Source organism: Thamnophis elegans, chromosome 1 (assembly GCF_009769535.1).
Source record: "Thamnophis elegans isolate rThaEle1 chromosome 1, rThaEle1.pri, whole genome shotgun sequence".
Lineage (NCBI taxonomy): Eukaryota > Metazoa > Chordata > Lepidosauria > Squamata > Colubridae > Thamnophis > Thamnophis elegans.
In genome coordinates, this window is record NC_045541.1 from 126,229,446 (window position 1) to 126,517,803 (window position 288,358).

General features: G+C 38.4%; 4 protein-coding genes across 14 annotated transcripts; 1 reads left to right on the forward strand and 3 right to left on the reverse strand.

The window, feature by feature from the left end:
- Positions 1-3,971: 3,971 nt before the first annotated feature.
- HECTD1 (HECT domain E3 ubiquitin protein ligase 1) lies at positions 3,972-80,066 on the reverse strand. Of its 7 annotated transcripts, none has more exons than XM_032230446.1 (42): positions 79,786-80,065; positions 76,067-76,324; positions 66,244-66,478; positions 62,342-62,569; positions 61,277-61,558; positions 60,737-61,007; positions 60,176-60,252; positions 59,989-60,087; positions 59,212-59,326; positions 57,573-57,747; positions 57,046-57,184; positions 56,022-56,192; positions 54,338-54,560; positions 51,324-51,587; positions 49,549-49,625; positions 48,115-48,249; positions 46,277-46,423; positions 44,582-44,676; positions 44,087-44,192; positions 42,538-42,672; positions 42,321-42,460; positions 41,677-42,000; positions 41,103-41,269; positions 39,891-40,052; positions 31,182-31,877; positions 29,034-29,255; positions 23,958-24,091; positions 23,498-23,654; positions 20,058-20,280; positions 18,940-18,994; positions 18,570-18,752; positions 17,650-17,860; positions 17,480-17,562; positions 16,244-16,371; positions 15,827-16,028; positions 15,327-15,464; positions 14,624-15,231; positions 13,077-13,155; positions 11,763-11,856; positions 10,539-10,689; positions 5,248-5,392; positions 3,972-4,873 (listed from the first exon to the last, which is right to left on the reverse strand). In XM_032230446.1, the coding sequence occupies exons 2-42, from the start codon at positions 76,204-76,206 to the stop codon at positions 4,736-4,738; spliced, it is 7,554 nt and encodes a 2,517-aa protein (XP_032086337.1). In that variant the 5' UTR covers positions 76,207-76,324; positions 79,786-80,065; the 3' UTR covers positions 3,972-4,735. The 7 variants fall into 7 exon arrangements, with proteins under 7 accessions (XP_032086337.1, XP_032086320.1, XP_032086303.1 ...); XM_032230429.1 differs by having other exon boundaries at positions 31,182-32,018; XM_032230412.1 differs by having other exon boundaries at positions 31,182-32,018; positions 39,876-40,052.
- A 9,511-nt stretch (positions 80,067-89,577) lies between these two features.
- HEATR5A (HEAT repeat containing 5A) lies at positions 89,578-163,489 on the reverse strand. 3 transcript variants are annotated; one of them, XM_032230476.1, is made up of 37 exons: positions 163,086-163,489; positions 156,008-156,218; positions 155,570-155,781; positions 153,178-153,286; positions 152,213-152,362; positions 150,192-150,363; positions 147,930-148,090; positions 144,765-145,020; positions 143,816-143,971; positions 142,600-142,850; positions 141,853-141,964; positions 140,499-140,651; positions 139,772-139,871; positions 137,449-137,558; positions 135,764-135,927; positions 135,503-135,678; positions 134,529-134,634; positions 131,571-131,761; positions 130,843-131,002; positions 129,808-129,997; positions 128,339-128,508; positions 126,243-126,269; positions 123,106-123,244; positions 120,155-120,334; positions 118,936-119,175; positions 115,785-115,966; positions 114,887-114,955; positions 113,839-114,018; positions 112,560-112,791; positions 111,973-112,221; positions 110,922-111,049; positions 109,089-109,236; positions 107,322-107,594; positions 105,508-105,732; positions 102,163-102,314; positions 100,793-101,006; positions 89,578-91,847 (listed from the first exon to the last, which is right to left on the reverse strand). In XM_032230476.1, the coding sequence occupies exons 2-37, from the start codon at positions 156,131-156,133 to the stop codon at positions 91,543-91,545; spliced, it is 6,168 nt and encodes a 2,055-aa protein (XP_032086367.1). In that variant the 5' UTR covers positions 156,134-156,218; positions 163,086-163,489; the 3' UTR covers positions 89,578-91,542. The 3 variants fall into 3 exon arrangements, with proteins under 3 accessions (XP_032086367.1, XP_032086376.1, XP_032086385.1); XM_032230485.1 differs by lacking the exon at positions 126,243-126,269; XM_032230494.1 differs by lacking the exons at positions 153,178-153,286; positions 155,570-155,781; positions 156,008-156,218; positions 163,086-163,489 and having other exon boundaries at positions 150,192-150,275; positions 152,213-152,296.
- A 9,189-nt stretch (positions 163,490-172,678) lies between these two features.
- DTD2 (D-aminoacyl-tRNA deacylase 2) lies at positions 172,679-176,829 on the reverse strand. Its single transcript, XM_032238871.1, has 3 exons — positions 176,577-176,829; positions 175,043-175,112; positions 172,679-173,588 (listed from the first exon to the last, which is right to left on the reverse strand). The coding sequence occupies exons 1-3, from the start codon at positions 176,685-176,687 to the stop codon at positions 173,263-173,265; spliced, it is 507 nt and encodes a 168-aa protein (XP_032094762.1). The 5' UTR covers positions 176,688-176,829; the 3' UTR covers positions 172,679-173,262.
- Positions 176,830-179,085: 2,256 nt separating this feature from the next.
- NUBPL (nucleotide binding protein like) lies at positions 179,086-247,245 on the forward strand. 3 transcript variants are annotated; one of them, XM_032230504.1, is made up of 11 exons: positions 179,086-179,328; positions 179,574-179,721; positions 183,062-183,096; positions 203,317-203,407; positions 208,926-208,965; positions 209,053-209,143; positions 220,466-220,559; positions 221,808-221,893; positions 238,949-239,069; positions 241,038-241,120; positions 246,141-247,245. In XM_032230504.1, exons 1-11 carry the CDS (start codon positions 179,266-179,268, stop codon positions 246,216-246,218), a joined length of 930 nt encoding a protein of 309 aa, XP_032086395.1. In that variant the 5' UTR covers positions 179,086-179,265; the 3' UTR covers positions 246,219-247,245. The 3 variants fall into 3 exon arrangements, with proteins under 3 accessions (XP_032086395.1, XP_032086411.1, XP_032086402.1); XM_032230520.1 differs by lacking the exons at positions 179,086-179,328; positions 179,574-179,721; positions 183,062-183,096; positions 209,053-209,143 and adding an exon at positions 210,176-210,291 and having other exon boundaries at positions 203,358-203,407; XM_032230511.1 differs by lacking the exons at positions 179,086-179,328; positions 179,574-179,721; positions 183,062-183,096; positions 209,053-209,143 and having other exon boundaries at positions 203,387-203,407.
- The last annotated feature ends 41,113 nt before the right edge of the window (positions 247,246-288,358 follow it).

Genomic DNA, 288,358 nt, shown 5'->3' on the forward strand with positions numbered 1-288,358 from the left:
CAAAGAGGTTGGGCAAATTCAATGGAGAGAGGAGATCCTGAAGGTAGCCCAGCACCAAGCTACAAAGAACTTTCTAATTTAAAACAGGACTTGGCATTGCCAGCAAATGGGTGTAATACATGACCACCAGCAAGCACCGGGGCTACTGCATTTTGCACCAACTGACGCTTCCACTGATCTTTAAAACCAATCCCATGTAGAACACTTTGCAGTAGTAGTCTATGTGCATGATGATGAGGTCATAGACTACCAGTCACATCTGTTGCCCTCAGACAAGTCATAATTGGTGCACTAACAGGAGCTGTGCAAAGTCTACTCTGGCCATAGCTTTTATGTAATGATCCAGAGTCTTGAGGCCAGGAAGACACCCAAGTCGAGGACCTGCTCCTTCAGGGGCAGAAACAATACACAAGGACAGAGGAACCTTGATGTACAGACAATAGGTCTGTTTTAGTAACATTCAATTCAAGCCTTCTCTTCCAACTAAATCCTAAGTTTCCAGGCTTTGAGACAAGCTATTGACAGACAGCAGCTCTAGTGGGGCTTGAGGTTGTGACGAGCATTTTCCAGGTGAGTTCTCCCAAAGGCTCCATATAGCTATTAACTAATGGAGGAAAGACCTGACTCCCTTCAGCATTCTGCAAGGGAGCAGCCAATCCTCCCCAATCACCACTGATTGCAACTGGCTTATAAGAATGAAACCACTGTAAAACTGTGCTCCCTTTCTTCAACCCTAGCATGTAGTCCATCAGGAAAGCCATTGAGAGGTTTAAAAGGACTAGGATGCATACTACCCTTATCCAGGCCTCAACGTGGCTGCTGACCAGTTATCAGTGTTGTTGCTGTTTGAAACCCAGGGCTGAATCCTGACGACGGAATATAGTTTTTCTAGCAGGTGTTCCAGAACTACTATTTCCATAATGTTTATCAAAAAGGCAAGTATACGTGATAGTTGTCCAAAACCTCAGAATCCATAAAAATGGCACCTTTTGGAGGAATGGAACTACTTAATAAAGGATGCAAAGTAATTAGCTGATAAAAGGGGAACTACTTGACTCTTCTAATGTTTGGCTGAGCTTTCTTTTTTCTGTCAATTAAATAAATATAATTTAGGCATAAACACTGGAAAAGACATGCGACTCGGTCTTTTCCAATCATATTCTAGGACTCAGGAAAATGACTCTGCTGTAATAGAAAGTAGAAAAGTAATTCTTGCAGTGGAAGAACTTAACCAAGAGGGTCCCCAAGTGTCTGTATTTCGACCACTGCTTTTTGGTTTATTCTGAAGGGTGAAGAGCAAAGTAGCTCAATCTGCTGATGACAGATAATTTTAATTTGCTTAGTATAACACAAGGTACCCCCCAAAAAATGTATAGGATGTTTTCAAATTCTGGAATAAATATTGAAATTGCAGGTAAGCAAGGATAAAAGGATCAGCTTTGGGACAAAAAAATGTTTCAAAAATGTTGAGAAGATACAAGTTGCAATGACTGAATAGAAAAGATGCTGACATTATAAACTGCTCAGAAAGTGCTGTAAGGCATTATGGAGTGGCATATAAGTCTAAGTGATATTGCTTTTTCTATTTTAGTATCTTAAATGAAAAACATGGGCATTATTCAATCCATTCAAAAACTATTAACGTAATTTATTGTTTCTGTATTGTTTTAGTACAGCTAAATTATTGGTTAATACTTTGATGGGATTATTTTTCTGTATAAAGGGGATCCTAACCCAGATGATGAAAGAACATGCATGCATTTTAATTACAACTAGTGCTTCTGAACTAAAAAGGCAAAAATATAAATAAGTAACCATTTCAGCTGCTCAACAGCTCTTGTCCCTTTCTTAACTTTTTGAAATTTGACCAAGATAATACACACACACACCCACACCCATGCAGGTCTTGGCGTATTCAGGTCTTTTCCCGTGTTGAATAGGTCCCACTCGCCATCTTCAGGCTGGTGCCTTCGGCTTTGTTCTTGTGCGAGCAAAGCGTGATCGGAGTTGCCATTTCCTATAAATATTGGTGGGGGTGTGTGGAGTGCTGGCTTTGTTGCTGTAAGTGGGTTGGTTGGCTGTGTTGTTACATCTTGATTAGTTGATGGAGTTGATGTATGCAGATTAGTCGGCTGTTTTGTAACATCCTGTGTGGCTGAGGTACTAGCTGTGTGCCCATTAGTCTTTTGTGTTGTAACAACCTGGGTAATGGACTGTGTGATGACATCCTGAGCTCTAAAGTAGTGATATCCTGAGTCCTGTGCTGCAACATCCTGGGAGGTTGACTGCGTTGGAACATCCTGAGCCTTTGCGTTGTAACCGCCTGAGTTCTGTGATGTAATGTCCTGAGAAGATGGCTGTGATGTAACATCCCGGGCTTTGGTTTGGCTCCGTGTTTGAGGTCTGGCCATGTGTTCATGGCGTGTGTCAGTTTGCTTTGTATGGGGGCTGGAGGGGTGTGTGCAGCAGTTGGTAATGCCGCTGTGGTTTGGCTTCTGGATGGTGGTTGCATTTCGTCTATGGGATAGGTTTGGGTTTGAGTCTGGTGAGGATGATTAGTGGTAGCGTCCTGTGTTGTTCTGGGTCCGGTGCTTGTGCGAGCACAAACATGAAGCCGAAGGCACCAGCCTGAAGATGGCGAGTGGGACTTCGTCAAAACCTCGCCAAAATACTCTCAATCTTACACGGGAAAAGACCCAAATACGCCAAGACCTACATATATGCATATATATGTATGTATGTGTGTATGTATGTATGTATGTATATGTATGTGTGTGTATATATATATACAAACTGACGAGGAGGCACGACCCAGAACGAGAAGCCAGACTGCAAAAGCACAATCAGCCTCTTAAAACCCCTCCTACCCTCACATGAAACACAACCCCCCAAACAATCAGAACAGAACACACCTCCACCAAATAAGGACACACCTCCACCTAATCAAGACACAGCCAAGCCCCCACCCAATCAGTTTAATCCCCTACTGGCAGTTAAAATTTAATCCCCTACTGGCAGTTAAAATTTAATCCCCTACTGGCAGTTAAAAGGAACAAACAGCCGAGATCTCACACTACTCCTGGAAACACCAAACCTGAAGTAGTCTGAAGCAGCCTGAAGATGACGAATGAGACGTCGTCGAAACGTCGCCAAGACATCTCCAATTCTACGCGGGAGAAAACCCGAACACCTAGAGACCTACATATATATATATATATATATATATGTATGTATGTATGTATGTATGTATGTATGCATGCATGCATGCATACATACACATACATACACATACATATACACATACATACATACACATACATACATACACACATACACATACATACATACACATACATACATACATATGTTTGTATTACAGCATTAGCACTTCCATTTTTCATTTTGTTGTTAATAGCCTCCCAACAAAAATGTTTCGTTCACAATTGTAAACTGAGTTAATAAATCAAGCTATATCCATCTTTTCTATTCTGTATTCTCATATTACTGACCTCGGAAGGATGGAAGGCTGTCAACCTTGAGCCCCATCAGGATCTAATTCCAGGCTGTGGGCAGAGTTAGCCTGCAATACTGCATTCTAATTACTGTGCCACAGGGCTCCTGTTGTTAGTTTATAATCTTTATAATCTTGGTAAGATCACATTTGGATTATTGTAACCAGTTTTGGTCACCACGATATAAAAAAGATATTGAGACTCTAGAAAGAGTGCATAGAACAACAACAAGGATGATTAGGGAACTGGAGGCTAAAACATATAAGGTTTCCTGCCTAAGCAGAGGGTTGTACTGGAAGGTTCCTTCCAATTTAATTCTGTCATTCCATTAAGTTTTGAATGCATTGGGGGAACTAGTAAAATACTAACCAAAGACTTTTGTACGCTGCAAACATTTTAATGATTATTGTTGAGCATACACAATGAAAATCTTCTTTTTAAACTTCAAACTGCAACAAGTTAAATAAATGTTTTTAATATACAAAGAAAATACAACAAAGTAAAACTTGTTTTAAATGTGCCTTGCACCAGTAACCAGTGTCTTTTAAAAGCTTTATTGTTGAGTTACACGCGCACACGCACACACACACATGAACACACATTTGAGGATTTGGATCTTTATAGCGGGGTATTTAGAAATCAAAATATATTCCCACTTGAAATAATAATAAACGGTTGTGCATGATTATATGCAAATACCCTACCCCAACACTAGAATACTCCAAAAGTGCAGGCACCATTAAAGAAAGGAAAGAAAGCTTGAGATGCCCATTGACTAAGTTAAGGAAGCAGGTTTCTGACCATTTAGCTTCAAGCCAGGAAAAACAAGGATCAATGATGGAACTGTAGTGTACAGGGTATTAAATGGTAGACTTTACACAAATGCACTGTTATAAATCTTGACTCAGTAAACACTGGAAATCTGCAGATCTGCTCTTTGGAACAGTCAAACATTTGCTTCAGCTTCTGGTTGCACAAGCCCTTGGAAGCATCACACACTGTTCTTGCCTTTTTCTTGCTGGCTGTGTAATTCATTGGGATTTGTTTTGACATTAGCAGCTAACAAAATTATTCCATGTGTTTTCAAAGCCTCATGGATAGGGGAAAAAGGCAAGTCTCGTTTGAGTACAGCATGGAGATTGTATTTTCTGCACAACAACACAGGAGGCTTCACTAGGTATGAATGCAAAACCAGTTTGAGATATCCCATTTCAGAACTCAGTTCAGTTGAGATGAAAGCCTTTCTCCATGGTAGCAGCTAGGAGGCGTTCTCGCATAATCTCTTCAGAGGAATACTCAGGCAATTTAAGATAATGCACACAGGTATTCACAGATGGGTAACTTGCATCTGTAGCATCAACCTGTGAATAAATATCCATAATGTAATTTAAAAAGAGAACAGAGAATATACCATGCACTTCCATTTCAGTGTAAACATTTATCAACTTGGTAAGCATCAGATCCCTAATCAGCATTTCAGAAATTTGGGAATTATAGCCCCACATTTGGAAGGCATCCATTTGAAGAAGCTTTGTTTAGATTCCACTAGTTTTAGTTGTTGTTATTGTTGTTGTTGTTATTATTATTTCCCTTGCATAATGGCCAAATCACTATGAAAAAGTATCTGGCACAAGCCAGACAGAAGCAGATTTCTGAATGAGTTAACTCAAAGACAACTTCTTAGAAAAATACAACTAGACTCAGAACACACAGACAAGTTGTAAGATGTTCCTACCTTGCGTACAACAGTGAGACGAGGATGTAGGTTAGCCAATCCTCCTGGGGGAAGTGTTGAACAACCAGTTGTGAATTGGAGGAATGCTTTTCTTTCGTCTGAAGACATGCCACATAAAACTCTTACAAATCTCAGGAACCCAGGGCTAAAATAAAACACATCATCAAAGCAAATAGATAAATACTAAATTTAAAAACCAACTATATAGATCCATTAAAAAGAAGGATCAAGGACCCCAAAAACCACAGCTGAGTTCTGTAAGTAACTTGGCCTCATGCCAATTTTAAAGATGACAAGCAGCACCTTAAATTATATCCATAAGTCACTGAAAACCAATGTAGTTCACATAACTAGTGTTACAAAGGTGTTGTAACGTATTGTAAGGCTGCTTCCAAATTATATTATTAAAATTGTCTCTCCTTTTTATTTAATAATATATTAAACTTGTATGTCACCTGACTTCCAATGACTCTGAGTGGGTCTCAACAATCAAAGTAATTACAACAAAATCAACAAAAGACAACAAGTGTTATACACATATCACTTTCTTATGATAAAAGCATAATGTCATATGACCACATCACTTAGTAACAGCAATCCCAGTTTCTTTTGTTAAGTAAGGAACACAGGTCATTAAGTAATCTCCTCACAACTTCCTTCCAGCTTCAATTAAGTCAATAGGGAAGCTGGCAAGGAATTACAAATCCCGTACAGTTCGCAAACAGGCTGGTGTGTGGATAAGCGGCTGGACATGATGTGGTGCTAAAGCTGCTGGGCCCAGGGAACTGGGAGGATGTGTGGGAGTGGGTGCGATGCAAGGGCAGGCCGGCCAGAGTGGCTACTGCTGCTGGAGATGGGTACATAGATGGAAGCCACAGGCAGGCAGATGAATGTGCTCTGGAGTATGAGACTCTATAGTAGGTGCGGAAGGTGCTGTGGCCATGCAGGAGAAAAAGCTGCAGGAGTAATTTGTAGAACTGACTGGTGACCTTTGCTGGCTTCCCCAATGATTTTTTTTGTGAGGAACCGCAGGGCAAGTTGCAAAGGGTGATCATGTGATCCTCCAGAACACTGTCAGCACGCTAAGTGTGAGCTGGTTGCCAAAGGCCCAGATCACGGTCATGTGATTGCAGGGTTGCTGACCGCTAACAGCCTGACTTCAAGGATGGGTTGTAAGTATCACTCATTCAGCACCATCATAACTTCAAATGGTTGTAGAATGAGTGGTTGCTAACCAAGTACTTGAACATGCCCATCATTGATGGCACCGCTGTATGCTAGACCAGTTGAAGCTTCTGATTGATCTTTAAGGCCAGCACCATGTAGATCATATTGTAGTAGTAAAGTCACAAGGAGTCTAGAACACAAACAGTGGTCTGATTGAGATAAGGGTGCAAGTGATGTATCAGGTGCAAAGGTCTTGCTGGCAACAATTGACACCTGGTTTTCAAGCAGGAGCTGAAAGTTCAGAGAGGCTCCCAAATTTTGCACCAACCTTGAAGGGAGAAGTGCCACCCCTCAAAGTTCAAAGATGGAATATCCCAGATCTGAGTGGTCCAAATAAACACACTTGGTATTGAAAGAAAGGGGTTGGACATGTTTCCTCCCCATCTGGATGTATGTTGGGCTGAGAATGAATGATTGACTCAAAGCCACATTGCTGATTTTTATGCCTATGGGAGGATTAGAAGTCAAGGTCTCCTTGTTTCTAGTCCAACATCTTAACTACCACATCCAACTGTCTCTCTGATCTACAATAATTTTCAGAATATCAGAGTATTAATACTCAGTCCAACATAGAAAACTAAATATATCCAAGCCTGCTTTGGTTAACCACTGGGAAGATAGTATTGTGTTTAGAATTGACAGGTTCTATTTACTTGTTCTTACAAACTATTAGATTTCAACAACATTGGAAGATTTCCAAAAAAAACTACAACATTGGCAACATCTACTGAAAGCAAACAGACCTATAAAAATATGATATTTACTGCTTTCACATAGTGTCACAAGCAACTGAGAGATCAAGCACCACAAGGATATAAGCATTTGTATCAAAGGAGATGCTTATACAGCTTCCTAAAGCAGCCAGATGGGCATGAAATAAACCATGAGTAATAGGGCTCAAACTGCAGAGCTTTCCATCTATTTTGTGGGGAACTAACAAGCTGAAATGTATTCAAAGTAATATTGCAAACAAACAAACAAATCTCTACACAATTCACCTCATCAAATTTCATCCATATAGGTAAGACATGATCAAATGTCAACAACTTGCAGCAAAATATTGCAAGGCAACTTGCAGCAGCCCACAGGGAGACCTCTCAAAAGGGAAATTAATAAAGCATCTTTCATTGTAATGATAGAGTATAATATGAATGCTGTGCAACCTTTATTGCCATAACATAAATTCAAATGTGAGCTCTTAAGCATTCGAATCAAATTCCGATCTTCCTTCACCGGCACTCCAGGCATCTTTTTCTGTCACTTGATTTCCTAGATAAATTAAGGAGCCTCCTAGAATCAGCAAATAGGAGGAAGGATCAGGGAAATCCTGTTAAATGATTTGGCTGTCCATTAGTTTGATACAACTGTCTACCACAATGCTAGGAAAATTCCAAAGCACATACCAGAATTCATCTGGATCCATGATACCTGAGGCAAACTACCTTAATCAGTCTTCCCAGCATGCAGAGGTTCTTTACAATAAGCCACATCAGAGCACCAACCCCAAAGGACTCTGAGCAAGCCTATGGCTGACATGAATTTTTTTCCCCACTAGGGCATAGAGGATGGAATCTCCCGGCATCAACATCAAGCAGGATTCCAAACCAGACTGACAATAAGATCAGATTACTCTGGAAGAAACTCACTTGTATTGCGAGTTGAGTGGAATATGAACAGGATTCTTAACGGGTTCCTATATCGTATACTAACATTGCACTATCTCGGAAACAAGAACCCTGACACCACCATTTTTTCCTGGAGTGTTATTATCACTCCCACTGTCCTGCCATTGTTCTCACTAGCAGTGAAAGACCTGAAACTCGGGAGGTCAGATTTCTGATCAATTTAGAAAGCAAGAAACAGCTGAGCTGAAGCACCACTGGTAACACTTTCTTTGATATCTACAATGCAGAAGGGGGTTATTTGGATTGTCAAATCCAAAGATATCCTACAAGGGTAGGTCAACTTCTGTGAGCAGTTTCACATCTATCTCTCTTTATCACTTTATCACTAATATTTTGTCAGAATCTGCCTTTCTATAAAACTAAGACCATTGTTCCCCTATCTTTCAGTCTGGAATGAGAAAGGAGTTCATATCCTTCCAGGTATTTAAAAGGGTGCTACTATAGCTCGCTTATCTTTTCTCAAAGCTAAATATACCTACTTTCCTCAGTCTTTCCTAAGAGTCAGTTTCCAGCCTCTGAATAATCCTTGGTACTGTTCCTTGCACCTGTTACAGTTTGTCTGAATCTCTCTTATGATTTGGTATCTAGAACTAGACACAGTATTTAAGATTTGATCAAGGCCAATAAACTGTTTTGGATGTTATTTAATCAGCATTAATTTGTTAACAAAGCTCTGAATTTACTATAAATCACATATCTACAGATCATAATCCTGTAACATTATGGATTATAGGATTCACGTTTCTTTTATTACTACATTCCCCATTTTAAGGCACACGTTTTGTTTTTTCCTACCTAAAAATATTTGTAGTGTGTCAGTATTATTTTCAACTCATTTCTTTACCTAGCAGGTTTTCTATTTTGAGGGTCATTTATTTTAGCTCCCAATCAATAATTAAAGCAGTGAGAGGTCCTTGGTGCTTTCTAAACATGGGTTTGTTTGTTTTTTGCAGACGTTTCATTATCCTAACTAGGTTTGGATTTGGATTGGATTTTATTCAATTTGTAGGCTGCCCTATTCCCCGAAGGGACTCAGGGCGGCTGAACAAAAGCCAAGGGAGGGGAAATTACAAAAAGTGAGACAAAGACAAACAAACAATACAAACAGTTTAAAAGCACAACAGACACAGCAAATTCGAGTAGGGCTATCCCAGGCTTGCTGGGACAGCCAGATCTTCACGGCTGTCCAGAAGGCCTGAAGGGTGGAGAGGGTCCGAATCTCCACGGGGAGCTCATTCCAAAGGGCTGGGGCAGCCACAGAGAAGGCCCTCCTCCGAGTAGTCGCCAGCCGACATTGGCTGGCAGATGGAATACGGAGGAGGCCTAATCTGTGGGATCGAATGGGTCTGTGGGAGGTAATCGGCAGAAGGCGGTCTCTCAAGTACCCAGGTCCAATACCATGTAGGGCTATAAGTAATAACTAGCACCCTGAAGCGTATCTGGAGACCAATAGGTAGCCAGAGCAGCTCGCGGAGGATAGGTGTAATGTGGGTGTACCGGGGTGTACCCACAATTGCTCGCGCGGCTGCATTCTGGACCAGCTGGAGTCTCCGAACACTCTTCAAGGGCTGCTCCATGTAGGTAACATTATCAGTAAGGAACGGGGTTTGCTTTCAATTTATCTAGTGGCTTGCCCTGTCAGCATTGGTGGGAGTGGTCTTGGCAGCAGTTTGCTTGGGCTGTTTACTGTTCAGAATACCCCAATCAAGGAACTGCCAAAAGACTAACAGTAAACCCCATTCCTTACGAGCACTGATGATGTTACCTAGCTTGCCTCATGACCCATCTGCATGAAAACAACCAAGCTCAAAGGGCACCAAAGACCCTCATTTCAATCCTGAGCTACAAATATTCTCCTTTATCGTTAATTAAACAGTAATTAGTAATAATTTTACATAATGTACCTCCTTCCTAATTTCTTGAATTACTTTTGGGATTTGAAAGTATTTAAGACAAAATCTGTATATTCTTAAAATTCTCCAAGATCATTTCACATAGCAAATCAAATTAAAAGTCAGAGATTAAATCTTTGATAAATAGGATGCATTAAGTAAAGGAAAGCTTCTTAGGGCTCTGTCTATAGAAGGAAGTTTACGATGAAATTGTAAAAAAACCTTCAATCACGTGAAATAATGTGCACTGCTTAAAATAGTGTCTCTGTGTGTGTGTGTGTGTTTATAAATTTACTACTTATGAAAATGTAGGTATTTTGTGATGGGAAATTCCTTGTAAGATAAAAATACGAAAGTGTAATAAGTAAAATTTCACAGTTGTAATGGTTCTGGATTGATTCCTTTCTTCTTTTCCTCCTACAAACCATTATACTTTATGACAAAATCTTAAAATTAATAGAAATAATAAAATTATTTGATGAAGTACCTGTCTCGAGTGTAGCCAAGTTTAGGTTCTGTGTAGTTGATTATATCTTCAGCTGCCCAGGATGGTGACTGATTACCACAAAGAATCATCTGAACTTCTTCATGGCTAAAGGAACTTAGCTTTTCCATTGGAAAGACTCGATTGAAGCCGTCTTTATAGGGGGGAAAAAACAAGGCAAAAGTGAGCATGCTTGAAGAGGTTTATCAGAAAAAATAGTCTTGTTTCTTTTATTTTAATACTCTCCTTGTACAAGTATGTTGGCAAATAATCTCTCCCTCCCCCCCTCTCTTTTAAAAACCAGTATAGAACCCAATTCAGCAAAACTTTAGAAGACCTAGGAATGTTTTTAAAAGTTGTTTTTCTTAGTACACTAAGATAAGCTTCCTTATGAAAGCTGCCTTTGGTGAGATGAATGGCACAGAAGCTAAATAAATAAATATTATCATTTCATTACAGTTAACTTAGGATTTGACTCTCTATATGTTGAAGACTCCATATATCCTTAGTCACTGGTCATTCTACAATTACATGAGTCCGAAATCATCTGGTACTGTTCTGTCCCAAGCTTCTACAATATATAAGGATGCAGACTTGGCTGTCTGCCACAACTAAGGAAGGAGATAAGCAACCCTTTGGCTGGGAGCCCAGAAAGCTATCTCTATGAAACAAAGCTTGAACTCACGAAATTCTCTCAATTTTTCTCTACGACTGGATCAGTAAATTGTTGTTTCCTGCAAAATTCCCCTCCCGTCGCCCCACCTATAAGCTCTCCGGGAGGGGCCAATCAGTAGCCACCTGTTCCTATTTCTTTCTGTGACCCTTTTTTCAAAGCTGCTCCCTCCTCCTCGCAGCCCTACGCATACGTACGTCAGGGACAGCCTCCCTCTGTTCTTCCTCACTGCTCCCTGACTCAGGCGCCACTTGGTGGCCAACAGGCCTCTCTAGTCACTGCTCTGACTCTGAACACCCCACAGAGTCTTCCTCAGCCTCCAGGGCAGTCCCATAGTGTTCATCGCTGTCAGATTCCACCAACAGCTCAGCTGGCCACAGTTGGGCCACAACATGTACCCACTAATTTTAACTGAAAAGAATATCCTCTCACTAGTTTATTTAGAAATTCCAGCTAAGACTTAAAAGCAACACCTCCTTTCTTGCCCAGTTCCCCATATCCCTTTTAAGTAAGAGATTTATGTTCTTATTTGTCAGTAATAAACAATTACAAACCTCTGAAGGCATCCATTTGTTTCTGTATGCCAGTGTGCATGCAAAAGTCAAACATCATATCCACATATTCTTCTGCATTATCCATGGTTACCAACTATAATGAGATTGTCAATGAACAAAAGGAACTCATGTTACATTACAGAAGATTTTAAAGGAAATATTGGACTCTGCTAGAGTGCACATGTTTGTGAAATATGTGTAGTTTTTATAAATAGCTGTTCCGAGTACAGATTTTTAAAATATATTTAATAAAACCTCTAATTGGCAACAATCCTAAAGGATTCAAGGAAATCCTTGAATCATTGAAAACTTCAAAAAAATTAAATGTCATATTTATATAGCCAACCACTTTCTATGTTATGCTATACTGATGCCTCCCTGAATGCAGGACAAAGACATTAAATTGTCTTGTTTTAAACTAGCTTTCAAAAATACAAAAGAATTTGAACTACACAGGGAGAGATTTCCAGAATAAGAGGTACTATAGAGAAGGCCTGTTATTTCATCTATATCCCATATATCTTGAGGGGGTGGGGAATGCTCAAAATATTGACTCTCTAGATCAGGGCTGTCAAACTCCTGGCACATAGGCTGGATGCATCATGTGCTAGCCATGCCCCTGCCCGGTTGTGTCACGCCGCCGTGATGTGATTTTGACGCCCCTGCTCTAGATAACAGGAAGAGATGTTGATATTGCCCAACCAACTCTGGGCACCTCATGAAACAGAAAACATAAATAAATATAATAAACTAAACCAGTACATTTCAAAATAACTACAACATAATTACATGGTAATTTCTCCTTGTAATCCAAACAACACATCAGAAAATTTAATCAGAGGAATCTCATCTACTGTGGCCCAAGGCTTGAAGGAAGCCACCTGTTTATGTCTCATGATTAGGCCTAAATAGTCCCCGAAAAGCTTCCAGATACTTCTTCCTCTTGAATCTTCCAAGACTTCAACATTACAGCATTAAGGTTTTCCTCAAAAGTATTGATTTTTTCTTATATCTAGTGCTTACACCCTATTTGCCGCTAAAATGAGACAGGAAGAGTATGGGTCAAGCTTACAGATAATGGTGTTTTTCACATTAATACCCTAGCATTAACATCCCTAACAATTCCTCAGATTTCACATATTTCAAAGAATTTCATATTATAATACAAGATGTATTATAATATGGACAATGGACTATTCTGCACTTGAAATGGGTTCATTAAATTAAACTAAATTTAATAACTTAATTTAATTAATAGTTTAATTCAATAATTTTTGATCACTACTAAATTCCAATATTAAAATTATTTACTACCTCATCTTCTCCACCAGGCTTGAGATCCACTGCTGTAAAGCCATAAACTCTGGATGAAGGGCAAAACTGGAAATTAAGACTATAAAACAAAAACAACATTAGTATATTATAAATATTTTTTACAGTTAACTAAGTATCAGGAAGCATCACAGTATTTCCATGATAATAGTCACAGCAATATGGATTCATAAATAATATCACATTCATTCTTACATACAATTGTAAGAATAAAACTTTATCTCTGGTGAAACAGATCAAAAATCTATCTAACCCAATATTCTGATTCTCAGTCAGTATCTTCAAGAAATTCCAAAGAAGGCTGAAAATTGTATTGTCTCATTATTTCTTCTGAGATGAATAGAGACCCAGAAGTTCTGAACTAGAAAATACACCTGCTGTTTATGATTAAAGTTCTTTATAAGATTTAAACTAGATAATTCTCTAAAAAATCCATGTCTTTTGTCAATTGATTTTATCAACTAATTGTAATTGAATACATTTTTGTTCATCCTGAACCTCATGTTACTTTGGTTGAATAACCTAATACCGAATGAAAAATAATATATACTGTTTCCCTGAAAATAAGACAGGGTCTTATATTCTTTTTACATACAAAATATGGCTTGGGCCTTAATATAAAGGGAGGGTTTATTGTTTTGGGGTTGCCAGGTGGCTGCTCTCTTGCGAGCGGACTCCCAAAGAGCCGGGCACAGCCTCATGGGCAAATGGCTGTGTTGCGCTGTCACAGCAGCGCAACACAGCAGCCATGAAGCGACCACACTCATGAGCAGCCACCCGACAAATCCCCTTTTCAGCCGGGCACAGCACTATTCACTGACCTAGGGGTATCGCCAAGCCACGTGAGCATCTGTTCGCTGCTGCTTGGCTCCAGTGGCTTGGCGCCTTCAAAATGGCAGTGAATGGTGCTCTGCACGGCCGGAGAGGGGGGTTGCGCAAGCGGCTGTTCGGCTCTCGCTCTCTCGCCTCCCAACCTCATGATGCCCTGGCCCAGCTCTCTCCGCAGAGCCAGGGGACCTCTGCTGCCACGTGGCTTTTTCTGCAACTTCCAAACAGAGTCTTCTGGCAGTGGCCGCTCTGGGCGTATGCTCTATGGTTGTGGGCCAGCTGCTGGTAGAATGTACAACCATAGACTGTATGCCCAGAGCGGTCACTGCCGGAAGACTCGGTTTGGAAGCTGCAGAAAAAGCCACGCGGCAGCGAAGGTCCCCTGGCTCTGCGGAGAGAGCTGGGAGGCACGCGAGCGAATGCGCAACCCCCCCTCTCCAGCTGTGCAGGGGGCTTATTTGCGGGGGAGGACTTATATTTTTGCCCACCAGAAAAATGTGGGATGGCCTTATTATGAGGATATGTCGTAATTTCGGGGAAACACGGTACATGAACAGAAAGACGTTTAAATAAAAAATCTACACACTTCAATACAATCAAGTTGTTTAGAAAACATGTAGTTTACACAATTTTTAAAGTAGGTATGCTAATTCCTTTAACCAAACTTTACAAAAACAAGCTGAGAAGAAAAATCCCCTTACCCTAAATCTTCTATACTAAGTGGAGGTCCAGAACCTGATGGATTCTTCATCACAAGTTCTTGAAGTTTAGTATTTTTTTCATCTTCTGAAAGGCCTTTGTTGCTTAATATTTGACGTCTCTTAATTGCAAGATCCTTCATTTCCTTTAAAAATCTTGCTCTGTGAGGGTTTACCAGTTCAAAATCTTCCCATGTTAGGATTCCATTAAACCATGCTGGAGGCTTAGGTTTTGGTGGGTCAAGAATAAATTCAGATTTGGAATCCTCTTCAAAACTTCCTACTGACAGGGAATCATGTCCCTCCTCTGTAGAGGCTTCTGATTGACTTTCAGTGCAGTGCAAGTCTCTGTCACCCCGTGATTCATAAATCAGTTTACTCATATTGCTTTTAATATCACCCATGCACATGAGTTTAAAAAAAGGTTTAGAAATTGGCAGGTCTACAAGTCTATTATCCTGGATACATTTAGCTAAGAAAATCCCAAGAAAATGGAACAGTTTCGTGATTCTTTCAAGTTCATCACTATCCTGTGGGAACGGTGCTGTAAAGAGCCCACAAGATCGCTGTACATAGTATCCTGGAGGTTTCAATCCGCCGCCGATATCAACCTTTTTTTTAAAAAAAAAGGCAAAGAAGAAAAGTGTTATTGAAGTTACATAGTACCACACCTTTTATTTGTATTTATTCTGAAAAGAAAATCTACCTGTCGTGATTCATCATCTGGAAAATCATCATCACAGAGCCAAGCTCCCAATTCTGTTCTCTGGAATTCTGCTGCTACCAATGCATAAAACTCCAACGTAGGCCCTAATCCTGTTCCTTCCTCTCCTAAAAACTCCACCTGAAAATCGGTAAAAGAAAAGCTTTAAGTACCTCCAAGGGAAACGTTACCGATCTTACAAAACACAAATGAAGTAAAGCAGTGGAGATGAAAGAACAGTGTGAGGATGCATTTAGTTTTGCCCTTCTATAGATGACCTTTGTTTCACTTGCAGAAAAGACAGAGAATCAATAGAGACTTCCAGTGAATGAAAATGGGAGACTAAATTATTTTTGTTTCTTATGCATTATGCACAGAGTACATGGGAGGCTGCAAAATAAAACTACCTTTCCCCTTCCTCCAGAAAGGGAGACCGGTGGATACACAGATTGATTGCCTTGTTAATTTTTATTTTACTGCTTTTTAAGAGGGATATATTTTACCTCCAAAACTGACTTTCTATCTGCATGAATCTGCATAACATTTTCTGCCCATTCCATCAAAGATTCACCACGTGGAACTTTGACTCTTTCGTGTTTAAGGCGCCCAACTCTGAATTCTCCTGGATCATCTCTTCGTACAGTACTTGTAGTTCGTGTTCGCTCAACAGTTGCCTCACGTCGATTCTGTAGCCACACAATTGCTCTGGTAAGAAAAAGAAATGCATTAGTTTAGTTTAAAATGCTAAGCATCTCTTTCATCACTTTCTGTAAAATATTGAAAGTTCTTGATATTATGAATGTTAAGATTATTCGTCCCTAACATAACAAACTAATGCTTATAATATTCATGTTTTAAAAAACCTGTTATACACTAGAATAATAACTAAAAAATCAAATAATTTTGAGCAAGGTTCTCACCTTGATGCTCCAAATGCTGTGCATGTGAAATATAGTTGTCGAGTTTCAAATGGGATTAAGAAAGGACACTTGCTAGTTATCTGTTCACACCAGTCTGGTAAAGCTCCACTTGCTAATGCTAATGGTTCCTGCGATTTAATAATTAAGATGTGAAAACAGGTAAGTCAGACAGGTAAAATGCAGAGATATAAAGCTATTTGTACATTCCAGCTTGTCCTTTCCACACTCAGCTTCAAACATGATGTGTTAGCAGAGCTCTCATAAATTAACATAAATGCTATATAAAAATTAATTTTCTTACATAGCAATCTTATCTTCAGGGGTGGCAACCTCCAAGAAAATGAAATCCTTGGCAAACAGAAATCTGGAGCAAGAGGCATGTTAAGTATTTTTCACTTCTCTGGCTTAGGAGGTGGGGTTGTTTAACAAAATCTCCCTAAAACTGGGATTAGCTACAATTCTTGGATAGGTCAGCTACGTTTGGGACTGCAGCTCGGAGAGTTCTAGATTGTGCAGGTTTCTTCTAACACACTGAAACAATTATCCCACCTGTGCAGTCTGTCTCTCTTGATCACAATCCCACCACAATGACATACAGCAACAGAGATTTCCTAGCATCTGAGATCAAAAATTTCTGATGGCCTTGAACTAGAACAGGGGTGCCAAACTGCCAGCCTGCAGGCCAGATGTGTCATCTGCAGGCCACATCCACCCCTGCTCTGTAAAGGCAAAGAAGTCATGATACATCACATGACACAGCGAGTTTGACATCTGTGAACTAGAAGATCCCCTCCTACCAAATCTCACAGAGTAATAAAGCTTACTCGCTACTTGCTCAGATAGGTTCTTCCACTTTAATAAGCCATTTAATGATATTAAAGGAAGAATATGTTTACTATTTAAATGCAAATTTAATCTGAATTTTTAAAATGGATATCTCGGTAATTTCCATCCAAATAAGCTTAGCACTCAAGTGTGAGAGTATGTCAAGTGAATTGTGTAATTGGATACATTAGTTTTATTTGACGTTGAATATCTCCTTGGCCCCCAGATAGATAGCCTCTCTTTTCCATTTGATTTGTGAAATGAATACCAATTAGATATATATGATGAATAGATCATATATAAAAGGCATATTCGTAGAATTAATTTTTCATCAAAATATTTTAAATTTCTGAACCATCTAAAAGAGCATACAACTGAAAATCTTAAAATAATTTTTCAATAATACATCACCTCAATCTGTTGAAGAATTTTTGTAGTAATTTTTTTGCTTGTGAATTCATCTGGTGGAAAATTAAACTGGAGCTCTTCATCTTCTGAAATAATAACATAATTTTTTTATTTCATCTTTTCTTAATAGAGAATTTTAGGGGGGAAATATTTAGTGGCCATTTCCTACTAACCTTCTTGTAAAGTTCGAGGAGAAAAAGGGTCACTTGCAACAATGTAGAGAATACGGAGCAACTGCAGAACATCCTCTACTCCACAGGAATTCTGTCCATTACCAGCTTTGGCTTGAGGCTGTTCTTTAATTGAACTAAGAATGTCTGAATTTTGAAGCGTGGAAATAGCTCCCTGATTCAAATTAGATTTTGATCCATGCTCACAAAAATCCTGCATGAATTACCAGAAGAAAAATAAATACAAATTGAGTTTGTAATAGAACTTGACCCGTTACAACAGCCCATCCCACTTAATCAAGTGGGGAAGGTATGTTTGTGGACCCTATCAGTTATATAGAATTTCAAATGCTGGGATCCAGGAAGGGAGTTTTCTCTGCTGTTACACCCCCCCACCCCCTTTATTTTGGAACATTTTCCCTCCTCCCAGAGGTGAGGCAGGCTCCCAAATTCCTGGCCTTTCAGAAATGTCTAAAGACCTGTCTCTGCCACCTGGCATGGGTTTCTCAGAGGAGCATGCAAGCTGTGGGGCTGTTTAGCACTCTGATATTGAATTTTAACTATCCTTGCCTCTAGTTTTTAGGTTTTTAATATTTGATATTTGAACTCCATCCACAGTTCCTCTATAAGGAAGATGGGCAGTTTCTAAATTTGATAAATAAAAATAAATTAAAAAAAATTAAAAACAAAAAATAAGAAAAGTAATTCAAGCTGGAGCTTAGATTTAGGCATTATGTTAAAGATATCATTACTGGACAAATTCAGAAGTATACAAAAAAAACCTGCAACTTGTAAAAGCTAACTATGACAACAGCATTTAATGACACCTAATCAAGAAACAATGTTAGTCTTCATATCAAATCTATCTCACAAGACCAAAACCACACATTTCCAAATTAATACTTTTAGATGCAGATATATACCTTGTAAGCAGCTATGAGTTGGGAACAATTTCTGTTTTTCCTAATGCTTTTATTAGTGCCAGTTAATTTCCAGTGACGCAGAAAAGCTGAATCCGCATTCTTCTGCAGGTAGGTTATCAAATCATTCTTTGGTAAGTCATCAGTGCCAAGGTACTGCTCCACATGCTCTATTGACCAGCAACCCTACAACAGGAATCACCTAATGTTGGCCTTTCCTGATTGTAAGCTTGAAAGATTTAAATTTATGCTTCACTAGGAACATGCATTTATGAAATAACTCACAACTTATGTAACAAAATTAATTTAGCATAGCTTTCAAGCTGTTTAGGTGCAAAAACTGCAAACATTTAAAGATTAAGATTGTTCTCACCATTTTCTCACTGTCTTTTTCTTTATCAGAATCCTTCATTTCTTTGTATACAATTCTAAACATAAAAAAGATCAGAGTTATTTATATAGTTTCAACTAGATTTTCCTTGCCAAAGAACTTATTTCTAAATTATAAATTGTCCCACAGGACTGAAGCTCTCCAGATATTTTGGACTTCCAGATAAACCCTGGACAATATGGCTATAAACTATGTATGATATAATGCAAAATATGTAGTCTAAACTGCTTGCCATTGTATATAATCATGGATACTGAAGCATCATTAAATTTGATAGAAAAGGACTATTAGAATAATCAAAGAAATAAAACAATTTTTATGAAGTTATGTTTAGTTTAGAAAAAAAGTGGAGGAGAGCACCATACATGTATATAAATTTATACACAGTATAGAAAAGTGAAGAGAAAAGTGCTTTTCTTTCCTTTTCTTTTTCATAATAATATAATGTTAAATAATCTTCAGATGACAAGTTTGCAAAATATCTCAAATTTAACCAAGAATTTGATGCACCTGATTGCATAACAGCTGTTTCAAAAGCAAAGCAGATTGTTTTGAACTTAAGATACTGCCCCAAAAATCAAGAAAGGGCATCACATGCTCAAAGGAGGTCTGTGGAATTCAAGATGAAGAGTTCTATACTCAAAACAGTGTACTCAAATATGAAATGGCCCAAATTTCAATTGTTTTGAAACATTTCTATATTTGAAAATTTTATCCAGCACAGAATGTCAGAGCAACCAATATAAGTCTTCATTCCACAAATGAATTACTCTTGAACCTTATCTTTAAATTTTAAAAAAGCTGATTAGTTTTGGTGCATTTAAAATATTTTACCTAATTCTTCAATCCACATCTACTTATCACAGTAAAGATAAAAGCTATGAAAACAATAAAGAATTAATGACCCCAAAGACTGACACAGTATTGTTAATATTGAAATATTTCAAGATATTGTTTCTGCCATGTATTAACAATTGTTTAATAGAATATCCCTACATCTGTTTATTCAGAAATATATGTGTTTGCTGTAGTTTACTATCAAAGAAGCAGATATAAATTTAGATTGTTTTACAATTATGAACATGTTCTTGAATTCTTACGTATATGTTGGTTCCCATATTCGCCTAAGTTTATCTGATTTCACATTGCCATTGCAGGAAAGCTGTAGTAATTTTTGTACATAGTAAAATATAGTTGACCGGAAATTTGTTAAGGGTAGCTCAACTTCACGAGTTGTACCGAGTCCTGTAACTTTCAAGATAAGTGCTAAACGTGGTGATGGCATACATTCAACTTCTTCTAGGAGTTCCGAATGAGGTGTTCCTGCAACCAATGAATTGATGAAAAATTAGTAATAATTTACTATTTTCTGAGGCACCTGCAAACTCAAGTAAATTTGAACTGCTGCAATTTTTGTGTACAACAAAGTTAAAGGTGCAAGTAATAAAGGCAATGGGGCTGTTAAGGCTGAATTTAAGGAATGAACCCACAGCCTTACAATTGTAGCGGCCTTCCAGAAAACAAACACTGGTAGAGGGGCAACAATAAACATGAGCAGTACCGTATTTTTCAGAGTATAAGATGCACCAGAGTATAAGATGCACCGGAATATAAGACGCACCAAGGTTTTGAAGAGGCATTTTTTTTAAAAAAGTAGGTAGCTAGAGGGATAGACAGGGAGAGAAAGAGAGATAAATACAGTAGGTAGGTAGGGAGAGAGAGAGAGGAGTTAGCTAGGTAGGTAGATTAAGGGATCGAGAGAGAGAAAGAGAAAGAGAGAGAGAAAGAGAGAGCGAGAGCATGTAGGTAGGTAAGGTAGGTAGGTAGAGGGATAGAGAGAGAAATAGAAAGAGATAGACAAATACAGTAAATAGGTAGGGAGAGAGAGAGAGTAGGTAAGTTGGTAGGTAGAGGGATAGAGAGAGAGAGAAAAATAGAGAAAGAAATACAGTAGGAAGGTAGGGAGAGAGAGTGAGTGTAGGTAGGTAGAGGGATAGAGAGAGAGAAATAGAGAGAGAGATACAGTAGATAGGTAGGGAGAGAGAGAGTAGTTAGGTAGGTAGATAAAGGGATAGAGAGAGAGAGAGAAATAGAGAGAGAGAAAAAATACAGTAGGTAGTTAGAGAGAGTGTGTGTGTATAGGTAGGTAGGTAGGTAGGTAGAGGGATAGAGAGAGAGAAAAAATAGAGATAGAGAGAAATACAGTAGATAGGTAGGTGTTTCTGCTGGAACTGCACTTGATCAATGCAATTCTCATCAATCAGTTAAAGAGCTTTCCAAAAGGGGAGAAAAAGTTTTTGCCCTCTGCAAACCTCCCAAAAACAGCCTGTTTTTCATGAAAACAGGCCCATTTTTTTTCAAAAAAGGCATGAATAGTCTTGGGGAGGCTTGCAGAGTGCTCGGGGGGAGGGGGTTAAAAAGGAGAAAACACAGCCTATTTTTCATGAAAACGGGCCCGTTTTTTGTAAAAAAAAAATGTATGCATAGACTTATGGAGACTTATAGAGTGCTGCTGCGGGGAGGGGGGGGGCAAAAACGGCCTTTTTTTTGCTCATTTCTGCACTCCCCAGCCACCAGGAGCGCTCTAAAAGACTCCATAAGGGTATGCACGGCCATTTTGGTGAAGGGGCGGGGCTTCGGGAAGCAAAAAATACTGTATTTGGTGTATAAGACGCACCCAGATTTTCAGTCTCTTTTTTGAGGAAAGAGATTCCGTCTTAGACTCCGAAAAATATGGTAAGTTCTAAAGATTGGTAAAGGCACACTGGAGCTATTATAGTTTTACACTATAATCTTCTTAAAATGCCATTAGCAATTTGCATAGTGTGTAGATATAGAAACATAGTGTCTGTAAAAAAATCTCCAACTGAGTGAGAAAAAATGCTCAAAGAGTATCACAAGATTATTTTAGAGTTCACTGTTTCCTTCTAGTTCTGTCTCCCTCAGAAACAGTTTTTGTGGGATCTAGGGGGTAGCAGCACAAAGTATTACCTAGTGTCCTTCTGCATTGCTTTACACTCTATCACATATTTTTGTTATATTACATCTTGCATAACTTTACTGTCAACTATAGGGTACCAACTATAGTGTACAAAAGCTTAAACATTTTTAAAAAAATCATCTTTACTTCTCAGTTCCCCAGCCTTTTTAAAATCTTGCAAGTTTCAAGATTTAAATGTACACCATTTTAAAATAAATTGCCAAAAACACGAGGAACAGTTAAAAAGTAATAAAGAACACTACCACTCTTATGCAGTTCTACTGCTTTTTTAAACCAGTTACTTCTGGCTTAAATTACCCATTGGGGGATATTTTTCAAAATTAAAATTAACTTTTGCACAAAACTGTCTGCTGCTCAAAAATTAAATCAAATCAAAACCAAATATTTATTATTGTCATAAACCAGCATAAATTATTCAGAAAGCCTGTTTTGTCTGTGAAGAGATAACTTTGCCTGGAAAATTAATTCAACAATGCTAAGAAATATAAGATGGGATAAACAGTATACAAAAGGTAAAGGTTCCCCTCGCACATATGTGCTAGTTGTTCTTGACTCTAGGGGGCGATGCTCATCTCTGTTTCAAGCCGAAGAGCCAACGCTGTCTAAAGACGTCTCCGTGGTCATGTGGCTTTCAGGCATCCCTGAAGCCTCCGGAGGGCTTAAACCGACCCTACGAGCAAACCGGAAATCCGTTCCAAACTTCCGGTTTGCCCATAGGGCTGGTTTTTTGTGCTCTGGAGGCTTCAGGGAAGCTCCTGAAGCCTCTGGAGGGCCTCCGTGGGGGGGGGGGAGGAGGCTCTTTTCGCCCTCCCCAGGCTCCTATAAAGCTTCCAGAGCCTGGGGAGGGCGAAAAATGGCTTTAAAAAAGGCTGAAATGAGCTGCTCAGTGTGGCCAGTGCGAAACTAGGGCGTGTGCCCTGACAAATGGCTCCGCATGCCACCTGTGGCACGCGTGCCATAGGTTTGCCATCCTGGATATACAGTGACTTAAATAATTACTTTTAAAATGTAAGAAAGAGAAAAACCTATAAATTTATTAAAGTACAAGTAATTTTTTTATAGATTATTTATCCCATTCCATTCCTTCAAATTCTATTCCTTTAAGTCCCACAATTAGCCTCTTCTCAATATTCCTGGTTTTCAATTCCTTCCACTGAAAAAGGTGTGAATACCTAGTTTTATTCCAACATGAAGGTAGCATGGGAGATTTGTTGGTATAACACTGTTTTTTTCTCTCCTTATCCAATAATTGGCTTCAGGGACAAAGATTTTATATATAATATTTTATATTTATATCCATATCTATCATCTTAATGTGTTTTATAATATATGAATTATCGTAGTAATACATGTCTAATAATGTTGTGACATAAACCATGGAAGTTGGCTCAAACATTCCACTAAACCCAAACCAAACAATTCCATTGTTGTGACTCAAAAAAACCCTCCCCCCTTCCGCAAATCAGATGTTTTCCTCCTCTGATATGCTATTCACACAATGTGACTTTCCCACATTTTAAAAACTGCTCTCATATGTACCTGGGGGAGGAATTTCTAAATCAGTTGTTTGCTGCACATTAGTACGGCCAGGTCTTGGATCAAAGGTAGGTACTAGAGCAGAAAATTGGCGTTTTAACACATAGTCATCATCCCATGTTCTTCTACGTCCTCCTTTTGTTTCATACTCTTCTTCTTCCTATTCAAAACATTACGGTATGGAAGTAATTGAAAATATGTAGGACTAATTGAAAATATCCGTTTGATTTAAAGCATACATAAACATAAAAACTGTGGGGAAAAGGGAAGGTTTAAGCCCAAATTCAACAAATAAATCATTTGTACTTTGTAATTCATCAACAGGCTAAAAAATAAAGCAAACACGTACAGTATTAGGTTTGTATAAGCTGCTCAAATTTTGCTACAATTATAAATCTCTCTTAAATTCAAGACCTGGAATAAATGGAGAGAGAATAGAACTGTTGAAGCATATACACTGTACCATTACTTCTTCATATTCCTGATCTTCCTGATTGTCATCTTCATTTTCATCATCTTCCTCATCTGGCTCTGGCAGATCTTCATCATCATCTAATTCAGCCAATAGAGTGCTAGCCCGACAACTATCAAGGAAATCTACACAGAAAAACATAGATAACCATAAGGTAGTCTCTCAAAAGAAAGATAACAAAGGTGATAGATGAACTGATTTGATAAATTCAAAGCAGGAACAGGAAAAAGAAGCTCACTTAGCATGATGTTCAAGAAAACAGGAGTGAAACCTATTTAAGAAATGATGACAAATTAGGGCAACATTCAGCTGAAAAAGGAAAAAGGATTTCAGAAAATAACCTGAAAAAGAATGGAAAACTATTTGTAATAAATAAAAAACACAAACCGATCTAATTTTTAATCTTAATGTTAAATGAAAAAAAATAGAAATATGCTGTTTTTTCCATGTATGATAAGGATGAGATTTTATACCTATTATTTCCTCCATACACTTTTGAAAACTTCACAATAGCAATAAAACAATGACTCATAAAAGACACATTTCCACTTCTTGTCTTCAGAAAGTGTAATAAAAACCCTGAAGAATCATCTTTGTAATTATTTTTAGACTTTTGTAATTATTTACAATTCTAACAAATGATTGGTACCTTGCTATAGCAATTTGAACAATATATTATATTCAAAATTATTGCCTAAATAAAACAACACATTAATTTTCTATGCCTGATCTCATTTCCCATACAATTATTGCTGCAATATAACAACTATTTTGCTAAGCAATTGGAACTCAACAGACTCAACTGAAGCTGCAAGTTGAGGACTACCTACCATGTTTTCCCCAAAATAAGACAGGGTCTTATTTTCTTTTGCCCCACGAAATATGGCCTTGGGCTTACAGGGGGAGGACTTATTGTTTTGGGGTTGCCGGGCAGCTACTCCCTTGTGAGCAGGCTCCCGAAGAGCTGGGCACAGCCAAGGCACATGGTGCTCTGCCCGCTCCCAAGCTCCTGTGGCTTGGCACATTTATGATAACCCCTAGGTCAGTGGATGGAGCTCTGCCCGGCTGGAGAAGAGGGTTGTGCGCGCGCCTGTTCTGCCCCCAGCAAGCATGCCAGACAGAGAGTCTTCCAGCAGCCAGCCCACAACCATAGAATGCACTCCTAGAGCGGCCGCTGCTAGAAGACTCGGTAGCCAAGTTTTGGAGTTTGGAAGCCGGAGAAGAAGTTATGCTCGGAGTGCCGCGTCAGGGAGAGCTGGGCCAGAGCATGGTGAGGCTGGGAGGCATGCTTAATGGGGGCGGAACAGGCACTCGCGCAACCCCTCTCTCCAGCCAGGCAGAGCTCCATGCATTGACCTAGGGGGTATCCCTAATGTGCCAAGCCATGGGATCTGGGGGGCGGGCAGAGGGCCACATGGCTTGGCGCCTTAGGGATACCCCCTAGGTAAGTGAATGGCACTCTGCCCGGCTGGAGAGAAGGTCTGCGAGATGGCTGCGCATGACCGTGGTCACCTCATGGCTGCTTCGCCCCTGAAGCTGTGCCTGGCTCTTCGGGAGCCCACTAACAAGGGAGCAGCCACCTGGCAACTCACCCCTCTGGCCAGGCAGAATGCCACTCCCCAACCTAGTGGTATCCTGAAGGCGCCAAGCAACATGAGCATCTTTCCGCCTGCCCCAGCTCCCGCGGCTTGGTGCCTTCAGGATACTGCTAGGTCAGTGAGCGAAGGGGGGTTTGTCCAGGGGGCTTATTTTCGGAGGTGGGCTTATATTTTTGCCCATGCGAAAAATGTGGCAAGACGTTAGTTTCAGGACAGGTCGTATTTTCAGGGAAATACGGTATATTTAGATGAGCACAAAAACAGTGCAGCTGCCCTGAACATCAGAAAAAGTTAACAGGTCATCTATGTAACATCTTCCAACAAAGTAGATAGCCACACAACCTCATCAAAAAGTGCCTGACCGGCACAATCAATACAAGCTGCAAATAGGATAACACTACCTGCCATACATCAAATACATCTCAGAAACCGGCAACAGATTATTATATCCACATGACATCAGTGTAGCACACAAACCAACTAAAGCCTTCCAAAACATCTTAGCAGCCCCAGGAAAAAAAAACAGGAGACATGTAGAACATACAGTGTAAGGACTGAAATGGCCACTACATAAGACAAACAATCAGAAGACTAGCAGAGCACATCCTTGAGCACCAACTAGCAGTCAGAAGATATGATGAAAAATGTCATTGTTCTCTGTTCAAAATATCACCATTTGTTTTCCCAATCTGCGTACCTAACAAGTGTGGTCTATACATTCTTATCCCAATATATTAATTCCGTCTCAGATCCTCACTTAAGTTACCCAGTGCCATTTCCAGGGCTACTGTATTACTGGATAATAATACAGATGTTGATTGCTTTGTTTGGAGAGAGATAGGATTTCAGTGTCCTATCTAACAGTGTCCTGGGTTAGCACTTGATTAACAATGGGTGTAAATTACCCATTACTCCATTATTATAATAGGTGTTTGTAGATCAGTATTTCATGCTGAAATAGTTTTGGACACCACAATATTTTTTTTTTAAAAAGTAAATACATAAATAAATCAGAATTCTCTGTGGATAACAATAAAGATGTCCACAGACCTACATCAAAGCACAAATTTTCCCAGAGTTTGTTTCATTAATTTAAGTAAAATGCAATTGTTTTCAAGAATCAGTGTTTTGAATGTTCTGAAATAGTCCTTGATTCTTTTCTCTGACATGAAGATAACTTGGCAGAGCTATTGCAACGCTCAGAGCTTCTCGTGTTGCAATTTTAGCAGAAAGTCTCCAATATTCTGTACTATGCAAGAGGACTATGCATTTCATTTTATCATGTTTAAAGTCTACCTTGGTCGGTAGCAATAGAGTAGCACTTTAAGAATAATATACTGGCTCACAGTATTATGTAGCACTCCCTGAGCTGTTTACAGTGTCAGCATATTGGCTCCAACAATCTGGGTCCTCACTTTGCTGATCTCAGAAAGCTGGAAGGCTGAGTCAACCTAGAGTCCCATCAGGCCCACAGCCACTACTAGCTGAGGCCTTGATGGAGCGATTTGAGGAAATTATTAGCTGGGGAACAAGAATAGAATGGTGCACAGGATTCACTGAGGAACCATTCTGCACCTGATTCTGCTCTTGGCCCTCATAAACACAGATCAGGTTGACTTTCTTCCCAATTTAATTCACATCTATTGGTTTTTATATTTTATAGTTTAGAGCACAGTAACTTCAGTGGTAATTAATTGAATCAGAGAATTGGCTTTATACTGGTTTACAGAGATTTTATATTAAGTATATGCTCTTTGCAGATATACTTCAAAGCACACTTCAGAAATCAGATGACACATGGACGTTTGGCTACTGGTTTGTATTTAAAGCATGGTAACTTTTGTTTAGCCAATGCATGCATATATTTAACTACTGGTATGTTGGCAATGTCTGAAATAATAATAATTGGGAAACGTGTTCTTTTTTTTGTGGCTGTTGTTTTAGTTACCCCTTTTTAGGTAATTAAGACTATACTACAGCAAGCTCAGTCAAACAAGGCAATATTTGCAAGCATGTAAGGAAGCCACATATTATAAATACAATTGGGATTGAGGTCTCTTCATTTGGAACCTTTCCTGAACATGAAGGAAACTACTATTGCAACCTAAAAATGGGAAGAGATAATCAATGCTTTGATCTAAGTGTTGGGTGTAGTACCTCAAAATAACAACAGACATTTCAATTAGAACTGCATAGGCTTTTCTGTGTAGCTTTTTTTTAAATTGACAAAAGTTTCTGCAAATTAGCTGATCAGTATTATAAGGACCAAAATTCATGTTGATTTCCTGCTGTTTCCTATGGCAAGAATATTCTAAATACTTGGGGTTTTGTTCTGCCAAATATGTAATGTTAACACTTCAGTTGTTTTTCAATGTTGTTTTGTGGGTTTCTAAAGAATTGGTTCACATCTTATGCCAAGCCATAGCAAGGTTGTTTGCTCCTGCTTCAATGTGACATATAAACCAATTCATTAATTGTTACATTTTGGATAAGGCAGACCACTATATTTGGTTCAATGAATCATATTTAAAATTCCTAGCTCAGTATTAGATTGTATTGTATTGAAGATTGAAAATGGAAGTAATTTCAATTAGCTCTGAAGCAATAGGATGTTAAATACATGAAAGTGTGTTAGTATATATTTAAAATAAGTAACCATATTTATGCTGAAATCATTAATAAGCCTCTATTTGGCCATTTAAATCCAATCATATTTCTCTGCTCTGTATCTTTTATAATTATAATTTGCTGCAGATATCTAAAAGAACAAACTAGCCCTGGTGTTGCTTCCAAACACAATGTACAAACCAACTGCCAACAATGATTTGGAATTGAGGTTTTGAATTTGAACAAACATTAAATATTAAAAACACTATGGAAATGCTAATTACTAACTGCAAATGCTTTCAACATTTTTGACAATGTATCTATTCACATCCCAATCCTCTTTCATGAAATAACCCACACTATTCACCAATTTAGAGGAGCAAAGAGAACAGTTATGAAGAAAAAGAATGAGAAGAAGTCATTTACAGAAGCAATTTTCTATCTATGGTATATTGTTATAAGTATGCCATGGTAGTTGTTGTAAACCTATTCTTCAAATGAATGACTGTAGCAAAGCATAAGGAAGACTATCCATAAATCTGTGCAATACATGTATACAGATGATGGTTTCATTTACTACTGCATTCAAATTTCATGTCCTGTATTTCAAAACACTACTACTAAAATATAAATATAGAAGGACCTTAAGTGACAACCATGTAAGAGGAGTGTGTAGAACTGAAGTATATGGAAACATTGACAGTAGTTGAGATCCTTTGTGAAGAGACCTCTATGTAGCTAATAAAGGGGCAAACAATCATTTGATATGCTTTAGTAAATGAAATTACTAAGCACAAAACCTGCGACAAAAATAAACCATGAATGGGAAATCTGCTTATGTTCATTTAAAAAAAAAACTTACCATATAAAGAATATTCTGCTTCCTGACCTGTATCGCTCTCACTAGATGTTGATGTTAGGCTAGTAGTTAGAGTGTTACTAAGTGACTGACCAACAGATAAAACTGTAGTTGCTGTGGCTACATTGTTGCTGCTAGTAACACTGGATGTAGACATGGTCACTGTTGAGGTGGTACCAGTTGTAGTCAGATTAGGAAAACTTTGGGCACCCATTAGAGGAGAAGCTATAAAGATATGGTAAGATAAAATAAATAATCCAAAGTAGTACAATTTGCATTAATGAGTGTTGTGTATTAAAAATAAATCAATATTAAAAAAGTAAAAAACAGAAGTCACTAAGCTTATGGTAATAACGCAGAACTACAGGCCAAGAAAAAATAGACTATTAAATAAAACAAAACATCAAAATAAGTATAGAAGTAACTGTGATTCTTATGAAGTAGCCCACATGTCTAGTTTTAATAATTATATGATGCGTAATCCATATTATAAAAACTTTGTGATTATAAAGAGTTGATGATGTATGTGAGTTACTTCCCTGTTCAAAGAAACTGAGAATTCAACAATGTTTCTTATTTTACAAATTCACAGCACCACTGCATCCAATCAGCTGTTTTTAGGAGGACAGGACCAGAGAATCAAAAGAAAGGTTGAAGTAGGAGTTGCTACCTCCATTTCACTTTCTAAGTAGAAATATATTTAGAAATTTCTTTTTTCTGATTTGTGTACACTGAACAGCCACCATAAAGGATTATTTTAGTTATTTATTTTATCAAATTTATTTGCCCCCCCCCCATCTAACCCAAAGTAAATTATTACCTTACAGGCAACAATTCTATTAATTTAAAATGAGCGTGCTTTTATTTGTATGTTCAGGATGTGCAATAGTTCTTCTCCTTGAAAATCATTAGATCTTCCCCACTTCAGCTCATGATTTGCTGTCCATTTGTACACCATGGTTTGTTCAGCAGTGCATCATAACAAACTACAGTCTGGAATTAACATTGAAGACTCCTAACCAACTTTCACTACCTGCTATCAATCATTGTATTTTAGTGATCCTTTCTTAATGATGTTCTAGGATGAAAAAATTAGATTCAATAAAATGTTTATAGAACTGCAAAATACATCATAGAGGCTACTAAGCTATTTAACTGATTTCATTACTTAAATGTTTAAAGTTGCAACATGTAATACAACATACATTGATTTACATAAGATTCCATAAAAATGTCCTCAATCATTATATACCCTGATTTATTCTAATTTTCTAAAATACAAGTAATAACATTCCAAAACAAAATGAAAATTGCATAGCAGCCCCTCAAATGGTTTATGCTACATTTTTGCTACATTTCAGATTCAAGTTCTTTTCTATAAAAAACAACTTCACTATTTCTTCACTGCATGTAACAGTGCTCATGCCATTTTTAAAAATGGCTCTGCTAAGCAATGGCTGACATAAAAACTAAATAATTGCATGACATTGTATTCATTCAAGTATAACACACTTAGTAGTAGATCTTCCATTTCCCAAAATAGGATTTATTACTGATTTTTTTATCAGTTCTTTAATAAGAAATTGAATATACTTGTTTTCAAAGTGACACTTTATACTTTCTGATGGTTGTGTTATAAAAAAAATTCAATCATTTTTGTTCTGTACTGAAAATAATCAAAATCTGCTATTCAATAAAAGTACTACATAAGAAAAATGAATGCAGGCAAAGTCACAACATAGAGATTACATATTTCTAAATCAGGTAAAATATAAATGTAATGTTCTGAGCAGATATCAGTTAACACATGCGTTCCTTGGGACTTCAGCAATTGACTAGAATTAAAGGTACAGTTAATACAATTAGATAAAATCAAAGGAAAATAGCATGGCAATGGGTAGATTATGTTTGATGTTTTAATGAACAAAATATGAAAAACAGTTATTTTACTCGAAACCAAACCCTTTTAAAAAGGGCAAGGAACATTCTACAGTGTGAATGTTATTAGCCTCATTAAATCCAATAACGTTTAACAATATGGGGCAATATGGCTAATGTTAAGTATTCAATTGCCCTTCCCAAAGTTATTTCAAAAGAACACTTTCTTTTCTACAGAAATTATATCAGTTTATCAAAACACTTTTTACTTACTTGCAGTGCTCATGACATTTCTTCCCAAAGTATTAGTGCTGTTATCACTGCTACTTCGACTTAAATTCATGTTGTTAGTAGCATTGGTGCGAGCTATATTTGCCACTCTCCGGACAAAGGACTCCAAACTAGAGGTTTCCCGCGAAGATAAATTAGGCACACTTGCACTGGAACTCATTGGAGCTCCAGCAGCCAGCAGTGAACTCACTGACAGTCTGTTACTTGCTGAAGAACTAAGGGGTCTTTGGGAAGCAGCTTCTTTATTAGTTAGCTCAGATACTGAACTAACGTCTGGAGAACTCACACTAACAATTCCCATGGATATGGCATTGGATTCCCCAGTCGCACGGATTGAGTTGTCAGGTCCTAGCTTTCTTTCAACATTTTCATTGCCCACATCTGCTGTTAAGGTGCTGGTACTTGCACTGGATGCTGAACCTACTTCAGTTTGGGGCATACCATCAGCAGTAGAAAGGACAACTATTGGCTCATGGACGTCAGTGCCCGAAACTATATTTTGTTCCATTACATTTTCAGATCTCCGTTCCATTTTGGTCGAACCCAAGCTGATGTCGCTGCTACTGGCCACGCTACACACAGAACTGCTACTTCCTTTTCTACTTGAAGAGCCTGCAGCAGCAGTCATCTTGTCTGGACAGTTGTTTTTCACCAAGCTGCTCCATGACTGCGTTGTGCCTGAAACAGTGGATGAAACAGGTTTGGGTGATGCCGCTGAATCAGGGTCGTACCCTGGGGCAAGCTTGAGGTCAAATTTTCCTTCTGCGCCCATACGGTAAGAGTTAGAGCCACCAGCATCCCAGGTGACATCAATCCAGCCTAGAAAGGGACAGGAGTTTGTGAGACCCAGCAGAAAGCAGAAAGGAGCGTGTCAGACAGTAGCTCCACAACATGGGATCAGCTTCCCATCGGGCCATTATTCTGAGCTATAAAAATACTTCAGGGGACTTGAAGTAAAATAAAAATATAAAACTCAAACAGCATGATTGTTGTAGATGCTATCTGGTTGTTCACTGTAATTTTACAGATTTGAAAACCCATCCAAATGCTGGAAACAGAATTTGATGTCAACTAAAAAAAAATTCCCTTAAAATGTAAAAATTGATCTACATGAAAGAAATATATGGATGTTTAAAGGGTATGGCTGTTTATTCTTCATACCTTTATATTTTAAAATCTTAAGTTACTGGAAATGTTTCTCTTTTCCTTTTTGACCTTTGTTAATCACTATCAAGATAAAGCAGCAATCAAACCATCAAGCCAGAGTTTTAAAAATAGTTAGCTCCTTCTTTAAACGGCTACTAGGCATTCAAATAATATTGCTCAATGTGAGATGATGGTAGGAAAAGCAGGCCAAACTTTTCCAAGTGTCACTTGCAGCTGCTAGAGGTAAAGGCAAAATATATGATTCTAGGACAATGCAACTATCATAAATAAATGCCAGTTGCTAAGCATCTATATTTTGATCATGTGACCACAGGGATGCTGCAGCGGCCATAAGTGCAAAAACTGTCGTGTCTTTTTTTTTTTAGTGCTGATCTGACATTGAATGGTCACTAAATAAATGGTTATAAGTTGAGGATTACCTGTATTAGCTTAAATTTTGTTTTAAATAATTGACAATCTAACATTTATTAAATGAACATTTTTATATCATTTGTAATTATAAAATGTGCATTGAAATGTCCAATAAATTCCAAAGTGTAATATTTGACTTCTATGCTTATCATTTATTTTGAACTTATTTTTTAAAATATGAGAAAGCAATTTATTTATTTGTATCCTGCCTTTATTGTTTTTACAAATAAGTGAACATTTTCAACACACCTTCCTCCTCCTGTTTTCCTCGCAACAACAATCCTGTAAAGTGGGTTTGGCTGGGAAAGAGTGGCTGGCCCAGTCAACCAGCTGGTTTTCATTGCTAAGGCAGGACTTGAACCCATGGTCCTCCGCTTTTTAGCCTGGTGTCTTAATCACTAGATCAATCTGGCTCTTATTTTCTACATGTTATAAATCTAAAATTCTAACTTGAGAAAACCCAATGCTTCAAAACTGCTAAAATATCAGTTTATTGTTGATCAGGAAAATAGCTTTATTTCAGAGAATGCTTGACATTACTAAATTCAGTATTTATTTTAATGTGACTTTCTGTAAAATGTGAAAATCATGTATACAGAAAAGCGGAAAGATTTAGAGTCTGGAAAGATAAAGATGTCACACATACTCTCTTAGGGTTCTGGACAACCGTGAAACCTAGCTTTGGTCCCAAACTTCAGTTTGATGCTTGTCACTATTTACTGGTCCCTATACTATTTTGTGGGTTTTGTTAGCAGAGTATTTTAATATGGGCTGTCTGCTGATTTAATGTTTCTTGATGTTTTTATGGTTTTTTTAGTTTTTGTACACCACCCAGGGTCCATTAGAATTGGGCAGGTAATTAATTTAAATACATAAATTATAAACATAGTTGAAAATCTAAAAAATTTCCTTAGCATTATCCAATTTAATTTCATTATATACAGTGGTAAAAAAGCAGTTACCGTGTTTCCCCGAAAATACGACCTACTCCAAAAAGTAAGTCCCAGCTTGATTTTTACATGTACACCCAATATAAGTCCTACCCCCCAAATAAGCCCTAATTAAGACCCACCCGCTTCAAGGTGTATGGGTAAAAATTAAACTAGGGTGGGGATGGGGGTGTGTGGAGCTGCCCTACTACTTACCTTTGGACAGTTGCAAACAGGCCTCTCACACCTCAGCCCACTTCTTCTGCAGTCAACAAGAATTTTGTAAAGGCCTCTGTAGCTGATAACAGAGCTTTGGATTGATCTGGAGCTCTGTTATCGGCTTCAGAGGCCTTCAGGAAAGCCTTGCCAGTCGAAGAAGTTCCTGAAGGCCTCTGACAGTGAAAAGGAGGCTGGAGGTGACATGGACAAGTGAGATGAGTCAGTGGACGACATCCCCCCCCCCCCCCCGAAAAGAAGTCCTGATGCCTTTTTTGGTGGCAAAAAAAATATAAGACAAGGGCTCATTATCGGGGAAACACGGTGGATCCCAGTGAAGCTAACAAGTAAGAAAATGCATAGTAAACTTGATAAAAGCCAAAGAAACAAAAGGAAAGTTGTAAAATGCGAAGCCAGAAGACCATAGCAAGCTGTTATTATATTATATATATAGAGGGATTTAGTTTTTCTTGAATAATTGATCATTCATACAGTATGTGAAGCACATCAAAAATAAGGATACAATGGTTATAGTTAAACTGCACAACCTATACAATTAGCATAAGATATGTTATGCTTATGATTTCATTACTATATGTGAAAAGCATGTTACATCATATGAAGACAAGAATTTTGGTCTAGTGCAACAAAGTGTTCTTTATTAGTTAACTAGTTTTATTGAAACACATCTCTAGAACTAGACATGAAAAATTTCCTGTATCCAGGTAGATTAGATGACGGATCTCATTTCCACTGTAGCTCTGTATTTCTTTTGGTTAGGTCAATAGTCTGTACTATTTAGCGACCTATTATTGTTATTTTTAAGAGAATGGCAAATTTCATTATTTTTCAAAGGAACGTCACCTAGTATAGGCCTCAATTGTCCTTATTCTCTTTTCCTTTGGAAATAAATCTGTTAAGTTTCAAATATTGGTGATCAAACTTATTTCAAAACAATTGTGGTTAGCACTGTGGAATTATATACATTTTAAAAAGCATAAATGAGGTTAATTTCAGCAAAAGCCCTTTTCATTTAACATAGCCAAACAGGTGTCATCAAAGTAGACAACTGTAATTGCAGGCTAACTCTGCCTACAGTCTTAAGTTTGGTCCTGAGGGGCCTAAGGTTGACTCAGCTTTCCATCCTTGGAAGACCCAGATTGTTGGGGCCAATATGCTGACTTTGTAAACTGCTTAGAGGGGGCTGTAAAGCAGTATATAACTCTAAGTGCTATCGCATGTTTCTTGGTTTTAAGAAAGATTCCAGAGATACTAAATGCTGAAATTTGCTTCTGGTAATAAAAGAGTGACATATGATGGAAGTAAAACATTATGAATGGAATCCTTACAAATGGATCAGTACTGAGAAAAGATATGTTATGTCCCCTTGACAGTTTAATGTATTTATGAATAAATGTATAAGAAATACTTGTGGTAATATTAGAAGCAGTGGTGGGTTCTGCTCTGTACCAGTAGTAGCCAGGAGTATCGGCCACTGTACTGGTACAGTGGCTCGTTTGGCCCACCCCCCTGCCTGTGTTCCATGGTTGTTTATAACATGACCGAACCATTGTGCATGTGCGTAGTGTGCAGCGCCAGCGCGACCTCCGCCGAGCAGCTGGGTGTTGCAGGGCAGTGGTGTGTGCATGCATGCACAGTGCGCATGCCCGTCTAGGACGCCCAGCCCCGTGCGTTGCGTACTGGCTGCACCGGGGTCCAAAACCCACCACTGATTAGAAGTATATTGATTAGGGGCATAAGCTTGCATATACTTCTATAGATGACACTGTGATATAATGATGAATACAAATCTGCAGATTACATTATCAAATACCAAGGCTGACAAGGAAAATAGAACGAAGGTTTGCAAGTTCCAAATAAATGGTAAAAAGATTAAAACAAGTAGATGAATATGTATACCTTGGTAGAATGTTCATTAATGGTAGAAAAAGGGGTGGATATTTTAAAATTTGCAAATATTGTTTAAAAAGAAGTATTAGGTCAAAAGAATGTCTCTATAAAACATGTTATTGTCCACTTTATTATGTGGAAATAAGAGCTGCACTTCCTGGGAGCGTGGCCTGTTGCCGAGGAGGGCTCCACCGAGCTCCTCAGAGATCTGGTCTGTATATCTAAATAAGATCATAGATAGCACCCCTTTTTGGCTAAGAAAGGGGCAGGGAGTAGCTCCGTAGACTAGGGTCTATTCGTAAGCCACAGCCTTTTTCTTTTTTTTGGCTGTGGAAAGAGATTAGATCCAGCCGGAGCGGAGCTTTTATCTCCAGCCAGTTCTTCTCAGCTGCCTTTTTTTTTTGGCAGCCCCAGACAGGCTAGCCCCCCCCAGGACAAAACAAAGTTTTTTCAAGCTAGAATTGATACGGGCGGGTCCCACCCCTGTGAGATTTATGCTTTTATTACTATCTTAAATACCAGCACCATTTGTCTTAGAGACTTCTTTGTCTAAATAGACCTCAAAATGGCGATTTCTCTCCGTGGATGATTGATACTGGATGTACTTAGCCGGTTTTATCTTCCTGCAGACCGCTCCTTAACAAAATAAACTCTTCTTCTTTGGAAATAGAGGGGAGCGAAGCGCTGCTTACTTGTTTATTTATTATGGCACCCAGGTCAAAGAAGCGTCTTGCTACAAATGTGTCTAAAGAATTTAAAGAATTTTTACTGGAAACACAGCCTTTGTCTCCTATGCCCTCTACTGGAGAATTTTTAACACAGGAATATCTCTTTAAAATGTTTAATGCCTTTAAACAAGAAATTAAGGAATTTGTATTGGAACTATATGATGATTTAAAGTCTAAAGTTAATCAGATGAAGGCGAATACGTTTGCAGCCGTGTCTGCCCTGTCAGATTACTCTGCTGAAATAGAGAACAAATTGGAAAGTCTGGAGAAGGCTAATTTTAATTTGACTACCAATATTCAAATTTTACAACAAAAAATTAGAGACAACGAAGAACAGCTTATGATGATAAATTTTAATAGGAAGGCATTTGCAATAAGAGTCAGAGGATTCCGTGAAAAGGAGCAAGAGAATTTGAAACAGACCTTTGCTGAAGCCTTCAGCCATGCGCTGGGAAGCCCGGGACTTAACTTTGATTGGCAGATTCGGAAAATCTATCGCCAGAACTCATTGATAGCGGAACAGCGACAGCTCCCGAGGGACATAATTATACATTTCTCTACAAAAGAATCTAGAAATGCGATTGTGCAAAAGTTTCATAATAACAGTCTCCGAGTTGACGGCCAGGACCTGATTGTTTTCAAAGATATTCCTTTTCAGATGCTGAAAGCAAGAAGGGACTACACCTTTTTAACTAAGGAGCTTAGGAGTCAACAGATTCGATACAGATGGGAGGCCCCTGCCGGTATCACGGTTACATTTGAGAATCAAAGATTTCGTCTTAACTCTGTTTCGGAGGCTCAAGATTTCTATTGTAGGACTCTGAAGGCGGGACTTCCTGATGCGCTTGGAAGAGAGGAGAGACAAGCGGAAGGAGAAGGCAAGCGGCCGGCCATGTGGCTGCAAGATGGAGGGGGTAGCCCCTCCTCCCTCGGAGAAGCAGAAAAACGGAGATCGAGAATTTAGACATTTCAAAATGCTTGCTAAAGTTGAGGACTGAATGGGGGTTTGAGACCTCTCTCCGGTAGAAAAAGCGGACTAATTTTTATCAGAAGGGAAAGCTGGGTGAAACTACTTTGAGCTAGATTCTAAATTAACGTTAGCATAAATTTGATAGTGGTAAACATCAGACAAGCAAGGGATGAGGGTAAAATTTACGTTGTTTAAAGCTTATTAGAACAGAAAGCCGGCTGGGATTATCTTAAGATGAGTGTAAAAAGAATGCGGAATGATTTATGTTGTTTAAACTTTGTTAGAAGGGACTACTTTAAAATAGAAGGTTAACTGACTCTTGCTGAAAGTATTATTTGAATATGTGGAATGATCCATGCTATTTAACTTTTATTTGAAGGGAAAGTTGGTTGAAATCGCTCTGAGTTAAACAAATGCTAGTATAAATTTGATAGTGGTAAATATCAGACAAGTAAGGGATGAGGGTAAAATGCATGTGGAATGAACTACGTTATTTAAATCCTATTAGAAGAGGAAGTCGGTTGGAATTATCTTAAGATAGAAATTGATTCCTGTGTAAAGTAATATTTGATCTACGCTGCTTAATTTTACTAAGAAGGGGAAGCTTGGCTAGATTATTTTGAATTACTGTTTGAAAAGGGGGTTAAGAAAGATCATTTACGCTGTTTAAATTTTACTAGAAGGGAAAGTTTGATTACTTGTCTGTAAAGTTATATTTGAATATATGGCATGAACCACGTTGCTTAAATTTTATCGGAAGTGATCATGAGGTTTAGGAAGAGGAACGGGAGAATCTACAGAAGGTTGGGGTAAATAGCAAAGAAGTAAGAGACGAGAATAAAATATAGATAGAATGATTTATACTATTTAAGCATAGATAAAGATGGGGGGCTGAGATCAACACAAAGTGTGGTTTCTTTTTTTTTCTTTTTTTTTCTTTTTTTCTTTTCTCTTTTCTTTTATCTCTTTTTTTTTTTTCTCTCTGTTTTTTTTTTCTTTCGATATATTACTTTTATTTTTTAATCCATATGTATACAAGATATTTTAGACAGAAGGTAGTGCCAGGTGTGGGCCCTGGGAAGTCGGGAGGATTAGGGATGGGGATTTGTGGGGGGTGGGGTGGGGGGGTGTTAACATAGTCTTAATAAGAACAAGAATGTATTTATATACGGTGGTTCTTTTTTTTTTTCTTTTATTTATTTATTTATTTTTCCTTGGTTCATTTTATTTTTATCAGATCAAACGACACTCGAATAAAGGCATACACCAAGGAGGGAGGTAGAGGGAAAGAAGAGGGAGGAGTAAGGAAGGAGTAAGGGGAATGTAAGGAGGGTGTCCGGGGAGTAAGGGGAGAAGGAAGGTTTGAGGGGAAAGGGAAGTAGGAGGGGAGTGTTAGAGGGAGAAAGGAAAGTTGGAGGGGGTAGATGGGGTGTATGGAGGATGGAAGGGTTAGGTGGGGTTGTGAATGATGAGTTGTGTTTCCTTTTTATTTGTTCGTTTTATTCCCTTTTTCTTTTTTTTCTTTTCTTATAGTAAATACCCTGTATATAAGTGATTGCAAATGGAATGTGAAAAATGAATAAAATATGTTTAAAAAAAAAAAGAAAAAAAGAAATAAGAGCTGGATATGACAGGAGAAGCAAAAATAAGTTGATTTTAATAGGAAAAGGATTCTTGAGAAGTATGTGGGATAGATAGATTCATGGTTAACAATGTATGAATTAATATTGATTGAAAGCAAAAGTGTGTGACTAGTGAGAAGGAATATACTGAAGTAGTACAGCTACATAGAGAGAAGGAATCAGAATATAGCTGCAAAGCAAATATTGTATATGAGGAAAGGATATTCATATCAAAAAAAGGGTAGGAGTGAGAAACGTGGATGGAGTTGACGAGATTTATAAAAGTAAGAAGGAACAAAAGATAATTTTTGAACCAGTATATGAACTGGGTGAAATCAAGGCTGCTTTTTTTAAGAATAGAAAGAAATGTATAGATGAAATGTTGGAGTAAATTAGCTTTAGTTAAGTTTCTTTTTCTTACTGTTTCCCATGTCATTATTTTGGGGGTTTCTATTTCTTACTCTTTTTTCTTACTCCATATAATATTGCTTATCCCAAAAGGGAATAGGAAAATGACTTATAAGCAAATTATCAATCAAATGTACCAATTATTGTTTTTGTAATAAGTATAATCTTTATTGTCACTGTACTTAAATACAACAAAATTGGTTATGAATGATTTCTGAATAAACATTTTCCCACTCACCTAGATTAAATATGTAAGAATAAGACTATTTTAATAGTCATTTGAGAAGAGGAAGTTATTTTAATAATCTGCTTACCATTATGTAATTCACCTGTAACAGTGCCTTCCCCTTGGGGACTACCATCTTGATCTCTCCATTTCCAGTCAATTCCTCTGATGACACGAGCACCTGGAACCATGTATTTCAGAACCTGAGAACGAACCAGTCGTCTCTGCCTTCGCAGATTAGCCTCTGCTTCTTTAGCTGCTTTTCCTAAACAAATGTGAAATTTGGATTATAAACTGTTTTGACCCTCCCTCCAACCTGCGAATCATCCAGACACAGGCTTGGCTGTCTGCCACTCTTTAATCACGGAGTTATCGCTCCTTTGGCTGAAAACCCAGACAAGACTCACATGCAAGAATAGTTGGCAGCAACCCAAAATCCAACAGGCATGGATACAAGACAGAGTTTTCCAATACTGTTTCAAATGGTTGTGTCCTGCAAATGTCCCCTCCCAACTTCTCCACTTATATACTCTCTTGGGAGGGGCCAAGCCACAACCACCTGGGCTTAATTATCGTCTCTGAGTCTGCCTCCAGAGCTGCTGCTTCCGTTTCTCCACCCTTCTTACTCTTGCGTCAGGGACAAACTGCCTTGGATCCCCCCCACTGCTCCATGCCCCAGGCGCCTCCTGGTGGCCAACCAGCCTCTCTGGTCCCTGCTCTGAGTCTGAACCCTGCCCAGTGACCTCCACATCTTCCTTGGCAGACTCATATGGTTCATCGCTATCCGAGTCCATCAGCAGCTCAACTGAATCCTGCTGGGTCACAACAATAAACCCTGTTTTGACTCAATCTATGTATCATCAGACATTCTAATCTGGCTCAAAGTAGCTGAAATACAATGAATGAAACCCAAACTGATTAAGTCACATTAAATTCTCTTTATGGCAGAATTGGTATTTAGCGGGTTCTGACCAGTCCTGGAGAACTGGTAGTGGAAATTTTGAGTAGTTCAGAGAATTCGTAAATATCACCTCTGACTGGCCCTGCCCCAATCTATTCTCTGCCTCCCAAGTCCCAGCTGGAATGGGGATTTTGCAGTATTCTTCCCCTGGAGTTGGATGGGAATGGAGATTTTACAGTATCCTTCCCCTGCTACACCCACCAAGCCACGCCCATAGAACCGGTAGTAAAAAAAATGAATCCTACCTCTGCTTTATGTCCATCAACAAATATTGGGAAAATAGACAATTTAGGAGCCCAAATTACAACAAATATTATTATTATAATGAAAAATCAATTACTTTACATTGCTTACCTAACTGATCTTCACATACACCGTTGACAGTGCCATAAAGTTCAAATCCTGACAGGGAGAGATAGTGTGTCTGCCCACTGGCATTCTTTCCCATCTGTTTAATTCTTATATGTCTCCAACCTTGTTTTTCATCCTTCGGTGAGTCTAGTGGCCAGGTTGCCGTTGAACTTTACATTTGGGAAAATTGCACCAAAAATTACAGATTTTTTTAAAAAAATAGACTTACATGAGCAAAAACACTCTCACAAAATTATATTTTGGGGTACAAAGCATTAAATATTTTAAAAAGCCAGGCACCTTGAAAATAAAGAATCAGTGCTCCACTCTACTTCACAATATAACACAGTGTATACTATAAAGCCTTAAAAAAAAACCAAGATCTGGAAGCAAAATAATGGCAAAATAATACTTCCATAAATCACAAAAAAGTTCAAGAATGCAAGAAACACTCCTGAATTCATTAGTACCAGAGATTATTCTTCGTTTATTTAGTCAGTTCAGAATGTTTCATAATATTATTAGCCTAAATGTATACTATTATCACAGATGCAAATGTAACAAAAGAAAAACATACCCAGGTTCATTCAGACTACAGTCATCAACGTGAGTGTATAAAGTTGTCCAGTTCTGTCCATCCTTAGAAACTTGAAAAACCCAATTTCTGAGAGCAGATCGTCCATAACCACGAGCATGGCGCAGGGTATAAGCGGATGGTATCACCCAAAGACCAAGATCTATTGCAAACCATGCATTTTTATCATCATTAGTATGGCAGTTTAAAGCTGAACTCTCATGGCTTAAGATGTCTTCTAAACGACCATATGGCAGATTTCTTCCTTCTGAAGATGTAACTACGACTAGCCCATAGGCAGCTGGATTTACCCACTCATATGCTGTTCTACAACAAAAACATTAATATTCATGAATCAATACATAAGTTTAAAGCAGAACAAATTAAGTCATATTTTATATAATTCATGCAAGCGTAAAGTTTTGTATTTCCATATTATACATTTCAAACTGAGAAACTAATCATAGTTACTGATGAAAGAATTAAATTTAAACAGCTAACATAAATAACATAATCAGTTTAATCTTCTACATTTCCTAACTTTAGAAGAATAAACTGAAATCACATGAACAGTGAAATAGATCCCGACTGTTTTTATAAAAACTATTTAAGAAATGTTTAAATTGATTAAATTCCTGACGTCTTACTTGGCATTTGTTCCAATCCAGTAAATAATTCCATTTTCATCAAAATCATGCTGATGTCTGAAAATAAATGTCTGGCCTTCCCGCAGTTTTCGTACAAAAACAAACGAAGCTCTATCAAAGTCATACCACTGCTTTGCCACCTAAAAAAACATGATGGTTACCAAAGCATCACAGAATACCTGATATTTGCAAAATGAACAAAAAGGATTTTGCTCACCATTTTAAGAAGATATTGTTCTAAAGATTCTACTGTTGCCAAAGGCTCCATTTTCAACATTCGACCCGTTCTGTCTATCAAAGCTGTTTCCCCAGAAGCACGTTCCAAGCGAAATCGTAGCCGTCTTGTTAATATCTATAGAAAATGTAACAAAGTTTTACTTTAATTTAATGAATTCCGAAACGTACAATTTTAAATTAAAGCAAATATTCCTATTCTGGGAAATTGAGAACTAATTTCAGTGACATTACATTCATATATCAAAATGATAGTTTGAGTGTAATGTCCTTTTCTGAAATAATGAAGAAATTTGTTGTTGGTTTGAGCTTCAAGCTTGGCAATTTGGTTGCAAACATTTCGTCCCCATTTGAGGAGACATCTTCAGTGTGCTTTGGATTGTTCTTGTCTAGGGGAACACTGGCCTTTAAATGTCTTTCTGAGTCCTGGTCTGATTTCAGGTTGTGATTGGCTGGCTGTAATTGCTGAGTCACAGTCCTTGGTTTTAAGTACATCTGTGTGGTGTAAATTAGTGCTGGTATTGTTTGGATGTCTTCTGAGGATGTCATGGTCCAGTTTCAGGTTGATTTGATCGGCTGTTTGTGATGTGGTCTGATTTCTTGTGATCTGTCGAGTTATAACTTTGTTTGCAGCGTGGCTGTTCATTGGTATTTAAATGCTGCCTTTGGGATTATGGTTGATGTTATTCTTTCATTCTAAAAGGTTGGTAGATTGGGTCAATGTCAATGTTTATAGCTTAGAATGAAAGAACCAACCACAATCCCATAGGCAGCATTTAAAGACTAATGAACAACCATGCTGCAAACAAAGTTATAACTCAACAGATCACAAGAAACTGGACCACATAACATGGAGCCGAACACTGTCCTTCAAACCAGTTCATATACGCTAACCAAAGAACTATAACAAATGATGTTGTTTGATCTAACATATCTCTTCCAAACATACCTGCCAAGGAGATTCTGTCATATGCTCCAATAATAAATATTGGTGATTAGCTGAACATTAGCCAAAACATGCAATTCAGAGATATTGTTTTTTTAAGGAAAAAAGAAAACTCAATAATAAGGGTTTCATCACTCTCTTGCATCTCAGCTGATTGTAAATATGAATTCATCAATGTGCCTACTGATCTGGCTAATCTTGTTCATCTTCTTTTATATAAAAATAAAAGAAAGGGTAAGGACAAGGATCCTAGCCTCATCTCCAGGTTATATAAATGGAACAATATCAATTCTAGGTAAAAAAGGGCAAATGTATATTATCTGGAACTTTATCAGCATTCAAAGACCGGCAGTTAAGAATGAGGCCCTATAAAATTCCCAAGTTATGGAATGCACTTGTGCAGGAATTGCACCTCCCACCACCCTTCCTTCAGAATCAAATCTCTTGAATTAATTGTTAAATAACAGCACTTATTTTAATGTTTGTCTTTGAATTTGTATATTTTTTTAAAAAAAATCATATAGCTGTAAACTGTAACTTCCTCAACAACATGACAAAGCAGATTTCCATAGGACTGAAAAATTACCTGGAGATTATATGATGATCCTGGTGAATCATACAAATGTAACGGAAGTCGTTCAATAGATTCCAGTACTGCTATCAATTTCCTAATTAATGCAACTGCTGGACGACTATGAACAAAGAGAAAACAAGCAGTATAAAATGTTTGGAGAATATATTATTAAAAAAAAAATCAAATTAGACACAGTGTACAATGTACCAAACTATCAAATTCCATTTATTAGAAAATATTGTTCGCATAGCTAAACATGGGGAATAAAAAATGTTCTAAAAAAATGGCAGTTCCCTGCTAAGTGCAGAGAACTGTAGCAATAATCCATATATACTGGGAAGGAGAATAGCACTGCCCTAAGAAATGGGCAAATTCAATCAATCATTGGTTAATAATTTTTTGGGGGGTGATTTAATACAATATTTGTTTGTTTTTACTGTTGGAAACATTATAAAATGTTTATCATGTCATAATACATTTGTAATGTGTTCAGTGACTTTAAGTTACCTTTCATCATCTTCATTTTCACTGAAAGCTGTTTTGAACACATTTATTCTTTCCACTAATTGACTACAGTCTTGTTTCAAATCGTAATCCATATTCTAAGATAAGAAAACACTATTTAATGCTAGCAAAAAAATAACAGGCCACACACTAAGTATGAATGAATCTTAATCAAATAGAACATATATCTGTATTAGTTAGAGCCACTTATCATGCTGTTAAAATTTAGAGTTTTTTGCCTTATTATGCTAACCCAGGCATTTATACATATTTCACATGCTTTGCACAATGCTTTTTCAAACTGCAAAATCTTGAGAAAATACTAAATATACTCAAGGAAACAATTATATGAAGTCATTTAAATTCAAAGAAAAAGTAATATAAATGGAAAATGATAAAAAGCTAAAGAAAATCATCTACTTTATATATTAAAATTATCATTAATTACTATTAAGTGATATCATAAATTACTGAAAACCAGTCACTACAAAATATTATTGTAAAATATCACAAAATCTCTGCCTGTAGACATATTGTTTCATTCTTTGATTAGTATAAAGTACAGGTCACAGTCCTCGACTGCCAACCATTCATTTAGTGACCATTTTACAACGGTGCTTAAAACGTGTTCTACGCCCATTTTTCACACGACCGCTGCAGCATCCCCACAGTCATGTGATCAAAATTCAGATGCTTGGTAACTGACTGATATTTACAATGGTTGCAGTGTCCTGGGGTCATGTGATGCCCTTTTATGACCTTCTAACAAGCCAAGTCAAGGGGGAAGTCAGATTCACTTAACAAACAGGTTACTAATTTAAAAATTGCAGTGATTCATTTAACAAACGTGGCAAGAAAAGTCATAAAATGTGGCAAAACTCACTTAACAAATTTATCAGCAGCATACATTTTAATCCTAAACTGAGGATTACCTGTATTGTCTTTTTCACAACAGGCCACACATTTCCAAAAGCCATTTCTTAACATCAGGAATATAACTTCCCCAATTTCTCGATATAATTCTTTTATCCACCCACATCATGGCACAATATAAAACCAGATCACTAACTAGGAATTTAACAGTGTTTCATGCACATACAGTCAAAGATGGACTGTAGGGGAGCTTATTTAGCTTGACAACACAAGAGAGGAAATTTGGAAGCAATCATATTGAAAGACTTTTCATCTCACAATTCCTTAGCTCCAAAAGGGTCCCAAAAGCCATGTCAAGCATAAACCATCTCTTATGCTATCTTAAATCTATTAATCAAATTGAAATAATATTTCTGACGAAGATATGAGTTCAGAGAAACCTCCAATAACATACCCACAATGTCCATCTTCGTGAATATGTTCTACAAAATATGTCCTACAATAGATTTAACTTATTTGACACAGTTCCAGAGTTTTGATAACAATCACATAGGTCTAAGTCAATTGCCATTATATTATCTAAAGCAGAAAGCCTTTTGCAGGGCTAAAAAAAGACTAAAAATGTAAACTAAAGTATATGCAAGTAGTCCTCGATGTGACCACAATTGAGCCTAAAAGGTGTTGGTTAGAATGCATTTCTGCATTCTTCTAACAAGTTGGTAGGAAAATAAATGACAAAGGTCAACTGTATATTATATAGCTGCGTGAAAATTTGGATTCCGTTCTTCCTAGTCCAATATTATACTAGTCCCGCAATAAACTTACATTATTCAATACAGTAAGGAGAGCCTGCACCAAGCCACTGCTGCACATTTCATATGGTGAAATTGTAGTTTCATCCTTTAGCAGGACAATTAAATTTTCCAGGGCAGTCTTCATTAAATCTCGCCAAGTGTTTTCTCCCTCAATAAACTAAAAGAGAATGAAGTAATAATTCTCCCATTAATGACACAGATTCTACACAGATGGTCGGATTACACATATAAGAATTTTACAAGAACAGTTTTCATATATGTAATATGTGGAATATTTTGTGACAACTAAATATAACTTAGCTTAAGTATTAAGAGGTCAGAAAAATTCTACATTGTAACTTTCCAATATATTGGCATTAAAATCATATAATTGATTATGTATCAATTATATAATCAAGAGTCCTTCATGATATTTTATGAAACCAGGAATTATGAATAAAACATAAACAGCATTAATTGGGGGGGGGAGGGGAACTCTGATCCAAAAGTTTACAATTCAACCCTCCTGCTTGATGGAACAAGGTTTGGACCAGTTTTCTAAAAATCAAGAGAAAGGGTGGCATCTGCACACTGAAGAGGGATGCTATACCAGAAAAATTGGGATTAAGGAGCCTGTGAAGTAGTTATCCTAGCACCTCTTACAATATAAACAAGTATTTCTGGGTGTACCCATCACTTTAAGTTGTTGGATGAGGTATATATAGTTCATAAATGTTCTTAATGGCAGCCCCATGTAGAATATGTTAAAAGAGTCCAATAAATAGATGACTAAGACATGAGTGACTATAAGTAATTTCTTGCCATTCCAGGAAAGGTGACAACATGCACATAATATGAAGCTATATAAAGGCTGTCTTGGCCACAGCTGCTGCTTGCTCCTCGTGCATGAACTGTGAGTCAGCAAGATTTCCCAAACTTTAAACCCAGCATAACGGTGACTCAGGCAACATAGAATTGTAATAAACAAATAAACACTGTTCAAACTTGTGTAATTTTGCTAGAAAGAGAAGGCGTAGAAACCTGTCTTGCTGGGCTGAATGTCACTCAGTTCTTTTCCATCTAGATCTGGACAGTACCAGGGGCCAGGATATACAATCGGGTATAACTGAGGTCTTCAACACCCCCAATTAATGAGCTTGGGCTCAATCGTCCTCCAAAGAACCCTTACTTCAAGGAGAACAATTATAATATAATTTCTCCCATGCCTAACACTTTTAAACAGCTCAGAATAATATGATTGAAACTACTTTTACCCAGAGATTGGCACTGTGGTCAATGCCCTCTTCTCGATAAACCCAGGCTAAAATGTTTCTATTTTTGCAAAAACAGTCCAATTACTTCCTTTGCAATCCTCTCCTAAAAAATGGACATTGAAAATAGATCACTAATTGTCCACTACCATGTTTTCCCCAAAATAAGACAGGGTTTTATTTTCTTTTGACCCCCCCCAAAAAAGCACTTGGCCTTATTTTCGGGAAGGTCTTATTATTTTCAAAGTGCAGGAGGTGGCGAGTGTGGTCACCTCATGGCTGCTGCTGTATTGCAATATTTTCAGGAAGGGCTTATTTTTTTGGGAAGGCTTATTTTAGAGCATGCACTCAAAAGCCCAATTGGGCTTATTATCCAGGGAGGTCTTATTTTCAGGGAAACAGGGTACATCTGGGTTGAATGGGTATTTCTTAAAACAGGAGTAACATTTTCTATGTCAAATTAAAATGATCTTGGGGATATTTCCAGGATATCCATGCAATAAGTGGTTAGTGGTTGAGAAGAGAATTATGTTTGAATCAAGTGAATGTCAACAGAAAAACAACTATGTCAATATTTCATTTCACTAATGAAACTTGCCTGTCTGTTCGTATGAAGTTCCCATGAAGACTCTAATTGAGTTGCTATATTCCTGAGCGTTACTACTACACCTCTAGGCATACTTTCAACCGCTTTAAAATGGTCATCATATAAGTCTCTGGCCATAGTTCGTACCTGATAAAGAGATATAAAAATACTGTAAGTTTTATATATATATACATACATACATACATACACATACACACTCATATTAATAATTTTCTGAGGTTTCTGGATATGTTTTGTTTATAAAAGTAATACATACGGAAATTATTAATTAGCAAACAATAAGCCAAACTATCAGTGAAATCTGATTCTACATAATCAGTATATTAGTACACTGTGAAATTGTTCTTACTTAGCTCCTCTCATTAGAAGAAACATTAATCAATCAGAAATACATCATGTTATGTCTGAATTAAAACTCCTAATTACCAATCACCTAACAATATTGGAGGGCTACCAGTTAGTTTTAGTTTCCAGAGAATGATAAGCCAGGAATTCCAATTTTAGATACCAAAGAGTCACAAGCTATGAATTCTAATATGGATTAATCTTTAAAAAGGTACAATTCAGAGTCTCAGTGAAATTTTACAAACAACAGCACTGTTGTTTCTAGGCTGGTCGAGCCATCAACACCCATGGAATGCCTCTTCCAGAGATGTGAGAGATTGCTCATTAAAAATATTTTATACTTAAAAAAAATCAAGGCTGTTGAAAGATCTTTACTGTTTGATTTTATCTTTTGCTTTAGCAATTTTAATTTCTTGTTTTTTTTAAAAAAAATCTACATTTAAATTTTTATAAAAGTCATCTTGAATTCAGATAGAAAGTTGGATGGAAAATAAAACCATACAAATTATGTGTAATTGTGAATATGTAACATAAAATTATTAAAATATACATAACCTTTCTGCAAATTGAAAATGCTGAGTTCCACAGGTGTCATTTATAATATAGTCTCTCAATCAAGTCAATTAATTTTTTTCCAGATCTCTTTTGCTGAACAGAACCAGACCTTACATCTCTGTCTCTAATCATCCCCAAAATGGCTATAGCACTATTATGATGTGTGTATGAAAGGTCTGCTGTTTCTGTGGTTCTTGTTAGGCATCTGCAGATAAAATATGTCTTTGGAACAGATAATATTGTGCTTCTAGCTGATATATACATCCCCCACCAATATAGATGTGAAGTGGTAACAGGCAGTATTTTAGTTTAGCCCTATTCTTTATTCCTGAGTTATTGTATCCATTTTTTTAAAAATGACAGTAAGGTTTCTTCTCTTTCATAGCTGAAGTTACTATTTCATTTCTTTTAAAATATAGGCAGGCTTACCATTTGAAGTATATCTGACTAGCAAACAGCATATATAAGGAGCAGTTAAAAATGAAGACATTTAAGCTATTTAAAATTGGCAGAAATTATCCCAACCTTTTGTTTTGTTTTTTCCAACTTGGACTTTAGTTTTCTGCCCCGTTTTCCAGTCCAACCAGTCACAAATTCTGATCCTGAAAAACAACAGCTAAAAATTAGGTTGCCACTGAACCCCAATATAATACAGTTGTCAGACTCCTGTTCAGATGAAGTTTGCCTAATCAAATATTATGCATAATTTTTAATATGCATAATTCTGGATTTGTTAATCCACTGTTATATTTACCTGTCTTAAAATATTTTCTACAAACCAGATATATCTCCCAGAGAATAGGAATCCAGCTGCTAAACCAGAAAACTGCAAACATATATATATCAGAGGTGGGTTCCTACCGGTTCAGCCAAGTTCGGCCAAGAAGGTAGTAACTCGTCCCCCCCCCCCCACCCATACTGGTTCTATTGTCGGCGGTGCCATCTTTATTTTTGCTTCTGCAAATGCGCAGAATAATATTCATTGCAGAAATGTAATTTTCCCCCTCTTTTCTTACGTTCTGCGCATGTGCATATCTTTTTAGGTGTAAATGCGAATGCGCGTGGAGTGCGTGCAAATTTTTTTGCACACTGAACCGGCAGTACCCGATTATTCGGCTGTTTCGTAACATCCTGTGTGGCTGAGGTACTAGCTGTGTGGCCATTAGTCTTTTGTGTTTTAATGACCTGGGTAATGGGCTGTGTGATGACATCCTGAGCTCTAGTCCTGATCTTGTCTTTGGGGTTTCTTAACTCATCTCCAGAACCAAACGCCTTGCTGACAAAGACCACCTGAAAACTGAATTACACACTCTCACAAACGTATTAATTGCCAATGGATTCCAAAAACAATTACCAACCTAATCCAAAGGGAGTCTCCCCCCAAGAACGAGACACAGAACAGGACAAAGGCATCGCCCTCCTCCCTTACATCAAAGGCACCACAGATAAAATTCTCCACAAGCACAATATCAAGACAGCCTTCAACACTGACCAAAACATAGCCAACATCTTAAGAAACCCCAAAGACAAGATCCAGCTAGAAAATCAAGGAGTCTACGAAATACCATGCAAAATCTGCCCTGCAACATACATTGGACAAACTAATAGAATAAATGCATGCATCGAAAAAGAAAAGAACGCAGTCAGAAAAGAAGAAAAAGCTTCCTCCCTTTTCTAGCACCTTAAAGCAACAGGACATGAAATTGATTTTGAAGAAACCAAATTAATATCCAAAACAGAACACTTCAACAAGAGAATAATTATGGAAGCCATCAAAATAAAGAAACACCCCCTCAACATGAATAAACGTGACGATACCTCCCGCCTACCAGACATCTGGAAACCAGTGTTAGTCAACAAACGAACCCCACCCACCACCCAGGTCGTTACAACACAAAAGAACAATGGACACACAGCCAGCACCTCAGCCACACAGGATATGAAACAGCCCACCAATCTACAAACAGCATCTCCATCTACCAATCAGGATGCAACTACACAGCCAATCAACCCACTTACAGCATTCCACACACACCCATCAAGATTCATAGAAAGACGACAGCTCCGACCATGCCTTACTCGCACAAGTACGAAGCCAAAAACACCAGCCTGAAGATGGGACCTTGCCGAAACGTTGCCAAGACAATCTCAATCTTACAGGGGAAAAGACCCGAATACAACAAGACTAGCATGCATATATATACATATACACACACACACACATTATATATATATATATATGTGTGTGTGTGTGTGTGTGTGTGTATATTTCTCTTCATTATATAAAACTGTATACTCACCTAAAGAAGTTTCAGCTGTAAATGAGTGTTTAGTTCCTCTATTGGACTCAAAAACAAAACCTGGTAGATCTTCTTTTAAGATTGTAGCTTGCTGACCATCTGAATTATGAATAGCAATTTCTCCTTCCTTTAGACAGGTAAGAGACCAATTTCCTACTGTAAGTTTTGAAGGTCCTGGAGCTGATAAAATTGGCTGGCTGGTTGTGGATGGCTTTACCTGACTCCGAGCCCGCTGTAACTTCTCTAAAAATTCACTTCGGCTTTCTATTAAAAAATAATAAAAAAATAATTTATATTTAATACTTAATTTAGTTTCCATGAAAGCATGTATCTCATGAAACAAGTGCAAATTTAGGTTTTGGATTCAAGTTCTCAGGACTGTTTAAACACTGATCAGATAATAAAGCAGTTTACAATAATGAAACTTAAGAGGGGCAATATAACATTAATATGCTTTGGGTAATGTACTGAAAAAAATTAAATGCAATCAATTTATTTTTAAAACAATGAAAGAAACCAAATTAGGCAGTTAACACCTTATTTTTACTAACAGAAATTCCACCATTTTTCTGTTTGATATTTAAAAGGAAGCATTTAAATTCTGAAAGAATTTAAATTTAAGAAGAAAGGATTGGACTGGACAAGCAATTAAAGGAGAAAAAGATATTTCACAAGTTTCATCTTATTGTGAGAAGCATTTAGAATTGTTTAATCTGCTACAATAGCAAACTATATCAATGCAATGCTGCATAATTGCATAAAATTTGTTTTGTACCTATATTTTCACTACAGCACAAGTCTTAAAACTACTTTCTCTTTCTCCCATAGAATATATTCTACAAAAGACTGCATTATTCACGTTCATTCAACATCCATTAAAACTCTTAATCCAACTAAGTACGGCTGTTCAATCATGCCCCAAGTACTTATGTTTTAAGTACCTTAATCATGATGATTCCTACCCAAGCCCACACAATTATTCCAGGAATCAGTAGCACAATGTAGACATGTGAAACTACACAGGTAGACTTCCAGCATAAAGGCAAAACCTTCATACTAAATACCTCCACCCTAAGAAAGATTTATGGAAAATCTGAAAGCAGCATTACATGGCCTATAAATGGCTTACAATGTGATCTACTTGCTGTGAAGATCTTCCACCTATGTTTTCTACCCTGAAAGCTGCTGGTCTATTGTTGGTTGTTGTTGTTATTTTAACTACGTAATTTTTTTTTAATTTCTAGGCAACCTTTGAAGGATTTATAATTTACTGTTTTTGGTGATCTATTTTCTGTTTCAGAGAAACACTGAGATGCCCATTTTTGACAAGATTCATATACAGGACTGAGGGATAAAGGACCCAGCTTAATTTAAGGAATGAACCAAGACATAACCCCATCCGAAAGGAATTGAAAACATATTTTGAAGTATGCAAAAATGCAATAAAAATACTTCTCAGGACTAGAAAAATTGTGCCAAATTAGACAGCTATTCTATTCAGACATAGCAACTCCCTGATCCAGCCAGTCCAGTAGAGACTGTCTTCTGCACTAGGTGAGTACCGTATATACTCGAGTATAGGCCGACCCGAATATAAGCCGAGGCACCTAATTTTACCACAAAAACTGGAAAAGTTATTGACTCGAGTATAAGCCTAGGGTGGGAAATGCAGCAGCTACCGGTAAATTTCAAAAATAAAAATAGATACCAATAATGTTTTTGAATATTTATTTCAAAGAAAAACAGTAAACTAGCGGTGTATTCAATGAAATACTTCACTCACCTCATGATGCTGATGTCCCGCTGTGATGATGTCCCGTGCAGCCGCGGGAGCGATGTCCCGCCTCCTATGACACACGGCACAGTGATTCCTATCATTGGATCACTGTACCAGAGGAGGTGGGACATCGCTATGTGGCTGCTTGCCATAACAAGGAGGAGGTGGGACATCGTTGCAGAGCGGCAGGAGGGGGAGGAAGGGGAATCGTAAGACAGCCCTGCATTACATTAGAACGTGAGGAGGGGGGATGGTGCGGTGCGCGCTGCGCGGCAAACTGACACAGAGGGAGGGGAAACTCACAGGGGCACTGGGCCATTCACGAGTGTCACCCAGCAGCATGGCCCCGCCCCTTTTTCTCCTCCATTTCGGGCAAATTTTTCACTGACTCGAGTATAAGCCGAGGCGGCTTTTTTCAGCCCAAAAAGTGGGCTGAAAAACTAGGCTTATACTCGAGTATATACAGTATATGACTAGCTTTGAAGCTAGATGGCTGTTCATACACACTCACACTCCGGCACCAACTTGGGAATTAAAGTATTTCTTAAAATTTCTGAAACTGAATTCAGTTATCAATCACAAACTTATTCAGAATAAATCCTCACAGTATTCTTTTAGCTTCACATCATGGGAAAAGACATTTCCTGAGAATTTGAATCTTAAGTTATACTACAGCAATCCTATAGTTCTGTTACACGCTATTTTTACTATTACTTCCTAATATTTAAAAATTAGTGTTGCAATTATAAAAAACTACTAAAAGGAGACAGCAGGCAATATCTATTAAGTTTAAAAACTACAAGACAGCTTAGTAAAATTCAATGTGAAACATTTCTGCTGAATGTCTGTCACAATTTCAGGTTGGCTGAGGAAGTTTCCACTACTTGTCACACGTACATGCATTTCATTCTGCTAGCCAGATGCAAGCCACATCATTCCAATTTCTGTACCTGGAATGCAGTTTATCATTCTTATGCATTACCCTTTAATGATTGTTTAATATTAGTATGCATAGAAAAGAATGAAAACATGAAGCTACGATGTTCACTGAACAGAGTTACTAGAAGTTACTGTTACATGCCAATTTGACAAAAGCATCACTGACCACCTTCCACCTGTTTACATCCTTTACTATTTAAGGAGGCAATTCCTGTAAAACAGAACATCTCAAAATCAAACATATAAAAAATAATTTGTAATTAACTCTTTAAAATATTATTTGATAACAAGATTGTACCTGAACTGTCAGATCCTCCTTCAGGACTGCCACTGGAATACATTGTAGCTAACTTCCCATCCAAAATAAATCTGAACCATCCATTGCTCCCATTTGAAAGTTCCAAGGCTGCAGCATCACTCCAAATATACAGGCAGTCCCTTCCTCTAATAATTGACCAATCTCTCCAGTGATACGGTTTACCCTGCTGCAATTCTTTGGCATCTTCTTGAGGTTCATCTTCCTGTAAATCAAAATTAAGGTACTTGAATGTACAAACCAGTGGTGAGTTCCTACTTGTTCGGACCGCTTCAGTCAAACCGGTAGTGGTTTAGTGGCCTGGGTCACTGGAACTGGCAGCGACCAGGCCTGCCCATGCCCCCGAACTCGTTCTCCGGACGGCGTCATAGGACCAGTCATCTTGTTTTTCACTTCTGTGCATGTGCAGACAATTTTTATTGCACTGCGCATGCATGCACAATGCACATCAAGTGCACGTGTGTGTGGCGTGCACACGAGCAAACTGGTGGTAGTGGTGTTGTTTTTTTAAAACAACAACAACACCAATTTTAATGCAAACTAACTCAGTTTGCACTTTCTGAAGGTTACAAGTATGATTTTGCAGTTTTACCAATTTTATAAGAGCCTGTCAATGAAAAAAAGCACTAGAAAAAAGATCAGACAAAAGATTACCATAAATGTTTACATAATTTATAAAAAAATACAAATTGATGAAAAAGGGAAACTTTTCACTGGTAAATGTAAGAAACTGAATGAAAAAAGGAAACTACCAAATCAATCCATTTATATTAGCATATTCATAAAGTTCTAATGTATATTATAATATAAAATTCTGTGTAATCAGTTATAAATGGTAAAATACAGCAAGATTATCTATAGGCAACTTTCTTGCACTTTCTTTCTTCTTTGAATTTCAATGAGCAACCATAACTTGAAGAAGCACTGAGATATATTTAAGAAAAAACACATTATGGATATACATCAATTCTAACTTTCATATACTTTCTTCCAAGTATAGATTAAGAAGCATAAACATGTATAAAATAGAGACCAATGCATTTTGCAAATCTTTCTTTTTGAATTGTAAGCAGCTAATATAGTTTTAGGGTCCATGTAGAACAGAGTATTAAGTCTCCCTTAACATGGTAGCTTTTGGACCAGAACTATATTATTATTAAATTGCTTGCCTCTATTTACAAGCTGTGTACACTAAACTGCTTCTCTAGCAGACTTTATGACTAATTCCAAGAATTCTATTTCAAATCACATTTGTATTTCATTACTAAAAGTTAGGACTAGCGTTCTATAGTTTAGCCCTGAGGCTGACAACTGCAATAATTGAATTATTTTCTTTCCCAATGAGGCTGCCTCTAAATATGACAAATAGTTCCCCGCCACACACAGAAAACTACTCTGAGTTGTAACATAAGATTGTGCTGTTCACCCTAGAACCAACACATCACAATTAAAAAAAAAAACTTTCCCAGCAGGTTCTAAAAATCTAAACCTGTCCTCAAAACAGAAATATGAGAAAAGAACATCTTGCTGCATAAATATATATCCTCTTGCATATTTTGCCTGTAAGAAGAGCAAAGCCATTACTACAATTCTCTACATTTGTCACTGAATTCAAAATTTCAAAAATTTAATAGAACTATGGTTAAATACCGGATAAAATTCTTACTTTTTCTGGTTTAGACTCTTCTTCATTCTCATCATCTGAAGACGGTCCAGCCAAAGTTGATACTTTACTTATTACACCAAGTCTAGCAAGTTGGTCCAAGAAAAGATCACCTCCTTTATCCACTAAATCTCTTATGATCTGCAAAGCTAATAAATGGCCATCATCGTCATCCTGCAAAAGTAACATAAATTTAAAAAACCCTCAGCAATTTTTAGCAAGAGGGAATTGCTTGAATTTACATTCATTGGAGAGAAGGGGATTACAAGGGAGTACATGGATACACAGTGGGGAATACCTATTGAAAGAAATATAGCAGTGGCTCTATGCCTGTCAGCTTGGGAATGCTCAACAGCAAAATACAACCAGAAACTGTGAAGGTGATTAAAATCTTGTCAGAACCAGTAGGGAGCTGGCTAATTAAAGCCAAGAACTAAGCTTGTTATTATGGGATTAGCATATTTTGGGGAAGCACTGAGATACAGAGAAAAAAATGCTCGAGAACATATTGCTTGTTAAGCAATCTCTTTGCAAGGGAGCAAAAAAGGGAAAAAATGTACTATATTGGTGTACACATGACTGAGAGAGATGCTGCAAAGGTCATAAGTTTTTATCTTGATCATAACTTTAAACAGTCGTTGCCCAAGACAGTCACTAAATGAGGGCTACCTGTAAGTTGCTCAAAATTATGTTCAAATGATACCTCAGATGGGATTCATCCAAATTAATTGAGATCTTATTTTATTGGCAGTGATTGAAATTTTATTATGTAATTTCTATAGAATCTATATACTTTTATAGCACAAAATTATAGACATTCAAAAATGAGGTGCAAAACATTTGGAATTTGAATTTAATTTTGCGCATAGAACAGCTGTTTCATATTAACACTATTTGACCATTTGAGAAACTTAAAATACTTCCAAAATAATTGAAATTGCCCTTTTCAAACTCACAATAGGGACTTTCTGGTTCATACTGATTTGCACATTGCTAGAAGAAAATAAAATGTATAAAAATGAAATACCTCTTGATCTAGAACAGTAGCAGTGATCTCTACCAATACTGTAGGTAAATTATGTCCAACGTCTGAGTCACAAACTTCTTTGAGAAGAGCTTCAGAACAAAAGTGAATCATTTTTCTGATGAGAGCAAGACTTGCTTTTCTATACAAGAGAAATAGCATTTTTTAAAAATTAAAAGGAAAAATACTTTTGGGAATTACATATTAAGTTTTGAATTTAAAGCCAAATTACTTGCTTTGTATTATTTCACTTGAAATCAGAGTTTTATTCCAGCCATTTGCTCCATTCTATTGCAATTTTCTCGTCTCACATATGCTTACCTGAATATGCCTTTATAGAACAACATTAGAATACAATGTTTGAAACTCAAAATCAATCTTGAGTAGTAAGATAACAATAAGCATAAATAATATGGTAATTTGAGAGAAGAATCAGCAAGCTGAAAGTCTTTTTTTTAAGTCAGAATAATATAAATCTGATTCTTATTTCAATTCACATCCATGAAAAGAGCCTTTTCCTTCTTTTTTACCTTATTGAAGGCAGCATAGTTTGCTGAAATGTTTGCGCAAACACAGGTAGCAGTCTTTTCAAGTATATTGGTGCCATTTCTGGATCACCTTTGGGCTCATTTGATTCTTCTTCATCTTTATTGGCATCTTTCTTTTTCTTTTCATCTCCTTTGTTAACTGGACACATCCAGTCACCTACAATTTGTTTAAAGAAATTTCTATCAAAGATTTTTTTAAAAAACATTTTGATAAGTTGCGCTGATTAGTGCAAACTATTTAGACATTCTGAACTGAATAAACTTTAAATCATTTTCTGAAGGATTCAGACTTGGATATAAGACAGAAATACCCCTGCTTATAACAGTTGATTATATTTGTCCAGACCTTCTGGTTCTGTTTTCAGTAATTTTTGATTCCATCAACCATACTATTGTTCTGGAACAGCTGTTAAGAGTTGAGGAAACTGTTCCAGTAGTTTCAGTGCTTCTTCAGTAGATAGTTCCAGTCAATTAGACTACTGCAAAGTGATCTGAATAGGACTATCTTTAAAGATGACTCAGAAACAGCATTTGATATAAAATATAGTGATCTCTGTGTTAATCGGCACAGCACATTATCTCTGCATTATGGGACCTGTGTTATGGATCCAATTGTTTCTGGGTACAATTCAAAAGAATGGTTCTAAACTTATAAGGCTCTCCACGACTTGGTATTGAGCTACCTTCAAGACCATATTATATTTGACTAGAACTGATTCTTTTGATTCTGAGATGTTCCAATATGAACATCTCAGGGAAAATTACTTCTAGTTATTTACTTCTCTGAAGTTAGAAAAACTGAGACCAGAAGGAGACATTTCTCTGTAATGGTAATCCTACACTGTGGAACAACTTCTCCCAGGAAGTTAGACCAGCTCTAATAATAGTAATGATTTATATGCTGTTGAACTCCCAGTTCTGACTTGGTGTTTTACAATATGAATGTTAAAAACATTATTTTCTTTATAGAAGCAAATTAAAATAGGACTTTTCCAAGTCCATTTTAAATATAGTATTTTGAAGGAATTCCATATATATGTTTACATTGCTCTGTTACTATATTCATTTTTTGTAATAGTTATTTTTTTATATTATGGGTACTATATGTTTAAATACTTTGTAATATGAACATAGCAAAGAGAAGCTCTAATATAGAAGTTATAAAATCTAACAAATTAAAAAATAAACAAATAATTAGAAAAAATATATATTAGCCAATTTATACATTTAACAATTGGTACCATAAAAGGCAATCATAACATTATTTCAATCATCTTGCAATTGGCTAATAATTGTATTACTATATCTGAACTGCAGTTTCAGAAATGTCAAACTGAACTAATGTTTTCCTCCCATAATTATGCTGTACATATTATTTCCCCCCTCATAGTTCAAAACATGCTACAATCAATACCAGATGAAGATTCATAATTTCTAAGTTGTTTTAGAACTTCCAAGGCAATGGTAGATAACACTGATTGGGACAGTCAGAATTTCAAACTATAAACAATAAACAAATCAGTGTAATTATGTTGTAAAATATGCTAACCAAGGGCATTTTGATATTCACATATTGAAGCTGAATTTTAAGAAAAACGAAGTAGCAACTTTTCACACTAACCTGGAGATTGAAGAATGGCAACTACTTCACTATGCCCTCTTTCACGAGCTTTGTCCAAAGGAGTCTTTCCATCTTCATCTCTCAAATCTGGATTGGCACCATGTCTCAAAAGAGTCTACATAAATCAAATGATTATCACTAAACGTTTATTTGAAAAATATAACATTGGTTCAGATTTAATTTCTAATCATGCAACTGAAGCATTGACTTTACACAAAACCATCCTAATTAGTGGGCAATGGTATTTTCATACTTTGTAAAACAACCAAAGATTTAGACAGGGTTTTTTCTCTCAACTAAATAAGATACTTGGCAATTTGGGGATAGTTTGGGGTCCATGTAAAGCTTGGAAATGAAGATACCTGAAATTACATAAAATCTTTGACCCTACTGATAAGATGGTTTCCAGAAAAGCCCTTGGGACTAAATGAAGTAACAGAAGAATGTATAAAAAATGGCAAGGAGAAAAAAAAGTTTCTATACATTTGAAAATATTTCAGATGATATATGAAAATGATTTTTTATTACTGGAACTGTGACAGCTGGTAAGGAACCTATCAGTGAACAAAACCAGAAGCATGAATGAACAAGTTCTTCATGAGTGAGCAATCAATAAAACAAACAATTCTTTCAAATTGTACATCACAGGAAGTATGTGCTATACTTAAATCAAATTTAGGTTCACTTTAGAAAGGAACATTGGTAGGTTAATTTATTTCTACTGTTGCACTATTTAAAAAAGCAGAGCAATGGTCAAATGGTTACTATAAAATTCACCTTTGCTACTTGTGGTCTTCCAAAACATGCTGCATAATGTAAAGATGATGACCTTTGACCCCTATTCACATCAGCACCCCGTTCACAGAGAAATTCAACCTGTTTTGTATAAGAAGAACAGACTACATTTATTTACACATTCTCCCTATGAAAAAATGTTAACCCCATTATTTTATTCCATGTTTACCATTTCTTGAGTTCCAAAAGCTGAGGCCCAGTTTAAGAGGGTCTGTCCTACGTCATCCATAAAATTTACTTCAAAAGCTGTAGAGAAGGGGAAAAAACCTTGTTCTATTTAATGAAGCTAATACAACAAACAATAATTTTCAACAAGTATCTTACACATCACACAAACCTATAATCCCTTTTTAAGATATACAGAGGTACCCGATCTTTTTTGATATAAAAATGTTGTCCCGGTACTCAATGCACTGTGATAGGAAGAGGTGGATGGCTGTGGGAATGGACAGGAAGTAGGCCATGCCAGGAAGGACACTGCAAAAGGAAGTGGGGGACAGCCACAGATGGCAGGCAGGAGGTCAGCCATGCTGGGAAGGTTGCTGACATAGGAAAAGGGACAGACAGAAGCTGAAACAAAGGGTGACATGGTGTCTTTGTTACTCCTTTTTAGTACTACTGGGGCCTCCCAGTACCAATTAATGACAAGCACCAAGTACCACTGTACAGTCAGTCCTATTAAAATTCATGGTCAATTAAAAATTATACCGAAGAAGAACGGTTTGCTTACCTCCTGTGTCAATAGCATCTATTAGAGCATCAGTATCTTTACTACGGATGCAATCTATCAATTGACGATGGGAACGTTCCCCAGTACTATCCAATCTACGAAGTCCTGGGATTCTTCCTGTGGACCCAGCACTTGATTTTGGCAGTGCTTTCCGTCCTTCAAACAGTAATACCAAAAGAAGATCTACCAAACGCATGGTGTCAAGTACACATCTTTCATCGCCCTGCAATGCACTTTCTATAGAATCTGGAAGCTCAGATCTTAGGAGATCCTAGAAATAATCGAAATATAACTTCAGAAGATCCAGTGAGAAAGGGATATCGTCAGCACCAACGAAAAAAGCTGAGATTTTATATATATGAATCAACTGCAACTGGTTAACTTTCTAAATTAACATACTAGAATTTACAATGTACAATTACAATAACAATATGAAAGTCATTGTTTCTCAACTATAGTTTTTAGAATGCACAAATGTGATCATATGTCACCAAACACGATTTTTAAACTATTAGTTAACAGAATTCCAAGAACACTTACGTGTGTTACTACGGGGGAGCCTCTGCAAAGAGTTGATAATAGGCTTACTATAGTTGACACCTGATTACTTAATTTAGAGTCTGCTGTTGCAGTTGGTGCCCCTGTGCTACTCCGGCCAGGTTTACATGCTGAAGATGGTCCTGAAGCAGTACCCCCTGCTGCAGCCATACGAGATAACAACTCTTCAGTTAGTCCGTGTTTGGCTAATGGTGCTGGATCAACTCCGCGGCGAGTAAATCTATCAGCTAGTGAAGCAAAGCATCTCAGTGCACCATCAGAAACCTGAAGGAAAAGATACATATATGATTATTCTCAGAGTTATTATTATTCTCAAAGAACCAAGAGACAAGTTCTTTCAGGAAGCTATACTTACTCAAGACTACACTCAGACATTTTTTAGATATTCTACTGTTGCTGCAGACTATATCCTTAAAGATACTAGCTTGAGGATTCACAATTGATTATATTCAGTTACAGAATTCTTGCTTATTCCTATTATTTTACTTGTGCCCCATTCCAACAATTCACCAAGCAAGAGAGACAAAAGTATTTTTCCCAAGTTTGCCCTTTGAACTTTGAAAGTTTGAATCTTTGTTCTGCCCAACAGAACATAACCTTATTTAAATTTTTTCCAAATAGCTACCTTTTTATGTGTGCTGTCTTTTCTCTAATGATAAAAGAAAAAAAGTCAGTTTTGCATTTCTCAATAGGATTTAAATAGCAACAGTTTCAGCTAAGACACATATAAATCTCCAAATAACCAAAAGCTGAGTGTGATACCTAGTCTTTCTAGCACGGTATTATTGTGGGGTTATAAGTGGAGATGAAAAAACCACGTACACTGCTTTCAACGAAAGTATAGTAATATATGTTATAGATATTATCTTAATAAATATTCAGTAATGCTTCCAAGCTAATAAGCTAATAAGTTAATTTACACCTGGTTAAAAGAGGCATAGGATGTGATTATTCAACTTTTTGCATTTTTTTTACAGATTTCCAAGCATGTGGCAAAATGCACATAATTATGGATTACATAGGTCATGAAGATTATTAACTATTTACCTGATGGTCTTCATGTTTTAATAGACTTGAGAGCGATTCAACACAGATCTCTAAAGAAGAATCCTGTGGTTCCATTTTCCCACAAAGTCTGGATACCACAGCCATAGCAGAATGTAAAGTATCTTTATGAACAAGATGCCCACTATCACGAATAAATGTCAGCACACAGTTCAACCCTCCAGCTTCAAACACAGCACCAGATTCACGGGTACAGATAAGTTCCAACACCTAAATGCAAATGGAATTTTGGCATCAACTCATGGCAAAAATACCCCATGCTCCTAAAGTTACTGAATCAATATATTTTAAATGAATAGGTTTTTTTAAATCAATCAACAGCTTTCTTTAAGATGAAAGAACAAGTCATGCTATTAAACAGCACAGCAACCATGTCTTGTGTCTATAGGAAAAGAAATGACAATAAGGCTCTAAACAGAAAACATCAGGACAACATTTTAGAAATGTCATAATGAAATAAAGAAGATAATATATTAACTAGAGGAAAGCATACTCATTTATAACAATATAAAAAAGCAACTTCCAAAAACAAACTTCCATAAATTAGTGTCAGAAAATTCTTCAGGTTTTATGATAGAGTATGTATGAATGATAGAAGGAAATATGGAAACAACTATTATAGTACTACTGTATTTTTCAGAGTATAAGACGCACCTTTTTCCCTGAAAAAAGAGGCTGAAATTTTTTGCCTCCCGAAACCCCACCCCCTTCACCAAAATGGCTGTGCATAGCCTTTAGGAGGCAGGCAGAGTGCTCCTGAGGGCTGGGAAGGGCAAATATGATCGAAAAACAGGCCATTTTTTGCTCAAATTTGCCCCTACAGGAGCACTCTATAAGCCTCCTAAAGGCTATGCCTCTCCTTTTTTTGACAAAAAATGGGAGGTCTGCAGAGTGCAAAAGCTTTTTTTTTAAAAAAAATTGCCTCTTCAAAACCTTGGTGCATCTTATACTCCAGTGCGTCTTATATTTCGAAAACTACGGTATTTGGTTAGATCACTTGTTTTTTCTGGAATTTAATTCACAGTATAGATTTTAATATACAATAAATTAATATGAACAAGCATTTAAAAGCTTTCTAGGTTAGTAACACATATTTAAACTATTTAGTTTGTCAGTTAAATATCTGAAGATTAAGCTATAAATTTTTATATAAGACAGTCAATGACAGTTGTTAACAGGAAACAAGAAGGTAATAACATTCCTATATGCCAATCTGATTAAAATGATCTCAGGTGTCGTCAACCCTACAGAAAGCAAAACATCTTGGCACTTTTTCCCCTTTGGGAAGAAGCCATTTGTTTTAGCGGTTAGGGAGGGTTGGGGAAGGAGGTACAGGAGGTGAGAAGAATAACAGGTAGACTAAAAACTAAAACTAAGCAGGGATGGGGTAACTTTTTCTTCTGATAGAGAAAAACAAAAATAAAGTGTTAAGCCAGGGGAAAAGTGATAGAAAAAATACAGTGGAAAATAGACAAGTGCAAGGCTGAATAAGCAGGGATTCTACACTCCTGAAATCTATACCTTCCCAGCTGGCTTCCAACAAGCAAAGTCTACGAGGGAAGCCAGATTCTTTTAATGACCACAAAATTTGCTTAACTGCAGTGATTCACTTAACGATGGTGGCAAAAAAGTCATAAAATAGGGGCAAAACTCACTTAACAACTGCCTTCCTTAGCAATGGAAATTTTGGACTCAAATGTGGTCATAAATCAAGGACTACATCAGTGGTGAAATTCAATTTTTTTACTACCGGTTCTGTGGGCGTGGCTTGTTGGGCATGGCAGGGGAAGGATACGGTAAAATCTCCATTCCTACCACACTCCACGAGAAGGATACTGTAAAATCCCCATTCCCTCCCCACTCCTGGGGGAAGGATATTGTAAAATCTCCATTCCTACCCCACTCTGGTGTCAGCCAGAGGTGGTATTTGCTGGTACTTTGAACCACTCAAAATTTCCGATACCGTTTCTCCAGAACCTGCCAGAATTTCATCCCTAGACTACATGTAAGGCAGGACTGAAGTCCAAACAATAACAAAGACTTATATAGAAAAGCAAAGAGTATATTTGGAGTAATGAATCAAGAGTGCTTTCATATTTATTCATTCATTCATTCAATTGCCAATATTGAGCAATATTTTAACATATTGTTTAACATTTTAAACAATAAAAGCAGCCAAAATAAATATACACAGCAGCCAGTAGTTAACCAATTTAACCATAAAGCCAAGAAATTGAGCTATTAACACATTCAGCCCTCCCCCCTTGCTCAGGAACACAAGCAAGTTCTTAAAGTTTTATGAAAAGTCAACAGGGTGGGGTCATTTTAATATTTGAGCAGTGATATTCCATAGAGTAGAATCTACTGCAGAAAGGGGCCATCTTTTAGTCCCTGCCAACTGACAAGATCTGAAGCACGCCCTCAAAATCTGCATTTAATACTGGCAAAATACAATTCTGTTTTCTATCGTGATTTGAAATTATTTAGGTTGAATTTAGGCAATGCCTTCATGCAAAGCTGATTAATGTTCTTAGTATGTAATTTTAATGCAAAAAACATGGAGTTCTTTACTTTGTGTAATATAATTGGAATGAATAACAACGCCATATAATTACTTATATAATCCAAACAGAATAAACAATACTATGTATGTGTACTATGTATATTATATGGGTATTCTGGTAGGTTCCAAATACTGGTGCAACCGGTACGGTGCAACGGGGCTGAGCGTTCACCACATGCATGTGCTCAGTGTGCACAGCCGTACTTACCGCCTGTGATGCTCCGAAACGCTCCAGCTGCTCGGCGGAGTGTTGAATGCTCCGTGCGCGTAAGCCGCAATCAGCTCAAATACAGGTAAGGAGGGCAGGCAGGAGGGCACTCCACAGCACCGTACCGGAACGGTACCTTGTGCTCCCAGCAGGCACCGGTTCGCCCGTACTGAGGCATACTGGTCGTATCCCACCATTGGCATTCTGTATATGCAGGAGCTTTCAATACTATACTACCGGGATGGCGAACCTATGGCACATGTGCCACAGGGGGCACGCGGAGCCATTTGTCAGGGCACACGAGGTGTTGCCCTGTCAGCTGGTCAGAGTGCATGCATGCGCTGGCCAGCTGAGTTCAGCCTTTTTTAAAGCCATTTTCCCCCTCCATAGGCTCCAGAGGCTTTATAGGAGCCTGGGGAGGGTGAAAAGAGCCTCTACCCCCGCCCCCCGGAGGCCCTCTAGAGGCTTCAGGAGCTTCCCTGAAGCCTCCAGAGTGCAAAAAACAGGCCCTATGGGCAAACCTGAAGGTCCCTGAAACCTCCGGAAGGCTTAAACCGAACCTACGAGCAAACCGGTTTGCTTGTAGGGTCGTTTTTTGCCCTCTGGAGGCTTCAGGGAAGCCTCCTGAAGGTCTCTGAAGTGTTCCGGAGGACCTCTGGGGGGGGCAGGGGCGGGAGAGGCTGTTTTTGTCCTCCCCAGGCTCCTATAAAGCCTCTGGAGCCTGGGGAGGGTGAAAAAAGCATGCAAAAAATGGGGGGGAAGCATCTCTCATGCACGCATGCACACTGGGGTGTGTGTGTCATGCGTTAATTATAGGTGCAGCACACCCATGCACGACCCCCCCTACGCTCCCCCCACTTATGGCACACAAGCCAAAAAAGGTTTGCCATTGCTGCTATACTATGTGTGTTTTCTCTATACTGATGCATAAATCTATAGAGGAGGATAGTTTGTACACTAAGGCTTTAATTGCAGGCTGTGATGAGTATATGCTTTTGCAAATACATTTAGCAAAACTCTCAATTTAAAGCAACTATATTCTTATCTACATTCATACTACTGAAAACATGCTTTATAGCTTTTCTTGGTGACAAATGTATAATACAAACCTACCTTTACACATTGCTCAGCTAAGTCTCTACTAGTTCTGTTGTTAAGTTCCACAACTACTAAACGATTACAAAGTGCTTTGATAGCACCATCTACTCCCACGATCCGTCGAGTGCATTCTGCTGATACATCCAAATAATAAGTTATGGCACGAGCTGTTACCTCCAATACATTGTCAGGAGCACTTTCATCAAGAAAAATTTTACATAGTGCTGGCAAAAAAGTACGAGGGGGGCATCTGAAAGAAGAAAAATACAATCTATCAATGACAAATTCATTCTCCATTGTTCAAATTTATCCTACCAGTATTTACAAGATTAATGTTGAGACTAAATAGTACAATTTATATTACTTGCATGTTCTTTTTCAGTTTATTTTTTTAATTAAATTTTAAAATCAATTTAAACTGTAGACTTCTTAGAGAAAGCTTTATTTTGAAGGTTAAAATATAAAATATTTTAACAAAATAATATAGGTCAACAAATATATATATATGTGGTGTGTGTGTGTGTATTCAAATTTGTATTATGTTGATGAGACACTTTCCCAATGATCCATCTACTTTCTCTAAATCAAATAAGTACAATTTCTATTAGACAGTTACATCATTCTTTGTGTATTATAATGATTTATTAAATCTATATATTGCCTGACTCCCAATGATTTTGAATAGTTTGTAGGAGGGCTACTCTCCATGGGCTAAACATGGGACTAAATGCAGTGTTATATATTTTTAAAGATGAAATGATATCATAAATCTTTACAATACTTTGGTTGTATGGGTTGCAAGAGGGTAACTTGCTATTAAACCTGCATTCGTTTGCATTCCTGCGCAAAGAGAAAAGCAAACAAATCCATTCTGGATATTAATTAAGTACTTTAGAAAACTATGTGTTAGAAAGGATTGTGGTACGTAGAGCATCACAAAAATTCAGAACCCTTAACCATAAGCGGAAATATTTTTCAGTTGCACAAATAATTTCAAGCAGAAATTTATAATTGCAGATATAAAGCTAAAATTCTCAGTTTGTTCTAAACCATAATATTGTTTATCTTTGTATTTTACATAACAGATTACCCACAAGACGACCAAATAATAGACACCTACAAATTAATATCTCACTGTGAATTTAATAGTTTAACTTCTTCAAATGACTTGCCCTGAAGAAAAGAAAAGATCAGTAACATACAGCAGAAATTATTGGATAGTATACCAGACAGCAGTAAGGCAGATGTTCCAAATCTCTGGAGATTTGGGAATAATACACAGAGAAATAGGCCACACAGAATTTAATCTCCCAATAGGAGTTCTTTTCACTGGCAGGAAACCAAATTTGGAAACAATCTTTATCTAAAATAAAGTCTACTATGCAGTAATGAACTCAAGATGAAATTGCTGGATACTAATATACTGTTCTGCAAGTAAAAAAAAAAGATGGAAAGGACTTCTGTTTGAAGCCCTGGAGAATTGAAACATCCACTATAAACAGTCTTGAGACAATATTGATCTGACTCTATGAAAATATTTGTATGCATTTGTTACATCAATTTATGTAGCCTATACTTGAAGGTGAACATAGGGTTTAAAACTAAATGAAAACCTATTTTCCTAGCTTTCTTTTATATGAAATAGAACCTTGTTTACCTATCATACATGCTATTCCAACATGTTTCTTTGCTATTCTTTTTATTCACTATATAATAACATTGTCTTCCAATTGTGATTTATTCAAATTATTTTTTTATTTAGCTACTTGAATGAAGACTGGCTTTTTCTTGAAAGTATTCTTTTTAAAAGGAATGTTTTTTAAAACAAATTATTTAAGGAGACAAATGCTTTAAATTTAACAAACAACGTTGGAGCAAAATAGGCAGATTATATTTTAACAATTTCACATAGCGTTATGTGAAGGTTATAACTCAAAAATGGAAAGGAAATAAGGAAAACTTCATTTGAGAAAGATGAAATCCAACAAAACATATTACTATTGTAAAAGCTGTTTTGCGCAATGCAGCTGCCATGGCTTTCCCACATAACAGATGAAATCCAATAATAGGATTCTGCTGACACAGAATTCTCTGTATTCATACAATTAAGCAGGAATAACTTCCTGTTCTTCCAGATCTATTATGAAGGCACTACCAAACTCAGAATAAGTAATTTTGCAGGCGGCAACAGAAAGCTTCCATATGCAACATTGAAAAAGTTTCTCAATTCCAGGTCAGAAAAATAAACAGGACAAGATAAAAGAGTACTTAATAACCTATAAAGCACTAAATCATGTGGAAAGAAGATAATTCCCTAGGATTATGTTAGAAGGCAGTATTATTCAGTAAAATTGATTTATGACAGAATTAAGAACAGTACTTATTCATTCTGTGCAATGGAAATCATTGTCGTAAGTTACAGTGATGACAGACCAGTTTGGATGTCAGTAAGATACCTAACAATTACTTGCCACATGTTAACTAAATGATATCTCTGATAATGTGGGCAGGGTTCTCTATGGCAGTGGTCTCCAACCTTGGCAACTTTAAGACTTGTGGCTGAGGAACTCTGGGAATTGAAGTCTACAGATCTTAAAGTTGCCAAGGTTGGAGACCACTGCTCTATGGTATGAACAGAGTCATCTGCAGACTGGATCCTTGCCATCCCTGGATTTTCTGATTAGTGACACATGGGATGAGAGTTGGATTTGGAAGATGATCAATACCTCTGAGGGAAAAGATAGTGCCAGCTGCCTTGTAGGTAGCAGTGATTCTTCCCTACTTAAAGATAATATTTTGCAATCTAATAGTGTGAGATAAATGTATTTGCTCCCCATCCTTTCCTTTCAAAGGAAACTTTTGCAAAAGTTGGACTATAGCCGTGATGGTGAACCTATGGCACAAGTGCCAGATGTGGCATGCAGCACCCTCTCGGATGGCATGCAAGCCGTCGCCTCAGTTCAGCTCTGTTGCACATGTGCATGCACCTCCTGCTGGACAGCTGGTCTCCAGGTGTCTGCCATGCATGTGCGGGGTGCGTGCGGGGGTGGTGTTATACGTTCATGGAAGGGGAGTGGTGTGTGTGTTTCACACATGTATGCGGGGGGGGTGTCAGGCACATATGCGTGTGTGTGTGAGGGGGTGTATGTGCGCATTGCATTTTGGGGGTTCAGGCACGTGGGCTTTGGCCACTCCAATCGAAAAAGTTTAGCCATCACAGCAGTAGTCTAACCCGGAAATTTAAAAAAGGGATGTATTTTGCAGTGTATTCTCTAACACTTAAGAATGTCACAACTCATATACCAGCCTGTTGGTCAAACACCACCTTGTCACTGACGCCACCTGTTGTGCAATAGTTCTGAGTTCAGGAGAACCTACAATTTACATACCCACTTCTTTAGGGGGAATGTAATCCACCTTGCTCTAGATTGAATAAAGGCATCAGAAAATCCATGGATTTCTGGACAATTTGTAGTTAGGATTCAACTTTGGAATCCATCCAGATCCTTATAGGACAGTGATGGTTAACCTTTTTTGACACTGAGTGCCAAAACTGGAGCATGCGTGTGCACTGGACCTGGAAGAGCAGTTGGCAATGGCTTGTGTGCCCACAGAGAGGGCTCTGCGTGTCACCTCTGGCATGCGTGCCATAGGTTCGCCATCACGGGACTACTACAATAATTACAATACACTTTACTCAGGGTTATTTATAGGATTACAGGTGGTCCTCGACTTACAACCACCACTGAGACAGGAATATTGCTAAGCAATGTGGCTGTAAAGTGCAATGGCAGGTGACCATCTTGCTTAATGATACTGGCAGTCCCATTTGCTGACATTACTTCAGATGCTAGGGTTAAGCAGGAAGCAGAGGAGGTCCCTGGTAAAGAGTGCGGGAGTGCTGCAAGGAGTTGGCGGTGGGAGAGGTGGTGTATGTTATGTGAAAGTTGATGCAATGCTGCAGTGTGGTGTGAGCTCAGAAAGATGAGGAGGAAATAGAATGAGGGTACATGTGTGCAAGTGGCAGAAGCCAGGAAAAGAATGTGGTATTTCTTGGCATATTGTGGTTATGGTGCTGCAAGAAGCCTAAGTTGCAGCTACCCCAGGAAGCCAGCCCAGTCCAACAGCATGGTACAAAAGGGCTTCTTGCTGCCTCAGAACCACAGTGCACCAAGAAGCTTCTTTTTGCCATGCTGCTGGGCCAGGCTAGGCTTCTTTGCACTACAGTTCAGGAATTCTTTCAGATCCAGAACTACGATGTGCCAAGAACACCTTTCCACCATGCCATTGGGTCAGACTGGGGCTGGGCTTCACACTGCAAGAGCCCCTGAGTTTCAGCATGGAGGCCTCAAATCCAACCCCAGCCCAGCAACATGGTACAAAGTGGCTTCTTCCTGCCCCAGGGAACCACAGCTACCTCAGCCCAGTCCCAACCATCCCAGCTGATCTTCACCATCTTCTTGTTCACAATATTGATGAGGCATGCCTGGCCCTTTGCACAGCAGCTGGTCGCCATGTGAGGCCATCTTAAGTCCCCAGCATTGCCTTAAACTGCAAGATGGGAAGCAATAAATATGATAAATAAATAAATAAATCTTCCCAAGATGTTTTGTGTGACCTGGAGGAGAAAGCCTTGTGAAGTTAGCAGTTATTTGTGAAAGATCAGGACAGGCATAGTTGGTCCGTTGTGGGAGAAGGAAATAGTGAAGGATGGCTGGGATGTCATGGACCACAGTGTGCAGGAGGTCAAAAGATGGGGGAGATAGGCAAATGAAGGGTGTTGAAGCACTCCTGCATATAAATGGAGGCAAGCTGCCAAGATCTTAATTTTGTTCATGTGATCAGGATAGGTTCATTCAGAGTCATCATAACTTTGAACGGTCACTGAATGAATGGTTGTAAGTCAAGGTATACCTGTGCTTGAAAACTTTTAACTGGTGCTGTGATGGCTCACTTGCTGATAGATAAATGCCACTACTGCAATGCATGGGGTATAAATTTCATTAAATAAATGTTCACAGGAATTTCATTTGTTCTCTTTTAGCTCTCTGGACAAACATATTACTAAATTTGAAATTTAAAAACATGCAATATCCCATCAAAGTAGTTATTTAACTTATATCATACTTCATTTCCAACTTTTCCTTCTTGGCCCTATTGAAACATCGTGTGGAGAAGCTAGAACAATCAATAATCTCTTCTATACTCTGTACTTTAATTTGAAAATATGTAGCCCACTCTTAGCATTCCGTGAATGTAGGTTCATGGTCTTAACATTGACTCCCTTTTTCTCTTACATTTTAAATTTACAGTACCACCTTAACTAACAATTTTAAATAACTCAAAAGCTTATACATTATTTTATACCTGAAGTAGATGCCACAAAATATCGTGTTTCCCCGAAAAGAAGACACTTATTTTCTTTTGACCACCGAAATAAGTACTTGGTCTTATTTTCAGGGAGGTCTTATTATTTTTAGGTGCAGGAGGTGGTGAGCGTGGTCACCTCATGGCTGCTCCTGTGTTGCAATATTTTTGGGGAGGGTTTATTTTGGGGGGAGGGCTTATTTTAGCGCATGCGCTCAAAAGCCTGATTGGGCTTATTATCCGGGGAGATCTTATTTACAGGGAAACAGGATAGTACTTGGTTATCTGTCATTGTGGAAAAAATAATGTTCCACACATATGCTATTGTTACATGATTACTAAATGCTTTTGAATCCTAGAATGGCCTACAGTATATCCAACCTGTACGGATTTTCTATAAATCAGTTTTGTTCATTGAAATATATCCTTCTACTAAAAAACATTCCCAACTCTATTGTCCAAAGCACTTACTACCACTCCAATGATAAAAAAATAATTAGGGATAAAAAGACCCAGTAATAATAACATGGTTGAAAAAAAGTTTTTTTAAAAAAAGAAAAAAATTACTTTTCACCCTAATAATTATAACTGGGTCACATAATAGCTAAAATATTTAAATGATACTATGAGAGAAATCTATAATGACAATAAATCGGTCACTCTGAATCACTGCTACTGAAATATGACTAACACTAATTTTAACAGGTCAGAATTATTAAAATCAACATCAGCATTATTATGAAAGTCAGCAGTTCTAAGAAACAGTAATTTATAAACCAAACAACATGGGTTCAGGCAAATTTTGAAATGAATTCTAGAATATAAAATATATTTTTGTTTAGTTTGTGGTATTTCTGTCAACATCGTTTTAACAGCAAAGGTATTAAATAAAACAGCTCATTTTATATTTAAAAGACACCATAGCAGCCCCTTTGCAGTGGGTTTTTGCCCTTACATTAAGTGAAAGCTGCCATTGATATACTAGTTTTTGTTGCTTAGTGTTGATTTTTATTCTACACACACACACACACACACACACACACATGCACACTACCTTGCCTTGGTTTCTCCTTTGAATTTCATAAGCCACTCTTCACAAAATATTTGGGCTCCAATAAAAAATAGCTACAAAACTCAGCTAATTATCTTACTTTCTTTCAACTATTCTATTGTTTCCAAATAAATAAAATGTAATATTGATGGAAGAAATTAAATAAAATATTGTAAAATACTGTAAAATATATTTTAAAAAGACAAGGAATTCATGTTGAACTTTTCTTTTAGTCATTTCCTAAGATCTTTTTTTCACAAAAGTTACTTCCTATTAGATGCAGTTAATAAAAATAGGAACTATCATCATTAAAACAAAACTAAAAATGTTGCTGTAATACAAAAATGTCATAAAAATTAAGATGGTTGAATTTTGGGACGTAGTAGGTATGATTTAAAACATACTGCAGATGTCTGGCCACAATAACTCATCATTTCCAAGTTGAGCAACTAAACCATAATTCTGTTAACATCTATGCCATTTGGCAATTCCTAAACCAAGAAGCAGCTGTGACACCAGCATCTCAAGTTCTTCTAAATTAATATTGTCTGTAACAGCAACCTTAAAAAACCAAGATTTTAACATTTGAGAGCAGGGTGGACGGCAGTAAAAACAGACTGAAAATAAAAATATTTTTATCATTTTATTTTTATCCTCCCACGATGTCTGGAATGGAATTCACATTTTTTTCCCTTTATTGGTCCCTATATAGTACAGAAAAGCTGTACAACAAGATTATTTTTGCTATATCTGATGTGAACACATGCTGGCAAAGCAAACTCTCATGAATAAAAGGATTCCCAATGGTTTTGTTTAAAGTCCTATTACACACTGGTACTTCCCAAGAAGTAAATTACTTTGTTTGCCTCCAGCTAAAATATATAGTTGCTGAACAGAGACCTTACCGTGCTGGGCAACATACAACAAGAAGAATACATTGGTACAAAGCAATGTATCTTATTAAAATTTAATAGATTGATAAAATGGCTATAAGAAGTGAAATCTTCTTTAGTAATCAATTGGGGGCTCTATTCATTCTGAGCCCAAGACCCATAGTCTATAGTTTCTTTCTAAAGGACTGCAGGTTCAGGGCCATATGACATGAGAAGATCATTCTAAAGGGCTGGTCATACTAGCAAGAAGCCACACCTCCTGGGTCCTATATGATCACATTGTTTCCACCAAGGCATCCAAAGAATGTCCTCTCTGTCAGTGTCTGGAAGACAGGCAGATATCCTTGGAAGGAGGTAATTCTACAAATAACCTAGTTCTATGTCATGTAAGTCTCAATCAGCCCAACACCTTGAATTGCTCCCAGAAATCTATGGAGATCCTATGCAGTTTGTGGAGTAGAGGTATTACATGAGCATAAAAAAGAACGCCCACAACATCCTCTACTGCTGCATTATGGGTCACATGAACTTTCTAATTGGTCTTACGAGTGGCCCCTAGGGTGTTGCAATACTCTATTGAGAATTGATTAAGGTATGAGTGATCATGATGAGGGCCTCATGAAGAGGTGCATTTGGTGCATACTATGAAACAAAGCAATTTCTCTACCCAGACACAACTGTCACCTGCCTAGAAATATTTGAATCGAGGAGGGCCCCCAACCTGTGCCCTAAATCAAAACATGGTTGTACACCCTGGCCCAAATTGAAGGAAGAAATCTCTTTAAATTTTATTTGATTCTAGGATCCAATGACCCAAAACTACTGCCACTGTGCTATCAGCATACTGATGATACTGCTCCCTATGTTAATGATGATGCTCTTCATTGAGTTCGAGGATGAGGGAGTAGTGAGGCCCTTTGTAAAGCACAGTTCTTGGACTAGATTGCTGTCACCTAATGGTGCCTGGATCTACCAGAGGAAGGAGATTACAGTACAGGGCGGGGCATAACCTTTTCCTAGGGGGTCACAGCAAGATCAACAGCAGTTTACAACTTCCGCGACACCTCATTTTAAAGCCCATAAAAAACTGAATTGAATGAGCTATTAAATGTTAAATTTGCTTTAAGAATGGCTGGAAAATTCGATTCGGAAGAACAAAGGATCATTGACAGAATAAAATGCATTGCCTTTCGAGAGGCTCGCGATGCTGGAGCCAGATCTCAATTCGCCAGATCTCAATCCGGCAGAGAACATTGGGGCCATAATTAAGGATGAAGTGGAAGCTCTGATGATTCAGGAGCAAGGTCAAAATCGATATTCGGTTGAAACTTTGAGAATGAATTTGGAAACTGTGTTGAAAAATCTGGAAAATCAAACGGAACTGTTTGAAGATTTGTTGTGTTCTTATCCACCTCGTTTGAATGCTGTTCGAAGGGCTAATGGTGGTCATACTGACTATTAAAACATGTCAATAAACTCAGTTTTTGATGGGCTTTCGAATGGTGTATGAATTATTTGTGTTGTTATTACAAGTGTTGCTGTGACCCCCTAGGAAAAGGTTATGCCCCGCCCTGTACCTACAACACCCTAAATTGATGCCTCCATTCATAAAACCATATGAAGAGTGTCATAGACAGCCGAGAGATCAAGAAAAGCTAGGTTAGAAACACACTGATGTGTTTGCCAGAGTTTATTGAAAAGAGCAACCAAAGCTGTCTTAGTTTATATCCTGGTCTGAAACCTGACTGATGGAGTTTAATATAGTCTGCTTTCACGAGGAAGAAACTATAGTTACCTGCTTTCTCTATAACCTTCCTCTGAAAGAAATTTTGGGAAGGAATTGTCTGAATCTATGGCATTCTGTGAAACTTTCACAAAGAGGAAGTAGACTATCACCTCTTTCAGAGCCAGTGGGATTCATCCCATCTCTCAAAGAAGTATTTACCACTGCATGGCTCCACTTACATGCTGTTCTCCCAGGATGCATTAACCAATCAGGAAGAGCATGGATCTAAAACATAGATGGTCACACCCACATCACCAAGAACCTTAGCTATTTTTTCAAGACTAACAGCTTCAAACACCTCCCACATAACATCACAAGATAATGCCTCAGACAACTTCATCACACAAGCCCAACTCAGAATGAAGGATTAGGTCAATCTGAACTGGGCTACTAGACAACATTTGGAAGATACAATAAGAAAACATAGAAATAAGTATACTTCATCACTCTTATCACCACAAGGCAGGCCCTAATATGGGCATTTATCTGTTCTTCTTGAACCCATATTATCTTTGATAAGAGCACAAGTCACTTTATAATGCAAACAGCACATTATAGCTGGTCTTACTGATATTTCCTAACACCACTGCTTTCAACAGATTGTCAACATTGATACAGAGATTTCTGTATCAGTACAATTTGAATAATGTTTGTCACACATACCCAGTAACATTTAAGCACAATAAAAATCAATCTGAGTATCTGACATAAAAGCGTAAAACCAAAACAAACTTTACTTACGTTTCAAAGCACCGATCCACATTGTCTGACATCAGCAGCAGCATACATAACTGCTCCAGTGCTATTAGCTGCATGTCTCTTTCATCCCCCTGACCCATCTGAAGCCATTCAAGCAATGTATCTGGGTCCACATCTGCCATGATTTTAAAGTAGTCTGTTCTTAAATTAAAAAGAAACCAAAATTCTTTTTTAAATCCAGTCAAATAGCTGTGGCCTAATTAATCTTCTACTCTGAAGAAATCCAATGGCAATCTTCACCTAAAAAAAAGGAGATTTGTAGTTAAGGTCTCTGTTAGTACTCCCTCATTTATCACAATAATTATGTGTTACTAGTATGATATATTCTGTACCCCAATAAATTAACTCTGCAATGCTTCAGAATCATTTGGAAAAGGTGCACTTGAAATATTATAAATGAACAGTATTTGAGCAGCAAAGGCTCTGCTAACATTTATACATTTTAGAAATCTACATTAGGAATGTAAGAAGCTTAAGAGTCTGGTACTATATTTTGGTCTAGCTATTATACTGATGCCTACAAATTTCAAAGTGAGAGCCAGATATAAACAAGTGTTATTATTATAATGCAAAATTCTAAAATTGTCACAGAAGAACAACATCAAATTTATATATTTCAGATATCTAGTATAATACCAGCAATATATATTGAAATATTACAATAGTGTATTAAACCTTTGATGTTTATGCTGTTATTTATTGTTCTAAGTTATTGATGGAGAAAAAAATAGTAAATAGCATTTCAAGGATTAAAAAAAATCTCATCCTAAATTATAATGGAGTTTGCTTAACAGCAGGAGTGACTTGAGAACCTACAATAAAATACATTATAATTTTTCCTAATCAGGTGTTCTGTTGCTTTGATATTAATTTCATGATATAATTTTTAATGTTTTTCTACATTACCTTGAGTTCTTTTTGAAATTATATAGTTTAAAAATGAAATAAAAATAAGATAATGCACACTTCAATTTAATTCCAATTTTCCTTAGAATAGTTTTATATCATGAAATCTAATACATTCTGTGCTTTGAGGGAAGGGAGTTGTTCTTTTCATGCTGTTACTATGTTGCCTTTCATCATCATTAAGAGAACCCAAACACAGTACACCCAAAGTCTTTTGGTTGTTTTATGCCTCAAACTGCTGTGTTTCTTTGCCACAGTTGTATGTAGTGTCTGTAACACTTTATAAAATTAACTTCTTGTAATTTTTTGTAATCAGAATACAGTTTGTAGAATAAAAGCTGTGATGTAGTATTTCTAAGTTTTATTTCAATAAGTGCTTAAAGTTCAGTCTGTGTTATCTTAATTTAGTATTAGGATCATGTTAAAAATATATGATTAAAAATCAGTGGGAGTTAAACATGCAGCAGTAGGTAAACTCGGGAAGTTTATTGAATTCAAGAGGGCTTATTTCTAAATATATATATAGGATTGTGCAGCATGCGATAAATAAAGTTATTTTGGCTTCTAAGAGTATAAATATATAGATTTAAACAAGTGATGCTTAGAAAAAGTTTCAATTATATTTGTACAGATAGTCCTTGACTTGCAACAGTTCATTTAGTGACCAAAGTTACAATGACACTGAAAAGAGTGATCTATGACCATTTTTCATAGTTACAACCATTGCAGCATCCCCATGATCATGTGATCAAAATTCAGATGCTTGACAACTGGTTCATAATTATGCCCATGGCTGTGTCCCAAGGTCATGTGATCATTTGTGACCTTCTGACAAACAAAGTCAATTGGGAAGCCAGATTCACTTAACAACCAAGTTACTAACTTATCAACTACAGTAATTCACTTAACAACTGAGGCAAAAAAAGTGGTAAAATGGGACAAAACTCACTTAACAAATGTCTCTCTTAACAGAAATTTTGGGCTCAATTGTGATTGTAAGTCGAGAACTACATGTATACTGATTGTTCGTATGAAGTATGACCAACAAAACTGACTCTCACACATACGTTAATCAGGAAAAATTGATATTAATAGTATACAATTTATATTGAGGAAAGTATAGGTAGTCCTCAATTTACAACAGTTTATTTAGTGACTGTTCAAAGTTACAACAGCACTGAAAAGTGATTTATGACTATTTTTCACACTTATGACTGTTGCAGCATCCCTATGGTCATGTGATTTACTTCTGTATGCTTAAACAATGGTTTAGATTTATGACAGTTGCAATGTCGCAGGGTCATGAGATGTTTTGCAAGCTTCTGACAAGCAAAGTAAACTGAGGAAACCAGATTCACTTATCAACTGTGTTACCAATTTAACAAGTCCAGCAAATCACTTAACAAACATGGTAAAAAAAGTCATAAAAGGGGGCAAAAGTTATTTAACAAATTCCCACTTAACATACATTTTGGGCTCAATCAATTGTGGTCATAAGTTGAGGACTACCTGTATATACTCTTTGAGATGATCAACCGACCTCTCAATACACCTGAATCTCAATGCAAAAATCATTGAGAAATAAACTGCACAAACGCTCCCCAACAAAGTAAACATGAAAGAATGGGAACGGTAGTATGGTAGGCCATACACTTTACATACAGATAGTCCACAATTTACAAGTTTGTTTAATGACCAAAGTTACAATATCTCTGAAAAAGTGACTTATGACCATTTTTTCACACAACCTTTACAGCATCCCCATGGGCACATGACCAAAATTCAGATACTTGGCAACTACTCATATTTATGATGGTTGCAGTGTCCCAGGATCACCTTTAGCAACCTTCTGACAAGGAAACTAAAACGGGGAAGCCACATTCACTTACCAACAGTGTTACCAATTTAAGAAGTGCAGGGGATTCACTTAAGGAACGTGGCAAGAAAAGTAGGTAAAATGGGGCAAAACTCACATAGCAACAGAAAGGTTAGGCTCAACTGTGGTCGTTAAGTCGAGGACTACCTGTATACCGAAGAGGTTAGGTTCCACCTCTAGCTTAATAAGAAAAAGAAAAACTAAGTCTGGAAATAACCCCAAATTTCCCAAAGACACCCTCACTGGAGGATAACTACCTGCAACGAGTGATGACTTCACACCCACACAGTTTTTCCTACCTTCACAGAACCCATTTACAACAAGCACTCTTTACAACAAGAGTGGGGCGTCAAATACTAGGGCTAACCTATAGGTATTTGTCCCCCCCCCCCGAACCCCACCTCCAAATAAAACAAGACGAGCCGGAAGCAGCGTCCGGGAACCCTCTTCCAGGTCTTAAGGGGAAACTGTTTCTCACCCCTTAAAGTCCCAAAGCAGAGGGCCGAGAAGCCCCTGTGACTCTTCCCCACCGACCCCGAGAAAGCCCGGACAAGAGCAGGCCCAGCAACCCCCCTTTCTTTATGGACAGGACCTCGCTCTGGGCCCAGTAAGTGAACTCGGTCCCTTCCCTTCCGTCCGTAAAGCCCAAGCCCTGCTGTTTTTTTTCCGGGCCTACCAACCATCGCCTATAGCCGAGGCTCTGCGGAAGCTCTACTACGGCCATCTCTCCCCTATCGACCGTCCCAGAGAAACCAAACTCTTTCCCCGGAAGCTCCCCTATACCGTCACTGCTGCGGCACTCGCGTTCTCCGCCAGCCGCAGGCCTCGCAGGGCATCACGGCCAGGTGGCTCAGGAAACACCGCCGCCAGGCCGGGCAGCGCGAGGGTTCCTCTCCCGTCGACCCAGAGATTCGCTCACCTCGGCGCCCGGGCTTCCCCCGCGGCCGCCGCCGCCTCCTCCTCCTCAGTTTTCGGAGGCCTTTCCTCAGTCGGCCGCCAGACAGCGTCGCACCCCGTCCATCTTGATCCTCCCGGCAGAAGCGGAGGGGGGGAGGATTAAGACAGAGCGCCACCGAGACACACTCACACACACACACGAGAGGAAGAGGAAGAGGAGGAGGAGGAGTCCGTCGGGCTCCAAGTCAGGCCGAGGCGGACTCCGAAGTAACACAAAGCGGCCGGAGGGGGCGCTGCGGAGAACGCCGTTCCGGCCTTTTTTCCTCCTTCCCTTCCCGCGTCACGAGTGATTCCGGGCTTCCTCTTTCTGCCCATTATAACTCGAGGCCGGAGGTACCGTGACCTCGCTCGGTCCTCGGACGGGGCGAACCCTGTTTTCGGTTCGCTGGTTTGACTTTAGTTCCTTGCGAAAGAATAGAGACGTCGTTCGAGCTCACCACCCAGGCGATCTTTTTCTTTAAAAAGCTTTTTTAAAAATAAATAAATAAATTGGACTATTCTCTGGGGAGAGCTTCACCACTGGAAACTTTCAAGAAGAGACTGGACTGCCATCTGTCAGAAATGATGTAGAGTGTCCTGCTTGAGCGGGGATTGGGGTGGACTAGATGACCTATAAGGTCCCTTCCAATTCTGTTAATCTGTATCTGTCAGAAATGGTGTGAGAGAGCTCTCCTGCTTGGGCGGCGGTGGGAGGCAGGGTTGGACTAGATGACCTTCAAGGTCCCTTCCAACTCTGTTCTTAGCTTTGATAGCAAGCAATGGAGCTTTTAGTACAACTTTGTAGGGGACAGGTATTGAAAGGGCTGGTTAAAATACGTATTTACTGACATTGGTTTACTACCTATCGGGGTTAGTCTTCTCACGGGTGTCTGAAGGATTCTCAGTCATCCAGGTCCTGGATGTATCAAAAGAGACCTTTTCAGGGGTGTTTTCCATCTGAATGTGGAATAACGATAGTAATTCCCACCAAACATGTTGGAGCCAGTTGTGGAAATGTGTATCTTTTAAGTCCCAGGTTTTATAGAGCTTAGATGTCTATATTTTGGGTATGGGACAGGTTTTTAATAGGATATATGATCTTCATTTAGCGCTTTAATGCATATTCAGCAGAAAGTTAATTGATGCTACTACAGTTTTAGTACTGAAAAGAAGTAAGCCTATTGTAACTTTTGAGTGCTTGGTTTCTTGTGCTTCCATATAGTAACTAGCTTTTTGCACAGTTGGAGCTATCGTAGCCCTTTTGATTCCAATTAAGAGACAGTTACTAATATGTATATACACTATTCCTCCAATTCAAAGAAATTGTTGCAATTTCTAAACATACTGGATTTTACAAGTATAACTTACTTTGGTATGAAGAATTTATATTTACTCTTTTGGCCATCATTTCTATGTTCCTAGATGTTGGGACCTTCATGTTGAAATTCTGAACATGTATTATGTGAAAAATAGGTAAAATAAAATTAGCGAGACATTCTCTGCAAGTACTACTGTATGTTTAGGACAGAAGTGGAACAGTCATATTCTGCAATTGGGATGTATCTCAGCTGTAAAGAACTAAATATATAGAACTCTTATCTAAAGCTCAATATTATAAGTAGCTCATATATTAAAGCTATAATACATAATTCTCTGATGTGTCATTAAATATGAACTATTTACTTATTCTGTATGTAATTCTCTGCAATTTTGCCATGAGTTAAAAGTTGAGAATATCTCCATGTTTTGACAACTATAGTTATCCCAATTAGTGGAGCTGAGTGGCATTTTTGGTAAATACATTTCTTAGTCACAAAGAACTAATGACAATGATTTTAAAATTATAGTATATTTAAACATTATGAGTGGCTACCTGGGAGATCTTTTTGTTGGCCAGTAGAAAATTGGATGTATGCAGAAAATATAAATATGACTCTTCACACAAGGATAACCAGTCACATGTCACTGACTGGAAGTCACTAGTAAGACACTAGAGAAAGTTACTCTGGCTTCATGTGATGTAATACTGTATTAATGTAATTTACAATAATTATATACTTCCTTTTAATCATATTTTAATCATTGAATGGAAATTTGAGGTAAGATAATGTTCATATTATTTAGAGCAGGGGTATCAAACTCATGGCCCCCGGGCCAGATGTGTCATGCACTGGCCATGCCTACCCTGGTTTAGTGAAGTGGGGGAGTCGCAATATGTCATGTGATAACAATGTGATGTCATGAGTTTGACATCCCTGATTTAGACAATTCTAATATGATCGTTGTCATATTTCTAACATTCTTCAGACTCCATCAGCTAATGGTTAAAAAGGCAAAGTATTGCTTGTTGCTTCATCGTACAAGCAGATTTTACACATAAACTGTTTGTTGCATCTTCTTCAGAATCAACTTTCTCTGTCTTACACAAACTTTTCAACTTGTAATAAACTAAAATAAGTGGCTCTCTGGGCAAAGAGTTCCTCTAGGTGAGCTCAAATGCCCCCTTTAACCCACACATTATAGCCTGTAAATTCAATCTGTTTTTTATAGGTTTGACAATTTTTGCTCTGAAGCTTAAGATTTATTAGAATCCCGTGTTTCTAATAAAGACAAATAGCTTATATTGGTTTATGTATGCCACCTCCAATTAGTAAACCTTTCTTTCCAATTTTTATTATTTCAACTAATGAAATACAATGGTGGCTCCTCTGACTTCTCATTAAAACAGTTTGCTTTAGGTGAACCTCTGAGCTTTATGTCTCCAGATGGAGACTAATTTGTAAGACTTGTATATTAGTGTTACAATACTTGAAGAAGATATTTTGAGGGTATTTTATATTGTCAGTAAAGGGATATTGATTTGAACAATTTGTATTAAGGAAATATGAAACACTAGTTGAATCAAAAATATTTTTTAGACTGTTGATTTTAAGCAGTAAGAATGCTCAATGAAGCATTTAAGCATCTCTTCTAAATCCAGCACCAGTATTTTACATGTTTATAGGGCACAGTTTCCCAAACTTTCCGGCTTTGCAGACCAGCTGAGAGGAGGGGGGGAGAGGTAATGATTCTGCATGAGTGGTGGGCAAGAAGTGAGCATGCACACCCTCTGCTTGTGCAAATAGAGTGTGTGCGCCAACACTTGCCTGCTGCTTTAGCAAGTTGCAGATGCACATGCCTGCCATTTCTGTGGCCCAGTTCCGGCTCGGTAGCAGGCTGTAGGGATTGGGAACCCCTATTATAAAGGACAAATCTGGAAAGTAAATGTTATTAAGGCCAGATTCACATACCACACAAAACTGGATTGTGGATTTGTGTGGAAACACAGTCAATTATAGCTGATTCAGTAGCTGAGCTTAAATATAGAATCTAGATATTCATGGCTATTATTTATTGGTGAAATTACTTCTGGGCAGTGTTGTGTGAGGCAATGAATATGTCTTGATGCTATGAATCATTTCTGATTTAAATATATTAGTGTGATACATAAAATAGATTTATGTTTGTTTTGTAATTTTTCTGACCCTCTAGTCTAAAAGAATTATCATTCAAATGAGATAGGCTTTCTCCAATGTATAAAAATAGTGTTTAGTAATAATAGATGAAAGTATAAAATTAGGGTTTGAAAATACTTTTTTTGGTGCCTTCAAGTCAGTCTTGGCAACTATTCCCAATTTTCTTGGCAAGGTTTTGGATGTGACTTGTCATATACGTATTCCTAGGACAAATAGGGAATGACTGACCTAAAGTCAGTCAGCTAGCTTTCTGCCTATGGCAGAACTAGAACTCACAATCTCCTGGTTTCTAGCTTAGTGCCTTAATTATTACATCTAGTTTTATTGCAAAACAAATTTACTTCGAATATGTACCACTTTAAAGTATCAAAATTCAAGTATGAGCATTTTGAATAATTCCTTTATTTTAATTATATGGAATGACATTTCTTTTTATATACAAGTAGAGCAAAACTTATATAGTACTTGAAGTCAAGGTAGCACTCAGTAGTATTACTAAATATTTTCCAACTTGTGCCGAATGCAAAAAATATTAATAGCCAAACTGACATTTCAATCTGTATTATGTGTTTATTTTTTATGCTTGCCAGCCCAACAGAATATTGAAAATAAATTGTATAAGCTGAGATTTTGGCCATCTATCTATTAAGAGGTTATGTCTCCAGAACAGAACCAAATTTGATGTGATGGGAGAAGCCAAAACACCCCCCCCCCCCAATTGAATTTGAAAATGGATCTCTTCTGGTAGGGTCTGCTGAGGTCGGAAAAAGAATCAGAACAAAATCTCCTATGGAAGAGATGGCTGGGCAGTGGCTTGGAATGCTTTTGACTCCTCCATTCTTAAGCCTCTCTCCCTGTTGAGTGAAGCTGCTATTCAAGGGATGGAAATAATTCTTACAGCCATGCTTTGCATATTTTCCCTGCCTTGATTTCTGTTTTAGATTATTCTCTAGTTACAGTTAATGGAACAGTCGAGATTAGATACTTAATTGGTTTGTCCGTAGATAAAGTTATAAAGGATTAGCTGGTTAGCTGACTTTTCAGATGTCTTCTTTCAAAAGTTTCCCAGCAAAGAACCCCCAAATATTTTAATTTTGTTTGATGAAAAAATGTTTCTGATTTAGCTGCATATTTACATTGTAACATTTGTCTTTCAGTTTTGGTAGTATGACCCTTGGGATATAAACATAAGATTCAACTGCTTGCCTTCCACTTTGTGTTGCTGAGTGTAATCTTGGATCCTGGCAGTCACAAGTGCAACTCCACGTCATCTGTAAATATAGCTTATGTTTACTATTCATCGGGTTGTGCAATGTGCTGCAACAAGGAACATGCTAAAGGTTGCTTACCACGTTCTTTCAATGTTTTATTTAGTCATGTTGCTGTAAGATTGTATTTTAGGGTTTTTGTGTAAGACAAGTGTGAAAGTACACTATAATTTTTAAAAAAGAATACTTTGAATATTGAAATAATGTTATTATGACTGGATAGTAAAGCCACTATATAAATTGGTATAACTTACTTTAGTCAGTTCTCTTTAAATGACATTGAAATAGGAATTTGTGGGGTTTTGTATTACTGTTCTACATTTGGCTTTATAAACAGTTAATTGGATTTAGTCAGCTTGCTTTGCCTTATGTAAGATCTACAAATGAACCAAATGAACTACATATGTATGTGGCTTCTTCAGTCCCATAAGTCCATCAGACAGGAAGTGAATACTCTGCTGAAATATCTGGCTTGTGCTGCACAACTCAGAGCAGAGTAATGAGGAAGACTCAGTTTAGTATTCTAGCCAATCAGGAATAGGAAAAAAATTCCATACATTTTTTTTAAAATGTTGCTCACATGAAACATTTGTCCCATCTTCTTCAGGGCTGACTAATATCTTTTCTGCTATCCAGGATGATTTTAGGGTTTTCCCAAACCCCAAGAATTGTTTGTGCCTAGTAGAGAGTTTCTACAGGTAGTTCTTGACTTATGATCACAATTGAACCCAAAATTTCTGTTGCTAAGTAAGATAGCTGTTAAGTGAGTTTTGTCCCATTTACAATCTTTCTTGCCAGACCTGTTTAGTGAATCACTGCAGTTGTTAGAGTGAGTAACACGGTTGTTAAGAGAGTCTGGCTTCCCATTCGATTTCGCTTGTCAGAAAATTCCAAAAGGTGACCCAAGACACTGCAATTGTCATAAATATGAGTCAGGTGCCAAATGTCTGAATTTTGGTCACATGACTGTGGAGATTCTGTAACAGTTGTAAGTGTGAAAAACGGTCATGTCACTTTTTTCAGTGCCATTGTAACTTCAAACAGTCCAACTGGAAAATTTGGATAAGAAACTTCATAAAATAATGATGGTTTTAAATCAACTTGAAGTTGGTAATCAGATGTAAGTAGCAGCACTACAACAAGATTTACAACTAGAAGGATTGGAATGTAATTTGCTGCTGGCAGATCTGAAAGATGAGATTGACTTGGAAAATACAAGTTGGTTAGTGGGCTCCAAGAAAGATATGGGTTTTAAAGACTCAACATTGACAGAATTGACCAGTGATGAACTCAACTTTTTCAAGAAGATTGAGGCAGATTTGGGAATGGATTATACCCAATTGGAAACTAATGTTAAGAATTGCGATGTAACAACTTGCAGGAGATGTTTTGGTGCAACAAATGCTGTGGAGATGGTACAAAACAGAGTCTTATGACTTTGGAGAATAAAATCCAATTGTTAGGAAAGATCTCACTTAATAGTTTAAGGAAAAGCTTTATTATTAAGAACTAGTCAAGGCTATTTGATCCTGGATGGACCAGAGACAACTATCATCACGACTTAAAGTAGACCAGAAGCCGTTGTCGACTTTCTGCAAGTGAAATACAATAAATAGACTCTTAACGTTTTTTTTTTTGAAGTTTAATTTAGCCGTTGGTTTTAGCTGTTAAGTATGGTTCCATATAATAGATAGTTGTCAGATTAAGTGAGTAGGGTAAACAGTGTAGTAGAAACTTATAAACTGTGTGCCTGCTTCGTGGTGGGAAATGTTACTATCTTTGAAATATAGCTATCAGTATTCAGCAAGGGTTGGGTTTTTTGTGGAGTTTTGTATTTGTATTTTTTTTCTTTTTGGGAGAGATTATATTTTAATGTTTTGAATAAAATAAATTGATGTTAAAAAAGTAACCAATGCTTTCAGATAGCATCCATGCTAAGACAATTGGCTTTTGTGCACCTACATGTACATCTTAAATAGCTTACACAGCTATTTTAGTCTTGCAACATTTTGCCTGCTAGTTTACTATAACTTCCATGTTTTCCCAAAAATAAGGCCTGTCTTGTAATTTTTTCCCACCAAAAAAGGCACCAGGTCTTATTTTCGGGGGAGGGATGTTGTCCACTGACTCCCCTCACTTGCATGTATCATCCCCCCACCCCCCGGCCTCCTTTTCGCTGTCAGCAGCCTTCAGGAACTTCGTCGGCTTCAGATAATTGCAGCCAGCAAGGCTTTTCTGAAAATCTCTGTAGCCGATAACAGAGCTCCAGATCTATCCGGAACTCTGTTATCGGGTACAGATGCCTTCTGCAGAAGAAATGGGCCAAGGTGTGCAAGGCCTGGCTGCAACTATCCGAAGGTAAGTAGTATGGCAGCTCCAACACCACCCCATCCCAACCCTAGCTTAATTTTTACTGGTGCACCCTGGAGTGGGCGGGGTCTTAATTAGGACTTATTCTGAGGGTAGTACTTATATTAGGCACAGGTATAAAAATCAAGCTTGGACTTACTTTCTGAGTAGGTCATATTTTGGAGGAAACACAGGTTGTTATGTCACGCAAATGCTAAAATATTTTGCACTTACTAATATAGGAAAAAATAATTTGGCATTAACTATTCTGCCACTATATTGTGTGATTGGAGCAGGAGCTTATTAATGTTCAGGAATGTTTAACATCAACAACTCTTGATGTTCTACATTTTATTTGTGTTTGACAATAGCTATATTCCCCTTTTCCATTGATGCCTTCAGCAGTCTATTGAGAAATCACCAAAGTTTATGTTTCCTTTTCTATCTAGCTTTGATAAATCCCCTGTCCTTTATGGAATATGGGAATCTTGAAAAAATGAAATAAAAAAACCAGAATACTGATCTTGTTAAGGAAAGGGTCCAGTTTTGAAATGTGTTTTGAAAATATATTACAGTTCTGGATAGCAAATCCTTGACTGTAAACAGTGCATAATCTAACCACCCAAATCCCAGGCTGCATTGTGCCTCCTGTTGTTTTGTGACTAGCAATTTCAGAGAGATGAAGATAATCCTGGCCACTCCCATTCGTCCCCATTGACCTTATTGCCTGTAGGTACTTGCACCCTGTCATTGTGGAGGCTTACTTCCTTATGCCTCCCCTAGTGAAAACAAATGTTTCCCAAAGTTTGCTTTGCTTTGGGAATGACTGTGATTGAGTTGTGCAACAGGTTGACCCAGAAACCATTCAGCTAGTTCAACCATTCATTTAATGACCATTCAAAGTTACAAGGTAACTTTGTAAAAAGTGACTTATGGCTGGTCCTCACACTTAAAATCATTGCGGCAACCTGTCTGGAGGTTGTGGGGGTCTGTATAGGGTAGAATAGGTTTCAGCTGAACCCTGGTTAAGATGGAGTCACTATGGGGAGGGTGTGTTGTCTGTATCCAGGGGTTTGTCATACTTGGCCTCAGATGGGGTTGCACTGCCTAGACAGGCACAGTGCACAATTGAATCCAGGATGACAGCGCAGTCATCCTGCACCTGACCTCTGCTTAAGGAACAGGTGGCAATTGTGGCTAGACAGACCTTTGCTCAACTCTTTGCTGTGCTTCAGTTATGCTCCTTAGAATGTGAGGCCTTGACTTGGTCACTTATGCCTTGTTCATCTCCCATATGGACTGTTTCAATGTGCTGTATAATGTGCTGTACATGGGGCAACCGCTGGTGTAGAATGTGGCCCATCTGAGCAATTTTGGGCTCCTCAAGGATAGGGCATGTAGCACGTTTGATATGTGAACTGCATTGGGTGCCGATTTGCTTCTGGGTCCAATTGAAGGTGTTTATTATTACCATTAAAGCCCTACAGGACATGTGGTCAGGTCATCTGAGGAACCGTCCTACCCTCATCACATGAATCCATCCCATCCAGGCAGGCAGGGAAGGGATGTTAAGAGACCTTGTCAGTTAAAGAATTTTGACTGGTGGATCCAGAAAGGAAACCTTCTCTGCCACTGCCTTCGCTGTATGGAACATCTTTCCTCCAGAGGCAGAGGGCCCCCACTCTCCTGACTTCTAGCTCATGTGAGGCATGCAATTCTAGGCATGCTTAGCATCTTGAAGACACTCCTACTGCCTTTTTATTTTTAACTTTTTTAATCTTTTTTTTTACTTGGCTTCCATTTTACTGAATTTGGAATATATTGTGTTTTTATATTTTTATGTGTAAATCGCCCAGAATCCCACTTCATAATACTGCAGAAAAGTTATAAAAGTCATACATGATATGAGATACAATATACATATGCAAAATCATTTAACAAGAAAAGACAGATGTAATTGAAGAAAATTAGCTTTTATGTAAATTAGAAAAATGACATGAGTTTTGCTCAAGTGTTTAGATCTGTACAATTTACAATTTTATGTACAAAATGTATAATAAAATACAATCACTTCCTGAGTATCAATTTTACAGATGTTTTTTTTTATTTTCCTCAAATTAATAAATGGGAGTATCATAGTCAACTGAACATTTGCTTTATTTCACTTAATATTGAATTGAAGGGCAATAGGTGCCAGCATAATTTTAGAAAATACTATAATGGTTGCAGAACCTAGATTTCTATATAAAATAGGTTCCATTTTTAGGTGTCGTATTTTTCGTATAAGATGCATTTTTCGTATAAGATGCACCTTGTATAAGATGCACCTTTTTCCCTCAAAAAAGAGGCTGAAAATCTGGGTGCATCTTATACACTGAATACAGCATTTTTTGCCTCCCGAAATCCCGCCCCCTTCATCAAAATGGCCGTGCATAGCCTTTAGGAGGCTTCCAGAGTGCTCCTGGTGGCTGGGGAGGGCAAAAATAAGTGAAAACCAGGCCATTTTTTGCTCATTTTTGCCCCCTCCCCAGGAGCACTTTACCTAAAGGCTATTTATGCCTTTTTGGGGGGGGGAAAAACGGGCCCATTTTTGGGAAAAACGTGCCATTTTTGGGAGGTCTGAAGAGTGCAAAAACTTTTTTAAAAAAATTTGACTCTTCAAAATCTTGGTGCGTCTTATACTCCGAAAAATGCGGTGATTGCTCAAGATCTTTGAATTTGGTTGTTGCTGTAAATATTTTGTTACATTTTTTATTCTTATAATTCAAACTGCAGTTCAGTTCAGATAAAACTCATTTTTGAAAAAGTAATCCATTCCCATTAGAGTCTTTGATATTTGAATGCATGATTGTACATAAATGTTTCAAGACTACAAAATGATTATCATAAATAATGTAATGCCTCATATGATGGTACTGCCTCAAATCATTTTCATTCTCTAAAATGATATGTAAGCCTCAATGATCTGCTTGGCAGGATACAATTAAAATCAAATAAAATGTATTGGTAGTAAAAAGCCCCATTGATATAATCATAACCAGATGTGCTTAACTTTGGATATAAAAATATTCAAAACTATAGAATTTATGAGTGAATTCTTATCACAAAATGTGTAATTGCTCCACAATTCATTGGTAAAGCTATCAATAATAATTTAAAACTGGATTCTTGTTACTTAACACTAATTTTATGTTTGTGTGGATTTTAAGAATTGTCTTTTTACTTAATTAGATCGTGACTAAATTAGAATAACATTCTTGTATAGAATTGTAAAGAATTCTGAGATTAAATTTACAATTAAAATGGAACAACAAAATTAACAATTTAACAATTTTTAACAAACTAGTCAGATTAAAAGAGCTAGCCATGTACTTTGTGTTATTAATTCTAGCATTAGAGGTAATTCTCCCTACTTGTCATCTAAAATGTACAGGCAATGCACTTCATTGAGCCACTAAGTAGTTCCTTTGGGTTTTTGTTTAAAATTTCATACCAGCAAATTACAACACAAAAAAATCATTAGTTAGTCCTTGACTTAAAGCTATTTGTTGTAAGCCGTGGTGGTACAGTAGTTAGAATGCAGTATTGCAAGCTGACTCTGCTCACTGCCAGTTTGATCCTGACCAGCCCAAGGTTGACTCTGACTTCCATCTTTCGGAGGTCGGTAAAATGAAGACCCGGATTTTGGGGGCAATATGCTAACTCTGTAAACCACTTAGAGGGCTGTAAGGCACTGTGAAGCAGAATATAAGTCTAAGTGCTATTATTGTTCAGCAACTGTTCAAAGTTACAACAGTGACTTACGAGTGATCCTCACACTTAAAACCATCACAACGTCCCCACTGATCAAAATTTGGGTGCTTGACAACAGGCATGTATTTACAGTGGTTGCATTTCTGGCTCACATGATTTCCATTTATGCCCTTCCCTGGGGCTTCCAACAAGCAAAATCAACCAGGGGGATAGGGAGGCTTGCTTAACAACTGTGATGATTCACTTAACAACCAAGGCAAAATGTTGTAAAATCAGGTGCTACTCATTTAACAACAACATCACTTAGCGATGAAAGTTCCAGTACCAATTGTGGTTTTAAATCGAGGAATATCTACCTGTATTATCAAGAAATAGCAATGCATAGGAGCTTCCCTAGGGTGGCGTTTGTGCCAAGATTCAAGACCAAAATAAATGTAGCTTTATTAATATAAGTGTATCAAGATGTTAACACATTTACTTAAGTCTTCATTATCTTTTATTCCGAAGTGTTGTAGTATGTTCCAAATAAAATTAAGAAAATTGCAACTTTAAAAAAAAGTCTTGTAATATACATTTTAACAACTGAATGACCATCTTCTTATTGGGAATTGCATTTGCAAACAGATATGGTAACTAGTACTATAGCTTTAGTTCAGTAGCTTTAGCAGTAAAAGGTGTAGCAGATACTGAGTCAATCAGCTGAGAGATAGATAGATGGGTGCATGCATGCACTTCTCTGGAACCGGAACATTATATAAAATTAAATAATGCATAATAGAACTGAAAACAAAAATCTCCATGATAATACCTGGGAAAAATCATTTTTCCAGGGTGCTTAAGATTTAGAAGTCCTTTTTACAGAAAGTTAGTCTTTAGTTGAATACTTGAGCTTTTCCCAGGATTCTTTGAATGTTTAGATGTTGACTTATCCTTGATGCTTTCTTGATTGCCTTTCACTGCTGACTCAAGTCTTGCTTTCATTGATGGGGAAGAAGCCATTGATTTTTTAAAGGCTGACGTATACTGTGGACCAATCTGCATCAGATAATGCAAAGCAAACTCATGAAGATGCTTTGCTGAACTTGAAACTGATCCTAGGGCATTTTCATCCAAAAGAAAAGAGATGAGGATGGGAATAAAACAAGCCACTAGCTGACTTCCTGTGAAAATTGAGAAGAACAATTTATTCAGCAATGATAAATAGCACTAGTTTCATAATTACCTGTTTTTAAATTTAACTCTGTACCGGAAACAAGCTATCATTTGATATAGTAGAATATGCTTTTCAATAAACAAATATGCTTAGTTGTTTAATTAATTAATCGTAAATAATTAGCATTGCTTTAACTTGCTACTTAATATATTATGCTGTTCTGTCTAGCTTTAAAACATGAACTTTGCAAGAAGCAAGCAAGAGATTTTGCAATGATGAAAACCAGTGGTGGATTGCCAATTTTTGTACTACTGGTTTGGGTGTGCTCTCGCGCGCGCAACACTTTTGCACATGTGCAAAAGCATCTGGGTGGGTAGGCGGAGCCTCCCGCCGCCACTACTACCGGTTCACCCGATCCAGGCCAAACCGGGAGCAACCCACTTCTGATGAAAACCCATAACTTATCCCTGCTTCAGGTTTGTGTTTTACTACCATTTCTTCATGATATTATGAACAGACGAAACAAATGCACACATTTCCAAAGAGTATTTTTATGTCAAGAAATTGGGTTTTTTTAAACTGAGAACAGGATAAAAACTTCACTGTCACTTTTTAACGTACACTAATCAGCTTACATTGAAATGAAATCTTGTTGCATTCAGCTCTCAAAAGATAACTATTACGCGTAGACCCCCCACACACACATATATGACAGAGAGAAACATCACAGTCTACTTCACATGTATACATGTACATGAAAAGAGAAACAAATCTTGTGAGTTTACCAGATGGATGGCATAGGGAATAATAATTCTAAGGAAGGGACAAACAACCCAAGGCTTCCATATCGCTCAGTCACAGCAGCACCCTTTGTGGGGGCCAGTTCTTTGCAGCAGAATCACACATACATTTTTGGCAAAGCAGTTTTAACATAAGATTGTTAAACCTCTGCAACCTGAAAGGTTCATTATTTTGCCTTCAAATGCTGATCTTGTAGAGCAGGGTTTGAGTTTTGAGTTTGAGTTTTATTAATATTTGTAGGCCGCCCTTTTCCCTGAGGGGACTCAGGGCGGCTCACATAAAACAGGGAAGGGGGAATACAGACATCAAGATAGAAACATATAATAAAATAGTAGGCAACATACATTCATCATTCGGGAGGGGTGACTATCCTTATCCCCAGGCCTGACGGGCGAGCCAGTTCTTCAAGGCTATGCGGAAGGCTTGTACGGTGGAGAGGGTACGAATCTCCACGGGGAGCTCGTTCCAAAGGGTCGGGGCTACTGCTGAGAAGGCCCTCCTCCTTGTAGTTGCCAGCCGACATTGGCTGGCCGATGGGATACGGAGGAGGCCTAATCTATGAGATCTTATTGGTCGCAGGGATGTAATTGGCAGAAGGCGGTCTCTCAAGTATCCAGATCCACTGCCATGTAGGGCTTTATGGGTGATTAATAGCACCTTGAAGCGCATCCGGAGATCGACAGGCAGCCAGCGCAGCTCGCGGAGGATAGGTGTTATGCGGGTGAATCGAGGTGCACCCGCGATCACTCGCGCGGCTGCGTTCTGCACTAGCTGAAGTCGCCGGATGCTCTTCAAGGGCAGCCCCATGTAGAGCACATTGCAGTATTCCAGCCTAGAGATCACAAGGGCCCGAGTGACTGTTGTGAGAGCCTCCCGATTCAGGTAGGGCCGCAACTGGCGCACCAGGCGAACCTGGGCGAATGCCCCCCTGGTCACAGCCGTTAGGTGGTGGTCAAATGACAGCTGTGGATCCAGGAGGACTCCCAAGTTGCGAACCCTCTCTGAGGGGTGTAAAATTTGACCCCCCAGCCTGAGTGGTGGAATATTAGTCAAATCTTTGGGAGGAAAACACAACAGCCACTCGGTCTTTTCTGGGTTGAGCACAAGCTTGTTAACCCTCATCCAGTCCATAACGGCCTCAAGGCCCCGGCTCATCACGTCTGCCGCTTCATTGAGTTGGCACGGGGCGGACAGATACAATTGAGTATCGTCCGCATATTGATGGTATCTAATCCCGTGCCTGCGGATGATCTCTCCCAGCGGTTTCATGTAGATGTTAAATAGTAGGGGGGATAAGACCGAACCCTGAGGCACCCCATAATTTAGGGGCCTAGGGGACGATCTCTGCCCCCCCACTAACACCGACTGCGACCTGTCCGAGAGGTAGGAGGAGAACCACCGTAGTACGGTGCCTCCCACTCCCACCTCCCGCAGTCGTCGCAGAAGGATACCATGGTCGATGGTATCGAAAGCCGCTGAGAGGTCAAGGAGGACCAGGATGGAGGAATGTCCTTCATCTCTGGCTCTCCAGAGATCATCAATCAATGCGACCAAAGCGGTTTCTGTGCTGTAACCGGGTCTGAAGCCTGACTGGAAGGGGTCTAGGTAGTTTGCTTCCTCCAAGGACCGTTGGAGCTGGAAGGCCACCACCTTCTCAACAACCTTCCCCAAAAAGGGAAGGTTGGAGACTGGGCGATAGCTATTAAGAACAGCTGGATCCAAGGATGGTTTCTTCAGGAGGGGTCTCACCACCGCCGCTTTCAGTGCGGCGGGGAAGTTCCCCTCCCGAAGGGAGGCGGTTACAACCGCCTGGATCCAGCCTCGTGTCACCTCACTGCAGTTCGTAACCAGCCATGAGGGACACGGATCCAGAACACAGGTGGAGGTACTTACAGCTCTCATGGCCTTGTCCACATCCCCGGGGGTAACGTCCTGAAACTCAACCCAGAGCTGTTCTACTTGGTCCCCCTGTGCCTCGGCTGGAACTGCGGGGGTGGAGTCCAAGTCCGACCGAAACCGAGCAATTTTGTCCGCTAAGAATTGGGCATACTCTTCAGCTCTGCCCTGCAAGGGTTCCCCCGCCTCCCTTTTGTTCAATAGGGAGCGGGTTATCCTAAACAGGGCGGCTGGACGGGACTCAGCGGATGCAACCAGGGTGGCTATGTGGGATCTTTTTGCTGCCCTAAGTGCCCTGGTGTATTCCCTGGTGCAGGTGTTTACCATTGCTCGGTTCGATTCGGACTTATCGGACCTCCAACGGTGCTCTAGGCATCTCCTCCGGCGCTTCATCTCCCGGAGCTCCTCGGTGAACCAAGGGGGTCTCCGGGATCCGCCGCCTCGGAGGAGCCGCAGTGGCGCAATCCGGTCGAGGGCCTCCGACGCTGCCGAGTGCCACGCAGCAGCCAGAGTCTCCACCGGACTGTGGGCGAAAGTGTCAGGAATAACCCCAAGCTCTGTCTGGAACCTTGACGGTTCCATAAGACGCCTGGGGCGGAACCACCTGGTCGGTTCCTCCTCCCTACAGTGGGGGTTTGGCCTCCGGAAGTCGAGCCTCAGTAGGCAGTGGTCTGACCACGACAGGGGTATGATGTCGCTCCCCCTCAGACCAAGATCACAAATCCACTGCTCCGAGAGAAATACAAGGTCAAGCATGTGTCCCGCTGAATGGGTTGGGCCTCGAATTACTTGGGTCAAGCCCATGGCTGTCATGGAAGCCATGAACTCCTGCGCCCCATCAGAGTTTTCACCGAGCGACGGCAAATTAAAGTCCCCCAGGACCATCAACCTAGGGAACTCAATTGCCAGCTCGGCTACCGACTCGAGGAGCGAGGGGAGGGCTGCTGCAACGCTGTTGGGAGGCAGGTACGTTAGCAGCAAACCCACTTGACCCTTGAGGTCCAACTTTAACAGCAAAGACTCACACCCGACAATCTCCGGAGCAGGGACCCTACGAGGAACTAACGACTCCCGGATAACAGCGGCCACACCCCCACCCCTTCCCTGGGCTCTCGGCTGATGCAGCACCTGAAATCCTTCTGGGCACAGCTCTACAAGGGGGACTCCTCCCTCTGGGCCCAGCCAGGTTTCAGTAATACATGCCAGGTCTGCCCTCTCGTCTAAAATTAAGTCCCGGACGAGAGGAGCTTTATGAACAACAGACCTGGCATTTAGCGACAACAGCCTGAGACCAGGGTCCTGACTACTTGCGCCATCTGGTCTTGGAGTGGGACTCCTAGGGCCGGAAGGAGGGATCTCTGTAATGTAGCGAACCCTCCTTCCCCGGTAATGGCCTGCCCTAAAGTCCCCGCCGTATCTGCCCCTCCCTGTTACGACCGCGATACCCCGACCCTCTCCCGTGTCTCTGGTCCCCTCAACCACCCCCATGGCCCCCGCAACTCCCGGCAGGTCCTCCGAATCACACCTACTCATGCACTCCCCCAAACAGTCCCCACGTAAAAGTTAAAAAACACAAAATTTACAACAATATGGTCATAAAAGTGGGACATTCATTCATCTCATACGTACCTCATGCATAGCCCATACAAAGAAAGAAGAAAAAGATGAAAGAAAAGAAAGAAATAAGAAACTAAAATAATTGCGCAATTGATTAAAAGTTTAAAGTGCGAGTTCAGATTGTTGCCATCAGCTGTCCATCCGCAGCCCAGACCAAAGTTTCCTTCTGGGGGTAAAACCAGTATAATAATGATGGTAACAGTCAGGGCTAGGACAAACAGGATCACAGGCCCTAGATATATGGGTGAGGGAAGTCTGGCAGGCAAAGTCCAGAGCGGCAGGAAACCAATGTTGGTGAAGAAGGCAGCGTTGATAGAAAAGGCAGCGTTGAAGAATAAGGCAGCGTTGGTAAAGGAAACAATGCTGGAGCAGGGGGCTATGTTGCTGGAAAGAGTAATAATAATACCAGTAGCAGCGTTGGTAACGGGGACAGCATTGGTGAGGGGAGCAGTGTTGTTGAAGGTAATAGTGTCGCTGTAAAAGCTGAGCTAAATATGGAGGGGGGGGGAGGCATCCGGAAAAGGCTCCAGCCACGGCACGCACAGACAGCCGCCCGCTTCGCCTAGGCCGAATAAAGCCCCCGTTCGAATTTCCCGACTCCAAACGATAGTAATAAACAGACGACACAGTCAGAGTCACTATGAGTTCCCCGGGCTCCCCGAGCTGTCCGCCAAGCTGTTCGCCAAGCTTCAGAACTTGTAAAGAAGGGGTTAAGAAACCCCACCACTGCTGAAGCCGCCGCGAAACGCCCCCAATCGCCTCCGCTTCCACCGCTACCATAAGGCCGCTGCACTCACCGCCAAGGGCGCCCAGCCGCTGCCGAAGCCGCCGCGAAACGCCCTCAGTCGCCTCCGTTTCCACCGCTTCCACCGCGACCTTAAGGCCGCTGCGCCCGCCGGCAAGGACGCCCAGCCGCGTCGGAGAATCCGAAGCCCCAGATCGGCCGAAGGCGTCGGTCTCCCTCAACTTCTGGCCCGCACAAGTCCACCGAATCCCTGTCATCCCGGAGGACCCTGGCAGAGGCGGTAAAAAGCTGGTTCCACGGGCTCCCAATGCTTTTTCCGTCAGATCATCTGCGACGAAGGAGCCCTGGCCGCCATTCCGATTCTCGCACATGCGCAGCTGTTTCATAAGCTACTCCCAGCTATCTCCCCCCTCGCCCCGCATGTGTGGGAGATCAAAGTCAAGCCCTGTGGGCTGCATCTGATCCTTTTGGTGCTTTGATCTGGCCCATGGGGCCTCCCTGGAAACAACAAAGGACCAAGCCACAGTGCCTCTGTCAGTGAAAATGGAGCTCGAGAGGACTGTGCACAGCCCACGCAAGCTCTGCAATGGCCTCCAACTGTTTTCACTAACCCGTTTTCACTGGCAGAGTGCTCGGGCCACCACAGGCGCCCCCAACCAATGTTCCCTCTAAGGTGCGTGGCTGCACGGCTGCGCATGTGGCAAGAAAACACCGTGCAGCAGTTTCCAACTGTTGCACAGTGATTTCTAATGTCACAGGCTCCGGAAGCTGAGGAGCCTCAGATTTTCTGTCCTGGTTAGGGTTAGCACGGGCGCGGGGATGGTGGCAGGAGCTAACATGGCACAACCATTCTCCTAGGACCTCCTAGGCGCCGGCTGCGCCGGTCAAACTACTGTTAGTTGCCCTGTGTTCAGCAAAGCAAGCGCGGGGAGGTCCTTTGCAGGCGGCTAGAACTGGCCCCCACAAAGGACCTCCCCGGACTTGTTTTGATGAGCACAGGGCGCCTGACGGTAGTTTGCGCTGGCCGCGCCCGCTCAAGCTACCATCGCCCCGTATTCAGCAAAGCAAGCCCAGGGAGGTCCTTTGTGTGTGTTCAGTCCTAGCCGCTTGCGCCTGGCACTGCGGCTGAAGTGGAGCCCCAAAGCCCCCACCACCACTGGAATAACTGCTACCGCCTCCTCCTCCAACAGCACTGCCAGATTTGCCCCCTGGGTATGCGGCTAAAGTGAAGCCGCCAAAGCTCCTGCTGGGGCCCCCACCTGTGGCAGTGGTGCCTCCCCCTTGGCAGAGGAGGAGGCAGTGGCAGGGGTAGCGCGATGCCCATCTCAGGTGCTCTGAGCAGAGGGGGAGGTGCCGCTGCTGCCACAAGCGGCGGCGCCAGCGGGAGCTTTGGCGACTTCACCTCAGCCGCAGCACCGGGTGGCAAATGCGGTGGTGCTGGAAGAGGAGAAGGAGGAGGAGGAGGCAGTTATTTTGGTGGCGGTGGGGGCTTGTCGGCATTTTCAGCGGCAGCCACTGTTCCCTCTTAAGCTGCGCGGCTGCGCACATGGCAAGAAAACACCACGCAGCCGTTTTTAACTGCGCACAGTGATTTCTGCCACAGGCTCCGGAAGATGAGGGGAATAGCTGCTGCCACCTCCTCCTCCTCCAACAGCACTGCCAGATTTGCCGCCAACGCTGCAGCCAAGGTGAAGCCTCCAAAGCTCCCGCAGGCACCCCCGCCCATGGCAGCGGGGGCGGTGCCTCCCCCTCCGCTCGGAGCACCTCAGCTGGGCTCTGGGTTACCCTTGCTGCTGCCTCCACCTCCGCGGTTTTTCAGAAGCCATGAGGCCTTTTTCCCCGCTCCCCCCCTCCGCTGCCTTCCTACTAGCTCCCGTGGCCAAACGGCTCCTCAAAAGCACAGCGGAGGAGGAAGGGGGAGGGATAACACGGGGGCCAGCTCAGGTGCTCTGCGTGGAGCCTCCACACACAACCGGTGTGCTCCACAAACGTTCTTGCTCACTAGCTCAAAAGGGCCCTTGCTGTTTCTCCAGGCAGCCGTCGCCCCTCCATCCAGCCGAAGGTCGCTCCTGGCCAGGCAGGCTCCCCGCAGCTGCTCAGAGGCTCGCTCTCCTCCTCGTAGCGCCGTGAAATCCTTGGGTGGCTCCCAGCTCCTCTGCAATACAGCCAGTCCTTGACTTAGCCTCCACGCAGAGCACCTGAGCTGGCCCCCGTGTTATCCCTCCCCCTTCCTCCCCCGCCATGCTTTTGAGGAGCCATTTGGCCACTGGAGCTAGTAGGAAGGCGGTGGAGGGGGGGGAGGAGGGAAAAAGGCCTCATGGCTTCTGAAAAACCGCGGAGGTGGAGGCGGCGGCAGGGGTAACCCAGAGCCCAGATGAGGTGCTCCGAGCGGAGGGGGAGGCACCGCCGCCGCTGCCATGGGCGGGGGCGCCTGCGGGAGCTTTGGAGGCTTCACCTCGGCTGCAGCGCTAGGCAGCAAATATGTTGGTGCTGTTGGAGGAGGAGGAGGAGGAGGCAGCAGCAGCTATTCTAGTGGCAGCGGGGGCTCGTTGGCATCTTCAGTGGCAGCCCTGCCCCCTGTGAAAAAAACCGAAGATGGAGCAGATCCACGCAGATGACGTTGTTGCAACATGACTGGAGGAGGAATTCTGAGAGTTGAAGTCCACAAGGCTGAAAGCTGTCAGGTTTGAAGACCCCTGGGGTTTTTTTCCCTAAAGGGTTAGGGGTGCAAAGGTCTTGTAACTTGACAGCTTTAAGACTTGCACACTTCAATGCCAGAGTTCCTGAGCCAACATGACTGGAGGAGGAATTCTGGGAGTTGAAGTCCACAAGGCTTAAAGCTGTCAGGTTTGAAGACCCCTGGGTTTTTTTTCCTAAAGGGTTAGGGGTGCAAAGGTCTTGTAACTTGACAGCTTTAAGACTTGCATGCTTCAATGCCAGAGTTTCTGAGCCAACATTTTGGTTGCTAAGCAGGACCATTGTTAAGTGATACTGATATTATATAACACTTTTAATTAAGCGGGTACCTTGAATAAACATAACTTTGAGTTTCAAATAATACTGATTTTGTTGTTGTCTTAGGTGACATCTGTGAAAAAAATTCAGGTGCTCAGGCATGAAAATATGCCACTCAATCACTATACTTTTCTGCTCACACTGAAAAAAATTTAGAGGGAACATTGGCGGCAGCCCTGCCCCTGGTGAAAAAACCAAAGATTGAGCAGATCCAGGCTGATGACGTCACCACAGCTGCTAGGTCCGGAGGTAGCCAGAGCAGCGCCGAGGTGAAAGAGCAACATGACTGGAGGAGGAATTCTGGGAGTTGAAGTCCACAAGTCTTAAAGCTGTCAGGTTTGAACACCCCTGGGTTTTTTTTCTAAAGGGTTAGGGGTGCAAGGATCTTGTAACTTGACAGCTTTAAGACTTGCGTGCTTCAAATGCCAGAGTTTCTGAGCCAACATTTTGGTTGCTAAGCAAGAGCGTTGTTAAGTGATACTGATATTATATAACACTTTTAATTAATCAGGTACCTTGAATAAACATAACTGTTTAAAATAATACCGATTTCGTTGTTGTCTTAGGTGACATCTGTGAAAAAAAATCAGGTGCTCAGGCATGAAAATGTGCTGCTCAAACACTATACTTTTTTGCTCACACTGAAAAATAATTAGAGGGAACATTGCCCCCAACATGAGTGACGTTGAACTGACCATGCCCACTCTGGCCATGGTCCCCTGGCTCCCCGAGGTCAAACACAACCCTGATACGTCCCTCAATGAAATCGAATTCGACACCCCTATTGTAGAGGGTAATGCCACTAACCAGAAATCATCAGATGATGTTACAATGTTTTATAGGTGGGACAAGTGAAATAATATGCAAAGAACACTTACGATGCTCTTCCTCAGCGAGGGCTATAACAGCAGCCACTACCTTTATCCCTTCTTGAACGACTTGAAGTTCGGCAGAATTCTCTGGTTTAATTTTTTCTGTTTCTTGTAGCTTGGCCACTATTGAATATATTAATGAATGAATATAAGGATATGAAACAGTTTGATTGGGACACTGGAAAATGGAAAGGAGCAGCTGGTAGCATTTAAGTTGTACCTAAAAAAGAAAGAATTATTTAAAAAGATAGTCCATCCGAATGTAAAAAAACAAGTTAAACCTGCCATTGGGAACTGTTATTTGTATAATACTTTATGCACTAAGTACTACAAGTTTCTACAAGTTTTTTAAAGCTAATTTAGCTAAAGTTAAAATCCTGAAGTTACGTAACTCTATAAATTAGAAAAGACTATTTGCTTAAGGAGACCATATATCCTCAATAAAAGTAACAATGCTGTGATTTGTATAAATGCCTTCACAACAAGAGGAAGAACATAAAGTCTTGGAGCCCAAGATAAGCATATATAACAATGTTTATATAAGGAAAGCTTCCTGCCTTGTAACCATTTGCATTTTCCCCAAAACCTGGGAGTCATTCCTGAACAATATGGGAAGAAGGAATTGGACTTGCTAGGTGGGAGAAAATCTGGGGAAAAATTCCAATTGTGAACTTCCTTATGTTAGAAATCAAGTCATACTTGATTCAAGTCAAAGAGTTAAAGTAAGAATGTCAACTACTATGAAGATTCAAAGTTCTCTTGATTTGACATTTCAGCTTTCCTAAATAATTTGTCAGGATTGATGCAATTTAGCACATATTGACTATATAAAGTAGAATCAAATTGTAAATGGGCTGATTCAGCTGATTGTTTTCATTAACAAAGCTGTGGGCTAATAACAGGATGGAATCATGGAGGATCATTTATTCTATAGTCACCCAACCCACTTTCAATGGTGGGAGGCATATGTTTATTCAATGAAAATAGCTACAGAACAAAAAAGTTGGAAGGGGCCTGGGAGGTTTTGAATCCCCTGCTCAGGAAGGAAACCTTATTCCACAGGTGTCAAATTCAAGACCCCGGGGCTGGCCTGGAAATAGCCAAGGACTAGTCTGCAGTGCCTCTGGCAGGCAAAGCAGGGCATGGGACTGCATCGCCCCCCCACAATGCCCCATTTTGGCTGGCAGGGTGCTGCAGGAGGTGTCATCCCATCTCCCCACTCCCACCCCTTAGCTGACCTCCAGAGGAGAACTACAATGCTGATCCGGCCCTCTAAGAAATCTAGTTTAATACCCCTACCCTATTCCATTAGGGCTAAACAAGCACATAGCAGAGCAATGATAGCAAATCTCAAAACGAGTTTAAGTTGTACTTACAATGGGATCTTTAGATTCCATAGCTGATTTAAATTTCTCAATGCACTGTCTCTGAAAACATTCCATGGTGCTAACTTCTGGACTTGCAGACAAGATAAATACAGTGATTGCAGTCAGCAGACTACTTTCATCCAATTCTTGACCAGCATCACCTACCAATAATAAGACATTTTAAAATATCTGAAATGGGACTAATTACAACATCAAAATATTAAAGTCAAGTTCTGATATCATTTTTGAACAAAACTCTATAATAAGATATTATTAAGCACATACATGTACTCCTTAAGACCACAATTGAGCCCAACGTTTTTGTTGCTAAGCAAGACAATTGTTAAGTGAGTTGCGTCCCATTTTACAATATTTTTCCCATAGTTTAAGTTGCAGTTATTAAGTGAATCATGCAATTTTTAATGAATCTGGTTTCCCCGTTGACTTTGTTTGTCAGAAGCCAGCTGGGAAGGTTATAAATGGTGACCACATGATTCCAGGACAATGCAATTGTCACAAATATGTAGTTGCCAAGCATCCAAATTTTGATCATGTGATCATGGGGATGCTGCAACAGTCATAATTGTGAAAAATAAGTCACTTTTTTCAGTGTCCTTGTAACTTCTAACGGTCACTAAATGACTAAGACTACCTGTATCTTTTATGTCTAATGCATACTTGTACAGGTAGTCTTTGCTTAACAATTGTTCTGTTTTAACAACTGTTCGAAGTTACCATAATGCTGAAAAATAACTTCATGATCAGTTGTTTCACTTATGACTTTTGCAATGTCCCCATGGTTCAAACTGAGGACGCTTCACAACCGGTGGGAATTTCTGACCATTGCAGCATCTCACAGTCATGCGATCACCATTTGTATGCTTCATATCCAATTTCTGACAAACAGAGTCAGTGGATAATCTGGCAGGAAAACCGCAAGTTGCGGTCACACAATTTCTTGCTGAGTGACAGAGTTGCTTATTCCAATAGGGGTTAAGCAAGGACTAAATGTAAAGTACTACTGAAATATTTAATGTCAGGTAAGATTTTTTTAAATAAACTGCTTATATTTTTATCTTGTATTAAAGCTGTAACTGCAAAAATGGTATAATTCCAATAATAAGAGATTGCAGTGATACTCATCATGCTATATACTAACCACATGGGGGCAGTGGAGTAGTAAATGGAGAATTAAATATTTACTTCCTGTTCCTTTTGCCCAATAGACTGTAAACCTCCATGACCTATAGCAGTGATGGTGAACCTATGGCACGCCTGTCAGCTGGCCAGTGTGCATGCGCGTGCTGCCAGCTGAATTCACCCTTTTTTAAAGCCATTTTTTGCCCTCCCCAGACTCCAGAGGCTTTATAGGAGCCTGGGGAGGGCCCCCATGAGCTTCCCTGAAGCCTCCGGAGTACAAAAAACCAGCCCTATGGGCAAACCGGAAGTTCAGGAATGGACTTCCGGTTTGCTTGGAGGGTCGTTTTGACTGCTCTGGAGGCTTCAGGGAAGCCTCCTAAACGTCCCTGAAGCCTCCGGAGGGCTTCCGGGGGAGCGGGGGGGGGGGCTGTATAAAGCCTCTGGAGCCTGGGGAGGGCGAAAAAAGCATGCAAAATTGGGGGACGCCTGTAGTGCGTGCACGCCCACACATGACTCCCCCTGCGCTCCCTCCACTTATGGCATGAGAGGCAAAAAAGATTCGGCATTGCTAACCTATAGAATACAAAGTAATAGAGTTGGAAGGGACCTCTGAAGTCTTCTACTCCAACCCCCTGCTCAAGCAGGAAATTCTATACCATTTTAGAGAAGTAGTTCTCCAATCTCTTCTTAAAAACCTCCAATGATGGAATACCCACAACTTCTGGAGGCAAGCTGTTCAACTGGTTGATTGTTCTCACTGTCAAGAAATTTCTCCTTAGTTCTTTCTGCCTTCCTTCTCTGATAAACTGAGCAGGTACTCTTCAATTCTCTGGTAGGAAGGTGTCAGGCTTTATCTATTATTATGATTTGCTCCCTGTACATAATTTCTTTTCTGTTATAGAAAATCTGTTTCTTAAATAATTGCTTTCTACTCTCAGAAACACTCACATACATTTCAACCTCCAACATTTACCATTTCTACTGATGTTGGAATTCCAACATTCTTAATAGCATAGCATCTCTATCAAGACTACTTCGGTTGGCAAAATTTAATGTGCTTAAAATTCTTCAGATTGTTTCATGCATGCAATCTAGCCAACAAAATCAGAATGTCATGTACAATAAGAAAACTAACATTTGCAATACTGCGATACTCAGATTTAAATCACAAATATATTTTTTTCTAGGTTTTTCTATTAATAAACAAGTAAATACATTCTGGATTCACAGTGTTAAAGCTTCTAAAGATTTTCTATATGTGAAAGAGATTGCTGGCTGTCTTAACTTTGAGAAACGTTTATTTACTGTACTTTATTGGGACTATTATTTCTTGCAATGTTGAATGTTGAAAAGTCCAGAAATTTGGGGAGGATCTCCAAATTTGTGGACTTCTCAATTACAGTTCTGTGTTTTTCTAGTTATGAACCTGCTGCATTCAGCATTGCAAGATATAATAGGTCCCAATAAGGTACAGTGAATACCTAGCCCAGTTAGGGTAGGCAATTTGGAATTAGTGAATATGACAAAGTTAGAAAAAGAAATATTTGTGGCACAGTTTGTGCCAGCTAAACTGTAGGGGAATACAAGAAGTGAATGCCATTAGGAAAGGAACAAAACAGAGGTTATGAGCATAGAAAGGGGCAAAGAGCAAGTTTACTGGGAAAAAAAACTTGCATCCTCCAAGTAACTAGGGTTGTTTTTAAGCAGCAGTACCTAATAATTTTGTTTCCCAGTAGCATATTACTGGTCTGAGGGTGAAATTATTTCTTATGCTCTATATCAGAGGTGTCAAACTCAATGTCATTGAGGGTCCTGTCAGGGTTGTGTTTGATCTTGCGGGGCTGGGATGGGCATGGCTGGGGTAGGTGTGGCCAACATGACATCACTCATGTCGGGGGGGGGGGCTGTGGTGGCACAAACACTCTGCCAACAAAAACCGGTTCCCCGAGCTCCATTTTTGGCTGGGGTAGCCTCCTGCCACCCTCTGCCAGTGAAAATGGAGCTCAGGAGAGCCATGTGCAGCCTTCCCAAGCTCCGTTTTTGCTGGTAGAGGCACTATGGGTCAGTCCTTTGTTGTTTCCAAGGTGGCCCCGTGGGCTAGATCTAATCACCCTGCAGGCTGGATCTTCCTCCAGGGCCTTGAGTTTGACACCCCTGCTCTATATGATACTTATACCATATATCTGAGCAAATTTCTTCCCATTTATATTGTACCTTGATCCCAAAAATTAAGAATGGTGAGCAGAGCACTACGGAGCAATTCATTCCAAGCCATTTGGCTCTTCTCTGCCCGAGCCATGGGTGATGATAGGACACCTTTAAGAGCTTGCAGTGATGCAGCAACAGTCATGGGTAAGTGGCCACTGGGTAACTTCACAGCCGTTTCTCTGAGGACTCCAATAATCAGATATAAGATTGTGGGAAGAACAGCAATGCTTCCTGAAGGATATAGCAAATGCATGTTACAAATATGATAGTTAAAAATATTGCATCGTGCATTGAATAAAACATGAGTTCCAACATGCCTTTATTGGGACTCCATTATTTCAAGCTCAATGTTGAATTTAATAAGAATTGTCACTTCTAAATTAAGCATCAATTTAATGCTAACATAAATATTTGTGATGAGATTAATTTAGGAAAAACAATCACTGCAACTAACATACAATATAAACTCCCTTACTGATATTTATTCAACCATTGATCAGTATGAAATATTTGGAATTAGTATTAATAAAATTGACTCGAATGTCAAGTGCTGGCAAAGAATAACTAATATTTCTCTTCTACTTTGTGAAAAAAGAACCTTCTTTTTTAAAAATAATTTTCAAAGCACCATTTTTTCTGTTTGTGCTTTATGTTACTGCTGGACTCCAATCTCCAACAACTTCAGTCTGGATGGCCCAAGCTAAAGGTTGGTGGAAATTACATTTCAATTTCTGGAGGGCATAAATTCCCATTGTTGACTTAAACTTATTCAGAGAGGTCTCCTCCACTGCATAAATAACTTCAAATATGTAAATTAAAAATAGTACTGAAAGAAGCATGCGGTAATCAGTTCCATCCATCTGCATCAGCCCCGAATAATTAGGAACTGGTAAAAATAATGACGACAGATCAACAGATAGCTCCTACAATTAATCTGTATTAAAATGGTAAACCCATAGTGGGTTTTACTCAGTGTACCTGAAATAATAATAATTTTGTCACTCCTACAAAATCTGATGTAAAGGAGACCAAAGGGTATGTCACACTTTAAAGATTCTGCTTTGTCTCTTGTATGTGTGTTGCTTGTTTAAAACATGACAGTGTAATATATTACTTCATTTCTTTTGTAAAATTCATGAATGTGAATCTATCATGGAATGCTTATGACAGCTAGAGCTAGAATCTGCAGCTAGATAGTATGCAGAACTGAGGAGTCCTTGGTGCTCTCTGAGTTTGGTTGTTTTTTTGAAGATGTTTCATTACCCAAACGAGATAGCATCATCAGTGCTAATATGTTATCTAGTTTGGGTAATGAAATGTCTGCAAGAAAACAACCAAGCTCAGAAAGCACCGAAGACTTCCCATTTCAATCCTGATCTACAAATATTCTTCTTTATTGGTGAACAGAACTGTTATATTATGTTTCATCCAAATTGTGATATTCCAATAAGCACACTAAAAGATAACTGTAAAAACCAATTTTAATTAATAATTCTGATATGTTAAGAATTGACTTCCATAAGAATGCTTTTGTATGAGATGGCTAAGTCAGCATTGCAAAAGATGTTTCATTTATAAAAACCTTTTATTGAATTGTTTTTAAAGCACACACCAATTGCTTGAAGTTGTGTGAATTTACTGTCTTGCACTGTTTTAGTAAATAACTTTCAGTTCATAAAATGAGGAAAACAAACTAAGGTCCTTCTTAGTCTGTGGCGTAAATATATTCTTTTCACTTCGCACATTGCCTCTTTATTTCTTTTGCAAAAGAAATAAAAATAAATAAAAATTCCGCAATGTATAGTGGAATTTCATCCTACCTTCTGGTGAACAGACTGCAGGAACACCAGAGAGGATTCCCAGGGCTGCTGCCACCAGTCTGTTCCCATCCGCTGATAACAACTGAGGTTTTCCAGCTGTAATTCCAGGGCTACCTGTTATCTTCAGGTTTAGCTGAGGTAGCTGCCTTACAAGAACACACATACACATTTCTAGTGTTGCAAAGACTAAAGACTTCCCAGGTATAAGTCCTCCAGTATCTTTGCCTTCTCCAAACTCTGGCAATGTCTCCTTTTCTTCAGCCCCATCATCAACTATAGTGAAATAAGGGGTAAATATTATGTTTTATTGACAAAAAATCCTCTTTGAAGCTTCTTAAATAGCTTCTGGTTGCAGTGTTCATATTTGTTGGGTAGTATATATCCCCTATAACCACTGATGCAGCATGGACAAACTGTGCATTGATCTGCTATATAAATAATCTATGCTATCAGAAGAACTTGGAATACTGCATCCAGTTTTGATCACCACAATACAAAAAAGATGTTGAGATTCTAGAAAGATTGTAGCGAAGAGCAACAAAGTTGATTAGAGGACTGGAGACATATGATGAACAGTTGCAGGAACTGGGAATGTCTAGTTCAATGAGGAGAAGGACTAGGAGTAACATGATAGCAGTCTTCCAATATTTGAAGGACTATCATAGAGAGGAGGGGATCAACCAAATGAAAGCACCTGAGAGCAAGACAAGAAGTAATGGATAGACGCTTAACAAAGAGAGATCCAACCTAGAACTAAGAAGAAATTTCCTGTCAGTGAGGACAATTAACCAGTGGAACTGTTTGCCTCTAGAAGTTGTGGATGATGCATGATTACCAGAGGATTTTAATAAGAGATTGGACAGCCAGATAAATGGCTGCTGTGGGGGAGAGGAGGATGCACAAGGGGCCAAGATGGCATAAGTGCCCTGAGTCTTGCAGTGACTGCTGCCAGGCACAGATTTATCTGGCCAACTTGTGACGTTCCCTATCAGCTTTGTTTATGGGAAACTAGCAGAGAAGATCAGAAATGGTGATCATGTTACTATGGAATGTTGCAATCATAAGTGCTCCAAGCACCCAGATCATGAAACATGACCACTGGGGTGCTAACACAACCAGAACTTTAAAGTCCAGTCATCAGTACCACTTGTCCAGTGCTAACATAAATTTGAACAGTTGCTGAATGAGTGGTGGTTAACTGAGGATTACCTGTAGAGCTGAAAACTGCTGCAGAAAAGTATTTAATAGCATGGGTGACAGGTTTACAAGACACTGCAACATTTGTCATTATTTAGAATACCCCTTTAAGGTACATATGTTTTACAAAGAAGTAAATTGTCATCTATCCTGAATGCTAGAAATTAATTTTGTAAAAATGCTGAGAATTCTTTGTTGAGCATATTAAAGTTCCTTGAAAAATTACAATGTCCACGGTTACTCATAAGAGAAACCACATCATTTTATTCATTTGGTACTGTAGAATAAAATAGAATGCCTTTTGTTAAAATTAGCTGTAGTCATTCTATCAAATCCTTACTATACTTAAAAGGTAAGACAACTATAAAAATAAAAAAAGGAATTTGCTCAACTACTCTTTACTAAAATTATCCCTCCCTATTTTGCCCTCAATTTTTAATCTGAGACAAACAGAAATGATTCAAAATCATGAATTCAAAACATACTACTGTGAATAAATGAAGCATTTGTTTCATCTAAAATGAAACAACTGTCATAAGAAGTTTGATCAAGTCTATTATACGGCTCTACCTTCTGCACTTCTCCGTTTTTCCTTGACATGCTCCTGTGCTGCAAAAAGAACCTGCTGGACAACTTCTAGAGCAGCTAGTTGAATGTCTGGGGATTCTCTGGTCAGTATAAGTCGATGTAAAACATTCAACAATTCCACACTCAGTTCCTATATATGGGAAATACAGCAGACTGTTCACTTAAGTTTTAATACAGTATATTTAATACAATTAAGGTAGATTAGAATGAGTGGAAGAGAATTGGCCCCAAATACTTGCTCGATTCAAACCTGAAAAATTCAGGTTTTCAGGGTCAAATCCTATTAAAATATCAAAATTAGAATACAAACCCTTTTAAAATATCATAACTAGGATACATGTCATGTGTTAAGAGATTTCCATAGGCATAGCTTTTAAAAATAATTATCATCTTCTGTGTAGTGGGTTCAGTGGGAATATAAGGAAGAACTGTCTGAAGGAAAAACAAAGGCAATGTTTTCAGCCTGTGCTTTTTTTCCTTTAGTTTTTAAGTGGAAGGTTGCAGGACTATGCCATTATGGATTTTTTTGTTTACTGCAAATTTCAGCGTCATGATACTAAAGAGAGCCAAAAACCATTAGAATAAAAGGGACCCAATACTGTAGAACAATAACACTTTAATATGTATCTGTTGAAGTTATCGTAGTAGTAACATTTAAAAAAAAACTTCCAAACCATGGAACTATATATTTCATAACAAAATGAAATGCAGTGGGGTGTTCCTTGAATGACTGAATAAAAACTGCTGTTCTTGATACAGATGCCATGGATCCATGTATAAGTGCCTTCTTATAGTAAATATCCCATGTGAGTTTATTAATTATAATAATTCTTATATTAGGAATTAATTATTCTCTGACCACACTTAAAATTATCGACTCCTACTGATCACAAAGGAAAGAAAATGCAGTTGAAAGCAACTCTGTAAGCTGGATAAAGTAATTGCTACATAAATTACTGTATTTTTTGGAGTATAAGACACATTCCCGGTGGGTGAAATTTTGGGTGAGTCTTATACACTGAATGTAGAATGTAATCTCACCCACCCACCGGTCCCCACCCTTCGGCCATTTTTGGCCTCTGCATGTCACATTTTAGACCTGTTCTAGGCTGCAGGGATTACCACACACCATCGCCGCTTCCGTTCCTCACGCTTTTGGTCTCTGCATGTTCCGTTTTTGGCCTCTGCATGTTTTGTTTTGGGCAGTTCTAGTGGGGATTGTGGCTGACGTCGATCCCCTTTGCCCTGGAACCTCCCAAAAACGTGACATGCAGAGGCCAAAAAGCGACCCTGGAACAGCTGCTGCCTGGTTGGTTCTGCTCCCCACCTGCTGTACTCACCGGAGCTGCCTTAGTAGTTCAGCTGCATTTTCGAAGCTGCATTTTAGCAAAAGCGGTACTCACAACCAGCAAACTAGTAATGTTCACCTCTGGGAACAGCTGATTGAGGGTATTCCGGGAGGCAGATTCACCCTCCAATCAGCTGCTTGTGCTGAATCAGGCTGCAATAATGTACTGAAGCTGACCAGGCTGTTTGCTAAGGACACTAGCCAGATGAATATTGATGGATGCTGGGAGGCAGAGGCAGAATTTTTTTTCTTATTTTCCTCTTACAAAACTAATGTGCGACATACTCTGGAGCGTCTTATACTCCAAAAAATATGGTACTTTGTCACAGAGACTATTCAAACAGCTGTCACATTATGCCCATAACACAAGGTAAAGGAGACATTAAGGGAAAGTACCATTTCTAAAGACATTTGGCAAAAGCATTCATAATATTCAGCTGAACTAACTCAGAATTTTTGAATGTTACCTGATCACTTCCAACCTTTGATCTTGGCCAGGGAACCTCAAGCAGGACCCGCAAGGCATCTAGACAAGCAGTAATGTTCTCCATCGCTTCATCTGACCGGGGAGAACAGAGAAATTCCACACTAATCCCTAAAGAATTAGTGGAATCAGGGAACATTAAATGAATTAAACATGAAGTTTAAAAATATAGAATTTATATTTATATTTCACTTTTCATTGAGAAAGCAAATGGTGATACCACTAATTAAAACAATTTACAATAAAATCATTGTCAATGACATTCTCTAAAATGACATTCTCACAGTGCAGTCAGAACAATCAGAACAATGGATGGAAAAGGTATAGCATGAAGTTGAATTAATGGTGTGAATGAATAGCACATTAATTGGCAGGAAATTCCAGATTTTGGGTTCCTGTATCTAAATTGGCCTCTCTTATGCGGCCCACTGAAACCGCTAAGCCAATGTGGCTTTCTTAATACTTTGGAGGATAGAATAAGAAAAAAAAAAAGATACTTTGTAAGATATCCAGGTTTTAAACACTTTTTCCCTTTGATATAGGGAAAAAACATTCTATTTACAGTAATTGTAAATAGAATTGTAAGCTATTTAAAGAAATTGTTGTAAAAGAGCCCAGATTATGCACATGATTTTTCAGAGGCAATGCACATTTGCAAGAAGCTGGCTGTTTATTTATTTCATTTAAAAGCTGCCCAACTCAGAAACAGTAAGTAATGCTCCTAATTCACAAATCAGAGAATTACTAATTCCGCCTCTCTATATTGCCAGGATTTTTTAGCTTCATCAATTGCATTTCATTCAGTCAAAATGATACTGTTTAACTATATACACAAACTTTCATAAACAAAAATAAGTCACAATAGCATAAATTCAATTACAAGCATATGTTCTATGTACTCATAAGTCATTTGTCTGACGCAATAGAATGGATCTTCTGAACTACATGTTCTTCAGTTCATAGCAAATTTCAGTGAACCTGGCAAAAATGGTCCACGAAAAATATGGTAAAGAAAAGTTTACACAGTTACTAACCCAGAACAAGATGAAATCTATCATTATTCACATCTTCAGGTGATTTTACTGCACCCCTAGAGGTTGAATCTTGACACATACTAGTTGGAGTCACAGGTCGTGAAAGATTAGTTAGGCCTTCATCTGAATCACCAGCCAGAAAGCCAGTGCTAGTAAGCCATAATGCAGTAGCATGAAGAATCTGAGCCCAAGCATTTTGGTAATGCGGTCTTGCATTTTCAATTGTTTCTGCAGTATAGAAAGCACCACCTACAAATAAAATGATACATATTCAGTTTGCTTCAAATCCCTCCCCATATTTTTAGTGTTTGTAACAAAGTGATGAGAAGAGTCAGAGACATGATTCCTATCATTCGAAAAACAAAACTTACTAAATAGGCTTTCAGTAAATGTCCTTGCTTTTACTCGGCAAGCTTGCTGGTAGCTTCTGTTGATATATCTTTTATTACTCTAAAAGTTGATATTTTATTTTTGTTCTCTGTTTGGTAGCAACAGTGCTTCATGTTAGGAAATGAAGCTTGATTTCTGCAGAATCTATTCCTGCCAAATGGATTCAATAGAAATATTTGCTTGATTTGACTTCTTACCTTCAGAGGGAAGTTGAGAAGCAAATTCTGACGGCAAAGTTAAGAGAGCAAAATCCTGAAGTGCAGCAAGCCAGAGTTTGCTCAGATTCCCTAGATCCACTTGGACTAAATCCAGAAGTTCATCCACTGACGAGGATGGATCCCGGAAACTTTCCTCTGAAATGTTTTTAACCAAAGGTGGACTATTGATGCCATTTTGTTTCTTCTGTGTTTGTAAGGCAACTATATAAACCTGTTTGAAATAAGAAGAGCAAATGGAACTTTAAAGTTCTTACCAAACAGAAAATTCGGATAGAAAAAACTAACACCAGTTATGGTGCCTGAAAAGATTGCCAGCAACAGTAGATAAAGGTTACTGCTTTCAAGCTGTTTATTGGTTTTCATGAAGTCATTATTTGTTTGTAATATTCTGACAGTACAGTCAGCTGCAAAAACCTATTATCATACCTTTCTAATATTAATAAAAAATAAAAGAATTAATTCATCTTCACGCAAGCTGAATTATTGTTTTTATCTTGCCCGAGAAAGCAAGAAGCCAGTTTGGTGTAATGGTTAAGGCAGCTGGCTAGAAATAGAGAGACTGCGAGCCAGCTGAATGACTGAGCCAGTCATTCTCTCTAAGCTCTAGAAAGCAGGCAATGGCAAGCCAGTTCTGAAACTTGCCAAGAAAACTGCAGGAACTAATGTCTAGGTAGTCGTCAGGAATCAACACTGACTTGAAGGCACACATACAAAGCAAAATATAACAAATCCAGCTATTTTTTTCTGAGACAGATTGAATTTGCCTTTCATTAAAGAATGGAAACTGATGCAAGTAATGCCGGAATAAACAAATTGGAAAGATCCAGGATACTGTTTTCTCTGTTAGTAGGAATAGGATTTCTATAAACAATAACAATGCTTCTTCTTTTGTTGTACACTATTGGACAAAAGGCAAGGAAATTGTGTTTCCAATAAAAGGCTTTAATTTATATTGCACACATTTAATGTCAAACCTACATTTCATTGCATATAATAGACTATTTATATACATTTAATTCTATTAAAAATAGCATGCATTTATTATCCCAATGAGAACAAATACTAGATAGCATAATTCCCTTGAAAAAAGCTCTTCAATTCCTATAGTTATTATGTTAAGATTAATTTCTAGCTAGAAAGTTACTGTAAAAGGCCTAGTAAGAAATCAACTTCTAATTCCAGTTTTTAAACTCATAGTTCTTTTTCATAACTATTAATTCCAAAGCAGTGATGAAATCATCTTTGTTTAAAAAAATACCTCTGCCCAAGCTTTTAGTACAGTGAGTATTTCCATAGTAGATGTCCCTTCATTATATAGTTGATTTTGTGCTTCTTTTCCAGCCTGTACTTTTGTCAAGGACGTCACAAGCAAATGATGAACTCTTTGAAGGTCATTAAGATCATTTACTACACCACTTGCTATCCAAGCACTGCAAACCTACAACATCAAATAATGTGGTTACTTTTTCTCTAGTGCAATAAACTCCTTTATATTAGTTACTGAAATATGGCTGGTACTATCCTCTTGTCATGTCCTATTTGCTTGGTTCTACATGCCATTAAAATGCTGGTTTAGGGGGTTATTTGCTCTGATCCAACTTGCTTCTTGTTATTTCTAATGCCATGCTACAGAACATGCATGTAAAATTATCCTATGTTTAGACTTTTTGATTCATTTATTTATTATAAAGTTTTCCAATATACAATCCCTTCATGAGGGAGATGGGCGGTTCTTAAATATGATAAATAAATAATGAGAAATAAAAACATAATCATAATTCCTTTAAGAAAATTATAATTTCTACAAATGAACTGACTGAAGGAGTTATTAGAAATAATAATAGCAATAAACACAATGAAAAGCATATGGCCTAAATAATCCTTTCTCTCTGATGTGATGATCCTACCCTGGTTCTCTGAAAATAAAATCTCCCGAGGTAATGAGCCAAATCGGGATTTTGAGCACATGTGCTAAAATAAGCCCTCCCCTGAAAATAAGCTCACACCGAAAATATTGCAACACAGCAGCAGCCATGAGGTGATCATGCTTGCTGCCTCCTGTACCTCAAATATAATAAGACCTCCCTGAAAATAAGGCCAAGTGCTTATTTCAGGGGTCAAAAGAAAATAAGACCCTGTCTTATTTTCAGAGAAACACGGTAGTTCTTATGGACAAACATTTCATCATTGCCATTATCATATTTTATCTCTGATTGGCCAAGAGTTTGACACTTACATTTTAAAGAAAGGAGTTGGGGAGAGGGGGACAGTCAGTAGAAGCAGTGAGGAGAAAAAAAGCAACTTGCCTGACATGCTTTTGCTGTTACATCAGGTGGTGTTTCTGAGGTAAAGGCTGGTCTAAGAGCAGCACCAACCTAAAAAAAAAGATTTGATAAAATGATACACAGTCTAACATCTGAATAACTGTTCTTTAAGGAAGCTAATCTTAAAGTAATTATATGAGACTGTTGAATAATAACAGTGATTAAATATCTATCCATTTGTATTACCAGCACATATCCAAAGAAAACACATTTAGATTTATTAAAATCATGCATTTTATGCAGAGCTGGGTTCCTACCAGTTCGCACCTATTCGGTAGAACCGGTTCATCAAATCTACCGAACCGGTTAGAAGAGGTTCCACCAGTGGACCCGGAAAGTGGGCCACACCTACAGAAGAGGTTCCAAATTTTTTTGAAACCTACCACTGGTCCTTGGATATGGCTATTCTACACTATCATGCTCATATTTATAAAACTCAGTGCCTCTGTGAAAGATAAGGATGACTACTGCGTTTGTGGTGCAATCAGAACATTGCGTGCGTTGAAGTTGTTTTAACGCAAACCAAAGATGCCTTTTAAAAAACAAGTTTATATCATATTCTTATGCATGCCGGTGCTGTGTGTGAGGTAATTTAAGGTGGTTCTGACAAGTGTCGTTGACATCTTCATATCCGGTCACATGGGTGGCAAGCCACTCCCATCCGGTCACATGGGCAGCAAGCCACTCCCACAAAGGAGGCCACACTCACAGAGTAGGTTCAAACAATTTTTGAAACCCACCACTGATTTTATGGCACATAAACAAACAGCCTATTCTAAAACACTACAAATGTTATTTTCTGTTACCTTAAATACTAAAAAGCAATAATATGTAACTTGGTATTTCTTTTTTTGGCAAACTCCTCCAAAGATTTACTTACATTGGCTTGGTATTGCTCCAGTATTACATGACCTGGGAATTCTGGCTCCACTACAGCAGCAAATTTTCGAATAATAATTAACAACATCTGAAGTCCGGAAAGACGAAGTTGGTTGCTGTGATCAGTGGCAGCCATAAAGGCCATACGAATTAAGTCAGCTAAATATAATACCAAGAAATCATCTGTATGTGATAAAAAGGAAATGCTTGTTTTGATAACATGAACTTAAACTCTGGTACTTTAAATATTTATCTCCATTACCTGTTCCTTTCCTATAATAAGAAAAGAAGATTAGGACTAAATGGAGAATTTTCAAAATGAAGAGGTGAAGTTTCTTGAGACTGGTGTAAGATAAATTTTTTAAAAAATTTATAAACTGGAGATATGGATAATAATGATGTATTTTAATCATAGTAATGTGTTCATGGTATTATAACGCAATGAAAATAGGATTCCAAAGTGTTACAAAATATGCCTATATAACTGGGTGAATTTGCTTCAAATAAGTATATGCAATTCCTGTAAATATAGGTATGGTGATGTATATTGACATAAAAATTCAAACTTTACCTATTAATGGGCCCTGAGCTAAAAAGGGATTAATCACAAAAAGGATTTTGAAGACATAATTCAAGGGTCAATGCAGGACGAAGTAGTATTGGTCAGGCTAGAAGAGACATGCTTTGAATCATTTGCAAAGGAAATAAAAATGCAACATATAGTATAATAACACTCCAACAAAAAATATATATAATGCAATGCTCTTTGGTATACTGCACATTGTTCTGATAAATACAAAGAGGTAGTCTGGAGCTGGGGGGGTGGTGGGGAATGCAAAAACAGGCCAACCAAAATAATTAGGAGTCTTAATCAGATACCCTAGAAGGAAAGTCTGAGCTTTTTAAGCTCAGAGCAAAGTGGGGGAAAGGGGAGATATGGTAAAAACAGATAGAATCATATTTAAAAACTAAAAGGAAATTGATAATATTTAAGTGGGAAGATCAGGGACTAGCAATCCTAAGAATGGTATGTTTTGAATAGCAGCACTTAGAAAGCAACACACCAGTGGATGATTTTCCATTTTTGGATTTTTTGAAAGTACATAGTTGTATATTGGTATAAAAGGTTTACCAGCAAAGTAAGGTATTTTCTTACTGAAAGTTAGAATTGGTTGTGCCAGTAAATCAAAAATTACAACTGTAGTTTGGTTAAACCTTTGTGTAGAGTATATAAAGGCGAAACTCCAAAAATTAGAAAAACGTGCAAAAGTTCATTATTTCAATAATGCAACTTAAAAGGTGAAACTAATATATGAGATTCATTACATGCAAAGCAAGATAGTTCAAGCCATGATTTGTCATAGTTGTATACTCTGAAAAGTATAAGCATGCATATGTACTCAGTACTTGATTTGGGCCCCTTTTGCAGCAATTACTGCCTCAATGCGGCGTGGCATGGAAGCTATCAGCCTGTGGCACTGCTGAGGTGTTATGGAAGACCAAGATGCTTCAATAGCGGCCTTCAGCTCTTCTGCATTGTTCGGTCTCATGTCTCTCATCTTTCTCTTGGCAATGCCCCATAGATTCTCTATGGGGTTCAGGTCAGGCGAGTTTGCTGGCCAATCAAGCACAGTAATCCCATGGTCATTGAACCAGGTTTTGGTGCTTTTGGCAGTGTGGGCAGGTGCCAAGTCCTGCTGGAAAATGAAGTCAGCATCCCCATAAAGCTCGTCTGCGGAAAGAAGCATGAAGTGCTCCAAAATCTCCTGGTAGATGGCTGCGTTGACCCTGGACTTAATGAAGCAAAAGTGGACAAACACCAGCAGATGACATGGCTCCCCAAATCAAGAGACTGTGGAAACTTCACACTGGACTTCAAGCATCTTGCAGTGTGTGCCTCTCCATTCTTTCTCCATACTCTGGGTCCTTTGTTTCCAAATGAAATGCAAAAGTTGCTCTCACCAGAAAAGAGGACTTTGGATCACTGAGCAACAGACCAGGTCTGTTTTTCTTTAGCCCAGGTAAGACGCTTCTGACATTGTTCGTTGTTCAGGAGCGGCTCGACAAGAGGAATACGACATTTGAAGTCCATGTCCAGGATCCATCTGTGTGTGGTGGCTCTTGATTCACTGACTCCAGCCTCAGTCCACTCCTTGTGAAAGTCCCCAACACTTTTGAATGGCCTTTTCCTGACAATCCTCTCCAGGCTGCTGTCATCCCTGCTGCTTGTGCACCCCTTTCTTCCACACTTTCCCCTTCCACATAACTTTCTATTAAAGTGCTTTGATACAGCACTTTGGGAACATCCAACTTCTTTTGCAATTACCTTTTGAGGCTTTCCCTCCTTATGGAGGGTGTCAATGATGGTTTTCTGCAGAACTGTCAGGTCAGCAGTCTTTCCCATGATTGTAATTCCTACTGAACCAGAGTGAGACATCATTTAGAGGCTTAGGAACCCTCTGCAGGTGTTATGGCTTAATTAGCTGATTAGAGTGGGACACTTTGAGTCTAGGATATTGCACCTTTTCACAATATTCTAATTTTCTGAAATTGTGGATTTGGGGTTTTCATGAGCTGTAAGCCACAATCATCACAATTATGACAAATTACGACTTGAACTATCTTGCTGTGCATGTAATGAGTCTATCTCATATCTTAGTTTCACCTTTTGAGTTGCATTACTGGAATAAATAAACTTTTGCACGATATTCTAATTTTTCGAGTTTCACCTGTACATCTGTGACTTGTATGTTAAGATTACATTCAGTGTGGTATAGATGAACAGTTTATTGTGGAATAAAATTCTGGGGAATATGGTTCACATTTGTCTAGTGCTCAAAGCTGTCATATATGTTCAAAGATAGAGACGCATACAAATAATAAATGGTGTGTCATGAAATGTAAAGATTATAACCTTTAATAAAATAAGTGTGCAGTCCATCCTTTGTCTTTAGAAGTGGTACAACAACTAACATTTAACAGAATTGTTTCATTGAGCCAAATAGTAGTAATTTATTTCTAAAAGCGCACAGACGTTTTGTCAATTTGATAAAAATGATAATGAAAGTGGTTATTCATCAAAATTAAATTTATCTGTGCTTTGAATTCCATGACATTTTTCAGTTGATATTTAAGTCAACATCAGCACATACCTCTTGAGTCCCTTTGTTTCATTTCCTGTGCTAGAGCTATGTCAAAATGAGCACTGCCTGCACTCTCACACTGGGTGATAATTTTACAAACACATTCTGCAGCAAAAACTCTAGTAGACCACCGGGGATGTGGGAATGGGTGCGATTTATCCTTCTTTGCCAAAGTTAATGCCAATTCATCATCTACTTGAGTACCCTCTTCTTCTTGGCTTGTATCCACTGAAGCAACAGTTGTAAAATCTACATTAAGACACAAAGTGGAAATCAAACTGTTTATGAAGATTGCTAATATGGTTAAAATAGCAAGGTGACGATGAAGTCATAACCATGAAAAGGTCAGGTGAATAACCAACCAGATGTGGAAGGAAGCAGGAAATGGAGAGGCAAATGAATGGGAAAGGAAAAGATATTTAAGTTGCTATGCTTCCCTACAATGTAACTGTTTCTTCTGATGCTAAAAAGTACTAGGAAACCTTAAGATTAAAAAATCAATAATATTTAGATACCAATACAAAGAAGAACCATTCCACTGTCTTTGTGATAAGACCAGGAACATATAAAGGGGTGGGGAGGGGGGTTGATAATAATCTTGGCATCCATACAGGCTGCAAAAGGTAGACATCAAGTGTCTAAAGGCAAAGGTAAAAATTCCTTCGCATATATGTGCTAGTCGTTCCTGACTTTGGGGGGCATTGCTCATCTCCATTTCGAAGCCGAAGGGCCAATGCTTTCCGAAGACATCTCTGTAGTCATGTGGCCGGCATGACTAAATGCCGAAGGAGCACAGAACTCTGTTACCTTCCCATCAAAGTGGTCCCTATTTTTTAAATTGCATTTTACATGCTTTCGAATTGCTAGGTTGGTAGACGCTGGGACAAGTAACGGGAGCTCATTCCATTATGCTGTAGGGATTTGAACCGCTGAACTGCCGACCTTTCTATTCAACAAGCTCAGTGTGTTAGCCACTGAGCCACCACGTCAAATGTCTAGTGGTCACCAATTCAGGGCTTCTTTCTTCCTTTCCATAATCCTCCACATTAGGTAACTTTATGAATCATATTGTTTATTATTCTCAAAATAAGTTGAGAGACGTCTGAAAGCCTCCACCAAGGAGGATGTTGGAATAGGTGACTCCTGATATCTCTGCTAACTCTTATGTTTCTATGGTTGCATTATTTTCTTCCTGAGATGCCTATTTAGGAAGAAGGTATTAGCATACCAGCAGAAGCAGCCAGAACATCTTTGCAGAGTTTCAGCCAAAAAGAGAGTTTTCCAACAGCCATTGATATAAGCATATGGGTCAGGGTTTCTCTGATATCTTGGCACAGTTTTGGGTCCAATTCTTTGTCCAACAAGCTCAGCAAAGCTCCTTCAAGGCCTATTTCACCTATATTAACACCTGCATTTTTTAGATTTAAAAAAATTGAACATGATCAGCACATTTCAATTCAAATCAAATGATAAATTATTGTAATTGAAATCTTTCAAAATTACATACTGCAATGAAATAATTTTGATACTATTTTAGAAGATAGCGCTGGTTTAACATCTATGGAGATTCTCAATCATTTACTGTAGTAAGTCAGGGTTGTCCCAAAGGTGCTTTTTCCAAAAGGCAACTGGGCTTTCTTGTTTTTTTCCCCCTTTGAAAACCATTTTCTTCTCATCCAAGAAGCTTCTTCAGTTTTAAACTGAAGAAAGTCTATGGAGATTCTCAGTAATCCAGGTCATGGTTGTCCCAAAATGCTTTTTCAACAGGCAACTGGACTTGAAGAACTTGATGAGAAGCGAAACGTTTAGAAAGAAAAAAACCAGAAAATCTACTTGCCTCTTGAAAAAGCACCTTTGGGATAAACTGAAGAAACTACTTAGATGAAAAGTGAAAACTCTTTCAAAGGAAAAAACCAAGAAAGTCCAATTGGAAAAAGCAGAGAATTGCAGAACCTTACCTGCTTACATGGCTCCAATTTTTCCTTGTACTGTTAAAAAAAATCCCTTAAAAAAACCTCAGCTACGTTTAGAAATACTACAATATCTTAAATTGACATATTTAATTGTTTGAGGCTATTTGGTTGTGTTTTCTTGATTAGTGCCAGCTCTATACATTATCTTTCTTTCAGCATCTAGACATCATCTATACACAGATAATCACAACAGACATAAAGCACATATTCAGAAAAATAATCATAGGATTATGCTGATCTGTTTACCCAAACATCAGGCCACAAATCAGCACTAATACTGCTGACATATTCCAAATGAAGCATTGTTGCATAAATTCTTGTTATTGCCTCTGTGGTTTATTTCCAGTAACTCCTCATTCCTATAGTTACATGTTACAAATAGTTACAAATCATGAGAATTTCAGCCCAGGTTGCAACCTGAAGTGAGAAATATATTCCTGCAAGTCATTCCTTTGTTTGATGATATAATATGGGGATTACTCTTACATTCTTTTTCATTCTCTTACTCACATATCTCCCGCACACATTCATACAAGCACACTTTGCAGATAACCAAACTTGAATTATAATATTTTGAACATATAGAATAGAATAACAGAGTTGGAAGGGGCCTCAGAGGCCTTCTAGTCCAAACCCTTGCTTAGGCAGGATACCCTACACCATTTCACACAAATGGTTATCTATTGTGAAGACACAACTTCCTTGAGAAGTTCATCATACTTGGCTGAAGGAGAAAAGGATGACCATCAGCAAGGAATGATGGACTTGATTACAGCAATGATGGTTGTACCTTTAGAAAATCTGAAGGGTCATACTAGAGACAGATCATCAGGGAGAAGGTCTATATCTATATGGCTGCTAAAAGTTGACATTGATGATATCACATAATCAATCAATACTTTGCAGAAAAACACACAGACTGAAAGATTCCAGTCAAACACAAATTATGCATTTGTTACACTGTAAATTAAATAGGCAAAATTTACAAATTGGTAATACCTTGTTTCTGATTTTTTTTTTTAAATATAGATAAAAATTAAAGGTTTGACTTCCTCATATATAACATAACCCATATATTTCAAATTAGTAAATAAGAAAGATGCCCCAGAATAGTATCTATGATGGAACTAAGGTTGTAGGGGAAATGAGTAATTCACATATTTCTTTTGAAATATTTAGTTTAGTGTCATTGCACCTCATACAACAAAATTAAATGCCATTTTCAGTGTACATTATAACTATAAAAAGAAAACATAAACACACATCCTTCACATTCTATACAATTGAATTGAAAACATGATATTGCATTAATATTGCACTATACAGTAGAATTCAATATTGTTATTGCCCTGGGATAGAAGCTGTTTTTCAGCCTATTTGTCCTTGTTTTTATTACCCTGTATTGTCTGCCAGATGGTAATAGTTCAAAAAAAAAAGTGCCCAGGTTGAGATGAATCTTTAAGAATGTTTTGAACTTTCTTAAGGCAGCAGGAGCTATAAAGCTCTTCCAAAGAGGGGAGAGGGCAACCAATGATCCTCTGGGCAATGACATTAACCTTCTGGAGTGCTGTCCTATATGCCACTGTGCAAATGGCAAACCATACACAGGTGCAGTAAGTTAAAAATAAAAAAATAATTGTTTTATATTAAGAAAGGCTTTCTGATGCTGGGAAGAAATCATATCACCATTGTGCAGTGCTAAAGGTTTGTTATATGATGAGTGAAACCCAATATTTTAACCTATGGGTAAAACCCAATAGGTTCTATTGGTAAAATCTTTATATCAATGGAACAGGCAATTCTCTCTCTCTTTTTCTTTTCAGGACCTCAAAAAACCACAAAACTTATTCTTGAGAGATCTCAAAGGAAAACCTGGTAGGAAAGTGAAATGTGGAACTGAGAAGGAAAATAAGAAATATTGTAGCCAAGTGGATTTCAGCTTTTGTGACAAATGGATTTGATCCTATGTGTCAGGATTTTTCAACTTCAGCAACTTTAAAATATATGGACTTAAACTTCCAGAATTGCCCAGCTAGCATGAAGTCATATAACCTAAAATTGCTGAGATTAAGAAACACTGTTATAGGCTATTTGCTTGGAGCAGGTCTGAAGTGTTCCTCAGTATATACAGAGTGAAAAATACAAATACAGCAATGGCCTACCTGAAAAAAACATTGTATCCTAAAGATAAAGAGCTCAGTATTACCTGGAGTAAAGTCTTCTCCACCATCTTTAGCAAGGGCCACTGCATGTTCAGATACTTCAACTGCCTCTCTCTGCACAAGCTGATGCAAACAAGCTAGAACAGCACGTCTCAACAATAGATACGAACTAGAGAGATTCACCTAAAAAGTATACACAAGAAACAAACTTAATAAACCAGATGGTATCCTTACTGACATTCAGAGGCACGCTCAACAGTAACTGTTTAGATTTCTAACTTTGAATTAGCTCTTGGTTAGACTTGACAGAAGATTCCTTGCTATAGGTAGTTCTCGACTTACAGCCATTCATTTAGTGACAGTTTGCCCAATGGCACTGAAAAAAATAACTTATGATTGCTTTTCACACTTATGACTATTACAGCATTCCCATAGTCGTGATCAAAATTCAAGTGCTTGGGGCAACTGGCATGTATTTACGTTAAGTGTGAAAAATGGCCATAAGTCATTTTTTTCAGTTCTGTTGAAACTTTGAACAGTCACTAAATAAATGGCTGTAATTGAGGACTACCTGCATATCTATTAAAGGTGGGGTGAATTTACAACTACCAGTTGTAGATGAACAGCTGTATTGTCCAAGAGTGTTGCAAGATGTTGGGCATCAAGAGTCAGTCATTTAACATAACTTTAAAAGTCATAAATATTATGCTACCATTTTCCAACACTGGTTCTTCAGTCATTATGCATCCAAAGATATTAAAATGAGATATTGAAAATATTACTGAAAGTATGAAGATTCTCCTCACTCTTGATAACGTTCTACTTATGCATTAAAAATATGCACAATGGTTGAAAAATAAAATTGCATAGTTCTGCTCTCAAATACATTAATCATTCCAGAGTAATGAATAGGAAGAGATTCTTTTGGAAAATATGGTGTTAGAGCATGAAAGTGATAAAGGCACATGAAGGCTACACACCCAACCCAAATCTTAAAAACTAATATTTAAAGTCATCAACCTTCAACTACAGCTTAGAAAAAAAGTCAACATTACATTTGCAAACAGTTGAGGAAAAAACCCTGCTTTACTGTATGGATGCAGAACTGAAGACTCTGAATCTGAAATTAGTGATTACCAAATAGAGAAAACTAATGAAATGCAAGTAGCAGAAAACGATGTCTTGCAGTGGTCAGGAGTGACTGAAGGCAATTAGTATCTAGATGATGATAAAGAGCAAGATAGCAGCAGAAGCTATGGCTGGCAAAAAAGAAGAGTTTTGTAGCTGGAGAGACAGAACCATCAAACCATAAAATCAGGTTACTGTATTGGTTTTTAGGCCTTGTTTTGATGCTATCTTTTACTGATTCCTCCTCTGAATTTGAAGTTCCATCTCATTACCCCAATTTATACACTCATTAGGAGATAATCACAGAGAAGCAAGATGCCTCTAAGAATAAATTAAAATTGAAAGGTCCCTTTCTTCCAATAAGCGTTATACATTTCTCATGTGCTAAAAATAAAGCTAAGCACAGTGTAGTTAGTTTTCTCATGTATTACTAAATGCTTGAATAAGTAACATTAATTGAAGTTGGCTTTTTTCATGTATGAGTGTGTGTGTTTTGCCCTCATATGGTAAACTTTTGAGCTAATGAATGTTCAAATTTAATATACATCCTCTGTTAAACAAGTTTTACTTTAATACGCAGTTCATGAAAATTGCTACATTTATAATTGGTGTCAAAAAGAAAAAAACTAACAAAGGATACAGTATATATCAAAATACATCGCAGGAGAACAAAAACACTGCTTTTATAATAGGATGCCCAATGTTGCTGTGTTAACATTACTTTCAACATTTATTAATTTATCAAATAATTTATCAAAATGAATTCTTTTATTTAATTAATTTAAATGTGCTAATGCTATTCTTATTTTCTTTATTTCTTCAATAGAATTTATATATCACTTGGATTTAAAATACACTAAGTGGCGTACCAGATCATAATACAACATTAGAGGATTCCCCCACAAGTCCTCATAATGGGCCAGAGCTCTGATGTAATATCACAGTTTCCAACCATTTTTGAAATGCCAGAAAAGAAAGGGCCAGGTGTACCTTTGGTGGTGGTGAGGGGGGACAGTTAGTGTATTCTATATCAAGGACCGCTACTGAGAACTGCCCTCATGTCTTCCCTACCTGGGTGGGAGCTTTTGACAATTATTTAATAAATCTTCAGGAACACTCTCATGAAACTCTATTTTCTATCTAAACAATATTAAATGACCACTTTTTATGATTGAATCTAGGTGCTGAAAATGATGATGGAGGAACCAACTAATGAATTCATTATATCCAATTATAAAACTATTGCTATTAGTTTTCTTTTTGATGTGCCATAGTCAAAAGTGCATAACTTTAAGGTGATTGTCTCATGCAAAGGTTGAACAACAAGCAATCACCAGTGTTGGTTATTGAAAAATCATTAGCGTAAAAGAGAAGCAAAAGAAGTTAAGAGCAGGCCCTAAAAGGAGGTATGGCAGAAACGCAATTTGATAATCAAATGAAATGTGATTTAATTTTCCATATTCTCTTACATACACTCTAATGTAAAGAAGTTAATAGGTACAAAAATTTCTAAAAAACTGAAATTTACCGATAAGCTCAACATTAACAATTTAAATACACAGATAAATATTTTAAACATATATTCAAGCTGATGTTTCACTGGGTAGAGATTTAGGCATGCTTTTAAAAAAGATTCTTCTGCTTTTACATGAAAAAGCCAGAACCAATAAAGCTCAACTGCAAGACAATGCAAAATGCACATTTCCAATTTATTTCATTCTTCATATTTTAAAAAGGAAAAAAAGCAAAACACAGAAAAAGCAAGCAATACAGACAAATTATACACACAGACAATTGAAACTCACTTCTTTTGCAATTAATATGCTATGTTAAAATAATGCAAAAATAAATTACACACAAATTTTGAATGCCAGTTACAGTAAAAAGATGTTAAGAGAGAATTTAGTTCAGTTCAAACAACACATCACCCCACATGCTAAAAATATTTTATTTTTCATTAATGGTTAACTATAGAAATAAAGGAAGAAATTAAAATACACACACACAGAGAGACTGAAAATTGCTGATGTGTTAACAATGCACAAAGACCTACCAACACAGAATTTTCCAACAAGATCTCCTGCACAAAAACAAATGATAATCCAGTCATGATAAAAGCTAGATATTAGAATCCAGTGATCCTTACTTTGACAATACAAAATAAATTCACTGCATCACTATTTACAATAATGCAGTAATAAAATATTATTATTGGTTTATCACTTAATATTTTATTTAAAATTAAGAATGCTAGTTGTTCAAAGCCAAATATTAAGTACTAATTTGAAACCACACTGGAAACTAGCTATATGTACTTTTTGTTTAGTATTAAAAATGTAAATCACCCTATGATGAAAATTCATTGGCCTCAGATCTAAAAGCGCCAATTTCTCATCAGCAGTGACAGATTTAGAGCCAGGTGGAAATAATACACTGTAATTTATATCTGTAATTTTGGATAATATATTGACTGTTATACCTTTTCACAATCAAAACCACAGCTAAACAAATAGCCTCATCATCATGAAGTTTAGTAGAAAGGTATGATAATTACCTTTCCAAAGGCTTATTTGGAGAATCACTAATAGAATTTTTTTCTCTTTAATATTATTTAACTTCAGAATTAGTTCTTAACTCAAGAAGCACTAATTTCAGAATATCAATGTTTTAAATGGCAGAGATGGGTTCCATGCTAGCATAGGCAATACATAAGATTATACAGTCCTATAGGATTATTATCAACACTTGATAATATTTTCCTTCTGATATCCATACAGGCCAATTTTTTATACAAAAAACAAATATGTACTAGATATCAAAACACCCTTTTAAAGAAATGAGTAAGTGAATGTTTTTTCTCCCAGTCTTAAAATTTGTTAATAATTTATATTTCACCATACCTAATCCCTGCCACCTCCCTCCAAAACTCCACAGGGAGCTTGTTGTATGAATTTGCTGAATTACAATTACTCAAATTCATTGAATTAATTTTTGTCATAAACAGAAGTCTGAATTTAACAGGTATTAAGACAGTTTGGTCTAATGGTCAAAGGCATCAGGCCTTTAAAGCAAGAGATTTCAAGTCTTGCCTTAGCCATGAAAGCGGGCTGGGTGACTCTGGGCCAGTCATTATCTTTCAGTCCAACCCACCTCACAGGGTTGTTGTTATGGGGAAAACAGAAGGAGAAAGGTGTTTTGGATATGTTTACCTCCTGGAGTTATTTGTAAAAAATAATGGAGGCAAGATACAAATAAATAAATAATAAATTAAAACATTAAAATATTCCATGTCTGGCAATTTCTATTAAGAAAATATATTTTCTTAGAGATATCTGAGAATTCTTGATCTTATTTTTCTCTCTCTCTCTCTCATGAGGCTGATACAAAATATCCTTCACCAATTGGTAAATTAATTCAAGAAGTGGATCTGAAAAAAAGCATTTCACCAACTTTAAGAGGTGTGCTTAACTAAAAATTCACAAACAAAATTCACAAATTGGTCGAGAGGAACTGCTTAAAAGAGTTCATAATGAGACACCGAAAAGTGGCTTTCTCTTCTTCCCACTCCACTGTGTATGATGTTCCTATTCAGCAGATCAGTCAAGTAAGTAACTTCTCGCTTTTTAACCAGCAGAGAATAATAATCCTGCTAAGTGCATTTTCTTCCATTTGTTCTACTCCTACCAAAACTGCTGACCTGTTATGCCTATCCTTGTCTTTAGGCAAACAGAAAAGAGTCATTTTCATATGGAATATCATAAGGAATTATATTCCTTCTCTCTCAAAATACCCTCCCCCTACCTTCCTCCTCAATGCGCTGAACTAATTTGGTTCATTAAACTAGAAAACAAGACTCATAAATGTTTTACATGCACACGCACACACCATTATACATCTGTAAAGGGTCATATTGTGATATTGTGCTAAAATCAATCATAAGACTTGGCTAATATAAAGTTTACATTCACATTTCTGAAAGCAATGGATTGTATTATTTCAAAATATTCTGCTGAATTTGGTACACAAACTGCTTTTCTTTGAAACACTAATTTGAACATTCTGATTATAAAGTTGGAAATAAGACTGATTTTTTTTTGTAACATACCTATATAACTACATAGTTGTATAGTTGTGTGATTATATACTTACACAAAGGCACTTGACAAGACTAGACAGGTTTACATGATGAGGAGCAAACATGTGAAGCTGCTGAAGGCAAGAGATAGCTTGAGCCTGGACGAGGCAGTCAGGATGACCCTGCATCACTGTGCAGCCAAGGAGACAGGATGCCCTTAAGGCTGAGACTGCAGCACTGCTGCCTACACATAAGGCAAATAAGGGGAAACATATGTTACCCCTTTTATCACTTTCTTTAGTCAAATAACATTTCAAAACAAATAAAAACCAAACTACAATAAGCATGTTCTTCAAATTATTAACATCTGTTTTTAAAATCCATTTAGATCATGCTTTACTAAAAATGTACATTTATTTCCACAGCACCTCTATTATATAGGATATCAAAAGAAGATCATATATGTAGTTAAGGATAGAACTGAAGGCACCCTAGTGCTCCCTGAACTTGGTTGTTTGCTTGTAGACACTTCATTATCCAACTAGGTAGTATCATCAGTGCTAGGGAATAGCTCTTAAGTAAACCAGATCACATCCATGAATGCCAATTAGCAGTCAAAACATATGACAATAACTCCTTAATTTCACAGCACATTGGCAGAATGCATCATAATTTCAACTGGGAAACAGAGAGCATTCTAGGTCCAAAAATGCTAGGGATTCCTGGAAGCGATCATTACGCACATAAAGATAAACCACATTTACACAGCACTCAAAAGAGACAATAAAAAAGCTAAGAAGGAAACAAAAAGACCAGAACACATGCTCCCCAGATCCAACACCCAGATAAGCAGGGGTTAACGTCAGACAAACAAACAAAAAACAATACCCTAATCAAGGAACTACCAAGGAGAAAACCCATACTCTCACCAACACGACTGGGCAAAAGCTATTTTATTTAAACAAGGAGTAAACACCACATGATTAAAACTGATGATGTTACCTAGATGGATAATGAATGTCCACAGGCAAACAACCAAGCTCAGAGAGCAACAAGGACTCCACATGTAGAAAAATATTTTATGAGCAGTGAGAGAATTCTAATGTTTTCTTGTAGACAACTTAGTTATAATTATAACTTATTATAATCTAGTAATCTAGTCTTTATGTATATGTGTGCATGCATACATGCTCAGAAGATACCTTTGCTTGAACACAATTACTTTGATCAGAGTCCTTCTCTGTATAACCTGAGAAATATCATTTTTATTCTCCACTCTTATAATTATAATAATTTGTCAATTAGTATTGGCTACTAGAAATTTCTCTATGAAGAGGGAAAAAGAGCATTTCTTTATTTGAAGATCTCAGATAAAAATGTGTGTAAATCACACCTCAAGTGGAACACAAATAAGATTGTGCATGACTTTGTAAAAATACAAATACTAAAGCTTTTGTCATGGTTTTCCATGCTCATTTTGGTAGCAAATTGACTCAATGATTATTATCTTGGCTCCTATCATTTGTCACAAATGTATGCATACCTTGCAACTCAGGACCCAAAGTGGCTATAAGTGCATTTAAACAGCGACCAAGGCTTTGATGGACTTCAGTATAAGCAGGAGGCACAGTCAACAACAACATAAGAACAAGAGAGAGGGTAGGTTCCACATGCACATGATATAAAGGACCAGCAGAATCAATGATCAGTGACAGAGAATGCAGTGCCCACGTCTGTAAAATACCAAAAATGTAGTTGTGTCACACACGGGCACAGACACAAAACATGTGTAATGGGCATGAAAACAAATATGAAATATTGCTAAGTATGATAAAAACCAAAGTTATGTGTAAAATAAAAGCATGTAAATGAAAGGGTGAGGAATACTATGCCAGCAACACAGTACAATGTAACATGTAAAATACATAGAATAAAGCAATCTAGACCATGATTGTCCAATCTTTTGGGGGCTCTGCTCTGCATATATCATCTTCCTTCGGTGTACTCACACTTGCCTAATTTGGCAGCAGTATAGATGTGGGAGACAAGAGAATGGATGTGTGTGTCACAGTAGCAATTGCATCACTATAAACTAAGGAAATTAGTTTAATTCTTAATTATCTGAGATTCAAATTTCTAGCACGTGTAGTATTTCTTCTCTGCCTGTTGTGGAAGAGGTGAATAAAAAGAAGGAAAAACAAGGAAGGATAGTTCACCAGAAACTTTGAACACGTGGCAGTTAATTGACTATCACTCATGATTAGTCTTTCTGTTATCAATTCTGCTATCACTCATGATTAGTCTTTCTGCTATCAATTCTGCTATCACTCATGATTAGTCTTTCTGCTATCAATTCTGCTATCACTCATGATTAGGCTTTATGCCACCCAAAAGTACCAGAACAACAAAAATACGTTAAAAGTTCAAATAATATTTTGCAATGTATTTTTTAAATAAGAAAATATAAATGTTAATTTTCATTCCATAAATCAGGAAATTAATAGAGTTTGTGTGTGAGAGTGTGTATCAGCTGCTTTTCGCTTAGACATTTATCATCATTATCATCAGTAATACATACCTGTACTTCAGGTGAAGTGTTATCCTGAGATAAGGTAGAAAGTATTCCAACACATGCAGTAAGATGATGAGCAGAACTAATTCCTCCTGTGTACTTATAAAGAGAGCCTAGAGCCAAAGAATGTCCTGTTCTTGATATCACATCTCTTGCAGATTTTAGCCTAGGAATTGTAAGAAAATTGGATTAAAATAAAATAATTGTAATTATGATTTATTATGAAGTCTAGTATTAAGTCTACAGAAAATTTATTAACCAGCCTTTTCCCCCCACATCCAATGCCCTCTAAGTGTATTAGAATTATGAAGCTTAATACGATGCTAACAACTGTATAGTTTTCTTACATGAATTCTGAAGAACTTTATATTTACTAAATTGGGTTAATGAGGAAAAGAAGCAGTGATTCTCAGTTGACAGTGAATGCTTATGTAAATATGGAATGAACATTTCTGGAGTGAATAGAGGGGCAGAAGACGAATGCAACAGGATAGAACAAGGTGTGTGAAAGGTGGGGAATTCTGGGAGCTGAAGTCTACACATCTCAAAGTTCCCAAGGTGTTTCCTTTCGTGCCTCCACTATTTAAATACTTTCCTTTTTATAGATTTAAAAAAATCTGTTCAGAATTGACGTCTGGTCAACTTCATGGTAGGCATGCATAGGCCCAGAGGGCTTAAATATATACCTATTTTTGAAACAATGCAACAAAACCATATTATGACAAATTGCTTACTTGTCAAAGCTAATTTGTGCCAATCCAGCAGTGAAGGTATTATCAGCTACCACCTGTGCAAGTCTGGCTAGGGCTTCAGCAGCAGAACATCTTAGAAATGGACTGCTACTTTCCAAGGCACTTAGGATCAAGTTCAAGGTGCAGCTTTGGATTTCTTCATAACCTAAATTTCCCTTATGGCTAGCCATGTGCTAGATATAAATAAGATTATAAATAACACCACATTACTGAACAGTAAGTATTTTCCTTCTTTCAACAGACATGTAAATGACAGAAGAAATGAAAATCAATATACTTGTTATATTTGCATCCTGCCTAAGAACAAATCCGCTTACAGCATCTCACAACATAAAATTTAAAAGCATAAGCATTACAAAAACCCATGATAACCTTTTAAATAAATCAGTATAAGTTACATAATAGATTCAAAGTAAAATCTGACTTGGGAAGATTTTAAAAGAACATTTAAACTATTGTTTTCTACAGAACTCTAGAGGGATAATTTAAACTATTATTATTCTGCTGTTTTTCTGTGTTAAATCAGATCCCAAATAACTAAGAATATGTGCACAAATATTTTAGGGCTAAAGGGAAATTAATTCTTCAGTTATCTCTGGGAAGATAAAATTATAGGCAGGTTATAATTTCTCCTTGATTCTAGATGCCAAATTATGTTGATTATAGATGCAAAATTATGTTCTCAATCAAATATATCTACAGGTACACGAATGTTGCCTTTCTTATGCTTTGCAAGGCATAGAACAAAGTGAGAACCTCTATTATCTCAGATTTTTCCATTATAATTCAACAAATATATAAGCATTACTGTATTTATTGAAATATACAGTCACCTTTTTATCCTCAGGATCCAAGGCCTAAAAATTCTGCTATTATTATTTGCAACAATAGAATTGTATCACAGCGGCCAGTTGTTTCGCCGGATTTGGCATTGATTACCCACCCAGGGGCCTAGGACGTCGTAACATATTTTCGTAATATGCGTGCAGATCCAAGCAATGCGGCTTTTTGCATTTGACTGATGGTGATTTTGTCAATTTTTAACTGTTTTAAATGTAATTCCAGTGCTTTTGGAATAGCACCCAGTGTGCCGATCACCACTGGAATTACCACTGCTGGTTTGTGCCATAATTGTTGAATTTCTATTTTTAAGTCCTGGTATTTCGCAATTTTTTCACATTCCTTCTCATCGACCCTGCTATCATCTGGTATTGCAATGTCTATGATTGTAACCTTGTTTTTCTCAACCAGTGTGATGTCTGGTGTATTATGCGCCAGTATTTTGTCTGTTTGTATGTGAAAATCCCACAAGATCTTGACCATCTGATTTTCAGTGACTTTTTCAGGCTGATGTTCCCAGCAGTTTGTTGCTGTTTTAATATTATAATTTTTGCACAAATTCCAATGGATCATTTGTGCTACTGAATTGTGCCGCAATTTATAATCAGTCTGCGTGATTTTTTTACAGCAGCTGAGTATGTGATCAACAGTTTCGTCAGCTTCTTTGCTAAGTCTGCATTTGGCATCATCAGAGGATTTTTCGATTTTGGCCTTAATGGCATTTGTGCGGATAGCTTGTTCTTGCGCAGCCAGGATTAGTGACTCTGTTTCTTTCTTTAATGTACCTGCTGTTAACCATAACCAAGTTTTTTCACTGTCCACTTTATCTTTTATTTTTTCCAGAAATTGGCCATGCAATGCTTTGTTCTGCCAACTCTGGTCAAGATCTTGTGGGATTTCCGTATATAAACGGACAAAATACTGGCGCATAATACACCAGACATCACACTGGTTGAGAAAAATAAGGTCACAATCATAGACATCGCAATACCAGGTGATAGCAGGGTCGCTGAGAAGGAACATGAAAAAATTGCAAAATACCAGGAAAAATTGCAAAATTCACGACTATGGCACAAACCAGCAGTGGTAATTCCAGTAGTAATTGGCAGACTGGGTGCTATTCCAAAAGCACTGGAATTACATTTAAAATAGTTAAAAATTGACAAAATCACCATCAGTCAAATGCAAAAAGCCGCACTGCTTGGATCTGCATGCATATTACGAAAATACGTTAGAACGTCCTAGGTCCCTGGGTGGGGCCCGACTAGTAACCAATGCCAAATCCGGCGAAACAACTGGCCGCTGTGATACAATTGTATAATTATTATTATTGTTGTTGTTGATGATGTTGTATATTATATAATAACAAGAACAGATTTGCAAGCCAAGAATTATTAAAGAGAGACAAGTGGTTTGAATGTTATGCTAAATTTATACTAAATTATTGTTCAGCATAAAATGTTGATCATGAGAGAGCTAGAGTGTGAACATAGATTCCCTCTTTTAGTTAAATGGTTTTCAGAGGTTTGATAAAAAGGAATAGTACTTTATTACTGTAAAGCAATACATTATGCAGATTTTGTTTAACATCAAAGCAAGGCAAGTTCAAGTTATTTAATATATAGTAGTCTGTTGAAATAACACTTAGAACTTATCTCATATGACCTTAAAATTATAATGAAGTTTTTAAGGAAGAAAAAAATGCATTGACTTTTGATATGATGTGTTTTATGTATATTATATTAAACCAAGGCTGCATTCATCTATAATGCTAAGCTGTACAGGGTAGTTCACCTTTTATGTAAAAAGCAAACAAGCATTGGTGTTATGTATGGAAGTAAATACTTTGCAAAATGAAACAGTTATCATCTAGCTATAGATGGCATTCAACCAACTCAACTTTAGAAGCACAACAAAGGTATAATAGCAGTTGAATTCATTTGTCTTTTAAATTACATTTTTTTCAATAATAGAAAAACAGACAACAAAATTCACTAGGAATTTCAAAGAAAACAAGACAACAAACTTGTTTCAGATTCCCCTTAAACGATTATGATGGATATCACTGACTTTCATAATAAACAGAAGGGCGACTCTTACCTTTAGGGCACTGCAAATTGCTGATATAATATTTTGCTGTGTTATCTGCTGCCGTGATCCTTTGGTTTGTTTTATGGATGCCAATAACTGTTCCAGCACTTGCAACCTTAAATACAAGAGGAAATGGAATAATTAGCCTTTCTCCCATTTCATATATTGTAGATGCTCCTGTTTCATATACTGTAAAGTCTATAAAATATGGCTCAACAAGATGTTTATTTCTTAGTGTTAATCTCTAAATTCTCTCTCAACATTTGTTTATAGTTCTTTGTCAAGGCTATAGCTGCCTTTCAAAAGCATCCAAACAGCTATTGTGGCACACCTACAGTATATTTCAGTGTGTTTTATCTATACCTAATTCAGGGATTTGTGACTTAAGGAAATGAAGAAAAACCCAGGAAATATGTCAGAACTTTCTAATTAAAACGCACACACACACACATTAATAAAGTTGCATCTACAATTTATTTCAAATCTCATATTTATGTGGAATATAAACAAAGTTTTTTTTAACAATCTCTCATAATAACTGAATTAAGAGTTCTTAAGAAGATCTATACAATAAACACAATACAGCACTTTTCACATTCATATTCTAAACTTTGCAAATATAATATGATAAAATCAATGTATCATACATTTCATTTACAGCTAGAATTTTTTTTTCATATAAAAAGTGCAGGTCTATGACATTGTTTTATATAATTCCAGTACTGACAGCCCAATCAGCTTGCTCAGTAGCATAATTATTGTCACATAACACTCAGCACACTGCTATACTTATCAGAGGGAAACCCTTGGCGCTGTAATATGTACATACATGCATAGTATATAAATTAAGACAGACAATTCCTATCATGGGTTACTTCATAAGGCAAAAAAGAATGTTTAGATAAAATACATGTTTTTGAAAAATAATGTATTTTCCATGAGTAACTAATCTGAAACTGAAGTCTCATCTGTAGAGTCTTTACCTTTGGGTCTCTGTTGCTTGTGAAAATATCACTCCAAAGAGACGTGTTGCTGCACTGACAATGGATGAAGTTGGAGACAAAGGCTTAGGCACTGAATCTCCATGTGTAGCCTTCTCATATATTGCAAATGGGTCAAACTCCAAGCTTCCCCCTGCTGTGTTGTTAACAAAGAATAACTGCAAAGACATAAGAAAAGCAATTGTCATTACAGGATGTGATTTTTCTCCTTTATGTGCATAAATAGTCACTAAAATATGATACCTGCTCTTCAATAAATCTGTGTTCTGTCTCCTGCAGGAAGGGATCAAATAAGGCAAGTTCGCAGTGGTGGGAAAAGGGCGGAAGATACGTAGCAGAGGCAGCTGCCTGATTATCGAGCTGAGTCAAGTCTTGCACTAATTCTTTAAGAACAGCAGAGAAACTTCCTGAAATTTTTGAAGTGAAAGAAATATGTTTTTTATGCATAGCTGGTAGCCAAATAAACTACTGACACAGAACTTTAAGAACAAGAAATGTGATTTCTGATAAATGTGTGGATTTGTGGGCAAATAAACCTGAACTATCTCATATGAAATATTTTATGCCAAAAAATGAAAGGCTTTCTAAGTAAGCATATCATAATCAATTGTTAAAAAGAAAAGCTGAAGAAATACTAATTTCCTCCAGAAATTATTGCAGTAGAGCAAAAATTCTTTTGAATACAAATATAACTCAATGAAGTGGTATTTCCTTTTTTAGGTACTTATTAGAAAATAGATTTTGCAGTTCCAAATATCAAGTAAATTTTGAAATAAATCTGATATTGAAAGATTGATATTCTGGTGAAGCACCAGATTCAAGATTGCAAATATCAAGAGAAGTGTTTTTACAGCTAGAATTTCTTTTCATTTTCAGTGACTGGGTAGACTATCCGAAATTAAAATAGGAAAATATAGCTCACGTTTATAAATATGTAGCATTTATAATAGTATAATAGAAACAAAAAGAAATATATTAGCTTGTAATATACTACTTCAAACTCGATTTCACTGAGAGCCTCATCAGGGTTGTGTTTGACCTCAGGGGGCCAGGGTGGACATGGCCAAGATGGGTGTGGCCAGCTCAATGTCACTCATGTCAGGGACGCCAGTGGTAGCACAAGCTCTGCCAGCAAAAATGGGCTCCTGAGGTCTGTTTTCGGCTGCGACAGCCTCCTGCAACCCTCTGCCAGTGAAAATGGAGCTTGGGTAGGCTGCCTGTGGGCCTCATAAGCTCCATTTTCACTGGCAAAGGCCCTGCAGGCCAGTCCTTTGCTGCGGCCCGGATCCAGCCTTGACACACCTGCCCTATGATAAAACTACAAATTAGCTATGAAAAACAGAAAACCCTTGGTCATTACCAGTAAGGCAGAATAGTTTTATATTTTTTTAATTCTTTACCCTGCAGTTTAAATTGACTTTGTGGGACAGTTTAAGGTTTAAAAAGTTGAACTGCTGTGTGGCCTAATGTCTGTTACTCAGTGTTACAGCAATTCTTCTATTTCTGAAGTTCACTGCACGAAGGGATACATCTACAGTCTCCATCTGACAAGCAAAAATACTAAAAATAAAAAGCAGAGGAAGAACCATAGAGCAAAAAGTTCATATGATCATTTAGATTCTGAATCATAACGGACACAACGTACTATATGCTCTGCTATCATGCCTGAATTTATAAAGTCTACGTTCTTGAATACAATATACTGCTTTTTTAAAAGCGTAATCTTTATTCAAATTATGCTTTCATCGTCTCTATTTTTTTTAACTAGTATTATGAATGGAATTAATCTGTTACAGGCTTTTCAAATATCATTCTGTGTTAAGGCTTTTTCTTACATACAAATTAATTATATTCTGTGTTACAATGCTTTCCTTCTCCTTTTGTTACTAAAAGAAGGCAAGAAATATTTTAGGAAGAAGTATACATACCTCCATAACTCTTGGGAGGCAACAAAGCAAGCAGTTCATAAAGTCTTTTCCTATATGTCACTGATGATAGTTTTAAAGCACTGCCATACATTTTATTTAGTGAAGGAAGCCTTTAAAGATTAAAAAAATCCTACAGTTACAACAAACGCTGTTCAATTCATTTAGAGCCATGTATGTAAAATGGACAGCCTATATACTAAATACATGGATAAATCTGCTTATTGATTTCATGCATATGGACAGCTATCTGAACTGAAAGGGGAAAAGGTGATTCAGAGCAAGAACGAATTCCTTTAAAGAAATTATAGCCTTTTCTTATAGTTCAGCCATAGCTAGCACCTGATCCAAGAAAACACTCATGATTTAAGGTGGTGCCAACAGATACAATGTGCACTCCATATATACTCTAGATCACTTTTTATCAGTCCTATAAGGACTAAGATATAGACAGGGGTGGTCTTCAAAATTTTTAGCAACGGATTCTTTCCTCGGTTGCTTGGTAGGTGTGGCCATGGTGGGTGTGGCCTAGGGGGGGCATTTTCGCCTTCCCCAGGCTTCAGAGGCTTGAGCCTCTGGAATGGCGAAAACTGTCTCCCGTGGGCCCTCCGGAGGCCAGAAACAGACCCATTTCTGGCCTTCCAGAACTTCCAGGAGGCCTGTTTCCCCCCCCCTCCCCAAAAAGGTGTGTGTGAGAGGGGCGGAGTAGGAGGGGCAGGGCAGAGTGGAGGGAACCAGCCAGAGATAGGATTTGGAGGTTCTCCGAACTGGCCATAATGTTAGCTATGGGTTCTCCCAAACCTGGGGCGAACCCATAGCAACCCACCTCAGATATAGATCTAAAAATATTTTTATTAGAAGAGTTAAAATAACAGAATCTTGTTCATGCTACCTTTCCTGTCTCTTTTATTTTCAGGAAAAGGGCAGGGGCTGCAGGAAGCATTTTCGCAAATTACATTCTTGATCTGGGATCAGGTTTCATTTATTGATAGCTGCCTTAGTCCTTCAAGACTATCATATTTATTCATTAGGCTTTTCCCCCTTTCAACCTAGTTCATGGCATCATCCTGATAAACACACATGCAAATGACCACTGTCTTTAAAACTAAAGTGATTACAGAGAGCACTCACTTATCAGTAATAACTGCGATTGGCAACTCCATCATTAAAACAATGCAGCCATAGAGTAAAAATCATGTGATTATGCCAGACTTACATCAGTTTGTCAGTTCTTATTGCAGTCCTAAGTGAATCACTGCAGGTCACTAAGCATGATTTCACCTGATCAGGACTTGTGACTCTGCTGGCTTCCCCACTGATTTTGCCCTCAGAAGCCAGCCATGAATGTCACAAATAGCAATCAAGGATTGTGGGATACTGTGATCATCATAAATATGTGCCAAAATCACAATGCCATAACCATGAGGATGCTGTGATGGGTAAAAATTTTAGGGCTGGTTGCAAGATTCCTTTTTCAGCACTAAGTACAGGTAGTCCTCGATTTACAACAGTTCATTTAGTGATCATTCATAGTCACAACAGCACTGAAAAAGTGACTTATGACTATTTTTCACAGTTACGACCTTTGAAGCAACCCCATGATCATGTGATCAAAATTCAGATGCTTGGCAACTGGTTCAAACTTATGACCGTGGCTGTATCTCAAGATCACATGACCACTTTTTGCGACCTTCTGACAAGCAAAGTCAGTGGGGAAGCCAGATTCACTTTACAACTATGGCAAGAAAGGTTGTAAAATGGGACAAAACTGACAACAAATGTCTAGCTTAACAACAGAAATTTTGGGCTCAATTGTGGTTGTAAGTCAAGAACTACCTGTATACATTAACAACCAAATTACATAAATTATACTATATTGTACTCATTCTTCTCTTCATAATATTAATCTTACAATCTTAATAATATCATGGTTTTATAGTTTCCTTTAGTAAATTAAATCTTAAATCTTTGTTATCATATTAGGTAGACTATACTACCGTGTTTTCCCCAAAATAAGACAGGGTCTTATTTTCTTTTGACCTAAGCGCTTGGCCTTATTTTTGGGGAGGTGTTATTATTTTTGAGGTGCAGAAGGCAGCGAGCGTGGTCACCTCATGGCTGCTGCTGTGTTGCAATATTTTCAGGGAGGGGTTATTTTCAGGGGAGAGCTTGTTTTAGCGCATGCGCTCAAAAGGCCAATTAGGCTTATTATCTGGGGAGGTCTTATTTTCAGGGAAATAGGGTACCACAATGGGATGGCTGTAATTTTATCACTGAATGCTGCTTTATGTTGATTGAGGATGAAAATAAAAATATTATTACTTACTGTGTCAGTAAATCAACAGCACATGGGACAGGAGGAAGCAGTCTTTGAATCACTTCATCTGTAAGGAGCCCTCCACAATAGAGAATAAAGCTTTTGATAGCTGAGAATAAAGCATATTGATTGTAAATCAGTCTATATACACAACTCATAATACTATCTTCTTATAGAAAGAAGTAGAAAAAAATAAGAGAAGAATGTTACAATAAATTATGCTTAATTGATATATCTGGAACACAGCCTTGAGAGATGTATGGTATATAAATACATGCAATTATGAAACAATAAATAATACCATTGTACTATGGAATATAAAGGATAGCTATTCTACATACATAAATATGTAGTCAGATGTTCACTACTTTTCAGCCAGAAGTAGTGAAAGAGATAGAGCATCTCCAATGCTTGAACAATGAAAAAACAGTCTGATGATCTAATTAATATATCAGAGCATTAAGTTAAAATTAATCTGCAAGATTAGTATTGATTAGTAATTAGTACCTCTCTTATGCACCAAATGTCCGCATGTAATATAGCAATAAATAAAATTTTATACTTGCAACCAAATAAGCTACAATTGCCTCATAGTCTAGATATTTATGTGTAAAAAGTGTTAGGTAAAGACCTGGAATTGGAAATCAATGGAGAAAAAAGAAGACAATTCTTTACTTTTATTGCTACTCAAAGTTCAAAAAAAGTAAAAGTAAAAAGAGCCACAATTTTCACCCACCACAGAGAGCACCTGCTCGGCTTTCCAGTGTCACTTGCCATGTAAATGAATCACCACGTTTCTTCTCCGTTTCTAAGTCTTTAGGACATACCGGAAATGCACATTTCCATAATAACAGCACTCTAGGAAGATGATGCTGGACCACGGCAGGACCTATTATTTTTAAGATTGGAAATGTTTTTTTTTTTTGTAGGTGGTATTGACTGAAACATTTTCTTTAATGAAAGTATTTTATTCCCCCGTCATCCTGAAGCTCCCGTGTGCCCTTGCAAAATACTCTAAAAAGTGAAGGGACCTTTTGTAAGCAAAGTTTGATGGGTATGAGAAATTGAAGTAGAACTATTTGGATGTGTGAAAATATTTTAACTACTCAACATTGATTTTATCTACTCTGAATCATTATAGTCATACAGTCCTTGGTTATGATAGCAATCGGGGCCGGAATTTCCATCACTAAGCAATGTGGTCACAAAGCGGAACATCATGTGACTGCATTGCTTAGCGATAGCTACCTTGGCACTCCTGAGTGCCACTGTAATCCCAGGACCTAGTCAGTTGTTAAGGAAGAGGCCCAGGAAAAAGTCTGGGGGTTTGTAAGGGCAGGTGCACAGATGCTACAGGGAGATAGGGACAACACGGGCAGTTGCTATGACAAAAAATGGTGGGAATGACTTCTGACTTCCTGTGGACTTTCCCATCTGCCATTGACTTTTCATGAGTGAAGCCAGCAGGTAAGATTTGATTATGGTCAAATATTCAAAAGCCACACACTGAGTGCCTGGATTGCAATCAGGTGTCAATGGGGACACTATGACAGTTGAAAGTCCCCCTTGTTCAGCACTGTTATAGCTTTGAGCAGAATGAGTGGTTATAAAGACTATCTGCGTTAGCAATCCAAGAACAAAATAAAGATAATTGGTTATTCTTCCATTGCCCTTCACTGGAGTTCGGGAAAACTACCGCAACATCCCAATCAGGACTAAAACTCTGTGGAAAACAATATTTTACAATTCTTGTTACATGAATGTTTTGCAAGGGCTAGAGAGAAAACCAAAATTATCTTTAATCCACATATTAATATTTCTTTTTAAAACTGTTTGCTTCACCCTTGAAAGTGTGGTTCTTTATGATTCATATATAATATAAATGATGTATTTTGTGCATTTATACTGGAAAAGTTAATTCTCTATGGCCTATGACATGGAAGTAATAATTAAGTTAACTATATTTCTACAGTTATGAAACAATTAGAACTTGTTCATATGTATATTGAAACAGTGACTTCAGACAAGAAGTACAGAAGTGGTCAACTTTTATGATAAAGAAATAAAGATATATAGGTGATTAATCTTACCTAATGTCATTAAAGCAGCTATCAAAAGCCAACCTGATTGCATTCTTTGTATTGAAATCCGACTATTCTGAGCAGCTGAACGCAAAAGGTCCTCAGCTGCTATCATGACAATCTGTATGAAAACAAAAATTTTCACTATTTTAAGAGCTAAAATACAAAATTAAGTTCTTACGAAGGGATGCATATACACTACTTCTGCATATGTCGTGGCCCACAAATTAACTTTCTCATATATATATATATTACATGGAATAAATTCTAGAATAATTATTCCGTTTGAGCATGAAACTGAAGATGATAATATGTTGTATGGCATAGCATTTTATGTTAAACTTAATAGTGCTTAAATCTGGCCCAAGGGGCTGGCCTGGATATAGCAAAGGACCAGGCTGTGGTACCTCTGGCAGGTAAGGTGCTCCCCACCCCATTTTCGGATTGGATGAGCACTCTGCCAGCAAAATGGGAGGGCTGTTTCATTCTGATATGTTCTACAAATCACCTCTTGCAAATGTTTCTCACATGTCTAATAGACAGATGGAATAACTAAACAGCAATAAGAATTTCATTATTAAAGTATTTATGACTGGTTCATGCACTCTGTGAAACACAATTTGTAAAACTGAACCAATTGAGCTACAGTCTTGGAAATGCTACATGTTTCTGAATACAGAACCTTTATCACGGACAGGTTTTCCCTGTAAAATTTGACCCTGCAACAAATACCAGACAAACTGTTCTAATAATTACCTTCCCTTTGCCGTGTGGAATTCCTAAAGGACATTCTCTGACAGCTCCTAACAAAGCAGCAATGGCAAAACTATAGCCAGTCACTGCTTCTGGGGAGGATTTCATTGCTGTCAGGCGCTCAATACAGCTATCCAGAAGTGGAGAGAGATAGCAGGGTAATGCTACAGCAATACATCGTAAGCACCATGCTGCTGCTAGCTGAACTGAAATGCAGGGATGAAGGATAATGGAGATTACGGCATCCAGGACTCCTGGAAAATCGAACATATTAAAAGATTAAAAACACATATGAGAATGCTTACTGAGACCGTAAATCAACAGAGCTTCCACTTTTTTGCCCTTATATATCCACTGTAAGCTAAAAAAACCACCTGTAGAATTGCCAGAACTTTCTGGGAGACTGATAAAAATAAAGAAGCTACTCAGTGCAAACCAGATTCTCTTAAGCCAAAATGGACACTTTTTTGGGGGGGGGGGGGCAGGCATGCCAAGAAGAGCTATGCAGATTCTTATTCCTGACTAGGTCATCATCAGCCTTAGAGGTATTTATGGCATGTGTGCAAAAAGAAGGATAAATCCCACTTCAGCAGCAAAACTGCAATTTTATACAAACATCTCTTTAAAAAAATGTTCCCAAGAATTCTGCAATAAGTGAATCGGGATCATACAGAACTGTGGCTTTGTTTGTAAAGCCCCCTTTCATTTGAGCCATTTCTTGGTAATTACCCAGACACATTTATATTGTTTTCTTGGCAAGATTATGAAAAAAATGGTTTATTAAAGCTTTCTCTCAAGGGATTATTCAACCTTAATTCGCCTAGTTTGGGATTTCTTGCTTGTCTCCCATTACTAACAGGTGCAATATTCTTGGCTTTTTAATGAAATTACGTAAGTTAGGCTAACTGCTGTCTCATTGTGACACAGTCCTTATATAGCTCTGTGAAACACTCTGAATTCTCAAAATGATATAAAAATGCAGTCTTTGCTCTCATCGCTAAACTAAGAACTGATCCGGACAACATGTGCCCAATAGATTCCCTATAATGATCTGTGATGATTCAGAATCTATACACAATATTTTAATTTATTAAAAGAAAGACTGCTGGAACTCTCTGAACACTCTCTTTCTGTAGAATACACCCTGAAGCAATTTGTGGCACCACCACTCATTTTTGTGTTATTTATCCTATATCTTAAGACTCTATGAGAGTATTACCTGTACTAGAATCTTGCAGAACAGGTGCAGCAGTAGTACCTAAGCCATGTATGAGGTTTCCAAGCTCTTCTAGAGCACATATTAACATATGCTGGGTTGCTATTAACTCTGTTGTACCAATACGGGTTTCGACATTACAGTTACTCACTGCAGCATCTGACAACAGAAAATGTTATGTTAATAAAAGAAACAAATAAAAGCCAGGGATACGGGGCTGACACATATTTTTATGAGTAAAATGAAGCTACACTTTGGAGTAAATAAATTATTGCATAATAATTGTAATTTCCCTCTATCATCTGCAAAATTGATTTAAGATAATAAATAAGATGGCAACAATTTACCTTTTAAAAAGCTAAGATTTATGATCATGGTACTAATAACTGTCTAACAATAGCCACAACAGAATCATGATTCTAAAATCTGGCTGCAATAATGTGACGTTTCCATTAATTGATCTCTTTTGACCTTCTTATGTTGCCTGAGTAAGCTACATTAAAGAAAAGCTAGACTTAAGTCTGCTCAGATTCGGCAAACTTTCCTGGTTACATCATCTAGATTTCAGCAATCCTTCCAAACTGAACAAGATGAATGGGATCATTTATTTCAGCGTGACTTGCTTAAACAGAACAGGAAAGCTTGTAATTAGTGAGAATGTTGTGCTTGTGATTCCATCATCAGATATACATGTTAATTGCGAGTATATAATATTGTGCTGCCAAGCCTATAGTCAACTATTATATCTACTTTCCACACATTTATCTAAAACTGAATCATGGGAAAAAATCACGACATTTTAAGTTTAAAATGATTTTGAAAAGCCCCAGAGAGACTTGGTTTGTGTAGAGGATTAAATTAGTGTATGACTAGATGAGGAAATGATTAAAGCATTACTGGAATGGAAGGTGATGGAGAGGGGGGTTAGCAAATAATCTTGTTAGTCCCATACCCATAACTTTCTTCAGTTTCCAGATGGCTTGACAAATCTCATTGGCAGTTGCAATTCGAGCTTTTTCCCCAAGAAGGCCTCCTACTGTAGCTCGGAGAATAAATGAAATACAACGGCGGCTACAAATACTGTCCATTTGTGTCTGAATAGCCTTAGGGTGAGACTGAGAGACCAGATCCAGAATGTGGGAAAGCAAAGCAGAAAAATTCCTTTCAAGCCATTCTCCTCCTAATGTGGAAATGAATACCACGTATGCCTGGAAAACAATTGATTAAAAAAAAATCAGTTTCAATTTGCACATAATGTGTCACATATTACAAAAACATTAAACCATTTTAATATATTTATTTAATATATTTATTTACATTTATAGCTTCTTTAAGTAGAGTGAAAAGATTTTACAATAGTCATTTGAAAAATAAACTTCATCAAATTAAGCCGAATGCTGAAAAATTCCTTCTTAACTGCAAACTTAATATTCCAGTGGAAAATAAGAACAATGATATCAGTAGAATTTTATACATAAATTTATATTTAGGTAAGATTGAATTTCAAGAATAATTCAGTTAAAACTGCCATTCTTACCCCTACAAATTTGAATGACAGCTTAGAAATTATCGATATATTCTCCTATTTTCTAAATTGGTTTTACAACAATGGAAATCAGAACATAAAGGCAGTGAACAGCTTGAAAGATTCCATGCCAATCAATAAAAGCAATCTCAGTATAGTGAGCTTATAGAATACTGTCCTACTTACTAAACCAAGTAGTTTGATGGTGATCTTTCATATTGTAAGCCACTCGGCCACCTATGTGTGATCTGGGCAGCCATATTAGGGTTTAGGGTTTTATTAACACTTATAGGCCGCCCTTTTCCCTGAGGGGACTCAGGGCGGCTTACATAAAATCAAGGGAGGGATATACAAACAATAACACAGACAGAACATAGAATAAAATAATGAGCAACATTCATTCATCATTCGGGTGGGGGCAATTATCTTTGTCCCCAGGCCTGACGGGCTAGCCAGGTCTTAAGGGCTGTGCGGAAGGCCTGGACGGTGGTGAGGGTACGAATCTCCACGGGGAGATCGTTCCAAAGGGTCGGAGCTGCTACTGAGAAGGCTCTCCTCCTTGTAGTTGCCAGCCGGCACTGGCTGGCAGATGGGACTCGGAGGAGGCCTAGTCTATGAGATCTAATTGGTCGCAGGGAGGTAATTGGCAGAAGGCGGTCTCTCAAGTACATATAAATTTGTTTATTAAACAAATAAAATAAATATATTTAAAGAAACTAAAAATAATTTCCATGTCTTTAAAGACAGAAATGGGGATAATCTTAAAGGTGTAGATGAAAAATGTAGTCACACTTTCCCTCTTTAAAATAGAACATTTAAAAGGGAGGTTATCATGTAAATCCATCTTCCAGGGGGCAAAAACATGATTTCAGGCCAAAATTAACATTTTACAGGGGAAACAAAAGATGATTTATTTCATGCTTTTCTGTCCAAATTAGGAGGCAGAGCAGCCCTACTTAATCACCTCAGTAGCTTGCAACAATTCATGCATAATTTCCATATATGATATGTACAGTCCTCAACTTACAACTGTTCATTTAGTGATCATTCAAAGTTACAACGGGCCTGGAAAAAGTGACCTTTGATCATTTTCATATAACCATTGCAGCATTTCCATGGTCATCAGATCAAAATTTCGATGCTGGGCAACTGACTCATATTTACGATGGTTGCCATGTCCCAGAGTCATGTGATCAGTTTTTGCAACCTTCTGACAAGCAAAGTCAATACGGAAGACAGATTCATTTAACAACTGTGTTACTAACTATGTAATTACAGTGATTCACTTAACAACTGATGCAAGAAAGGTTGTATAATGGGACAAAGCTCACTTAACAAATCTGGCTGCAATAATGAGCAGTTTCTATTAATTGATCTTTTTTGACCTTCTTATGCTGCCCGAGTAAGCTACATTAAAGGAAACCTAGACTAGTCTGCTCAGATTCAGCTCTCAGATTCTCACTTAGGAATGCAAGTTTTGGTCTCAATTGTAGACATACTGTATGTTGAAGACTACCTGTATAATAGCAATAGCAGTTAGATTTATATACCGCTTCATAGGGCTTTCAGCCCTCTCTAAGCGGTTTACAGAGTCAGCATATTGCCCCCAACAACAATCTGGGTCCTCATTTTACCCACCTCGGAAGGATGGAAGGCTGAGTCAACCCTGAGCTGGTGAGATTTGAACAGCCGAACTGCAGAACTGCAGTCAGCTGAAGTAGCCTGCAGTGCTGCATTTAACCACTGCACCACCTCGGCTCTTTTTATTATTATTATTTTTTTAATTTTTTTTCTCCAAATACAAAAAGCTGTTACAATTCAACTCAACACAAAGCATGTTCAGAGTTACAGAAACTGAAACGTCGTATAAAAAGTTACACATTTAAGATGATTCTCTCCCCCCCTTTTTTTAAAAAAAAATCCTCTCCTGTACTGAACTAACAGAATTGTTATCTTGATGAAAATATTAACAGCTACTGACCCACAGTAAAAAACGACAGGGGAAAAATATTTCTTTGAAAAAAACAAAAACAAAATCATAATTACTGTAAGATAGCCATTTCTCCTCCCCTACGGTTTTAATGGTTCTTTGCAAAAGAAAAAAGAAACAGATAAAAAAACACCTCAAAGACAGGTGACACCAAACTGCAAGAAGTTTCCAAAAGATGTGGAATTTATAGTCACCAGCAGATAGGGTGGAGGCGGAGTGGAAAGGGGAGAATTTGGGAGGGAGTCTGCAGGATGCGGTTTAACTGATTGATGAGAATTACATTGATCAAGTGCTGTGCCAGCAGAAACACCTATCCATCTATAAAATACATTCATGCTTTCTAAACCATAAAATCTTGCTTGTTTGGTTTATGCCTGCCATTTTTAAAATTAAAAATGTACAAGTTTTCATTAACAATTGAGATAGATGCTCATCAGTATTAAAATCAATCAGACTTCTTCAGAATGTTGGAAAACTCTCGACTGCAACATAACCATATTCAACGAGAACTAGCATATAGTACAGTAACAAATTAATCACATAATTTTTTTAAAAAGTTAAAACACATCATATTTTAACATAATATATAATATAACTCAAACCTGAGTAACTCCAACTCTGACATCCCTGCTGACTGAGCTGGTTCCTTTCAAAATATCACCACCGGTTCGTAGAAATCCAGAACTTCCACGGAGAAAACCTGTCCCTAGCAGTTCCAAAGCTTCCATAAATGAGATTTTGCGAGCATGTTGTCTAGCAGATGCTTTTTCAATTAAAAAAATACATATAATTACATCATACCCCATGTATACACACCACAGTCTTTCATTTACTTACATCTTCTATTGTATGGCTGAAAGGTTGCTGAACAAGGTTGTTAACCAAGGGCAATCTGTATTGTGCTTTTAGTTTGTGAAGCCAACCAGAGTTGTTGAACAATTGAACAACCTCTAAATATGGCAAGTAAACCACTAAAGAAACAATCATGGATAAAATGTTCAAATCGGTGCCAACTACATGTCATTTTATAGAAAAGTTTTTTCCATAACCAGCAAGATCCTTATCTTTTCTTTTTTAAAAGACAACTGTTGTGGCCCAGCAGGAGCCGTTGGAGCTGCAAACAGACTTCGATAACGAGGGACCCTATGAGTTGGCTCTGGAAGATGTGGAGGACCCTGGACAGGGTTCAGACTCCAAGCAGGGACCAGAGAGGTTGGTTGGCCACCAGGAGGCACCTGAGGCATGGAGCAGTGGTGAAAGCCAAAGGGAGTTGGTCCCTGACATCAGGCCCTGGAGCAGTGGGGAGGAGCTAAGGGAGTTGGTCCTGGACGCCAGGCAAAGACGGGCAGATAAGCACCAACAGAAACTACGGAGATATAGAAGATAATTGGGGCCAGGTGGTTGTGATTAGGCTCCTCCCAAGAGAATATATAAGAAGAGACTTTGGGAGGAGGCTTTTGCAGGACTCAAGTCTTATACTAAAGCTGGAGAAGCTCTTGTGTGTATTTCTTATCTGTGGAAGTCTGGGTTGCTGCCAAAGTCTTGTCGGTGTGTTAATTTACTGTTAATAAATTGTCTAGCAGTAATAAATTGTGTTGGCGTGACTCACCATATGGAGTGGGGTCAGAACAGACAACTATCATATGAGATTAAATCACATTGGACTAAGTGAAAATAAAATATAATCAACAGAAAGATTGCTGCAGGGTGACTGCTTTACAATGTACTTCATATTTATTCAGATCTATAAATTTCAGTCTACATACTGGTTAGCTAAGCTAAATCAAGTCATGGTTACAGGCAAGAGTTAAGAGGTTAGTTCACTGTCTACAATGTGTTTGACAAACAACATTAGAGATTAGGCTATCATGGAAACAAGGCTTTTATGAACACAGTGAAGATAAATTAAGTGGGTCAATATCAAAAACATTGGTGTAGGGCAATACTTTGGCAATGGTCAAATATTACTCTAAATTCAGAAATATCATTAATAAAATATCCATGTCGTATCAGTGTATCCATGCATGCAATTTAATACAACCAGTTTACCGCATGTTATCCAAATGAAGCCATGTTAGCTTTATTCTCATTAAATTACATAATATAACTGAAAATACTGTGATTATTTAAGTAGACCATCTTTTCTTTATGAGAGAGAAAAAGAAAGGCTAGAGTAAATGTGGTATTATTAATAGTAATTAAATTGGTAAGCCTAATTCTTTCAATGTTATGAAATATTTTTATCGTCATCAAAATGGAGATAGAACATATCAAATAATCCATAGAGGTACATCAATGAGACTCTGGAAGTCACTTCTGTAGTGCAGATTGTTAACATTCAATTTGAGCTGAATGGAGGCAACTAAAGTACTGGATGGGCATTTCAACATCTCCCTCTAGATAATTTAAGCAATTTTTACTATTTACAATGTTTCCTCATATGCTATTTCTCCTTTGATTTGGGCACTTTTAATTTTAATTGCCATTTAGTTCATTTGTTTTCCCCTTTAATTGTTTTCCACTTTACCACTACAGAAAGTGGAAATATTTTTGGTCACTATTTTTATTCTGATATAGCACACACTCATGACCATATATTTTCTTAAATGCGGTAATGATCTGACATAGTTTAGGCAAAATATTCATATATGTATATGTAAATATGTTTCTTTGTATATGTAGTGTATGTGTGTGTGTGTGTGCGTGTATGGTAGTTGATAAGTTATTATGTTAATAGCTAAATAGCTAATTAGCTATTATCGTATGTTAAAATCCTTCAATGACTGATTTTGAAGGGTCTTTATTACCGGTAGTGCTTACAATTTCCTGAGCTAAATTAAGGATGAAAAAATAAATCAACTCACCTGTGGCTTGTTTTGATGTTACAGCACTAATCAATATAGAGCCTAAAAGCTTAGAAACGGCCATTCGCACTTCATAGTTGGATCCTTCAAAGGATTTAAAACATAGAGTTACTACACTATCTATGTCTGTACTCCACATAAAAGTTGCTTCAATCTGAAGTTCAAGAAGACACTATATATAGAAGAAAGGGAAGACAAGCAAATTAAACAAATCAAATAATCTGTGCACAAATATTGTGTAGCTTAAACAATACCTAAAAAAATGGATTGCATCCAACAATGTCTGTCAGGCAGGAATATAAAACCTATCACATACATTCATCTTCTCTCCTCCAATCCAGGGTTTCCTAAATTTGATCCAGAAACACATAAGACCAACCAAGAGGAAGGGAAAGCCTTGTAGAATGTAGACATTATTATTATTATTAGAACTCTGAATCGTATCAATTTATCTGGGGGGAAAGGAATTCATTTGTGGGATTTTTTATTTATTTTTACAGATAAACAAAGGTATATGTACATGCTAGAGGTAGGGTCCGGCAGCTGCTACTGCCGGTTTGCTCAGGGACATGCCACGTGGGTGCACTTGATGTGCACATGTGCAATACAACAACAATTGCTCTGTGTATGTGCAGAAGCTAAAAACAAGAGGGTGGCGCCTATGGCACCACTGGGAGAACCGGTTCACTGGGGTGGCAGGCCTGGATCGCAGTGGCAGGCCTGGGCCGAACCGGTCCGAACTGGTAGGAACCCACCTCTGCAGAGGTGGTATTCAGCCAGTTCTCCCTAGTTTGGGCGAACAGGTAGCGGCGAATGCGGGAGGCTCTGCCCACCTGCCCCAATGCATGAGCAGCATGCACAGATGAGGCATGTGTGTTCCTATTTGCGAACCGGTAGGGAAGGTAAGTGAATCCCACCTCTGGAACACCCCCCACTCTTGGGCCTCACTCTCAGCCCAACTCACCTCACAGGGTTGTTGTGGGAAAATAGGAGAAAGAAGCATTATGCACATATGCTGCATTGAGTTATTTATAAGAAAATAATGAAGGCAGGATAAAAAAAATCTTTAAAATCTCAAACCTAGACTAACATCAAAAATATTTATGCATTGTTAATTATGGATATAAGGATATAAAAGGAAATAAAAGCATGCAAACCTATGGCAATTAAACTTTACAAATGTTCAGCTCTTTCGATGAAGGAAATAAAATATTTCAATCATTCTTCCATTGGAGAGGGGGGGAGGACTTTAAATATACACTGGTACCTTGTTCATACTTTGTTTTTGTCATCCCAGAAAGGATCATATAATGCTGGTTGTATTGAATAACTATTCCAAAATGACCATGAGATCCATTTAGGAAAAAATAAATAAAACACTTACAGAGCTAAAATGTCAATATTAATTGCCAAAATAGGGGAATATTTACTTCAAATTACACAAATTCAATATCCTAAGAAAATGTATATGTGTAAACAAAGTTACTTGATGTGATTTGTAAAGCCATTTTTTTGGGTTGGGGCGCAGTGTCTCCAAGTTACTTTTGACTTCTGGTGACTGCCTGAATTAGTCCCTGCAATTTTCTTGGCAAGATTTCAGAAGTGGTTTGCCACTGCTTGTTTCCTAGACCTTACAGAGACTGACTGAACCAAGGTCATCCAGCTGGCTTTGTGTCTAATATGAAACTAGCACTCACAGTGTCCTCATTTCTAGCCTGGTCACTTAATCATTACACTAACTGTCTGTCTGTAGGAAGGATACACACTGTTGTTGTCAATGAATCTTTATAGAGACATAAGGTCAGACGGCAAAATGCATACCATTTTAATAGACATAAATTAATATACTGAATTTATCTGTGATGGAAAAATCCTAACAAAAGTATATTATATTCCATACTTATATATGCCAAAATCTTTTTGGTAATACAAAACAGTGGTTGGAATGGATGCTGTTTTACTCTTTGTGTAACATATGAAATGGTATACAAGATTAATTAGAAAAAAGAGTAATGTTTTACCTTTGCAGCAGCACAACGAACTGCCATGGATCTATCTGTCAAACATGTACGAGCAGCTTTGTAGATATCTCTGTGACAAGGAACAGCAGCAGCTCTCAACCCTTTCAGTATGTTCTGCAAACTCAGCATGATCTCGTATCGTCCTTGAGACTGACAAGACAAAAAATATCATCTTATTATAGGACAAAAATACCAGGACTGTTTTCTATTTTTGCATTTTTATTTTGCTACTCTTCAACAAACAAAACTTTAGTGACATCGCAATCATGTTAGGTGAATTAGGTCAAAAATTTTGCCAAAGGGACCCACTGTTAAATTTATGGCAGAGAAGTCATGGCACAATACTGGAAGTTGTCTCTTAACAAGTTTCAGCACTTTATTACTGAGGTATTGAAAACCAAACTGAGTTCATTTTTCAGAGAGTACAATGAGACCCTTATAGACCACTTCTGCACTGATGAAGGTTCAAGTGTGACTACTTAAAAATAGCAATACACATCATTTTTAGGCAAGCCAATTATTTCATTTAAAGCATTTTCAGCATATTGTTCAGTCAAAAAGTCTATGCCCTCATCTTTAACATGATTACTATAAATAAAGCAAATAAACACTGAAGATTTTCAATAGACACATCTCAATAAAAATGTAAAGTATTAGTAAGAGTAAAAATAGGAAGCCTGAGGAAATGGAAGAAAAATTATTAAATCATGGCATCAAATGTTCATTCTTAATGTTAGTTTCAATAAAGATTAAAAAGAGAAGAAGAAAAGTCTTAACAAAGACTCATCATAGGCAAAGGCAATTAGCCTATTTATGACTCAGAGAAGTTCTGCAGAAATATAATTTGTTTCTGGCATATCGTCAAATGTCAAAATCCCATGTTCATTAGACCTTCATTAAAATTGTTTTCTTCACTAGACTTTAAATCAATATTTTATTTCAACTTTGAACACCTGCTCATTTACCTCTGCGTTCTTCATTGCTTTAAGAATATTTCCCACAGTATTCACAAAGCTGTTGCCCAAAATTCTTCCCAGTTTTTTGTATAAAGAGCCCAAACAAACCACTGCAGCACTTTTAAAACAGAAAAGAAAAAATGTAGTCAGGCAACTTTTAAAAACATAATTAATATTATGCTATATTGCATTTTATTATAAACAAAATTATTAATAATCAATAGCTATTAATAATAAAAATCTTTTAAAAATTAAAATATTTAGGAACATTTCCTTAACCTATAGTTTCTCAGTATTAGGTTGCCATCTCCAGCAGTATGTTGACTAACAATTCTGCACAACAAAGCTGAAAGATAACCAATTGGATAAAGTAGGTTTAAGACATACATTTCAGAATCATTAAAAAAACCTAAACCAATTCACAATCTGGTACAAAGAAACATCTTGGATTTGCCTTTGCAACTGAATTTATTACTTAAAAGTAGCCCTAGATTTACAACCATAATTGAGCCTGATAGTTATGGTTGTAAGCTATGATGGTCAGAAAGCAGGTCATCATATGACCCACACATTTTAATAATTTCTTTGTGGTAGTTGTTAACACCATATTTGCTAAGTGCACCCATTGTTTGTTATGCTTTTTGCCAAAAAACAGAAATAAATGTTGGTTTTTGACAAAAATATTGTAAATTGTGGTCAAATGATTGCAGGATGCTGTACTGTAAGCCAATCATTCCTCCAAGTGGACTATACAGTTTGTACAGAAGTGTAGTTTGTTAAGAGAGCATTATTTACAGTTCTATTGACTCTGTTGGAGGCTTCTTGTTTAGTCCTTTTTACTCATCTTCAGGCAATATTTATTTTCATCAAAATCACTTATTCGTAATGAAACTAACACTTCAACATCCATGTACTCATCAACTCATCTCTCCAAGATCAGACATTACATTTCTATTTATCTGCTTTTTCTTCAATTCATTAATTAGTGCTCTTTATTATTTACACCATCTACATTCAAAGTCATAATTTATCATATGCCATGTTCATAACCAGATGACTCTGTAACTTCCATTCCCTATCATGCCTTTGGCCAATTTAACCATCACATGATGCTTTTTTAGTAATAAAGAGGAACCAATCAAGTTATCACTCTTAATAATACTCACGTAATTCAATGACGTTTTGCCATATTTTGGACAGTATGTCACAAGCTTAAGCAAAACTCAAATTTTCCCAAGTATGTTCATATATATTTATTGAAGCTATAATTTCTAATCTATACAATACAATACAATAGCAGATTTGGAAGGGACCTTGGAGGTCTTCTAGTCCAACCCTATATTTCCGCAACTTGAAACAAGTCCGAGGTCTAAGTAGGAGCCACCCAATGTAATTAGATTTTCATAAAATAACTGATATGAGGGAGCAATTATTTTCCTGATATGAGGGAGCAATTATTTTCCTTACTATACAATTATGAAAGATAATTCAATGGGCATATGTTAGAAGAAAGCATTTGCAAAAATGTTATTAAGAGAAGTTTCATATAATGAAAAATATGAACTGTGTACAACAAATTATATGCCCTTTTTAAAGAATTAGATTGTGTTTCAAACAAATAAACATTATTAAAATTAAAGCATTTCTTCCATCTGTATCCAGAAAAGGAACACTCATAATTGAAGATAGCATGATGTTATATCCTGAAACTTGGGTTTACTTGAGGTTAAATGTTTTTCAACTGTTAAAGCCTATTTTTAGATCATGTATACTTCCTATTCCTTTGAAAAACTTACGCAATTCCTCATAAGGTCTAGTTATAACTTAATCTTGATCTTAAGAATATTGTAGGCCAATAGAGAGACTATAGTTTTATGCTAGGGGCTTCTATCTGCTAGCAGCTCACTTGCGAAAGGATGGAGCATTATTAGTGCCAGATTGGAGATTGGAGCTGTTTATTTGACTGTAATTCTTGAGTGCCTGTGTTTAAATGCCCGTCTGGTTATCCACTACAACATATAAATGCCAATCCAACATTTCTAGGCATTCCTCCAATTGCTGTGTTTTCACCAGTCTCTTTTTCTAAACTAAATTATTTTGATTATTCTGTTCCCATCATCCAACTATAGACTGATTCCTGGAGAAGAATACAAATAAAAAGAACAGGAGCTAAAAAGAAAGAAATTCCCTTTGTGTTGTGCAAATGGGCAGTGCATGGGAAAACATAGGGAACTATGGCTCTGTTACCAGGCCAACGAAAAATTGGATGCAGTCCTATTCTAATCTTCAAAATTCACACTCACATTGTATGCAATTTTGTTATTTTTTATTTAAGACTCTATAAGTTCTATGATGAAAAAAATAATATTATATCATAGCCATGGTGGACTTTTAAACTTACAGTTTAGTAGGTAGATAACTTGGCGAATCATCTTTACTCAGAATAAGTTCGTTGCATTTGTCAATTGTTTGGTGAACAGAAAAAACATCTCCTATGCTATACAATATAGCGAGGTTCTTGGCAATGAGTTGTCTAGCAGGAGGTCCTGGTGAACTGGTTAATAATGATATCAGTTGCTCAACAAGTTTGTTCTGTTTTTCTCTTATATCAACCTGGAAATATAGAATACATGGTTAACATTCAAGTTCTGAACTATCTGAAAAGCTTTAGACCATTTTCAGTTGGGTTCAAACTCATTCAAGTGAAGTATGGTTCAAAATAGTATTCGATTTCCATTTCCAGTTGCTAGTCAGCTCCCTAAATGATATCCCTTCCTAGGAAGAAAAGGAAGACCACAGGAAACAAAAATATGTTCTGTTCTAGTTGTATCATTTTTACCTGATTAGTTGTTGGTAAAAGTTTTTCCAAAAACCTCAGCCATTCCAAAGCAAATTCTGCTTTCTGAAATTCACCCAGTTGATTATAAGCCTCTTCATTAAATAGCAAGCTGCAAGCCAACTCCATTCTTTAAAGCAACTCCTTTTCTCTATGTGAAAGCCACTCATGAAGGCACACAGGAATGTTGCTGTGTGATGTCAGCATTTACTGGCTGAATGAAAACAACAGAAATGATATTATTTTAATTTCAACATTTAATCTCAGGGTGCCTCGCTGGCATTTTAGAAGTATTAATAATTATTGAAACAATTATTAAAGTCTCTTAAAATCTGGCAACAAGAAGCCATTCTAGCATACAATAAAGATCACTTGTAGACTGTTGTTTGTTTAGATTTTATCCTTCATTTCGGTCAAAAGTTCAAGGTGGAGTACTTCCTTGTTTGATTCCACCCCGCCCCCAATAACCTCTCTATGAGAGTTGGGACAAGACAGTAATTTACCCAAAGCCACCCAGATTTCAGACAAGTCTGAAGATGTACTTGGATCTCTGACATCTTAACCATCACACTACGTTAGAAAACTATGATGCTACCAGGCTCCTTATTTTTTACACAGCACAGTGTGGTGTGGGATATAGATCATGTGTTTCACCTATAACAAGTTATTCTCATACTGATAATAGTAGTATATTGACCCTTTCAATAGAAGACACAACCCGCCTGTCCTCTGAATCAAAAACATATCAGAAGGCAGAACAGGTTTTGCCATATTAGATTGTATAAATGTAGGTTTCTTAGTTGACACTCATTGGAATTCTTCTGCTGCAACCATAACATCCCTTTTAATAAATACTACTAATAAATATTACAGGACCTTGAAAGTTTTGTTCGATAGGTCAACTATTTCCAGTTCAGATTGCTAGGAGGGAAATCAGATCTCACCCTGCCCTAGAAGTTTTTGTTCAGGGATTCTCAAATTGTAGGTCAGGAAAATTGAGTCACAATCATAACTGGACCCAAAATGTCCATTACTAAGCAAAGCAATTGTTGTGTTTTTCCCTATTTTAAGACCTTTTTTTCCCAATCACTGCAGTTGTTAAGTGAATAATGCAGTTATGAATCATTGCAGGACAGTGTAATTATCATAAATACATGCCAGATGCTAAGTATTTGAATTTGGTTAGGTAACCATGAAGATCTGCAATAGTTGTAAGTGTGAAAACAGATCACCGGTACAATATTTTAAAGTATGAGAATCCTTGGAACATATAGGTTAAAATTCAGTGATTAAAAGTAGAACATTTATTTCTTGCCCAACCATAAACCCAAAGAAAAATTAGTTTTATTCATATGGGAATCACATGGATTCGTTTATAATTTTAGGGAACTGCATTATCTCAGCTTTTTGGAACTCTTCTTCTAAAAACCAAATATTAAACATTCTCTGCATTTTGGATTGCTTTCTTATGAAAAGAAAAGAAAATTCAGAAAAAAATAGGATAATGAAAGAACTATATATATATGGAAACGGAATTCAATTCGCTCAGATTGTACAGTATTCATCAAATTTAAGAGCTAGCTTGAGAATAAAAGTACACTTCATTGTAATTCCATGTTTTAGTATGAGTCAATCTTTTATATGGTCATTAATTTTTATGAAGCATTGCCACTGATTTCTTTTTTCTGTTTAGATTTAGAAATATTCACATGTTTTCTAGCCTTTTAAGTTGGAGGGAATGATTACCAACATTTATATAGGACATGACAATATGTAATATATGTTTCTACAAATATTTTTGTCAATTTTGTACAAACATGTCTGGAGTTTTCTTCTAAAAGTTGATTTTCCTCGTGAATTTAAGGGTCAATTCTTTGTTCTGTCATAGTCTCATTTAATTGTAGGGAGAAGAGAATTTCTACCATTAAAAGAAGAGACAGACATGAACGCAGTTAAGTTGTCCACTGAGATCTGATTATCTGATGTAATTTAAGAGAACAGGCTTATTATTTATTTATACTGTTATGATAGCTGGTTTCTACCTAGAGGAACAAAGTCCTCTTAGTGTACAAACTAAATCCATTTGCTAGGTAATAAGTCCTATTGAAATTAATAACCTCATTTCTAAGTGACATTAGGGTGGCAAATGTACTGCAAAAAGCGCCACACATTTTATTTTATAAAAATAATGCCTATCACATTTAGACATGTGTGGCAAAGCAAATAGGAATTGCATGATAGTTGTCATGTACTATAACTACAATTTCTGTAGAGATTCTCCACTGCTATTAGGATCTGTGTGATAAAAGAGATACTATATAGCAGTGATGGCAAACCTTTTTTGGCTCCTGTGCTAAAAGGGGAGGGGAGCACAGGGGGGCTCCAGAGGGCGAAAAACAGACCTACGGGGAATCTGAAAGTTCGGGAATGGTGAGTTCTGGTTTGTCCGTAGGGCCGATTTTCAATCTCCGGAGCCTTCAGGGGCCTTCAGAGGGTGAAAAATGGTTCTACAAGCAAACCAAAAGTCTGTTCCTGAACTTCCGGTTTGCCCATACTGCTGGTTTTTTGCAAGTCTCCAGATGGCGAAAAACGGCCTCAAAAGAAGGCCGAAGTTAGCTGGCCAATATGCGCATGTGCACTGGCCAGCTGACAGGGCAACGCCTTGCATGCCCTTAAAAAGGTGGCATATGTGCCATAGGTTATATAGTCTAAGCAGACCCAATAGCACAGCGGTTCTCAACCTGTGTGTCACGACCCCTTTGGGGGTCGAACGACTCTTTCACAGGGGTTGCCTAAGACCATCGGAAAACACATATTTTAGAAAAAAAATACGGAAAACATAAAATAATTTTATGGTTGGGGTCACCACAACATGAGGAACTGTATTAAAGGGTCGTGGCATCAGGAAGGTTGAGACCCACTGCAATAGCATAAAAACTTCTCCACATTCTGTGAATGTAGTACAGTTGTTTAATTCATATCATGTAGAAGTAGATTTAGAAATATTCACATGTTTTCTAGCCTTTTAAGTTGCAGGGAATTATTACCAAGCTTTAACTTGGTATTTTTAAGAGTATTAATATTCAAACAGTAAACTATCTGCAACATTTCCACTGCTTCTAACTGCCAACCCATATCTTGAACATTATCAGTCATAAAAGTGCAATACTTTTGGGAACAAAGAGCGTTAGTGAAGTCAATATAATTTACTCAAATATAAATTCTGTGGTGTGATAAAGCAAATTTTTGGGATTTATTTCAGAGCAAGTGGCTATTTGTGCAACTAAATACATTTCTGAATCCAAACAACAATCAATACTTCACCTTATGATTTATATTTACAAATATGCTCCAGGAACATTTCTTGCAATGGCCACCACAGTGGAGTAAGTTCTTTCGATTTTTTAGGTATGACATGAATCAATGAGTGTAAATTCTACATATATTAGAATTGTTACCAAATAAATGACACATGAATGGGGATGTTTAAAAGAGGGGGTAGCCAGTAATTTATTGCACCAACAACCATCAATTTGGGAATTAGCTTTTCTAATTTAAAACCCTCCTAATATATGGGTATACTGATGCATCTTATATGATCCGGTTGATACTTGATTTAAATATAATAAATTATCTCACTCAAAAACTGTATAAATGCGATTCATCCCTGAGTTTGCAAACTTCCTTGAGAACAAGTGCTACTGAACTAAATGAGGAGCATATCTGAGCAAACACCTATTGGATGAAACAGCAGCACCAGAGGCCCTGGCATTGTGAGGTGCAATTTCCCCTTCTGCTCACAAAAGAGACATTCTATTCATGATTAACTACAGTGATATATAGATCAATAACATAATGAACTTTCCCCCACAGGACAACTGTAATAAGGAAACAGAATATTTAAAGTATATTAGAGCTTTATAACATGAAAAGATTACACATCTATAATTACTGTGAACTATAACAATTCAAATATATATTAATACAATTCTATCCTGACATTTCTCTTCCCTTACCTGAAATTATTAACATCTGCAATTTTTTGTAAAAATATAATGAAGTTATTTTTGTTTAACTGTATAATAACACAGTATTCAATTCTCACAGACAACTCAAATCTATCAAGCATAAATCATAATTCTATTTAATTATATGGTAGTCCTAAGAAGGGAAAAAACATGTACCTAGTTTTGGGCATCATTAAGAACACTAAATCTTGGCAAAGAGAGTATCAATAAAATCAGTCAATAGAACCACTACCCAAAGTCTCATTTTAGTTCATTACCATTACATTTTAATGACGTAAACAAGAACATACATAAAAATATTTCTGGAATAATATGCTACTAACAATGATCTCTGTCCTCTCCTCCATCTTTATGTTGTTAAAAAGTATTGTGCAGACATGGGAGGCTCTGAAGACTTCCATAACTACATAATATTTCAGAGCCATTCTCCTTAAGCAAAGATAATCCCCTAATAAAAGACTGATCATGATAGGAAGCATAGAATATTGTAAGTATCTGGAAGAAAAGGGAAAGCAGAATAAAATATCCTGATCAAAAAGGTGATTGACAGACTACAAATTTCAAGATATAGCTTCTTGTTCAATTAATTAAATGTTATAGTGATTTGAAATTAATTAGTTATAGTTATTTGAAAAGATAATTAGAGAAAATTTCAAGGTGCTAGTCGTCACTTATAAAGCCCTTCATGGTATTGGACCTGGGTACTTGAGAGACCGCCTGCTGCCAATTACCTCCCAAAGACCCATTAGATCACACAGATTAGGCCTCCTCCAGGTTCCGTCTACTAGCCAATGTCATCTGGCTACTACCCGGTGGAGGGCCTTCTCTGTGGCGGCTCCGGCCCTTTGGAACGAGCTCCCCGCAGAGATTCGGACCCTCACCTCTCTCCAGGCCTTCCGAAAAGCCTGGCTATGTCGGCAGGCCTGGGGTCGATGAGTTTCCCTTCCCCTCTCGAAGCGTGTGGCTGTTGGTTGTTTTAAATTCCCTGTACTTTTTGTTGTAGTTCTTGTGTTTCCCTTCCCCTCCTTTGGGTTTGTGCGCCGTCCTGAGTCCCGCTGGGAATAGGGCGGCATATAAATAAAATGAACCTTGAACCTTGAACCTTGAACCTTATAATCTTGTAACCATATTACATATTCTAATTACTAGTTTCCCATTACAAGGGAAAGAATGGGCTGTTACATGCCACCTTGAATTCTTGGAGAAAAGACAAGACATAAATCTAATGAAAAAGTAAATACAAGAGACAAAAATAGTCTTGTATCAAGTTTCCTTGCTATTTTAAAGAAATGAATTGAGCATTAATATATAGTATTTAACATTTGAGTAGACAATCCAGTTGATCGTTCAATAAAGCTAGCCATTTTTTAAAACCAATTAGGAGACAACAATATTTGTACAATGGATATTAAAAAAAATACTTACAGAGTTTCATAATTCCTTTCATGTAGTTACTATGTTTACTGCTAAACTATGCCATTAGCTAGGTTTCAAAATAGCTCTCTGTCTCAAAATAAATTTGCTTATTTGGCAAAAAAAAAGTTTTAGCTGCTAAATAATGGTATTCTCTGCAATAAATAATTTCCTACTCCAATCTGAGTTACTCATTCACCCTTTTTTGGTTTTCAATATTATGACACATGGAATAAGCTTGTGCTGCAAAGTCTTTTTCTTTTATTAATGTCGGACATAAACTGGTCTATTCATGAATTTCACTGAATACTTTCCCTTTCCTTTTCTCCAGCCTCTCTGACTTTATGACCCATGTGATGCTAGCTTTTAGTGTTTTGTCTATTGTGATTTTCTGTTGATCTCTGTTAAGATCTTCTCCAATCTTCCTCTTGGGATTTAGAGGTGCTTTTTAAAAAAAAGTGAATCTAAAAATCAATTTGGAATGTTTTACATATAAACTCTTAAGCCCTTATATCAAATTGGACCTTCAAAAAGAAGTTTTATGTTCTCATGGAAAAAAATGTAACTGGATCATCCAGTCAAAACTAACTTGTGTTGCTATATTGTTTAAAGAAAACAGCTGTATGTGAAACAGTTTATTACAAAATTAAATGTTTTGTTAAATACTGCATATTAATTCCAGTATGGCAAATGAAATGTGCTTGAACTTAAATGTTTCAAAGCTTCCATAACTTTGAAGTTGATCTGTTTAACTTTTATATGAAGCAACAGTTTGGAGGAGGGGGATATTTCTTGTTGTGAAGGGTCTTTGGTGCTCTCTGATCTAATATGTTTTCTTGCAGACATTTCATTATCCAATTAGAGAACATCATCAATGTTAGACACTGATGATATTATCTAGTTGGGTAATGAAATGTCTGCAGAAGAACAACCAAGATCAGAGAGCACCAAAGACCCTACAGTATAACCATAAACTACAAATACTCTCATATATTGATATTTCTTGTATTATTACAAATTTGAACATATGTGACTCTTATCAAAATTATATCCTTATACAATAAATCAGAGCAGTTTCCAGCAGTGTGGATTCCAAAATGATGCCAAGTTCACTATATCATCACACAACTGCTATAACGTATTTCCATCCTTACATTGGATGCAAGTATGCAAGTCATGGCATTTGTGCTAGCACATTGTAACTTGTGTGTCATCGTTTTCTCTCTCGCATCCCTACAGGTACCCAGAACCACAAGCATCCTATTCCATATTCAGAATGGATTACTTTGAACATCAAAGAAACTAAAAAAGGAGAGAGAAAGAGCATAACACATCAACAATAAAAAAACATCCTGATAGTTTAAGAACAATATTTTAATTCGGCAAATAGGAATTACACTACAGTTATCAGGTTCATTCATACTTCCTCTAATATGTATTTTTATTGGATCGCAGACCCAGAGGTTTTTTCCTTTAAAAAAAAAGTTATTCCCATTTAACAGTGTCTTTGGTATGCTTTGATCCACAGCCTTTTAAAAAGTTGTTTTTTTTACAACTTTTCCTCTTTTTTAGTTCCCCCCACCACCACCACCTATTTTTCCACTATGTATCACTCACACACAGTTTCGATGAGCGCTTACCTTTGGTTACAACCATTCCCCGGAGAGCTTCTCGCCGCCCGCCGTCTCTTCTCCGTATCGGTTAAACTCAGTTAACAATGTGGCTTCTCCCTCCTGACGTGTCCCCAGGCTCGGCACGCTTTTTGCCAGCCGCCAACGCTCCCTAAGGAAAGGGATTCTTCTCACCCATCTGCAGCTGCCTCCGCCTCCTGAGTGGGAGAGCCCGGCCAGCCCCTCTCGTCCGGCTCCAGGAAAAGGAGGGCTAATAAGGAGCTTCGGCAACTCGGGGAAACTGACCGGCCTGCAGGGAGACGCTGCTCCGGGAAAGCAGGCGGCACAGGGCGGGGTTCTGCCACCGCGCCGGGATCGGAATTCTCCCCTGCGCCTCCGCCGGGGAAACCCGCACCCTTCCTTCGGCCAGGAGGAGGAGTTGGTGGCGGGACCACCTTCGTCCTCTCCCCCTTCCCCGCTTGGATGGCCGCTTAGGACCGCCTAATCGGCCCCGGAGCCATCGAGCGGCGGCGGCTGAGCGCGGCTCCGGTCCCTCCGCCAAAGCGGCCGAGCTGTGAAGCTGCTTTCTCAGACCGAAAGAGAAGCTAGGTTTTTCCCCCTTCCTCCCGGCGCGACCCCTTTCTCTGCAGCCACTCACACGGCCACGCTCCGTGGGCCTAAAGCGTGAATGCTGCACATCTTTTAAAAATTTCAATTATCCTGAACCGGAAGTTGAGGGAATGGCTTAATTTTTTTTCTTTGACAGTACTGTAGTGAAGCTGTTTACTTCGGTTTTCAAGCCTTTTAAGTCCTGTGGGTCTCTCGTTTTCCCAGCTGGGTTGAGAAAGCACTTGTACTTCAATGCGCTGTTGGAAACGGGCCCAGTTTTTAGCTAAAAGGCAAGTCATTCCACCCTGCTTGAATCCCTTCGTGGCTTCATAAGGCTCACCAAGCTAAATGTCATTCCTGTTACGTGAATTCTGTGATGAGTTCATAGATCATAAATTCATAAAACTCTAGCTAAACATGACTCAGCATATTGGTTAGGTTTAGGTTTATTTCACTTGTATGCCGCCCTATTCCCGGAGGGACTCAGGGCAGCTAACAAACCCAGGTGAGGGAATACAGACAAAAGGAAGAGACAACAAACAAACAACAGAGACAATTTAAAAGCAGTCAACAGCCACACAATTCGAGCGGGGATGGGAACTCATCAGCCCCAGGCCTGCCAGAACAACCAGGTTTTAATGGCTTTGCGGAAAGCCTGAAGGGTGGTGAGGGTCCGAATCTCCATGGGGAGCTCGTTCCAGAGGGCCGGAGCAGCCACAGAGAAGGCCCTCCTCCGGGTGGTAGACAATCGGCATTGGCCGGCGGATGGGATTCGGAGGAGGCCTAGTCTGTGGGATCTAATAGGTCTGTTGGAGGTAATTGGCAGCAGGCGGTCTCTCAAGTACCCAGGTCCGATACTATGAAGGGCTTTATAAGTGACGACTAGCACCTTGAAGCGTATCCGGAGACCAATAGGCAGCCAGTGCAGCTCGCGGAGGATAGGTGTAACGTGGGTGTAGCGGGGTGCACCCACAATCGCTCACACGGCTGCATTCTGGACAAGCTGAAGTCTCCGAATGCTCTTCAGGGGCTGCCCCATGTAGAGCGCATTGCAGTAGTCCAGTCTTGAGGTCACAAGGGCGTGAGTGACTGTTGCGAGGGCCTCCCGGTTCAGGTAGGGACGCAATTGGTGTACCAGGTGAACCTGGGCAAATGCCCCCCTGGTCACAGCCAACAAATGGTGTTCTAAAGTCAGCTGTGGGTCCAGGAGGACTCCCAAATTGCGAACCCTGTCTGAGGGGCGTACAATTTCACCCCCAGCCTGAGAGATGGAATACACGGCCAATTGTTGGGAGGGGAACACACCAGCCACTCGGTCTTGTCAGGATTGAGTGCAAGCTTGTGCAAAGAGCCAGGGCATTTGAGGAGGGAATTATTACCCAGCAGAAAATGTCTCCGTCCTTTAACACAATATGACCGAGCCTCTGTTCACAAAATGTGTTTATTTCATTTGCATGCAGGGCCGGATTTTCCTATAGGCTAACTAAGCTTCAGCCTAGGGCCTCAAGATCAAGAGGGGCCTACATTCAAATTGTTAGCAAAATTAAAATTGCACTATTCTAAAAACAGTGAACACTAAAACACTGAACCGAAAATAAGGAGAAATTCTACGCATATGACTAATAAACAAACATAAAAATGTATTGGTTAATATCGTTCCAGCGCCGCGGCAGTTAGGGAGCCCGCCCACATTCCCGGCACCGGCGGTCGGGCGAGAGGCGCGGCCACTCCCAGTAGCCGCCCCGTCGACGCGGAGCCCACCAGCGGCCAGGCAGGTGAGGGCGAGGGGGCCGAGCCGGGCAGCTGAGCGCAGCAGGGAAGGCGGCTGGCCTCGCTGCCTTTGCCGTAGAGCAGAGCCGCCCTCCGTCGGGAGGCCAGCTATATATATTGATATATATATTGATATATCACAGTAATTATGTATTTTATTGTCTCTCATGTCATATACAAACTTAAAAACGGGAGGTGAAAGGGCCTCATAAGTGGAATAGCCTAGGGCCTCTTTTCATCTAAATCCGGCCCTGTTTGCATGCCCAGGATGTCTCAAACATCCTCAAAGATAATCTGTGTCCCCAGATTTATGGGTTATAGCTAGCATCTTGAATTGCATTTGGAAACAAATCTAACCATTTCAATGCTTTAACAGTGGTGTACCATTGCTATAATCAGCGGCAGATTAAGGCTCACTGGTGCTCTAAGCACTGACAAATCTTGGTGCCCCCTCCTTTTACATACTGTACAAATCTTCATTGGTTTTTTTTCTTTCTTTCTCAACTTTTTTTTTTTTATTAAATGTTTTATTCATTTTCATTTTCAATTTTGTACATTCACTTATATACTGGATATTTGCAATAATAATAATATAATAGTAAGAAAAGAAAAACCCCAACCTAAACACAACTCATAAACCCAACCTATCGCTTTCATGCACCCCTTCTTCTCCCCCTCCAACTTTCCTTTCTCCCTCCAACGATCACCCCTCCTACTTCCCTTTCCCCTCCTATCTTCCTTTCTCGCCTTCCTCACCCTCCTTCCCCTCTCATCCTCCTTACATTCCCCTCTTCCTCCCTCCTTACTTCTCCCTCTTCCTTTCCTCTACTTCTCACTATGGTGCATTTCTCTATTCCTTAATCTATTCTGTTACGCTAAAAAGAAAAAAGAAAGGAAAAAAGCAAAAAGAAAAAAAAAGAGAAAAATAAAAAGAAAATATAAGGATCAACAGTATACAAGTGTATTCTTCTTATTCTATATATTGAAACTATATCTCCACCCGCCCACCCACCCCCAATGAACCCCCCTCCCTAACCCCCTCCGACTTCCCAGGTCCCACACCCGGCACAGTTCAGTACCATTCACCTTCAAAATATCTTATTAACAATAATAATGAAAATAAAATAAAAAGAACACTCCGAAAAAGAAAAAAAAAACAAAAACGAAAAAGTAAATAAAGAAAAAAAAATTTTAAAAAATCTTTTGCATTATGCTCAGCCTCCCATCATTCTTAAAATTTAAACAGTGTGAATCATTCCATTTATATTTTGTCCTCGTCCCTTACTTCTTTGATATTTACCCCCATCTTCCTGTAGACTCTCCAGATAGCCTTTCTTAACCTTATATTCAAATATTAGTTTATACAAAAATCAATTTATCTTCAAATACAGAGCAGTCTAATCATACTTTCGCTACTCATCTTCCTACCCTTCGTTTCACGTCTCCATTCCTCCCAAGCCCAAATTGCATAAGATTAGGATCTCGCTCGTCACTTTAAAATCCTGAGCTTTTTATGTTATACTTCAAGCATGTAAATCCGTAAAATGTGTGCCCAAAATCCATACCAGTTCATTCAATCCCAGGATCCCTTCATCAATATCCCGCTCCACCTTCCTTTCTGCCCCACTCCTCCCAACTCCATTCATCCCAAACCGCAATTCAAATAAGTCTTAGTCCCCGCTTTCCTCACAGAAAACACTTCATGCGCAGTTTGGGTTGAGATTCAAATAAGTCTTGTAAAAGTCCCGTATAATATCTGTCTAGAATAAGCAATGCTTCTTTCCATTCCTCATCAGTACACAGCTTTACCATTTCATACCAAACAGAAATCCTAAAGTTTTAATCAGTCCAAAAGCTTAGAAAGTATTTTAAAGACATCGCTGGATCTATATTCTTTACTCTTCTGCCCTTTCGGAAAGAGAAGGCTACCCTCTCCCTTATAACCACGTGTCCCGCTGCTTTGAAAATATGACTGAATCCTCAGTTTCCGCTCTTCTGCCTCTCCAGTAGGGGGAGAACAACTCCCTCCTTCTTGTAACCAAGTGACTTGCTGCTTGTCTTTCCTTCACCTTGTCCTTCCGCGTTTCCGAGTGAGTCAAGAAGCCCCACCTTCAGAGTTTTATAATAAAAGTCCCGAGCTTCCGAAACAGAATTAATACGAAATCTTTGATTTTCAAATGTAACTGTGATTCCAACTGGAGCTTCCCATTTGTACAGTATTTGACGATTTCTAAGTTCTTGGGTTAAAAAAAGTATAGCCTCTCCTTGCTTGCAGCATCTGGAGCGGGATTTCTTTAAAGACAAACAAATCATGGCCTTCGATTCGGAGCCTGTTATTGTAAAACTTTTGAGTAATCGCATTTCTGGATTCTCTTGTGAAAAAGTATATAATTATGTCTCTTGGAAGCTGTCGTTGTTCTGCTACACGCGAATTCTGGCGATAGATTTTTCGAATATTCCAATCAAAATTGAGTCCCGGACCTCCCACCGCTTGGCTGAAAGCTTCTACAAACGTCTGTTTCAAGTTCTCTCCTTTCTTTTCGGGCAGTCCTCTGACTCTTATTGCAGACGCCTTTCTGTTATAATTTATCATTGTAAGTTGTGTTTGGGTATCTCTAATCTCTTGTTGTAATGCCTGGATATTAGAAGTCAAATTAAAATTAGCCCCCTCCAAAGTTTCCAGTTTAGTCTCCATTTCTTCGATATAATCTGTCAAAGTAGACGTAACTTCAAACATATCCGCCTTTATTTGGGCAATTTTAGTCTGTATTTTATCGCATAAATCCAGCACAAATTCTTTAATTTCTTGTTTAAAGTCATTAATTATTTGAAAGAAAAGCTCCTGTGTCAAGGAATCTCCAGTAGGTGGCGTAGGAGACAAAGGCAGCGATTTACTAACAAGTTCTTTAAGCACATGCGGGGGGGATTTTTTTGCCTGCTTAGACCTGGGAGGCATTATAGATAAAAGCTGAGAATAAACAGATAAACAGTGTCTTCAGCTGGTCAGTTCTCAATAAATTATTTGTAGATTTTGCTTGTTAATGAGTAGCAGTCTCCGGGGAGATAAAGCCGGTTAATTACGTCATCAATCACCAACACAGTAAAAACGCCATTTTGTATCCCAATTGCACAGAGAAGTTTCAAAGGAAAAACAAGGCTGGTGTTTAGATAGTTATAAAAAAAAAAACATCACAGGAGTGAGACCCGCTCGTGTTAGCTTAAGTTGCTTTAAACAATTTATCATTGTCCTGAGTGGGGGGGTCGCCTGTCTAGGGCTGCAAAAAGGCAGCTGCGAGGAACTGGCTGGAGATAAGAGCTCAGTTACGCTGGATCTCTTCTCCGTTCGCAGCCCAAAAAAAAAGAAAGGGGGCTGTGAACTACGAATAAATCCTAGCACCTGAGCTTCTGCCTGCCCCTTTCTGCCAGAAAGGGGTGATATCTATTGATCTTAATTAGATATACAGACCAGAACTCTGAGAGGGGCTCCGTTGAGCTCCTTCGGCGACAGGCTCCTCCCACAGGAACCTTTCTTTCTCAACTTTGTGATGTCCCCTTGGGCTTGGTGCCCTAAGCATATGCTTAATCTGCCTTAATGGTTAATAGTATTAACCATTAATATTACACCACTGGTTATAATAGGTGTGACAGGTTCTGTGTGAGCCAAAAATTCAAGACAGCCTATATAGAAAGAATTGTAGTAATCCAGATGACAGGTGACAAGTGTATGAGTTACACGGAATGCCTCTAATTTCAGAAAAGGCAGCAACTGTCGAGAGCTGGTTAAAGGGTGTCTTTGTCACAGCCACCGCCACTTTTCCAGTAAGATCTGTGACCTCCAGAATGACCCAAAGAGCAAGCAAGCAGGGCAATTTTTAAAAATCCGAACTTCATTCACACAAATCCTGGTCTTCTTTGTAGCATGAGTCAATTTTAGAATTGGCAAGGAGACAACGTGAGAATCATATTTATTTCAATTCACTCATTTGAAAGCCAAAAACTATAGAAGTTATACTATTGTACTGAAGACATTAACAAAGAAGACAGAGGTGGAATTTAGGCCCATAATAGGAAGAGGTGAACCATGCTACAATCCAGCATCTATAAATGCCATAATCCTGCCCAAAGTCCTTACAAAAATCTCCAGAATTAAAAAGTGTTTTTTAAGAATTATAATTGCAAAAAGATACAAAAATATAGATTAAAAAAGATGCAGAAAATGGAAAAAGGTGGCGCAGTGGTTAAATGCAGCACTGCAGGCTACTGCTAGAGCAGCAGTTCAGCGGTTCAAATCTCACCGGCTCAGGATTGACTCAGCCTTCCATCCTTCCGAGGTGGGTAAAATGAGGACCCAGATTGTTGGGGGCAATATGCTGACTCTCTGTAAACCGCTTAGAGAGGCCTGAAAGGCCTATGAAGCGGTATATAAGTCTACTGCTATTGCTATAAAAAGATAATGTAGTAATGAAAAATATATAAAGAAGTGACTATCACAAATATAAACAATTTTAGTAATTTATTACCTTCTCTTAGAAGACAATACATTATCTTCTCTATGGGAAGGGAAAATTAATTAAATATGGGAATTAGATATGTAATTAATTAAGTAATTTAATTAAAAATAGAAACACTTAAGTGTTCTTCTCCTTTAATTTTAATATTTAATAAATCCCTAAAGCCTTGTCATTTCAGTCCTTCTCAGCAGAAGTCCATTAAGGATTATCAGAAATAACAAAATATCTATTTTAACATTAATAAACATTGAATAAACCAACTTTGTATTTCTTATTTTTAACAATCTTGATCTTCAAATGTTTTAGAATGTGATTTCTTTTCATTTTTTTTCTTTGTGCTTTCTAACAAAATTCTTCAAAGCTTTAATAAGCCTCTTTTGTTAATCCAATATAGGAAAATTATCCAGGTCACTCTCTTAGTTTGTTATTTGTATGTTCCTTTTAATTAATAAGACACCAGCAGGTTTCCTCTGTAGTCTAGTGTAGCATCTTTTCCCATATCATTCTTGTAGGTTATCATTATTAAATATACTTTAAAATAGATCTCAATGTTGTCAGGCAAAACCTGTTCCTTTTCCAAACCATTTTTAATGCTATCTAAGAAGCAGACACCCTTAAAATTAGGTCCATATCCTTGGTTCAAAAATATATTTCAATATATCCAATGTTAAAATATTTTGCTTCATTCTGTATTAGTAAGTCACATTTAAGTGTTCATCTCCTTTAATTTTAATATTAAGTTCCCTCTAATTCCCTGTAGTGTCCAATCTTCAGTCTCATTCTATCATGCTTTTTAAAAATTAATCCCCCCCCCCCCGGTAAGGTTTATTGTGATAAATTCCAAAATCTTTTCAAATCCAGTTGGACCCTTTTTAAAAAAAATTCCAAATCAAAATTCTAGTTACCCCTTTTCTATTTATTAAAAAAAGTATGTGTGCATACATGAACTTCTGACATTCCTTTTTTTAAACATTTTTTATTTATTTTTGAACAAAGACAAACATAAAAATAAAAACATCTTCCATTACATTGTAGAAAGTGTGTCAGTTGGTTACAGTATTTCCATGCATCTCTTCCATAGTCATCACCTGCTTTTCATATCAAATCGCATATTTTAAATTCACATATATTCATGTATATCACAATTATTATATCTCAAGCTTAATTTGACTATAATTGTTTTTACGTCCTTTTATATATAATATTCAAAATCTAGAATAGGATAGAATAGGATTATATGATAACATTCCATTAAATCATCCTAAAATCATCCAATCACAATACATCTTTATAACATATTCTAGATAGAGCTTTTAAACCTCCTCTCATAATCTCCATGTATTATTTATATAAAATTCCATATTATCAAACTACTATATATGTATTATCATTATTAATCATTATTTAACTATAGCTATTGTCGCTTCATTTTATACATACTACTAGTAAACTAAATTTAGTTTAATTTATATTATACATTTTCATTGCATCAACTTGTATCCCTCCAGCAATAATACAGTCTTATATCTCTTGCCATTTGTAGCATTAATGTTCTAGTTACTTTCTTAATAAATCTTGTATAAACCTCCCCTGGCAACATGCTATTCCTTTCCTATCTCACAAAAGCTTGAAACTCAACATCTGCTCTTTCTATCAGCTTATCTTTGGTTATCACTAGTGTTTTTATCAAGAGAACTTCTGAGATTCCCAACAACTGCTTGGACAAGTCCCTGCAGGTTTTTTTGGGACAAGATTTCAGAAATGGTTTGCCATTGCCTTTTTCCAAGAGAGAATGAGAATGGACTAGCCCAAAGCTGCCTTTCATACCTAAGACAGGAATAGAATTCATGGTCCCCAGCTTTTAGCCTATGCAAGAACAGTCTTCAAAATTGCAAGCACTTGTACTTCTGCCATTCCTTCTAATTTGAGCCTTTCCCCCCCATGAGCACAGCAGAGATGCCCATAAAGCAGCAATTTTGACACAAGTGTGGGAGGTGAGGTGTGTTTTTGGAGCTCTGCAACCACCAGTAAACTGAGAACAGCAGCAGTGTTCTGTTTTTCCTTCAGAGGGAATGGATAGTCCACAGAAAATATGTACAAAGAACCAGGAAAAGAAAGCACAATTTAGAAAGATACAGCAGCTCTATCTACTGGCCATTAAAAGAGAAGTAAAAAAGAAGACATCTCAGAGAAAGGAAATAAAAGTCAGAATAGGCTCTGTAAGAAGAAAATATTGATGTATATATGATGTAGATATAGTATGAATAGAGTAGAAGAAACATTGTGATAGTAATAGAAGATAGGAAAGAGGTAATAGGATAATAGGAAGTATGTGGTGTGTGTGTGTGTATGTATGTATGTATATATATATATATATATATATATATATATATATATATATATATATATATATATATATATATATATGTTATATTTGTGCTGATAAATAAATAAAGGGAGACTAGTATAGATCTATTTCAAGCTATTTAGCTCTCATCAGCTAGCCATACCCTTGCTGGGAATCGAACCTATGCTCTATACATATATATATGTATGATAGAGATAATAGGACTGTGTGTGTGTTGTGTATATGTCTGTGTATGTGTGTAAGTACGAGTTTGGGCAGAAAAGAAACTATATAGGTCCATAATGGCAAACTTATGGCACTTGTGCCAGAGGTGGCATGCAGAGCCTCTCTGTGAGCATGTGTGCCGTTGCCAGTTGCTCTTCAGGTTTCTGACGTGCAGATGTGCTTCGGCCAACTGATCTTTGTGCATGCCGGAGCTCTGGAAACCCGGCTGTTTTTTGGGTTTCCGGTGCTCCAGCACGTGCAAAGACCAGCTGGCCCACACGCATGCGCATGATCATGCATGCACAATTAGGTGGCCGGCATGCGCATAGGTACCGGGCAGTTGGTCTTTGAATTTCCGGAGCTCCGGCATGCACAAAGACAGAAGACCCCACCGGCCAGCTGGTCTTAAAGTTTCTAAGGCTCCAGCGCACACATGCACACTCATCTGTGCATGTATGTGCATTCCGGTTTGGGCACTAGGTGCCAAAAAGTTTTGCCATCACTGATATAGGTTCATAGTTGGCTGAAAAGACTCATGGACCAAAACAGCCTTCTGTTGGAGCCATTTGTTTTCCATGACAGAATTATTGTTTGTTTTGAAAGTATGAGAAAGAAAAAATATGAGATAGTGTAGTTAAAAATAAATATATTAATGTGGACCTAAAGTTACTGGTGGACATTTCTATTTTCTTTGCACAAACATTAGCATCAAGTTAAGGATATTGTTACCTGTAGCACATATGTCTCAAAACTCAATCTGGTGAGTGTAAGGTCCATTTGTATCTATTCTCAATACTTGCCGGTTTCCATATGTGCCATGCTTCACGACTACACCAGCTTCTGTACATCTCACATTAGCAGCCAGTTGTTTTTCACACTGAATCACAAACTGGGAATAGAGTTCTAGTCCAATTTCTTTTTCAATGTTGGCATGATATTGCATTCTTCTTCCTTTCATTTTACCACCCAGTGTGGCTTGTGGTATTACAAGTATGCTGCCTGGCAAATCCAAAATAGACACATATTTGCCATCTTCGCATTCACTTAATTTCACTTTCAGGATTGTATTGACTGTAAAAAATAAGAGGGGAAAATACTTGATTAGCAGGTTCAAACACATCATATATTATCAATAACACATGTTTAAATTATCTTTATTTATTGAACACATTTATTAAACACATTTATTAGTTGTTAGTATGAAAAAAGTCTTAAAAGAACCCGTTTGTGGATCAGTAAACTAACAGGCCCTGCTCACATAGTCTAAAAAGCATGCTGCAAAGTAAAGAAGGGGAGGGGAAAACAAATGAAAACATTCATGCACCAGTTCTTAATGGTCAAATGCAGCAATACTGTATAAATGCAGCACATACTGTACATACAAATGCAGCTCATACTGTATTAATTGAAATGTGAGTCCTATAAAGTTTCCTATACCAGCTCAAATAAAATATTTATCTATATGCTAGTTCCCTCTACTGGCTCCCTGAAGCATTTATTTTTCTACACAGTCTAATGATTAAACTTCTCTCTAAAAGTTTCCATCCAGCAAACAGTAAGTCCCATGACCCTTTTTCAAAAAACTGTAATATTGAGATGTCATTCTCAATATTTATTTACTAGTTGAAGTAAGGTCCAACTAAACTGTTTCTAAGGACTACTTCCTATTTATTTAATTATAAATTAATTAATTCAATTTATTATGTAGGAATTGATTTTGTCAAAACAATAATTAAAAAAACTATAAAAAGATAAACTTGTCTAACTTATGCAGGCTTGGATATAGTGAAAATTGGACTACTCAGGTTTACTGAGTTCTCTGGCACTGGTAAGTATGTTGTGTGCCTATGATTTAGCATCCGTGTTGGTAGCACCTACAAAGTTAACCAAAGGGTGGTTCTGGATGGAAAGCATTTGCTGATACAATATTGAATATAGGGTCTCAGAAGCAACAAAGGATTTTGGCCTTATCTCTACTTTTAGAAGGTGATGTACAGTAATTGTACAGTGCAGCACAGTAAACTGCTGGAAGTAGTTGATGAGATAAGAAAATCTCATCCTGGTCCCATCTGTTTCTTAGTTCTGGTTTTAGTATAGTTTTTAAAAGCTTAATATGTGTAGTTTTAATGTTTTGACTATTTTTTTCTTCTTGTTTTATAACCTGTAAGCAGTTGAGAATCACCTGACAGATGAGCAGCATAAAATTAATAATAAACAAATTAAAAAATAAATAAAATGTTGCTTTTGTGTCACTTCCCTTGTTTATTTCCAAAGCAAAACCTAAAATATATTTTTGTTAAAAAAATAAATTTACATATAAATGATACTTAGGTATAAACATAAATATAAGAATTTTATTAATGTTTGCTGTCTCTATTAACAAGAACTGGACATACTATATGTACAATTGCAATTTAGAAGGAAATGTCTCTTGTGGTTACAGAACAAACTTTTATTTGCACACAAACACAATAAACACTGTTTTTAATCACTAGTTCTAAGAATAATTTATCAGGAAAACCTACCCATTTGGGGAATAATATCTTCACTAGCCCCTTTGAAGAAACATACGTAGATAATAAGACCACGTTGGATCTATATAAAATGACAAAGATATATTGAATTATTAATAAAAGTTAAATAAAGCTTGATTTCTGATTACTGGGCATTCAGGTGTAGGAAGTTATCACCCAGGTCTCTCCCAGAAAAATGAAATATCCTAGGAAATATTGAAAAGGCAGAATATTTATCTGGATGTGAAAAAAAGAAACATGTTTTAAAAGACAGGATAGCTCCCTGTAGCTTCCTGCCCATCCCCACTTTGTCAATGGGCCATTAAGAAGGCTACTTTACATTATAAAGAGTTCTCCCCTTCAGCTCCAGAGTGATGGGATTAAGGCATGATAATATTGGCCCTTTACCCAACTCACCACATGGCATCTGAGAACTCAACTAAACCTGGATTCAAAACACAGCCTAGAGAGTTGCCCTTGCATGGCCTCATGGGAGTCTGACAACCAATCAGAATACAAGCTCAATATCAAAGGCCAGAGGGGGATAAAACCATGGACTCCGCATCTCAGTCCTTCTCTTTTCTCCACCAACATTGAAGCATGGGATCACCTTTTCTGTTCAGGACACAAGCCATGTGGTCCTGTCCACCAATAAACCATCTTTCCAAGTAGTCTCCATGTCTCTAGTGTCTTTTTCCCCACTTGGAGCCAAATGCAGAAGGACATTTCTTTCATCACAGGAAAAATAATTTATTTCAAAATACATTGATAAAATGTTTGTATGACTGTTTTCAATGTTCATGTTAAAAGCAAGTTTCACTTAATACACATTTTTAAAACAAAGGAAACACTCCTTTATGCTAGACTAAATTAGAAGACTTCCCTAATGAAATTTCAAATATTACATTTAGAAATATATTTAAGTGACAAAGTTCTAAATATTTTTATGTTCCAGATGTCCTGAAGACCTGTATCAAATTTTTACACGTATTTTGAAATATATTCAGAATAGACATATGGCTGCTGTTTCTATCAACTGCATAAGAAAAATCGAAAGGTGCCTACGTTTTTTTGAAAATAAATATCATTCAGTGGGTTTAGTACAAGTTGCAGAAGAGACACGTGCAATCTTAAAGCGTTATGTCAGTAGATGTCACACTAGTCAAAGCAAGCGAATTTTCATATGCGGCAAAATCCTTAAACCATTAAATATTTTTTTCAGTGCCGGAAATATTTCTAGTATAATTTAGTTTAGGCACCAGAGGGCAGGCATGTTAATAACCAGATGAAATACTTCCGTATTACGAAAATTCGTTACGGATTACTGCAATAATGCATATTATGAGTTCCTGTTCATTACAGGAAGGCAGATTATATAGAATATGAAAATCTAATCTGCGGTATTGTAGATAGAGATATGAACTCCGGATTTTTGCGGATCTAGGAGACAGGTCTGTAGAGAAGTTGGGACGAGAGTGATACAAGCATACAGCAAAGCGAAGAGAATTTGGCCATTAACCCGCAAGATTTGCAATGCTAATATTACCTCTACCCATCTGGCTTCCGAATCCGGCTCCGCAGGCTTCACTTGCAGCTGCGCGTGCAGACACTGTTGCAATAGCACACGAGCTAGTGGACTCGGGGTTGAGTCAGCCATAAACGCACGCAAACAAACACAGGAACAAGCAACTCAGCGTCCAGTCGTCTTCTCAAACTCCTCCTCCAGTTCCTCCTCTAAGAAGACATAAACTCCTCCCGCTTCTTTTCTTTGTAGTCCATGGCCCTTGACTCTTCGTTGAGAGAGGATTCGTTTCTCTGCCCCCTTCACATAATGTACAAAACCAGAAAGCAGTACAAATCGTCCATTGAAAACAATGGCTGAATTTAGAATTATTTCACAAAACTTGAAAACACAAGAGAATCTATCTGGTTCCTCCTGTTTTGTAAATCAGGTATATTTATGGAAGATTATTAAACTCAACTCTATTTAGTCTCTCTTAAATGTACTGTGACACAGCCAAATTATTGAAAGAGAAAATGGAGACTGCATTTTTATGGACTGGGAGGATTGCAATAAATTTGGGGAAATGAGTGAAGCTGGTTCAAAGACTGGTTTAAAAGGCAGAAAATACCTGGGATACTAGGAATCTGGATGCCTGGTGTGTCATTGGCTGGAGACAGAACAAAGTGTACAGTTCAGGTACAATAAGCAGTGGTGCAGTGGTTAGAACGCAGTACTACAGGCTACTTCTGCTGCCTGCCAGCTGCCTGCAGTTCAATCCTCTACTGTCTCAACCTTGACTAAGCTTTCCATCTTTCTGAGGTTGGTAAAATGAGGATCCAGATTGTTTGGGGCAATATGGTGACTATAAACTGCTTAGAGAAGGCTGTAAAGCACTGTGAAACGGTATATGGATTCAGGTGCTACTGCTATAAGGGGAGATGGGTAACTTGATGATGAGATGAAATAAATAGGTTCTCACTTTGTGATTCTCACTATAGTGTGGAGAGGAAGAAACAAAGCTTAGAGATTGGAAAACATACAAAAAGATGTGGCGGTGGTAGATGCATGCAGAGGATGAATTCTGGGATAAGTAAGTTTTGTCCCAGAAGGAAGACAAGCCTAGAAGAAATAGCTAGAGAAAACAAAAGGAAGACCTAGAGAGTTCTACTGAGTCAGAAGGATTTCTCAGGAATAGAAAAGAAAGAAGGCAAAGCTGTAGGTTGAGTAAAAGATGACTCCTGCATCAAGTAGCTTAAGAAATCGAAAGGGAGATAAAGGTTCCTTGACAGAAGGCTCCCCCCCTGTGTGTTTATTGGCATGCCTACCTCCAATTTGAGCTCAAGAGGGCTAGGTAAATTCCATTCAGAAAGGGAATCAAACCAGTTGGGGAGGTAGATATAGAATGAGGGATGCCCTGTAGTCTCCCCTGCTTAATAGGAAGCTGAAAAAAAGAATTTTGTTTTCTGATAGGAGTCAGGAACCTGACCCAGACTTTTTGGAACTTCATTTTGGACATAGTTTTATCAAACTTTGATCTAGTTACTATGGGGAAAAACAGTGTTAACCAAAGAGCTATGTTTAAATGTCACGTAGAGGGAAATCTGTCGCTTGTGACTCCATCTTTTACATCCAAGCAAAGTAAGGGGCAGCAGGCACTAGTTCCAATCATTTTTTAAATGTATTTCCTTTCTTGAGTAAACTAGCACAACTATGCTAGGTGATTTGCTTTTTGTGTGAGTAGGAAAAGGTGGGATGGATAAAAAAGAACTAAAAACTTTAAAAGGCAATTTAAAAAATGATGCCATGGATGCTATGCTGTTTTAGAGATTAGCAATATTGGGGGTTGACCTCTTGCAGTGTTATTTTAATTATTGATTGGCATTGGGAGCAATCCTGAGGGGCTCATCGCCTAGAAGCACCCAACGCTACTAGCTCCAACCCCGTTGGGGAAAAGTGGTGAAAGTCTATTACTCCGTTTTGAAGAGGTTTGAATGACAGGGGACTCTTCCCTCCATGTCCCTTTAGGACAGGTGCCTTTGTCCTAAAGATGCCTATTGGGCGCTTGGAAGGTTTGCTTTTCCAATTTTCAGAAAATCTGGTGGGGGAAGTCTCCATCCTTACAGCAATGAAGATGCATCCTTTCGCAGCTGTTAATATGTGGTGGGAATAGCTGGAAAAGGTTTTGCCCTCTCAATCTTTAAAAGATTTGAGACCCTTAAGGAAAGAACCCATTAAATCGATGTTTCTCAACCTTGGCACCTTTACGATGTGTGAGCTTTAACTCCTAGAATTCATCAGCCACTATGCTGAGTTGGCAAGATTGAGAAACGTATGAAATATAGCGCAGTGAGCGAAGGAAACGCTGGAAGGGTTTTTACTGTTGCAAGTGCCGTTCTAGCCAATAGAATCTGCTCTATGGTTCCCTGAGATTAAAAAAAAAGAAAAACAAAAGAACCGCTCTAGCTTTATTGTCCCGGAAATGATGTAGCAAGAGCCTGGAAGTGCCTAACAGTTTCTCACGGGGGAACCCTTCCGGCTTGGTTCCCTTCATTTCCTGTAAGACTTAAGGCGAGCACCTCCTTGCAGAATGCAAACTCTATCGTTTTAACTCCTAGCTGTCAGATTCACCTGCGCGGTGAATTGCATAGTATAGTTTCCTTCTCAGAAAACTGTAGGGGAGCTGCTTGAGAATAGCTCCTGTTAATACTGAAGGGGATTTTGAACAAGATAAATGGTTGGCAATCTGTTCTCCGTAAGGCTGCTAAACCTAGTGGCGGCAAATTTGAAAAAAATGGTAGGTTTTTAAGGCGCAGGTCTTTGTCTCGCTCGTTTCGTAAGTGTGATACCTTACTTGCTGTCATATGCAACAGTAATGTAGCAATATTGTGGAATTCTAAGAGGTCCAAGAAGAATAGCAGGCAATTAACTGTGAGATGGGACATGTTTCTAGGTTCCTAATTTTTTCCCCAAATCGGCAAACTGTAATGCATACCGTAGACCAAGCTTTTGAACGTGTACATTCTTGCTTTTTCTTGAAAGTCATCAAATACGAAGGATGGTGTCCTCCAAGACAAGCGTAGCAAGATCATGGCTAGAGGGCTTCCGAAGCAAAAGCCGATTGAAGGAGTTAAGCAAGTGCTGCTTGTAGCTTCTGGTAAAGGGGGCGTTGGAAAGTCCACAACGGCTGGTAAGTCGTTCATATTATATTAGGAATATGATATATGCATAACTGTGTTTCACATTTTAATGTATGTATTCCATTTATTATTACCATTATTACATTTTCCATAACTTGTTTGTGTGTGTAAATGCATACATAACATTCACATACACACATGCATGTATATACATACATGCATGCATATGCACACATATACACATTTACACGCATGCATAATATTCATACACACATATATTCATGCATATACACACATACACATACACATACATGCATACATAACATTCATACACACCCAAGGCAGCAAATGATACAGAAATAGCATTATCAAAAGGAGTAGGTTTTTTTAAAGATTAATTAATATGCTCCTTAAGAAGACCCCCCCCCCCACTACTTTGTCTTCTCTAACTTGCCTTATTTCCTGGCCTAAAGATTAGGAAGGAAACAGAGATGTAGGGTCAGATTGCATATAAATAGCATCCTGGTTGAAAATAATTAACTGTTTCTTCTTACCCCCTCCAGTAAGTTTTGGAATGTTGCTTTCCAAGCAGCATCCATGGAATAGGGTAAGAAAACTATACAGAGCTTGAAGTCTGGAAGTTTTTTCAGCCCTTTTATGAACGGTGCCATAGGGGGCCTTAAGGTGGTGTATATGTGTGTGCATGTATTTTTCATTCCAGAGATTAATCAGAGCGGAGGCATATAACTTTGTTGTGTATGGAGTTTATGTATGTCTGAGAGTCTGACAGAAATGAATACATGTATTTTGTGTCTGTGCATGGGGAAGGTGTTGGTTCTTTTCTTGTGTTGCATTTGTGTCTATGTGTTCATAGGAAAGCATATGGAGCATATGTTCTGCTTTGTGTCATGTGTTCAGTAAGGAAAAGAGGACTCTCTACTTTCCACCATCTTTCCCTTAGGGATGAATTGGGGAAATATTTTCAGGAATGTTTTTCTCTGCGAGACATCTGGATAAGATGAAGAACCGAAGATAGCTCTGCTTTTAATGGAGCTGACCACAGCAGAATGAATAGCTAGCAAGTAGACTGAGCCTTTGTAATTTCTCTTCAGACAAGGGAGGACTTGAGATTGCCCACAAATGCTCCAGACAGTTTCACCTGGCGAGGAGTCACAAGACAGCATTCTCCAGTTGGTTAGAGCTCTGGAAGATGAGGAAATCGCCATCTGGTTCAAACCATGCTTGGCGTTTTAAAAGGACACTTAAGTTCTCCTACTTCCTTTTCTAATCAATTGTTTGTTAACTGCTTTTTCAGCAATTAGGAATATTTAGATCAACATGCTTTAAAGTATCCAATAATTTCCTTCAATCTCAGCAAAAGAAGTTTTAACTATAAGTGCAGATAGTGCTTGATTTATGACCAAAATAAGGACTGAAATTCAGTCACTAAGTGATACACTTGTTAGGGAAGTCATGATGTGGCTGGCTCTGATTTTATGACATTTTTACAGTGGTTGCTAAATAAATGAATAACATAATTAAATGAGTAACATAATTATTAAGTGAATCATGCTCTCATGGAACAAATCCAGCTTCCCTCAATTTTTTTTGCTTGTTGGAAGCTGGATAGGAAGGTCACAAATCACAATCATGTGACTGCAAGATGCCTCAATTATCATAAATGCAAGCCTGTGGCCAAGTGCCCAAATTGCGATACCTGACTGTGAGGATGGTTGAATGTCATCACTTCAAGGACAGGTTGTAAGTTACTTTTTCCTAGGTTGTCATAACTTTGAATTGTCATTAAATGGTTGTAAGTCAAGGGCTACCTATATAAGAACTGAATAACAGTTCTTTTCAAATAAACCAGAAAAGGGTGATTAAAATGTTGATTTTAGAAAGTTAAAGAATTTGGAAATAAGAATTTGGAATTAATGACAATTCCAAAATTATAATTTTCTGTAGGAGAATGCTTTTGTTTTGGATTATATACCATATTTTTCGGAGATTAAGACGCATCTTCCCCCCCCCCCCAAAGAGATTGAGACTGACCTGAAAGTGGATTCAAAAATGATAGGTTACAAAAATGACCCAGAAAAAGATATTACAATGGACATACAAAAGAAACCAGCTGATATCTTAATAATTGAAAGGCATATACAAATAATAAGAAATGACCTGGATAATTGTCCTATAGGATTTATAGAAAAGACTTGTTAAACTTTGAAGAATTTTGTGAGAAGTGTATGAGAAGAAGAGGAGTGCTTGGAGGCAGAATCAAGAGAGGAATCAGTCTGGAGTCATTATGTTTCCACAACCATCCCAAATCTAGCTCCCCCCTTGAATTCCATTAATTCTTATCCAGCGTCAATTTAGTGCTAACCATTAGTTGACTATTAGATTTGTGTGTATTGGCTTGAGCAATAAATCTTAACTGGAACTTAAAATGTGATTCTGATTCTTTGCACTTGACAGAAGTGACAAATAAAAAGTTCTAGGATATTATGTAAGAGGCTAAAGATTGAAAATTTTAAAGAAAGGAATGAAAAGTTGGTTTATTTGATCAAGGTTAGAATAGATATGTTGTCTCTGGTAATGGACTTTTGCTGACATCAGAATTAAAACGACTGGATATTTTACAGATAAGACATGGGATATGGTATTGAAGGGATCATTTATTGCATTTTAAGAGAGTGTGATAAGTTACTAAAATTGTTTATATGAAGGGGAAGTCAGTTTATACATTTCCTTTTCTTTATATTTTATTTTATTTTCTTTTCTTTTTGCAGCTTTTTTTTAGTTTGTGCTGGTTTTTAATGTTGTAAATTGTATTTTTTTAAAAAAATGATTTGTTAAATAAAGAAATACTTTTCTCTGCCACTTGTAGATGGATTTAACCAATTTTCTAATCAGATTTTTGGGGGGGTTCTTCTCCCCACCCACACCAAATTTGGTCCCTTTCTGTTGCCAGAGACTTACAGTATTCTGCTAATGGACAGACAAGCAAAGTCCAAAGCTCATTTCCATAATTTCTTTTTAACATTCCAGGCTTATAGCTAATTCAGTCTACTGTTTTATTGCCAGGACGTCCTTTTTTCTCAGTTATTGCTCCAGCCTTACAAGATAGACTCCCCTAGAATTAATATTCACACCATCATCTGTCTTAACTTTTGGAGAGGTATCCTAACTTAAAATGTGCAGATTATGGTTTCCAAGGTATTATTTCCAGCATTCTTGTCTATGGATTACAATAACTACAATTCAGTTATTCATTGTCCAGATTTTTTTTTTAAATTATAGCTCAGCAATATAGACATATTCCTTCTATTAATTGAAGTTTGGTGTTAACACTGCAAGAATTTTGATAAATCCTTTTTCTTCCTTTTTCAGTAAATGTAGCCCTTGCATTGGCAGCAAATGAACCGGTAAGTGACCACTGAAGATTTGTTTCTGGTATTAATAGACATATTACTAACTTCTCTTTAGGAATAGTTTTAAACCAGTTGCAATGCTGTGATTTCAATAGGTGGCTTTGGATAATAAAGGTTAAATTCTTTTCCCTTCCAGGATTCTTTAAATAAGAATATTGAAGAAAATGTGAAAATTATTATTTGTAATTGCAACCTGAATATTGCACAATACTATGAAGCACTGCACTAAATAAATAAAATGTATTCTTAGAATTAAGATTTGATTTTACAATTTGATGCATGCATATATTCCCTTGTAAAGAATCATAGACTAGGAAGGAACCCAATCCAAGCCCCTGCCCAAGACAGGAATCCTTGTAATATCTCAGACAAATTGTTGTCCTATCTTTTCTTGAAAACCTTCCAGTAATGGAGCACTCACAGCTCCAGGAGGCAAGATGTTCCACTGCTTAATAGTTCTTGCTGTCAGGAAATTCCTCATTTCCAGGCTGGATCTCCCTCTGATGAGCTTCCAAGCACTGCTCCTTGTCCTATCCTCGGGTGTTTTATGGAGAAAAATGGATTCCTCTTCCTTGTGCCAGTCCTTCAAGTATTGGAAGACTGCTATCATGCCTTCCTTCAGTCTTCTCTTTGTTAAGCTAAACATAGCTAGTTCCTTTAGCTGTTCATCTTTGTTGTTGTTCTCTGTACTCTTTCTATCATTCATTATCATTCATTTAATGAATTTATAGGCCGCCCAATCCCGAAGGACTCCGGGCGGCTTACAACAATACATTTAAAAATAGAAAAGTTAAAAACACAGAAATATAGATTTTAAAAAAAGCCACAACATACACCCAGTCTAATCGAGGCTGGACCTAAGTCATGAGTTCAACAGACCGGGGCCTGCCGAAATAGCCAGGTCTTAATAGCCTTTCGGAAGGCCATGAGAGTGGGTAGGGTCCGGATCTCTGGGGGCAGTTTATTCCAGAGGGTCGGAGCGGCTACAGAGAAGGCCCTCCACTGGGTGGTTGCCAGCTGACATTGTCTGGCTGACGGCACCTGGAGAAGGCCTACCCTGTGCAATCTTATCGGTCATTGGGAGATATGTGGCAGAAGACGGTCTCGCAGATATCCGGGTCCTAGGCCATGTAGGGCTTTAAAGGTAATAACCAGCACCTTGAATTGCGCCCGGAGACCAATAGGAAGCCAGTGCAGCTCGGGGAGGATAGGTGTGATATGGGTGTACCTTGGTACACCCAATATTGCTCACGCAGCTGCATTCTGGACTAGTTGTAGTCTCCGAACACTTTTCAGGGGCAGCCTCATGTTGAGCGCATTACAGTAGTCAAGCCTTGAGGTGACAAGGGCGTGAGTGACCGTGTGAAGTGCCTCCCGATTCAGGTAGGGCCGCAACTGGTGCACCAGGCGAACCTGGGCAAAGGTCCCCCTGGTCACAGCCAACAGGTGATGTTCTAATGTCAGCTGTGGGTCCAGGAGGACTCCCAAGTTGCGGACCCTCTCTGAGGGGAGTAGATTTTCACCCCCCCAGGCATAAGGATGGACTAGCCGAACTGTCCTTGGGAGGCAACATCGATAGTCACTCGGTCTTGTCAGGATTGAGTGCGAGTTTGTTCACCCCCATCCAGACCCTGACAGCTTCCAGGCACTGGCACATCACTTCCACCGCTACATTGAGTTGGCACGGGGCGGAGAGATACAACTGGGTATCATCCACGTATTGATGGTATTTGATCCCGTGCCGACTAATGATCTCACCCAGTGGTTTCATGTAGATGTTAAATAGGAGGGGGGACAAGACCAAGCCTTGTGGCACCCCATATTTAAGGGGCCTAGGGGTCGACCTTTTTCCCCCAACCAACACCGACTGCGACCTGTTGGAGAGGTAAGAGGAGAACCACCGTAAAATGGTGCCTCCCACTCCCACCTCTTCCAGCTGTCGCAGAAGGATACCATGGTCGATAGTATCGAAGACCGCTGAGAGGTCAAGGAGCACAAGGATAGAGGAGTGTCCTCCATCCCTGGCCCACCAGAGATCATTGATCAGCGGTTTCAGTGGAGTATCCAGGCCTGAATCCAGACTGAAAGGGATCTAGATAATCTGCTTCATTCAAGGTCCGTCGGAGTTGTAGGGCCACCACCTTCTCAACAACCTTCCCTACAAAAAGGGAGATTGGAGACCAGACGATAGTTGTTGAGAATAGCTGGGTCCAGAGAAGGCTTCTTAAGGATGAGTCTTACCACCGCTTCCTTCAAGGATTGCGGGAAAGATCCCTCCTGCAAAGACGAGTTGGTAATCCTCTGGAGCCAGTCTCGTGTTACCTCCCTGCAGGTCGAAACCAGCCAGGAGGGGCACGGATACAGCAAACAGGTGGAGGCACTCATCGCTCCCATGGCCTTGTCCACTTCCTCAGGGGTGACAAGCTGGAACTCATTCCAGGAAATCTGAGCAAGACCTTCCCTTGGTACCTCCATTGGTACTGTCCAACTGGAGTCTAGGTCTGTCCGAATCTGAGTGATTTTGTCCGACAGAAACTGAACAAACTCCTCATCCCATCCCTGTAAGGGTTCCCCCGCATCCTCCCCTTTTAGGAGGGAGCGGGTTATCCTAAACAGGGCGGCTGGGCGAGATTCTGCGGATGCAATAAGAGCGGAAAAATGTGCACATTTTGCCGCCCGTATCGCCACTAAATAAGTCCTAATAAAGGCTCTTAGTAGTGTTCGGTTGGATTCGGAGTTGCTAGCCCTCCAATGTCGCTCTAGGCGTCTCTTTTGGCGCTTCATCTCCCGGAGTTCCTCGGTGAACCAAGGTGCCTTCCTGGATCCACTGCCGCGGAGAGGCCGCAAAGGCACAATTCGATCCAGAGCCCCAGTCGCCGTTGCATTCCAACTGGTGACCAAGGCGTCTATCGGAGTGTGGGCAAGAGAGTCGGGTATCTCCCCCAGCTCCATCTGAAACCTCAGTGGATCCATCAGGCGCCTGGGGCGGAACCATTTAAGCGGCTCCACCTCCCTGCGGAGGGGGAGTAGCTTCCGAAAGTCAAGCCTCAGCAGGAAGTGATCTGACCATGACAAGGGTAAGGTCTCTATCCCCCTTAGTTCAAGATCACATCTCCACTGCCCCGAGAGAAACACAAGGTCGAGTGTGTGTCCTGCTCTATGAGTTGGACCCTGAATTACCTGGGTCAAGTCCATGGTTGTCATGGAAGCCATGAACTCCTGCACTCCATCAGAGCGTTCGCCCAGTGATGACAAGTTAAAGTCCCCCAGTACTATTAGTCTGGGGAACTCAACTGCCAACCCGGCTACTGACTCTAGGAGGGCAGGCAGGGATGTTGAGATGCAGCTGGGAGGTAAGTACGTCAAAAACAAGCCCACTTGAACCCCTAGGTCTAGCTTCAAGAGCAGAGACTCACACCCCATAGTCTCTGGAGCAGGGATCCTGCGAGGAACTAATGATCTTCGGATAATAATTGCCACTCCCCCACCCCTTGTCTGGTGTCGAGGTTGATGGAGCACCTGAAACCCTTCTGGGCACATTTCAGAGAGGGGGACTCCTCCCTCATGTCCCAGCCAGGTTTCAGTAATACATGCCAGGTCCGCCCCCTCATCAAGTATTAAGTCCCAGATAAGGGGAGCTTTATGGGTCACAGACCTGGCATTTAGCAACAGCAACCTGAGGCCAGGGCCCTAGCTTCTCTTGTCACCAGGTCCTGGAGTTTAGCTTACAGGGCCGGAACAAGGGATCGCTGTAACGTAGCAAGCCCTCCTTCCCCGGTAATGGCTAGCCCTGTAGGCCCCGTCATACCTGCCCTTCCCAACTATGACTGGGATGCTCCGACCCGCCCCCATCCCCGTAGACCCCCCTCCCCTTCCCATGGTCCCCGTTTTTCTCGGCAGGCCACATCTATCAATCATTCTAGGGCCAGAGGTAGGCCTGGGCCCCCTGCCACTTCTGCTTATGCACTCAGTGGAGGGGGCACCAGGCTCTGTTCCTGGCCCTCATGTATGCTACACTACCTTTCTCTCATTCATACCCCACTGTAATCATTTAAAACATTACAAACTTACAAAACATGGTAATATAAAATTAATTAATTTAAATTAAAAGTGGGCTCATTCATCGTCATTCACACCATATATACTTCATCCCAGTAAAAATTGCGTAGGGCCTCAGCTTCTTTTTTGTATTGTGTTGAGGAAAACTAGACTCAGTATTCTAAATGGGGACTCACCAGTGCAGTACAGAGCATTACTATTCCTGTGCAAAAGTCAGGATGAGGAATACCTGGTTGAAATTTGTGGGGGAAAAGAAATATGAACTGTCAGTAATAATAAAAAAGAAAAATACAATTTTTAATATGCATCAATAGATTAGAATTTAAAAATCCTGGGAAGTAATACAGTTTCAGTTTTAATTCAGTCACCTCAACTAATGTGTCTAGTTCCAGTTTCAGAGAGGATAGTACAACTTCAGAGAAGGATGGTAAGGATTATGATGGCTCTAAAGATTAGGTTCTGTGAAGAAAGGTTGAAGGAGCAGGGCATGTTTAGCCTTGAGAAGATGCAGAGGAGATAAGAAAACATTCTTCAAATAATTGAACAAATGTCATGCAGAAGGAAATAATGATCTTTTCTATCATTCCAAAGCATAGAATAAAATAAAATATTTAAGTTAGAGGAAGGTATATTCTAATTTTATTCATGTATTTGTTTGATTTGTATCTCATCTTTCTTTTATGAGCTCAAGGTGTCATATGTTTTTCTCCATAAAACAATTCTTTGAGGTAATGCTACAGTCTAATAATAGAAGTAAGTGGCTTCCTTTCACTGGATTCAAATGAAGCCAATTTCTGTTTGACAGGGATGCATTAATGTGGATTCCTGCACTGAGCAGTTTATGAGATTTTATGGATCAAATGCTATGGTGTCTTCCAACCTAAATACATTACATACAATGTATAATATCGTTATAATATTAGATTTTATTTAGTGTATGATAGTGAAATAAAACAAAATCTCTGCACATGGAGTAAATTTTTGTAATTTATGTATTTTTGGAATTTCTCCTTGAGGGAGAAGTTTCAACTTTTCCCCTCAAGACTCCGCTATAGAGTATTACATATCAAAACAAGTACACACAAAGATAGTTTCTTCCCTCATGTCATCACTCTGCTAAACATCTAACTCCCACAGTGTTGTCTTATGCCTAGAGATACTTACCCATGTAATAGGCTGTATTGCTATTATTCTTGTCATCTTCATATCTTTTCCATCTTCTCATCTTTCTCACTGCTGATCTTTCCTACTATGTTCTCCTATTGATATATTATGATTTATCAATTGTTTATATGATTTATGATTGATCTTATGATTTATGATTGTAGCTTTTGATTTATGATCTATGACTTACCACTTTGTTGTTTGTATGTACACTGAAAGCTTATGCACTGGAGACAAATTCCTTGTATGTCCAATCATGCTTGGCCAATAAAGCTGTGCCATTCTGTTCTATTCTTATTCTTACTCTTTTCTTATTCTATTTTATAATGTGCTAATCCTCATAGAAAATAAAAAAGTGAGATTGATAAAGTTTACAAAGCATTGTAAAGGTATATGGTATGTCTCTAAAGACATTTCTATGAAGACAGCAGGCATTATACTATCTTCCTTCTTAGTCAATTTTAATTTTTCTGATAACAGATTTTTTTAAAAAAAAAACCTTTCAAAATGGCAGTAGTCAAGTCTGTTCCCCTAGGAAACCTGTAAAGATGTCTAAGCTCTTCTAGTAGGCTGACAGGCATTCATCCTAGATTGAGTATTTAATGAAAGCATAATAACTACAGACAATTTATTGTAGCAGAAGTAATTCAAATTAATAGAAACCAGCTACAATACATCAAGATTTCTTGTTTATGAAGAGGGTGTTTTAGTGAGGAAACACCAGCTGTGTGTGTGACTAAAGGTGGCACAGATCCAGTTGAGAAACTATGCTTATGCTGTTACCATGTGGGGGGGAGTTTCTTTAAAAATTACTTTTATCAAAGAAAACTGTGATGCTAACCATCAGTTTTGTATGAATTATAGCAAAAGGGAATAATCTGTTTGGTGGTAAAAGAAAGGATTGCTGTTAATTTGCAGTTAGCACATTTTGTGTGAATATACAAAAGGACACCAAGTCAAATGAAAATAAATAAGGGGCGAATTAAGTGAATGCACTGTTTTGTCCACTGGGCTATTTATTTATATTTTGCTTCTTTGAAGTGGGGCATAAACTATATTTTAAAAAGCATATAATAAAACCACCAAAAACAACAAAGATCTAAAAAGGCAAACAATTGTAATAATAATACCCCTTCTCAAGTCTCCCTCATTGCTCCCTCATTGTGGTGGAGGGGGGGGGGATGGCAGTCCTGGGAGGTATAAGCAAAAAATGCTAGATCTCCATGCCAAGGATATATGCTACCTGCAAGGTTACCCAAGGTCTGAAGGTCTTCCCATCTGCCCAGCTAAAGCAAATAGACAACTATACTAGGCAGCAGAAATATAGGAAGATGAGGAAGATGGATAATCACAAATGCGACAATAGAAAGTCATCACTTCATATTGTGGCAGGCAAAGGCAATGATGACCTCTTTTGTATTTTATCAAGAAAATCACATAAAGTAGAATGATTGACAATAGTGTGCCAATGGATGTGCATCTCAGATCATGTGGTACTCAACTTGTTAATGAGTGGCTGTTGAAGATCTTTTAGAGTATTAAATATGTTTTATAATATGGGTTTTTATAAACTTTGGGATGTCAACTTCCTGACAGCATGCAAGAAAAAAAAATCTAAAGTTGCAAAGACAGAATTATAGTGGGAATATGGAACATGGGAAACCTTAATAGACTGAAAGATGAAATAAATCAGCTCCACATTGAATATTAGGCATCAGCAAAATAAAATGGATTTGAATTGGACACTTTTGCTAGAAGATCGTACTGTTTACTATTAAGAACATGAAGAATTGGAAAGGAAGGGCATTGCTTTAATAATAAGGAAGGATATACCAAAAATAATAATTGGATACAAAGCAGTCATTGACAATCCCAATTAGACTTTGTGGACAACTCTTTTAGTGTGATGATTGTTCAAGTTTATGCACCACACTGATGTAAAAGTGATGACTGGTGAATTTTATCTTCCAAGTTCAGTCTGAAATCAACCAAACATATTAAGTGTACTGATTATGTCTGAAGACTGGCATGCAAAATTTAGAAATTACAAATGGTGAGGAAGAAATGAAGTTGGACCTAGGAAAAAAATGAAACAGGAGAAATGTTTTCTGCCAATTAAATGATTTCTTCATTGCTAACATATTTTTCAGGCAACCAAAATGAGCCTGTATTTATGGACATTACCCGACGGAACACATAGATATCAGCTGGATTATATTATTGGTACAAAGAGATGGAAGAGCCCAGGAAAAGCGGCAAAAATATAGTTGGTGTCTGTCTCTCTGTAGAACATACCATAAACTGCCCATGTTGAAGTTCCATGTCAAGCTAAACAGAATTAGTTTTCATTATATGATGGTGAAGATAAACCTGCTGTTTTCAAGATGAATGCCAGGAATTGTTTCAAATTCTTGAAACTAATTGGGAACCAGAGGAGCTGTGAAATCTCATCAAAGGAATTATAAGAGGATATATATAGCTCAGGGATGAACTGGAAGAAGCCAAAGCCATGATCATAGTGCTACTAACTAGAAGTCCCATACTTGTAGCCACTTGGTAGGAACAACTAGAGAAAGGTCTTCGGTTTCAGAGAATATGTAGGCAAATATTTAAGAGTATTTGAGTTTAGAATATTAGTATTAGAGCAGATTTAACAACTTCTTTTCTGGCTGTCTCACTCGAAGAGTTGTCTATGAAATATAATTGCCTCAGTTAATTCTAGCTGGCAGTCTAGATGCTGTTTTTTAAACAATATCTAGTTCATGCATCAGCCATTGACAAAGGAAGATTGATGTTTTTTAAAAATGTAGGTGAAAAGTATAATGCTTGTGCATGTATAACATTCATCTCTCCTTTCTAAGGCTTGCGCCCCTGCATACCTGAAAACAACTGTCTACTTCTGCTCATAGTAATTACAGCGTATTTATTTCCTTTGCAACAGTTATTCTGTATTGTTTTTTGAAACAGATTAAATTACTCTCACATACTTAATTTATGGAACTCAGACTTATAGAGTGAAGAATAGCCACCCTTAATGTTTATTATATATATATGAATCAGATAGATAGAAAGATAGATGATAGATAGATAGATAGATAGATAGATAGATAGATAGATAGATAGATAGATAGATAGATAGATATAGATGATAGATAGATAGATAGATAGATGATAGATAGATAGATAGATAGATAGATAGATAGATAGATAGATAGATAGATAGATAGATAGATGAATCATAGTAATATTAATATTACATTTCCAAAATAGGAACAGATGAAGGAAAAACCTCCAGCAAATTATCAGAAAATCAGGGTACTTTTGCTGAAAAATGTAATGAATCAATGAAAACAAGGCCATTTTCAAAAGTGTCCTGTTTAATGCAATGGGAACCAGCAGAGGGTGCTCACCAAGCCAAATTTTGTGTTCTGCTGTTTCATCTCCTATGGCACTCCAGTCATGATGTCATGAAACAAATTTAACATGCGCACATACATCTTTCCTAAAGCTGACTACTTTTAAGGAATTGGAAGTGGGGAGGTTGACTAAAAAAAATGCAAAATATTCCATGGCCAAGAATTACCTAGGTGTAACACATACTTGCAAATTGACAAGGAACTAAAGTAATTTTATTTTTATAGTCACAGTATATTGAATACATTATATGCTGATATTTACTCTGTATTTTGATGTCTGTCTGCCTTTAGGGAATTTAAATATGGAATCTTAAATTTTACTTAGTGATAGAAAAAGAAAATGGATGAAAAGAGTAATGTATGTAACTACATTTCAAATGCAGAGATCAGAGGAAAGCTAAAATGTTCCCTAATATTTTGATGCATATTTTGATGCATCTCCATGAAAAGAATGTATCATATTACATGTTCTTTTGCTTTTATTTTTTAAGTAGCAAATACTACTTGTTGGCAATATAATTGAGCAAGGAGACAAATATATTGATTTCTCTAAGTCAACTAATCTCATTCTGTTGTTTTCTAGAAGTTTGAACTTAAATTGCCATAATTCTGGCTGTAATTCTCTAATTTTGGAAAAGTTGCTTTAATCCTGTGCCATATTCAAATCTATGAATTTACATATCCATTGATATCAGCACACCAAATAATGCTTTTGCATTTAAATAAAATCAAAATTTTATTAAAATTAAAGATCAGAAAATATGCAGTTAATAAAATTTAAAATTGTATGAATTATAAAATTAGATTTAAACTAGTCAAAGAAATCACTTGTTGAGGTGTCTTCACTGTGATCCAATCATAGATAGCAACAGTCCTTGTTACAAATAGATTACTGTCTGACATACAGTATGCAACCCTTTAGTGCAGGACTATCAAACTTGCAGCCTGTGGGCTGGATGCCTCACGCACTGGCCACGCCCATGCCCAGTTTAGCGAAGGGGAAAAAGTCACGATACGTCACTTGATGCCACCGTGACAATGCGAGTTTGACACCTGTTTTTTAGTGCATATTCTTTTTGTCCTCTGATCTTCGTTGTAATATAGATTTAATTTCAATTTAATGCATATCACAAAGCTGTGATATATGGTAATTTCTCGTGAAAGCAGAAATTATCCCTCCTTTCACGCACACACCTTGAATACTTTAATTCATTGGGGGAAACTTGTGCAGCTTCTTGGAAATTCGCATGCAGTCCCTAACAACCCTCTAGATCAGGGCTCTCAAACTCGTCGCCCGCAGGCTGGATGCATTATGCATTGGCCATGCCTATGCCCGGTTTAGCGAAGGGGGAAAAGTCACAATACATCATGTGATGATGCCATGACGACGCAAGTTTGACACCCCTGCTCTAAGACTCTGCTGCTAAATTTCAGGGGTATCAGTGGATCCTATTCTCTGCTGCAACTTAATGTGTTCCCTTCTCTGCTTGGTCTCATCCTGCTGCTGCTGTTTTTCTGTCTTGTCTCTCCTGACATTTACTTTTTCTTTAAAAACAAAACCTTTAATAATATAAAAGAATTATAAACTACCAAAAGGCAAAAGAGAATAAAAAAGAGTCATGATATTTGGAAAGGGAGAACTCTCCTATCAAAATTTGAACTACAAAGAATTTATACAGTAATAAAAAATAAAAAATAAACTTAAAACAAAATAAAGAACAATGATTTATTAAACCTGTGTGCCACCCAGTTCCCAACAATTCTGGGCAGCTCGCAACAATAAATTCCAATAAAAAATAAAGATAAAAGATGAGAAGCCCAACAGATCAGATGGAATGAAGGGAATGGTCTCACTCTCTCCTGCCAAAGACCTGTGTGAAGAGCCAAATCTTCATGGCTTTTCTAAACACAAGCAGAGTGGGGGCCATCTGGGTCTTGGGAGAACCTCATTCCAGTGAGCAGGCACTGCTATAAAGAAGTCCCCAATTCTGCCTCTACCCTCCCATAGATGACATTGTTTGATTGAAGGAATCATAAGTGACTCTCTGAAAGGCTCCCCAATCTAGGAAAGGGTGCAGTTAGTTCACCCAAAGGAATTGTGCAAGTGCAGTGTCCTTGCTGGCAATGACTGAGATCTCTTCAAGCAGGAGCTGCAAGTCCAGGAAAAGCCCCCAGATTGGGTAGCAACTTTGAAGGGAGAAGTGCAACCATCAGGGATGTAATATCCTCAGATCTGGAGTAGATTAACAGTTGTATATAATTATGGAACATTACAGCTTAGTTTTCATACAAAATCTTGTTCTCAAAACATCATAATGCCCAGGGTTGCTGGGAGTGTGGCGACATAAATTTTAATTGATGATGATCATCATCAATATTTCCACTGCTTCACCTGAATCACTTTTAGGGTGCACATTTTTCAAGACATATTTTGAAGTGTAGTGTACAAATATCTTTTCAAAATGTGTTGCAAAATTTTTCAAGAATCCAGTCACAATAATTTAAGTACTTTATAAATCAAGTCCAAAGTTTAAGAATATGGTTCAACAGAATATCAATATGTTTCATCTTAAATCCCTTATTGAAATCTTAGTTAACAATATTAAGATTATTCAATCCATGGAACAACCAGAGGACATATTCAATCATATGTGTTGATTTACTTTAAATTTACTGCATTTGTAACATAAAATATTTGATCTTTAGCATTTACTGCTACTTCTCCCTAAATTGTGCCATTGACTTTCTCTCATCTCTTTGTGCTTTATAATCTCTCCCTTCTATCCAAACAGCAAGCCTCATGTAATAATATTAATATTTAAAGTAATAGTTATTCGTTTAGCCAGATTTTAAAGGTAGTTCTGTTTTATTTGTGATGCAACTCCTAGTATACTATTCGAAGGCTGATAATAACCCTTTGCCCAGTGAAAATTGTACACCTGTTTTAAGAATTTAAAGAATATAATGAAATAATAAGCTTATTATTAGTTCCCAACTTGCATTCGAGATTTCTTCAAAGCTTGATTCAATCTGAAATAAATATGCAGATCAATTCCAGAATCTAGGGTTGTTTTTGCTATTAAAATGTTAGAACCTATAAATTGAAAAAAGAGTGTTTGCTAGGTTTGAGCATAAGTAGGCAATTCTGCAAATATTTATCTTTCAAGCAATAATTAGGGGATAATGCATTAGGATGATGACTTGAAGGGGTTTGATTAGCTGAAAATACAGATAAAAGGAATGAGTCATAAATTGTCATAATCAGGTAAATTATGTGTTTTGTCTGAGAATAAAGGAGTATTGAAGTCTTTGAAATTAGGCACAAAATGTGGCTCAGTCTTAAAATTATGGCTTTCGTGTAGGAGACATGAAACAGCATAATCTGTCAGAGTAACTCCAATAGGATGTTAAATAGCTTTATGCATAATAAAGAAGCCTAATTGTTTTTTAAAAAAATAATGTTAAAAGCAATACTAGCTTTGATCTTCATGATTAAGTAAATCGTACATGGTACTGTCTTCCAATGACTTTTACATCAAAAATGTTAGGAAAAAAGATATTTATTGATTATGCAGTTAGGAAATTGAGATATGCCTCTTAATGATACAATCAAAAGCATTTTCATGCTTTTACTCATCACATGCCTTCCCATCACTTGGCCTCATGACCATAGACATGTGATTGTAAGGTCTCTAGATTTTTTTGATGAAATAGTCTGCTGAGATTTGAAAAATACCAGCATTGGTTGGGTTGTACACTAACATTTAGATTTATATACCGCTTCATAGTGCTTTACAGCCCTCTAAGGGATTTACAGAGTCAGCATATTTCTCCCAACAATCTGGGTCTCATCTTACCAAGCTCGAAAGCAGTGGTGGGATTCAATTTTTTTTTACTACCGGTTCTATGGCTGTGGCTTGGTGGCCGTGGCATGGCTTGGTGGCTGTGACATAGCTTGGTGGCCGTGGCAGCGGAAAGATACTGTAAAATCTCCATTCCCTCCCCACTCCAGGGGAAGGTTACTGCAAAATCCACATTTCCTCCCAATCAGCTGGGACTCGGGAGGCAGAGAATAGATGGGGGCGGGGCCAGTCAGAATGGTATTTACCAGTTCTCCTACTACTCAAAATTTCCGCTACTGCTTCTCCAAAACTGGTCAGAACCTGCTTGGAAGGATGGAAGACTGAGTCAACCTTGAGCTGGTCAGAATTGAACTTCTGTCAGTCAGCAGAATTAGCCTGCAATACTGCATTCTGACCATTACTTAGCCGGACTGTGCTTATCCAACATGAATGCACCCATAGTTTAGTGAATAAATAACAGTAGTAACATAATTAGACTGAAACGTAATTTGGAATCCCTGTTGTTGGTTCTTAGAAAATGATACGTTTCTGTGTATCTCTAGTCTTTATTTGTATTTGGACTTTTATTATTGACACTGTTCTAATTGATATCATTCTTCTGGGTATTTTATTATAGATAGGTAGGTAGGTAGGTAGGTAGGTAGGTAGGTAGGTAGGTAGGTAGGTAAGTAAGTAGGTAAGTAGGCAGGTAGGCAGGCAGGCAGGCAAGCACATGTTAAAGTGAATCAATGTACTTTTGCTGTTAGAGAACAATAATAATAGATTTGACATTGCCCAAGAAAAACACAAGTTTTTGTATTCCATAAACATGTGAAGCAAACAAGATTTGTAGGCTTTTAATGCTTTAAAAACCTGAAAAACATGCTTAATCCAAATGAACAGACCCTTCCCCTTACTGTAATGTGACTCTATGGCTGAGAACAGCTCTGTTATGCTTTCCATGATTTTATTAAGTCTCCTGTGTTGCTGGATGCTTAAAAGTCCTAGACCAACAGGCCAATGTTTCCCTTATATTTGCCAATTTATAGGTATAGATGCTAATTTAGAGTCATTTCCAAAACTGATTTTAATTTGATGCTACCTAATACCTAAATTAGATCATCCAAACAATGATTTCCTTCCAAATGACCCAGTTGAACGTCTCTTGCTCAAATTGAAATTTGCTGCTCAGAAGCTCAATGTGTCTGCCACACTTAATGTTTCCGTATCATGACCAGCTTTTTATTGCTGCTAATTGTCACGGCTATATTTTTCAGTAATGCCTCAAATAAATACAAATGAAGGATCAGTTATGCTTTGGTAACAAAAACAAACTTCTTCTGGTAATCCTCCCCCTAACCCAAATATGCCTGTATTTTTCTAATTTTCTGAACAATTAGTGTGGCAGAAAATAGCAAGTTAAATAAGACCAATTAACATTCAGAAGCATTTATTCTGTGCCTAATTGTGTTGCATAAACTGTAGTCAGCCCTAATTGGGTCTCTAATGTCACCTTGAGACCTGAGACAGGCATCAGGAAAGTGAGGCTAGAGTGTGGATGATCAGACTCACCTATTGTCTTTATTTTCTCTGGTTTTGCCCTATTCACTGTGAATGAGGATTTTCAATCCACATGGAAACAAGCAGTGACAACTAACATCTCAAGTCTCCTACTCGTCATGGGATATGATCAGGCCAAAACACTTGTCAAATTATCTCATAACAGACACAGAGGACCTAATGGATCTAGCCAGGACTCCAGCCTTTATTGCCAACAGATATTCTGCCTCCCCTACGGCTCTTCTGTGGGCACCCGCACTGTCTCCAGCTGCTCTTCTGGTTTCTGGCCAGCTGATCTTCGTGGGTGCTGAAGCATCGGAAAACAGCCTGGAAAGTGGCCTGGAAAACAGCCCCAAAAAACAGGCATGTGCACACTGGCCAACTGGTCTTCGGGTTTCTGGCACACACATGGGCACACATACACATGCATGCACGGATGCTCCGGTTTGGGCACTTGGTGATGAAAAGGTTAGCCATCACTGCCCTATGGCATAGCTACCTAAAACCTGAAGTATTTAAACGCAGGAGAGTGTTTATGGGGCCCTCCCCTCAGCTGTCTTTGAAGGTTGCTACAAGAAGATTCCTTCCCTGGGAAGATAATGCTCCCATCACTCTGGACACAAGAAAGAAAGGGCATGTACTTTTTCAATGCCTTTACAGGTACTCCTCCACTTACAATTGTTCGTTTAGTGACTGTTCAAAGTTACAACAGCACTGAAAAAAAGTGATTGATGACCACTTATGACCCTTGCAGTATCCCCATGATCATATGATCAAAATTCAGATACTTGGCAACTGGTTCATATTTATGACCATTGCTATGTCCCAAGGTCATGTGATCATCTTTTGTGACCTTCTGACAAGCAAAGTCAATGGGGAAACCAGATATATTTAACAACTGTGCTACTAATTTAACAACAGCAGTGATTCACTTAACAAATGTGGCAAGAAAAATTGTAAAATGGGGTAAAATTCACTTAACAAATTTCTCACTTAGCAACATACATTTTGGACTCAGTGGTGGTCGTAAGTTGAGGACTACCTGTACTAAAGGCACTTGTTTAGCGTCATCTTACCATTACTGCATAAAAGCCTTAGGTACCCAGGATAATTTTAAAACACCCTATTGCTTTCAGATACCAGACCTGCTATACCAGACCTGCTACACCATTCAGTGTCGTCAGGTTCTATACAGCAGCGGTTCAAAATTCTTCAGATTATGACATGTAACTGTACCTAGATATAATCTTCCACATACTAACTTCTTGCTCCTGGTTTGGCCCGGTTTGGTTGAACCGGTAGCAGCGGTGGCAGGAGGCTCCACCCACCTGCCCGGATGCTTATGTACAGAAGCGCCCTGCACGCATGGGAGCGTGCCCAAACCAGTAGTAAAAAATTTGGCAACCCACCACTGTTCTATACCCATCTATAGTTTCTGCTCCTTATTTTGGATTCTTGTGTATTTTATATCTTATAGCTATTAATTTCTACACAATGCAGGTAGTCCTTGACTTACGATAGGTCCTTAATGACAGACCACATTTATATGGCTGTTTGCAGAGTCCCATGGTTACATGACTTAAATTTACAATGTTTTTTTTTTGCTGAAAACCAATGTTTACAAGCAAAGATGGGACTGTTTAATGACCGTGGCATTTGCTTTACAACCATGGTGTTTGCTTAATGACATGGCTTACCTGGTTTACAACTGTCACAACTTATATCCCTAATGGGCAGGCTCCATTACAGTCATTAGTCAAGGACTAGCTGTATAGGGAATTTTTGTTTCTAGTTCACAATTGTGTGTGATATAGTAAGTCCTTCTGACATGTGGGATAACCAGAACACAGCATCAAATCACTTTCAAATATTGCATATTGGTGTCAATTCTTATGGCAGGTGGATAGCTCTTAGAATCTTACACTCAAAATGAATAAATGCAATTAGTAGCAGTTTCTGTAACAATTTGTGACAGCATCAAAAAATGAATAAGCATGCAATGTCATCCTGCAAATTTAATGTTGATGTTTTAATCTCAGAATGTGTTATGCAAGCATATTGATCATTTGCTCACCTTGCTCTCCCCACCTACCTGCCTCTGGTATCAACAGCATTTAGTGTAACTACTGCTTATTTAGTATTATTAAGAGTAAGCGGTCCAAGTAATGCACCCATAGAAAGCAAAACTTCAAGGCAGGTAGAACAATTTATTGGATACATCATATAGGCACAACTTGTGAAAATTGACTCTGAAAGTTCTGGGGTTTTCACCTGTTAAAAAGTAAAAGTTCCCCCTTCCCCCAAGTCATCAGTTACATTGTCCAATAGAGGTGCTGACTGATAGCTTGGTTACTCCACTCCTCATCTCCCCAGCCACCTGTTGGAATGTCCTTGGTTCCCACAGGAAAACTTTTTGTTTTGACTACAAAGCCCCAGTTATCTATCTTCTCCCTCCCTCTCCCTTCTTCTGGCCAACCCTAAAGCCTCAAAGATGGTCAGGTTTGCTTCAGGCTTGACACACACAAATATTTTCCCTGAATGTTTATTAATATAATGATTCTCAATCGTCAGTTGGGGCTACCTTCAGAATTTTAAAAGGCAGAATATTTTTAATGATGCTTTTCTTGTCCTTGTTTTACTCACATAATGAATTCCATTGGGAATGACATTTAAATATTACCAAGTACTGACTTTTTAAATCCCTATTTTGGGGAAGAAAGAGGTTTCTTCGTAATGGGAGTGCCTAAGATAGGGTGGGCAGAACAGTATGGGAACAGGTAGCCCTGGAAATGATGCCTTTCTATTATTCATCAAATCTTGGAGTATCTTATGGTAGAAGGTAACATGGGAATGAATGAAAGTATTCCATCATCCATTTCCTGACTGATTGATCAGGGCTACTTTGCAGAAATAGGGAATAAGAAGCAAAGTTAGTGTTCCTATATCTCTTTGTTGTCAACTAATGGATTTTTTTTGCAGACCAGGTCTGATAGCCCTATGATGGAGAGAGTGATTTATTGATTGTGAGTCATTTATTAAATTAGTTTGACCTGGAAATCATTTTGCACAGAGCAGAGGAGCGCAACAGGGAATAGGGATGTTTGGAATGATTTAAGTTGCTTTCTTCCAGAAAAGCTGTTCTAAACATCTTTGGGTCCTTTTTTTTCTGATAATTTTTGCCTGTGATTTTAGATGAATCGGCTTGCAGATTAATTTGTACATATGTATGAATTTTTAATATTCATATATCTAGATTTTTACTTTTGGAAATCAAGTCAGCCTACCAATTCTACAAATTATCAGGATTGCAGAAAGCGTTGGATCTAGTTTTTGTTTCTCTATATTTTCTGTTCTTCTGTTCCTTACATTTATATCCAGACTCCTCCTACTTTCCCATCTGAAATATTTTCTAGAGATAGTTATCGTTTAACAACTATATGTTCAGCGATGGTTCAAAGTTATGGCAATGCTGAAGGAATGGTACTTAAACCCATTTCCTAAAGTTATGGCCATTGTTGGGGGTGCCCACCATCACTTGATCAAAATTCAGGCATTTGACAAGCTGCCTGCTCTTACAACAGTAGGGGCACTTCCCCCCCCATTGGCCTATACTCTCCAATCCTGCCCTTTTTACCCTTCTTTACTCCACCATGTCAGCTGGCCTTGCTATTCTGAGCTCTGCTTGCCTGCCGTCCTGCTGCCTCCAGTTGGTGGAATTGCTGTCACTAAGTGATGTAATCATGTGATGTCACACTTTATGGCCACCTTGTTAATGATGGGAAATCCAGTTCCAATTTCTGTTGCATCTTCAGGACTGCCTATATGCTGATTTCTTGATATTATATTTACACGATTTGAAAAACAAATACAACCAATCTAAATTTGGTATTATGGGAAGAAGCCTACAAGCATATGCACAGACTTAACACGTTGTACAGACATTGAACATCTCCTATGACCGCTGCTAGTAAAGCAGTTGGAAAGAATTCATGTTCTATGTGTCCTTTGTATATTGTTATATTTTGCATAAATACTTTATGAATGTATTGTGACATAGTGGCTTTTAAACTGGGGGTATTTATCAAGAGAGTAAGTTGAGCCTATCCTATAGGGCCGTGATGGCGAACTTAGGGCACCTATGCTGGAGATGGCATGCAGAGCCTTCTCTGCAGGCACATGAGCCATTGCCCTAGCTCAGGTCTACCGCACATGTGCCTCCCACCAGCCAGCTGATTTTCGGGTTTCTGCTGTGCATGTGTGGGGCATGCCCTCTCCCTGTGGCCTGTTTCTTGTCCCTGGAGGCTTCAGGGAGGCCTGCTAGGCCCAAAATGGGGTGCAGGGGGTGCTTTGCATCCCCCCTACGCGGCCCATTTATGTTAGGAGGCTTCAGGGAGGCCTGCGAGGCCCAAAACACGGCATGGGGAGAGGGAGTCGCACATGCATGCATAGGGAGGTAGGCACGCAGGGGGGTGAGGTAAACAGGGGGTGTTGCACACACATTGAATTATGGGTGTTGGCATGCATGTGTATGCATGTTCACACACTTTCGACATGCAACGACGAAAAGATTACCCATAATTGCTATAGGAGATGACAAGGCTGAACCTCAGTGAGGGTCAAACACATCATAAGTCAGGAGCCTCTATACACCCGCAAGAGACCTAAGTCCAGCCCCGCTTGAATCTCTGTCTTATCTTTCACGCATTTCCCTTGACCATCACTTGGTCAGATTCTTGTAGAGTGCTTAAGTTTGCAATAAATCTTTAAACTCATTTGAACTGCCTGAATCTTCTGATTTCCATGGTGTTTAACATCCTGAGGTAATGGAATAATTTATAATTGCTTATTTGAATTAATGTCGTAGCAGATGAATTTTATGTATACTTATTCAAAGTTATTATTTCAGAAAAATAATTATTATTATCTATTAATTATTTCAAAAAAAGAGAAGAAGTAAAGCACAGAAAAATATGTCTCATTTGTACTAAAGAGAGATAGCCACACATTTCTGTTAAATTGTACAATTATATTAACATGTATAGTATGTCAGACAAGGTAACAATAGGAAAAACAAAGGGAGTTTAATATACAAAATGATATATGTCGTTCAAACTTCTAAATCATCTTTAAACTGAGATTCAGTTTAGCAGAAGAAATACTAGTTTTCAGACTGTTACAATTCCTAATTGATGATTTTCTAGTATCTTTTCCCCCCTGGAACGATGAAAGTTTGCTGTAGCCATTTTCATTGTTCATCTGTTAATTTCAAAACTATTATTATATAATTCAAAAGAACAAAAAAAATCTATAAAAAACAATGAATTTTCCAGAACAAAATTGATACATGAGATATTTTATGTTTAGAAGACATTATAGCATGCCACTATATCATATGAACTGACGTATTTAAGCACTTCACTAATAATTATTGAGTTGAGCAATTTATTTCTTCAAATAATCTACTGCATGCAAATGCAAAATAGTAAGTTTGTTTAATTCATTAGAATTTTAAATCTATCAAAATGTGATTTAAAAAAGTCCATGATCTCTCACTGACTTGTGCATGTGTATCTTGAACTGAGACCCAAATAACAAAATTAAGACATGCAAAATCTTCCTTTCAAATGTCTGGTATAGATGCAGATCATAGTGGAGAACTTGGAAAAGCACACTAAATGACATTCTTGAGCAGCCATACCACAATCTATAGGACTTTAAACATCAACCATGTTCTTTGCTGCAAAAGATAAATATGACAAATGTCCTGCAAAATATTAAATGATAAATAATAGCAAATCATTCTATTTGTTATTTGTATCTTCTTAACAGAATCTCCTCAGTCGCTTTTATCTTGCCTCTCAAAAAAAACCCACATTTTTTTAACTGACCCAAATCCAACAATAATTCTATGTTTTTGGACATAATTAGTGGTTGTGGATGAGAATGTACTTCCTATGTATCCTTTGTGTGTCTAAATTAATTCTGCAGTGGACACTGACTGAGCATGAATCACTTTATTGTGTTTTAACTACTGGAATTTTGGTGAATTTTCAGATGCCTTGCTTTAATAAGTAGCTGTTAGAGAAAATATAATTAAAATGTTGCTGTGGTTGATGTGCATATTTTTTCCTGTTTGAAGAATATGTATAATGATGTGCATTTTCCTTCCACAGACAAAAGCAGTTGGGTTGCTTGATGCAGATATATATGGGCCGTCCATACCAAAAATGATGAATCTAAAAGGAAATCCAGAGGTGACATCAAGTAAGTCAGTCTGGATATCACAGTTTTCCCAGAAACTGAAGCTATTTTTGGGGGATAGAGGTAATCCTCCATTTACAACCATTTGTTTAGTGACCGTTCAAAATTATAACAGCACTGAAAAAAGAGACTTATAGCCATTTTCCACACTTAACAACCGTTGCAGCATCCCCATGATCATACGATCAAAATTCAGACACTTGGGAACAGGTTCATATTTATGATGGTTGCAGTGTCCCAGGGTCATGTGATCATTTTTTGTAACCACCTGGCAAATAAAGTAAATGGGGAAGCCGTATTCACTTAACAACCGTGTTACTAACTTAATGTCTGTGGAGATTCTCAGTCATCCAGGTTATGGTTGTCCCAAAGGTGGGACAGGAGATGTTTAAACTTTCTTTGTTTTTGTTAAAGACATTTCACTTCTCATCCAAGAGGCTTCAGGTCAGACCTGAAGAAGCTGCTTCTTGGATGAGAAGCGAAATGTCTTCAAGCAAAAACAAAGTTCAGTTGCCTTTTGAAAAAAAAAAGACCTTTGGGATTATTAACTTAACAAATGCAGTGATTCACTTAACAAGAAAGGTAAGAAAGGTTGTAAAAAGGGGCAAAAGTCACCTAACAATTGTCTCACTTAGTAACATAAATTTTGGGCTCAATTGTGGTCATAAGTTGAGGGCTACCTGTAAACTTCTCTGGAAGGCCATACTTATATATTTTAAAATAAAAGCAAATAATTGAATCTATAAACCTATTGCTTGCCGTGAGAATCAGCTTCTGATGTTGTTCGGAACTTCCTGGAATATATGCACAGTTTTGAGTTTTTCTGCAGCTGTTTATGCTTTTTAAATGCATCGGACTGGGAGGTGCTTCTTAGAACCACATAAAGAAGTTCTGAAGAGCAGAAGGAGACTTTAGGTTTCTTTTGTAGGTTGCTGAAAAAGGGCCAGGAGAAAGATGCTAAATTATACGTACATACCTAGTTTGTACTGAGGAGAGAAGTTCTGTACAGAAAGAAAACAAATAATTGCTTATTTATTGTGTGTTGAAGTATTTACAAGAGAGTGCCTTCAAAGTAGTTCAGGTTTCCATAGTTCTGAGGTAAGCAGGTGGAGATTCCTCAGCAAACCAGATCTTTTTGAAAGATATTTAAAGAATAACAACAACAACAAAATAGCAGGCTTGAAACCAAACTAACAATTGTGGGAAATGGGGGAGGGTGAAGTTATCACTTGCAGTGCTTTTCTATTTTCCATCACAGAGATTTTGCTAACTATGCAAGCATTTATCTCTTGGATTTTCAAGAGAAAAAAAACTAGTGGGACTAACATTTTCAAGATTTTTTTTACAAAAGGGTAGCTTGTTTTAATTTACCGACAGAGAATAGTACAGGCCCTCAATGGAACTGTCCCTGGCTCTCACCAATACTGAATAGCTTTTTTTCCCCTTTTACTGGAATAATATACTGTCTATTAAAACACTCTTTACAGTAATGTTTCTAGGTCTTTTTTAACAGAGGCAGACTAGATAAAAATGTGTGGCCCGTAGCATGTGTAATGTTGCTTTATTTTCAGGTACATCAAAGCCTAAAATTATAGAAACCGATGCTACAAGATTTTTGGGGTTCCACAAGGTAGATTGTAATCCAAACCACTTCATATATTGGGAGGTAGTTGTTTAGCCTATGAGTTTAAGGGAATCTAGAGAAATGTGAACTCTTATATTAACCACCAATGATTTTTCTAATAAGACTTTGAAGTAAGCTCCTGCTTACTTTAATAGGATGAACAATTAGGTCATTTGTTCTGTCTTGCATTCAAGAGCTTCAGGCAATGGTATTTTTCCCACAGTGATAACTCTGGATTGAGGTGGATTGAGATAGTTGTTTAGTCTCAGATCAGTCAGTGCACTTCCACGGCTGAGGGTGGAATAGGACATTTGTCTTCCTCCTCTCAGCCCCAAACTACTGTACACATCATTAGGTCTCACAAAACATACACATTATCCTTCAAAGATGATTTTGTGTTTCTAGGAATATGCAAAACCAAGCATGCATTTGTTTTCCAATTGGGAATTTGACTGTTACAGACTCAGCACATTTCTAACAGAGAGGTAGTCTAACCCTGCCAAGAAATGTGCTGGAAGAAAAGAACAATCCTAGATAAACAGGAAGAATTGAAACATTTGGAAGCTTTTTCTTGCTGAGATAAAAAAAAAAGCATTATAGTACTGAAAATTCTAATTGTTTGAAAATGGAAAGGGAGCAGCTATTTCTATCCTTCTGTAGAAGCTGAATTTGCTTATTGAGTATAAAAATTAGTAATACTTAGTCATACTCTCTAGTTTTATGCCTGCAATATGTTACTATAATTCACATCTCATAAAGTCTGTGCAGCTGTTATTGTAGTAGGAATATAGAGGAAAAATTCCATTATCATTTTTTGCCATGATAATCTTGTGTGCTCTCTGCTGCAGTCTTCTTTTTAAATTTCTGTATGGTGAATAACTACTGAGTAACTGCATTGAATTATAATTTGAGACTATGGTTATTAATATAGATAATTGTGGAAAGTAAGAACTGCAGCAGTCTCTTAAAAATCAAATGTTCATTTTAGATATGTAAAACTGTTAATTACAATTTTATGTGTACTCATTTCACATACAAACATTGCTATCCAGGATGAGGCCATACTTTAGCAGAGAACAAGCTGTATATTCAAGATATTTTCCAGGATTTATGTTATAGTTCTAACTCCTGCGAGAGAAGTAACTTTTATTGAATTGTGGTTGTCTCTTCAGCAGTGGAATCACACTTGAAATTATTTCAAGCAAAGTACTAGCTGTTTCATCAATGTTCTCTTCCATTCTTTGCTTTTCAGGCTTTCTTTGCAATGGAACTTGAGTAAAAAATTTAACCATTTTTGTGGCATTCTATTTAATATTTCTTTTATGCAGCAGTTACCTGTTTTCTGTCTCTATATATAATAACCTTAAATGAAAGGCTATAAACCTTTCTAGTCTTGCCGTTTTCTCTGTGCAAATACGAAAGGACTATTATCATCTTAAATTATACTAATATCCCTAAATATTTCCTAAAACATCTATTAGATATTTGACAATACCTGTTAGGAAGGGTTGTAGGTGCTAAAGGCAACACACACACACACACGCACACATTTTTAAACACCATTAAAATGCATCTTCTGCATTTCGATTGATAGTGCATCAGCACTAACAATAATGAAACCCATGAAATGGTTGCATGATTCTAATTTACATTATTCAAGTACCGGTAGTTCTCAACTTACGACCACATTTGAGCTCCAAATTTCTGTTGTTAAATGAAGCATTTGTTAAGTGAGTTTGTCCAATTTTATGAACTTAATTTCCACAGTTGTTAGTGAATCACTGTAGCTGTTAAGTTAGGAATCTGGCTTCCTCATTGACTTTGCTTGTCAGAAGATCACAAAAGACAATCACACGACTCCAGGGCACTGCAACCGTCAGTTGCCAAGCATCTGAATTTTGATCACCTAACCACTGGCATCCTGCAACAGTCATAAGTGTGAAACAACGATCATGTCACTTTTTTCAGTGCTGTTGTATAGACCAAGACAAATCCAAAAACTCTAAGGAATTCCTGGAAGCTTGTCATTCAGCAAATTAGTCCTCCATAGATACATACGGATTAACCAATATTTATACATATTCAAAAAAGTCAATTAGGAAAAAAAATCCAGAACACATTACTTTCCAGCACCCAACACTAGATAAGCAGGATTAACACTTAACAAACAGAAAATAGTATTCTAATCAAGGGAGTACCAAGGAGAAACCACTTCCCCTCCAAGACTGGCAAGGCATGATGCTGTATATAAATGGAGAGCAACCTCACACTCATCAGCACTGATGTTATCTGGTCAGGTATTGAAATGTCTTCAAGCAAAAAACCAAGCCCAGAAAGCACCAACAAACTCTCCAGTTAGAATAGTTATAGAAAGCAAAATAGGAACAAAAACATTCTAAATATTATTTCTAAAGATAAGATTACACTGTCAAAAACATCTTTAATATCTTTTAAAGTATTTGAAAATAGTGGTGGTGGTTGTTTTGCTTTCTAATGGATTATAAGTCACTTCGGGTTTGCTCATAGGGCTGGTTTATGCCCTCTGGAGCCTTCAGGGAAGCCTCCTGAAGGCCCCTGAAGGCTCCGGAGGTTGAAAATCGGCGCTATGGGAAACCCGGAAGTTTGGGAATGTTGAGTTCCAGTTTTCCGTAGGGTCGATTTTCTACCTCCAGAGTCTTCAGGGACCTTCAGAGGCTTCCCTAAAGGCTCTGGAGGGCAAAAACTGGCCCTATGAGCAAACTGGAAGTGACTTCCAGTTTGTCCGTAAGTCTGTTTTTCGCCCTCTGGAGCCTTCAGAGAAGCCTCCTGAAGGCTCCAGAGGTTGAAAATCGGCCCTACATACAAACCAGAAGTCACCATGTCCGAACTTCTGGGTTCCCCATAGGTCCATTTTTTCCCCTCAGGAGGCTTCAGGGAAGCTCTTGAGGCCTCTGGAGGGTGTCCGGGGGGGGGTGGGGAGAGGCTGTTTTTGCCCTCCCCAGGCTCCTAAAAAGCCTCTGAAGCCTGAGTAAGGCGAAAAAACCACAGCAAAAGCAGGGGGAGGGGTCGTTGATTGCGTGCATGTGCATGCACTGGGGGAGGTCACGCACATTGCATTATAGGTGTGGCACACCGGTGCAGGGCCCCCCCCCTGTGCTCTCCCCGCTTTTGGCATGGCAGCCAAAAAAGTTTTTCCATCACTGCCCTATATTCTGCACAAGTTTTGTACACCCATTTGATTAGTGTCTAGTATTCCAATGGCAACTATGCATGCACTAGCCTCAACTGTGTGTACACTCAACCTGTAGTAACTGAATTCTGGCTTTCATTAAATATGATCTGGTATCAATTTATAATTCACACTAAATCAAACATTGCACTCTTCAAGCTTCCAATAATCACAACCTGTCTATATATGAAGTTTCTTAGCAACATTGTAGGATACTGCTGATTTTGTACTACAATTTCCTATAATTCCTACTCCTGGTTCAATTAATTTCGTTTTGTTGAATTATTTTGGCAAAGGTTCAGTTATCATAGATTAAAATGTCCCAAGGGTGATTTTTCAAGAGGCTCTTTTTGAAGAGAAAACTGGACTTTCTGGTTTTTCTTTGAAGATGTTTCGCTTCCATGAAGCTTCTTCTTGGTCTTCAAAGAAAATCCAGAAAGTCCAGTTTTCTCTTCAAAAACCACCTTTGCGACAACCATGACTTGGATGACTGAGAATCTCCATAAACACTCATAGATTAAAATATTGAAAATCTTGTTATCCACCAGAAGTCAAGCTCAACACATCGGTTTTTGTTTTTTAGATTAGATGCGATCTGTACAAGGAGCCTCTGGTTTACAACTATTTACATTGAGAGGGTTTGAATAAATTTTCCAAAAATTGATCCTTAAACATAATTTCTGTTCTAGAAAACCTAATGAGACCTCTTGTGAACTATGGAATTTCATGGTAAGCCCTCTATCTTTGTTTCTATTTACTTTTTAGAATTATTGTTTGTATCATGTCTGAATGTTGGAAAAATGCCTTTAATTCTAGTATGTCTATGGGTTTCTTGGTGGAAGAGACTGCACCAATTGTCTGGAGAGGACTCATGGTAATGTCCGCTTTAGAGAAATTACTGAGACAGGTAAAAAAAATGTTTTAAGTTAACTTCATTGGTGATTATAACCCTATAATAAAACAATTTCTAATAATGTTTATATCAAATGCATTGTTAATGTTTTAATATAGTATGGAAAGAGTGGTGGGATTCTACCAGTTTAACAACTAGTTCGCTGAGCATGAGCTTTGCCTGAACCAGACCGAACCGGTAGAATCCCACCCCTGTATAATGGAAGGTTTGAAAACATAATAGCAAAATATTTTACTTTGTTAGCAAATATATCACCCAATATTTAAAATTAAACTTAATGAAATTGCCCTCAAACTTTCTGCAGATCCTGGCTTCAGATGGAATGAATGAATTAGCAGCTTGTTAACACTTTTCGATACTAATCTGCAACACAGAAATTCCACAGCTATAAGGAAAGGAAAGGAAAGAATTTGTTTTGACTGCAGAAGTTTTTTTTAAATTATTAAATCTCTGATATCTGTTGACAGTTCTAGGAAATACTTCTGCTTGAAATCCCAGAAAGTTTCTTACAGTCATTATAAGCTAGTCTTCCTCATCATGACACTTTTCACATGTATTGGATCTACAAGCGACCATATCTATATCTTTCTTCCTGTTTCATAATAGGTTTCTGATATTTTTCTGAACTGCAGATGAAAAGTTTCACCTTTCTGATACCTTATTTTGAATGTGTCCATCCCTAATAAAGAAATTGTATCTGACATCATAAAGTTTAGGCTTTTTCATCCTATAAGTGAAGTGCAGTAATAAAAAAACATCTGATTACAAAACATACAAGATTTAATATCACTAGCCATTATGGAAGAAAGTGGGAGACATTAATGGCTACTATCTTCAACTGTTGAAATGCTGTCAGCTTTAATTTATTCAAAAATCTTAAACATAAGGTCTCTCAGTATATTGCTAAAAGTAATCTTTTGTGCCAATTACTTAAGGCAGAAAAACCCCTACTATTGCACAAGTAGTGGTGAGTTCTTCTCTTTCTCTCCTTTAACTCTTCTCCGGAACCCTTCCATTCTGTTGCAGAGCCTCCAAAGAAAATTAAGGGGTTATGAAAGGAGCTGCAGGAACAATGGAGAACTTCCATTTTCCTGGTTCCATTAACATGCCTTCTAGAGCCAGAGTGCCCTCTGGATGTACAGGTAGGTCCCAATTAGTGGGGTTAGTGAAACCTACAAAATGGTTGCATTATTCAAATTCACATTATTTAAAAGCACATTTCAATGGAAAATAGGGTAATTGGTTTCAGCTTGACAAAAATAGGCAATTAAAAATTTTAAACATAATTTTTATGTCTATTAATGAAGTGCTGTATAACAGTAAAAGAGGACAAACCCATCAACAAAGCTATCTTCTGTATTCTGCTGTAGTTCTTCAAAATAAGCTTTTTTGAATTTTCTCTGAACTCGTCTCTATTTTGCACATATGATAATTAGCTATTAAAACCCCGAGAGCAACTGTGGCATGTGCTAGCCTCAATACATGTATGGTAGTTTTCCACTAACTGAATCTTGGCCCACATTAAACACAACCTGGTATCAATTTATAAATCACACTAAATCAAATATTGTGCTGTTCAAACTCTCACTAATGCCTACATTGCCTAGATGTCAATTCCCCCTTAATCCTAAGCCTTGGTAATAGTTATGCTGGATGGGTAATTCTGAAGGGCACCAAATTGGAAAAAGGTTTTATTAATGGAAGAACTTCAAGCAGTGAAAACAGAACATTTGATTTCAGTTACAAATGTTTTTAATATACTTGGCAGGGTTGGAGTGGACCTGATTACATATGGCAGTATTCTGAAGTCAGAATCAAAACATAGATTTGGGTGGTAATGTTAGCGCTTACTTTTCTAAAGAGACCAAGGATTAATTGATTAGAGGAAGAGAAATGAGATGATGTTTGAGAAATTGCAATGTTACTTTAGTCAATGGAATTCCCAATTGGGAAGCAGATGGCAATTTCTTCACATGCATTTTGATAATGATATATACTAAGTCTGTTGTTACCTAGCAACTAAAAAATAGTTTTACTCTACACATCTAGAAGCAAAAAGAAATATCGTTCCTTGACATAAGGGCCATTAATGATTTTCCCATAGTGATTGCAGAAAGCTTTAATGAGGACTTTCCCTCTAATCAGGCTTTTTTCCTCTTTTGTATATAAACTAAGATTTTTTTTAAATACTATCTCAGGATAATTTGAGTACCTTTATCAGCTTGCCTGAAGATCCAGGAAAGAAGATAAAATCTGTTTATAGCATTAGGTTTTATTACCAGACAATTGATAGCATTCACTACACTGCTTTTAAAGAGTTATAAATATTACTTGTAGCAATAGCTTGTAACCAATGATTTGCTTATTAATTTTCTGATCAGAGTATTGTGTAATGAGTATTTATTCAGACACCCTATGCATGTTTAAATAAATCATTTTGTTTCAGTTTGATTCTAAATGTCTCCCCATCTTTTGTCACCAATCAGATTAGGATTAGAGCTGTTTTCATTGTTTTATACTAAACATTTTTGTAGATGTTAACATCCTGTCTATTTCTGTGATGGCGAGCCTATGGCACGTGTGCCGGAGGTGGCACACAATGCCCTCTCTTTAGGCATGTGAGCCGTTGCCCCAGTTCAACTCTCTTGTGCGTGCCTCTCGCTAGCCAGCTGGTCTTTGGGTCTCTGCCATGCATGTGCAGAGGTGCATGCAGGGCATTGTGCGTGCATGCACAGGGCACATATGTGGGGGCATGAACATGAGCACATGCCCGGGGCTGCATGCACAGGGGGGAGCATGTGCATTGCATTTTGGGGGTTGGGGGCACACATGCATGCATGGGGGCATATGCATGGGTGGGAGTGCGTGCATTGCATTTTGGGGGTTTGGGTGTGCACACGCATTCACACGCACACGCTCTGGGCACCTGGTCTGGAAAAGATTAGCCATCACTGGTCTATTTGATCTGGAGGAAATGGCTCCTACTCCTCTTTTCCTAAACATCTAAATTGCTTCCTTAATCTTGGTTCATGATATAATACATTGAGTTTAAAGGGGTTCAAGGCATTGAGACATGCATTTGAAAAATAGATGTAAAAAAAAAATTAAGTCAGTGAGACATAATATATTTAACGCATTTTATTGCAACCAATAGTAAAAACAGTTTATAGTTTCCCACATAAGACTTCAAAGTGCAATGTGTTCTTTGCTAAAAGTTTTTAATATAAAGCTTTCTTATAATCGAGTATCACAGAACATTATTAGATATGGCAACCAAATTGGGTAATATAGATTTTCTCAAGACATCAGAGATGTAATTTAATTGTACTCTTCCCAATACATTTGAAGCAGCAGACAAATGTGTAGCAATGAATTAGATGCTGCTCTTTTGTTCCCAAAATGTTGGCATAGCAGTAATATGTAAATCTTTGCCATAGACAGCACATTTTAATTGGATCTCAGTTTTTAAGTAAGTGTTAGAATTTGAGAGCTGCACTTTTGATTTCACTAAGAGTTTGTAACAGACATAATGCACATAACTGCTGTGCACTGATATATTTCTGTTGCAATTTGTACAATGTTCAGTTTGCTTTTAGTATTTTTCAGACTAGATAACAATCATTGTTCAGCACTAAGAATCTTATTATATATTTAAAGCTATTACTAAAATACAATACTGAGGTAGAACAAATCAAACATTACAGGATAAAATGGATGCTGAATGTCAAAATAATCAAAGTGGATCAATGAAAGAGTTGTAAAAAAAATAATAAAATTTACTCCAAGTTATACTTTAAGGGAAAAGCTAGTATAAAATGTTCCACAGATGGTATATAACTATTGACAATTGCCAAGATTGATAAATTATTTATTTTCTTATTTATCAAATAAATACTAAAAGCATTGCAATAAAAAAGAAACATTCTATCATATGTGATGCTTATGCAAAAGTATTCAGAGGTATTAGAAAGAAGCATCAAAACTTTTAGGGAATTTTGAAATTGAATTGAAACCAGAAATATTTTTATTAGTAATGATTAACAGAGAGTATAAATGAAAAGTACCACAATTTATTGGGATATATATACTGATGATGGCAAGAATAAATTTATCAAACAATCAATTCATTAAACTTATTTATTTTGAAGAAGAAGCTTATGTTTTTAATTTTTCCATAGTAGAACTAGAAAGGAAATAAGCAGATAAGTGACAGACTTTTCTAGAAGTATTTCTAGTACTAAAACCATGCCAACATTCAGGGAGATTTGGTGTCTATATTTAATTGGAATGCTGCAGGAAAATGTTAGTTAATTGAGAAAAAAAATCCTATTTTGAAATACATTATTATTATCAAAACAGTATGCAAGGGTTTATTTATTTTCTAAATGATACAATGCAGATCATATTCTTATGCAGTGATTCTGAGCAATTGCTTCCTTGTAATATCCTCATTCACAGTTGGGCCTGGAATTGATATTACATAAATAACTATGTTTGCCACATATATTTACTGATTGATTAGAACAATTTACAAGAAAATTTAGTGATGTGCTTGAATAGAGGAAAAATATATACAGAGCCGCCTGGCAACAAATGATGTTTCTCTATCAATAAATGTCAGGAAAATAATTCCTAGAGAAGAAAATACGAATGCTGTACTTAAGTAAAATGTAACCACATTCCCAGCATCTGAAATGTTTCACAACACTATATATTAAAGAAGCAAATATTTTAGTGTTTTCCACATATGCGTGTTGACTAGCAGGTGGTGGATACTACAGGTGTAATTTTTTAACCACACTCACTTGTTCACTTGCAAAGAGTAATTCCTGTGGCGGCAGTGTTTTCTTAATTTGAGAGAATTTATTCTTGAGGCAATATTTTAATAACATGACATGCATTTATGGATACACTTCTGAAAAGGTTAGGAGGATAAGGACTAATCACTTCATGTTTTGTACAATGTTATTTATGAATATGTCTTACATATAATATTGAATCTTTTTCCTGAAATTACCTAATCTAAAGATTTTATTCAAGTTTTCTTCAACTTGAGGGTAGCATTTAATTTTAATATGAGACTTAGGGAAAGCAATGAGGATGCCTCACAAGTCATCCTATTCCTCAAAAGTTGCAGTATTTGCCTCATGGCCTCCAGAGTACCTTCAGTTCAGGCATTTCAGATCAGTCCCATTAGGTGGATGGACCAAGAAATCAACTTCACAGGACTGCTAAAATTACTTTTACTGAGATTGATTGTAATAGCACAATTTTGCAAGTCTGATTCTAACTGTATGACCTTCCTTTTTTTAGATTCCTGTTAAATAGGAAGGTTTCTCTTTGAGCTTCTTCCTAAAATTATCTGCCTATTGCTTACAATATGTGTTGCTTCTCATTGCTTTGGCAACACAACTTGCATATCTCCATCAAGATTATCTTTATTCTCTATATTAATAGCACAAAACAATGTAATCTATAGTTCTGCTATACTGACCTGTGTTCATACTTTCTTTATTGTATTGTTTATTTAAATACATTTGTAATGGAATGTGGTGAACACTCAACTGCTAACTTTGCTACTGTGGTCTGAGCAATATTAACAACTCTTTCCTGAATTTTAAGAATCCCAAACACAATTTCAAATGCTAGGTGATTTGAAATACCACTGCAACAAGTAAGAAGGGCGAAATAGAATGCATCTTTTTCAATGGCCATACAGATACAACTAAAGTTATCCTGAAAGCAAACAATTCAGATCAGCAATTCCCCAGTACCATCGAAGAAGAACATTATTCTCTGTGCAGTGAGCTGGATGGATATCTTTATCATTTCACTCCAGAGGAAGGCTCAAAAATAGGAAAACTTGTTCAAGTGATTGCAGATAATCTGGTGTATTTCATGAAGAAGAAAGGCATTGACAAAAGACTGAAGGCCATTGAAGGAGATTCTTCAAATGTTAAATACTGGCTGTGATGGTGCTACCATGCACTGGGTAGATGTCAAGCTTGACTAGAAGTTGATCTGGTTGGTGTGTGCACTACCGTATTTTCACCCATATAACCCGCCCACGCAAATAACCCGCCCACGCGAATAACCCACAGGTTTTCAAGATCATGTAAAATATTTTCCGTATACCCCGCCCACTTATATAACCCACGACGAGTAAGGGAGAAGGGAAACTGCTGAGATCGGGGGAAGAAACGGAGGAGGAAGCGCGCCTGTGTGTTTTGTGCGTGTGTGCGTGCTTGTGTGTGTGTGTGTGTGTTTGAACGAGCATGTGTATTACAGCTGTGGGGGGGAGGACGACAAGAAGAAGTCCTGCGGAAGTCAAGAACGGCACCCCCCCCTCTCTCTTTCATTTTTTCTTTCCCGTTTTCTTGCACTTGAACCTTTAAGCTCCATAAACCTCAGAAACGTTTCCTACTATGAAGGAGCCGGATTCTCCCTTCCTGCCGTTTGTTCTTTGCCAGGGAATTCAACGCTTTGCCTGCAAGGATCGTGGGAGAAAAGGGGGATTTTATGGGGAGAAGGGCTCTGGTTCATCTCAATGGGCGGAAAGTAAGAGGGAGGGACCCTTCCTCCCTCCCTTCCATCTACTTTATTGAACTCCGTGGGAGGAAAAGCTCTCCTAGCCCCGCTCTGAAGTGAAGGAGTATATTCTTCCACGCTATGGCAGCCCTGAAGGGCCGGGAGATATTTGGGCAGCTCTCGTTTCAGTTCTACGGGCGAGGAGATGGGGGAATCGGGAAGATATTCCCCTTCCTCCAACCCTTCCCCAGCTTGCCCAGGCTTCCTCCTCCGTTTCTTCCCTCGAACTCAGCAGTTTCCTTCTCCTCCGTTCCTTCCCCCTTCCCCAGCTTGCCCAGGCTTCCTCCTCCATTTCTTCCCCCGATCTCAGCAGTTTCCTTCTCCTCCGTTCCTTCCCCCTTCCCCAGCTTGCCCAGGCTTCCTCCTCCGTTTCTTCCCCCGATCTCAGCAGTTTCCTTCTCCTCCGTTCCTTCCCCAGCTTGCCCAGGCTTCCTCCTCCGTTTCTTCCCCCGATCTCAGCAGTTTCCTTCTCCTCCGTTCCTTCCCCCTTCCCCAGCTTGCCCAGGCTTCCTCCTCCGTTTCTTCCCCCGATCTCAGCAGTTTCCTTCTCCTCCGTTCCTCCAACCCTTCCCCAGCCCAACCCGCCGAGCCAAGTCTCCCCAGCCCTTTCCAGTCTGGTTGCACGTGCTCCCGATGGAGAACGGGGAGCCGAGGTAAAGCTGCCTCCCAATTCCTCGAACTCCCAAGCTCTCCCTTTACCGTAGTTAATCTGTGTAAAATATTTTCCGTATACCCCGCCCACTTTTATACCCCGCCGGGGGGGGGGGGGTGCTGTGCATGTAAAAAACGCATATAACCCACGGGTTATATGGGTGAAAATACGGTATATGGTCTGGTACGCCAGAAGAGGTAGTGAAAACCTGGCGTACCAGATAGGACCAGTAGTAATGGTGGCTTGGCTACGCCCCCGAACTTGTTCTCCCTTCAGAAGTTTCGTCAAAAACTTTTTTAAAAAAGTTTTTTTCCCCTGCCGGTTCAGGCAAGGGAAAAAAAGCTTTAAAAAGTAAGAGAGAGAGAGGGAGAGAGAGGGAGGGAGGGAGAGGGACGGAGGGAGAAAGGAGAGGGAAGGGAGAAAGAAAGAGAAAGAAAGAAAGAAGAAAGGAAACTTACTTTTCAGCCAGGAGATTCAGGAAAGGAGAAAAACAAATGCTGTCACTTTAAATTGGAACTGAGCATGCCTGACTGTGGAATTCTGGGAGCTGAAGTCCACAAGTCTTAAAGCTGTCCTGTTTTAAATTGAAAAGCTGCTCAGGTTTGCGAAGTGAAATTCAGCAGTTATTTGGGAGGGGGGCGGATTGCTTCCCACAGAGAGAAGAGAGAAAGAATGAAGAAAGGAAGGAAGGAAGGAAAACAACAAAGCAATTTAGGGCTAGAAATCTACTCAGAGGTCATCTAGTCCAACCCCCTGCTGCAACAGGAAAACTTACATTGTCTGGATTATTTTGATGCCTTTACCAGAGAGGAAAATTGCCATAAAGGAGAAGGAGTTTACTAGGACAAGACTGCTTTGCAGAAGAAGGCAGAGATAGTCCCGGACTTATGACTACAATTGAGCCTAAATTTTTGGTTGCTAAGCAAGAGCATTGTTAAGTGAGCTTCACCACATTTTACTCAATCCACGACATCTCCTGGTGAGTGACATCAAGTTGGCCACGCTCACCCAGTCACATGACCACCAATCCATGCCCACAAAATAGACCAAACCCACAGAATAGGTAGTAAGAGCCGAGGTGGTGCAGTGGTTAGGGTGCAGAACTGCAGGCCACTTCAGCTGATTGTTATCTGTAGTTCAGCGGTTCTAATCTCACCGGCTCAAGGTTGACTCAGCCTTCCATCCTTCCGAGGTGGGTGAAATGAGAACCCAGACTGTGGGGGCGATATGTTGACTCTGTAAACCGCTTAGAGAGGGCTGAAAGCCCTATGAAGCGGTATATAAGTCTAACTGCTATTGCTAGTAAAAAGGTTTGAAACCCACCCCTGGTGCACTCCACATGAATAGTTACTTCTATAACACTTAATCACACAATTGGATGGGAGCACCTTGTTTAATAAGAAATGGGAAAGTAAAATTGGTAACATGCTAGACACTACAACAGAACTTGACATTGATCCTTCATTCACCAAAGATTCAATTGGTGAGCCTCTCATTTTTTTGAGCAACAGTGTTGTAAAGGACCTCTCTACTGATCAAGCTTATGGATATAGGATCACATAGGGAATAAGGACAGGAGGACTTCTCACAGACCTGTCTCTTCTGCAAATTGGCTCTGTAAACCATTCACGCTGGTTGACAACTGCAAATAGGCTTTGCCGAATATGGGTTTCAAAACATGGCTTTAAAGGCAACACTCTCCAAAACTTAAGAATGATAGTGGAATGTATTGTTGGTGTGTACTACCCTTGCTGGTTCAAAATCAAAGTAAAAGATTTCTAGATTGCATGCCCACATCATGTGTTGTTCCAGCTGCAGCAAGTCAGACTGCAAAAAAAGGCTGTAGTAGATGCTGTTTTGCCAACCATTCGCTGCTCAACATGATGCACTTTCAATGAAATGATAATCTAGACACTCTTGTGTTCAGATGACATTCAAGAGAGGAGAGCTGGTGTGCAAAAGATCATTGACTTCAGGGGTGCAGACAATGATGTGTGGGGAGGTTTTTCTATATGTGCAAAAAATGCCTTTAAACAGCATCAGAGTATCCACTCTACTGGAGCTTATTGACTGGTCTGAAAATGAGCCACCTTTGATATGCAAATTGACTACAGTGGAAATAAAGAAATTCATTGACAAACCAATGCAAGTACCACAGTGACCCTGTCATGCCCAATCAATGGAGAGATGTGTGAAACAGGTGACAGATGCAGCAAGCAGAGTGTATACACATGAGAAATGTGAGGGTTATATCAGAGGCCAAGAAGCAAATTGGCAGCTGATGTCAAAGAACAAATCAAAACAAGACTTGATGAAATTCACTAACATTTTGTAACACAAATAATTATATTAGTTTATGATTATTTTTTGCTTAGTAAGATAAGATAAATGCAATTTTTTTTGTAGCACAAGATATAATTTTGAGAAGATAAAGTTAACAGCATTTGGGTTACAAGTGACTTTTGTGGAGTATATGATCAGATGTGGATTTACCATACCAAGCTAAATGTTATGCAATTGCAAAAATAACAGCTGATTTCAATTCTTTTAGAATCCCTCACTGAAAAAAATTGCAAAAAATAATTTTTACCCCATTAAATGACACGCCCTAGCAATAGTTTATTTAAACTATTTTGTGATGGTGGAAACAGCTGGTGAGTCACTAAGTTTCTTGGTAGTCCTGATATTCAGGTTTTATGGTACTCTAGAATCACAAGATGGTTATTCCTGTGATTTAAGATATCAAGGATTATGTTTTCTAAATTGGCATTCCATTAGAGTATTATATGTATCTTAAATAAGACGTATTTTACTAGAGACAATGCATTTATACATCATGGTAATTCAGATTTTTTAAGAATATCTCCCCAGGGACCAAGCAATATACAAACTGGTCTAATCTTTTCTGTCAGCAGGACTTCTACAATAACAGGCAAATATAGATCTGTCTGTACTTTGTTGCCTGCCAGCAAGCCAGCATTTGAGGCTTATTTTAACTTAGATGCAACTGGCTGCTATTTTCTATTTTTGAGCATGTAAATTGAAAATCTGACTTGAATATTGATTAAAGTCAAGAGGTTTTGAAGTATCATCCATAACATTGCCCAGAGCCACTTGTCTGAGATGGCAGCTATGAATTTGAATAAATAAATAGAAACATGTTAACTGAATATTTCACCAAAAAAATTCTTAAATTGCCCTACTTTCATAATGCAAAAAAACACTAAAGAAAAAGTTTAAATCTAAATGACCCTGTCAAAGTTTTGACTGATGAATCCAACCAAAAGCAAGCAAGGCTATCTGCTCGGATTCCTCAAGCCATCCCTTCAACCGGGTCACCACTGTTTGGGTGCTGAAATCCACCTGTGCAGCAGCCGGGGTCTGTGGCTGTCCCAGGGTCTGTGGCTGTCCTGGCCTTGGCTATCTGCTCTCCTTTATGTTTTGTCCTGGACATCTTCTGGATCTTCACAGCTCTTCCAGAGGTGACCGGAGAGGCTGCAAGAGCCAGGACTCCTTTGTAGATTTTAATTTTGGTAGACTTCGTTTAATGTCAAGGTTTTGACTAGCAAACCCGACCAAGCAAGCACTGTTGAGATAATCCAATCTCTTTATGCAAAACTTTACTGAGTGCTTTCATGATGTACTCAATAAAGCTTTGCCTAAAGAGATTGGATTGTCGCAACAGTGCTTGCTTGGTTGGGTTCGTCAATCGGAACCTTGATAGACCCACTGGAATTGAAAGAAATAGAGTGAATCAGCTGCCTCGGTTAACAGAAGCACTAAGATTGCAAGGAAAGTTTCTTTATGCTCCCTATGTGGGTTTGTTACGCTCTGGTGATAGATTCAGTTTTATCATTGATCAGTGTAATTGATATCTAACTAGTAGTTCCTTTCTCTTTTTTCCTCCAGCACTATTACTCATTTCTATTTGGATCATTTTAATAATAATTTGTGATGTAGATTCCAAGAAATAGAATTTACTTATATGTTATCTCCAAAGATGTTAAAAACTACAGGGAGATTGACCTCGACTTTAAGGTGATTTTTTCCCCCTCCTTTATTTATACCTTTTCTAGGTTGACTGGCACCAACTGGATTATCTGGTAATTGACATGCCACCAGGAACAGGAGATATTCATCTGTCAATCTCACAGAATATTCCAGTTGCAGGTATCTTTGGTAGTTTTGCAATGTGGTGTAAGCAGTGCAACTGGGTGCATTTGAATTACATAGCTGGAGACAAAGATTTTATTTGGAACCTGCAAGGTTGCTCCCCTTTCATAAATGTTGCATTTGCTCACCATAATCTATGATTAAACACCACTGTATGACTTTGCAGATGAATCTATCACCTTATTTTTAAATAATTTTATTGTTTTTAAAAAAGATACAAAGTTAAAAGATAAACAAATGGAAATAGAAAATTAGAAAAAGAAGTGGCTTGCAAAGGATATAAAGCTGAAAATTTTTTGAGTTACATTTCTATGTCTATGTCTATGTCAATATCTCAAGTCATAGCTGCTCATTTTAAAGATTAAAATACTTTCATATTCATTCTTCCAGTGTTTTGGGAAGACAGATTTGATTTTTGCTCTTCAGTGAGATTGTTCTATATTTGATTCCCCCCCCCCCCCAAAATGTTTAGAATCACTGTAGGAAATAAAGTTTGGCAGGATAAAATGTTTTGCGGTAAAATATTTTTTAAATTCACTAAATACAAAAAACACAAAAACAAGAAACAAATATTTTAAAAAATATATTTGCAGACACATATATATAGAAATATTAAAGTTCATCTATATTAATCTTTATGAATGACTTCAAAACACTAAATAGTTGAAATTATATATTTCTGTTTCCACTGCTGAACAATCTTTTGATTCTATGTTCATTTTCCCTCTCCAAAGTACCATATCATTGAGATAAATTGTATCTCAAAATGTTGAATTAACACATGTGATCACTTTCAAAATAAGACAATATATTTAAGTGAAACATTGCTTTCATTGCACTTCAACAAAATAAATACAAAATAGCCATTTCTAAAATACTTTTTCTTATTAAAAATGATGCTATCTAAAAATCTGCTAAATTTTCTGGTTTTTTTTTTTACATGTTTCTTCTTTTTTTATTAGCTAAATTTAAAAAATTAAATAAAGTCCCCCTTCCACAAAAACTGTTTTTGGAGTTGGGTGAATTTTTGCAGCAAATGTCATTTAGGGCGGAAGGAATCAGGGAAATTGATGATAATTGGCTACTTTGATACATGTGAATGGAAACACTGTTTGTAAAGCATAACTATCATTAATCTTTAATTAGAGATCTATTTTCTGAGCCTATTAAAGATTCTTCTAGGAATTGAAGTACCTGAATGAAACAAAACAATATTAATTTTTCCTGGGGTTTCTTTCTTTTTAGGGGCTGTAATTGTATCCACTCCACAGGATATAGCTTTATTGGATGCACATAAAGGCATTGAGATGTTCAGAAAAGTGAATGTGCCAGTAAGTACATTTTATTTGACCCTGCTAGATTATGGATCTGTATTTAAATTAGAAATGGGCAACCTATTTCAGCAAGGCACATTTTTGAAATAATTTTTAAATTATACCTAATATCCTAGAAAACTCTTGATATATAAGCATTGGCATTGATATTATTTGATTGCCAATTAAGCTTAATTGATATTATTTAGCTTTGATTACATTGTACCCTAGTACTGTCCTTGCTATAGCCTTCCTTACTATGAAAGTAATGCTATTTGTTTTCTGTGTGTATGTATGTGTGTGTTGAGTAGTAAATTTCTAATCTTTTGCCTGAAAGTGTCCAGTCAATTCAGTCAAGTGCATTTCAGTTCAGTGATGCCTAAGATGCCAGAATGTATAGTAGTTAATTCATATAGTCTTTCTGTCAGCGTTCGAAATATCATGCAGAATTAAATCAGAGTCCAAGGCAGAGCTATCCTTAAAATTCCAATTTAATAAGACAAACATGTTGGCATTATGTTATGGAATCCCAATACTGAAAATGACATCAGAATTCCACCCAGTTAAAAGTCCATGATCTTGTCCCCACAACCACAATCCATCACATGGTCCAAGCTTCTTCTTCCACGCTGGCATCCACACCCAGCTGCTTCCGGTCATATGTCAAAGTACGGAGACAAAGGATGACCTTGGCTTCTAGTAAAGAATGAAAACAATACATTCCACAATCTTACTCCTGTCTATTCCTCCCTCCCATCAACTATATTAATGAAACAGCATAATGAAGTGTGGCACGCCAAAATTCTAAAAGGAATATAATTGCAGGCCTGACACATTCACTGCTTTGGATTTTTCCCACATTTCTAATTCTTATATTCCAAATCTCCACTATAGTTTTTTCTTTGCAGGTTTGGATTTTCTTTTCTTGTATGGTAGCACAAGTAATTAGACTTCCCAAAGGCTTCAATATAACCACACCATAAGCATCAATACTACTCCCCAAAATCCTGAGCTCATCCTTAGTAGACTGTTGAGTACTAACCTACAGGAGGAGCCCATTATCCACACTATCAATCACTTTACATTGCTATCCATGTGGTTTCTTCAGTAAAGGAGTATTTTATCATTGCCTTCTTCTGCCACAGCATGACTTGATGGCCTTTGCAATTGTAACTAAAATGATCAGATACCTCTAGCATCTTCCTGTATCACTGTTGCCTGATATAGGTCCCTGCTTGTTTTAGCTCGGCCCTTAGAAATAATTTTCATGACTTGATTGATGCCTTGGATTATGTATTCTAGGCCTATTCTTCCCATGTTTTTTGCTCATTCCTCCCAAGAACATCTAAACATAATAAGATAGCCCAGCAAATCATGAGATAAATAATGGTTCTGTACTCAGCTTGTTTTTTGTATTAGAATCCCAGTGCCAAAGTATAGAAAACCTGCTTTTACATACATGAGTCTTAGGGGGAAAGGCCTCAGACAGGTTATAGCTTTAGCAGACAGTGCAAACAAAAATGTAGCCAGAAATCAGCCAAGAGGTGTTTTTTTTAATGTTGGTTTTTTTGCATTGTCACATAAAAGTTCTATTAAACTGCTTATTCTTTGGAAGTCAGATCTGGGAATAAAGAATTATTAAAAGTGAAGCCAATTCAGGCGAAGGAAAAGGAAACAAAGGAATTGTTTGTCTCAGGACTTCAGGACTGAATTCTTAGTTCCTTATAATGATTACCCTGCTTACACAGAGAAGAAGGCAAAAACACTGACAACTTTGTAGCCCAACAGCCAGGCTGGTAGTGAGCCAGCAGCAGCTGCTCAAATAGCAGAGCCAGGCTGAGTGGGGCACAGTGGCTTATTAATCACACTTGGCAAGGGAGGGAGTTAGGTGGGCTAATGACTGAGTGACCACCTCATATATTGTTCCTGGTGGCCTTCTTTGCATTGGTACTAAATCTGTGCTACAGGTCATCAGTTGGGCGCCAGTGTATACATGCAGAGTTTAAGAGAGTATAGTCTGATAATGTTTCTTTAAATCTCTCTTCTGTTTCAGTCTTTATATTTATTTTCCTAACATCTCATTCTGAGCAATGTTTGTGTATTTCCTGCATCAACTACATAGCCCCACAAGATACCTATGGTCCACAGTGTGAGAGCCAGTGATCTTCAAAGAAGTCCGATATCTTATCCTAACTTGTTGACAATTTTCTGTAATATCAGTATACTGAATCTGCAAATCACTCCATATGCTATATACTATCAAAAAAACCCACTGTAGTTTGGTAACAAAATGTTTGAATATTAATTGGTGAATTTTTAACAGTTCATCAAAATGTCATCTAACTACAGCCATATTTAGAATGGAAGCAATTGCAATTCTATTAATGTTTTGTCCTCCTTTAATATTCCTGCTGTTGTCATACCAGTTTGTCTCATCACATCAGATGTTCACAGCTTTGCAAATAGTCATTTACCATACTAATTAAATGTTTTGCTACATCATGTGCCGGTAGAAATTTTGCTGGGCAATGTGCTTTTTACAGCCTGTTTTTGTAAGAAGACCCCCATGTTCCATGTCAATCTAGACTTTGAGGCATTGTAAACTACTTGGCTGGACTTCCACCATAAGGGAATAGCCATTGGCCAGTCTGTTTGCTTTTCATACCAAAGGTCCATGTTCATTCTATGGCATCTCAAGGAAGAATGAGGAGAGATTTTAGCCTAAAACCAATCACAAAGGAAATACGTTTGTTCCAAATTGTAGACCTCTAAGTCTCTTTTGTCCATAATTTTTATACCTTATGGTATATTGAAGCCACAGAGAATATCTGTGCATTTATGAGTAAGATCATTTTTCCAGTGCACAACTATTTTGATAATACTAATCTCACATAGAGATGTTGGCCACTTAAAAAAACCAAACAGATATTCTGGTTTGTTCCAAGTCTATGGAATAAATGTTGCTGAATATTATAAAATAGCAAATAAATAAAATAGTTTGACAAATTAATTGTGAATATGCTATTTATCAAAATGTAGTCTTTAGAATCCTAAATGCATTGAAGTAAAAATTAGGCTAAAATTCATATGTGCATCAGTATGTCAAGAAATGTATGTTTTTTTGGAATTAGTATTGAGAATATTAAGCAAATGAGGATTTAAACATTAAGTTTGAATGCCATTTTAAAGTTGGAATTAAAAGAACATCCTTAGGGACTCAAGTTATCACTCCAATAGTAAGGTAGCGTGCAAACTAAAAGCTATCTTCAGAACTAGTGCTTTCCGTCTTTACGCTTAATAAATAAAAATTTGGCTTGCCTGCTAAAAAATACCGAAGATAAAAGAAAAAAGTAGAAAGGGTCTTTCAGTATTAAATATTCTTAATGATCAGTTTACGCCTGGAAATATAATGCTCCAGATGTCATACCGAAAATAAAAATATATTAGAGTTGTTGGAAATTTGAATTGACAGCACAAGATAGTATGCTAGATTGGAATGTGACCCAGAATATGATGGGTTTTTTACTCATACAGAGAAGAAAAAGTGGGAACAGTTTTATTCCCAATTCTATTAAACAGTTTTCATATTACTATATGAAGTGTATCAGGAAAAATGGCAATAATTATATCCAGAAAAGTGAGTGATGTAAAAATCTAAGACAAATAAAAAAGGAAAATGTGCACTAAAATAATCTTCAGAGAGAAATGAAAATAATATTTTTTAATGAAATTTATAAACTGCTTCAGCCTCAAGAACTCATGTAATGTTATTGCTTGTTGATTTTGTATTTTAGGGTTTAATTTTTATTGTTACATAGCTGTAATTATATCATAGATGTTTTATTCTTATGATGGTAATCCTCCAAGAGATTCTTAATTGTGGCAGGCAAATACAAATAAACCAACTGAATACATAAATATAGTCCAGGCGATAAACACTGGCAATATATTTAGTGCAAAATACAGTAAGATGTTGATTCTTGGCTTGGTGCCTGGGGCCATAATGTGTCCCCTGACATATTTTTGGTACTCAACTTTTTTTCCTTTAAAAAAATGGGGGAGGGGAGAAGTCTCCTCGATGCAAATTAAAACAAAATCAGGCAAAACATATAATAAGGGCTCTGTGCCCTCAGTCACCCTCAAGACATTTTTAGCAAATAAAATGGTGGAAGATAGGAGCTCAGAACTTGCCTTCTGGTGAATGAGTATTTGTAATTGGCAGCACCTGCTAAGGCAACCATTTTGTGAATATGCCCATTCATAACATGGTTTCAATATAAATATGCTAATAATAATAATCTGATGGGTATACAGGATTAAACTAACAGCTACAAACATTGACCTGTAGTGCCAGCAGTCATGCCTAATGTGCCCACTAGCCCAAGGAGCTTGGGGAATCTTGTCTTAAAGTTTAGGATATTTAGAAGGATTAATGTGTAAGTAGGCTTAATATGAATAAAATCAGGCAGAGCTGCAAACCAATTCAGCATCAATGAAATGATAAATTACACACACACACACACAAACCATAAATAGCATATGTTCTATTTTATAATATTCCATAAGCAGAATGCTAAGATTCCCAGTTTAAATAGTTCTCACAGTCTAAAATAGACAGTTGAGAAGGAGGAGCAGTTTTTTTCCTGGCTTTAGGTTTTTGGAAAGATAATGCTAACCTACCCTGGTGTTGTTGAAACCTAAGCTTGATTACAGATAAAAATAGATTTTTTTTTCTTGCATGTAGCTTTCATCAGAAATAAGAAACAGAAGAGGTGATAATTTCTGTTGGCAGAGCTACTGGTATTTCTGAAGTTTAAAAAATGAAAATAAAAGAAGATACCATCATCACTGAATCCAGAAACTGCTTAATAAAAATACGTTAAAAGGCTGTTTATCTTTTCCAGTTCTGCACAGAATTACTCAGAGTATCTGGTATCTGGGACAGAATGTCCCTGAGAACAAAACAGAAGCCTCATTATGAAATAGCTAAGACTAAAAGTTAATGGGACCTCTCTAAAAGTTATGTTGCAAGTCAGTTACAAAGATTTGCACTGTCCTGGCTTTAATGCAAAAATGCAAGCCTTGTGCTGGACATGACAGATGTATCCTGTCTACTGTTTTTGCCAATTAGGTACTCTTTAGGAATGAAGGACCTGAATAGTAGTGATACCTGTATTCTTTATTTGTGTTCTTCAGTAGCTGGTATTGACAAGCATAGTTTAATATTAATATGAAACTGTTAATTAATATTACTGGATGTTCTCTAATCCCTATTTATATTGGTAAGTACTATTGGCATCCTATAGTAGTAGGTCCTACGATTAACAGATTTTTATAAATTCTTAATCTTTCACCATTCAACCAAGGGTTTTTCCCCCATGTAAGAGCTGCATGTTCATTCAACATTTATCAATTTATAAATGTTGATAAATTTATACATTTATCAATGTATAAATGGATTGAAGAGTCCATTTGACAGCTCTTCACCATCCTTTTTCCTTTTAAATACGCTTAATAATGTCTTCTAAGCAAATTTGTCCACCTCATTCCTATCTTCCGCTTGATAATTGTGCTTTTCCTATAAACAATTAATGTATTTTTAAAAGGACTTTGAAAGCATAAACAATAACTGTGAAATGAATTCACCAACAAGACTTTGGGCATAGCTTTAATTGATCAAGTGCAGTTGTCTGATAATCTTAAAATGCAATTACTTATAAATAATAATCATTCATCTGATGAATAATTAAATTTCATTACCAGATCTCCTAACCAGCTCCCGATCTCTCCACACAACTACTGTAAATCTTTTATTTCTATTTTTTTGTCTCTGCTAAAACTTACCTGAAACTCAAATAATTTTTGGCAAGGTGGTGATGGCAGTGGTGGAGCTTTGTGGAGCAGTAGATTTTGTCATTATTTTCTTTTCACCAATATGCAATCATTTCACTGATGATTGCTGGCAAGGTGGATGGCTATTTACAAATAGCCTTTTCTCATAAATTAAAGTGCCATGGAAGGAGTGCTATTAGCAGTTAATGTTATTTCCTGTTATGGGAAATGGACAGTAAAAGGAATTGATTAACCTGGGACACACAGGTTCAGAGTGGGGGTATGGCTGACTATTTTTCCTTGATTTCCCCCCCTTTTGAACAGCCCAATATTCTCAATATTTCAATCTGTTGGATATGAAGGCAACCACTATTTGGCTTCAAATGCTTTAGAACAGGGCTGTCCACCCTAGGCAATTTTAAGACTTGTGGACTTCAAGTCCCAGAATTCCTCAGCCAACACATGCTAGCTGGGGAATTTGGGGAGTTGAAATAGATCTTAAGGTTACCAAAGATGGATACCCCTGTTTTATAAAGTTAGAGGAATGAAAATGTTAGCTGTAAAGAAATGCCTTAAAATGGTATGAATCATTCACATAAAAGGTTTCTTGCAACTTATTAAATGATAACTATTTTGTTACTTAAAGTGCAGCTTGTTTTGCCGCTTTCTCCTAAAAGTTATGTGAATGTGATAATAAGCATTGATCTCTAAATACGGAATCCCTTTGCAAAAGTTGAATATTCACCAAGTTTTGACAAGAGTCCTATGAGCTAAAGTCTGTTTCTGAAATCTTTGTATTTCCATTAATATGGAAACATGCTGTTCAACCTAAGATAGCATGGAGGTCACAAAACTCAACCTGTAATTTGAACGAGAAATCTGTCACCATAACGATTCTTCTGGTAACGTAAACCAAAACTATTTATGACAATGATATTTGAAAAGCTAATTACAGAAGTTTTTCAAATAATGACTGATGTAAATAGCATTCTTAAAGAACAAATAAACCAAGAAAGGTGTATGTTGGGGAGATAGATATGCATGGGATAGGATCAAGAAATCCCTCTAGAGATCCCTCTAGAGCAGGAGTATGCAACCTTGGCAACTTTAAGACTTGTAGACTTCAACTCCCAGAATTCTGGGAGTTGAAATCCACAAGTCTTAAAGTTGCCAAGTTTGGACACCCCTGCTTTAAAGTGTCTAGGGTATTCAAGTCTGATCCCAAAACCAGATGGAAGTGTGTATGGAAAAGTTTCCTTGCTGTATATATGACCAATGGAGTCTTACATAGCATTGTTTGCAGCCAGGGATATGTTTGACTGTTTTCATTGCTGTCTATTGCCCTGAACGTGAAAACCTGTTTTAAACAGGAAAGTGACTTGCCTCTGCCTAGGTGTATAGGTGCAATGTCAACTGTTTAAAACACCTCTACTTATGTGTGAATTATTGCTGCCCCCCCCCCTTCAGTCATACAGATGGCTGTTTACTGCTGCAAGTTGACTCAGATTTTGCATGATAATTATATCTGTTGTCTGTATTTTGATTCCCAGCAGAAATGTTTAAGTATTGGAATCCAAAGTAAAAATGCATCAGTGGTACTTATGGTGTGTGTGTGTGTGTGTGTGTGCGTGCGTGCGTGTGTGTGTGTCTGAGAGAGAGATTACATTGATTTTATTGCCTTATGCTAGGTGGAACCGTATTGGTTATTGGCAAACTAAGCACTGAAATGACTTCCTTCTCCTGAAGTTACTGCAGAAATAGGGGGAAAAACATATTGAAGATGTAAATTATTTTCTCAACTTGTCAACCTGACAGTTCTTTAGCAATGGTAGTTTTCCCAACCTGCTGCAGTGGGGAAAATCCCACATTTTCACCACTGCTGTTTGTGTTCTGCAAGCTATGCATTTAAACATGTATTTTTATTATTTATCAATCTGTACTTATAGGTAATCTTTGACTTCTAATCATTCGTTTAGTGACTGTTCAAAGGTACAAAGACACTAAAAAAGATGACAGGACTGTTTTTCACAATTGCAATGGTTGTAGCATCCCTGTGTTCACGTGATCAGAATTTAGACACTTGGCAATATTTATGACAGTTGTAGTTTCCGGGGGTCATGTGATCATCTTTTGCGACCCTCTGACAGGAAAATCAATGGGAAAACCAGATTCAACTTAACAACCATGTTGTTAAGTTAACTGCAGTGATTCATGTAATAACTTTGGCAAGAAAAATAGTAAAATGGGGCAAAACTCACTTAACAATTGTCTCGCTTAGCAACAGAAATGTTGAGCTCAATTGTGGTGGTAAGTAAAGGACCACCTATATTAGTGATGGCTAACCTTTTTTGGATCATGTACCAAAAGCAGGGAAACACAGGGGGGTCATGCATGGGCGTGCCCACACCCATAATGCCAGTGTTCATGCGTGCATGACCAGTGAATCCCCCCCGCTTTTGGCGTGCTTTTTTTGTCCTCCCCAGGCTCCAGAGGCTTTCTAGGAGCCTGGGGAGGGCAAAAACAGCCTCCCCCACCCCCTGGATGCCCGCCGGAGACTTCAGCAGCTTTCCTGAAGCCCCTGTAGGGGGGAAAATGGCACTATGGGCAATCCGGAAGTTCGGGAACGGTGACTTCTGGTTTCCCCGTAGGCCATTTTTCGCCCTCCAGAGGCTTTGGGAGGCTTCACTGAAGGCTCCGGAGGGCGACAAACACTCCTACATACAAACTGGAAGTCACGTCCGGGTTGCCCATAGGGCCATTTTTTCGTCCTCCGGAAGCTTCAGGCTAGCCTCTTGAAGGCTCCAGAGGGAGAACAACGGCCCTACAAACAAATCAGAAGTCATCATTTCCAAACTTCTGGGTTTCTCGTAGGGTCGTTTTTCACCCTCCGGAGCCTTCAGGAGGCTTGACTGAAGGCACTGGAGCACGAAAAATGGCCCTATGGGCAACCTGGAGGTGACTTCAGGTTTGTCTGTAGCGCCCTTTTTCTTGCTCTGGAGGCTTTTTTCTTGCTCTGGAGGCTTCAGGGCCCAAAGTGCCAACCGGAAGCCCAATCCTGAACTTCCAGTTTGTGCGTTGAGTGGTTTGCCAGTCCTTACAAGTACCAGTTCGGCGAATCAGATATAAAATTAACATCCAGTTCACCCGAACTGGCTGAGTCTTACCCCTGGTTGGGATCCTAACCCATTAAAAATTTCAATTTGCAATTCTAGCCACTAACCCTGATACACTGAGGTGAATATTCCTTCTTTATTATAGATGGACAAATTGTTGCCAAAGAAAGGATAGCCTCTATAAGGCTTGACACTGAATGTAGAACAAAAATAGCACTTCCTGCTAATGATTCTGGGCAGTTTTATCAGTATACCAGAAGTACAACACAATTTTTCCCCCAATCATGCACATGCTGCTGGAATTTCTAATATGCAAGCTGGAATTTCTAATATAAAGTGTGCCTGGCAAGCCAGCATACGGCTGTATTTCTTTCTAGGAATTACAGGCAGTCCTTGCTTACCAACCAGTCATTCAGCAACTGTTTAAATTTGCTCTATGCTGAATGAATGGTGCTTACAATTTGAAGTTCTGGCCTTGCACCACCCCTGTGACCATGTGATTGCAATTTGGGCATTTAGCAATCAGCTCACACTGACAGTTGTAATGCCTCATCATCCCTATTTGTGACTTTCCCTACCAGTTTCTCCCAAGCTCAGTCAATGGGGAAGCTGTCACAAATGGTTCTGTAAAGTCTCCAGCTTCCCTTCCTTCACCTGGCATGGTATCCTGATTCCCTTGACTTTTATTGCTCTCACACCAGGGGTAGGTTCCGGCTTCTGGTACTGCCTGTTAGCTCAGGGATGCACTTTAGGCGTCCGTGCTTGATGCATGCTATGCGTACATGCATAGTGAAAAAATTGCTTGTGTACAGAAGCAAAAAATAAGATGGCGCCGCCAATAGAATCGGTTTGGGGGTGGTCGTGGCCGGCCGAGTTACTACCTACTCAGCCGAACTGGTCCGAACCGGTAGGAACCCAGCTCTGTCTCACACACAGCATGGCATTCTGTCCCCCCCCCAGCCTCTATTTGGTCATGCGTTGTCTACCCCATCCTATGGCATTCCTATGCTCCTTACCTGGGGACTCCTGATGCTTTCTGGTTAATGAACCATATTCCCAAGGTTACAGTGGTAACTGGGACTGCTGGGATTGTTACTAAGTGATGTAGATACATGATGTCATGCTTTATGACCACATGCCTAGCAAGTACAAACCTACTCCCAATTGCTATCATAATCCGAGGACTACCCATATATGCAGTATAGTGATACATACTCAGAGCTCATGTACTGCAGAACAGTTGTGTATAATAAACAATATTGGGGAAGGTTTCCTTGGACTGACTTCAAAACCTTTTCCTGTTTTTTATTTTATGTAGCAGGGATGAACACCCAATGAATGACTTCTGCTTTCCCAACATAATATATATAATACTTGTTCTTCATCATACATACATAGATACATGTCAAATTTCTTGTAGTCTATTAGTCCATTGTTCTCTGTACTCGAATAAGAGGTCTAATAATGCAAATACACTTGTGTTTGTTGTAGGTGCTTTACTATAATCTAGAAAAGTAGTAAATTAGGAGAATGTAATATTTTAGGTGAATAGATTTAATATAAAGATTGGGTGCTGTTTTAACTTTTCCTCCCAAAAATTTGGCAAAGAATAAACATTTTAGTCACCATTATCAGATAGGTTAGCTAGATTGCATATAACAGATGTGTGTTAATCCATTTACCATTTGAAACGCTATATCTAAGTACTGTCAATAACATGTCATTTTTATAGCTTAAATAATTAAGTTAATTGCTCTTCAAATGTGCTTTTGATTTGTAGAGAGAATAGAAAAGGCTGAGCTACCCTCCCTTCAGAGTATCAGTGAATACACATTTTGAAGAACAGAAATAATGTTGCTCATGTTTTCTTTTTCTTTTTGATTACTTTAGGGGATTATTGACTGGTGCAGAATCCAGACTAATTTAATGAGCAATCAAATCAATAGATTTTGGCAGCACCTATATACAACAGTCTTAAAGATAGAAATTTGGAAATATATCCCATTGTACCGACCAGGGCTTACTTCTAAATACATGTCCATGTCAGCATCACTCCATTACATAATTAGGAAAGAAAGACTAAGAGACTCCATGGGTTGGAAATCAAAAGTACTTTTACTAATTATAAATGGTAAGCGAGCAGTTGCGAAGCAAAGTCTACTTAATTAGGCGCGAAAGCGATGGATATATAGAACAGTCCATTCCCCACCCCTTAGGATCATAGCTTCAGGCCAATCATAAGTCCTTCAAATGTCAGGTGTGAGATAACTTCAAAATGACATCACGAAGATGGAATGTCGAGGCCGTTGGTCTAGGCGGGAAGCACTCACGCATGCGCCATCCAAGCATCTTGTACATCCTAGAACATTCCTCCAGCACATCAATTAACCCCTCCCAAAACCAGCCCTCCCTCCCCGTTTCATGGCAGCTGAAGCAACAGCAAGGCAGAAGCTGACATCCGGCCGTCCCCCGGAAAAAGGCTGTTAGGCCTGGGAAAAAAAAAAAACGAAACAGACAAACAACAAAACATAAAAAGAAGAAGGGGGGGGAAAAGAAAATTAAGGTTTGTCGGGATAAGCAGCATAAAACTTCTGAAGCAAGCGGGGAGCCCGAACATGGGATTTATCAACCCATTCTGTGTGGGAAGGAGGAAAATGCTTCCAAGCCACCAGGTATTGGATGCGATTACGGTGCTTGCGGGAATCAAGAATTTCACGAACTTCAAAATGACATTCCCCATCGACTAATAACGGAGCAGGCGGAGGATCATCAGGTGGACGCAAGTGGGAAACCCGAACAGGCTTGATGAGGTTAATGTGGAACACCGGGTGGATCCGGTTGAGGTGTTTGGGCAATTGTAAACGAACAGACACAGGATTGATGACCTTCACAACGGGGAAGGGGCCGACATATTTGGGCCCCAACTTCTTAGATTTCTGCGTAGTGTGCAGGAACTTAGTGGACAAATACACCAAATCCCCAGTCCGGTATTCATAGGGCTGAGAGCGCTTTTTATCTGCTTGTTTCTTATGGGCCTTATGCGCAGCGTCCAAAGTGGAGAGGGTCAAAGGCCAAACTCGACTGAGACGCTCACTCCAGTCCGCAATTGAAGGAACCTGCGGTTGGTCACGAGGCAATTCAGGAATAGGAACAAAATCCTGACCGTAAACGACTCGAAAAGGGGTGAAACCCGTGCTGGAATGAACCGAGTTGTTGTAGGCCACCTCAGCATGTGGTAACAAGTCTACCCAATCATCCTGTTGATAATTGATGAAGCAACGTAAATATTGCTCAAGAACGGAATTAGTACGTTCACAGCCGCCATTAGTCTGAGGATGGTAGGCAGAGCTAAGGCCCTGGGCGGAGCCAATGCATTTGAGAAATTCCTTCCAGAAATTAGATGTGAACTGGACACCACGATCGGAGATAATACGGTCGGGCACTCCATGCAAACGGTAAATGTGGGAAATGAAAAGTTTAGCCAATGCCTTAGCGGAAGGAATTTTGTGACAAGGCACGAAATGAACTTGCTTGGAAAACAAATCAGTGACCACCCATATGACCGTATGCCCCTGGCTTTCGGGGAGCTCAACAATAAAGTCCATGGAAATCTCTTTCCAAGGGGCAACCGGCCGAGCGACAGACTGGAGCAGTCCTTGTGGTTTCCCTGGCGGTCTTTTGGCGGTGGCACAAACTGGGCAACTGGCCACATAAAGTTCAATGTCCTTCTTTAAAGAGGGCCACCAGAATTGCCTCTTCACTAGATGTAAAGTTTTGACGAATCCAAAATGACCCGCCAACCTGGAATCATGTGCGCGACGAAGGACCACGAGTCGTAGGGACGCGGGGATGTACAATTTGGCGCCAATCCACGGCAAATCGTCTCTCATAGTGCACTCGTCCCGATGGTTCAGGAACCAGTCGTCGTGAGGAAGCGCTTGTTTGAGGTCAGAAAGAAGATTTTGAGGCACCTCCTTTATTTCTCGGGTCTGCTGGCGCGTGACTACTGGAGCCGCTAGGAGCGGTTGGACGACACTCAGTTTAGAGCAATTATATTGAGGTAGTCTAGACAAGGCATCTGCCATGAAATTTTTTCCCCCCGGGATATACTTAAGTGTGAAATTGAAACGGTTGAAATATTGGGCCCATCGCATTTGTTTGGGGGATAGACGACGTGGCGTTCTCAAAGCTTCCAAATTCTTGTGGTCAGTCCACACCTCAAACGGGTGCTTAGCGCCCTCTAGGAAATGGCGCCACATGGCCAGGGCCCAACGGACCGCGAAAGCCTCTTTTTCCCAAACTGCCCAACGTCTCTCCGTGTCAGTGAGCTTTCGGGAGGTGTACGCGCAAGGTTGTAGGTTACCTTGGTCGTTGGCTTGCAGCAAAATGGCCCCCACGGCGACATCGCTGGCATCAGCCTGGACGACGAAAGGCCGGTCTAGGTCAGGATGCTTTAGCACTGGCTCAGCGGCAAACAGACGTTTAAGTTTTTCGAACGCCGCCTGGCATTCCATGTTCCAGTCCAGAGGCTTATTAGGTTTAGGTTTCGGGTCCCCCTTCGACCTGAGCAAATTAGTTATAGGAAGAGCAATTTTGGCAAAAGAGGGAATGAACTGACGGTAGAAATTAGCAAAACCCAAAAATTTTTGCAACTGTTTACGAGTTTTGGGCGCGTCCCATTCAGTGACCGCCCTCACTTTTGCAGGGTCCATTTCAATGCCATCTGGTGAGATGCGATATCCAAGATAGTCAATTTTAGTTTGGTGAAACTCACACTTAGACAATTTGGCATAAAGATCAGCGGCACGGAGTTTTTTCAAAACAGTGCGCACAAGAGCGACGTGTTGGTCATATGTGCGAGTATAGATAAGGATATCGTCCAAATATACGATAACTCCTTTGTAGAGGTGGTCGTGCAGGATCTCATTGATTAGTTGCATGAAAACTGCAGGAGCCCCCTGTAGGCCAAAAGGCATGACCCGGAACTGGAAACAACCAAGAGGGCAGTTGAAAGCAGTCTTCCATTCGTCTCCTTCCTTTATGCGGACCCTATAGTAAGCTTCCCGGAGGTCCAATTTAGTAAAAATGCGGCCCTTCCCTAGCTGGGCCAACATGTCTTTCATCAACGGGAGTGGGTAGAGATTCTGAGTAGATATAGCGTTCAGGTTTTTAAAATTGCAGCATAATCGAAGAGAGCCATCTTTTTTTTCACGAAAAAGTACAGGGGCAGCCACTTTGGGTCGAGCCGGTTCTATGAAACCACGTTTCAAATTTTTATCAATGAAAGTCCGCATTTCCTCCATCTCCCTGGGTGACATGGAGTAAATTTGGGGTTTTGGCAGTTTAACCCCGGGTAATATGTCTATGGAGCAGTCAGTAGGCCTGTGGGGGGGGGGGGGAGTTTGTCGGAAGATTTTTCGCTGAAAACCTTCTTAAGATCCCAATACTCTTTAGGAATTTTCTCCTCTCCTGCAATCCTCTCCTGTCCTCTAGCGGCCACTTCAGGAGTGTCAGTTATAGGTTGCTCCGGAGAGCCCTCCCCCACTGGAGGCTCCTTTGAGCGAATGCGTAAGCGGCCTGTCCGCCAATTTATGTGAGGGTTCCACTTCCGGAGCCACGGTATGCCCAAAATTAGCGGTCTATCCATGCCAGGCGCAACCACAAAGGAAATTAGTTCAATATGGGTACCCATCTTCATCTCCAAAGGCTCCGTAAAGAAGTGGGCGCCCCCCCCTGCAATAGATCCATCTATTTGGCAAAACACAATCGGGGTTTTCAAAGTGCGCAATTTGAGGCCCAATTTTTCCACCATGGCTGGATTGATCATGGACCGGGAACAGCCCGAATCGAGCAAGGCATGAAGGGTGGCTGGTTGCCCCTCAGGGGGTACTTTTAACTCTATGGGGATTAGCAGGGGCCCTTTGTTTGAACTCACCCAGTGAGGCGATGTGTCGTCATCGGAGCCCTCAGAAGAAGAGTTGGCGTTTGCGTCTCCCTCCAACGCCTGGGCGAAACGGGGGGGCTGGGAGTCCACAGCGAAAGCAGCTTCCTTCTTCTTGTCGGAGACTCTGCCAGACTTCTCCTCACGTTTGGGAGGGGGTTGGGCGGAGATGGGCAATTTAGCATGACAGTCGGGGGCGATGTGCCCTAACTTCCCACAACGGAAGCAAGTTAAGGGTCTGGAGGAGCTTGAAGGAGGTCCCCTCCCCTCCCCCCGTCGTTTGAAGAGAGATTTTCTGCCTGGAGGGGGGGTGGACTTAGCAGCTTTCTCCTTCCGCTTCTTTCTTTCCTCTTTAGCATAACGGAGCCTGGTTAAGTCGAGTTCAGCATCCGCTGCATGTTCAAACCAAGTGATCAAACGTCTGGGCAGGTTACGATTGACACATTGTTGATAAATATCTTCATCCAAGCCTGAAGCAAATTTGTCCAGGAGGGCGTCCTCCCCCCATCCTCTCATGTATTGTGACAAACACTGAAATTCCTGGATGTATTGGGCGACCAGTCTATCGTCCTGCTCGAGGGTTATAAATTTCAATTTGCTCCGCTTCTCCGTCAAAGGGTCATCAAAGCGTTGTCGGAAGGCCTCCATAAATCGGTTGAAATTCCCCAAGAGGGGGGAGCCAGACATATGTAAAGCCGTGGACCACTTGGCAGCTTCACCCTCCAAAGATAAGAGAACCATTCTGACTCTCATGCCATCAGTCTCAAAATCACGGCCATAAATTTCCATGTAATTAAAAACTTGCATAATAAAAGAGGCAAGGCTAGCCGAATCACCATTGTAACGCACAGGCAGGGGAGGGATCTTTGCCATCCGGTGCCTTCGGGGAAGTGGGGCCCCGGGTCCAGCAAAACCTCTAGCTACAGGGGGAGAAGCAGGCCGAGGGGGAGGGGGTGAAGGCACGCGTGGGTATTGTTGCTGCCAGCTCCTCCAGTCTTTTTCATCTTCCCCACTCCTTTCCCCAAAATACCTTTGACCCCAATAATCAGGTAATTCACTCCTCTGGGGTTTTCTCACGGCTCCCGTCTCCAGCGTTGGTTGTCGGGGTTGCTTTTGGGTGATTCCTGCATTCCAGCTTGTCTCTTCCTCTCTTTGTCCCACCGAAGTAGACCATCGTGGGGGGGGAGGGTCAGGCTGGCTGGAAAGTTGTAGTTGAAATAAATCTTCGTGAAGTGAGAGGTCGGGAGGCCCGGGCTCGTGAAGCGAAAGTTCGGGAGGCCCGGCTCCGCTGGTATCCACATTGCAAGCGGCCCCCTCCTCTTCTCTGATCGGTGAAGACATTCCTCCCTTCACGGTAGACGTAAATCTCCTGGAAAGGGTTTTGTGAGACTTTGCTTCTTGTCAGCATCACTCCATTACATAATTAGGAAAGAAAGACTAAGAGACTCCATGGGTTGGAAATCAAAAGTACTTTTACTAATTATAAATGGTAAGCAAGCAGTTGCGAAGCAAAGTCTACTTAATTAGGCGCGAAAGCGATGGATATATAGAACAGTCCATTCCCCACCCCTTAGGATCATAGCTTCAGGCCAATCATAAGTCCTTCAAATGTCAGGTGTGAGATAACTTCAAAAAGACATCACGAAGATGGAATGTCGAGGCCGTTGGTCTAGGCGGGAAGCACTCACGCATGCGCCATCCAAGCATCTTGTACATCCTAGAACATTCCTCCAGCACATCAATTAACCCCTCCCAAAGACCAGCCCTCCCTCCCCGTTTCATGGCAGCTGAAGCAACAGCAAGGCAGAAGCTGACAGTCCATCTGATTAACTAACTATTGCTTAAGGTCAGCCCATAAAAGACATTTCAATGATAGCTCACTTGCTGTCATTTGTTTTATAGTGTTCTGGACTTACAATTACTGATTTTTTTCCCCTTCCTGCTTACATGGATTTTAATTTATAAACAAGGTGTTATCAGAACTCTTAACCCTCCAAAGGAAATTGACATTTCTCTAGAACTGTTGATCAGGGAATTCTGATGAATGAAGAATACTTTTTTTCTGACTAGGATATATATTTTTTATTTTGATAAAATTGGTTAAGTAGATGAAACTGATCTTTTAACTTACTGTTTCTATAATATTAAATCTGTTTATGATTTGTTTTTGTTTGAACAATTTGCCAGGTATTGGGCCTTATACAGAACATGAGCGTTTTTCAATGTCCAAATTGCAAACATGAAACACATATTTTTGGAGCTGATGGAGTGAAGAAATTAGCCAAGAATATTGGTATAGATGTTTTAGGTAAGAATATGTTGTTTAAAATAAAACTTATATTAGCCAAAACAGGATGCAATACAATTTTTCATTAGTACGTATGTGTTGATTTTAATGAAACTAAATATGAATCGTAGAAACCTGGATTGCGTTGCTGCATTGTATTTATTGCTGCTACTCTTATATATGGAATATTCATATCTATTATGACTATAAACAGTGAATGAATGAGTGGTTATTAATTACCCATAATAACATTGGGTCGTTCAGATTGGAATTTAGAAGCTGGTAAAATAAAGACATAAAATACTTTTAGAGAAATATTCAGGCTGACAGATTTGGTAGACACCAAAACTATGTTTGGTGAGTTAAGCTGTCTTCTGGAAGAGTACCGAGGATTCCTGTCTGAAAGCTAATTTGTGTTTTACTGCCAGCGTAAAACATCTCCCATATTAGAGGAAGTTTCTTATTTATTTTACAAACAAGTATCCATGTATATCTGAAAGCAAACAATAATGAGGACTGACTTGTGCAAAGTGTACAACCAGGAGATTCTGCTGTAAGATTTATAGGATAGATCTATACAGCAGCTGTCCCCACTCCCCATTTTTGGGTGCCAGGGACTAGATATGTGGATGCATTTTTTCTATGGAAATGTTTTTCTACCTGGGGTGTGTATGTCGCATGTTGCCTGAATCCTGTGTGTGCTGCTGCTGATGTTATCTAGTTTGGATAAGGAAAACAAGCAAGCTCAGAGAGCACCAAGGCCCCCTCATTTTGACCCTGAGCTTCAAATATTCTCCTTTATTGCAGAAAGAATATTTTCAAAACTGTTTATATTTGTTTCTAGATTTTGTTTTCATTTTAATAAATCCTGCATTCATTGAGAAACTGACAGATGTTTTATTTTAACCTAAAATTGACTTGGCCTCCTCTGCTATGTTCCATATTTGTAATAGCAGCCCCAGAAGATTGTTGGTCATATAGTGTCCTAGATCCTAATTGTCTTGCCTACTCCTTAGAACAAATTCTGTATGTAAAGTTTTACTTTTAAGTTATTTCTTCAACTGAGTTGGGAACGATTCCTCTTTTTTGTCATTCTCAATTTAAGTGTAGATTTGATTTTACAATCTGTTTTTGCGTAATGGAATTATTTAAATCTAAAAAGTTAATCTTCTGCAAAGAATTTTTTAACGAGATGATTCTGAGTATTATTATGCAGTTTTTCTTTATTTCTGTGGCAATTGCCTACTGAGTAGAAAAAAAATCAATATACAGTTAACAGTTGGGAGGGAAAATTAATTAAATATCTAACTAGCACTTAAATCAGTAGTTGTCTAATAACAATAACACTCTCATTTTGGTGATTAAATATTTAAGCATCTGTTTGAATATTGATTAGAATTTTATACTACTGAAAATCAGTAGGGAATGAGATGCAGTGCTGAAGAAATAATGTGTTGCATGAAGAAGTTATATACTGGAACATTTTACTGTGGATTTATTTTTGTGTGCATTACAAAATAAAACATCTGCTCAGTTGGGATTTGGACTTGATTTTATATAGCAAAGCACCAAGTACATGCATTGCAGTACAGATTTCTTCAGAACTAACTTGGCTGAAAAGTAGAATGTATATTATGGAGTTGAAAAGAAATTGGTCTCAGTGGTGCAAGCAGATCTGGCATGTTTTCTTTATTATCATCCTAAATAGGTCATATCTGTCTCCACCCCCATCCCAATATTAGATAATTTTAGCAGACAAGAGAGACTGAACATCACTTTGCAGTCATCTTAGGAACAATTTCTTTTAAAAATGATCTCAATAATATAAAACTTGACATGGCTTGACTAATTCTCATTTCTAATACTTCTGAAATATGACACCAGGCGTATTACTTGTACTACTTCAATTAAGTATTACTTGTACTACTTCAATTAAAAACATTTGCGTAACATTCAACCTTTGTGCCAATTTTCTTATATTTAATACAGGTGACATTCCACTACATGTCCACATAAGAGAAACATCTGATTCTGGCAAACCTATTGTCATTTCACAGCCCCAGAGCAATGTGGTAAGTTTAATGTAATAAACTTCTTGAATGTAGACATTGTTTGATTAGAACATGTTATTTTTGTGCTAAAAGGATTTCAACAGAACTAACTTATCTTATTGGTCTTTACTTCTTTCATAATTACTATTTAGCCATAATTTCAGCAGGCGATACTAGGCAATATTTAAGATTTTTGCATAGGAAAGAAAGTGATTTAGAAAGCAATAGGAAGTGATTTTTTGAATAACAAAACATTGACTATGTTTTTTAATTTATTCTTGAATAATTTTATAGGTATAAATGTCTGACCTTACTTAGTTATATTATATTTACCTGACAGGAAAAGAGACTCTTCCTTCCCCAAATAATTGCCTGAAAACATGGAAACATCATTTACTGAGAAGAGTTATAGAAGAAGGTTCTAGTGAAAGGGAATATGCAATAAATAATGTGAATAATGGAAGAGCCTCAACCAGAGTCAAAAAGGGGGGACTTTGCTGTCCTTGTGTCAAGAGGAGCACATGAGTCCTCCTCTTGTGATTCTCCCCATATAAAACAACTAGACACAGTTTTTCCACTATGTCATCCCTCTGCTAAACAACTAATTCTCACAACACTGTTAAACTACCTAAAAGGGCTTTGTTACTACTATCCTTCTAGTCTTTCCTATTATCTATTTCCTTATCTTCTTATGACTATAGCTTTGTTGCTTGTAACTTAAGACTCATGTTGATTGCTTATTTAATATCCTATGACTAACACTGAGTGTTGTGTCTTATGATTTATGATGATTGTATTTTATGATTATGATCATAATTTATCACTGAGAGCTTATGTACCGGAGACAACTTCCTTGTGTGTCAATCACACTTGGCCAATTAAAAAAATCTGTAATTCTGTTCTATTCTATTCTATTCTATTCTATTCTTCTGTAGATGGTGAATGTTGTCAGTAAAAACTCATTCTATGGAGTATTTCCATAGAGCCAATACATAAATTATTCATGAAAGAGGCTGGCCCATTGTAAATCATAAGGATGCTTACCTGAGAATAAGAGTCCCTGAACTCAGTAAGACTTACTGAGTCTGAGTCTGAATCTCACTTTTGCTTATACTTCAGCATAAAGGCTGCCACTGATGTGTCTCATTTTTACAAGTGTAACAAAAAAACTAAACTCTTTTGCCTAGTTTGCATCCATGATAAATGATGCAAACTGACCTAAACAAATCCATCTGTAGCATGGCAACAATGTAAAATACTTCCCTAGGAGTGAGAGTCACTGTCCTTTTCACAAAGTCAGTTTTAATTTACAAATATTTACGAACGTTTGTGCTTTTTAACAAAATCTGTTAGTATGCAAAGGTGCTAGCAAAGGCCTCCTGATGGTTGACTTCAATAGGATTCCCTTCAGAGTTGGCACCACATTTTTGCAGTCTCTCTTTGTGTGAATCTAGAATGTTTAGTTTTTTTCTGCATGTTTACAGAAATGCAGGTACTCCTCAATTTATCACTGTTCGTTTAGCAGTGACTGAGAGCCTGAAAAAAACTGCAATCACACTTATGACTGTCACAGCATCCCATTAGTCATGTGATAAGCAATACAGGTGCATTTATGACCAGTTTCAGTATCTACAGTCATATGACCATGATCTGTTACTTTTTTTTTTACAATTACTGGGAAAATAAATGGGATAGCTAGATTCATTTAACGACCATGTGATTTGCTTAATGATCACAGTGATTCATTTAACAACTGCTATAAAAATAATTGTAAAATTGACTTATCACTGCAATGTCTTGGGATGGAAATTCTGGTCATAATTTGAGGACTACCTATGGTTACATGTCATTTCTATCCTGGTTCTAATATATTTATAATTCAGAGAATTCAGTGTAAAATTCATCTTAATTCATGAAATTAGGAATTAACATCTTAATTTATGAAACGCTACTAGTTGATAAATATTTGGTTAACAAGTAGACAAGATGCATTGGGTTTTGCAATTACTTTAGAATGAAAATTATAGCAAAGGAAGTAGCTAAGGATTAGAAGTTGTGGTAGGATTTTGACCCTAAAGTTCTGTAAAGCTATAAAATACCAAACCTCTGTGGTCAGTAGATCTTTTGTTCATCTATTGATTTATGAGTCTAGTTATGCCTTCTGTTTGTGCTATGTTTAAGTGTTTGGCCTTCAGATGATTGGTCAGCAGATTAATGGGCAAATGATTAGTGTTAAACTGTCACCTTTTTATTTGCTAGGGCAAATGGATCCTTGCTTTGCAGAAATGTGAAATGTAATAATTCCTTAGAAATTCCAAAGCAAAAGAGAAGGGAGAAATATCTGTAGTGAACATAAGCTAATATTCATGCGAAGACATTTCTGAAGGATAAATGCGAGCTGTATATTTCTGCTTGCAATTTTTCATGTTGTGCTTCCTCTTATTTTCTCTTTTTAGTAATGGTGACATTCATGACAGTAGAATGCAGTTTTATTAAATGGCCCATAGTTAAAATGCATGCATATTACATACATATATAATATTTGTGATGCTACTCCTTTTCAGGATGAGCAGGGTGTCACAGAGTACAGAAAATATGTAAGAAATATTAAGCCAAAAAAATTAAAGGTCTGAGATAAGAGAAAGAAACATGGCTAAAACTCGGATAGCTTTCTCCAGCCATCTATCTCTCCACCCCCAGCCGGGGTCCATCTATCAATTTATTTATCCTGAGAGAAATTATTTTTGCAAATCCATACCACTGAGCTGATTTTTTAGGATATGTCTACACTTTAGACCTAGCATTAGCATTTAGATTTATATACCACTTCACAATCCTTTACAGTCCTCTCTAAGTGGTTGACTATTGCTCCCAACAATCTTAGCTTTCTGTTTGAAGTGAAGTTGTCTTATATGATCTAGGCCTTTCTAGAAATGATTCAGAACAGCATTGTTCCAAAGGCCCTTCAGTGATGCCTAATGCCTGAAATGATTGTAACAATGGTTTTATGATGATGTAATTTTTTATTTTTATATCTTGATTATTGTAAATGGCCAACTTTAACCCTAACCACCAAAATGGTGGGTAAGATATTAGATAGATGGATGGTTGGGTGGGTGGATGGGTAGATAGGTAGGTAGGTAGAGATAATGCCAACATTATTTAATAATGCTACTTTCCAATATTCTGTCCTTACAAACTGTGCTTGCTTGCACCACATCTATTTACCTTCATGCATCATCTTTTGTTCTTTCAACTTCTTATCTTTCGGACCCTCACCACCCTTCAGGCTTTCCGCAAAGCCGTCAAGACCTGGCTGTTCCGGCAGGCCTGGAGCTGATGAGTTCCCAGCCCCACTCGAATTGTTGGAGCTGTTGATGAGTTTTTTAATCTGTTTTTTTGTATTTTGTTTGTCTTGTTTGTTTGCTTTGTATTGCCCCCCTTTCCTATTTTGGTTTGTAAGCCGCCCTGAGTCCCCTTGGGAATAGGGCGGCATACAAGTTTAATAAACTATAACTATAACTATCTCTATTTTTGACACTGTCATCAACTCCATCTAAACACAACTTTCTCAATTGTCCCATTCCTCTCAACTCATTCATTCTTTCTTCATAAAGAAAGTCTTCAATTGCTCTAACCAATCACTTTAACCAAAACATCTCAATATACTTATATTATGACTTATTATTTTATTTTATCACACACACTCCTTAAATATCTCAGCATTTTTAGAGGCAGAGTCTTAGCATCCAAAAGAATGCATTAAAGCACTCATTTTGCTTACCAAATCCCTCCCAACCCTTTATGTGCAAAGTTGTGAAGCTTTTATAAAATATTAATAAGACTTTTGGTTTTTGGTTCTTGTTCTGTTTTTGGTCTAGGTTTTCCTCCTCCTAGGAACTCATATAACCAGTTTATGCTGATGAGCAACAGCTAAACATTTTTAGATCATGAATTCAAGAAATCTGATACTCCAGATGTCTTTTTGACATTTCTGACATATAGCATCTTGGACTCAAATAGCAATTTGCTTAACTCTTGTGCTAGTTTCAACAGCAAATCGATTTTTTTAAAATAGGTTCAGTGGGAGCTTTTTTCCCAGTTTTGCTTGACTTCTTTGGAACCCCTCTTTTTCACCCATCTCCACTACTTATTCATTTCTGCCTTAATTAGATATAATTTTCTTTCACACTATATATTTTACTCGATGTCTACCCTTTAGGTCATTTTCCCACTCATCATTGAGCATCCATTGTTTCTGTTTGGGGGTCTTTTTCTGCCAATAATACTACCTATATTTCAGTATAGTATGAAAAAAGCACATTGTAGCTTGGCATCTGCACTACCCTAGTGTTGTTTTTAACCCCCTCAAATTAAACATCATCATTTTAGCCCTTGTCTATCTACTGCAGGATGAAGGCCTCATCCACATGTTTCCAACCAATATGATCCTGAGTTTTCTTTTGCCAATAGGGCCCACAATACTTGCTGATGTTGTCGATCTATAACTTAAATATAAACTTAATTAATTAATTTTTTGTACGTGCCTAGAGTCAACTGAATGTGAGTGGACAACCATATAAATTCTCTAAATAAATAAACAAATATTTTCATGCTAAAAATGTTAGTTTTCCAAGTTCTGTAAGATTCAGGCTTTCTTGCATGCTCTGGTGTTCTTATACAATAATAGGCAGGTGATACTGGTGACATTTCTCATTAATGACAATATTTCAAGATTTCAGTCATTTTTAAAGAATTGTAAGGGATTTCCAAGCCTTTGTCTAATAGAAGTGAGGAAGGGTTCCGAGTCTCTAATAAAAGATATCCTATCCCATAAATACAGTGATTTTACATCATAATTGCTATATTATTTTTCAATGTTTTGCTTTTGGCCACTTTTTAGGTACAATTAGTATAGTTAATCACACTATAGCAGCAGTCAAGTGGTGGTGGGCAATTTGTACTCCTGTTTCATAAGAAATATTTTATATTCCATTCTAATCTTGGATATTAATGTGCTGAATTTGTAAATATCTTGCAGGCTCAAGCCTATTTGAAGATTGCTGCTGAAATAGTGAAAAGACTTGTCACTTTTTCCAATTTGAAGTCATCATTTTGAAGAACTGCACCTTGGATTTTAGGATTGAGCTATGATAATGTAGCAAAATAAATAATAAATATTTTATGAGTGTGTATTATGGAAAGTTTTTCAGTTACATATTTTAATATTTATATTTAGATTTTTTAAAGTTAAAGATAGTGTTCCAGCAAATAATCTTTTGGTACTTTAGAAACAGATAAACTCATTAGGACATAAGATTTCATGGATTAAAATTTATTTAATCAGAGGTATTGAATATAGTCTTGAGAATGTAGTACTATATCAGATGCACTGAGTATAGTCCAGAGAAAGAATTATTACATGCAACGGAGATGGCCCATTCAAAAATATGATAAATAAATAAACAAATTACATATACCGTCAGCTAAGATGGGTCTAGAAAATTCATGATGGCTGTGAATGTGAACATTTAAAACATTTGTTTAGTACTTTCTAATATAAGATCCATTAAAAACTAACTATTTTGTGGAGCTCAATATCATCCATTTAACTGTCAATCATTTATGAAACATGGAAGTTTTTTTTAGAGGGCGGTGATCCAAACCTATCTATATTTATTACAGAGATTGAGAAATATCAAAGGGATCAAGAGATGCAGGGAACAATTTGTTCTTAATACGTCTAAAATACAAAATACAGATACTGATCTGGATACAAACTATGACTAAATGAATTTTTCCATCCATGAAAGGCATTAGATGCAGCAGTGAATTTACATTGGCAAGATTAAGAGGGCAACTGATCTTTGTCAATTTCTCTTTTCCTTATGGAGTAACTCTGTTTGGAGCACTCCAAAGCTTGTTCCAGCAAGTTGTGAGACATTCTGAAAGTGATGTTGGAACTTCAGAGTAAAGTATAGTCAGCCAAGATCATCTTGCTTTTCCTTTCTGCTGGTAAAGAGTTGGGGAACTTTCGATCCTCCAGGTATTGCAGAACTGCAACGTGAGCCATCACCGTGGCACGACAAAACCGCGCTTGACTAAAGCGCGCCCGATGAAACCGCGTCGCTGACGTCATCAACAGGGCGACAACAGCGAGCACGGAGAAAGAAGGGTGCTTTAAATAGCGCTTTTAAAGCAAGCCGATTCAAGTTAAGATAAGGGTTAGGTTTAGGGTTAAGTTTAGGGTTAGGTTAAGGGTTAGGGTTAGGTTTAGGGTTAGGTTAAGGGTTAGGGTTAGGTTTAGGGTTAGGTTAAGGGTTAGGATTAGGTTTAGCGTTAGGTTAAGGGTTAGGTATAGGGTTAGGTTTAGGGTTAGGTTTAGGATTAGGTTTACGGGGTTAGGTTTAGGTTTAGGGGTTAATTTTAGGTTTAGCGTTTACAGCGTGCTTTTTTCTCCGCGTTGTTGTCGCGCTGTGATGATGTCAGCTACGCGGTTTCATCGAGTGCCCTTTAGTCGAATGCTGTTTTGTGGTGGAACCAGCCATCACACATCACCCATTTCTTATGCTGACTACAACTACTGGGATTTTAACTTCAGCTACACTTTGAGAGCTTACCTGGGCTAGCATCGTAGTTCTGCTCATGAAATGGTCCAGGTAGAGCTGATCTATATTAGATCTTCTAACTTTTCCCACTGATTTAATCAAGTACTATATGAAGATTTTGTGCCAGTCCCTGTCTTTCATTTCAACCTGTTTTACAAAGTTATGGTGAGGATAAAATGAAGGGGGATGCCCATAATTTAATCTTTCATATGAATGCTTAAATATATGTGTAGTAAAATTAAAATAAATAATCGGACTAAAATGGAAATTAACATAGTCTGGAATCAACATAGCAAAAATTTGTTCTACCGTGAAGAGTTATTGTGAAATTGCCAGAAATTATTTATTTTGAGATGTAAAGAACTCTATTTAACTTCTGTGCATTATTCTATGTCAGTTGAAGCTCAATAAATCCCATTTTGTAATTGTCTTAGCAAATTGTTCATTTTCTTATATCAAGCATGAATAAACTCAACATTCAGTAGCAAACTCTTCATTAAAGTAGAAGCATCAGGTTACTTGATCAGGGAAGAAACAGGTGATAAAAATTAAGCACTGATCACTGAACATATGATTATAGTTTCACAAGAGAATAATAGCCCCAAATACATAAACAGTACATTTAATTGCCATTTTTTATCCAGCACATAGAGATATACTGTATATTTCATTATTATGTGCAGATTTATAAACATGTATATACATGTGCATACTAAAAGTTTTACTGACTATGCTAAACCACATGTTAGTTTGGGTTACTACTATTTTTCTTTTATATATATGAATTAAGGAACACAAATCAAAATGCATAAATTCATTGTTAAATTCCTAATACTAGTACACTTTACGGAAGTTGGTTATATTTCCTTTTCATTGCTAATTGTTTGAGAGCTGGTTTACTCTGTTTTAATTTTAAAGTTTTGCATTTGTGTTTTATTGGACGGGTTGTAAATTAAGTAAATAAAGTAAAAAGATACACAAATATATAATATTTAACTGAGCAAGATTGTATGAATTTAAGAATTCAAGTTGAACTTCTATGATTTTATTCTCTAACAAATTTCTGTTATTATTTGGTATTATGCTTTATGAATTCGAATGATTAGAGTTGTAGTACAGATAATGTGAAGAGCTAGATAAATTTTCCTGGCTCTTGGGGTGAGGGGAGGTTGTTTTGTTTTTTTGCTCAGTCTGATACAGTGTAGGACTTGGGCGACTTTCATAATAGCCAATTTAAGATTAGATTGAGAACATGCCATTAAATTCAGGTCCCTCTTTTTTGTAGCTTCCACTGATGTGACATCAGTTTTGATGGGATCTCAATGATATGTGTGGAAGTAGCATATTTTGGAATCTGGGATTCATTTTGATTTTGTACTCTGGGCAGAGAGTCATATCGTGACAGATATGCCATTATTCATTGTATAGTCAAGTGCTATTGGGGAATTTGGGTAAGGTTAATGTTAATGGCTCATTTCAGATTCTGTCAAAATTCACTTCTCTTTGTGTGCTTTATATAGCATTCAGACTTACTAATAAGCTGTGGTTTTTAGCCAAAATCTCGGTTAATAGGTAGCTACTTGGAAAAATGCCAAATCCTACAGTAGGACCAAGGATCACCTAATAAAACTGTTCAGAAGGAGGTTTAGAAAAGACTAAGCTAAGTATTGCTTAGCCATGCATAATTAACCCATGGCACTCATCAAAGGATATGATGACTAGAAAAGGAGATTAGATAAATTCAATTTTTCAAAATCTATTATACTTAATATTCTCTTTGGGTGAGGGGTTTATACTTCTAAATACTAGTTACAGGAGAGGGACATGTGTCCTTGAAGTCACCAAGTAGTTCAACTCAAAAGACATTTTACTTTGAACTTCAGTTTTTAGATGACTTATTGTCTCCGTTCTGCTTTTTCTTCTTTCCTGCTCTGAATGTATTGTAGGGATTTACCTACTAATCTCCACAACTGTTTGAGAGATGAGTAGGGTGAGAGGGTCTGTTACATCCTTATGTCAGTTACTTCTGAATTTATGTCATCAGCAACAATAATTACATTCCATAGTTTCATAATTCATGTAAATGAGGCCAGTGTAATAACACTTCTATTTAACGGAGAAAGATGTAATTTGATGGACAGTAGTCCATACAATGCTGATAAAGTCCTCAGAAAACATTGTTAATTTGAATTTTGAAAAACTGTGTTTAGCAATCTTACTGCAGTTCAGGCATTGATAAACCTCTGCAAAGTTTTTGTGCTTTTTAATATCATAATTTCAATATTTATGTAGATGTTTCTGAAGATTAGTTGGCTGTTGTCCTGTGGGAGGCAGGGGCTATCCTAATTTCTATTTTTAATCCTAACCTCAGTAGACTTTTGTATTTATGCACTTCAAGCAATTACAAGATTCAAGCTGATTTCCTATGTGTTAATTGCTTGTTTGTTTCCAGGTTAACTTCCCCACTCACCAAACCTTAACAGTATCTTTTACATATTCTAACGTAATTGCACTGGAAGGATGGGTTATTTTTATTACTTCATATGGGTTTGTTCACTGTAGTAAATCTACAACAGTATAAATGAATAAAGCAATGAACATCATATTGCACTACATATGTATTTAAAATCAAGTTTGCACATTGTTTTCAAGAGCAAACAACACATTTTCCATTATCTTTGTAACTCTGAATAGTTTTGATCAGGCATACAGGTTAAGTAAGGCAGTTGTTCATTATGTTTATATGAAATTTCATAGGATTGTGCAAATCAAGTCTGTTTTGAGGTCTCCCAAGTTGAATTGATTCAAATTGAATCTGATTCCAAAAGGCAATTTGTTCTGGAGGGGGAAAAAACAGCATTTCTGAACATGTGCAAAAAGTCATTAAATTGTCAAACTGGTTCAGAGACAACCAGTCAATTTGACAATGCGGTCCAATTTAGAAGGTCTATATTAAATTCATATTTATTTAATGTTTATTTGTTAGATTGATAGCCCATGTGAATTGAATGCCTGGACTGAATCCCAATACATTGTTTATAAAAGATGTCAAACTTTTAACTCACTGTTGTCCATGATGTATTTGTCATATTTTTTTGAAACATTAGGTGTAATCTGTGAGGCAATTTTTGAAAGCCTTCTATTATAGTAGCACCTATAACCATTTTGGGATAGTATATTCCAAAATTCCTTCCTTTTGGTGATGCTGATTGACAATTGTAGAGGATGAAGGATCCTAGTTGGAGAAGATTTTTGAAGGAAGCAGGTAGGACAGTGATGGCTAAGCTCATGTGTGCACACACCCATAATGCAATGCATATGCGACCTTCCCATGTGTGCCCAACCCCTGTGCATGTATGCATGACCCTCCATGTACACCCCATGCATGCATGATCCCCATGTGCACCATGCACATGTGACCCCATATGTGACCTGCATGACCCAGCACATACATGCACGCCCCAATGCATGCACACACCCCTGCACATGCAGGCACATCTCCCACATGCGCCCCGTCCCCTTGCATGTGTGGCAGAGACCCAAAAACCAGCTGGCTCGCGGGAGGTGCACACGCATGTGGAGCTGAACTGAGGCAACGGCTTGCGTGCCCACAGAGAGGGCTCTGTGGCACGCGTGTCATAGGTTCGCATCATGGAGATAGGGAAACTGCTATACAGTCTCAGGGGTCAATCCATTAGCACATGCAGTTTTATGTAAAAGTAGAGGTAAGAGCCATAGACAAAATATTGCCAAAGATTATTCATTTACAAGATATCCTCAACTTACAACAATTCATTTAGTGACTATTCAAAGGTACCACAGCACTGAAAGTGACTTATGACTACTTTCTCACTTATGACCATTGCAGCATCTCCATGGTCACGTGATCAAAATTCAGACGCTTGGCAATTGACTCCTATTTATTACAGTGGCAGTGTCCTAAGGTCATGTGGTCCCGTTTTGTGACCTGACAAAGTCAATGGGGATTCACTTAACAACCATGTTACTAACTTAGCAATTGTAGTGGTTGACTTAACAACTGGCAATAAAGGCCATAAAATGGGGCAAAGCTCACTTAACAAAAGTCTCACCTAGCAACAGTAATTATGGTCATAATTTGAGGACTACCTGTGTAGTAGCATTGCAACTAGTATTTTCTTCAGTAGGGTTCCCCACCATTGGTAGACAAAGCAGCTTGAGTAGAAGAACTGATTTTAGTCATAAAAATAAATGAATGGGAACATATTTTCCTTTCAAACCAGCTCTCATAGCTGCTGTTCCTTTATTTTTAAAAATAGTTTTTGTGCTTTGTGTCCTTTAAATGTTCTTCAGTTTGGCCTCACCATAAATATGCACTTAATTTAGGGGTGTAGGAACCTATACATTTCCAACTGCTCTCAGTAATGGGATGATGTCTTAAATCAAGGTATTGTGATGGTACAAAAATAGTTATGTAAAAGTATAAGCCATGCAGTGCAATTAAATATTTCCTTCAAAGTACAAAGAGTAGCCATGAGATAATTGTGTACATCACATAATTGCCCTTTTTGTGTAATTAAATGTGTATTTCTCATGCTGATTTCCCTAAGAGCTTTATTTTTAGTCACTATTCTAAATAAAACCACAGATCAGGGAGCAAATATAGGCTTATAAATGTATCTGCACACAATTTAAGAGTAGCACTGAGGTTTTTAAAATCCTTTTTTTCTGAAATATTGATAAATGCATTGCCACAATTTTGGTTACACTTAGCAATCAAAACTACCAATAGATTGTTCCTTTTTTAAAATAAGTTATTTTGTATTAAACTTTTTACAAAACAAAACAAAAAACCAAATTCAGCATCCATTCTTCCCATTCCTAAGACATCGGTATATCCCATTTTGTTTATCATCTTACATACTTTCCAATTTCCTCTTTACATTTATAATTCCTATAACCTAATATTTACATATATAAATATTCTACTTTCATAAGGTGACCAGATTTTCAGATTGGTAAAGAGGGACACCATTGACCGGGGGGGGGGGCAGGGGGGAGCTAGGCTGCGGCAGTTACTGCCAGCCCGCGGCCTCGCTAGGGACGTCTGGTCACCTTAATTATACATATCCTCTCTCTCTCTATCCATCCATCCGTCTGTCTGTCTATCTGCCTGCCTATCTGTCTATCTAGTTATGGTATCCCTCTCCCTCTTTCCCCCTCTCTCTCTCCATCCATCTATCTGACTGCCTACCTATCTCTCTCTCTTTCTCTTTCTCTCTATCCATCTGTCTATCTGCCTGCCTATCTGTCTATCTAGTTATGCTCTCTCTCTCTCTCTCCCTCTCCCTCCCTCATCTCATTATCATCTACCTCAGTGTTTCTCCACCTTGAAGACTTGAAAGTATGTGGACTTCAACTCCCAGAATTCTTTCAAGTCTCCAAGGTGGAGAAACACTGATCTATCTAATAAATATAATTATTTCTCCCTCTCTTTTTCACTCTCTCTCCAGCGCACACACGCAAATGCATAGGGCAGCCCACCTCACACACAGGTAACTCCGGGCGGCTTACAACATTATGATGCACACCCAAAGCGAATAGAGTCAGGTGCCTGTGATCCCAACCCTCCTTTCCCGAGGGGGGAAGGCTGTGGAACACTGCAAAACTCTTCTTGGTTGTGTCACTTTCTGGGGCTTTCACTTTCGCTTGTCCCCCCCCCCCCACTCTTTCCAAAGCCAAGCTTCATCCGATTCTAACCAATCTCAGCGCCTCTCTCATCTCTCCTTTGCAAGCGTCACCCTGGCCTCTGAGCATGTGCATCTTTTCCCTGGCTTTCCACCTAGCCGTGAGCGGATGGTGGTGGGATTGTCGCCCGGGAGCCGCCAGCCTTCCTGCCCAACACCTACTCTCCCCGGACTTGTTTTGATAAGCGCGGGGCGACTGACGGTAGTTTGCGCCGGCCGTGCCCACTCAAACTATCGTCAGTTGGCCCGTGTTATAAGATTAAGATCTCTTGAATTAGATTCCGGCTGATGCAGCGGGCGGCGCGGATTGCAGCAGGGACAGCCGCCAATTGCAGCCCGATTGCGCCAGGGGCTGCGCTGGCGGGGATGGGCGGCGGGGATGGGACTGGTCCTGCTAAGGGTGCAAAGGACGTGCCTCTTGTCGGTCGAGGCATCAGCTGCCCTCCCTTCTTCTGCCTTATCTCTCCGTCCGTCTACCTTTGCGTTGGGAAAGAGGAGCGGAGTGGGAAAGCAAGACAGATTGCCATTGTCAATTGCCAGGCTTCTAGCAGGTTGGCTGGATGCCGCCCCTGCGCTCCCGCCCAGTAGCAGCAGCAGCAGGGCTGGTGCCTGAGTGTATGGCAGAGACACCCACAGCCTTCTCCAGCTCACTGATTCTCCCCAACCCCGCGATTTTCCTCCTTTCCAGCTGGGTGGCGCCTGGGGTCTCCCTAGGTCAAAGCCAAGAGGAAGGGGGGAGATTACATATGAAGGCATCCCGAGGCTCTACTTTAACCCATGCGAGAAGTTTTTGGGGGGGGGTTGCATCTTTTCCCTGGCTTCTCTGAACTTTGTTCCTCCCGCTTCCGCTCCTTCAGCTGGAGACAATTACACACACACACCCCAAAGAATCCCAGGCACACAAACAAGCAGCTTCCCCACCGTGGGCTTTGTTCTTAACTGACAGCGGGCAAAGGGAATAGAGAGAGGCGGCGGCGAGGCTACCTTTTGCGGGGAGAGCAGGAGCTTGGCCAACCGTGGAAAGGTGCCCCGGGGCTGGGATCCAAGGCGTGCTTAACTAGGCGAAGAACTTGTGCAGACCCACCGGGGCATGGGAACTGAGGAAAAGAATAGAGAGGGGGGCATGTGGAGAAGAAGGCGCCAAAATTAAAAAGCGGGATCTTTTGAGAACGGCCCAGGACGCGGGAAAAATTATGAAAAAGCGTGCCTGACCCGCCAAATGCGGGACGTCTGGTCACCTTATACTTTCATTCATTATTCCTATTCTCTAACCACTGATACCATTTATCCCATACTGTATAATATTCTTTATCTTCTTTATCTTGCAGTTTAAAAGTTAATTTAACCATTTCTGCTCAGTCCATTATTTTTTTAATTATCATTTTTTCAAAGTGTATGCTGTCTAATTTCCAATTTTGGCCATATGTTATTCTTGCTGCTGTCAGTATGTGAATTATGATATAACTGATTTCCGTTGCAAACTTTCCTCTATTCCTAACAAAATCATCCCTGGTTTAAATTGGATTTGAAGGCCTGTTATTTCTTGCAACCAAATTCTTATTTTACTCCAATATTTCCTCGCTTCTGGACAAGTCCATCACATGTAGAAATACGAACCATGTTTGTGTTTACATTTCCAGCATCTGGGGCTCAAATTTGGGTAAATTTTTTGCCAATCTTGCCAGTGCTAGATGCCAACGGTAAAACTTTTTATATGTTTTCTTTTATGAAGCCGACATTGTTAATTTATAATTTTCAGTCCACATCTGTTCTCAGTCCTCTAATTGAATGCTGTAGCCAAAGTTTCTTGCCCAAGCTATCATATTTCCTTTGACTATTTCTTCTTCCCTTTCAAATTTTAATAAATAGGCATACATTTTGGTTATAAATTTCTCCTCCGTTCCTAATAATATTTTGTCTAAAAACTACCAATAGATTGATATTGTGTTTTGGAACACACCATACAGTAGAAAGCAGTTTAGCCAATAAAGTTATCCCATGTAAAGGTAAAGGTTCACCTCACACATATGTGCTAGTCTTTCCCGACTCAAGGGGGCGGTGGTCATCTCCGTTTCAAAGCCAAAGAGCCAGCGCTGTCCAAAGATGTCTCTGTGTTCATGTGGCTGGCATGACTAAATGGCGAAGATCTCTCTGTGGTCATGCATGGCCAGCATGACTAAACGCCGAAGGTGCACAGAACACTGTTACCTTCCCACCAAAGTGGTCCCTATTTTTCTACTTGAATTTTACATGCTTTTGAACTGCTAGGTTGGCAGAAGCTGGGACAAGTAACGGGAGTTCACTCCGTTACGTGGCACTAGGGATTCGAACCGCCAAACTGCGGACCTTTCTTATTGACAAGCTCAGCATCTTAGCCACTGAGCCACCGAATCCCTTCCCATGTAACTTGTACCAAATATATTATGCAAACATACTGTCTATTAATGCTGTATTATATGATAGTGTGTAAGCATAAGAGATGTACATAAATAACTTAGCTTTCTCCACATATAAAATGTATGCAATTTTAAAAAATATGATATTGGGCTTCACTGCTCTTAACTGCAGCTGTAAATAGATAAATGCTTTGGATCAGTGGCATTCACTTCATTTTTTAAAAAAAAAATCTATGGGCGAATAGTAGTCATTAAAAGGGGGTTTAACACTTGTGCTTATTCTGCAGCTGTTCCAACCTGACTTTTTCTGTCATACCCTCTTAACTGCTTGTCTGTATTTTACAATAATAGTTAGAACGGCCACAATAAAGCTGTACATAGAATTGTGATTGTTGCTCTTCTACTGTATTTATGGACTCTAGTTTCAGTTCTGGAAGGATAAATTTACAAATTATTTTTATGCAGCGGCAAAGCTGAATTGCAGAAACATTTACAGAGAAGTAACAGAGAACAGTAAGTTGTCAGGTTATAAAACCAAGAAAGGCTTAATTCCTTCTCTTCCCCAGTGCTTCCATCTGTGGCTTTTGATACCCTTTCTGGTGCTGTCACAAAACAATTTTGTGTTGCTCCCTAAAGGGTTCCAATACTGCCAATCATCCTGAAGATGAATGCATGGGATAAATGGAGCTGATACAAGATTGTTTCCCACATTCGTAGGTCTTAAAAAGGCTAAGTGAGTCATAGTTCTATTCCGGAGCAACTAGCTTGATGCTGAGCTTCAGCCAGTTTCAGTCGTTGCTCATTTTAAGCCACCTCTGAAAGAGTGCATAATTTTCTCCCTCTTATTGGTATTTCAGTTACTCTGTTTAAATATTGTGTGACTGTATTGCAGAAATGAGCTGTCAGAAATAAGGGAAATGACAAAAGCATTGAATGAAAACCCTGTACAATATGTTCTATTTGTAATGCAATCATTCTGAAAGTGGAACAATTGAAGCCTTTAGCTTCCTTTTTTACAAGAAATTCTGAAAAGAACTGAAAAATAGATGCAATAAAAGGAAAGGATAGGTGAGCTCTTTAAAAGTGGTAAAGGGAAGTGCATGATGTGCATATGAATCTTCTCTTGTGAAATGATGAGATGGTCTCAGCGCTATTTCACATTTTTACCAGTCACTGGCATCACGTGTTCATCATCTGGCCACCACTAAGGACCAGTAGCCTATGGTGAATGAATAGTGACATTTGAAAGAAGAGTTCATAATATAAGTGGTGCACATGTATACCTAGAATGATCCTTTCTGTCTCTTTTGAAAACTTTTCTGAGTGGAAAGTAACACAGTCCTGCTTGACTGCATTTTGTTGAGAAAATAAAATTTTGAATGAATACCTTTACTAACGCTTGCTTTTCCAATCCATAGTGGATGTTTTGCAAATGGATATGTAAAATGGAAAAAAAATGACAGTATGACATTTTAAAAAGACTCTATATTTCTGCCTTCAGTTGATTAACATCATGTTATTAGACATGGCTTCAGTTCTAAAACAGACATCACAGTGACTGATCAGTGCTTTGATGATGGGTTGGGGGTTTTTTTGCAGAAAAAAAATGCTGCTAATAAAACAGGAATACTGAATCCTGCTACTTGCTTTCCTTACCCTAACTACAGGTGATTATTCTTCCAGGAGGCCCAAAGGTTAACATAAATCATATTAAACAGAACACCACTTGCAGAGGCTGCGGAAATAACTGGTTTCAGCATCTCACCATTGCCTCTGTATCCCATCAACTGATTATTTGGTGACATCCAGGGGGAGGCAAGACAACCTTTTGATCACTAGGCCTATATTAACATTTGGGGGGAGAGCAGCAGCCACGCCAGATGGTGAAAATGATGCAAAATGAGTGGGTCCATGTCACACTTGTGAATGTGTCAGCATTAGGAGGAGGAGGAGATTTTTTGGGAAGTTGTTTTTAAAATCATTGTTATTTTATGACTTATCTTACACTTCCTCATAAGGAAGCTGCTTCACCTCCTTGATTGTAGCTGCCCTCTGAACCTTTTCTAACTTCCCTTATACCCCTATATTCCTTTTGGAAGGTGGCAACCAGAACTGTACACAGTATTTCATACATGGTTGTTGCTGTGTATAAGGCATAATATTCGTGTCTCTATTTTTTATTTGTATCTATTTCTCTTGCTTTATCTGTAGATTTCTTACCTTATTTATAAAGTATCTACTTTTCACTGCCATTCCTTAGAACATCTTCTCTTGGAAGGATGGTTAGTAGCGACATTAATTGATTGGTGAACCTGAAGAACAGAAATAGCTATTACTGGTGAAGTTTTGATCAGGAAGAAACATGGCTTCCTTTCCCACTGAAATGGACAGAACATAGTACTGAATACAATAACAACGACTGAACAATTTCAAACTAATCCAATTGTGTTTTATATTAGCAAGGTTTGGGTAAGTAGGTCACTATGTTGTAAGAAGCATTCAATGGGGAAAGAAATTGCATCTTCTCTCTATGATTTTCTTTCTCCCATTTATGTAATTAAGTTAATTTCATAAAACAAAATCAAGTACAAGGAGTTCTCAACTTATAACCACAATTGACTCAAAATTTCTGTTGCTAAGTGAAACATTTGTTAAATGTATTTTGCCCCATTTTATGATTTTTCTTGCCAGTTGTTAAGTGAATCACTGCAGTTGTTAAGTTGGCAACACAGTTATAAAGTGAACCTGGCTTCCCCATTGACTTTGCTTGTAAGAAAGTCACAAAAGTTGATCACATGACCCAGGGACCCTGCAATTGTCATAAATATGAACCAGTTGCCAAGCATCTGAATTTTAATCACATGACCATGGGAATGCTGAAATGGTCTTAAGTGTGAAAAATGGTAATAAGTCATTTCTTTCAGTGCCACTGTAACTTTGAATAGTCACTAAATGAACTGTTAGTTGAGAGCTACCTGTATAGTATGGTTTGGGGTTTTTATGAATCCTGCCAGTGTATGTATTCAGGCACTGTTAATGCCCTCTACATAACAAATCAAAGAAACAAAAGAACTTTTTAGGTTGCACAGGTAATACAGTGCCTTTCAGATGTTCAGCTGTTCCCATAATCCCTTGAGGTTATAGTTGATGGTGGCAGGTACAAAGTTGCCGATTTGTTTTAAGTTCTTGGAATGAAGGACTCAAGGTCCAGATTCAGGAACACTCCTTAAATTCTTTGCAGCATTTTCTAATGAAAAATGCCCAGCCTCTCACAAAATAGTCACATCTCACAAGATCTGTACTCTTGCATAAGATCTTGGGAAATTTCAGCTATATAATTCCCTTTGATGTAAAAATATTGACACCTGAGAGATTGCATGAAATCATGCAGAGGCATCTGAACCAGAGAAAAAAAAATGTTGGACCCCTGATATACCCCAAAGGTGCTTTTTTCAGGAGACAAATGGACTTTCTTGGTTTTTCTTTTGGAGATATTCGCTTCTCATCCAAGAAGCTTCTTCAGCTCTGACAGGATAGTGGGGAATAGAAGTAGTTATATTCCTTGCAGACATTTGCATTCTTTTAGCAGGTCATTAAAGTCACTTGGAGGTTTATTTGTGCCCTCAAGTTTACCTGAGTAGTGCTCCTCGTTCCTGCAGTCTGCAATTTTTCCTCTGGAAATCCATTCCTACTCCCACACCATTCAAAGGGAGTTCATCCCAAATTGTATAGCTAAACATCTGTACAGATTCTCAGTCATCCAGGTCATGGTCTCAAAGGTGCTTTTTCAGGAGGCAACTGGACTTTCTTGTTTTTTCTTTTGAAGACATTTCGCTTCTCATCCAGGAAACTCCTTCAGCTCTGACAGGATAGTGGCGAATGGAAGGATTTATATTCGTTGCAGACAGCTGGTAATTTGCATCCTTTTGGAGGGTTCTTGAAGCACTTGGACCCCTGAGATATTTCTTTATCACAGAAAGAAGCCAGTGGGACAGCTTTAAAAAATTAACCATGTTGGAATAACAAGCATGTAACCTTCACTGCTCTTAGACTACATTCAAATTAGATGTAGTTAACATAAGCATATATCTGCATACTTATAGTCTAGTTTTTTTTATATGTGTGCGTATTACTGATTTTTTTAAAATAGGAGCTTTCAGTTTTTTTCTTTTGCTGATTCTAGAACACATAATAGTGTATTTAGCACTAACATAAGAATTCATGGTTCTGATGTACCGTATTAGCTACTATGAAAGGATTTATTAATGTGCCAACTCAATGACCCTTCACTAGACAGAACTAAACACCAGATTCTTAGCTGTAGCTTTGGTGATGTTAGCCTGCTCTGGTTATAGTTCATGCTTACAAAGACACTCTCACAGTAAAATTTATTATTTCTGGTTCCTTGGTAACTTTGTAACTGTCTCTGCAGGAGGTCTGTTACTACTCAACAGTGGCAGCTCTAAAAGTGGAGTTTACTACTAGCAAATCCATTGCATTTATTCCATTTTCATGAAGTCCAATACTGTGTGGTTACTGATATAGTATTTAAAAAAAACATTTGCGCCAACTCCTGGAATGCCTCCATTATTATAAAAGTAAGCAATTTGTTTCTCCTGGTGAGGTAAAATTTGCTCAAAAGGATTTATAAAATTCTCTACTGAGAAGGATAGAATTTCATTTAAATCCACTGCACTATTAAACTAAAAACTCTGGTTACATATCTGCCAACTTTCTCAGGAAAAGTGAAGAAACCTTCAGTGCATTGTGCTTGAACAACATAATACTAAGCTGAGATGAAAATTAGTTGTCCCTGTAGTCATAAGAAATAGACTCTGATTCAGTGGCATTAACAAGAATCGAACATTGTTAAATATTGGACAACTGTTCCTGGTGTTGTTTGCAGCTTTATTCCTCAATAGGATTTATCTCCATTTTTCTGTGATGCATTTTCTGCCACTCTAGGATTTACCTCTATCTGCTCCTTTGAGGCACTTCCTGTTCCTGTTGGATATACATATATGATGTATATAATGATGGCTTGTATAGTCTGTTAATTGCTTTTGATTAAACTACTTGAAACAACAGCCCTAGCCTCTGTGGTTATTTGAGCTTTAATGAAGAGTGTAGGACAGTGATGGGCAACCTTTTTGGCGTGGTGTGTCAAAAATCGGCAAAAAATCGAGCATAACTCGCGTTGTGTGTCACTTCGACAAAAACATAATTTTGTGCAATTTATAGTTTAAACTACAAAAATGTATAATTGCAATATATAATTGTATTTAATAAACCAAAAACAAATTATTTAACATACCTGCTTAGTAACTTCTTTCATCCTCACTTTTTTCCAAGAGCTGGGAATGATTAGTTTCAAAATGTCTATTTATATTCCACGTTCTGCTTACTACCGTTTCAGTACATAGAACGCAAAATGATCTGCCATTTTTTTCTATAATGCCATACATCTCGCTCCATGTCTCTTGAAAGGGTCGGCCACTGCCACTACCACTCCCTTTACTTAACCTTTGTTTTTTATTTTTTGGGTGCTCCATCAGTGGGCCAGTGACAGCAGATAGAATTATAGATAGCCAATTAGGGGTTAACTAGCCTAACAAGCTAACACAACCTCCCCCTCACTTATCTCAGTTATTGTGGGCAATTACAAGTCCATGGCACCCCAATAGTTGCTGCTAATGGCGCTCACAGTTCCCGTTGGCACTCTGCTGTTCCCTGCTGTGGTGCGGTCGTAACCGACAGTTCCAGGAGTAGACTCTCTGTGGCGGCCTGACTGGAGAGAGGCGCGCACTGTTCCCGCGCTCCTCTCCTGCGGGTCCTCCCTCGCCGCGCTGATGACGTGTGTGCGCACGGCACGCACGCCTTACCAGCAGCACCTGCACTCAGAAAGGGGCGGCGGCGATACAGTAAGTGAGTGTGGGCGGGGGAGATAGCAGTAATAGCAATAGCAGTAGACTTATATACCGCTTCATAGGGCTTTCAGCCCTCTCTAAGCGGTTTACAGAGAGTCAGCATATTGCCCCCAACAATCTGGGTCCTCATTTTACCCACCTCGGAAGGATGGAAGGCTGAGTCAACCCTGAGCCGGTGAGATTTGAACCGCTGAACTGCTGATCTAGCAGTAGCCTGCAGTGCTGCATTTAACCACTGCGCCACCTCGGCTCTAGATCACACGTCCCGCCCCCCCGTTCCTCCAGCACAGATTCTTTCATCCTCGGCGGCCGTGCAGGAGCCAAATCCTGTGCGTGTCACCCCAAATGGCTACGCGTGTCAGCACTGACACGCGTGTCATAGGTTCGCCATCACTGGTGTAGGAGAAGGCCAGGCAGAGCTGAGTGGCAGAATTAAGTGCACCATTTACTTAGAGTTGTTACATCGCCACAAATGGTCCAAGTCCAGCCCCTCTTGAATTCTGTTAATGTTTATCTGGCACCAATTTAGTACTGAACTTCAGTTGACTAGATTCTTGTGTATAGGCTTGAGCAATAAAGCTTCTGAACTGCGACTTAGTGCATGGTCCTTTGCTTGTGACAAAAAAACTTCCAAAATATTATAGTATCAAAGCTAAAGATTAAATCATGGGTAAAGGACTTCTAGCCCTTGAGAAGTTGCCAACAGACATCCATGCTACTAGGAGCTGCTGAGTGTTCTATCTCAGTAAATTTTGAAGATCATCAGTTTAAGACTCATTTTTTAGTCATTGAGTTGGCATTGAAATCTGAAAATTTGAACAAATGCTTCAGATGATAAAAAAAACACACTCTGAAGTGGAGTACTGTGGAAGAAAGTGGCTTTAATATTCCGAATCCTGATTACAAGCAACTTCTACTGCAGTCTCATATGAAATGATGGTTAAGGTAAATTTTTGAGGCTATGATGGAGGCAGGATAAGAAAGAAAAAGCTCTTGGTCTATCTGTTTCTACTCGTGTGATGTTGAATATTATCCCCTAAGGGCAGCCCTTGGTTAAAAAAATAAATCACAAAGACTAATCTGCTCTCTGAAAAAGGAATTGTATTAGCAGCTTCATACTTTGACCAGAAGTATTGACTGGTAGAATCAGTTTTACAGAAAACATAAAATGGATTACTAAATTGCAACACGACAAAGTTATACTATGATTGTACCCTGTAACTTTATCATTTGTGGCATAATTATTTTATGCTCAGTTGTTTACCTATCTCCTTCATACCAACTGTTGTGGAAAAGCAAGCAAAATATTGTATATATACCCAGTACATGGAAAAATGTAAACTGTCCACCCAAATTCAATTTAAATTGCCAAGTCTATAGGGGCATATTGCCTAATCATTGCTTGCAGATACATACTATAAATCATGGAGGTGGGAATTGTGTATGTATATGTTGTGTTCAGCTTTACTAAACATAGATACTTAACCACTTATGACTACATTATTCATAATAGCTGTGCTCCATTAGCCACACTTTCTAAACTGTTTAAAACAAGTCAAAATAACACCCAAACTGTTTATCTTATGATTATCTAATTAGGTTTGATTTGACTTTAATAGTTTTTTAAAAAAAAGTTCAGATTATATTTGCTCCTTACGTTTATTGCTCCTTACGTTTACTGCTCCTTATGTCTAATCACAACATGTGCGTAAGATGTTATCACTGAAGCGAGGGAATTGCAATCAAGAAAATGATTTGTATTGTGAAAAGAGTATCATCCTGCAGAATTAGATTAGTTTATAATTTTGTTTACACATTTTAAGCTGCTTTCTTAAATTATGAAAAATGCATTATAAATAATAATCTAGGAACAAACCATATGCCTTGCAGAGAATGGCAGCAATCACATTCTGAATGAAGTGACTAGAGAACAAATGTTATTGAAAATTGTTTAGACACTTCTTGAGCCAGCAGTATTTGTTAAAAAAATAAATAACTGAAGACAGGTTATTACTTTCAAGGGTGAGTATGAGTTCAGCTCACAGCACATTCCTTTCTTTGAAGCAATATCTGCTTAATATTATTATTAGCAGCCCAAAATAGAGAAATGTTCTCATCATATAGATGGCCTGCATATTTATGGATTTATGATCTTGTTCATGGAAGTGCAGATATAATTTACTACCAGAAATTTTGAAATTTGGTTCTCATCACCCAAAACAGCATGGCCAAGAAGGGTTGTGATAAGATAGATTTGTGCCAAAACATAACAATTTGCTTTTCACTAAGTGGTTGCCAATAAGCTTTACACCAAAACACCTTTAGGCACTGAAAATATGTTCATCTCTTTTCTATTAGGAAAGTCATTATGATTTGTTTTAATCAAAGAAATAGGAAAAGTTTTTGAAGTTAGCAGCCTGGGAAAGATCATGCACTACCCGGTCTTGGTCTTTCCTACTCTGATTAGGGAATATTGTGTTGCCATAGGATCTTTTGTTCTGTACTTTTAAGTATACATTGACATATATGCATACCTGTATTTTCTTTTATGGTGATGCATTTTATTTTGGAAAGTACATATAAATGGTCATCCAATTCAAGAAATCATACCATGATTCACACATTGCTCTAAACCAGTGTTTCCCAGAAGTGGGTTGCTCAAGCCTGAGAAATTTTGCTAAATATAGCACAATGAATTTGCACAATGCACAAAGCTATAAACTATAATTTACAAACTAAAACAGAAAACTTTGCACAATACATGCAAACTAAAATGAAAGCGCAATGTGTGAACCAAATCAAACCTTTGTTTGATTTAGCATGAGTCTGACATCTGTCAAGTTTTAAAGAATACAAGAATCAGTGTAAGCAGAACTTCATTTTACTTAAATAAGTATTTATATACAGATTCTTGCTTAATAGTAATAGGCACTGGAAACTCTGTTGCTAAGTAGCATGATTGCAAAGCACAAATTAATATGACTGACCTGCTTAACGATAGCATTTCTGGCAGTCTCCAGTTGCTGTCATTAAGTGGATGACTGACCTTGTGATCCTCACTTGTGACTTCTTGCCAGTTTCCCTATTGACTTTGCTTGTTGGAAGCCAGTAGGAAGATTGAAAATTGCAATCATGTGATTGTGGGACTCCGTAAGGTCTATAAATGCAGTTGGTTACCAAGTACACAAATTGTGATCATGTGACCATGAGGGGTTGCTGCTGCTGCAATGGCTGGAACTTTGAGAACTGTTCATAAGTACCCCTCGTTCAGTGTTGTCCTAACTTCCTTAACTGATTGTTAAGGAAGCAATACTTGTATTTGGAAAATTCAACTACAATGTGTTTTAGCCGTTCTGTCCTCCTGGCCTATCTATAATGACAATTTTGGCTACTTAATTTCAGGCTCAGTGTGAGAAACCCAAAGCATATCTGAACTGTATTGTGTTCCACTTGCAGAAGTTACCTACCTAATCCACAAAGGTAAGGGAGGAACAGAAAGGATGGGGGAAGAGAAAGTGTTGTTTCTGAATTTGGATGGTAGTTGTACTGAATGTACAAGTTATACAGAGCCTGAATGTAGAAATGTCAGAGATAATGTTACAATTGCCAAGTGTTTCTCTCATTAGATTGAGATGAATTTGATTTTTTTTATGGTGATAACATGTGGTCTTTATGAATCTCGTAAATGTGTTCCATGACCTTTACTGTTTTTTTTTAAATGATTTACTATAAAAAAGTGAACAAATAAAAAGAACAAAAAGGGTAAAAAGAAGTTGCTAGCAGAAATTATAATTATAGTACATTCAGCCCAGTTTTTAAATACAGCATGAAACCGTAGCAACCTGGAAACTATTGATCTATCTTTCCATTATTGTACATCAATAGAAAGCTAGTTCCTAAATGGAAAGTGAACATGTAACAATGATCCAAGATTTTACATTGGGGTCACACATCTTCCCAATATTAAGCAGAGTGGTCTTGGGGTTATGTTATGCTCAATAAATCTATAGAGGTAGTCTTTAACTTACAATCATTCAAAATGAATTCTGCCATTGGAATTTTGAAACTGCATCATAAGTAGCTCTGGGGAGTTCTGTCATAATGTTGAACAACTGGTTGTAACTCGAGGACTACCTCTGTTACTAAATATCAAAATACATGATATAGTGATAGGATTCAGATTTTAGTACGATATATATTTCATATTTAACTCTTTAAATCATACTGCTTTTGGAACATCATATGAGTAAGAATCTCCTCACTTATTTAATACTTCCAACATAAAGTAAGAGCCAACACACTCAAAACATTATCTGGTGCATCGAATAAATGTGTATAACAATAATCTTTTATTGAATTAATATCTTTTTAAGGCTGCAAAGAATTTACAATTTTAAGATATTTTGTTAATTGTTACAACGGAATATTCCAACTCCTACTGAAAATAATTAATGTCCATCGTGGTGATGTATTGTAATTTATAATATATTATTTAGAATTATTCAAAACATATTCTAAGAACGGGCAATAATTTGGGAGTTTTAGATTTTGCTAATGTATGTGGATTACATTGTAAAATCAACAACTATTTTAATCAAAGACACCATTATTGATCTTGCAACAGCTGAAATAATTTAAATATGTGATTGACAGTATGCTTATCTAAAACCCTATGAGCCTAGAATTTTGTCCTTCCCATTTACTTACTATTTTCAAATTAGGGTGGTCTTTGAGTATTAGTTAAAGTTATAAGACTCAAAGTTAAATGTGTCTTGCTAACGTTAATATAGGATATACATGGAGCAATTGCTTAACATGGACCCAAGCCCCACCCATGATCATTTTCTAAGTGTGTATATAGTTTTTTTTTACCCTAGTCATTTGTGCCTGATTGAAAAATCGAAGCCAAAATATATGTTCACTGATAAAACCAGGAATGTTAACTTCATATAATTATGATAAGATGCAAGTTATTCAATTATAAATAAATTATACATTTAGACTAGATTAAATATAAATTATTAAATTAAATAAACATTACAGTAGCAATATGTCAAGTAATCTAGGGATTTGTCCTTACCATAGAAAATGTATTAATAGCAATCTGCTTAAAGTAGCAATATTATAACAGGAATACCTCTCAGCAAATATATCAGTTTTGTATTAACATTAATAATAATTAAAAAAAATAGATTGATTGTGGTAAAAGAAAGCAAAGGTGCAATCCCAGAACAACTGGAGTATCACTTGAACACTATCGGCAAAATCATTATCAGTCAATTGCAGAACTCAACTTTACTCAGAACAGCTTCCATCCTGGAAGCCTCCTTATCACAAGACTTATCACAAGACCCACTGATGACTCACAGCTGACCATCACAAGACTCTCACTTGACTCACCCACACCTGAAGTCCTTATAACAGAAGAATACTTACATCCCCTAAACCAGGCATGTCAAACTGGAGGCCTGTGGGGGAGATGTGTCACATGCAGTCCAGGCCCACCCCAGCTCTGTGAATGGGAAAAACACTGTGAAACGTCACATGTCGGTAACATGACGCAGCAAGTTTGACACCTATGCCCTAAACATCTGCTGAAAATATTATCTAGCCTGGTAATGAAACATTTGAAATCCAACCCACAAGCTCAGAGAATGAACCTTCACCCTCACCTCTAACACCATCAAACATCAACATCTGCCCATCCCAGGTCTTTGGGAGGGAGTTGGTAGGTGGATAAAATGTCAAATCTAGTCTAAACAACTGGCTAACCATATGATGAACCTGAAATGCAATAATGATGATGATAAAATATTTATATAAGGCATATTAATATCAATGTAATAGGACCAAAGAATTATAATCACAAATATCCATTTACTTTACACAGGAATTGATTGGTGACAAAGAAAACAATGCAATGGGCTAAATCAAGAAATATGGCAATTCTTTTTATGGTTGATAGAAAATAAAATAATGGTGGTGGTGTCAGCTTTCGCCATCATGGTTTTAATAAGTTAGTACCAAAACAACTTTGATATTTGGGAAGAAGGGCATTGAGTGATCTCAATCCTCTTTTTTTAAAAATCCTTAAAAAATTATGCATGTATTTTATGTCCTACTTCAATGAACTTAGTGGCTCCTTAATTTTCAACAACAGCTCTTTTTCAAATTCAACATGCTGCATGTTGCATTGCTTTCTGGTTTGTACTATCCGCATTTTTTGTTAGTTCCACTAGTATGCATTTACAATCTTGAACAAAAATGAGCCAGTTAAGTTACTTTTAGGCTTTGCAATTATCTGTAGCTCAGATTAGAAGCATAAATTTAGTAACAGCAGCATTTTTTTAATTCTGTGCATAATCAACTTTTCTTGAAATTTAATAAATCCATAATAAATCCAATAAATAGGTCCTGCTCAGCTTCTGGATGGCATTTATTGCCAAAGGTGAGCAGGATGGTGAGAACCCTCCCCCATCATTTTGCTATTGAATTTAAATGTAATTAAAGTAGATTTAATTAAAACACCTAATATGGTTAGCCCACATTTCTTCCTATTACATTATAGATTCTAATTTGGCAGCTATATTTGGAGTTGTTCTGGCTTTTAGGAGGGAGAATGGGCACTTAGTCTTTGGTTAACCACTAGGTTGGGACAGCATTAACAAGTGATGCTTATGAATGGTCCTCAAAGTTCTAGACATCACACCACACCCATAGTCACATGATCACCATTTGTGACCTGCTACAAAGTGAATGGGAGAGCTGGCAAGGAATGTACAAGTCACTCATATAAAGTTTGAGTTATGAGTCGCCTTGGGTGAATATGCAGCAATATAAATTTAATAAAGAAATAAATAAGTAGCTCCTGCCATTTTTTCTCCCAACGAACTTGTTGTAGAATACAAGTTCTCAGGGAACTGTCCTATGTACAACCCAGCTACCTGCCATATCTCTCACCTGCACACAATAGTGTCTGCCTGCCCACTGTGATTGTGTGATGCTGCAATATCCCCTCCTTTGCCCTCACTTGTACACACAGCATCCCTCTCTCACTAGCCCACACTCATGTTGCACCACAGCATTCTCTCCCTGCCTGCAATCATGCCACAACAACACCTCCCCTACCTGCCTACCCTTGTGCCATATCCTGGCACACTGTCTCCTGTCCACCTGCACTCACAGTGTTTTGTAGCACTGTCCATTCCAGACTGTGCTCACCAATCCACCAAGTCTCCTGGGACTTATGACTTCCTGCTAGCTTCTCCATTGATTTTGCTTACTGGAACTGCAGGAAGTCATACAACACAGTCAAATTAAGCCCTTGCTTGATGACCCGTAATCCTCACAGATCAACAGCAACTGGGACTGTTGGGATTGCTGCCGCCAAGGGATGTAGTCACATGATATTGTGCTTTGCAACTGTATCACTTAGTGGTAGTAATTCTGGTTCCAATAGCTGTAATTAAGCAAGGACGACTACCTACCTAGTTGTACTTTGGACCATAGATTATGGTCCCATGCTTTTTTGATAATCTTTATCACCATTTTGCTCAATGTATAAGTTTTGCACAGAGAAGATTCAGGTTTCGTTCCTGATATTTCCAGTTGAAAGACATGTGATGGAAATGAACCATAACTGCCTGAGATCCCAGGAACCATTGGTAGTCAGAACAGTCAAGGCTAGGCTTGATTAAGAGGGAGAGCTTCCTCTGTTCTTCAGAAATTTGGGTAAATTATGTTTATATGTGTATGAAATCCTTCCATTCTAGCCTCAAGAACAGGCACAGCTCAACAGGACATTGTACAGTATCAAGCAACAGAAATTTTCACAAGACACAGAAAGTTGAGTATTACAGGTGTTGGTTTCCTACACATTGTGACTAAGCCAAACCGGGGGTGGAAGCAGAAAAAGCAGTACTTGTGGGTGGCAAGTTGAATGTTCAAGGCATGGAATGTGAAATTTAGGATCAGGTTTGGGAGGGAGCATAATCTTACATCAAGTATGAACATTAACATGGAAGAACTTTTGCTGTTGTAGTAGTAGTAGTAAAAGATAAGATTTCTAAGTCTTAAAGTTGAATGGATCCTTGCTAATGGAATAACAGAGTTGGAAAAGACCTTGAGGGTCTTCTAGTCCAACCCCTGCTCAAGCAGGAGAACCTAAACCATTCTGGACAAATGACTGTCCATTAAAAATAAAATAACTCCAGTGATAGAACACCCACAATTCCTGGAGGCAAGCCATTCCACTGATTAATTGTTCTGTCAGGAAATTTCTTCTTATTTCTAGGTTGGTTCTTTCTTTAATTAACCTGACAGTATCCAAGCCTTCGAAAGGCCTAATGTAATGCATTCATTCTTGTAGAGTGAAAAGATATACATTCTCACACAGATTTTGCCTCTTTCTCCGAAAAAATGATTTCTTGCAGTTATGAAGATGTTCGTCCATCAAGTTCGAAGGGGACCTTGACATCTAAGTGGTTGTGGGCTGTCCACTATGTGTCCACAGGTGGCTGGTAAGGCCTATACGGGCATGAAATGTTCTGCCACATGTCAGACAGACATGTGTGGGCACCATTGTTGCAGCATTTGCAGGTCTGGCTTTGCGGAGTGCTCGCTTCTCTTGTGCCATGGTTGTTCTTCTGTCCTCAGATGTCTGGCAACCTTGGTGGATTAACGTGTGCCATGTCGATCAATCTTGTGCCAGGGTTTCCCAGGAGGTGGTGTCAATTTCCAGGGACTTGAAGGAGGCTTTCAACTTGTCTTTGTGTTACTTCCTTTGTCCCCCGTGCGATCGATTTCCTTGAGACAGCTCACCATAGAGGAGCTGTTTGGGGATGTGATGGTCTGGCATGCATGCAACATGGCCTGCCCAGCACTTAACTGACTAGTTGGTTTCCTATAACTAATGGGGGAGTTTCGTTCCAATGAATTTGTTGCATAAGATACTGAAATTGTACCTTTTTTTCAATCTCAAGTGATTTGTGTTTCACTTATTCACTTACATTATGCTTTGAGAAGGCACTGTGGTAAGGTATCTTTTTATTTTGCATTAAATGTACCTAAATATGTGACAAGGTGGCAGAAAAAATAAAAAAAACAAATTAACTATGTTGTTGTTTTCCCTGGTACAATAGTGCAACAGCATCATAGGACACATTTCTCAGCTTCTCTCTCCTGTGTAAAATACAGCATCCCTGTTAAACTGTGTATTTGGCCTTTTCTACTGTAAGATTTATTCATCATTAAATCATCAACAACCCATCCCTCATTCTTTCTGCTCATCAATCTTGACAATCCATCCTGAATGCTTTGGACAGCTAAAATCCTGCTTTCTGATGGTTGAAAAAAATCTGCATCCAAGAAGAGAGTTATTGTACATTATCATACACGGTAAAGCAGCAGTTCAAAATGGTCCGTCACGTTAGAATGAAGGCAATATGCATATAGAGCAAGTAATCAAGAAATAAGGAAACAGCGTAAATTATATGTATCATAATGTTTGCTGCAAATTGTGATTTGTACTGTTGGTATAAATTGTCATCTGTTGGTCATTACTCACGGACTTAGTTTTGGACCTAATTAGTTGATTGAGAGAATTTCAGGGCGTTGCTGTGCTTATGACACAGTCCCTTTCCACACAAATGCCATAATCCCATTACATATCTTTGTCCTTGTAAAACAGCTGGGACATTTGGATCACCAACTATAACTTAGTTCTTAAACTACTCATCTTAGTAGAAAGCCTCTGACTTATGTTCTTTCTACGTTCTTCTTTGCCATATAAGGCATTGGCTCCTCCTTCTCCTACTCACTGATTACGGTCCATTTTGCTACACCTACCATCTCATGAGTCATGACGTTTCTATTTTAATTATAAAACTTTATTTCCTACATTGCTGAAAGTAGGCTGCAGCTTTTCAACTATGCTCACGCTCTCCTGTCTTCTTCCTGTTTAAAAATAACATCCAGAATTTGGATTACAATCCTTTTTGTAGCCTTTTGTTAGTCCTAATAATAATCACTTGTTCTGTTAATACCAATAGACCAATATAGTCATGATCCAGTAAAGCACTGGATGAATATGTTTCTATACTGTCTTCCTTTTCCCTTCTTTAAAGAAATGGATTGCCCAAATTGAAAATGTTTGCACTATTCCAGAACATAGTAGTCTCAGAGGCAAACATCAGAGACAATAAATGTCCATGCTAGTAATGCTATATTTGTCTAGGAGACAGTCATGGATGGGGCATTATCTTTTGCAAGATCTACCTAGTGTTTCTTTTAATAGAACTAAGAATAGTGCTTTTGCTCTATCATTTTGTCATTTCTTCTTGCCAGCTGGGAAGAAAGCTCACAGATTTGAAAATAGCCATAAAAAAGACTTTCTCTCTGATAGAGTTTGTGAGAGAGAGGTTCACTTTATATTCTTACTAAAAGAATTTGTATGGCTGCCCAACTTGAATAATATAACTCTGCTTACAAGAAAACAACCAAGGTAAAAATAGCAATCATCAATAAGCAATAAACTTCCTTTACTGAGAAATTTCACATCTGTCTCATTGCCCTCAGAAAAAGCTGCCTAGCCTCTGCTAGGGATATAGGAAGTCCTCTTTTATTTTATGATTAGGATTCAGGTAGAGAAATACCCATGGATCATTTAGAATCCAGTGAAGTTAATTTCTCCACATCCCCAAGCTCTTTTCTTCTCTCTCTCTCTCTCTCTCTCTCTCTCTCTCTCGAAAGAAATATATATTAGTATTAGAATATTAGTCACATGTTATTTGTGAGTGTGTGTGTAAGGACAAGTCTATGTGTGTGTCTTGTGTATGTGTGTGTGTGAGAGAGATTAGCATATAACCAAGGCAAAAATAACTAGAACACAGTTGGTGAAGACGTAAAAAGAAGGTAGGAGGTATAAAACCTAACTAAATCAGAGAAGCACACAAACACGATGACATTCTGAGAGAACAATCTGTTCTTTTTCCATGACCGTTCCAAATATATGAAAAATTGGGAAAGTTGCACAAATGGTCAACTGGTTTGATCACCTCAAGCAGTAGGACAAAAGTTTTCATTGCTTCCCAAGAATCTGTTGAATGAAAAGTACCAATTGAAGATGGTGTGGAAAAGCTAAGCTTTGTTGCTGATTAAATCTGTAAATGAAATCAAATGTGATATGAATATGGCTGGTGTCAAAATATACAGGTAGAGCTTGTTTTTATAAAAGCATCCAGGTCGGACCAGAGCTATAGTGAAGGGAGAAAAAGAATTGAACGCCTTGACCTACTACAATACAGGTAGTTCTCAATTTACAACAGTTCATTTAGTGACCATTCAAAGTTATAACATCATTGAAAAAAATGACTTATGATCATTTTTCACATTTACAACTGTTGCAGCATTCCTCTAGTCATGTGATCAAAATTCAGTTGCTTGATAACTGACTCATACTTATGATGGTTGCAGTGTTCTAAGGTCATGTGATCATCCTTGGTGACCTGACAAGCAAAGTCAATGGGGAAGCCAGATTCACTTAACAACCGTTTGACTAACTTAACAACTGCAGTAATTCACTTAACAACCGTGGCAAAAAAGGTCGTAAAATGGGACAAAACTCACTTGACAAATATCTCACTTAGCAACAGAAATGTTGGGCTCAGTTGTGGTCATAAGTTGAGGGCTACCTGTATAGGCAACAAGTAAACCGACAGGCAAATTGCCAGGCTTGAGCCTCAACAGCAGTTCCAGGAAGAGGGAGTCAGCCTATCAGCAGCCCCCTTGCTGTGGTGAATCATTGCTGTCCAATGACTTCTGTGCTCTTTGGCTCCAGACTAATCTGCCCCGCAGGCAGAAAAAGTTTTTTGATCTCTGGTATGAGCCATGATGAGATGTATCTTGTCAATCTTTTTTATTCTTTAAGATTTAAAAACCCATTTTGTTTAACACCTACTTGCTGCATCTGGTGAGTCCTAATTCATTAAAGTTATATTCTGTACATCAGTGCCTTCTATTCTTGCCCATCCACATTTGAATGAACTGAGAATTGCATTTACATTCCATATTTTTATTTTCATGTTTGCATCTTACTAAGTTTGAGAAGAAGCTTTTTAATGAAACTATGAAAACTATCTGACATTGCCCTTTGATGGACTGATTGGCTTCATTGCCATCATTAACACGAAAAAAATACAAAAAGCAAAATAGGCTGCCTTTTGTTCTTAACTTGCTTAACTTTAGCAAAATGAATAATCTAATTTATGTTGATAAATATCATTTCTGACAATTGGATAAAAGATTACTTGCTATAAATAAAATCACTTTGACCTCCCAGAAACATTTGCAAGAAGATATTATTGATTCACTATCAACACCTAGGGCTAAAATGGACACACAGTTTACACTGTTACCAGTTGAAAACATATAATTCTACCCAACCACAAGGAAGAAAAGAAGATATTGTTACTGAATTTTTTTAAACAAGCTAGAAACTTGAGTTTAGAAAAAATGAAAGCATAATGTATTGAAAATACGATAATCTGAATTTGGTCATTTGTGTCCTCAATTAGAATTCCTTCATTGATTTTTTTTCCCTATGATTTGCTTCTTGGCTATCCATAAAATCCTCAGGTGTTTTTCCCAGAACAAAAGTCTAAAAGCATCAATAATCTTTTTCTATCCTGCTTGTCTTCTTTGTAAGGTTCAGACAGCTCATATTTTTTCTAAAGACTTCCTTAGTGCCTACCACACACTAGTCTGCAATATATTCCTTGACTGCTGGTTACTTTACGTGGGTAGTTATTTTTAAAGGGCAAAAACATCACACCATTTCAGTATCTTAATTGTTAAGCCTGGTTGCTATACTAGATTTAATGATGCATTAAAGCAGGGGTCATCACAGAGGCATCACGTAACATATTGGGACTTTTTTCCTCTTCACTAAACCAGGCATGGGCGTGGCCAATGCATGATACATCCAGTCTGTGGGCCAGGAGTTTGACAGCCCTGCATTAGGGTTCCCAAACTTCACAATTTTAACATTTGTGGACTTCAATGCCCAGAATTCTCCAGCCAGTATGGGAGGTTGAAGGCATGGGAATTGAAATCCATGAGTCTTAAAGTTGCCAAGTTTGAAGATCTCTGCATTAAAGGACTGAGTTAAATATGTATTAACACTATTTAAAATATCAAATGGCTCTTTATTTAGTTCATGTTAATTACTTTCATGTGTACCTTTTATTTTACCACAATTGTATTATTTTTATTTTTGCTTGATGATTTTCACTCTAGTATAAAACAAAACAACCTACAAAAACAGCAAAACCCAATTGTACAATTCAGCAAACTAGCATAATGTTGCCTGCATTTTGCTTAGAAATAAACATAGCCTACTAACATACCCTCAACATTTTCTAAAATAAAGATCCTAGTTTGCACTGAAAATAGGATTTATTCCTAAGAAAATGCAAGCTGTTTGAAGAATCTGACATTTCTTTATTTTAAAATCAACTAAAAGTAGCATGCTGTTCTCCTGTGGTTTTAATTAATGTGTTAAGGCAAACAAATCATATCTTATATATATATATATATATATATATATATATATATATATATATATATATATATATATATATATATATATATATATATGTCTCTAGTTGTTCGGGTTTTCTCCCGCGTAGAATTGGAGATGTCTTGGCGACGTTTCGACGAAGTCACATTCGTCATCTTCAGGCTGCTGCTGACTACTTCAGGTTTGGTGTTTCCAGGAGTAGTGTGGGATCTTTGGCTGTTTGTTCCTTAAGGAAACACCAAACCTGAAGTAGTCAGCAGCAGCCTGAAGATGACGAATGTGACTTCGTCGAAACGTCGCCAAGACATCTCCAATTCTACGCGGGAGAAAACCCGAACAACTAGAGACCTACATACTAACACCCGCGAAAACCTCAGAAAACATATATATATATATATATATATATATATATATATATATATATATATATATATATATATATATATATATATATATATATATATATATATATATATTTATATGTGTGAAATTGAAAGTAAGGAAAGTAATTAGTAAGTGAAAAAAGTACAAATAAAGACAGAGAAGAGGAAAAAAAGAGAAAAAAATTAAAGAAAAAACAGTTTCTGATCTTCTTAATAGCAGTTATACAAGTACATGTATATTTTACTTTCTCTTTCTTAGGTTACAACATAATTTCCTTCTTTCCTTAGTCTGTCCTTTTGAATCATCAAATCCATAAATCACATTTTTAAATTGTTTCAGCAAACAGGTCAGAAGAGGTTTCCCTCTATAGATTTCAGTCTAAAGTTTTCCACAACAGCTTTCCTCAGTGGGCACATTCCCAGACAAACTGGAATTGTGACTCCCAGATTTTCTGGTCAAAACAGTTAATTGATTCTGAGAATTTTATCCCAACGTGTTCAGAAGACACTAAGTTGGAAGAGTTTGCACTCTATTACGTGTTTGTTTCAATTTTAATTTGGATGGCAGCAGAATTTATTGCTACTTAACTTTACAGTTTACCTAACTGATATATAATATCCGAATATAATTACAGAATGATATCTTCTAAACATTCCAAACTAATTGGAATGTAATCTACATTACTTTACCGGTAGGTTCCAGCAGGGTGTAATTCTTCTTCCTCTATGAATAACCTGTTGTTATGCAATAATATTCATGTAGAGATACGGTCATTTTCACCTGTGCAATATTGTCAACCTGTTTCTCCTGTTTAAATAGTGACATTTTAAAACTGATTTTGTTTTCAGTTGTCTGTTCAGTTTTCAGTGAAGTAAATGTGCCTGCTTTGAAGCATAGAAGTAACAAACAGCTGAGTTGGAACTGGAAAAGAAGTGATAAGAGAAGCCATTTAATTGGTCTGTTTACTACATAAATCAAGTAAAAGGTAGGATTGTTTTTGATAAACAGTTTCCAGGCTGTGAAAAAATGGAGAGTGAAATTAATACAAAATATGCACATTAACAGTCTTCCAGAACTTCTCCGAACAAATTAAACTATATCAGTGATGGGCAACCTTTTTGGCGTGGTGTGTCAAAAATCGGCAAAAAATCGAGCATAACTCGCGTTGTGTGTCACTTCGACAAAAACATAATTTTGCGCAATTTATGGTTTAAACTACAAAAATGTATAATTGCAATATATAATTGTATTTAATAAACCAAAAACAAATTATTTAACATACCTGCTTAGTAACTTCTTTCATCCTCACTTTTTTCCAAGAGCTGGAAATGATTAGTTTCAAAATGTCTATTTATATTCCACGTTCTGCTTACTACCGTTTCAGTACATAGAACGCAAAATGATCTGCCATTTTTTTCTATAATGCCATACATCTCGCTCCATGTCTCTTGAAAGGGTCGGCCACTGCCACTACCACTCCCTTTACTTAACCTTTGTTTTTTATTTTTTGGGTGCTCCATCAGTGGGCCAGTGACAGCAGATAGAATTATAGATAGCCAATTAGGGGTTAACTAGCCTAACAAGCTAACACAACCTCCCCCTCACTTATCTCAGTTATTGTGGGCAATTACAAGTCCATGGCACCCCAATAGTTGCTGCTAATGGCGCTCACAGTTCCCGTTGGCACTCCGCTGTTCCCTGCTGTGGTGCGGTCGTAACCGACAGTCCCAGGAGTAAACTCTCTGTGCCGGCCTGACTTGAGAGAGGCGCGCACTGTTCCCGCGCTCCTCTCCTGCGGGTCCTCCCTCGCCGCGCTGATGATGTGTGTGCGCACGGCACGCACACCTTACCAGCAGCCCCTTCACTCAGAAAGGGGCGGCGGCAATACAGTAAGTGAGTGTGGGCGGGGGAGATCACACGTCCCGCCCCCCCGTTCCTCCAGCACAGATTCTTTCATCCTCGGCGGCCGTGCAGGAGCCGAGGATGAATCGCATGAAATCCTGTGCGTGTCACCCCAAATGGCTACGCGTGTCAGCACTGACACGCGTGTCATAGGTTTGCCATCACTGAACTATATGAATGAATACCCAACATTTTGGCCAAATGGAACACATGAAAAGAGGCTTCAGGCTTATTGGTGGGTTTAACTGTTTATAATTCGGTCACCAAAAGCTGCAGGCTGAGAATATCTGGAAAGACTGGCTATTAAAACCAACATAGTGATGTCTAAGTATCCTCTTCCTTCTGTGTCCTCTTCCTTCTGTGTGGACACCCTCCAACTGCAGAAGTCTAATAAAGTTATGTCCAAGGAAAAACGCAGCACTAGGGTGTCAAGATCTGAGCTCAAATCAGGCTTGTCTATTGCCATTGGATCCCCATATTCCAGAGAAAGAAGATGAGGGAGAGTCAAGAAAATCTTTTAAAGCTTCTGTTTCTCTTCTTGAAAAGTTGCAGTATCCTGTCTCACTGTTTCCAGACTACTTTCAGTCCAGGCATTTCATGTCAGTTCCACCAGTAGACCAGATCAGGAAGCAACACTGCAGAAAGGCTAGGATTATTTTTTTATGGAGAAGAAGGGTTTTAATAACAGAAACTTGCAAGTCTGATCATGCTGTACCTCCTCCCCCCTTTCTTAAACTCTTGTGAATTAGGAAAGTATCGGTGTGAGGCTCTTTAGCATATTTTCTGTTTGTTGTGGGCTTAAGATATGCTTTTCCTCTTGTTGCTTTGGTAACAGGGCTGTATATCTCCATCAAGGTAATCTTCCTTACGCTCTACAGTACAGCACCTGGCACTGTTGTTGTTAGCCTTTGCCACACATGGTTGCAGAGTCCGATTGTGTTTTGCACACTGTGCTCATTAGTTTTTCCAGCAAAGCTTTCAGTGCAAGTCAAAATGAAGGATTTTGATTATCAACCAGTTGCAGAGCAACACTGATTAAGTCTGAAAAGGAGTCCAAGGTCAGCCAACTGCTTCCATGATTGAGAGAGGAGTAGAACCTGGGTCTCCTCACTCTTAGACCAGTACCTTAACCATTATATCACACCACTCTCATTTTTCACTCTGTGGCTCTGTCCTTTTCATCTCCACTTATCTTCATTTAAGAAGCAAGGTTTCCTATGATTTCCACAGGTTTCTTTTTAGCCATTCCTGCGTCTCCATGGGACTGATATGTGTCATTGAGCTCCTTTTCATGTCTTGTGAAGTTAGGTTCATTGAATTCAACGGGCCTTATTCAAGGGTGGATTCCGGCAGTCTTTGTCGAATGATGCGCATTGCACGCACATACACAGTGCAATAAAAATTGCTCTGCGCATGCACAGAAGCAAAAAACAAGATGGTGCCACCCGGAGAACCGGTTCGGGGGCGTGGCAGGCCTGGGTCACTGCTGGTTCCAGCGACCCAGGCCACCAAACCATCACTGGCTTTATTCTTAGGAAAGTAGTATGGGTCAAAAATGGGCAGCCAGTAGGACACATGAAGTTTCCTAGAACTTCTGCAGAATCCCAAACATTCGTAGAATAGATCCTTTATTGAAATCCACTTATAAAAGAAAATCAGACTGATTATTCCCATTAGAATGAGGTTATAAGCTTCTGCAAACCTATTCTTTTCCTGACCAATATGCTCATCATATGATAACATTTTTGATTTTTAAATGAATGAATTTTACAACAATGGTATTGATAGCCAATTTAACAATAGTATTAATTTCCTAAAGATTGGATGAAGCACATATTATTATGACTAATATTTTGTAAACAGCTAATACTTCTTTTTAATGTTTTTTTATATATATACAGATAATACAGGAATCTCATCATCTTCAATGACTTCCTCTTGAGACACTTGGATTCTGGAGACTCCTTTGCCAATTATGACATTTCTCACCACTCAGAAATGGGATATTTAAACATAATATTTGTTTTATATTTTAATGTAACAATCTATATTCTGGTATCTGAACAAAAACTTTTTAAGCAGACTTTACTGCCTAATTTTGGTGAATAGATGACATGTTTGAAGTAAAACTAAAACAGATGCTTCACCAGTGTCATATGGAAACAAGATATAATTAGGTGATATTATTCTAAACATTATTCTACATGGCTGTCAACATCTCTCTATCAGAAATTATTTGTCAAAATCTTGTACAGAAAATTATTTTTGTTCATCTTGGTTACATAACATTTCTTTTGTCATTCACCACATCTAGAAATGGAAAGAACATAATTACTGCCACAGGGAGATCCTAATTGGTTCGAATGGTATGAGCATCTTGTTGCAGTTATTATTGTTATTATTATTTTGTATTTTAGTTTGTGACTAGTGTAGAGGTAACAACTGAAGACTGTAGCGACAGACACCTAGCACAGGATTTGTGTAAGTACAGATAAAAGTACCGTATTTTTGGAGTATAAGACGCACTGGTGTAGAAGACACACCAAGATTGATAACAGGTAAGAAAAAAAAAGTTTTTGCCTTCCCTCAGCCGCCAGCAGCACTCTGCAGGCTTAAGCAGGGCTGGGACAAGGCACAAACACCCCTGTTTCTGCTTTTCCCCAGCCCGGCTGGAGCCTGCAGAATGTTGCTGGGGGCTGAGGGAAGGCAAAAAAGCCTCCGTTTTGCGAAAAATGGCCTGGTTTTTTTATAAAAATGGGATGCAGGGGCAGGACTTCAGGAGGCTAAAAATAGCTGTATTTGGTGTATAAGACACACCAACATTTCCACACTCTTTTTTTGGAGGGGAAGGTGTGTCATACACTCTGAAAAATATGGTATACGGTCTTGTTTGATGCAACTGTTAATCTCATGGATAGTATAATTATTGAATAAAAATATCTAAGTATCACCCCTGAGATTTCCACTTAGGATTGGATGATGCCAGGGAATCAGCATGACATTCTGCAAAATCTCTGTCCATTAATGATGTGTTCATTCTACATATACAATTAAAAACAAATAAGAATCTAGTCCACATGTGCTATAAATACTGTATTTATAGTTCAGCTTGTGCAAACCTATAAGATGGGATTTTCTTAACTTTAAACAAAGCAGTTAAAAGGCGAATGGCGGTAGATGCAAGCATTTCATATTGACTTGTCCATACCAAACTTACAACAACACTTTTGTGTTATGTAACACTATGTTGATTTTTAACTATTACTATGTTAAAAATCTACATAAAGCATAAAGTCCAGTGAGAGTGTTAATTAGACATATAATGTGTATGAACACCAACCAATGACGAACCTTATGCCCACAGAAGGCACAGATTGACATACAGTTCTTTCTGCACACACACAAAGGAGGCTTGATGGCAACTGCTTCCGCGAATCGCAGAACAAGAGAGTCCCTTCCTTGTTAACTTTAGATGGCTGCCCAATTCACACACACAAAAAGGCCAACTCTGGGTGACTTTCCATTTGTAGAATTTTAAAAGAAGAGGAATGCTAAATAACATAAATTCCAGAACAGAAATAAAGCAACAGAGTAATAAAAGTAACAGAATTCATTTGAGACCTTTCATTCCAGACAGGTTCATCTTGCATTCTGGCCCAATGACAGAGAAGAATCAGGAGGAGGACAGGAGAAGAGTAAGGTCAAGGCCACCTGAAACGTGAGAGGACTGTTGTTTCCCAGGGCATGCTGTGGATATAAATCATGATAACTGATTAGATTCACATAATATGATGAACTGTAAAACGTGACGAGCAAACTATAATCACTTGTAATTAAAGCAACATACTAAACAAAGCAAGCCAAATTATACTTATCATGAATGGGGTTTATGGTTTTCCGTGACTCACACCTTATTCAAATGCACACCATGATTTATTTGGTTTTGGCTTTGGCTTATCCATTCTCATTTGTATACAACACAGGGACGTGCAGTCACTAGAGGCAAGGGAGGCAGAGCCTCACCAGTCTCCTCAGGAAAAAGAAAGAAATTTAAATATTTTTTAAAAAATAATTAAAGCCAAGATAGTTGCTACCAGATTCCAGGTCACAGTGGCTTGGTGTCTGCTTAGTGTTAACCAAAGCAGGAGGCGAGAGAACTCGGGGCCTCTTTTCCATAAGGAATTTTTCGCCTTCTAAAAGTTAAGAAAGAGTTAAAAAGCAAAAAAGTTCAGATGCAAAAGAGGCACTAATTCTTCTGCCTCCTGATCTGGAAGCAGCGAATCATGTCTTCTTGAGCACGCTTACGTTGGACGGGGCGTGCTTCAGAGGAGAGAGGAGTGGGAGAGAAGGAGGAGGCTGGCTCTTTGCTGCAGACCTGGGCTCTTGGTGGCTCCCACGATGCAAAGTGCCCCACCATCCCCGATGCTGCCGCCTGCCCGTTGCCCCGGCTTGCTTCTCCAGGCTCCGCCACTGGAAGTCCCGGATCGCCTCTGGGGGAAGGCTGGGTGAGAAGCGGAGCAAAGCTTCTCTGCGGCCTCCCGGCGCTACGCAGAGGCTCTCGCAGGAGCGTGTGTCAGCAGCTGGCGGCCTGGAGCGGCCCTGGCTGCGAGACAAGGCAGCGCCTGGTGGGGTGGTGGCAGCGGCGGCGGCAGCGGCTGCTTTAAGCGCTGCCTTGTCTCGCAGCTGGGGCTGCTCCGGGCCGCCGGCCGCTGGCACGCACTCCTGTGAGAGCCTCTGCGTAGTGCCGGGAGGCCGCGGAGAAGCTTTGCTCCGCTTCTCACTCAGCCTTCCCCCAGAGGCGATCCGGGACTTCCAGCGGCGGAGCTTGGAGAAGCAGCGGACACAGGCCAGGGCAGCGGGTGGGCGGCGGCATCAGGGCACTTTGCATCACGGGAGCTGCCAAGTGCCTTTGTTGCAGACCCGGGCGCTTGGTTGCTCCCGCGATGCAAATTCCCCCCCGCGCCGAGGCCGACCGCTGCCCTGCTTAGCTGCTTCGCAAAAGGATGCCCAGCTGAGCCTCACCAGGTATAAACCTCACCGCACGACACTGATACAACAGGATGGCCAAAGGAAGCATACAGTCCCAGTCTTTCTTCTGGAATCCCAGAATGTAGATAGAATTGGTGGGCCACAAAAAAGCATTTATTGTTTGTTTACAATAGCTTCATTATTGCCTCAATGAGCATTTTGGATTCAAGCAGGGATTTACATTAGTCTCAGAATTAAGTGCTGAAATTTGAAGTTCAGAAACACCTCAAGAATCACAACTTCCCCATTTTTTTCCTATAAAAGGTTAAGCAGAAAGGGTTGGAGATTATTGTTTTTAACATGATATATGCCTGTTTTAGAGTTTACACTAGAGTTTCCATTTGTTTTGCACCTCAAAATGGCAGGAATTCAGGTGCCATCAGGTTTCACAGGGTAGGATTTAAGGGCCACAAAAATATGACTTGAAAAAATGTGGGGTTTTAGGCATTTGATCAAATTTGAAGAATTTATAACAGAAAATTCAGAACACCTGTGATGGCTTATTTACAAGGTGTTTATGAAATATGTCTCTATTTACATCTACAGTAAGTAAATTTTTAAAAAGGTGCTAGGTTGTCATCACCAGAGTTACCAAGACCCAGTAACCACCTACTCTACTGCTATATGTAACCTAAGAGGATAATTTGGAGAAGAGCTGAAGTGACAGAATTAAAATCTGAATAGATGTATATTCTGACAGGAAGTTCTTCAAATACCTGGACCCAAACTGTTTCTTTATTTTATTCTGGTTCAAGACCAGCATGAAACTAGTTAAATAAAAGCTATCCAAAATAGAAATAAAACAAAATGATATTGATAGAATAAAACAATGTAAAATAATGAATGTAAAATTATGAAGGACAGGGATTAAATCCTGGGAGAAACCTGTAAAATTAGAATTGTATTTGTTTGTTAGTTCAGTTTCTACAGCTACCCATCTCAGTAAAAGTGTGGGTGGCTTACAATTCAGAACATATATTACAATTAATTTATAATCATGGCATGAAAGCTCTATATAGGATTTCAGGTGCTACACCAGCCGAGAGCCCAGGGAAGGGGTGGGGGTGTGGCCGCTGTTATCCGGGAGTCGTTAGTTCCTCGTAGGGTCCCTGCTCCGGAGATTGTCGGGTGTGAGTCTTTGCTGTTAAAGTTGGACCTCAAGGGTCAAGTGGGTCTGCTGTTAACGTACCTGCCTCCCAACAGCGTTGCAGCAGCCCTCCCCTCGCTCCTCGAGTCGGTAGCCGAGCTGGCAATTGAGTTCCCTAGGTTGATGGTCCTGGGGGACTTTAATTTGCCGTCGCTCGGTGAAAACTCTGAGGGGGCGCAGGAGTTCATGGCTTCCATGACAGCCATGGGCTTGACCCAAGTAATTCGAGGCCCAACCCATTCGGCGGGGCACATGCTTGACCTTGTATTTCTCTCGGAGCAGTGGATTTGTGATCTTGGTCTGAGGGGGAACGACATCATACCCCTGTCGTGGTCAGACCACTGCCTACTGAGGCTCGACTTCCGGAGACCAAACCCCCACTGTAGGGAGGAGGAACCGACCAGGTGGTTCCGCCCCAGGCGCCTTATGGAACCGTCAAGGTTCCAGACAGAGCTTGGGGTTATTCCTGACACTTTCGCCCACAGTCCGGTAGAGACTCTGGTTGCTGCGTGGCACTCGGCAGCATCGGAGGCCCTCGACCGGATTGCGCCACTGCGGCCCCTCCGAGGCGGCGGATCCCGGAGACCTCCTTGGTTCACCGAGGAACTCCGGGAGATGAAGCGCCGGAGGAGATGCCTAGAGCACCGTTGGAGGTCCGATAAGTCCGAATCGAACCGAGCAATGGTAACCACCTGCACCAAGGAATACACCAGGGCACTTAGGGCTGCAAAAAGATCTCACATAGCCACCTTGGTTGCGTCCGCTGAGTCTCGCCCAGCCGCCCTGTTTAGGATAACCCGCTCCCTATTGAATAAAAGGGAAGCGGGGGAACCCTTGCAGGGCAGAGCTGAAGATTATGCCCAATTCTTAGCGGACAAAATTGCTCGGTTTCGGTCGGACTTGGACTCCACCCCCGCAGTTCCAGCCGAGGCACAGGAGGATCAACCAGAACAGCTCTGGGTTGAGTTTCAGGACGTTACCCCTGGGGATGTGGACAAGGCCATGAGGGCTGTAAGTACCTCCACCTGTGTACTGGATCCGTGTCCCTCATGGCTGGTTACTAACTGCAGTGAGGTGACACGAGGCTGGATCCAGGCGGTTGTGACCGCCTCGCTTCGGGAGGGGAACTTCCCCGCTGCACTGAAAGCAGCGGTGGTGAGACCCCTCCTGAAGAAACCATCTTTGGATCCAGCTATCCTTAATAACTATCGTCCAGTTTCCAACCTCCCCTTCCTGGGGAAGGTTGTTGAGAAGGTGGTGGCCTTCCAGCTCCAGCGGTCCTTGGAGGAAGCAAACTATCTAGACCCCTTCCAGTCAGGCTTCAGACCCGGTTACAGCACAGAAACCGCTTTGGTCGCATTGATCGATGATCTCTGGAGAGCCAGAGATGGAGGACATTCCTCCATCCTGGTCCTCCTTGACCTCTCAGCGGCTTTTGATACCATCGACCATGGTATCCTTCTGCGACGACTGCGGGAGGTGGGAGTGGGAGGCACCGTGTTGCGGTGGTTCTCCTCCTACCTCTCGGACAGGTCGCAGTCGGTGTTAGTGGGGGGGCAGAGATCGTCCCCTAGGCCCCTAACTTATGGGGTGCCTCAGGGCTCGGTCTTATCCCCCCTACTATTCAACATCTACATGAAACCGCTGGGAGAGATCATTCGCAGGCACGGGATTAGATACCATCAATATGCGGACGATACTCAATTGTATCTGTCCGCCCCGTGCCAACTCAATGAAGCGGCAGACGTGATGAACCGAGGCCTTGAAGCTGTTATGGACTGGATGAGGGTTAACAAGCTTGTGCTCAACCCAGAAAAGACCGAGTGGCTGTTGTGTTTCCCTCCCAAAAATTCGACCAATATTCCATCTCTCAGGCTGGGGGGTCAAATTTTATACCCCTCAGAGAGGGTTCGCAACTTAGGAGTCCTCCTGGATCCACAGCTATCGTTTGACCACCATTTAATGGCTGTGACCAGGGGGGCATTCGCCCAGGTTCGCCTGGTGCGCCAGTTGCGACCCTACCTGAATCGGGAGGCTCTCACAACAGTCACCCGGGCCCTTGTGACCTCTAGGCTGGAATACTGCAATGTGCTCTACATGGGGCTGCCCTTGAAGAGCATCCGGCGACTTCAGCTAGTACAGAACGCGGCCGCGCGAGTGATTGTGGGTGCACCTCGGTTCACCCGCATAACACCTATCCTCCGCGAGCTGCGCTGGCTACCTGTTGATCTCCGGATGCGCTTCAAGGTGCTATTAGTCACCCATAAAGCCCTACATGGCAGTGGATCTGGATACTTGAGAGACCGCCTTCTGCCAATTACATCCCTGCGACCAATAAGATCACATAGATTAGGCCTCCTCCGCATTCCATCGGCCAGCCAATGTCGGCTGGCAACTACAAGGAGGAGGGCCTTCTCAGTAGTAGCCCCGACCCTTTGGAACGAGCTCCCCGTAGAGATTCGCACCCTCTCCACCGTCCAGGCCTTCCGCACAGCCCTTAAGAACTGGCTCGCCCGTCAGGCCTGGGGACAAGGATAGTTACCCCTCCCGAATGATGAATGTATGTTGTTTACTATTTTATTATATGTCTCTATCTTAACGTCTGTATTCCCCTTCCCCGATTTTATGTGAGCCGCCCTGAGTCCCCTCAGGGAAAAGGGCGGCCTACAAATACTAATAAAATCTAAAAATCTAAAATCTAAATCTATATAATTATGATAGATAACTATAAAATGACATAAATAGTAGGAATTGTAAAGCACTATGACACTATAAAGCTATATTAATTTATATTTAGTCTAACACTTGCTGATATCCTACTCGGGTTTATTGGGATCATGATAATTATGATCCAACCAATTTAAACAAAGATATAGCAAATCAAAACATTGAATAATATGTGTATATTTAGAAGGGAAAAAAAGAAGAGGGAAGGAGAGAAAGATTATAAAATATATTGCAAGAAGTCAGAAAAAGTGGGTAAGTCTATACAAATCAAAGTTTAACTACTCTTGTTAGCTGAATTCCCCTGATGAATAACTTTACCGGATTGCTTAATTTGGGGCACATCATAAGGTTGCACAATTCTGGTTTTTTTTCTTCATATTTTGATGACAGTTTCCTAATTTTAGGAGGTCTACAAAATTAGGCAGAGAACATTGCTCTTCTGTAGGACCACAATACTTTGGAATGGCGTTCCATTAGAAGTTAGAACAAACTTGATTTTAACCACCTTCCAAAGCAGGTGAAGATGTCAGTTGTTTGGGAGCTGGAACATGCCTTTTGGACAATTTTGTTGGATAGTTTTTGGAGGTTTGTTTCGTGTGTTTTAAGTTTTTGGCTTTACAAGATTTTGTACATGTGTTTCTATGTATGTATCAAGCACATTTACCCAACTCCTAGTGACATTGCATTGGATGCAAATTAAAACAATTCCCATATGGTAAAATCAAAATGAAGGTTAAAATGCAAATATTAATATTCCAACATTAGTATAGTCCCTATATTTTCCAAAATAGTACCTGGGGAAAGAAGCCAGGTTTTTCAAGGCCCAGTTAAAGAAGTGTAGAATCAAGGCAACTCAACTTCTGCATAGATACTATTCCAGAGAGCAGGCCCCATGACAGAGGGGGCATTTCCTGGGTCTCATTGGATGGCAGTATTTTAAAAATGAGATTTGGAGAATGCCCACTCTGGTAGAACTTGCCAGAAGGTCAGGAACAGTGACAGAAAGAAGGACTTTAGTTCAGAATCAGACATTCAAATGTTTAAAACTCATATATAGAATAGAATAACAGAATTGGAAGGGACCTTGGAGGTTTTCTAGTCCAAATACCTGCTTAGGTAAGAAGCTCTACACTACTTCAGACAAATGGTTATCCAACATCTTCTTAAAACCTTCCAGTGTTGGGGCATTTACAACTTCTAGAGGAAAGTTGTTCCACTGATTAATTATTCTAACTGTCAGGAAATTTCTCCTCAGTTCTAAGTTGCTCCTCTCCTTGATTAGTTTCCACCCTTGTTCTGCCCTCAGATGCTGTGGACAATAGTTTCACTCCCTCTTCTTTGTGGCAGTCCCTGAGATATTGGAACACTGCTATCATGTCTCCTGTAGTCCTTCTTTTCATTAAACTAGACATACCCAGTTCCTGCAACTGTTCTTCATATGTTTTAGCTATCTATTAAAGAAGGTACAGTAGCTTCCACTTCAGCTTGTTAAAATTTTTAATCACAAGTAAAGGTATCCTACCAACTTCTTTTCCAGTATTTTTCCCTGTGCAGCATGACAATAAAACTGCCAGCTGCATAAACAGCATCTTTATTATTAGTTTACTATTGTGATATCTGAGAGTCTTGTGGGAGTCCAGTAGGGTACCAATGTAATAAATAGCCATGTGTGTCAGCCTTTTCTCTTTTATTTTCATCTTTGATTAAGTAAACATAATTAAGGCTCTAATCTGAATCAAATTTACTTGGGAATCATTCCTATTGAAGTCAGTGGGGTTGGCTTTTGCATGGACATTCAAAAGGTCGGATTGTCAGTTTCAGTTACCAATTAATTCTTC

Bases quoted from the DNA above. Each gene is read 5' to 3' on its own strand.
- HECTD1 (XM_032230412.1), bottom strand. From the start codon at position 76,206: ATGGCAGATGTGGACCCAGATACATTGCTTGAATGGCTTCAGATGGGT. The intron at 57,185-57,572 runs GTAAAAAAGAAG...TCTCTTGTATAG, and splicing joins ACTATGCTGCCTTCAATAAG to AAAAGCAAGTCTTGCTCTCA. The intron at 15,465-15,826 runs GTAAAATATATC...ACCGATTTTCAG, and splicing joins ATAGAAAGTCAGTTTTGGAG to GTGGAGTTTTTAGGAGAGGA.
- DTD2 (XM_032238871.1), bottom strand. From the start codon at position 176,687: ATGGCTGACTCAACCCCGAGTCCACTAGCTCGTGTGCTATTGCAACAG. The intron at 175,113-176,576 runs GTAATATTAGCA...CATTTTATATAG, and splicing joins CGGAAGCCAGATGGGTAGAG to ATCCAACGTGGTCTTATTAT. The intron at 173,589-175,042 runs GTAGGTTTTCCT...TATTTTTTACAG, and splicing joins AGATATTATTCCCCAAATGG to TCAATACAATCCTGAAAGTG.
- HEATR5A (XM_032230476.1), bottom strand. From the start codon at position 156,133: ATGGAGTTGGCTTGCAGCTTGCTATTTAATGAAGAGGCTTATAATCAA. The intron at 129,998-130,842 runs GTATGTATTACT...GGTATTTTACAG, and splicing joins ACACTTCACCTGAAGTACAG to ACGTGGGCACTGCATTCTCT. The intron at 105,733-107,321 runs GTAGGATGAAAT...TATATCCTTCAG, and splicing joins TGCAGTCTGTTCACCAGAAG to GAAGCATTGCTGTTCTTCCC.
- NUBPL (XM_032230504.1), top strand. From the start codon at position 179,266: ATGGTTGGCAATCTGTTCTCCGTAAGGCTGCTAAACCTAGTGGCGGCA. The intron at 203,408-208,925 runs GTAAGTCAGTCT...TTTCTGTTCTAG, and splicing joins AAATCCAGAGGTGACATCAA to AAAACCTAATGAGACCTCTT. The intron at 239,070-241,037 runs GTAAGAATATGT...TATTTAATACAG, and splicing joins TATTGGTATAGATGTTTTAG to GTGACATTCCACTACATGTC.